Source organism: Cryptomeria japonica, chromosome 3, assembly GCF_030272615.1.
Source record: "Cryptomeria japonica chromosome 3, Sugi_1.0, whole genome shotgun sequence".
Lineage (NCBI taxonomy): Eukaryota > Viridiplantae > Streptophyta > Pinopsida > Cupressales > Cupressaceae > Cryptomeria > Cryptomeria japonica.
This window is the reverse complement of record NC_081407.1, coordinates 266,878,935-267,167,292: the sequence shown is the minus strand read 5'-3', so window position 1 is coordinate 267,167,292 and position 288,358 is coordinate 266,878,935. Positions and strand designations below refer to the sequence as shown.

At 36.7% G+C, this 288,358-nt stretch overlaps 2 protein-coding genes across 3 annotated transcripts; one reads left to right on the top strand and one right to left on the bottom strand.

Moving 5' to 3' along the window:
- Nucleotides 1-34,409: 34,409 nt before the first annotated feature.
- LOC131053323 (zeatin O-xylosyltransferase) lies at nt 34,410-35,846 on the bottom strand. Its single transcript, XM_057987901.1, has one exon. The coding sequence runs from the start codon at nt 35,844-35,846 to the stop codon at nt 34,410-34,412; it is 1,437 nt and encodes a 478-aa protein (XP_057843884.1).
- A 75,326-nt stretch (nt 35,847-111,172) lies between these two features.
- On the top strand, nt 111,173-280,459 carry LOC131053340 (uncharacterized). 2 transcript variants are annotated; one of them, XM_057987939.2, is made up of 8 exons: nt 111,173-111,633; nt 111,713-111,879; nt 122,510-122,629; nt 154,605-154,704; nt 154,919-155,091; nt 230,293-230,320; nt 230,499-230,607; nt 279,976-280,459. In XM_057987939.2, the coding sequence occupies exons 2-8, from the start codon at nt 111,736-111,738 to the stop codon at nt 280,073-280,075; spliced, it is 774 nt and encodes a 257-aa protein (XP_057843922.1). In that variant the 5' UTR covers nt 111,173-111,633; nt 111,713-111,735; the 3' UTR covers nt 280,076-280,459. The 2 variants fall into 2 exon arrangements, with proteins under 2 accessions (XP_057843922.1, XP_057843923.1); XM_057987940.2 differs by having other exon boundaries at nt 111,179-111,633; nt 279,988-280,459.
- Nucleotides 280,460-288,358: the final 7,899 nt, after the last annotated feature.

Here is a 288,358-nt window from a genome sequence, read left to right as displayed (position 1 = left end):
AAACATTGAGATCAATGTCCAAGGCTCCGCGAGCTTAGGAATGGGTTCTGACAGATCACTAGAATAGGTCTCAGGCAACTTGTAACAAAGGAACAACTGGTAACAAGAAACTGTCAAGGAAACCAGTAGCGATATCTTGTCGGTAAGTGATCCAAATGCGATGTGATCTAAAAGCAATAAATATGATCAAGTCTTCAAGTAGAATCCAATTCCACAGGATCTGGTGAGCCAAAACCGGGACACACAGAAAGGAAAACTGAAACTGCAAACAAAACAGAAATGAAAATGCTTTTGGTTGATGCAAGATTGTTGTGAACCGGGGATGCTCCTACATCAGACATCTGGGGTTAATGAAAAAATGAGCCTCTCACTTTGCTGAGGTCAGAGGGAAACCAATGCGTTCTACCTCTTCTTGAGAAATCCAAGATGAATCTTCAACCACTCTTCTCTTCCACTTCACAAGATATTCTTTGTATTGACTGTTTCGGGTACTACGCCCAATCCTACTGTCCAAAATCTCTTCAATCCGATCTGGTTCCTTTGGGGCGATTGTTTCTCAAGGTCTGCACTGAATTCCGGTTCATGGTACTCATGAAGATTTGTAATGTTGAATATAGGTGAAATACTTAGACTATCCAGTAGCTCCACTTCATATGCATTTCCAGAACTGAACTTCCTCAAAATCTTACAGGGTCCAAAATTCTTCATCTGCAACTTATTATGTTCCAACCGAGAATCTTTCTTTTCTCAAATATACCATCACTTCATCACCAACCTCAAATTCCTTATGTCCCCTCTTCTCATCTGCCTTCTCCTTGTATTTGTTTTTCATGTCTTCCAAATGTTGTTTAACCTAAATATGCAATGTTGCCATGTGATATGCAAAATATGATGCTTCTGAACTCTTTCGGTCTTCACTGCTAATGTATCTCAATTCTGCTATTCCTCTAGGATGCACTCTAGTAACAATCTCAAAAGGTGTTTTTCCAGTACTTCTATTCACTGAATTGTTGTAGGCAAAATTTGCTTGTGCAAGGACCAAATCCCAACTTCTGATTTTATCTCCCACTAAACATCTCAACAAGTTTCCCAAACTCCGGTTAACAACTTTTGTCTGTCCATCAATCTATGGATGAAAAGTAGAACTGAACTTCAAATCTATCTTCATCTTCTTCCAAAGTGTTCTCCAAAAATAGCCAACAAACTTAGTGTCTCTATCTGAAACTATGCTCTTAGGTAATCCATGCAATCATTCCCTCTCCTTGAAAAATAGGTCTGGTACATGTAATGCATCTGATGTCTTCTTATAAGGTATGAAATGAGACATCTTTGAAAATCTATCCACTACCACAAATATAGAATCATTCCCTCTCGGTGTCTTAGGCAATCCAAGTACAAAATCCATGCTTATATCCTCCCAAGGTCTTACCGGTACTGTCAAAGGTTTACACAATCTCACATTCTGACTACTACCTTTTGCAACTTGACAAACTCTACAACTCTGCACATATCTCTTAACATCCTTATGAATCTGGGGCCAAAAGTATTGCTCATTCACCAATGCAACTATTTTGTCAATGCCAAAATGTCTAGCTAAACCTCCACTATGTTTCTCTTTTATTAGGTTCTCTCTCATGGAACTCTTAGGTATGCACAACTGAACTCCCCTAAATAACATCCCATCCTGAATGAAATAATCCAACCATTTTCTCCTATCAACCATAACCGGTTCTCTACATGCTTTCCAATGTGCTACAAAATCCGGGTCTTCATCATATAAGGTCTTCAAATCTTCAAAACCTAATATTGTCACTCTCATCTCTGTCAACAAATTCCTTCTCCTACTCAATGCATCAACAACTTTTTTAGATTTTCCAATTCTATGGCTCAACACAAAGGTGTAACTCTGCAAGAATTCTACCTATCTCATATGTCTCTGATTCAACTTACTCTAACTATTCAAATACTACAAAGCTTGATGATTTGTATACAACACATTCTCCTTAGGCAACAAGTAGTGTCTCCATTTCTTGAAGGCTTGAATTATGGCATAAAATTCCCGATCATACACTGAATATCTCTTCCGAGAATCATTCAATTTCCCACTGAAATGGGATACTTCTCTCCCTTCTTGACTCAAAACTTCTCCTATTGTTGTTCCACTTGTATCACAATCCACTTGAAATACCTTATTGAAATCCGGTAAAGCTAACACGGGCTACTCATTCACTTTCTACTTCAACAATTCAAAACTTTTGTTTGCTCTGGTGGTCCTCTTGAATTCCTTTTGATCTCCCCTCATGGTCTCAGTCATAGGGTTATAAGCTAAACTGAAATTTATGATAAAGTTTTGGTAAAAAACTAGCCAATCCATGAAATGATCTTACCTCCCCAATGCTTTCCGGTGTAGGCCACTCAACAATGGCTTTCACTTTCTCAGGGTCCATCTTCAAACCATCCTCAGATATCACAAATCCTAAATATACTAACTCATCCTTCATGAATGTACACTTCTTGATATTGATCAACAACTTTTCTTCTCTCAACCTCTCTAAAACTTGTCTTAACTGCAACAAATGCTCCTCTTTTGTTTTACTGAAAATCGGAATGTCATCCAAAAACACAATAACAAACTTACCCAGTAATTTCTTCAATACCTCATTCATCAGCCTCATGAAAGTACTCGGTGCATTAGTCAATCCAAAAGGCATCACCAACCATTCATATTGTCCTTCATTTGTCTTAAATGTTGTCTTCCACTCATCACCTTCTTTGATCCTAATCTGATGATATCCACTCTTCAAATGTATCTTTATAAAGTATTTTTCTCCACTCAAACAATCCATTATGTCATCCATCCTAGGCAAAGGAAACTGGTATTTCACTGTGATCTTGTTTATTGCTCTTGAATCGATACACATCCTCCATTCCCCATTATTCTTAGGTGCTAATATTGTTGGTACTGCACAAGGGCTCAAACTCTCCCTGATCAAACCTTTCTTCAATAGCTCCTGCACTTGTCTATTTAGTTCTTCATTCTCTGTCGATGTCAACCGGTGTGCAGCTTTGTTAGGCAAACTAGCTCCGGGAATCAAATCCATACAATGAATAATACTTCTAACAGGTGGTAATCCATCTGAAATGATGTCCTCATATTCTGTCAACAAATCTTGTATCTCTTCTGGGTGCTCTTCTTCCGGTTCCGATCTCTCGGTCTTCTTAGGAATTAAGGCAAAACACACATTATCATGTCTCAGTCCATCCATGAATTTCCTTCCATCTACTAAACAGATTCTGGCATTCGTGCAGACTTCATTCTTCAAAGGTTCCTCCAAAGGTAACAAGGTTTGCTTCATCCCATTGGCCACAATAGTGTAAGTATTCTTCCTCCCATCATGTATTGCCTGTCTATCAAAGTGTTAAGATCTTCCCAACAAAAGATGACACGCTATGTTAGTCGCATTCATCATTTTGCAAGGCTAAAGGAAATGTCGGGTACACAGTTCGTGAAACAACGAAGGCACATAACACACAATTGTTAGGCCCAATATGGAAAGCTAATGTATTGAGAGCGGAGGGGTGAATCAGTACTTCAAAACTTTTCTTCAACAATATCTTTACTATTATGCATAAACCAAAAACTGTTGTAACATAACATAAAGCTAAAAAAAAAAAATAACAATCATACATGATTCACTCCATATCACATATATTTTGGTTACGCAGAAACTCTTGGTTAGAGAGAAAAACTACGATGGGGATGGCACCCACAACTTCACTACTACAATAATAAAGAGTGCTCGGTTGGAGCTACATGTTTAGCTATTTCTGATAGCTTACCCTGTTAGGAGTATCAAGATTGTTAGATCTATCTTGCTAAAGGATTTTACAACACTTATTCTAAATGATGCACCTGGTTAAAGGCTTTACAATTTATAGACTTTGTTAGAGTCTTTTACCCTATTAAAGGTTTCTCTTACAACTCAAAATATTACAATAAAATCTTTACAAATATCTGCAACTTTACATCTGGAATGTTATAGCAGATTCTATGTGCTCAAAATGAGTTTACCTTGCTTATAGCATAGCTCGGTAACCCATAAAATAACTCGGTAAACCCTTTTGTTTACTCTGTTCCTTGACTGTTCTCTGAAATCCTTCTCGGTGACCATTGTGTCTCTGGCAGTATCAATACTCAGTGCTTTCCCATGATTTTGCTTTCACATATGTTTGTCTTCACACTCATACACACATACCTCTTTATCTATCTGATCCCAATCCATGTTGTATAAATAGATCTCTTATGTCGATGATCTGGTTCATTGCTTCGATCTTACAAACATGATTTATCGAATGAATAACTATACAAAATATTTCATTGGATAGATGACCTCAAAATCATACACAATCTAGAAGTGCAATTTCCAATGTGATAACAGTTCTTTGTTCCTCGATCTTGTAACACGTTTCCACACATGTGTCTAGGTTCAATGAATCTGGTAAAACGTTTCACTCGGTGTATATCAACTCGGTGTATCAGTATTGCTACTCGGTAGTCATAGAATATTACTCGATAGATAGCTCAGTGTATACTAGGCTCTGTGACTACTTTCTTCTGTAACCGACAAATCTGTGCTTATCGACTGAATATTTTGGTAGTAGTAACCGACTAGAGTATATAGAATGACTTTGGATATAAAAATAATGGCAACTATAATAAGTAGTAACAATCTCCCCTTTTGACATTAGTTGAGATGTTTGACAAAACTACTTTCAAAGTCATAACTCAAAAATCTATATACTTACAAAATTTGACTAAACAAACAGTATATACATTAGTCAATAAAATGGTATATTCAGATATACTCCCCTTATCAACATATTGTACAAAACTTTGATTTTGCATGCTCAGTGATCAATGTTATCTATTTACTACTTGGTTCACTACTCGGTGATCACTGGTCGGTGCAGTGCATCTGGATACTCTGTCCTACTCGGTATACTCCCCCTGTATACTACACTCCTCCTTTGATACTTTGATACTTTGATGCTATACTCCTCCTTTTTGACAAACATCAAAACTTAGTTACCATTTGGTGGAGGCAACTAGTCAAAAATGGATTTATACTTTGTCTTTGCATTGGTAAGAGTGGCAGAGAGGGCATCCTTGACACTGTCCATGAGTGAATTCTGAGTTGTAATGTCAGCTAACAGTGAAATTAGTCCATCTAAGGTGCTTCCCTCTTGCTGAGTGGATAGGGAGGTAGCTTTGTTGATCTGCTCTTAGACGGATGAAAGATGAGGAATGAATAATGTCTGAAGAGTCATTATGTCCATCCTGATCTTGTGCCCTTCATTCCTGAGTTCCAATTTTTGAGCCATGAGCTTTTGTAACTTTGTATAAAAATGTTGAATAGAATTTGGCTTAGTGGTCAACTTATTTGAGAGATTGGTGATCTCTTTCTCAATCACTTTAGTTTTATTTTTGATATCCTTAATGAATAAAGAAAATGTACAGAGTTTTTGAAATAAATAAAGAATGTGCTTGAGTTGAGGGGACAAATCAACAATAAATTTGACAAGTTTTACTTTGCCAATAGCAATAGCTTTCTGTACCTCTTCAATCATTTTAGCAGTGAGCTCTTTGTCCTTCAATTTGCTCAAATATTTGAATGTGTCTACTCCAGATGTCTCTATTTTAGTTAGGAGTTCATCCAATTGAACATGGATGGCTGCATCTGTTGTCACTGTAGCTTCAGGTAACATATATGTTAATAGTGCTTTCACCTTCTGAAGTACTTTGTTTTTCTTTTGAATAGCCATTTGTTTTTCCTGTTCTGCTTTGGCTTTGCATAGTTCACCGAATTCAATGAGTGCTTGCACTTTTAATTTGGATATGTCTACATTCAGCAACACTATAGGTTTTGACAAATCTAATTTGAAACTATGCTTTTTCATCTTCTTTTCTTTACCTTTCATTGGTTGAACTAATACAATGGCTTCTGAAGCTTGTTGACCCTTGGTAGGTTGCTTGGTAGAGGCAACACTTTTATCAATTTCTTGAACCTCTGATGTAGCCTTTGTTGTGTCCTTCGGTGCTTCTGTGCTTGGGGTCTCGGTTATAATATTTTTAGTGCTAGAAGGAGCTTGAGAGGTCTATTCCCCGGTGGCCTGAGAAGCAATTTCTCCTTCTGTAGACTTCTGACCCTCTGTTCCTTGTTCAGTATCTTGAGGGGCCTTGGTTGAAACAGGTTGAGTGATCGGGGGATAGGGCTAAACTTGCTCCAAAACTGACTCACTGGATACCAGTTTGGCATATGCATTCCCTTCTATCATTTCCTGTTCTTGTGCCTCGGTGTCCATGATATCCTCATCAACTTGTATAGTGTCAGCAGGGTCTTGCTCGGTGATATCAGGATCTTTCTCGCTGACATCAACTATTTCAACTTCAGCTTGCTCACCAGCATTCTTGATTCGAAAGATTTCCTGCCATTTTTCTTTGGTCTCATTCTCTACATCCAAGTAAAGGCCATTCATCAATTTCAAGGCTCTTTGCTTGACTAGGAAGTTTGTGTGGCAATTTTTCAGATGTTCAGTGATCTCATCTACTGACATGTCTGGAAAAAGATGAACCAGACTTCTTTCTCTCATATGTTTCTCTAAGTCCATAGCATACTTCCACCTGTTATCAATATACAAATATAATTCATTTGGAAGAGATTTAGATTCTTCCAATGGAACCAATCAGAATTTCAGTAGTGTGCAAATGACAGCTTCTTCTATTTATCTCTTTTTATCATCAGATCTGGATTCATACTTAACATATCTGAATGCTCCAAATCCACCATATTGCTTCAGATTAGTACAAAAATTGTCAACACTATGTACATCTACCTTTTTACTTTTGACAATTTGAAATTTGCTTGCATCTTCATATTCAGTGTCACTAGACTCTTTAGTCAAAATGAGTCTCTGAGTAGATTTCTTGTAAGTTTTTGTTACTTTGGGTGCGGCAACATTCTTTGGTTTCTTACTCGGTGATGTTGCAGATGATCTTGTGTTTGGGCGCTTGACTGAAGGAGACGGTGATACCTTTGATGTATCATGTTTCTTTCTTTTCAAAACTTTTCCTTTAGACAACTCGGTGCTCAGTGTTATAGCTGCCTCTTGGGCTTCAGATTCCTCCTCGGTGATTACTGGAGTACCTTTGACAGGTGTGGAGGAAGAACCTTCTCCAAATTTCTTCACTAATGCCTTGATCATTTTTGTTGCCTTCCTTGTAGCCTTGGGTACTACAATACTCATCTTCACTTTCTCTTTAACTTCTTCATAGGTTCCATACCTCAGCTCGGTAGCATGCCTTGGTAATGTAAGAAAAGCATCTATCTGTTGTTGTGTGATGTCAAAATCAATCTCATAACCCATAGGTGGCAAAGATTGAGTTCTTGGTTCCACAGCATTAACATAGTAGTAGTCGGTGTCAACTTCAAAGCATATGTCATCCTTGTATTTTTCTACTAACTGGGGTGGGATCCGGTACCTGTTATGCATCCTTTCCTGAAACTTGCTAAAGTAATCATCCATAATATCATTAAAATTATCGCCTAGCCGTTTGATGAATTCATTGATTTGATGGGTGATTGGTCGGTGTAGCTCCCAAACTACATTACCGACTGATGGAAAGAATTTCTCAAAATAGAAAAACATGCATACCAGAAGTGATCCAAACTTTAGTGTATTAGCCGAGTTGTTCTTTTTTAGCTTCCTTATGGTGTTTAGATTCTCAAACAAGTTTTTCAGCAATACTTCACAACAATCAATTTTCATTCCTTTCTTCACAATTTTATATGCTAAATCGATTGTTGCACAAGGTACAATGTTTTCCCTTGCTGATTGGAAGAAACAATAACCTATTACTCTAATGGCAAACTTCAGCTCTGCATCTATGACATTGTTCAGTTTTAGTCCTCTACAATCAGATTCAACCCTGGTTAGAGTGATCAATTCCTTCTGAGATATCATTTTCTGAGCTCGGGCATGATCAAAAATAGGGTAACCGATGATCAAATGAATGATTTCCTTGGTGATTTTGAATGGTTGCTCCGCTAACCACATGAAATCATCATGAACTCTGCTCAGAACAAACTTGACCCATTAGGGTTTGAAGACACGGGGATAGGTTAGGGCTTCAGTCAATCCCTTGATTTTGATGTGTTCATACTTGCTATCCAATTTCCCATCAGTACACAATTCATCATATTTGTCCTTGATTTCAACATGACCTAGTTCCTCAACACGACACTTAGTGAAGAATCTGACATCCTCAACTAGTAAAACCTTATCCAGAATGAGTGAAAATGTAGTTTTATCATCCGGTTCAGAAGCTACTTTGGGAGTTAGAGAGTATTTCAGTGAGGGCTTTTAAATGTTCTCAACAACAACAGGCTTCTGGATCTTAGGTGCCATAGCAGATTTCGGATAATCACTAACAAAAGATCCTTAGGGTTTGAAAACTTTAAAACGGCAGACGTTTTCCACTTAGCAAATATAAAACAGATTATCACAACGATATTTCCTGGTAGCTAGCTCTTAGAAATGCTTGAGATCGATGTCTAAATAACTTGAAATTCACTCGGGAGGTGGTTTGATCGCCTTTGAATCTCTTTGCTTTGCTTTCTTGAAAACTTGGTAAGTGTAAAATGACAGCGCAAAAGCTTTAAGTACACAATATACCTTATCGGGCTTCGTGCAGTTAGGTCGAAAGACATTAAATGCACTCGGTTCCCTTAAACCAATTTAGCTTTCTTTTTCTGCTTTTACTGAGTAGCCAAACTTCCTGTATTTACCGACTAGACAGGCTTCCTATATTTACCGACTTGACTAGTGCTCAAAAAGACTTGATAAAATTTCAAATTTCCTAATACATCTTTAGCTATGCAGATTTTTTGAATTAAGTACATGATAAAATAGGAACTGTTAAGATTTAACCTTTGAAAGAATGCAGTCCCTTCATACCTTTAGCGATTAATTTGGAATAGGTGCACCTAACTCGGTAGGTAAGGTGCTTTCTTCATTCGGCACAATTTCCTTCTTTTTCCAAATCATCTATAATTTGCCTTTTATTTCTTCAGTGTCTCCTCTAGGTTGATCTCTGCAATCTCTAGCCAAGTGTCCAACTTTGTGACAATGAAAACATGTCATACTAGGATTTCTACATGATCTTCGGTTGTTCATTCCAAACCTTATAAAGCAGTTGGCAATTATATGTCCATATCTTCCACAACATTCACACCATATCCTTGTATTGTAATCCCATGGTACTGCAGAATATTGTCGATTAGGATCTGTGTGAGTTCGGTAGCCTCTAGTATTTGCTCAGTGTGCAAACCACATATAGTTCTTCTGCTTAAACCAACACTTCTCGGTACTATGTCCATATCTATTGCAATTTTTACAAAACCCTTTGAATTTTGTCTTCTTATAATTGCTAACAGACTTTGTCCTACATTAGTTAGATGTGTGACCATACTTATTGCAATTGTTACAATAATCATTAGACTTAGTGACATTTGGTTGCTTACCTTTTTTGATTTGGCACATATTAGCAGTATGTCCTTGTTTTCCATAGTAGTTGCAAATAGGCTTCTTTCCTTTGATGTTCTTCTTATTTCCAGCTTGCTTTGATGATTCTCCTCTCTTGGTAGTGTGGATTCCTTTCTCGATAGAGTCTTTTCCTTTGCAACCGAGTTATGCATCTTTGTTGGGTCTTTTTGTATTCAGTTGCTCATCCAACATCTTTGATGCTTCATAGCTCTTCTTCAGTGTTTCTTTGGATTTTTTCCCTGTTTCAAGTTCATCGGTCAACCTTGATACTTCAAGTTTCAATGCTTGATTCTCATCATCTTTTAGATTTGCTTCATGATGTGCATAACCCAATTGATCTGACAGATTACTTTGAATTCCAGTCAACCTTGTGATTTCATCATTCTTTTCAGATACTAATGCTTCAAGTTGTTGTTTTTCTCTTTCTAGATCTCTTACTTTATCCTCAGTTGTCCTCAATGCATCAAGATTTTCAGTCATCTGTGTGCTGAAATGTTCATGTCCTCTTTTCATTGCTTTTAGTTGATTAGTCAGTGCTTTGTTCTTTTCTTTTAGTTCTCCAATCATCTCTTCAGTCTCTTTAGATATATTGTTCTCAGATGATGTTTCAATTTGTTCCACTAGCTCTTAAGAGTCCTGTAAATCATCAGATAATCTTCTTCTAACTTTCAATGATTTTTGCATTTGTCCTTGCATGTCTGCAATCACTTGATTAGCATGATCCAACTCTTCTTGCAGATACACAATTCTCCAAGATTGTTTATAGCCTTCCATTGATAAGATCTTTTTCTTTAGGCTGTTAAACCCTTTTCCAAGATTGATGCTTTGATACCAATTGTTAGGCCCAATATGGAAAGCTAATGTACTGAGAGGGGAGGGGTGAATCAGTACTTCAAAACTTTTCTTCAACAATATCTTTATTGTTATGCATAAATCAAAAACGGTTGTAACATAACATAAAGCTAAAATAAATAAATAACAATCATACATGATTCACTCAATAACACATATATTTTGGTTATGCAAAAACTCTTGGTTAGAGAGAAAAACTATGGTGGGGATGGCACCCACAACTTCACTACTGCAATAATAAAGAGTGCTCGGTTAGAGCTACATGTTTAGTTATTTATGATAGCTTACCCTGTTAGGAGTATCAAGATCGTTAGATCTACCTTGCTAAAGGATTTTACAACACTTATTCTAAATGTTGGACCTGGTTAAAGGCTTTACAATTTATAGACTTTGTTAGAGTCTTTTACCCTATTAAAGGTTTCTCTTACAACTCAAAATATTACAATAAAATCTTTACAAATATCTGTAACTTTACATCTGAAATGTTATAGCAGATTCTATGTGCTCAAAATGAAATCACCTTGCTTATAGCATACTGTAGCGTCCTAAAATTGCAACACTTGCAATTTCGACTGCATTTGGGTCTTCACGATGGCGGCGCAACGTTGAACCTGAATGGAGACCCCGAAACCTATTTACGACACCAAAAACTGCATTTTTCTGCACCCTGGCCTGATCCCTCCTTGCACCCTGTTGTCCCGGGAGGTGGGACCATGGCGCCTAGCGCCCTGGTCCTTCAGGACTAGGGCGCCCAGCGCCCTGGTCCCCCAGGACCATGGCGCTCAGTGCCCTGGTCCCTGGCCCTATTTTGGGCCCAGTCTCTTTTGGGCATCGGGTCTTTAAGTTTGCAATTCGGGAAATAATGTTTCCTGGTCGGCCTAAGGTTAGAAAAATCAGTCTATCAGCCCTAATTGACAAGTATATAAACTACTTTTCCTCTCCTAGAAAGGGAGGAAGGAAATAAGCAAGAGCAAGACGCGGAAGCGATATTCAAACATTCAAACATTCAAGCATTCAAGCATTCCTTTAAGCAATTGAGCATTCTCAGTCTCCATTCAAGGCTAGGTGTTGCATCCAAGACAAGGATTCAACCATTGAAGAGGAGATCACATACAACATACAACATACTACATACATTACACCTTCGCATGTAAGAATACAAACATTCTTACAACAAGGTATCAGTACTTGTTTACATTACAAACATTTACATTTACAGCATTCTCATTTCTTAGTTAATTCCAAAACCGGGGTTTGACCTAAAGGCAAACCCCTAATCCCTAACCCCCCAATCGTCCTCTCTTTTCAGTGTTTAGGTTGCAGGTACGCGGTTGTAATTGAAGATCTGGAATCCTTGTGCAGAGACGAACAGATCCCCCTTCGTTTCGCGGATTTTTCAGAGGACCGTGTGCACGCCGGGCACCATCGTCCCATCAACTTTCACTCAAATTTGCAGAACAGCACCGTCTCGACATTTTACTACTAATTCCAGGTCCGCAACTTCATCCCATATCCCTATCTCTGTTTATCAGCGAATCTTTCCTACTTTGCATGCATTCCTAGTTCAATCTTTCTATCTACATTCTTTACAAAAGAGGGTATCCTTGCTATCACAACCCTTGAAACTCATTTAGAATCCAATCTTGCATTGTGTGGGATTGGATCTTGTGGGTTTCAACCCCTCTTTTGAATGTAAAGTCTCTCCTAAGTGAAAACCATCAACCCTAGTGACTCTCCCTTCTCTCTCCTTGGAGTTGGGGAGGGGAGAACAACTAGGGTTCGATTTTTCCGCTTCACATTTTGGTGAACCCGATGTGAACATCCTCATTCTGATTATTCATGGTTAGATCTGAAAATTTTGCTTTCCTAATTATATTTCCATGTTTGATCTTTTGCAAATTTTAGAGGTTGATTGCATAAAAACCCTAAAATTTTCTTTTTAGTAATTAAGCTTGTGAAATGTTTAATTGTTAATGCTTGTTTCAGATCTACCCTTCTATTGCAATTTGTCAATTCATATTTGTGCTTTAATTCTGAAAATTAAGTGGTTAAATGTCAAAACCCTAATTTTTAAAACCTTCTTGATTCAACCTTTGACTGATAATTTCACTGATCAAAACACCTCCAAATCAGCTGTAACTTTGGATTCCGCAACAAAATCACAATATCTTTCATCCCTGAAAATTTGGAAAAAAGTTGCGAGGACCGTGTGCACCCCGAGCGCCATCGTCCCTGGCATTTTTTCTGAAATTTCGGGAGCTAGATCTTACTGTATTTTTCTGCTAAAATCCAGAATTTTGGCTGATTTTATCAATTTTAACACTTTCAAAATTAAAGTCAAAGTTGGTCTAGCGATTGCTTGGATTGAGGCTTCTAATCATTCAAAAATTGTTGAAATTGAAATTCATATCAAAATTGTGTTTCTTACAATCCTAAATCTGAAAAGTGTGTTGGCATTCATTTGAAATTTCAGTGCTTTATTCAAATTTTTACAATTTGTGACTTTTGAAATTAAGTGTTTAATTGCAACAACCTTGATTTCCACTTCCAAAATTGAATTTTGCGTGAAATTGAGTCAATTTTTAAAATTTCAACACTTGCATTGCTTTCAGCATTCCCTCTAAAATCATAAAATTCAAAATTTCAGTTTCCCTCTCTTTTTCAAAATTCAAAATTTGCATTTTTCAACAATCTTGGTAGGGTTCAATTTTGAGATTGCAACTTTAATTTGGCCTATCTACAGATCGTAAAATCACTCAATTTTTTCAGATTAGCTTTAAAATCATCATAACTTTCATCCCTGAAAATTTCAAAAAAAGTTGCGAGGACCGTGTGCACTCCATTCGCCACGGTCCCGGACATTTTTTCCGAAATTTCGAGAGATTGTCCTGATTGCATTTAACAGCTTAAATCTAGGAGATTGGCTGGTTTTATTGAAATTTGCTACCTCTAAAATTCAAAACCTTCTCTCTTTCTTTAGTGCATGAGTTTTACAACAATAAGCCCTACTTACACTATTCCCGTTAGACGAAGCCTTAGAATTAAGTCTTTCCAAGGTTTAATTACTGAGGAGATGGAACCTAATTTGAATGGCCTTTTTAACGAGGACATGGGTAATTCCTCTAATCCTCTTAATGATGAAGAAGCTCTCCATGAGGTTTCTGTAGAACAACTTTCGAAATTGGATAACCAATTTGATGATTTTCGACAATGGATGTCTCAAGAATACCCCGATAGTCAAGCTCTTTCATTAATTGAGGGTCTAAAATGTATGGTTCAAAGTGATAAGAATGGAATTGATATTTTGCGTGGTATTGCACACATTGTGGATTCGAATGTGATGCCTATGAAAAGTTGTGCCGAAACTTTAGGTTATACACAACCTCCTACTCAAGTTAATCATTCTATCCCTTTGACGACTCCTATTGCTAGTATGCCTACTTTTTCAAACATAATGACTACTTCAATACAATACATTCCTCCTATGATCACTAGTCATGGGGGCAATCCTTCTTCTTCAATCAACCCTCTTCCTTCATTCAATCCAACTTCTTCATTCATTCCTTCAATGAGTGTTCCTCTTATATCTCCACAAATGAACATGACGCAAGGGGGCAATTCATTTAACCCTTCCATTCCTCCTTGTAGTGTTCCTCCTTTCCAATCACCTCCTATAACTAACTATCATAGTGTCCCACCATCTTACTCTCTACCTTCTTTCAATAACATAACACCTCCATCACAATCTAACATGTCTAATATGAACTCTTCGACTGAAGTGACCATTAATAATCTTGCACAAACTGTCTCTTCTTTGTAGCAACAAATTGCCTCTATGAACCAATCTAAGTTTAGTGTGCCCACATTTGATGTTGCGAGCCCACTTTCTCTTGACATTGTTCGAGCTATCCCCCCTAAACATGTTGAAATTCCACATTTGGAGCTTTATAATGGTAAGGGTGATCCTCTAACACATGTTAAGACCTTTCAAACAATATGTGTTGATTTTGCTTATGACCAAAGGTTGCTTGCGAAACTGTTTACTAGAACATTAAGAGATAAAGCCCTACAATGGTATTGCTCGTTGCCTTCTTATTCTATTACTTCTTTCGAACAACTTGCAAATGCTTTTATTCAATAATTTCAAAACAATATAAGTCCTAAAGTTACTTTGATTGATTTAATGCATTGTAAACAAGGTGTTTAAGAAAAAGTGACTGATTTCATTAGTAGATATAAGCATTTATATGCTCAAATTTCTTTTCCAGTGCCTGACAATGATATTCAAAGAATCTTTATTTCTAATTTACAAAAAGACATTAGAGAAAAACTTATGTTTTCTGAGTTTACTTCTTTCCAACAGTTGTGCGCAACTCTTCACAATTATCAACTGACTGTGAGTCAAATGGAACAAGCAAATCCTATGGCTCCGAGTGATAAGGGTGATAGTAGTCAACAACCATTTGGGAAGTTTAAACCGAACAGAGAATCCATTAAATTCAATGAAAACATCATCAACAACAATGTGAATGCGGCATCAGGTGTGCCTCCTATTTCTAAGGTTTTCAAGAAAGAAAGAAAGTTCACTCCTTTGAATGAATCATTGCATAGTATTATGAATAAGTCATTGGAACAAAATGTGCTTACTCTTCCTCCTATAAGGCAAATAGATCCTGCAAAGATTAATTCACCCTACTTTGATAACAAATCTTTTTGTCAATGTCATCGTCAACCTGGGCATGATACTGAAAAATGTTTTGCTTTAAAGGGTAAAATTCAAGATTTGATTGATAATAATACTATTTCTATTTCTGGCGTGAATGATAAAGGCAACACATCTATAGCTCCTCCTAACCAAAATCTTCAGATTTTTACTGATCCATTACCTTCTCATACCTCTAATGCGATTGATACTAATGATTCCTCTGTCTCACCTGATGATCTTGTGTCTATGACTCCGAATGTGATTAACTTTGTAGAGCAGCAGAAAATCCCTAAAGAACCTTCCATCACCTTTGATTCTAGTGAAACTATCAGGGCACCTGATGGTCCTTTATATATAGTTGCAAAAGTCAAGAATACACCTTGTCGTGGAGTGCTTATTGATCCTTCTTGTATGGTTAATATCATTACTGAAGAATTTCTTTTTACTTTGCAATTGAATCAAGTGATCTATGATGAAACAAATGTGGTTGTGAAACTATTTGATGCATTTTCTTCTCCTGCAATTGGTTCTATTACATTACCTATTGAGGTCCATAACAAATCCCTTGATGTGGACTTTGCTATTATTCCATCATCCGAACAATTTCGTGTGAAGCTAGGCTATCTTTGGCTATCTTCCATGAAAGCTATTGCTTCTCCTATTCATAAGTGTCTGAAATTTCCCCATAATGGTGAAGTTGTTACTGTCAATCATAGCCTCTTTAAACCAGCTGAAAGAACTTCTAGCGTTCCTATTGATTACTTTTGGCCTAAACAATTCCAATCTCTTCCTCCGCGAAGTGATCATCTTTTCAAATCTTATCAAAAGTGGAAAAAAGATATGATCCTATCTCTAAGTGAACCTAGAACACCCAAACTTGATATTCCTATCGTTCTTGAGAAGGAAGTTCTTCCTTTGAAAGATAAAACTAATGTCTTTCCTCAAGAAGATTCCCAACCCATCCCTATGAATGTGACTATGCCTATATCTAATAAACTTCCTAAAAGTAGACCTATACCTCCTCGTCATGATGGACTTGGTCTCCTTCCTAAACCGAATATTCCTCCTTTGTATGGAGCAGTTCCTCCTCCTTCCTCTTATGGAGAGAAGAGACCTTCCTCTTCTCATATTGTTCAACCTAAGAGACCACAACCTAAACAACCAAGTGAAAAGGATGAGAACATTCCTCCTCCTCAGTCTTCTCAACTTCCTACTAAGACTAGACGAAATCGTTCTGTACGTGAACGCCGACAAAAGCGTCGTCTTAGAGCTCAAGCAGCTGCTTCTCAAACTTTGGAATCCCCAAAAACACCTTCAGCCAATATTATTCCATTTTCTCCTCAGCCAACGATTGAGCCGAAATCTCCTAAACATAAGATGCATGATGGTCTTGATCCTGTGCGAGTTAAAGATCCTATTTTTATAAATCTTGATGATGATATAGATGAAAATGTTATTCATGATGAAAATGTTACTCCTGTTCATTCTGATAGTGAGTATGAATATGTTGATGTTGATAACTATTTATCTAACAAATTTTCTAAAGCACTTATCCTAGCTCCTAGACAAGAACAACGTGGCTTGGGATATGAACATAGCTCTTGTTTGGATCTTGTGATAGCTCCATCTGTTGTGTTGGATGTTCCTCCTCTAGTGTGTTTCCTACCTTCCCGAAATATTGATCAGCAAGATTGGGGGGTAGATGACGTGCTAGACTAGTTCATTAGCATAGCAGACTCTCTCCTCCTCTCTTGATCTCTTTTGTTACTTCTTCTATGTGTTATTCTCATTCTTCTATTCGTTGTCCTTAGTTTTGTCTACTTGAGGACGATGCAAAACATTGAGATCTCTTTTGGTCTCTCTCATGTTGACTCAAAAGACACATGTGTTCCCTTCTTCTAGGTGACCTTCTTTGATTGGGGAATGAAGAACAATTATGCATACATACATATGATATACATGAATTACCATACAGCATACTGACCCCGAGGAAAGCGAAGTCACCTTGTGCTTTGTGTTTTGTGTCTATTATCCTTGGGCTTATCTCACACTTGGGGGCTAAATCCTTGTGATAACATGCTCCTTTCTCATTTCTTATATGTATCACTACCTTAAAGCAATCAACCCCGGTGAGGCATGTGCGATTGCTTTAATGTAGGGGGGCATACACCCCATTCATATCTCTCCAAGATACTTGAAAATTTCTTGACAAATTTAGCTTTGCCTTCAAAATTTTTGATATCTTTCTTGCATGACTCATAGTGAGGGAACCTTACTACTGACAGTCATGCTTCTCCCTCGTGATCTTCCCTTTTACTTTGTCAATCGAAGTCGTAAGATCCTTAGTCCATTGGGGGCTTGGTGTATCTTGCCTCCTTGACGTGGTGAAAGTCTTTCAATGTTGTTTCCTTGTACTTTACCGGAAGTATGGGCATACGCTTATACTCCCGCTAAAGTGGGGGCTAAATGTAGCGTCCTAAAATTGTGACACTTGCAATTTCGACTGCATTTGGGTCTTCACGATGGCGGCGCAATGTTGAACCTGAATGGAGACCTCGAAACGTGTTTATGACACCAAAAACTACATTTTTCTGCACCCTGGCCTGATCCCTCCTTGCACCCTGCTGTCCCGGGAGGTGGGACCATGGCGCCCAGTGCCCTGGTCCTTCAGGACTAGGGCACCCAGTGCCCTGGTCCCCCAGGACCATGGCACTCAGCGCCCTAGTCCCTGGCCCTATTTTGGGCCCAGTCTCTTTTGGGCATCGGGTCTTTAAGTTTGCAATTCGGGAAATAATGTTTCCTGGTCAGCCTAAGGTCGGAAAAATCAGTCTATCAGCCCTAATTGACAAGTATATAAACTACTTTTCCTCTCCTAGAAAGGGAGGAAGGAAATAAGCAAGAGCAAGACGCGGAAGCGATATTCAAACATTCAAACATTCAAGCATTCAAGCATTCCTTCAAGCAATTGAGCATTCTAAGTCTCCATTCAAGGCTAGGTATTGCATCCAAGACAAGGATTCAACCATTGAAGAGGAGATCACATACAACATACTACATACATTACACCTTCGCATGTAAGAATACAAACATTCTTACAACAAGGTATCAGTACTTGTTTACATTGCAAACATTTACATTTACAGCATTCTCATTTCTTGGTTAATTCCAAAACCAGCGTTTGACCTAAAGGCAAACCCCTAATCCCTAACCCCCCAATCGTCCTCTCTTTTCTGTGTTTAGGTTGCAGGTACGCGGCTGTAATTGAAGATCTGGAATCCTTGTGCAGAGACGAACAGATCCCCCTTCGTTTCGCGGATTTTTCGGAGGACCGTGTGCACGCCGGGCGCCATCGTCCCGTCAACTTTCGCTCAAATTTGCAGAACAGCACCGTCTTGACATTTTACTGCTAATTCCAGGTCCGCAGCTTCATCCCATATCCCTATCTCTGTTTATCAGCGAATCTTTCCTACTTTGCATGCATTCCTAGTTCAATCTTTCTATCTACATTCTTTACAAAAGAGGGTATCCTTGCTATCACAACCCTTGAAACTCATTTAGAATCCAATCTTGCATTGTGTGGGATTGGATCTTGTGGGTTTCAACCCCTCTTTTGAATGTAAAGTCTCTCCTAAGTGAAAACCATCAACCCTAGTGACTCTCCCTTCTCTCTCCTTGGAGTTGGGGAGGGGAGAACAACTAGGGTTCGATTTTTCCGCTTTACACATACCTCGGTAACCCATTAAATAATTCAATAAACCCTTCTGTTTACTCTGTTCCTTGACTGTTCTCTGAAATCCTTCTCGGTGACCTCTGTGTCTCTGACAATCTCAATACTCAGTGCTTTCCCATGATTTTTCTTTTCACATATGTTTGTCTTCACACTCATACACACATACCTCTTTATCTATCTGATCCCAATCCATGTTGTATAAATAGATCTCTTATGTCGGTGATCTGGTTCATTGCTTTGATCTTACAAACATGATTTATCAAATGAATAACTATACAAAATATTTCATTGGATAGATGACCTCAAAATCATACACAATCTAGAAGTGCAATTTCCAATGTGATAATGGTTCTTTGTTCCTCGATCTTGTAACACGTTTCCACACATGTGTCTAGGTTCAATGAATCTGGTAAAACGTTTCACTTGGTGTATATCAACTCGGTGTATCATTATTTATGCTCAATAGTCATAGAATATTACTCGGTAGATAGCTCAGTGTATACTAGGCTCTGTGACTACTTTCTTCTATAACCGACTACTCTGTGCTTACCGACTGAATATTTCGGTAGTAGTAACCAACTAGAGTATATAGAATGACTTTGGATATAAAACTAATGGCAACTATAATAAGTAGTAACAACAATGTTAGTTGCATTTGCCATTTCGCAAGGCCAAAGAAAATGTCAGCCACGCAGTCCACGAAATAGCGAAGGCTCATAACACGCAATGTTAGTTGCATTCAAGGTTTTGCGAGGCTAAATAAAATGTCAGCTACGTAGTCTGTGAAACAGCGAAGGTGCATAACACGCAATGTTAGTCACCTTCGTCGTATTGCGTGGCTAAAGAAGGTGTTGGCCAAGCATGCCGTGAAATAGCGAAGGCACGTAACACAGCGTGTTAATCAAAATCGTTGATTCGCGTGGCTAAAGAAGGTGTTGGCCTTACAGGCCGTGAAACTGCGAAGGTGCATAACATGCAATGTTAGTCGCATTCACCGTATCATGTGGCTAAAGAAGGTGTTGGCTCCAAAAATCGCATGTCAATAACATGAAAAGTCAATAACACGAAATTTTTATTAAAATTACAGATCATTGTTCATGATTAGCAGATTTAGTTGCGGCTTTGATTTTTTGAATTTTTTGGAGAAGTCAATAACACAAGTTTAATAACCCCTTTTTCGAGCCATTTTAGTTGCGTCCCTCCAAAAAGGGGTTATAAAACTCATGTTATTGACTTTTCCAAAAAAAATTGAAAAATCAAAGCCAGAGCTAAATCTGCTAATCACGATCAACGATCTATAATTTTTGAAAAATTTCATGTTATTGACTTTTCATTTTATTGACGTGTGGTTTTGGAGCCAGTTTAGCTGCAGTCGTCATATAACATGAAGGTAACCATGAGATAACATTGCAGATTATTGCATTTATGAACATCTGAAGGACAAAGCTAGGGCGACCAAAGATGACCCTCTGATCACAAATGCTCATATCTCTAAGAGCGGCAAAGATTTGGATTTGGATGAGGAACAACATAATGCATCTACCCACAAAAAAAGGAGAGTTGACACAAATAATGTGGAAACGGAGGTACACTGGGATGTGGAGGAGGAAAAGGGTAAGGATTTTGAAACTAATATGGAGTATGAAAAGGATGAGAACATTGGTGAAGAGGATGAAGGGGGTAACTCTGAAAACCCTCACTCTAACCCTATGGGCTCGGACAGCAGGAATGTTTCTTTGAATTCTAAGGAGGATGACAATCCTAACTCTGTGGGCACTTAAACAAGGTAGGGATTCTGCCAACACCATCTTGAATACAGCCCGTAACTGTACTCTAGAGTCCTTCAACTTCCAGAAATGGGTTGTCAACAACATTACTAGCATGCAAAGTAAAGAGAGGGAGTTGGAAAACAAGATTAATAAGCTGATTAAGGACTCTGGGAAAAAGAATGATGAGACAAAAACCAGTGAAGCTGAAGAGGAAATCGAGATGGAGGATTGGTTGGAAAAAGATTTGATCAAAGGGGATTTGAAACACCTAGAGGATGTTATAAGAACTTTGAAAGAACAAGCTAAAGAGGATAAAGACAACATCAACACTCGGGTTGCCCGTACTGAGAAGGCTCTAAAAAACTTCATGAACCATAGTCTCCAGGTCCTCAAAGTCTCATCACAGAACATGAATGCTTTGGTGGATCATCTGGAAAGGAAAAATCAGGAAAAGAATATGGTTATCATTGATGATATTCCAACTTCCAGCACCACCCACCAGACTCCCAGGCGCAGAACAAGGCAGAACACTACTGGGATGGAGATCATACGAAAGATAGCTAGCTGAGAGAGGAAAGCAATGACCTGAGGGAAGTGGCCAAGGCGATGATGCTCTTGGTTCAGAATGTTGAGGAATCTATTAAAGTTTTCAATTAATTTGTAATGTTGGGTTTGGAGCCAACTTCTTGTTGGCTTCTTGCTGTCTTTTTCTTAGCTGCTAGTTTTTGTGCTGGTGTTTTGCAGCTATTTTGTTTCATCTCTTTAATGCTCATCTTTCGAATTGTAATCGGGTTTCGGGTCCCCTAAAACCTGTTTTCACTTAATCAAAAACATTGCAAATTATTGACCAGATTTCGTATAACATGAAGGTTGTTATAGGATAACATGACAAATTATTGACCATATTTCATATAACACGAAGGTTTTTTACATGAAAAAATGGTAGATTGTTCACAGGATTTCGTAATACAGTCAATAATTTGTCATGTTATCTTGTAATAACTTTCGTGTTATATGAAATCTGATCAATAATCTACAATGTTATCTTGTGGTTACCTTCATGTTATATGACATCATGTGAATAACCTATCATGTTCGAAGACTGTAATATATCCCAGATCTGAGTTATGATGAACTCAGCATAAAAAAGAAGAATGGATGCATAACACGAAGGTAAGTCAAAAATTACAGATCTTGATAGGGTTTATTTTCTGAGTTCATTATATACTTATTTACTTTCTGAGTTCATATTTTGAGTAGATTTAGTATGTCTCTCCTCTTCTGCATCCCTCCTCTCTCTAGGTATCTCCCTCTCCCTCTATATCTCCCCATCCATACATACCCCCATATATCTATCTTACTACCCCACACTCTTTTATTCTCTCTTCCTTTAGTATTCTCTCTCTACTATCTAGGTCATCACCTTTCTCTCCTCTCTCTAGGTTTCTCACTCCCTTCCTCTCCACCTATCAACCTCTGCATCCATGTCTCATTGTCTCATTACCCACCTCTCTCTATCCCCCTCTATCTATCTCAATCCTCTATCTCACCATCTAGGTCTCTCATCTATCTTTCCCCATCTAGTTCTCTCATCTATCTATTTGTCCCCTCTCTATTTCTCTCCCTCTCTCTCCCCCTTCATCTCCCTCCCCCTTTACTCCTATCTATTTCTAAAATCTCTCTCTCTCTCTCTCTCTCTCTCTCTCTCTCTCTCTCTCTCTCTCTCTCTCTCTCTCTCTCTCTCTCTCTCTCTCTCTCTCTCTCTCTCTCTCTCTCTCTCTCTCTCTCTCTCTCTCTCTCTCTCTCTCTCTCTTCTTATCCCTCCCTCCCATTTCTAGGTATCTTTGTTCCTTTCTTCACTTATCCCTTTCTATATTTTGAAGCTTATTATAGGAGCATCCCCTTACCACATATTAGAAGGAAAGTATAGGGTATTTTAAAAAATAAGTGTTTCAAAACATAGGGTATTTCAAAACATAATGCATGTTTCAAAATACACTATATTAATCTACATTTCACAACATACCCAACCCTCCCTACATTATAGATCTCAATATTATTTATATCTACTATCATTTACCTAATTTTTGTGAACAAAATAAAACAACAATTGCATTATAGAAGTTAAGACCTAACAGAAAAAAAGGTTTGGGCAATCATTTTCTATTTTGGTATCTAATTCTTTTCAATAAAGATGAAAGTTTAATTTAATTCTCATCTAAGTTGAGTCATGTCAAAACACCCATTAATAAAATTGATAAAAATCAAATGATGAGTAACTAAGAAGCTACAATGACCTCATCATGAAACATGAAAACAAAACTTTTATAATCTGCAATATACTCTATAGTTCCCAAAATATTTCTCAACTATGACAAAAATTTGTAAATCTGGAAATCTAAGAGTAAACTATAACTATCAACCCTTAGATCATATTCGTTATCTCTTGTTAAGAATATTACACTTTTTTTTGTCTTTTATTCTAGACAAAAATATTGAGCATTAGAAATAAATAATCATCACTATATGAATAATCATTTATTAAAGAGGGTAATTCATTCAAAGCACATAAATGTATGAACATGACCATCATGACATATTATAAGGGATATGTCATCCCAAAATATACTAATTTCATGCATAGGTGAATCACATGATTTAACCTTGCATAGTGAATTCTTTTCGCTATGATACGGCATTAGATCATCATTAAGTGTATTTGGAAATAAAATAAGAACCTATTTTAATGAGGGTATAAGCCTTGACCAATTTGATCAAAGAAGGAAAATATAACACATGGTAAAATAACACCTCCATAGAAAACGCATTCATATCCATAGAATAAAATGTCATGAGTATATAAATGGTAGATTTTCATGTGATAAGAAAGATATGAATAGGTCATAATTTTAAATAAGCACATGCAAATCAGCAAAAGAGAAAGATCTACAATGTACCATGATAAATATTTAATGTAATTCAAAAGAAACAAATATGTCAAAATTTGAAATAAGTTCATGCAAATCTACAAGAAGCTCAAGATTCACAATGTACTATGGTGATAAAATATCTTCAAGGCAAGGTTGGGAAGGAAGATCAATGATCACTTTGTATACCAAAAATCTAATCAAATTAAGCACGTATCAATCAAAATTTGATAAATTTAAAAATTACTAATAAAATGGTAATTTATCAATATTCTACCTTCAACCTTTGAATGTTTGTGTACACTACGAAGGGTTAACTTTTCCAATCTAAGCATATTATATGAACAATTTATATCCCATAACCATCAGAAGTAATCTACTTGTTTATGTGATCCTTTATGTGTTCATCAATTTTAATGTTCTCTACTCTACTTCAAGGATTTTTAATATATTTGAATAATTTTAAAATTCAATCTTTAGAAACAAATTATTTTTAAGTCTAACTCTCAAAAAATACCAACTTTATAGTTTAGTACTACTAATGACTATGATTTAGGATGATTTTGTAGATTTTGATTTATTTTAAGTTTCATGAATGATATTCAAAGATATGAGAATGAGAAACAAAACTAATATAATGATTGATTTTGTGTTTAGTTTGTTCAAGGTTAAAAAATGGACACGATTTTCAAATCTTATTTGAATATTGAAATTTAAGAGATTATATTTGTAAATGTAAGATCAATCTCAAATATAAAAGTGATGAAATAAAGGTTGATAGGCCATCAATATGAGTGTATTGACAAATTTAATGAATATATAATCTATTAAATTATATTAGAATACATTAAAAAAATATACAAATAAAACATGAAATAAATATATAGAAATCTAAGCAAATAGATGACTACTGACCCTATAATATATCACAATTACATTAAATCATTTTTTTCAAAATAAGTAGAATATAAAACTATAAAATAAAAATAAAATAGAGTTATTAATATTATGAATATGCATCATGGCCTTAGTGGATTGGAATTCATGAGAAGTGTATAGTTAAGGCCAGGCACACACATCCTACCAACTATGAACTAAGCTTGTGTAAGGTTACAAAATACAATGTGTAATGCACTTTTGTATAAAACACAATGTGTAAAACATATCTCAAATGAGCAAAAATTTCCGCAACTGAGATCACTCAAAAATTAAAGATTGTTGATCATGATCACCAAAACAGGTTGTGGCTTTGATTTTTCAAAAAAAAATTTGAAGTCAATAACACGAGTTATTAAAAAATGGAGATCATGTTTTTAAAACAAATATTTTATGATGTGTAAAGCGGAAAAATGGAACCCTAGGTGTTCCCTCCACTCCACTCCAAGGAGAGAGGAAAGAGGGTCACTAGGGTTGACGGTTTTCACTTAGGAGAGACTTTACATTCAAAAGAGGGGCTGAAACCCACAAGATCCAATCCCACACAACGCAAGACTGGATTCTAAATGAGTTTCAAGGGTTAAGACATCAAGGATACCCCTTTTGTAAAGAATGTAGATAGAATGATTGAACTAGGAATGCATGTAAAGTAAGAAAGATTCGCTTATAGATAGAGATAGGGACACAGGATGAAGCTACGGACCTAAAATTAGCAGTAAAATGTCAAGACGGTGCTGTTCTGCAAATTTGAGCGAAAGTTGTCGGGATGATGGCGCCCGAAGTGCACACGGTCCTCCGAAAAATCCACGAAACGAAGGGGGATCTGTTCGTCTCTGCACAAGGATTCCAGATCTTCAATTACAGCCGCGTACCTGCAACCTACACACAAAAAAGAGAGGACGATTGGGGGGTTAGGGATTAGGGGTTTGCCTTTAGGTCAAACCCCGGTTTTGGAATTAACCAAGAAATGAGAATGTTGTAAATGTAAATGTTTGTAATGTAAACAAGTACTGATACCTTGTTGTAAGAATGTTTGTATTCTTACATGCGAAGGTGTAATGATGTTGTATGTTGTAAGTGATCTCCTCTTCAATGGTTGAATCCTTGTCTTGAATGCAACACCTAGCCTTCAATGGAGACTTAGAATGCTCAATTGCTTGAAGGAATGCTTGAATGCTTGAATGTTTGAATGTTTGAATGTTGCTTCCACGTCTTGCTCTTGCTTATTTCCTTCCTCCTTTTCTAGGAGAGGAAAAGTAGTTTATATACTTGTCAATTAGGGTTGAGAGACTGATTTTTTCGACCTTAGGCCGACCTAGGAAAACTGTTTTCCGAATTGCAAACTTAAAGACCCAATGCCCAACAAGAGACCGGGCCCAAAATAGGGCCAGGGACCAGGGCGCTGGGCGCCATGGTCCTGGGGGACCAGGGCGCTGGGCGCCATGGTCCTGGGGGACCAGGGCGCTGGGCGCCATGGTCCTGGGGGACCAGGGCGCTGGGCGCCATGGTCCTGGGGGACCAGGGCGCTGGGCGCCATGGTCCTGGGGGACCAGGGCGCTAGGCGCCATGGTCCAGAAGGACCAGGGCACTGGGCGCCATGGTCCCACCTCCCGGAACAGCAGGGTGCAAGGAAGGATCATGCCAAGGTGCAGAAATATGCAGTTTTTGATGTCACAAGCAGGTTTCGGGGTCTCCATTCAGGTTCAACGTTGCGCCGCCATCGTGAAGACCCAAATGTAGTCGAAATTGCAAGTGTCGCAATTTTAGGATGCTACATGATGGTTATTTATGCAAAGTTACTTTTCAACTATTAAAATATATATTTAAGAATAGATATATAAATTCTACTATAATCTAAATATTTTTTGGTAGTTAATACAAAATCTTTTTGTTTATGAAATATAGCTCTTAAAATTTTAATTGCATTTTATTCAAAATAATCCATAAATATAAGATCATATAGTCATAAAATTTAAGCCTCCATGACAATTTCCATAATTATAGATATTAATTGATGGTGATTTATATGTGTAGTCACATAAATCTGTCCACTTAATTAAATGAATATTTAGTATTTATTTGATTATTTAACCATCTATCAATAATTAATAAAATTAATATTTAATTAATTCATCTTAACCCTCTTCTCCTATTAATTAAATAAATTATTCAATTTATTTTATTTTATTCACTTAACCAAATTCAGACCATTAAATAAATAAATAAATCATATTTGTTTAATTAAATTTTCTCTCACATTTAAATAAATTAATATTTATTTAAATCCCCCAAAATCTCATCTCTCACATTTAAATAAATTAACATTTATTTAAATCACCTTTATCCTCCGCCCACTTGCATTTTCCTACAAATACAAGTTGCACAACTATTTTAAATAAATAAATTATTTATTTAAAATCCTATTTATCCTCACCCACTTGAAACCTTTAATGGTTTCCCTTAAAGTTTTCAAACTTAGTGGCTTCCTTCTATAGTTTTATCAAGCCTTTAATGGTTTTCCTTAAAGTCTTCAAACTCAATGGCTTCCTTCTAGAGTCTTCTCAAGCCTTTAATGGTTTCCCTTAAAGTCTTCAAACTTAATAGCTTCCTTCTAGAGTCTTCTTAAGCCTTTAATGGTTTCCCTCAAAGTCTTCAAGCATTTAATGCTTTATTTTCCTTTTTCTCATGTAAATAAATTAAGATTTATTTAAATAAAATCCAAAATTCACATTCACATTTAAATAAATAAATATTTATTTAAATATCTATCCAAATATAAATTACACCATTTAATTGAAATAAATGATTTTATTTCAATTGAAAATCCCAAAATTCCTCCCACTTGCATTCTCCTACAAAATCCAGTTGCATGCCTAAATCCCTTCTAGATTCTTCTAACTCCTTCTAATTAGCATAATCCCATCCTAATCATTGTCACATTCCTAAATAAAAGGAAGTCACTTCTCAAAAACCTCCAAAGTCTTCAATAACCATTAAAGGCTTTATGTCTTCAAATGGTTAACCTCTAAAGTCTTCCAAACCATTAAAGGCTCTTACATAACCATTTATGGTTAACTCACCTTTTACCTTTGGTTAGAGACTTTCCTCTAACTTAACCATCCTTTTGACTCATGGGTCTCTTCAAAGCATTTATTTCTTTGACTAAGGTAACCATTTAACCCTTGCACATTCATTTATCCCTTGGATAAAAAGAATATCCATTAACCTAACCCTAACCCAACCCCCTAGGGTAACCATCATGTCCCCTCAAGCATTTAATGCTCCTTATCTCTCCTCTCAAGCCTCCTCATGGTGACACTTGTCAACATGGGATTGGGTTGAAAGTATCACATGGATTGAATATCTTTCAATCCTAACCCTTGTTAAAATTGCTCAATCTTAACCCTTCATTTCCCCATTTCTTCTGTAAATAGAACCCTTCTCCTCAAGCAAAAAAGGAAGCATTAGAGTATTTTTGTTATACTGGTATTAGCATAGAGCTTTTTCATAGCATCACTATCTACACTTGCATAGCATTTGTTTATCATTTTCAACCATCTTGAATCTCCATATGGCATCCATGGCTAGTGCTAAAAGCTGAGAGCTACACTCATGTGGAACTTGGAGAGGAGAGGAACAAGGGAGGAGCAACTATGAGCATCTTGATTAGCATTTGGAGGAGTATAGTTTATCTATTCTATATTTGTATGCTTTCTGTAGTCACATAAATTTGTCCATTTTAATTAAATGAATATTTCGTATTTATTTGATTAAAAATCCACTAAGCCATCAGTTAATTAAATTAACATTTAATTAATTCATCTTCAAGCATTCTCCTATTAATTAAATAAATTATTCAATTTATTTTATTTTATTCATTAAACCAAATTCACAAATCAATTAAATGAATAAATTCTATTTATTCAATTTAATCCTCTTTCCTCTTTTAAATAAATTAAATAAAATATTTATTTAAATCATTTATCCCCCCCACTTGCATTTTCCTACAAATGCAACTTGCACACATTTATTGAAATAAATTAATTTATTTTTAAATAAAAATCTTATTTTCCCTCACCCACCAAATCCACTTGCATTCCTAAACCCCTTCTAGATTCTTCTAACCCCTTCCTAATTAGCCTAATCCACCCCCTAATTATTGTCACATTCCTAAGCAACTTGGAGTCACTTCTCAAAGACTTCAAAGTCTTTGAAAAGCATTTAATGCTTTGTGTGTTCAACAATTTAACCTCCAAAGTCTTCCAAGACCACTAATGGCTCTTACATGACCATTTATGACTCTTACATAACCATTTATGGTTATTTCAACTTGCACTCATGTGTCTCAAACATTTATTGCTTTGACCATGGTTATCCCTTTTGCCTTTGCACAAAAGTTTATTCATTGGATAAAAGCTTTATTCTTTGAATAAAGAATTTATTCATTCAACCTAACCTTGACCTTAACTCCCAAGTTAACTCTCGGGTCATGTCAAGCATTTAATGCTTATTCCTTCTCCTCTCAACCTATCTCACATTGACACTTGTCATCCTGGGATTGGGTTGAAAGCCATCACATGGATTGAATATCATTCAATCCTAACCTTGTTGAGATTACTCAATCTCAACCATCCATTGCTCCATTTTTCCTATAAATAGAGCCCATTTCTTCATAATCCAGATCCTGAAAACTTGTATGCATCTAAGTTATAGAGAATTTTAGAGAGCATTTAGCATAAATCACTAATATCTTGTCACTTTGGTTTAAAATAAATCATTTTAGCATCATAGCATCTAGTATTAGCTTTTTATTCACATTTAGAGCAAATACTTCAATCTCAAACCTCCATAAGCATCCATAGTGCAAAAAGTTGTTGAGAGCTACACTAGTTTGGAACTTGGAGAGGAGAGGAACAAAGGAGAAGGAGTTAAGAGCATGTTAGGAGGCATTTGGAGATGCCTCATCATATTTACTTCTCTAGTTAAATATTCTCTCATGCTTTTAGTATCTCTTTTGATATGCATGTTTAGAATAATCTTTTCTTGCTAACACTAACATTTTTGCTCTTGTGTGTGTGTGTGTTGTCTTCGAACAGATTTTCTAACCCTCTTTTGCAGAGCATCACTTTCTATTTCATGCTTAATATCTCTCTTGATATGCCTGTTTAGGATAATCTTTTTTTGCTAACACTAACGTTTGTTTCTTGTGCTCTTGTGTGTGTTGCCATCAAACAAATTTTCTAATCCTTTTTGCAGAGCATCAATATGTTTGAAAAACTATTCACTAAATTGAAAGAGAATAATAATAAATGAAGTAATGATTGTTTATAAACACTTTAGTAGCAAAAATAAAAGATCTAAAAGATAGATATTCAGTACGAACAAGAATATCTAAATATTTGATTGGCATATTTTTAAGCAGCAAAATGTATAGGATTTTTCCAACCTATGGAGATTTATAATCCCTATTTAATAGAAGAAAACCATTCAAAAACTAATTAAAATTAAAAAACTAGTTTACCCTTTAAATTTTACTGTATGCACTTTAAAAAAGAAAAAATCAATTTATGAGTGAGGTTGAGTTTGTGTAAACTTATTTAAATCAAGAATATATTTGGGTTTCCCTTGGCATTACATTTCATATCATTTTTTGAGATATTCTTCAACTATTTCCTTATCCTTGAAAATTTCCACTATTCACTTTTACAAACACAATTTTTCTAAATTAAACAAACATAATCTTATACCAAAACTTTGAGAATTGGTTACAATCCACACTATAACATCATATTCACAAAAATGAAAAATAACCCTCCTCTTTTCAAGAGAGAAAAAATAAATTTAATATTTAACCATTCTTAGTGAAGCTTAAGTGCATGTAGTTAAAATTGTGGTCACCAACAAAGTTAACAAACAAAATCACACCCATATTCATCTCTGGCAAGGAAAATCTCAGTATATGCCCTCAACTTAACACAAGAGTACTGCAAAAAATATTCACCATCATAGACCACTTGAAGATTTTGTCGTTCCATTAAAACCACAGAAAAAACTATCAAATGAAATCCCTTATCCTTCTTACAATTTACATGTCCTTGGTTATGAGAGGAACCCTCTTCTCATTATGTGTATAGAGCCAACAAAGTTAACAAACAAAATCACACCCATATTCATCTCTGGCAAGGAAAATCTCAGTATATGCCCTCAACTTAACACAAGAGTACTACAAAAAAAATTCACCATCATAGACCACTTGAAGATTTTGTTGTTCCATTAAAACCACAAAAAAAACTATCAAATGAAATCCCTTATCCTTCTTACAATTTACATGTCCTTGGTTACGAGAGGAACCCTCTTCTCATTATGTGTATAGAGGTTATCATCCTCAAACATTCCCACACTATAAATCTCACCCACCTCCTGCAAAGCCAAACCAATAGAGTTTTGAAAATGAAAATCTTTAAAGAAATATTAACAACAACTTAACACCAATTATCTTGACTTGTGGTAATGACCCATTTTGATGGCAGAATCGATCTTTAATTTCTGAGATTTTTTCTATAATCCCTCAAATAAAGGAGCCACCATCACCAACTCACTTTTACCTGATAGAGCTTTTCCTCCCACTATCTTCCTGGCTACCTGCTTCAATAAAAATCCAACAATCTCTTGATTCTTGTGCAAGTAATTTGTAAGATCCAAATTGAATTTTATCCACAAATCCATTATTTTGTCCCTTTGAATCTTCTGTAACTCACAACGATAGTGAACATGGGATAATCCTTCACACAAGAAATGTAATCTAATAAATTCTCTGTATTGCAGTATACCTACATGAAATCACCATAGAACAAAAAGCAGAAAAAAATTCTCCCTCTTTACACTATTTTCTAAGGAGTGAATAAGGAATATCACTCACCAAACTAGTTCAAATACATGAACAAAGTCATACATGTTCTCAAAATTCTTCCACAAATTTTGAGAACCAATGAAAACTCTTCAAATACATTTATGTAATAGAATAGATAAGCCAACATGGAGATATTATGGCTCCAAGACTTACAAAAGCTCGATTTTTGCATCTTGGAATAGGCAAAGATACATCCGACCACACGATGCTAACTAGCAACTCTGGGCTGATCACAAAGACAAATCACATTAGTATCAATACTCAACCAATTTATGAAATACAAAACATTTATACAAAAGAAAACAAAAAACAATTTACCTGGATCGGCATAAAAATGGCAGGAAAGGAGGTGCAAAAATGGTGGACGAACAGCTGAAGAGGGATATTTTAAAGAAAACCAGTACTAGCCTTATTGTCACCCGCTACCGTATCTGCTTTCAAATTTTTGAAATGAAAAAAATAAAATGAAAACAGTAGGAAGGATGTTTGAAATGTATTGAGCGGGAGGGATTTTTGAAATGTGTTGGGCGGGAGGAAGATTTTAAAATTCAAAACAAATTGTAGTTGTGCCCGTGACCGTGAGAGTGGCCGACAAATGTTAGCCGCGTGCAAATGCTTTCTGTCAACCACAAAATAGCAACATACCTCCACGTCAGAGATGGTAGGTCCCAGAACGTCTCTCATGGCATCATAGGAGGCATGCGATTTTGGAGCCTCATCATGGCAAGGCATGTCGTTTTGGAGCTAGAATAGCTACAGCCTGAAAGTATGGCCTCTGTCAGACTGAATTTAATGGTTTGTAAATCTTCTCATGGGTTCATGTAAATCCTCTGGTACGATGAGATTGGCGTGATTTTTTTTTATATTAAAATATTTATCAATTTTATTGTTTACATTTGGATAGTGGTTATATACTTGTTGTTTTTAATGTTAGTCTAACATTTAATTTAATAAATTGAAGTAAAAAGATGATTTGATATTTGCTGATGTAATTATTTTGTATTTTTTGTTAACAAAAATTGAATTTTATCCCTATTGAAAATAATATAGACCAATCATATGACAAATAAATCAATTTTTAAATAACTTTTGCTAAAAAATTTGCATGTTAACTTTTGAAAAGATAAAAAATTATTTGAGTTTGAAATTTTTTAAAAATTGATTGGTTGGGAAGGATAAAGATTAATAACTATTTAAGCCATTTAAAAAATAATGATTGCTATAGTATTCTGCCATGGCAGGAACTAGTAAAAAATTGTAAAATCAATGACAATATAATCTTAAAGAGTATAAGATTGGAGAGGTTCGCTAAAAATGTAAAGGTGCATAAAGAAATAAAATGGCAATTAGGGACAATAAAGACTATAAATCAATACTAATATAAGAAAATTAAATGCAAAGAGATAGATGTACTTAGCTCTTTAATCTATGATAATTATAAGCTTAATGCCACAGAACTAAGTCACCACTTTGGCACATGAAAATAGAAGACCTTAGTCTATTCAAGTTACCTAAAATTCTACACAAATTTGTCAATCTCCATGGGTTGAATTTGTAACTTGGATAATTTCAAGTCAGTGGATATAATCTCTAACATATATACTTAATTTGATACAATGCAAATTTCTATCCAACTCAATGTGATTTTTACTCCTCATTGATTGTTAAGAACTTGTGATATTAAAAAATACTTTGAGGAAATTTTCATCTCAAAAAGGCTTGTTTCTTCTAAGTCGATCCACTAGATTCCTTTTAATTCTCCAATCCAAAGTATTCCTATAATGTTTATTCTTTTTAATACGCATGATTTTCAATTATTTCTATGTATGAATTGGATGTGAGTTAATACATATTGAATACCTTTAAATACCAACACATAATAATTAATCACACAAATGTTTAGGTACTTAAAGACATTCCCTATTTATTAATATGCATTCTTGTATTAAAACATTCAATCAAAATAAATCCAAAACTAAGTAAAAGTTAACATAAATATACAAATTTCACCATTACACATAATTTTTTCACCAGTTTAAAAATCATTGACTAAAAATTTAGGTTGCATTTCCATAAAAAAAAATCTCTTTTGTTCTTATATATTGATGCATGCTACTTCAATTGGTAGTACAAACTGCACTCACATGCCATCACCTTCTATAATAGATGATTAAAAATTAACATAAATATACAAACTTTATCATTACATATAATTTTTTCATCAATTTTAAGAATATTGATATTGAATTACTAAAACTTCAGCTTACATTTCCATCAATATTTTATCTCTTTCATTCTTATATATGTTGATGCATCTGCTACTTTAATTGATATTACAAACTGCACTCACATGCCATCTTCCTCTCCAACAAAGACTCTCCAAGTTATCGGATAAAAATCAATAGTTCCTTCATCTTTGACTCTATCTTCTTAAACATTAAGCATAAAAGAAATGCAAGGTTATTTCAGAGTAAATATATATTCAAGTGTGGGTGCAATAGTCACCACAATTGTGGATTCACGATATCTTTACATAATTTTCACACAATTAGTCATTTAAGATCAATGATACTCACGATTAAATAGTTCGCATTCCCGTTTTTCATTTGAGTAAGAAAGAATATTACATATCAATAAGTAGGAGATGTTTTTCACAAGTCAAATTATGATATTACTATCATGATTCAACTATGTAGTACTCATGAGAATGAATGACACACTTAACACTCATTCAATCAAAGAGATGTTCAAGAGGTGAAGTATTGAGTCCTCTCCGAAAGTCACCCATCCTAATACTACTACAACTCAAACACTCTGAAGTATAAAATTTCTTTAAGATTAAACTCACTTAACTTGCTACGCTATTTGAATACCTCGCTTGAATGGCTCTCTTCTACCCTGCAGATGAATGGGACCTGTCACCCGGGAGAGAAATGCCACAAACCCAATTATTGAAATGGATCCAATCCTGGTTGATCTAACTGCTAAATTGTCCAGAGGAGTGAGAGATAAGTGAATCCAAATCTTTCAACGAAGATCCTCCTTCACCCACTGCTCTCCGAGCTTCATCTCTCAATTCCTGCGCCATCTTTCTCATTTGCATTCCCTCCTCACTTATCATCAACCTTTTCAGGCCTTTCTCCACCTCTTCCGCACTAACCAACTCATTCTCCTCTGCATTTCTCCATTCCTTCACCTGCACACCCACCTTCAATTCCTCCTCTATTAGGGCACTGTTGGCAAACTGGTCCGAATGTAGAGGCCAGGCCACCATGGGCACTCCCGCACTGATGCTCTCCACAGTCGAATTCCACCCACAATGTGATAAAAATCCCCCTATTGCCTTATGAAATAAGATCTCAAGTTGAGGAACCCAATCCCCTGCAATGAAACCTCGACCGCCCAATCGCCCCTCATACCCTTCAGGCAGACATTTGCTAATCCAATCCGACTGCCCTTCTGTGGAAAAATGTGCACCATCAGGAATTCTGAGCACCCACAAGAAAGCCAATCGACTTCGCTCCAATCCCTCGGCGAGCTCTCGGATCTGCAACACAGGGAAGCAGGACATGGTGCCGAATGAAACATAGACAACAGATTGGGGAAGCTGCCTATCTAACCATCTCATGCACTCTCTATCTGCTCTCTGTGTTTGTGAACATGGATCTTCATTGAAGAAAGTGGGTGGAAGAAGAGGACCCAATGTCCACACAGGTTTGCCACAGAAGATCCTTTCCTCTCTGAGTCGACTAATGAATTTCGACTCCATTGCAGAGCAGGTGTTCAAGATTTGGCCCTTGGCAAACTCTCGCAGACAACTTTGGCGACTCACAAACTCTAGGTGTCTTTCAGGAAGGCACCGCTTGAGTGATATGTTAACAGGGGGCAATGGAGCAGTCTGCCCGCTTAACTTATAGGCAAACCAGAGGGTCTGATAGGCTCCAGCAGGGATGAATACATAAGCAGGAATTCCATATTTGGTGGCCAATGCTTGAATCCATGCCATTCCTGCATCATAGACTAGCACTACCCTGTTATTACTCTCTGAGCAGATTTTGCCCATTAAGAGATCAAGAAATGGGTTTAGGAAATCCTCCAGGGCTTCAAACAGGGGAATCAAATGAAGAGGGAAAGTGTGACTGGTTTGAAGATCTAGTTCCCCAACAGAGAGATTGGGCATGCGCATGGGCATGGGCAATTCCTTGAACTGAATATCAAAGCTCTGTGGATCCCACCCATCAAGACGCTGCAGGACTTGGTGAATATGGGTGGATGTGGCTGCAAATGTTACAGTGATCCCTCCTCTCTCTGCAATTGCTCTGGAGAAATGCAGCAGCTGATTCAGATGGCCCTGTGCAGGATATGACACCACCAATACATGTAATTTTCTACTACCACTTTTGTCTGAATCCATTCTGTGCAGTAACACTAATCTCTCCCAGTTTTCAATTCAAAACAATTTAAATTCCTGCTATCAGAGTGATCTCTGATTACCAAATATCATACGAGTAGAGAAATATCGAACTCATTTTATATTTTAAAAAAGGGGTTAATAAATGAGATTCGTAAACAAAACCAAAAAGTACAGAAGTTCAATTTGTAAGTTTTGCTGGAGGGAATCATGCTGCATGTTGCCATCCAGCTTCAAAATATTAAGTTTTTAGGCTTTCTTTTCAAGGGAATCTGATTTAATAAAACTTAGTTAGGGCTAACTAAGTTAGGGGTGGGCTTTCTTCTCAGTTTAATATGAGGAGTTAGGCTTTCTATAATGTGTACAATTGTTATAACGATTGTGGGGAGAGGGACCAGTAGTTGTTAGGGCTAACTTCATCAACATGTAGCCGTCACATGGAATATCGTAAGACCTTCATTTTTTTTTTAGAAATGTAAAATGGACACTTAACTATCTACAACTAAGGTTTGAAGGCGTGACTCATCATGCAACTCGTCAAAATAACACAACTACTGCGAAGTGTCCAAAAAATGACTTTTTAAAGATTTGACCAAAACTTAATCTAAAAATGTCTAGTAATTGAAAAAATATATATCATTTCTTGTTAGTAAAATATCATATTTTTATTTAGAGTATAACTTATATGCAACATAAATGGACCAAATACATATTAGTAACCATAAATAATTGTTATATCTAACTTGTAAATCCAACATAAATGAATTAATAGTTGAACAAAAAATAAATATTTGCTGTTATAGAAAAAACACATTGTTATATAAAATACAACTTATATCCAGCATAAATGAACCAATAGTTGAACACTAAAACTTGTTGAAAATCCTTCTCATTTCATGGAAAAATACAAGGTACTTTTTTTGCTCACCTTTTATATTTGTGATAAGACAAATTATTAATATGAAATGCTCCAATGAATATACATTGCTACCCCAATAGTTGTACACATAGGAATACTATTTTTTCACTATGACAACAATACTTGCTTAAGAAAGTATCTTATTTTATTAAATGAGCATCTTATTTTTTAAATGACACACTTATAGTGGATAGTTATGATATTTTATTTCAAACATCTTATTTTTTAAATGACACACTTATAGTGGATAGTTATGATATTTTATTTCAAACAAAAAACTATGTATTTCGCTTGTTAATGAATGTATATTTGTACTTTTTATATAACATTTACAGGTTCTTATGTGTTCAAGTATAGGTCTATTTTGACCAACATTTGGTTATTTTTTTATTTACATGTGGACTATTTATTTATAATATATAGTATAAATTTGTGGTAAGATTGGATATTATGCGCACAATTGCTATAACGACTATTGGACCCCGTTCAACTACTATAAAACTAATCATATTAAATTGTATTCATATATATTATTATTCTTAAATCTGAGTTTTGTATTACATATACTAGCAATTGCACTCATGATGTGCAATGGGTATGTCGAAAAGGCTTTGAAAGTTAATTAGGGAAAAATTGGTCTATTTTTTTACGACATGTGTAGTACATGAGGTGAATTAATAGGTCTTATAACAAATGATGTTGTTTTTCAATAAAAGCATTAATGTAGAAGTGCTAGCTTTAAATCAACTATGCATCCACTTATAGAGATCCAAACATGACTTTAAAGATAATCCAGCTCCATTACCAACATATTCATGCTATGTTTGCAACACAGATGGAGATGGAGAGATTAGGAGAAATAGATTTGGGAAGAGTCAAAGGGAGGGTAGGTGAGAAGATAGAGATTGAGATGGAGGAGAGAGGGAGAGATAGAGATGGAAGAGATAAATATATAGAGATAGAGAGGGGGGGAGAGATAAAAATAGATGGAGGTATAGAGAGAGGTATATGAAAGATAAATATATAGAGTGAAAAGGACGATAAAGAGATATAGAAGAAGCAAGAGATATAAAGGAAGTGGGAGAGGGAGAGATTGAGAGATAGGAGAAAGATAGGTAGAGGAGGGGGAGAGAAGGGGAGATAGATCAATGAGCGAGGGAGAGGGAGACAGAGACAGAGAGGGATAGAGGGACAAATATAGATAGAGAGTAATATAAAGAGATAGGGGACATGAAGATAGATAAGTAGAGACAAAGACATAGAGTAGGAGGGAAAAATGGAATAAATGTGTGTATGTGCGCGCGCGCGCGCGCGCGTGTGTGTGTGTGTGTGTGTGTGTGTGTGTGTGTGTGTGTGTGAGAGAGAGAGAGAGAGAGAGAGAGAGAATAGGATAGATGGAGTGAATAAGAGAAATACATATAGATAATAATGATATAGAGGAAGGAGAGATAAAGAGAGAAATAGAGATAAACATATAGAATAGGGGAGATGGAGGGAGAGATGAAGTTATAGAGAGAGAGAGAGAGAGAGAGAGAGAGAGAGAGGGAGTGATATTGATAGAAGGAGATATAAATATATAGAGAGGGATATAGAGAGGTAGATAGAGCTCGGAGATATGGATAGAAATAGATAGAGAGGAGAGAGAGGGAGACAAAGATATATAACAAGATAGATAGATTTCACAAGAGAGAGGTAGATATAATGAGATATAGATAGAAGCGAGGAGGTGGAGATAGAAAAATTGAGATGTGGGGGCATGAGTGTGAGAGAAAGAAGGTGGCATAGATAGGCATAGAGAGAGGAAGAGAGATAGAAAGTTAGAGAGATAAAGATACAAATACAGATAAGGAATGAGAAATAGAGATTGTGTATATATTAGTGAGAGAGAGAAAAATGAAGAGATAAAGATATATAAATAGAGAGATAGAGAGAGAGGGAGAGAGATGCGGGAGTAGAGAGATATAGAAAGAGGGAGTGATAGTGAGAGAGGCAGAGAGGGATAGAAAGAAGAGATAAAGAGATAGCTATAAGTTGGGAGAAACATAATAAATATATATATTCAAATATATTTGTTGTTTAATATTAAATTTTAATTATATTTATTATAAATTTTATCTATTATAAATAATTAAATATAATTTTAAAATCAATTAGAATTAAATGTTTAGTTTATATAAAATTTGTATTATACTTATATTTGCATGCACATATAAACATATTTTTAGAATAAGATAATAAATTTGTATATTTAAAATAATATTTATTATTTAATTGTATTTATATATAATATTATAATTATAACATATAGAGATAATAAATATAATTTATAAATAGTTCGTTATATATTGATATTTTTTAATTTTATTTTAATTTTAAATTTTTTAATAACTTTCATATTATGGTATTCAATAAATATAACATATAAATAATAAATTATATATTAAAAAAATATTTTAATACATATTATATTATAAAATTAATATATAAATAATAGATTATGTTCTATATAATATATTATATAAATTATAAAATTTAGAGATAATAGTTCATTTAAATATTTTATAGCAAAACAACTAAGATTTTATTATTGATTCTTGATATTGGCAATCTAAAAAGTTTCAAATAAATGTATTGAAAAATAGTATTTTTTCTTGTCTAGAGGCTGGATGTTATTGGTGACCAACAGACTTTGATTATTGCTACCACAAGGCTCTATGAGACAACTGCTAGTAAATTTTAGTCTTCCCATATCTAACTTTTTCTAGTGTGTTGTTGGACTCAAATAATGGTGTCCTCTCTTAAAGTCTTCCTTTGGCAACATAATCACATCAATGGTAGTTGTATAATGCATCTTGTTTTGACGTGAACTGTCATGTGTGGCAAAGAACTAATGGTGTGGAAGCAAACATTGGACAAATGGCTATATACTCTATATAGTGCATGGATGCCAGGAACAGGCAATTTCAAGTTACACGTCGTCTCATTTTCAATTTCCTAATACAATTCTACTGTTATCTGTTAAATGAAGGAATGAGGTGAATCATAGTTTGCAAAATGTGGAAGCATCGAACATACAACAAATCCTTGAGAATAAATAACTTCAAAAAATATCAATGCACTCTACAGCTTCCACTGCGTGATGTTGATGTTGTAATAATACACGACTTGAGTGTCGATTGCAATGGCAACTTGTGAGGGACAGAGCTTTCATAGTTATGAATACGACTTCCCTGCTTATCCTCCTCTTAGTTTTTTCTCCGTATCTCAAAAGTAGTGGATAATAATAGTTCATAGAAAAGCATTCCATCTCTTGTGTCGGGAGTAAGCGACTGTTCGTCACACAAATTTAGACTTGTATTTTACGCTGAGAAGATATGAGTTGAGCATTCATGGTTATTAATACGATGTCCCTGCTTATCCTCGTGTTATGATATGTATCTATCGGAGTCCAACAACTGTAACGACTATAACATTGATGTTTCTTTCTTAATATCTGAGAAGTAGTGGACAATAATAGTTCACACAAAGCCTTGTGCGTTGTGTGTTGGTAATATGAATTTAAACGTTTGTGGGTTGCCCGAGGGAAACAGGATTGATGGGACGTGTATTCTGCAGTAGAAAGAATGTCTCCAGATGGAAAAGCAGCTATCACACATTATGGGGCAGAATTGCTAGGAGTTATATGCAACGGATTAAAGGCTTGGTTGAGCTCTGAGAACATTACATGTCACACTTACAATGGTCAGAGTGTGGTAGATTATGTTATATAAGTTCAAAGAAACTTGTGACAAGTGTTATAGATATAGAGGTGAAGGACTGTCTCATAGAAATGAAATCAGATCACAATCTAATATATGTAAAGATCAGCATGTAAAAGGATAATCAACACCAAAAGGAGATACAACAAATAGTAAAGAAAGAGGTTGCTCAAGGGACTATCCTCTTGACACATGAAAATCAATAAATCTTTCGAACAACGCTAAAAAAATAGCTGCATGTTGAGGGAGCCAATGGGCTAATCAATTCAAACAAGGAAATAATAGGCAGTGTCAAATTAACTTCTATAATCCTCAAGGCCCTCAACTCATGTAGACGGTCTAGACCCAAAAGGGACAACAAAAATAGCTTCCCTGCAAACCCATGGTATGATGAAGAGTGTAAGGCAACAAAGAAAATGGTCAAAATACAGGGTAATAACAAGGAAATTACAAAACTAGTGAGAATGGAAAAAGAGGATTACATGCAAACAAGGAGAAAAGAGTTGATTAAGTTTGGGAGGCACAACCCAAGAGGTTTTTGGAAAGAGTTGCAGCAGAGAGACACAGGCAAAGAAAATAATATCACAGATCTTCAATGGTTAGAGTATGCAAAGCAGTTATATGGACAGAGATACCCCACCGATGATCGAATCAAGAATTAAACTCTTCTCCTCAGACAATATCAAAGAAGGAATTAGAAAGCTTGTGGTGGGTAAAGCTTGGGATATAGATGGCATACAAGCAAAACATTTAAGATGGGGGTTATAAATCCTCACACCTCACATCAAAAGAATATTTAATGGAGTTATTCAAAATGGATTTCTGACAAATTGGTCAACTAGTGTTGTTGTCCCCTTGCTCAAAAGTGGAGACATAAGTAACCCCTCAAATTACTGCACTATAATGATCAATCCTCTCTTCGGTAAATTTTTTGGGAGCATGATTGAAAGACGAATCAGCAAATGGTCTGAAAAAGAGGGTAACAAGAGCAAAGGACAAGCATGCTTCAGGCCTAATTATTCTACCATTGATCATTGCATTACACTCAGACATTTGATTGAGAAGGTATGGGATAAACAGGGAGGGAAAGTTTTTTGCTGCTTTGTTGATTTCAAAAAATATTTTGATACAGTACCTAGAAGCAAATTGTGGAGTAGAATGGAAGAGTTGGAAATTCCAGTGCAATATAGAGTTGTTGTTCATAGATTATATGACCAAGTCTGGGCCAAGATACGGACCAAACAGGGCTTATCAAAATGCTTTAGAAGTGACATTAGAGTCAAGCAGGGCTGCCCATTATCCCCTACCCTATCTGGGTTATACATTGACAAGTTAGAGGAATGGATAAACAAGTTTGGTGGTGGGGGAGTTCATTTGGCCAATTACATTATAAAGTTGCTCTTATATGTTGATGATCTTATCTTAATGGCAAAACAACACAAGATTTGAAAGAACACTTGAAGGCTCTATAACATTTTTGTCATGAGGTGGCGATGTAGGTGAAGACTAGCAAAACCAAGGTCATGATCTTCACCTTGAAGAGAAAGAAGGCTCATAGAGAATTTATTTTTTAGGGAAACTTCTTACAAATGGTTAATGAATATAAGTACCTTGGCCTAGACTTCCACAATAAACTTAGTTGGGAGACATGTAGGGCAAAAAGGATTCAAGGGGGCTGGAAAGCCTTATACTCACTTCAAAATAGATGTAGAAGAGTTGAGTTATGGGATTGGAAAACTAAGAAAACTCTTTTTGGGCTTCTTGTGGTTCTAGTGGTACTATATGGATGTGAAGTATGGAGCAACAACACTTCAACGAGGAAATGGAAACAAATAGAAAGATTACAAAAGCATTTGATTACGGCTAGCCTCAAGATTAAGTCATCTATCATGTATGAGATTGTCCTAGCAGAGGTCGAGGTTTTCCCTATTGAAGCATTAGCTATGTTTCAATTGCTAAGTTATTTAAGAAGGATAGAAAATATGGAGGTACATTGCTGGCCAAAAATAGCAACGGGAGAAAGACTAGATAGAAGGAAGAGCACATGGATGAAACAAAACATTAAGTGGATGAATAAATGGGGCATTAATATAAACGATTGCCCAAATAAAAATGGAGAAATAAAGAAATATGTGCAAGACGAATTCAAAGAAAACATGTGGACAGGTTAATTAGGGAGAAAAAAGGAATACTATATCAAACATTTCAATCCTACACATGACCATACACAAAAAAACTATATAGGAATGGACATAAAATGGAAGGTAAAAATGTTAATTGCTCAAATAAGGACCAGATAACATCATCTTAGATGCGAAACAGGGAGATGGATGATACCCAAAGAGGAATGGGAAGATAGAAGATGTAGATATTGCACTCAAGGGGTTGTGGAGACGGAATGGCATTACATGATGGAGTGTCCAGCCTACAATGGCATTCAGACCAATTATGTTGAGACATTAAATGTAGACACCTTGAGTAATCTATTTGTCGAGGAAAAGATAACAAGAGTTGTGGATCTCCTAATCAAGATACATAGCAGAAGAACCAAGTTGTAGAAGGAGAAAGAGGCCTAGCAGTCTCAGTTTTCAGTCTGGGTTTGTTTTTTACTTCACATGTTTTGCTAGCTATCTGTGGGTCCTATAGGTTGTTCGGCCTCGTGGATGCTATTAAAAACATTCATTCATTCATTCAATCAAAAAACTCACGAGTCTTTCTTCTTTTTGTTTCCGAAAGGCTGAGGGTATGAAATTATTCAAGACACTTGTGTAGAAAACTTAGACAATGTGAGAGAGAATGTGTGAAAGGCCGAGGGTATGATCTTATTCATTACATTTCCTCTGCAAAAGAAGTTGTCTATTTCTTCTTGTTTCTAAAAGGTCGAGGATACGCAGGGGAATGGGGGAGAGCCAACCCCCTTAAAAACAAGGTTTTTTTATTAATTTTTTTTTTATATTTTTATTTACATTTTATTTTTATTTTTTTATTAAATTTTTAATATAGTTTTTTATATTGTTTTGTAATATTTTTTTTTTATTTTTAATTTATTTATTTATATTATATTTTTAATTTTTTAATATATTATAAATTTAATATATATATTTTATACTTTTTAATAAATTTGAACTATATTTTTATTAAGTTTTTAATATATTTTTGTCAAATATATTTTATTTATATTATACTTTTTATTTTTAAATATTTTTTAAATTTTAAATATTTTTTAAATTTTAAATATTTTTTTAATATTTTTTAATAAATTTTAACTATATTGTTATTAAGTTATATATATATATATATATATATATATATATATATATATATATATATATATATATATATATATATATATATATATATATATATATGTTCTTTTAAAATATATTTTCTTATTTTTTAATATACTTTATTTATAATATTTTTTTATTTTTTAATATATTATATATATATATATATAGTTACATCCTTATACCATGGATCATCTTTCAAAAGGATAAGGGGCATATGCTAGCTCAAAACTTACATCATGAATAGGAGAGAGGACCTTCCATTTGTTGTGATAGTAGATGTTGATTTAATACCTTTACTTGTTGATTTAATGCCCAATTACTTGTTGATTTAATGCCCAATTATTTTTTTACATTGCACCAATAGTTGTGACTTTAATACCCATAATTGACACTCTCAAGGTCATGTGGGGTAACTCCTTAGCAAGATTGAGACAATCAATAACATGGTGTGTCATGCACACCCTAAATCAATAACCTACATAACCATCGTGTTATACAGTTCTTTTACAATTTAGTCGATAACCTTTGTGTTATGTGATTCTTCCTTTGCACTCTTCAACTGTGGTAACCTTCATGTTATTGATATCATCTATCACAAGACCAACACAACTAACCTGTCGTGTTATTGACAACTGCAGTCATATATCCACCATGTTATTGACATTTGCAGTTATATAACCCTCATGTTATTGACAAATCTGGTCACCTTTTGCAGTTACATAGAATGCAATAACTTGCGGGCTATTAACATCTGCAACTAATACTTTATGTAACTGCATGCAACCCATACAGTGATAACATTCGTGTTATGCAGAACTGAAACTTTACTATTGCAGATTCAGAAGAGCTTTCTCAATGCCTCCACCACATTGCTGACCTTTGCCTTCTTCATCCAAATATCTTTCCTAATAGCACATTCCAGGCTTGCCTTTTGTAACTCCATGTGAGACTAGCATGGCATGTTATATGACATGATGTGCTATATAATGTTGCAGCAACACTTATGCTCTTGGTCAAACATGTTTGCACATGCTATCATATCTCTATGGCCGTGGTCCTTTAATCACCTGCAAGTGCAATATCTAACTTCATGCAGCCTCCATGCATAATCATACAACCTGCACAACTCTACCTTACATGCATGATTAGTTGGCATGAACTTTACTTTTGCAATTGACAAAGAGACCATGACAATTACCTACTTATCGAACTAATTTCACAACCAACAATACTAAAACATATTTATTAGGTGTAATACTAGATACCATGAATAAGAAGATAACTTAATGGGCCCAAAACGAAGATAACCTGTTGATGAGACAGTGGCAGCAGGATCCCCTTTCAAAGGCTTGCATCGCAGAAGGGAGGGAAACTTTCGATGAGAGGAAGGGCGGATTTTCGGTAAGAGGGAGTCGATGTACTTGTCTGGTGGCAAATTTTTGAGCCAAGTGAAAGGGAAGTATTGGATGTACTAAGGCATAGGAATGAGGAAAGCTAGTAGGGGCTATGGGGTGTTGTTTAAAGGGCCCCATAGCTAGTGTCGTCTAGAAAAATCTAGAAAATGATTGAGGGTACGAAGTTATTCATGAGAAGTGTGTAGAAGTCGCAACAGAACTTATGTGAGTGTACAAAGAGAATAAATTGATAATCGGAATCAAAACATAATCTAACGGTTGAAAAATTTTCAATTGTCTTGCAGGACTATTGGAAAACATGGTACATTGATTTCAAATCTGAGGTTGTCCATCTCAAATATGGAAACGCCTTCGGCGTAAAAATGTATATGTTGTTGGTTCCTCTTAGGATTTGGTTCTAAATTTTAGAGTTGTTTATTCTTCATATAAAACAGCACGTTGATCCTTTTAATCTGCTTTTTTAATGTTGTAAAAATGCAAAAAAACACTAAAAACAACTGCGTTATGCAAATTTGTGTTTTCGATGTATGGAGAATAGCCATTTCCCTAAATTTTGGCTTTACATGTGATATCATTATAAATAGATAAAAAATTTAGTATATTTGTGGTTTTCTCATTATATATATAGATTGTACTAATGGGTTAGTTCCCCATAAATTGTTGTGTATGATTTTATATTTATTTTGATGGAATGTTTTAACTTGATAATATATTGATAAGTGGTATATTCTTGTACTAGATTTGTTTCATCATCATTTTACATTAATTTTCATTCATTAATTCTTTGTCTTGAAATCACCACTTTATTCGTGTAAATAATTTTCAAGTGATGTAGGATTAATCTAAATCAATCTTGAAGAGAGCATAAATGATATTACAAATTTAAATTCCAATGTTTTTGTCCCTTCATGCTAATCATTATGAAACAATCTAGCAAATGTTTTGTGTGACATGTTGCTACATAATGGTATTTAAAGGCATCCATTGTGCACTAACAAGTATAAAGGAGAATATCAAAAAGAAAAGGAAAACAATTAAACAAGACTTCAATTCTCAAGGGTAATAAAGGAATCAAATATGAATCATTGTGTAGGTTGTCTTCATGCCCTTAAATGTTGTCCTTGATCTTTCTCATCGTCATTAATTTATTCTACCAAGTTGTTTGACTTGGGAAAACTCATTTGCCTATCAAGTCAACTCAGTTCTCAACGGTGTCTATAGACACTGCCTTGATTCAAAAATCTAGAAGGCCAAAGAAAAAACATTCTCATGTGCATTTTATATTAAATCAATCCCCTACATCTCAAATTATTCTCATACACAAAGGTCAATCCCACAATGTTCAAGTTTGACCTAAACAAATTATGAGATCAACCCAATTCAAACTCTACCATTCTATTCTAGGAAGCTCCAATTTTGAGCTATAGTTAAAAATTTGTGATCAAAGAAAAATATAACTATCCATTGATCACTAAAATTAGCTAAGTGCTTTTATTATGTTATTTATAGATTGAAAAATTCTATCACATGATTTTTCGTTGAGGGATTCACTTAATAAACCAATCAAATAACACCTACATTCATAAGTTACAAATAATCACTTCTAATATCATTTTTACCCCTAAAATTTATATTTTGAGATCCCCTTTTCATACATGAGTAAAATTAAAATACCTCCTTATTTTCACTGGGCATCTTATGTAACTATTTTATTATATTTTTGTATTTTATTGTTATTTCTAACATATCAACTAGGGGCACTTTCTACACCTACATCCAACTCAAAACTAGTTTTGATTGTCATCACATACATTAAAGTACTAGCACAAAAAACCTAGATGAATTATGATAAATATGTCATCTTGTAGAATTATTTAAAATTACTTATGCATCCTAACCCCAAACTCTTTCCATGCCAACATTATTAGAATATATATCAAAATTATAATATGCATATTAATGTAAATTATATTATGACAAAATTTTAAATATTTATAATGATTCTTCAAGGTAATGTCGCAACATTACCAAAAGGTGTCTTATAACTAATTTAGAAAAAGGGTAGAATTGTATCAAACCTATATGACCTTGGTCAGATGACTAGTATTTTCTTTATTAATTACATTAGGGTTGCTATTAAGTAGGAAGCCCTAGTACTATAAGGCTCTAACCAATACTTTAAACTATGTGGTGTAGAAAAAAGATAGCTTCAAGACCTTAGCAAGACCAACATAATGAGCGTAGTTTCCTCTCATTGATCTATGTAAAGTGATTTATAGAAGATTTCAAATGCCACTTACAAATAGTACATCCCCCTTGTATACATTCTTCCCAACCCCCAATACATATCTATATCACATAAATTAAATTATCCCATTTCCCCCTAATACTAAAGCGTTATTTTGGGTCCCATTTTGGTGCTTTAAAAAAACTCTCATATGTATGAACATGATAAGGTGTTGCTTCAGAGGTTAAAACCTTAAGTTATCTCATGACTCTAAATTAGGTAATAATTTAACATTTTCATTAACCTAAATCTAGTAAAGCAATCTAGTTATTTTCTCTACATTATGGTAAGCATGTCAACTTTTACACCACCCTAGGGTTTATTCCTTCTACATTAGAATTTTAAGATTTGATATTTCTCTTTATTACATCTTGCTTTAAAATTCAACTGAGGCTTAAATCCACCATTTACATGTGTATTGACTTTTTGTCAAGGTTTAGTTTATATTACCTAATATCTTTTTTATATTACCCATATGTCCATGATTTATGCTTCATTGATACATCTTACATCATGGACTATCATAATTCATTAGCATTAACCTCTATGTGTGCCTATATTACATAGTGAATATGTTTCTATGATATTAGGATATGATTATACCATCCTTGATGCTCTCATGAGCCTGTGGATTGATATATCTTTTCTATAGAGGTTTTAATCCATCATGTATATAATCTTTCCTCCTTCATAGAGTTTGTTAGTAATTTTTCTTTCCTCAAGTCAGATTCACTTACTTCACTTATTCATGAGCTTCAAGTTTATTCTAATGTTCCTATGGCTAGTGATAGTGATGTACATGATCATAGTAGTTTTTACCTTTACACGCCTCTCTTTCCAATCTATTAACTCATTTTGAGGATACTTTAGTTGTACCCTTTCATGACACATCTAAGGATATTCCTTCATGTGATGATAAGATGCCTATAGAGCATATTTGGAATCTTCTTAGTAGAATTGATATGTTTAACTATAAACCTACTATTATTCCTATAAAAGAAACTTGAATTTAAACCCTCCTATAAAAAAATCAACCCTATTTTATATTGGTAACTTAATTGTGAGTCATATCTATCTTATCAAATCTTGATCAAATATTGCCTATATGCAAGAGGTGTTATATCATGATTTGTGCAAAAACCTTATATCCAATATTAAAAAATAGTAAAATATATTATAAGAGTTATTAAAGGAACCATTAATTTTGGTCTCTATTATTCTCATTTCAAAGATTTTCATCTATGTGGATATTGTGATGTTGATTTTGTACAAGAATCAATTGACAAAAAAATACTTCAAGCTATATATTTGAACTTTAAAGAACATGTGCAATCATATAGAACTATAAAAAAAATATACTATGGTAGCCCTGTCTTCTACAAACTTAGTATAAAGTGCTATTGAAGCAACTAAATAATCAACCTAGCTTAATCATCTTCTAAATGAGCTTTGATCAAGTCCTAATTCTAGTACCACACTTTTTTCTGATAATCAAAGTTGTATCTCTCTTGCAAAAAATCTTAATCATCATCAAAGGAGTAAACACATTGAAGTACAAGCCACTTTATTCATGAGAAATTTCTAAATGGATATTATTTTATTAATTTCTATCAAAATGAAGATTGAGTTGTAGATATTTTTACTAAACTTCTATAGAATACCAAATTTCTTAAATTTAAAACAATGTTTGGCCGAGCAAAGAGTTTCCATTGAGGGGAATGCACATACTAGTTTGTGAGCTCTTAATGGTCAACCCATACTTAATATATAATTCTTACGATTATTATGCAATCCTTTTCTTTGCAATTATTCCATTTGCAAGACATTGTATTATATAAGATTTAGGAGTAATTTGTAATCAACCTTGAAGAGGTTAGTTTGGTGACACATGATCTCTAGCAAAAAAAATTGTAAACCCTCACTAAAGCATCATTATTAAGAAAATTGTAATTTTAAATCATAACAAGATGTCTATTACATATCTTAGAATACATGATTTTATCTTAACATACATTTTTTTTTATTGTGTATGTTAAAGAGGACAAACATTGAAAAACTTCATATATTCTTTTTGATAAATTGATAGTATGTATCTTTCTATTACAAACAAAGGGGAGTAATATAGTATGTATTCATGCTTAAAATCATCATGCTAAATAGGAAATAAGGGCAATCATGAAATCATTAACTATAAAGCAATCCTAAACATAAATCAATAGAAAGAATGCATTAATAAAATGAATTAAACAATTAAAACTCCCTCATTCTGCATTTTAGCTTCCATTGTTCTTCTCATCTCTATGGTATGGTGGTTCTCAGATGTAGCATTGATAACCTGCAAGTGGCACAAATATTTTGAAGCTCATGATTGTTGAGAATGAGAAATGAGGTTGCTTTTATAGATTTTTTGGACAGATTGGGTGAGCAATTGAACTGAAGTGTTGATTGATAGTTGAATTGATTTCATTGATCAGTCAACTCACTTTGATTGATTTGTTAAGTGGATAGATTAGATTGATAAATCATTTGATTGAATAGTCAACTAGATAGATTATCTAGTTAATTCATTTGATAGGGAAGAAGACGGAATTGATTGATGAGATGACTGAATAGATTGGGTAGTCAAAAAAAGGTGATTGGGAGTCAAAAGTGGAGATTGAAAAGTTAACTGAGTTAACTCATTAGTTTGATCAATCAGTCATGATTTTCAACATGTGTTGTAGGATTTTGAATTGAAATTCAATTTCATTCTTATTTGGATTTGAATTTGGATTTTTGAATGATGAAATGCACATGAAATTTATTGAAATTAGAATTTGGTGAAATGTGAATTTGGAAGAAATGAAATTAGATGAAATCTAAATTTGGGGGTTTGGAGGAATGAATGAATTAATTAATTAATTAATTTAAATAAAACTATTTAATCATTTGAAATAGAATTAATTAAATTATAAAGCTTTAAACAAATCCTCTAGTAAGATAGGTACAAACCCCACCGACTTGAGGCCCCTGTCGCCCCCACTATTCTAGAAAGCTGATTAATAAAGAGGAAGATTAGTTTAGGGGGGTGGTCGCAAAGCGGAGAAAGCCAAGAATGAAACAACCAAACAGCTAGAAACAATGGAAGAAGGAATGCTTCAACGAAAAGCCCGTACATTGAATCCCCCTTATTAGATATTATATACCTCTACAATATCAATACAATAGTCTATATATAAGGTATTCTTATCTTATAATATATAAATTTCTTAAAGGACATTAACAATATTTTAGATTTTTTAATAGATGTGTGAACAGTATCCAATGGGTATTTCTCATGCCCTCTCCCTATAATTAAGGGTGTTTCCTCAAAATAAAAATAAAAAAAATTTGCGAGGAGAAATTTTTTTGATTACATACAAGGATTTGAGAAGGTTTATTGGAAGATATAGAAAAGGAAATAATCCTTAGCCTTGTAGTCTATTTATTATACAAAATTTCATGTGTTTTCTTATAGTGACGCTTCATTGTGGGATTTTTTACCCAACAACTTTTAATTTTTTTGGCGAAAGGGGGGAAACCACCTAAACAATTTACTAAAATAGAAAAATATACAAGGGAAAATCATCTGGAAAAGCAAGAAAACAAAAGGACTACAAATTTTTTATTTGCCCTCATAGTGCAAATAAGAAGGGGAAGGTACGAAATCATATTTGAGAGGAAATATGATTGATCAAATTGATAAGATAAAGATCAAGTCTAGATTCAGGAAGAACACATCCTATATAAGACAAAGATGATCAAAACGTCTGTTTTCAGAAAGGGTACGTCCTGTATAAGACAAAGATAGATGATCGTGTTTGGTTTCAAGAAGGATAAATCCTGTATAAGACAAATGATAGATGAAATATGATGAAAGTGAAGAAAAATTGATTGATAGATAGAATAGTGGATGTGAGGAAATGATTTGAGATGGAATTATAGATGAAAAGATTGGAATTAAGTGATGAGAGAAACCATGTTAGATGAATGAATGATTGGAAAGAATTGAAAAGGTTGTTCCAAGAAAAGATGCTTGATGAGAGAATGATCTTGATTGATACTATCAGCATGATGAGATTGATGATTAATACATGAACTTTTGTGCATTTATCCATAGCACAATATGTATCCATCACTGAGCCTTATTATGTAACAATGGAGCTTTGCACATCAGGGTACAAGGAACCAAGATGTAAAGATATCTCATTGCAAAGAACAAACACGTAGCTGACAAGGAATGAACCCTCCATTCTAGGAATAACGCTAGGGGTTGAGGTATGTGCGGTAGTCACAAGCATAGTTATCCTTCATGGGATACTTGCTGAAAGAACGTACCAATCACAAACACCCACTGGAACCATTGCCCCAGACCTTCATTGGTTCACACCACAAACAACAAACAAAGAAAAAGGATCATGAACCATCCCGGCTCCTCTAGTCACTTGTGGACATCCTTGAGTAGCATAGGAACATGATCCATCATAAAATGATAAAGATAAAACAAATAGAAGATAACACTAACTTGACCAAACGAGTCAACAACCATATTGATCTTCTTGCCAAGGATAAGGGTTTCTTAATAAGACGATTGTTTGATAGGATGTCCATTGTAGGAAAGATGTATCCATTAGGACATGATATATGATAGGTACATCTGTTTTAGGAACGATGTATGCATAAAGGCATGTTGTTTGATAGGGATGTTGAAACTAATAGGCAATTGATCAATTAAGTTGTAGACTAGCTTGGTAGTTTGTCTGTTAATATATGATTTGTTAAGATCAATGTTTTGATTATGTTTTGCATTTGTGTCTATTGAAATGCTTATCGTTTGCAAAGGATAATTTAATGTGAATTGTGATTGATGGATTATTTTTTCAATTTTTTGGTTGTTTTCAAAGAGCTTTTTCTATGTTGTATTTTTTCAGGATCGTATTTGAATGTTTTTGGTATTTGTTCGGGTCATTTTCTGATTTATATGGGTTTTTTTAGGACTCTTTATGATTTTTTGGATTTTTTCAGGACTTTTTCTAATTTTTTGGATTTTTAGGATTAGAAGCAAGATGTATTTGTTTTCCCCCCGTTTATAGCAAGGCAAAGAATATTATAAATGGATGAATGTACTGTTGAGGTGGAGATGGATAGGAGAAAGATGGACGTAGCTTATTATGGAATCGAAGATGAGTTCATTTCCAAGGACTATCTCATGATGGATAACATGCTTCTTGGATAATGTAAGGCAATGGATTGTGGTCCATATGAAAGGACATGTCAAGAGATTTTTGAAACCATGTTTTTGCATTTTTATTTTTGTCCAAGTAGTTTTGATCAAGATCAAGGATGGAAAAAGGGATATGGATAGAAGAAGCAAGATCATAGATAGTGATGGGTAATAGAAACAAGGAATAAATAGGATAAGGGATATGGACTAGAGGGTATTGATAAGGTGAAGTGGAGAGGATGCCTGATGCTTATGAAGATCCTTAGCTTTATCAAGATCAAAGATGGAAAAAACAAGATGGATGCAGATAGGGTGATGGACATTGGAAGAAGGATAATGGGAGATGTGGTAGGAAGGATAGAGTAGATGAAACTTTCCCCCAAGTGTAGAGGTCTCTATTTGCAAAAAGGTAAATATGTGAGATCATCACAACATCTAGCGCCACCCAAATAAGTGTTCTTAAACATTTCAAAGATAAAGACTCAACCCATACTTAGAACCTCCAAAAAGTTTAACCAAACATATCTAGCGACTAGGAAGCATACTCAAAAGGGAATAAGAATCCCAAACTGGATCAAGGTACTTAGTCTTTGATTACCCATGTGTGTGCAAGTGGGTTTATTCTGGAAATCTTTAAAATCTAGCATGACTAGCTACGTGAGTTCTCCTGACCTCAAAAGCATCCTGGATAGAGCCTTGTTGCCAGCAAGAATCTATAGCTCCAACAAGGTTATTTTTGTAATCTCACGAATATTGCTCCATTGCCATCCAGGTGTCCATAGCCCCAATGGAGTTATTTGCACATTCCCAAAGCCAAGCATTTTGATATTGCAGTTTTACTTTTCATTTCTTTTCTTGCTCATGCTTTTGATTTGATCTTTTGATATTACTTTTATCGTCATTCATTTTTTTCGCATTGACTTGTAAGCAATGAAGCTCACATAGGTTCAAGAATTACAGTGGTGGTGAAGTAGGATTTTAGATTTTTCAGTAGCCACGTCTTCACCTAAGAAACCACACTGATTTAGAGAAATTGATTAAGTGTGTGAGATATACCAATCAGAAGATGTTGATATTAAGATACAATAAGTTATTCTCTTTCCAAGTCAAATATGCATCCCAACCAAAAGATAGTGTTAAAGAGGAACAACCTCGGATTTTGAAGTGTTTCATGAATATATATCTAGGAAATGGACAGAATATAAGATTGAGCATAGGAAAGCGTATGACAAAATGACATAAATGCCTATTTCACAGATGAGGGATTTATGCAAAGGATTGAATGAGAAGGATGAAAGGATGGAAAATAAATGTTGGATAATACATAGGATGTTAGAATGTTTGTGCAAGGATAGATGAAAATGTTTTTAAGATGAATGTTAGCACAGATCTTGAGGGGTGGTGGAGTGATGGAGGGAAAGTAGATTTTAGATTTTGAGATTTCGAGGGAGAAGTGGATGTGGAATTCAGAACATAAGGACCTAGAATGGATGAAGGAGATGATGGAAGAATAGATTTAGAAAGTGGGAGATTTGTAGATGGACGATTGAAGTGAGCATTTGGAATAGCAAGTTTGGACGCTGGTTTTGATTTTTCTTTGAAATGCAATGCTTTTATGGGAATCCACATAGTTTTGGATTTTTCTTTTTTTATAATAGGTCTTTGTAGCCTTTTGGATATTTCTTTCTTCTCTTAGATCAAATTTAGCTTTGATTTGATATGTCTTTTAGATTGGACATGTTGATCTTTGGATGTATGTGGATTTTTGGACTAGTGGAATTTATTTTTGACATCCAAATTGCTTCATGGGATTTATGGATAGATAGGAATGATATAGAGGTAGTTTTGATGGGTCGATGTAGGTAGATGGTTGGAAGGTACTCAAAGATGTGTGTCTTTGCTGATATTGATTTATGACAGGGTAATTGGATAGTGAACTAGGGATCATATGAATAGTAGATGGGGGGACGTAGGGTCCTAATATGGATGAAATGGAGGAAGGTTTTCATTTCGGGATAAAAGAACCCAAAATTGATTTGAAGGATGAAGGGGGATGCTTATGTTGGAGTTTGCAAGAAGGGATAATTTGATCTTGACTTGAAAGAGGATCATCAGAGTTTGTGCTTTTCTCTTGATTTTGCATTGGATCATTGGAGTTCGTGTTTTTGTAAGGAAACTTGCAGTCAACTTTATGACAATTTCCACATAACTCAATATAGATGTTAATCAAATCAACACATAGAATTCACATGCAAAGAATAGACAACATACCTATGAAAATGTAACACAAGATATAGCCTGGTAAAATCCTCATGAGGGAAAAACCCATCCTCCAAAAGCATCATCCACCATATATTATCAGAAATACGTCCATTACAATATAACTGTGAAAGCTTTTGAAACCCAGCCATTAACAAGCCATCAACAAGCACTCCATGTGAACAAGCATGTAACCACACATCCCATGCCATGCTTCCAATCTTCGCAAATGCTAAATTGGCTAACTGGCCAACCCAAACAACTACCCTTGTGGTGCTTTTATAGAGACAAGCAACCACAAAACCACCAAGTGGTATTACATCAAAACCATGTCCCCAAAACCATGTCACAATAAAATATAATATTTTTCCTACCTGCCCTTGACCCACATTTAATATTGGGTACTTCATCACAATTACATTCCCAAATATTAAATAAATACAATATAATAATACTAATGTGTCAATACAACTCATCAAGTGGTTACAAGAATATTCTAAGGGAATCTCTAAATGTTGCATGTCCTTCTAGGTGCTCCTAGGTGCAACAATACAATATGATATTACAATATAATTCCATGTCCACCTCAACAATAATAAAATAATACAACAATGAAACATTATTATGCAAGGTGTACAACACCATTTTCCCAACAGTTTTGTGCTTGATTTTGCATTGGATCATTGGAGGGGATAGAAGGGATATCATGATCTTGCTTAGGAGGTGGGTGTTGAATGGGATTTGGAAGGACACTTTGTTCTTGAGATGGAAAGGGATCATTGTGAATGGGATACAAAAAGATGAGGGGATATCCATAAAACTCTTGACATGTGGGATCTTGATCGAAAATAGGACTACATTGGAGAGTCGGGGTATCTTGATCTTGATTTATGCTATGACTCATTTCTTCTGACTTTGGATTTTCCTCTTGACATGGGGTAGGAGTTTGGATATGCATGGAGAATCATGGAAGGATTCAACACTTTGGCATAATGAGAGGGGATTTTGTGTAGGATTCTCTATAATAGGAGTATATGGTGTGATTGGGTTTTGAATTTCTAAATCATGGAAGGGACTAGCATCATGAATTGTATTAGCTTGGAAACTTATTATGAATAGCCCTTGGGAGGTTGCGTTATTGGATAAAGATGGTGTGGACTGCTCTTGTGTGACTTCAGGGTATGAGGAAATGGTGGAAGATATGGAGGCTACTTGAGGTGCAAAGTTTTGATGGGAAGAGTCATTGTTAGACATAGGAAGATGACCTTGTTGCATGATAGGTGACACATTGACCATGTTCGATTGATGTCCAAAGGGTGACCTTGGTAGTGGTTGACTTGTTTGCACAATTTGTGATGTTGAGAGTTGTGTTGTTTGTTGTATTGGTTGTTGGACTTGCATCGTTGAATGTGTTTGTTGTTGATATTGGTTTCTCATGTTTATTTGTTTGAGAATAGCTAGTATGTTTGATTACGTAATAAGAGCTCGCAAATCAACTAGCTCTAAGTTTATATTGGGACCTCTAAATATTTGAAATAGTTTGGACATCTGGGATCTACTCTCTTCACTTTTTTAACATTTTGTTCCAAGATCTCTATCCCTTGAACTAGTTTCTCCTCAAGTGATGGAGAAATAGGGGTAAAAGCACAATGTTGTGTCACACTTTTATAAAGGAATCGGCCAACACAACTAAAATTGTTTAACTTCAACCGCATAAAAGTGACATTTCTAAATTAAATATTGAAATTATGTAAACTGATCAAATGTAGAAATATGAATGAAATTTATGTTTGTTATTTTTAAAAAAATGGAGAAAAATTGATAATTTTTCATAAATTCAAAGATAGATTTTTCATTGCTGAAAAATGCTGAAAATCAGGGTTTCTAGTCGGCGCCACTGAAAAAATGAAAACGGACTTATTTTATTCTGATTTTTTTTTTCCAAATAGAGAACATATATATGCAGTGTTAAAAAAAAAAAAATTGATTTATATTTTTCTCGTTATATTATTTTGAAGTCCAACATAGCTAAATTTGGCAGTTTTCATTCAATGTCACCTTTTGACTACTAAATTTATCATTAACCAAAAAAAAAATTACCCTTTTCGAGAAGATTCTCTCACCTAGTGAAAAATATATTTTTTATTTTTTTTAATATCATTTAATATTTTTTTTTATTTCTAATCAACCTCTTTTTTAACTTTAAAAAGCTACTCACAATGTTTAATTAATAAAAATATTAAAATTAATCAAAATAGTAAAAAAATTATACCTCTAGATTCGTGACTTCAAACTCTACAAAAGGGTATTTTTCAATTTTTGTAAAAAAATATTTTGCTTGAAGAAAAATTGAGCAAAAGTGAAAAGTGTTAGAAATACAGTTTTTCACCTTTTTTGTGCCACATCACATGACACATAGGATAGTCCGGTCGGACTCAGCCCAGTCGGACTAAGTCCAACCGAACTCAGTCCGGTCGGACTACCCTTAGTTGTAACATTAAAAAAAAATGAATTTTTTTTGTCGCCATTTGAACTAAGGGAGTCCGGCCAGACTCCCAGTGCCATTTCGGTGCCACGCGGCCTGAGGGTAGTCCGGTCAGACTCAATTCAAATGGACTACCCTCTGTTGGCCCAAAGTGTGACACAACTCCATGCTTTGGCCCATAGGTATGACACTTGTTTGTTCTTGATAAGTTTGATGCACATTTTGGGACATGTATATGTTGGATTGAGATGATTGATTTTTTGGTTGTAATGATATGATCCCACGAAAATTAGAAGTTTGATAAGGGTAATGTTGTCTCCTAGAATTTTGAGAGCTTGTTTCAACCATTGCACTACATGCCATTTTTGGGGGATTTTTGAAGTTTAGGGATGAAATGCAATGCAACTAAGGGATGAAAGTGCAACCCTATCTTATTGGATTTTGAGAATTTTGAAAATGGTCAAATGCAACTGAGGATGACAAATGCAACATATGTTTTTGAATTTTTTTTTACAAATTGGATTAAGGAATGACAAGATGAAATCCTAAAGAATAACAATGCAACTTTGGACATGCACTAGGGAACCACCTAATTTTGAAGATAATGCAAAATGGAGATAATGATTTGACTCTATGCCTTATGAGGATGAAGAATATGCAAGGACTAAATTATATCCTAAGAGGGATGTAAATGGTGACAATGCAAAGGCTATTTTGAATGCAACCATTGGCAATGTTGGAACTTATTTCTAAGTGTGAAGTGAGGACTTGTGCAAAGACTTGCGTAGTATGAGGATGTAATTAGGACTATGCATGGAATATGCAAATGGAAAGACTATGTAATGAGACCTAATATCACAAGAGATAACATGTTTTCTTCATCCTTCTGAAATTGGTAATCTCATTTGATGTGTTGAACTTGACAAACTTGTTTGAGGTGAGATTGTGTTTGACTAATTTTTTGATTGTATCTTGGATATTTGACATATGATCTTTTAAAAAATGATTAAAACACATCAGCAAGTAAGAAGGTACTTTGTTTGTCCATAATCTAAACAAAAGAGAGCATGTTTGATAGGATCTTTTCAAATCCCCTTTATTTCTAGGATCTTTTCAAATCCCCTTTGTTTCTAGGATCTTTTAAAACCCCAATGTTTTTGATAGATTTTTGGCTAGGAGAACACACATCAGTCAGACTCTTCTAATGTCAAAAGTTCATTCATAATACCATATCCCACATCTTGATACTCCTTCAGCTCAAACAACCCTATCACACCCTACAGTGTGTCTGTTTTTTTGTCTTTTGCTAGAAGTTGAACCAAAGAGAATTGCTTCTCAATTGGATCATTTTCTTGGGAGATGTATGGTAAGTGTCTTGGGGGCATATTCTTCCCCACCCTTGCACTATGATATTATAAATTTCTGGATAACTGACTCAGTTTGGCTTCTATGCTTAAGGTTTGTAAAAAGGGTTCCTTTTGATGTGTCAAAGATAAACTCCCTTAGGAGGCTTCCCAACCTTTAGAACAAAAGCTTTCTGTATCTCAAGGATGCTATGGGAAGGCTATCAATGCAAAACTATTGTTTGACATTATTTTCATCACATCCACATTTGATTATAGTTGGTTGCATTACTTGGCTTTAGTCATTGCCCACTTAGGTTGTTCCCCTCTCACCGGCCTTATGGGCTTCTCGGGAGGGCAGGTCTGCTAAAGGTTTTATCCTAATTGCAATAAAGAAAGAAAGCATAAAGAGTGAGTATGGATTTTTTATCACCTAATTAAGGGGAGAGCATATGCCTATCACTTTTGAATCACGGTAGACAATGTTTGTTCTTTTTAACCCATCATTGCAATGTGATCTAATTCCTACTTGGAGATATTGCTCCAACATTCATGGTGTTCTTTTTAACCTATATAGCAATAGTGAATGTTCTTTTTTAACCCAAACATTGCAATAGAAACCATTTGTAAGATAAAAGAAATTTAATCTAACTCCTTTGGACCTACAACAAACATTAGCACCTGCAAAACCATTTTGAAAATGGTTAGTCAACATTATGGGCTCACAAGCCTAGATTTTCCTTTGTGTTACAAAAATCTATCATCTGTATGTAACTAATGCGCTAAAAATAGAACATTAGCAAGACCATTACATCATAAATATTTCAAAAAGTTCAGAACATAAAACCTTGAATAACATTGAACGAATGTGAATCATCTTCCAATCGAATGAGAATTTTTGCACTATGGAATGAAAATTGATGTCTGAGCAAATGCAAATTGATGTCTGAGAAAATACGAATTGATGTCTGAGCGAATGCAAATTGATGTCTGAGCAAATGCAAATTGATGTCTGAGAAAATATAAATTGATGTTTGAGCAAATGCGAAATGATGTCTGAGCGAATGCAAATTGATGTCTGAGCAAATGCAAATTCATGTATGAGTGAATGCAAATTACTATCTGAGAAAATACAAAACAAAAACAAATGACAACAAAACGAAAGAGTTAAACTAGAAAGATTAAAAACCAAGAACTAGAATCTCAAAGTTGTCCTTTTTCTTCATCAGACGAAGGACAAGTCATAGAGCATAGGTTAGTGACACCAATAATAGCCCAAAATTATTTATATAAAAATGATATAATACATCCCTGAGTAAATTCCTTATGATTTTCTCATAGATTTGAAAAAAAATCTTACTAAAAGATCATCTTGTATGGAAAAGATATGAGAAAATAAAGTTTTAACAAGAAGGTGTGACTATAACCAAATTTTCCAAAAATTTTAATGGTAGATATGGAAAAAATAATTATACCAAATGATAGAGCATTGAATCAGCTTTCCAACGCATTGTGAAGTTCAAATATTTGATATGTTATGCAGACGTTATGCCCATTTTCGTAAAAGCAGTTTTTTAATAGTTGAATGCAAACCATTTAAAACAAATGCGAACTTTTATTCACGAATGTGAATCATTTAAAATGAATGTGATTTTTTGTTCACGAATGCAAATTTTTGTTCACAGATGTGAGCTTCTATCTGTTCGAATGCGTAGCACTTCCTGTGTGTTCATACAAAACCTACAAAAAACCATGTCGAAAGGATTAAAAGTTGTTAGTTCACGTCAATTTCACCAGTGTTTTCATGCTTAAAATCATCATGTGGAATAGGAAATAAGGACAATCACGAAATCCTTAACTATAAAGCAATCCTAAGTATTAATCAATAGAAATAATGCATAAATGAAATGAATTAAACAATTAAAACTCCCTCATTCTGCATTTTAGCTTCCATCGTTCTTCTCATCTTTGTGGTATGGTGGCTCTCAGATATCGTGCTAATAACCTGCAAGTGGCACAAAGATTTTGAAGTTCATGATGGTTGAGAATGAGAAATGAGGTTGCTTTTATAGATTTTTGGGATAGATTGGGTGAGAAGTTGAACTAAAGTGTTGATTGATAGTTAAACTGATTTGATTGATCAGTCAACTCACTTTGATTGATCTATTAAGTGGATAGATTGGATTGATAACTCATTTGATTGAATAGTCAACTAGATAGATTAGCTAGTTAACTGATTTGATTGGGAAGAAGACTGAATTGATTGATGAGATGACTGAATAGATTGGGTAGTTAGAAAAAGGTGATTGGGAGTCAAAAGTGGAGATTGAATAGTTAATTGAGTTAACTAATTAGTTTGATCAATCAGTCATGATTTTCAACATGTGCTGTAGGATTTTGAATTGAAATTCAATTTCATTCTTATTTGGATTTGAATTTGGATTTTCGAATGATGAAATGCACATGAAATTTATTGAAATTATAATTTGGTGAAATGTGAATTTCAAATAAATGAAATTAGATGAAATATGAATTTGGGGATTTGGAGGAATGCATTAATTAATTAAATAATTTAAATGAAATTATTTAATCATTTGAAATTGAATTAATTAGTTTAAATGAAATTATTTAATCATTTGAAATAGAATTAATTAAATAATAAAGATTATTAAAATAAGGAATTAATTATAATTAATTAAATAAATAATATTTAATTAATATTTGAGAAAGGGGTTAAATGATAAATTAATAGAGAATTGGACATTGAATAATTAGTAATACGAAAGGAGAGGATTGAGTCAGTTGAGAAGAAATAAGATTAAATTAATTCAGAAGAATAAGATTAATTAGATTAATTAAATAATTAAAGAATTATTTAACTAATAGGACGAATAATTAGTGTGAGATTGATGAGACATTTTTAGGTGTCTACAGAGTATAATATTATTAGATACTATATACCTCTCCAATATTAATACAAAGGTCTAAATATAAGGTATTCTTATCTTATAATATATAAATGTCTTAAAGGACATTAACAATATTTTAGATTTTTTTTATAGATGCGGGAATAGTATCCAATGGGTATTTATCATCCCCTCTCTCTATAATTAAGAGTGTTTCTTCAAAATAAAAATAAAAATATTTTGCAAGGAGAATTTGTATTTGAGAAGCTCTATTGGAAGATATAGAAAAGGAAATAATCCTTAGCCTCGTAGTCTATTTATTATACAAAATTTTGTGTGTTTTCTTATAGTGACACTTCATTGTGGGAATTTTTACTCAACAACTTTTTATTTTTAATCAAGTAATTGGGTCCAAAATTGACCAACAATATTATGAGTTATGTTTGCACATAAATTCTTATAAAGATCCATTTGAACTAATATTTGGTTGAAAGTGGTACAAAAAATTTCAAAGTAATTTTATCAACACCCAAAGAATTACCAAATGACTTAAAACGGGAATTGATCCAAATATGAAATGGGAGATTTGGGAGACAAACCTAGATCAACATGATGTTGAAGGATTCAATAGAGGGATTGAAGTTCATATGTCAAGGTTTGAGTAGCAGGGGATGATGATTGTAGATCCATTGATGAGCATAAAGGATTGAGTCTTGATCCTTAGTGGAGCCAAAAATAGCAATGAAGAAATCTTGAGCACTTGGAAATATTTTTACATCATTTTCCAATAATAGTTGCAAATTTTCTATTACCCATCTATTCAAATTTGAAATGCTTGGCCAAAAATGATTAAATCTACAAATCAAACAATGTGTGGAAATTTTTTTTCCTCTTCCATTAATTCTTCCCCAAATTCCAAAATAAGGGATATCTTTGCACGTTTTAAAGATTTAAACCCATTATAAAAAAAAAAATTGGTGACACATTTGGTTGAGACTTAACCTTTGATCCTCAACTAATATATTCTAACCCATTAATAACTTCATCTATAGAGCCAACCTAGATGTCTAAGACAACATGTTACGAAAACCTAAAATATACAAGTGATTGAGCCATTTTTGACCTACCAATGGCTTCATCGAGGCCAACTGATCTATCTAAAATAATAGGATGGGAAACCTTAGAGCCATCAAACTCATTAGTAAGATCAATAAGCGGATTCTTGGGCACCATAGATGTGTGCAAGGGTAGTGCCAGATTAGGAGAAATGCTCATATTTTGGTGTTCTTTAAGTTCTTAAATTGTAATTGATTTATTCATTCATAAATTCAAACAATATTTATTTTTTTACGAATTTATACATCTAAAGTTAAATATTTATTTTAATTTAGGAATTTCTAGTATTATTGTGCTAGAAACATAGAATGGGTGTGTTGTTGTTCTTTGATAGAACTATAGTGCAATCATTGCTTGTTATGAAATCTACCACCTTTCAACTTTGAACATACAAGAAAAACAACTATCAAAACAATGGGGCAAATCTCAACAACTAGTTCACTATTACATGTCTCTTTAACTAACAATTTAAAATTTTAAGTATCTTTTTAAATTTCTCAATGTTTCTATTTGGCACTCACAAAACTCTTCCAAGCACTTATAATACCCTCTTCAACATCTACAATTTTATTAATTTTATGTAGCATTCATAAACACAATTTTGTGGGCATTATTCTCTATTCATTGATTTCATGCATGAGCATTTTTAGGTGTTGATTCTCTTTCTCCTAGACTTACTACAACTTTAACACATTACTTTGAGGGGTATCTTCATGCATAACTAGGTGATAATACTGGAAACTTGAGTTGTTTTACTTGTATTGTCATTGATGTTAACATGTTTGGTGTTGTCATTGATGTTACATGGTGTGTAAGTTGAATTTATTCTATTATGCAGATGTTGTAGATGGTCCAAAAATGGGTATTTGGATGTTGTTATGTCATCTAGTGGTGATATTGAGGAAGTATGGGGTGTTTTCGAAAGGCTACAATAGTGGAAGTTACAATATGTAGGAAAGAGTATTTAATGTCTTTATGGAAGAATGCTCTACATTCCTTTGATTCTTGATGATGTTGTTGATAACTTAATGATGACCGAGTAGTACCAAACCGGTACTAAGAGGAGGGGGTGAATCAGTATAGACAAAAATACAGTCCAAAACCGGTTTGACAACAAACACTTCAAAAGACTGGCAGACAGAGATACTGGTTTGAAACAGAGTGCAACTAGTAAAGCTAAGAATGTCTGAGACAAACATTAACCGGTTACTCACTTAGCCTTTCACTCAACTTGAGACTACACTATCATTTCACCCTTATGCATAAACAGATAATCTATCATCAAATCATAATAACAGCTAGTTCAACATGTTTTATAGACAGGCATAAAACACAAAACCATCATATGCTTGACAGACAATAGCAAAGCATCACAAGATAAAAGCATCACACATGACACACATATTTTTCACGTGGAAACCCAACTAGGAAAAACCACGGTGGGGATGAATACCCACAAGTTGTTTTTTAACTCTTTAGAAGCCCGCTTTGTTAGGAGCCTTGTTCGGTTAGAGACATTACAAAAGATTCTGCTAGGAACCGATCATGTTAGAGATCACCCGGTTAAGGGATGGCTACAATACCCGATTAAGGGTTAAACCTTGTTCGAGGTTACCTTGTTAGAGGATTTCAAGAACTCAATAACTAAAGGATTTTACTAACTCAGTAGCTTCAAGTTACCCTGTTAAAGGATTTTCAGCAAGTCGGTTAAGGCTACCCTGTTAAGGGATTTTCCAACTGTTGAGGTGGTTAGAGATCAACAGGTATTACAATGATCTAGTAATAGCACTCAATGCCAATGCAGATCCGCTTAAGCTCCTCTTCACCTTCTACACTTACATTCTCTAGGTATCACTTCTCTCCTTTTGGTCTGGCAAGAATCACGCATCCCTTCTCTTGGATACACACACACAACTTTTGCCAACAACTTAAGAAAGAAACACAACATCGACCTTATAGGAAAATAGATAGGTCGGTAGCATAAACCCTAAATCCTAAACCTGTTAGGTTAAGGAATTCAAACGGTTCAATCCTGACCGTTGAGAACATTCCATTAATTGCAACAGTCTTGATCCAATCTCAAGACATTCTCCATTTTCCATTTTCACCGATTTCATGGTAGTTGATAACCCATCACACATTATCATTGTTTTACAGACTTCGCACATTCCCGAGGTAGATAGGAACAATCTCCTTTATGCAAGATCCTTCACGTGCACAAGGCTGACGTGGCAACATGATCTGTTCTTCATTACAATGCTAACTCATCACACAATGTCACCTATTGAGCCATACAAACTTGAAGCACATCAACCAGAAACCTTGAAGTTGAGACTACCAACCGGTAGTCATACAACGCTTCCATGTGTCGGTTCCCATAACCATATGTCGGTTCACCTTGAACAAGCACACCGCTTCACTTTGGCACAAATGTCGGTTCACAATGTTATACCGGTTCTCACATATGCTGGTTCACACATCTTCAACATATTGACATCAATGACAACATACAATGTCATTATGTCCACATACCGATTCACATAATGCCAACAATCTCCCCCTTTGGCATTGATGGCAATATACAAAGATATCTCTCTGCTTCACATCTTCTCCCCCAATTTCTGCAGATATCTTCTCCGCTTCACATCTTCTCCCCCTTTGACAATAATGTCAAAGTGGAGGCACAAGCTTCCCTGTTCCATTATGTTGCTCCCTCTGAGGAGTAGCATCCTTCAACACATCAATCCTTAAGAAAATTTTGACTATGCAATACATGACTGATGCGGAGCATATACCTTTAGTTCACCTCCTGAAGGGGCAGTACCCCTAATTCACCTCTTAAGTACATAAATGTAGTCTTTGGGAGAGGCTTGGTGAATATGTCTGCTAATTGTTCCTTACTGGAAACATGCTCCAGTGCAATCTCTTTGTTCTGAACCTTTTCTCTCAAGAAATGATACTTAAGCTCAAAGTGCTTGGTTCTAGAATGTAAAACCGGATTCTTTGAAATATTGATAGCACTTGTGTTATCACAGAATATACTTACCAGTTCAGATACAGGAACTTTGAAGCCATTTAATACATGCTTCATCCAAATTGTCTGAGTGCAGTTCATGAAAGTTGCAACATACTCCGCTTCCGCTATAGATTGAGAGATACAACTCTGCTTCTTACTCATCCATGAGACTAGTCTACCACCAAGGAAGAATACACCACTGGTTATGCTCTTCCAGTCATCTACATTACCAGCCCAATCAGCATCTGTGAACACTTTCAAGTTGAAATCCTTGCTATATGGATACCACAATCCATAGTCAACAGTTCCCTTCAGATACCTAAGAATCTGCTTGACTGCAACCAAGTGGGATTCCCTTGGACTTTTCTGGAATCTTGCAGTAATATCAACTGTATGTGCAATATCTGGTCTGCTATGCACTACATAATGCAACTTACCAATCATTGATCGGTATTCCTTCTCATCAACCAATGCAGAGTCATCCTCTTTGGATAGTTTACAACCGGTCACCATCGGTGTACCAACCGGTTTGCTATTTTCCATGCCAAAGGTCTTCAACACCTCTTTGACATACTTGGACAGAGTGATAAAGATTCCATCCTTCATCTACTGGATCTACAGTCCAATGAAGAACTTAATCTCCCCTATGAGTGACATCTCAAACTCTTTCTTCATCTCATCTGCAAATTCATGATTCATCTTGTCATCTCCACCAAAGATAATGTCATCAACAAATACCTCACAGATCAGGATCTGATCTCCTTCAGACTTCAGGTAGATATTGCTATCTTCACTTGTTCTCTCAAATCCAATCTTCACAAGATGGGAATGCAGGCGCTCATACCATGCTCTAAGTGCCTGCTTTAGTCCATATAAGGCTTTATGTAGCCTACATACCATGTCACTGTCTTCAGATAGGGAAAACCCATCTGGTTGCTCAATACACACCTCCTCTTCAAGTACACCATTTAGGAATGCAGATTTTACATCCATTTGATATACTTTGAAACCTTTAAAAGCTGCATATGCAAGAAGCATACAAACTCCTTCCAATCTGGCTACAGGAGCAAAGGTTTCACCATAGTCTTCTCCTTCTTCTTGGGCATATCCTTTGCACACCAATCTAGCTTTATTTTTAATCACTGTGCCATCCTCATTCAGCTTATTTCTAAAGACCCATTTGGTACCAATGACATTTTTATGCTCTGGTCTGGGTACCAAGGACCATGTACCATTTTTCTCTATTTGGTCAAGTTCCTCTTCCATTGCCTTGATCCAGTCTTCATCTTTATGTGCCTCTTTAAATGATTTAGGCTCAAATTCAAAGATCATACATGAGTTTTCTCTGACCTTTCTTCTTGTAAGGATTCCTGCATCCTTATCTCCTATGATCTGCTCAGGATCATGATTCAGCTTGACATACCGAGGAATGGTCTTGATAGATTCCTCTTGCTTTTCTTCTTCATCCTCATCTCCATTAGTATCAGCATCTACATCTACCGGTGTAGGAACACTATTACTGGTACTCGGTTGACTGACAACTGGTTCCCAGAAGGTTGCAACCAGTTCACTTACCGCTTGCTCATTACTGGTTTCCTCAATTTTCTCAGAGGTTTCATCAACTCTTACATTGATGCTTTCCACAATTCTCTGAGTCCTGTTGTTGAAACACTTGAGAGCTTTGCTCTTGGTGGAATATCTTAGGAATATTCCCTCATCACATTTTGTATCAAATTTGCTCTGGTGTTCACTTCTCTTGATGTAACATTTGCTACCAAACATTCTAAAGTAGCTAACCACAGGAGTCTTACCGGTCCAATACTCATAAGGAGTTTTATCCTTACCTTTCTTGATGAGTACCCGGTTCATTGTGTAGACTGCAATGCTCACCGCTTCTCTCCAAAAGGTGTGAGTTACCTTTCCTTGAATCAACATGGTTCTAGCTGCTTCAACCACAGTCCGGTTATTCCTCTCTGCTAGGCCATTCTGCTATGGAGTCCGAGGGGCAGACAATTGCCTCTTGATGCCATGTTCTTCACAGTACTTGTTGAATTCACCGGAAGTGAATTCCCCTCCTTGATCAGTTCTCAGGCACTAGATCCTTTTACCACTTTCCTTCTCCACTAATACTCTGAAAGCTTTAAACTTTACAAAGGCTTCAGACTTGTCTTTCAAGAATGTGACCCACATCATTCTTGAGCAGTCATTAGTGAGAATTATGAAGTACCTATCACCCTGCACACTCCTATTTTTCATAGGACCACACAAATCAGTATGCACAAGATCAAGCAAGTTGTCAGCAGTGAAAGATTTACCTTTAAAGGTTGAGGAAGACATTTTCCCCAGTTGACATTCTCTACACAACATATTATCCGGTTTGCTTAGCACCGGCAACCCTCTAACTGCCTTGATCTTACTAGCCTTTACAATGTTATCAAAGTTTACATGGCAGAGTCTCCTATGCCATATCCAGCTATCATCAAGTTTAGCCATAAGACATGTACTTATATTTGCATTCAGATGAAATAGGTTACCTTTGGTTTGCATGTCGGTTCCCACCAATTCACCATCTTTTCCTTTGATTCTGCAAACTCCATTCTTGAATTCCAAAGTGAGACCACTGTCATTCAGCTGGGCAACACTCAGAAGGTTGTGTCTGAGACCATCAACCCAGTACACATTGTCAACACTACTCTTTCCATTCAGCAAGATGGACCCTTTTCCTTTAACTATACATGGTGCATCATTGCCAAAGCGAACCACACCACCATCATACTCCTCCAAGGATAGAAACTTGCTCAGATCACCAGTCATATGGTGAGAGCAACCACTGTCAATGATCCACTCATTGGAATTATCAAACTAGGAGACAAGAGCCTTCTTGTCTGACACATCTTCTTTGACAGCAACAAACACAATATCTTCATTTTCTTCATCCTTTGATTCTTCATCTGTGACTCCTTCATCAACTGCCACAAAACAGTTTCTCCGGTTTCCTCCTTTGAATTTCTTGAACCTTTCTGGTTTGTCCTTGTTGTCGCCATTAGAACAGTTTACAGCAATATGTCCTATCTGGTTACAAGAAAAGCATTTCAAAGGTAGCTTACCTTTGTATTTGCCAGTTCCTTTAGGAAGTTTCCTGGCAAGGAGAGCTTCAAATGCCATCAAAATCTCCTCGTCGTTCATTTCTCTGCTTTGTCTTGGTTCAGCACTAGTGCTAGCTTCTTTTCCTTTTCTGGATGGTATAGAAGAAGCTTTAAAAGCTGATTCAGTCTTTTGAACACTGCCATCAAAACTATTTAGCTCATAGGCTGTCAACTTTGCTATGATGGAGTCTAAGGATACCTTAGTCTTGTCTATTGATCTCAGCTCTTGAATAACAGCCGCCCTTATTACATAGACCGGCAATAGGGATCTCAGGACTTTGCTTACCACAGTGGCATCTTCTATTTTACCACCTGCACTCTTGATATCTCCAACAACGGTTTTGATCCTTATTCCATACTGTTGAATGGTCTCACCTTCAACCATCCGCATATCTTCAAACTTCCCTCTAAGGCTTTCTTCCTTAGCCTATTTTACATGCTCATCACCGCCATAGATATTTTCAAGAGTATCCCATACCTCTTTGGGATTTACCTTGTCCTGAACATCAATAAACTCAATGCCAGATAAACAATTGATTAGGGCTTCCATGACTTGCCCATTCTCCTGCATCTCTCTCTTTTGGTCATCGGTAAGGGTACCGGTAGGAGCAACATAGATAGTCTCAACATAGCTCCAGTGTTGAGCACCCATGCTTCTAATGAATATCTTCATCCTGTCGTTCCATATACTAAAATTTTCCCTACTGAACTTTGGACCTTCCCTCTTCATCATTTGACTGGGATCTTTACCTCAAGCAGTTAAGCTTATAACACAGAGGACCTGGAGGATGCTCTAATACCAATTGATAACTTAATGATGAGTGAGTAGTACCAAACTGGTATTGAGAGGAGGGGGGGGTGAATCAGTAAAGACAAAAATACAGTCCAAAACTAGTTTGACAGCAAACACTTCAAAAGACTAGCAGATAGAGATACCGGTTTGAAACAAAGTGTTACCGGTAAAGCTAAGAATGTCTGAGACAACCATTAACTGGTTACTCACTTAGCCTTTCACTCAACTTGAGACTACACTATCATTTCACCCTTATGCATACACAGATAATCTATCATCAGATCATAATAATAGCTAGTTCAACATGTTTTATAGACAAGCATAAAACACAGAACCATCATATGCTTGACAGACAATAGCAAAGCATCACACATGACACACATATTTTTCACGTGGAAACCCAACTAGGAAAAACCACGGTGGGGATGAATACCCGCAAGCTATTTTTGAACTCTTTAGAAGTCCACTCTGTTAGGAGCCTTGTCCGGTTAGAGACATTACAAAAGATTCAGCTAGGAACCGATCCTGTTAGAGATCACCCGGTTAAGGGATGGCTACAATACTCGATTAAGGGTTAAACCTTGTTAGAGGTTACCTTGTTAGATGATTTCAAGAACTCAATAGCTAAAGGATTTTACTAACTCAATAGCTTCAAGTTACCCTGTTAAAGGATTTTCAACAAGCCGGTTAAGGCTACCCTGTTAAGGGATTTTCCAACTGTTGAGGTGGTTAGAGATCAATAGGTATTACAATGATCTGGTAACAACACTCAATGCCAATGCAGATCCGCTTAAGCTCCTCTTCACCTTCTACACTTAGACTCTGCAGGTATCACTTCTCTCCTTTTGGTCTGGCAAGAATCACGCATCCCTTCTCTTGGATACACACACACAAATTTTGCCAACAACTTAAGAAAGAAACACAACATCGACCTTATAGGAAAATAGGTAGGTCAGTAGCATAAACCCTAAACCCTAAACCTGTTAGGTTAAGGAATTCAAATGGTTCAATCCTGACCGTTGAGAACATTCCATTAATTGCAACAGTCTTGATCCAATCTCAAGACATTCTCCATTTTCCATTTTCACTGATTTCATGGCAGTTGATAACCCATCACACATTATCACTATTTTATAGACTTCGCACATTCCCGAGGTAGATAGGAACAATCTCCTTTATGCAAGATCCTTCACGCACACAAGGCTGACATGGCAACATGATCTGTTCTTCATTACAATGCTAACTCATCACACAATGTCACCTGTTGAGCCATACAGACTTGAAGCACATCAACCGAAAACCTTAAAGTTGAGACTACCAACTAGTAGTCATACAACGCTTCCATGTGCCGGTTCCCATAACCATATGCTAGTTCACCTTGAACAAGCACACCACTTCACTTTGGCACAAATGCCGGTTCACAGTGTTATACCGGTTCTCACATATGTCGGTTCACACTTCTTCAACATATTGACATCAATGACAACATACAATGTCATTATATCCACATACCGGTTCACATAATGCCAACAGTTGTCCTGCATTTTTAGATATAATGTCTACATTATATGGATAATGCACTATCATGTTTTCAAGTCCTCAGTTGCTCAGATGATGTAGATGGTTGTGGCAGTTCACTAGCAGCAAGGTTGTCTATTAGGACTAATTCAAATAATGCTCTGCATTGCTCTGTTGTGTTGATCCAAGTGTTGTGGCTTGGTGGAAATTTTCATTTGTTTTGTGTAGTGTTCTAGTTCAAATTTTTGGTGTTGGTTTAATTAGCAAGGGAAGTTATGTTGTTATGTGCTTGGTGTTGTCAATTGTGTTGGTCTTTGGCTAACTCGGTTGATTTATCTTATTTGGATCATGCTCTTTTGGTCTATAAATACTTTGGAGGTTAATTTTGAATGTTTATATAGGTCTCACCATGATGTGTGTAGATCCACATTGATTATTTTGCATTGGGTGATGTTTTGGGGTCGACTAGTTAATGTGCTTCATTATTTTTCCGCACATTTCATTTGATGTCGACTTTGCTAGAAGTGTTAGTGTGTGCAGTTGGTGCAGTCACCGATTAGGAGGGACCTCAAAGAGATCAATCTGGACTGGGCAACAAGAGTAAACACAACGGAAACAAGAGGATATGATGGAGGCAATGCAGAACTGAATGAATTAGATCATGAAAACTGATTACAGATAATCGGTAACATCCAGATTATAAGATTCAGCTCACTGGCCTGCTACATACATGCTCAATTATAGAATTGGTCAACTTTGGATCTCTAAGTCTTAAGATTTGTCTCTATGTTCTCTCTCCTCCTTTCTAATGCTCAATTACAATGATTTATATGATCCAAGGGGATCGGGTCGACCAAAAGGGATCAAATGTCGAAGAACAAGATCAAACATGTAAAACCAAAAGGTCGGCCTCCACCAAAGGGATTCCTTCAAAAAATCCAAAGGATGAAGTGCAGATCAAAGGGAAGGTCAACCACACACCATGGAATATCAAAATCAACAAACTGGGCTCCGTCGTTATGGAAAGGATCTAGTAGATTCACCAATGCAAATAGGTCCAAGCGGTTTTGGTGCCAAAAAACTGTCTCGAAATCCAGAATCGATAAATTATCAAAAAATTATCCAAATGCTCCACGGTTTAGGAATAAAGAAGATGATCATGTCCTCAAAAAAAATCCAACTCCACAAGGTCTGGTGAGCCAATGTAGGAAAATACATAAAGAAATGTTGAAACAACAAAACAAAAAACAAACAGAAAATAAATGTTTTTGGTTGATGCAAGATTGCCAAGAACCGAGGATGCTCCTACATCAGACATCCAGGGTGGTTGAAAAAAAGTGAGCCCCTCACTTTGCTAGGATCAAAGGAAAACCAAGGCAGTCCACCTCTACCTGAGAAATCCAAGATGAGTCTTCAACTGGTTTGTCCTTCCATTTCACAAGATACTCCATGTAGTAACTGCTACAGGTACTACGCCCAATCCTTGTGTCCAAAATGTCTTCAATCTATTCTGGTTCCTTCTGGGGCAATTGTTTCTCCAAGTTTGCAATAGTGCCTTCAGTGAATTCTGATTCATGATATTGTTGTAGATCTGCAATGTTAAATATAAGTTAAATACTCAAACTATCTGGTAACTCCACTTCATATGCATTTTCGGAACTGAACTTCCTCAGGATCTTATAAGGTCCAAACTTCTTCATTTGCAACTTGTTATAGGTTCCAACTAGAAATCTTTCTTTTCTCAGATATACCATCACTTCATCGCCAACTTCAAATTCCTTATCTCCTTTTCTCATATGCTTTCTCCTTATACTTTCTATTCATATCCGCCAAATGTTGTTTAACCTGAATATGTAAGGCTACCATGTGTTCTGCAAACTCTTCTTCTTCTACACTCCTCTTATCTTCATTACTAATATCTCCCAATTCTCATATACATCTAGGGTGTGCTCCAATAACAATCTCAAAAGATGTTCTTTTGGTACTCTTGTTTACCGAATTATTGTAGGCAAACTCTTCTTGTGCAAGAATCAAATCCCAACTTCTAGTTTTCTCTCCACCTAAGCATCTCAACAAATTTCCAAAGCTCCTATTTACTACCTCCATTTGTCCATCAGTCTATGGGTGAAAAGTAGAACTGAATTTAAAATTTGTCTTCATCTTCTTCCAAAGTGTTTTCCAAAAATAACTGACAAACTTAGTATCTTTGTCTGAAACTATGCTCTTAGGTAATCCATGCAATCTCACTGCCTCATTGAAGAATAAGTCAACTACATGTACTACATCTGATGTCTTCTTACAAGGTATGAAATGAGCCATCTTTGAGAATCTATCCACCACCACAAATATAGAATCATTCCCTCTCTGTGCTTTAGGAAATCCTAGTATGAAATCCATGCTTATATCTTCCCAAGGTCTCTCCGGTACTTTCAAAGGTTTATACAATCCCACATTTTGACTACTACCTTTTGCAACTTGACAAATTCTACAGCTCTATACAAATTTCCTAACATCCTTATGAATCTGAGGCCAAAAGTAATGCTCACTTACCAATGCTACTATTTTATCAACACCAAAGTGTTTGACTAATCCTCCACTATGCTTCTCCTTTATCAAATTCGCCCTCATAGAACTCTTAGGTATACAAAACTGAACTCCTCTGAATAACATCCCATCCTGAATGAAATAATTCAACCATTTGCTTCTATCTACCATAATCGGTACTCTACATGCTTTCCAAGGTTTTGCAGAATCTAGGTCATCATCATACAAGGTCTTTAACTCCTCAAACCCTAATAATGTCACTCTGATCTCTGTCAACAAAATCCTCCTTCTACTTAATGCATCAACAACTTTGTTTGACTTCCCACTCCTATGCTTCAACACAAAGGTGTAACTCTGTAAAAATTCTACCCATCTCATATTACTCTGATTCAACTTACCTTGACTATTCAAATATTGTAAGGCTTGATGATCAATATACAACAAAAATTCCTTAGGAAACAGGTAATGTCTCCACTTCTTCAAGGCTTGAAGTATGGCATAAAATTATTGATCATATACTGAATATCTCCTCCTGGCATCATTCAACTTATCACTGAAATAAGTTATTGCTCTCCCTTCTTGACTCAATACTGCTCTAATTGCATTCCCACTTGCATCATAGTCCACTTGAAATACTTTGTTGAAATCTGGTAAAGCTAACACAGGTTGTTCAGACACTTTCTGCTTCAACAGTTCAAAACTTCTATTTCCTCCAGTTGTCCACTTGAATTCTTTCCTATCTCCTCTTATTGTCTTAGTCATAGGGTTACAAACTAAACTGAAATTTCTGATAAACTTCTGGTAAAAACTATCCAATCCATGAAATGATTTTACCTCTCCAATGCTTTCCGGGGTAGGCCATTCAACTATTTCTCTCACCTTCTCAAGGTCCATCTTCAATCCATCTATAGATATCACAAATCCCAAATAGACTAACTCTTCCTTCATGAAGGTACACTTATTAAGATTTATTAGCAACTTCTCTTCTCTCAACCGCTGCAAGACTTGTCTTAAATGCAACAAATGCTCCTCTTTTGTCTTATTGAAAATTAGAATGTCATCCAAATATACAATAACAAACTTACCCCATAATTTCTTCAATGCCTCATTCATCAATCTCATGAAAGTACTTGGTGCATTAATCAACCCAAAAGGCATCACCAACCATTCATACAATCATTCATTTGTCTTGAATGTTGTCTTCCACTCATCTCCTTGTCTGATTCTAATATGATGATATCCATTCTTCAAGTCTATCTTGGTGTAGTATTTGGCTCCACTCAAACAATCCATTATGTCATCCATCCTAGGTAAAGGAAACCGGTACTTCACTGTGATCTTGTTTATTGCTCTGGAATCGGTACACATCATCCATTCTCCATTCTTCTTAGGTGCTAACATTGTTGGTACTGCACAAGGACTCAAACTTTCTCTGATCAAACCTTTCTTCAACAATTTTTGCAATTGTCTCTTCGACTCTTCATTCTCTCTTGGTGTCATCCGATGTGCAAATTTGTTAGGAAAACTAGCTCCAAGAATTAGGTCCATGTAGTGATTGATACTTCTCACAGGTGGTAATCCATCAGGCATGTTATCTGAAATTATGTCTTCATACTCTGTCAGTAATTCCTTTATCTCCTTTGGTTGTTCTTCCTCGTGCTCCAGATTCTCAGTCTTCTTAGGAACTAAGGCAAAGCACACATTCTCATGTCTCATCCCATCCACCAAATAGATTATGGCATTCGTACAAACTTCACTCTTCAAAGGCTCCTCCAAGGGTAACAAGGTTTTTTTCATCCCATTCGCTACAATAGTGTATATGTTTCTTCTCCCATCATGTACTGCCTGTCTATCAAACTACCAAGGTTTACCCAACAAAAGGTGACAAATGTTCATAGGCATAATATCACACAAGACTTCATTATGATAGTTCCCAATTTTCAATTTTACCAAACATTGCTCACTTACTAACAAATTATGATCATCCTAAATCCATGCTATCTGATAAGGCTTAGGGTGTTGCAATCTTTCCAACTTCAACTTATTCACCATCTCTTCTGAAACAAGATTATTTATACTACCACTATCAATAACAACTTTACAACACTTACCGGATACCTTACATCTGGTCTTGAACAAATTCCTCCTCTGCAAGGGATCTTCATCTTCTTCGGTATGACATACGGCTCTCCTTGTCATCAACAATTCTCCATCTTCTAGTTTGTTAGTTGATTCAAAGCTTTCTTCCACCAACGTTGTTCTCCTAGTGTTCTTTGTCTTCTTACATTAAAAAGCACGATGTCCTTCTCCTCCACACTTAAAGAAGGTACCTTTAAACACTCTCTTATCTTTTCTTATGTCATCTTTTCCAAAACCCTCATTCTGGTAACCATCGGGTTCTCTCCTTTGGTATAAATTTTTGTCATCCTTCCAGTATGAATTACCTTCCTTTCTTACTTCCTTGTCCTTATCTCTGATCTGTACAGGTTCCTCTTCCTCCTTGAAATTTTTCTCCAAAACACCTTCCACCTCTACCTCTCTGTCTCTGCTCATGTCTTTTGTTCAACTTCTCTTCTTCTTTCAGGGAATATTGGTAAGCTTCTTCAACACTCTACAACTTGATCAAACTGAGTTCATCTTGTATAGACATCCACAATCCATTCAAATATCTCGCAACTTGTTCAACCTCATCATTGACATGTCCAGATCTAATATTCAACTTGTAGAATGCTTCGGTGTACTCCTTCACACTAGATTCCTTCTGCTTCAAGTTCTGCAACTTCCAAAACAAATTTACTTGATAATCAACTGGCATAAACTTCAATTTTAACTTAGCAACCATATGCTCTCGTGATTTGATCTTCTCTTTGCCTCTTCTTTGTCTATCAACCTGCAAATGTTCCCACCAAAGAGATGCATGACCTTTCAACCTGGTACATGCATACTTTACCTTCCTTTCTTCTGTGGTATTCTCAAAATCAAAATACTTGTCCATCTTTGAGATCCAATCCATTAATTCGTCTGAATCCAACTTTCCATTATATTCTAGTGGGGTAAAATGTGGTTTAGTATTTGCCCTACTTAAAACCCTTAAGAGCCTCTCTTCATCTGGATCGATTGGCGATGGATTTGCTACTTGTTATGTTGGTGCTTCTTCTTCATCTTCACTGACATCTTCAATGGGTCGGCCTCTTCTTTGGGTCGTCTCAATGACTTCCAACTGGGCTGCAATTCCTTGCAACATTTCCATTACAACAGGGTCTGCATTCCCACGCGCTCCACCATTCCTATTTCCTCTTTGCGCCATATTCATGCTAGTCCTCTGCAACTGTAGTACCCTCACTTGTTTGAACTGATACTTTGTTCTTATTATTCTCAGTGGATACATTATCATTGGTTATTTAGAATTGTATAACTTTGTTTCATGTTTTATCTGATTATGAGACATATATTTTATTTGCAGTATTTATGTACTTATGTTTTATGGCATTATATGGTTCATTGCTATGTACTGACGCTTTACTTCATCTATGCACTGTGTGTTGTTATCTGCAAGTGTATGGGATGCATGGGGACGATTTTCCTTCACTCATCTCGGTGAGACAGGGAACGTCGCGAATCTCCTTCATCGGTGTGTATGATTTCGATATATGTATATATGCATGTGTGGTCGGTGATGCAGGATGTTGCAGGTACAAGTACCGGGTAGGTACGGGGTATCGTCTCCACCTGGTTACACAGGTCTGAGCGTGCCTTATATTTTCTGATGGAAGTGAAGGAGATAGTAGTTGACCCTAATTTTAGTCAGTTACACTCGGGTGAGTGCCTTCAGTAAGTCATTCTGTCGATTGGTTGGGTTTTCATATTTTGTTGTTTGATTTTTATAAAGTCGCTTGATGCTTGCTTAGTCTGCGTATCCAGTGTCCCAATTTTTGTATGTAATTGGTGACTGTTACGTTTATTACGTCCATAAGAGTAGTTATTTGAGTTGAGATAAGATAATCGTATTATCAGTAGTTATATTGCCATCGGTTTACTGTGATAGTGGATTATGCGTGTATATAATTAGAATCATAAATATGTCATGTTTTATAAACTTTTCGAACGTATAATATATACGTAATTCAATTACTTGAAAATATATATGTAGGAAAACGTCACTCGTTATAATAGTAGAAAAATCAAAATACACATTTACAAATGTGATTGCCAAGGAAGGATTAATGTTTAAATAATTATATTAACAAAAGTCATTAATTGATTAATGTTTAAATAATTATATTAACAAAAGTCATTAATTAATTATTTAAACATAACAAAGGAAGGGTATTAAAATGTAATAGCAAAAGTTTATTAAGGAAAACAAAGAGAAATTTGTTCGACCTTATAAAAGGTGGCGGGTTTAGGTTTTAGTTGTTTGGGGCTATGGTGGTCGATGGTAATATCGACCACCCCCCTTAATATAGGGAGGGGTCGGTATTACCACCGACTACCCTCCTCCTTCGCACACCACATCTTCTCCATCGCACACCACGTCTCCTCCTTCGCACATCACTCAACAAACAGCACGCAAGGTGATGATTCTGTGGGTATACTGCAGTCAGCAAATAAGTACAGGATACCTCTCGCAGTTTTAAACAATAACCATCACCTCTCCACGTTCAGTCTTCTCCACGAGCTCCAGTTCGTTGGCAACCAACAGCTGATGGACCGGCTAGAAAGGAATATGAACTGGCACGCAAGGTAGAACTAAACCGTAATCCTTAATAAACTCGAAACCTGGCAGTTAGAATGCTCGAGTCGCTATTTGTAGATGCATCAGCGAATGAAACAATAAGTTAACCCCTCCACCCAGCCGATAGGTGTCATAATCATTATCAATGGAGCGTCGAAGACTGAAGATAACAAGAGGTGAACTCTCTGTGTGGAGGAAGTAGAATAGTTAGTGGAAAAAGAGTCTCAGTCGATAGCTATCACTCAGCCAAATTTAGGGGAGCGATAGATGTGTTCTTTTAGTATAAAAAGGGCGTGTGGGTAGAGAGCAAAGGGAGGCTTTTGGGCTGACATCAAAGGAAGGAAAAAGGAACGTAGAGAGGAGAGTAGAGATAGTGAGGGTAGCGCATGTTTTTGTAGTGTAAAGTGTGTGGTTTTTTAGAGAGGATAGTGGTTGATAGATTCAAGAGAGAGAGAGTTGTTTGGCCGTATCTTGATAGAGCTGGAAACATTGGTTTAAAGGATTGTAAGCAAGATATATTCATCAGCAAACGGGCGTCAAGGACTTGCAAATTGATCATCGCTTCAAGTAGGTCGGAAATCTCTTAGTGTTTAATCATTATTACTTGCAACCTCAGTTATATATCATGCTTATGAAATAAATATGGTCATGTTTTCGTTATTCGTTAGAGTTGTTAAATAAAATCGTTTAGTAGTAGTTGTGTATACATTAGGACTAAAGAAGTGGAATAGTTGTAAGTTTAAATTTCTTAATGGAAGAAGGGTATGATTACGTTCAACACCTAGATATTAAGGTTTATTTGACATAGCTCTAGGAGAGTTCTGGGAAGTAATAAGTTTACCATCGATACATTACAGAGATGGTACGAACCAGGCAAATAGCTCGCAAATCAGTAGCGGGTTATGCTCACTACCTAAAAGTCAAGAAAGACTCTTTGACTCCTGTCCAGCCCGCTGAGGAGGACAACCCTGCCAAAGAGAACCCAGCTCCAGAAGGGAGCAAAGAATTAGAAAAAGGTCCTATTCAGAGCCCAACCAAAACAGCTACCACTGAGAAAGGAAAAGAACCCAAGTCAGAGTGTTCACCTGAAAAGCCAATAGTGATTAGTTCGGACTCGTCGGAGGGGTATACCCCCTTGAGTGATAATGAGTCTGTGGGGTACTTTCCCCGAAGTGAAAGCAATTCTGAAGGATATACTCCTTTAGATCAGGTTGAGTCTGACGAGTGTACTTCTCCGTATTTTTCGGAGGAATGATGTAACACTCTTGTATTAAAAAGATAAATAAATAAAAATAAAGGCATTCTTCTATGAAGAAAAGTATTACGTTTTATTGTAAAGATTTTTCTGATGAAATGAATATTTCTATTTTAATCTTCGTTATTTGTAAAAATGGAAATTATTAAGGTAACATACCTATAGTTGTTATCAAGAGTAATAGAACTCTTAAACTTGTCATTACGTGTAAAATTATGCGTTTTACCGACCATATTGTTCTCTGTGTCTTGACAATCATGTTTACGTCTTGCAAGTTAATTTTTGTGATAAGAATTGGTACATAGGATTATCATGTTTTATATGGCGGTCGCAACTAAGTACATTATGTCATGTTGTCAATTTATCTTGTGTTGTGACTTGGCCAGTATATATTAGATGTATAACCTTAAGGGACTGAGCCGCTATGAGTTGTTAGTGATGGCCCAAACCTTAGGTTAGTAATTTTATCTTTCATTGAGATAGGTCAAGTTTGGGAATGGTTATTTATGTCGCCATAGAGTTCTGTAGATAGAACTAACCCATAGTGTCCTAAGAGAGAGTGGCTTTCGAGCGGGAACTGTGCCGAAGAGGTAACAGGATAACCCGTAGGAAGTTGGTTAAGAAAGTGAAAACCTAATAAATGACTAGGGAAGGGTAGAATAAAAGTTAAATGAAATAATGTGCCTCGCACATAGGTGAGTGCTAGTATAGGGCTCATAATGTAGCGAGAAGGCCTGGAATGGCAAACTTACCACCTTGTCTTCATGAGAGGATTGGTAAGGTCCGCATGAGTCTTAGTTGGAATCGGAGGCTCGGGAGAGGTCACCAGGATAACCCAGGATGGGGGCCGGGACCTATGGAGGTTGTACCATGGTATCCACCATAAGACATGCGATGACACTTTCTCCTTAGAGTCACTAGTGTTCAGTGTGTTAGGTTACATGAATGTAAGTGGAGTCTTGTAGTCTTTTGTTCTTGTATCATTTTGCTTGCTTGAGGGTTATCTACTATCTCCAGCATGGTGGGGTGGTTCCTTTTCGGAATCACATGGTCGGGTGGTAGTGTCACTTCCCATCGGATGTTCTGTACGTATCTTCGGGCGAGGATGGACTTCGCTGATGATCTTGGATCATGATTCATGTACCGACTCTTCTTCCTATCCATCTTTCAGTTAAATGCTAGAGGTTTTGAAAAGAAACTATATGTAACTTTCATCTTGTATCATTGTAGCTCATAATGTAATTTCATTTTGAAAACCTGTATTTTGAATATTGAAAGCAAAGAAATGTTGTAATATTTTCTACTTCAAATACTGATTTCTGATGTATATGATTTCTTGAAGAAATTTAGATTCTTTCATTGCGGAAATTTTATCTTAAATATTTAATTTATGAAGTAATATTCGTTGGCAACCCTTAGGAAATTCAGGTGTAAAACTTCTACTATGTTATTAGATGCACTAAAGTTTAATTCATGCATTTTAAAAATAAAATAAAAAAATTTCACCCTTAGTTGCATAGATTATGATGTTTTCCTTTAGGGTTCCTGAAGGGGCATTACAGCAACTGCAAGTCAGAATCCACAATTTGCCACCCCACAACCAAATTCTCAGGACAACACAATCTCCGGAATGAAACCTCACTTTGATACCACTTGGTGCAATCACCAGTTAAGAGGGACCTCAAAGAGATCAATCCGAACTGGGCAGCAAGAGTAAACACAACGGAAACAAGAGGATATGATGGAGGCAATGCAGAACTAAATTAATTAGATCATGAAAATTGATTACAGATAATCGGTAACATTTGGATTACAAGATTCGGCTAACTGTCCTGCTACATACATGTTCAATTACATAATTGGTCAACTCTAGACCTCTAAGTCTTAAGATCTTTCTATATGTTCTCTCTCCTCCTTTCTAATTCTCAGTTACAATGATTTATACGATCCAAGGGGATCCAATTGGCCAAAAGGGATCAAATATCGAAGAATAAGATCAAACGTGTAAAACCAACAGGTTAGCCTCTGCCACAGAGATTCCTCTAGAAAATCCAAAGGATGAAGTGTGGATCAAAGGGAAGGTCAGCCACACACCAAGGAACATCAGAATCAATGAACTGGGCTCCCCAAGCTATGGAAAGGATCTGGTAGATTCACCAATGCAAATAGGTACAAGTGGTTACGGTGCCAGAAAACTGTCTCGAAATCTGGAATGGATAACTTGTCGGAAAATGATCCAAATGCTCCACGGTTTAGGAATAAATAAGATGATCATGTTGTCAAAAAAAATTCAACTCCACAAGATCCGGTGAGCCAATGAAATAAAATACAGAAAGAAATGTTGAAACTGCAAAACAAAAAACAAACAAAAAATAAATGTTTTTGATTGATGCAAGATTGCCAAGAACCGGGGATGCTCCTGCATCAAAAGTTTATTGGAACCAACTTAGGAAGATGTGTTCTAATATCTTTAGGTTCCCTTTATCTCCTGGAGTAGACTGAATTGTGCGTTTTTGGTGTGAATTTCAGTTTGTGATGAGCTTTGATGATAATATCTTTAGTACAACAATGTGTTGATATAGTGAATGAAGTCATAGATGTTTACCATGATATTGTTTGCTTGATATAGTGGTTCAAGGATACAATCATGATCATGAGATCTTGTTCATTACAATTCATTATTCCTTGTACCTGCCAGAAGATAGTGAGTCCTTTAGTAGCCTATGCAGTTCGTTGTATTTTACCTTGAGATTGTGTATCTTAGTTGCAAGTCCCTTGTATCTTGGGCTAAGGTTGTGTGTCTTAGTTTTGCAAGCCCAATCAAGTGCAATGAGATCCTTGGACTTGAGCCTAAATATTTGTAATTGGTTATTCATATTGTGAGTGTGATTCTAACCATGGTTTTTCCCTCCTTGGGTTTTCCACATAATTCTAGTGTTCTTGTGTATGTTGAGTTTTGTGCTTTCATGTTTCATAATTGAATTTGATAAGTTAATTATGGTTTTAAGTGTAAAGGACTATAAGTGAGTTGTTTCAAGGTCTAGACTAATTCAACCCCCCCACTCCCCCTCTTAGTCCTGTGGTGTGTTCAAAAGATACCATATATTTTGTGATTCATTCTTACATATCTTTCCTGCTCTTCATTTTAAAACACATTTCAATATTTCAATGTTGTCATTATTACTTTCTTGCAAGTCTTCTTGCATTTGCTACACTATTGTTGGTACCTTGAGGTATTTATTTTTATCTATCCTTCAATCATACACACACTAGGGTATTTTATTTGTGGATAAGGAACTAGTACTCATAGATTTACTTTATTATGTTGTTATTAATTATCAAACACGCTTAAGCTTAAGCACATTCATAATCTTCAATTTTCTCTCATTTCATTGAATATTCATAGAAGTTGAAAAGATAAACAAGGGGCTTGAACATTCATTGTGAGCTCCTAAGTGATTCTAAAATTTTTCTTTATCTTAGAATTGATGTTTGATAGTTTTAAATGCACAAAAAATTTGTTTATCTTTGCATACTTCATCATTATACTGTTTTATTTTATTTTCATAATATTAAATTATTTTTTAATTGTTATGTTTTTCCAAAGAGCTTTATTATTTTTAGTTTTCTATTCTTGTCCTCTTATTTGTAGATAGTATGAACCTATATAAAAACTTTCATTTTTGCTATTTCTAGACAACAATGTGCAGTTGGACATTAATGTTTAGTTTGGACAATAATGCAAAAACATGATGATAGTGTGAATGAGCTAGTGTCTAAACCAATAAGCTTTTGGGATAAATTTACAAGATCCTTTTGATTTGCTTTATGTTATGACACATTTCCATTTTTCGTTCTACTTTTCCTTTAATTTTCAATTTCCAACTCATTATATTAACTTATATAAACATAATTTAATAGGATATGACATATTTTGGATAAGGCTAACCATTTTCAACATTTTTTGGCTTAAAAACATTAGAAAAAATACTTTTAACATTTGGCACTATTAAAAGTAAATAAGGATATAGTTTTTAAACTTAAACACCATACAAATACTATTTCATATCTCTCTTAATCAACAAATGATGCAAAACATCAATTAAGTATGTATGATTTATATGAATAGCCAAATATGCAAGAACAAAAGATAACATATGTGGAACCAAGACAATACCTTGTTTACACATTAACTTAATATGAGCATCATGATAAAATGTTTCGTTCTCAATTAAGATGATTGTTATCATTTAGATTTTAACCATTCCATTCTCATATTGACTCTCAAACATTGTTGGATACATTAAAGCAAAACACAAACCTTAAAAGTGAAATGAAATAAAGAGGGATCTAATATAAAGAAAGTTGAAAAAACAAATAAAGGACACTTAAATCGAGAATAGAATAAAATAAACTCTACTAGCAAAAATCTAAGAGGATTGAAGATTGTACATATTCATTAAAATAAAAGAAATGAAACAAAACCTTTCTAAAATCCTAGCATAGGTCAAACAAATAAGCAATAATTAGTAAACGTTGTATTTTATTATAGCCAATATAGTGATGAAACTAAACACAATTTTCAAAAATAAAAAAAGAGGGATCAAGGATTTGAACTAAAAATCAACAATAGAGTTTTTGTTTTTTTTTTTAATTAAATTTTGTATTCTAAAATTGTGCTTTGTCATTAGATTTAAAAATATTATTTTTCGATACACTATAAGATAGTCTATTCTCTTCTCTAGATCATTTAGGTGCTTGCAAAAATGATCTTTGTGCTTGTATATTTGAACTTAATCGATATATTCAAATCCAATCCACATATTTGACCCTTAGTTGAATAAAAGACTTACACACCTTTTTGGTGTCAAAAGTTTATTCATCTAAATATCTATAATTTATCTTTAAAAAATAGGTTGTGTTAATGAACACTTTTGGAATTTTTCTAAACAAGATCTTTTCCTTATGTCAGGCCCCTAGATTTGAATTAATGGTTTGGAAGAATGATTTAAGGCACAAGAAATTGTGTAATATGACCTTGTTGTCGCTAATAATATAGATATTATTGTAAGATGATGTTGCAATGATGTACTATGACACTTTCTTGAATTTATTTGATGATTGTCTTTTGACTATGAATGCCTAAATGTGGATTAAAGTTTGATCTTGCATACAACACCTTAGTGCAGACAAGTTTAAATATTTCAAATTCAAATCAATAACTAATAGCTAGTAGGAAGGAAGTCAACTCAAACCCAAATATAAATTTAAATTTGAAAGTTAGATGATTTTTTTGTGCTATAGATTTAACCTAAGATAAGAATGAGTAAATCTATAGATCAGATCTAAACAAATGTTAAAAATAAAATAAAATATATATTTATTGTTAACTTTACTACTTATCCATTAGTCACTAATTTTAGGACAAACAATGAAAATTAAATAAAAATATAGGAGAAAAGTGGTGTGCAATAAACATATACCCTCAAACCTATTAAAGTCGTTTACTAATGATAGGGTCAACCAATTAAGAAGAAGAAAGAAGAAAGAAGAAAGAAGAAATTTTTCAATATCCACGAGACTAAAAATAGCCTATACGATCACTATGCAAATTAAGTAAAAATAAATTCTCTTTATATGGCGCATGTTTAATTCTAGAATGAAGTAAAAGATTTCTTCACAAACATTGTAGGCACTGGCTACTGGAGGGAATATTTGCACCTGCCCATCCATGCATCCTTTCCCTATGATAAGTACTATCTTGTGTCTCGTCCTCCTGTCCATAGCTGGCAAAAAGTACCACAACTAGAAACACTGCAATTTGCATCTTAAATTTAATTTTTTATTTTACTTTTAAAAAGTTATTAAGAAAAAATGGAAAAATTTAAATTTAAATTTTTGAATTTAAAAAATATAACAAATTCTGAATACATATATATTTTTAATGGGAAAACTATTTTTTAACAATTATTAAATAAACATAAAATTTAATATATTTTTCAATTATATCAAATAATTATATATTTAAATTAAAAAATTAATAATCAAGATAAATTAATAATTAATCAAACTTAATTATATATGTGAAAAGTTTCAATTTAATAGATATTTTTTTATTTATTTATCCAATTTATCTTTAAATGTTATTTGTATAGACACCTATTTCTACCCACTTAATTAAATGAATTGTATATTTGTTTAATCCAACTATTAATTAAATTCACATTTAATTAATCCTTTCAATTATTAATTAAATTAATATTTAATTAATCCTTTCAATTATTAATTAAATTAATATTTAATTAATCCTTTCAATTATTAATTAAATTAATATTTAATTCATTCATTCCAATCCCCTTCTTCCATTAATTAAATAAATTATTCAATTTTTTTGATTTAGCTAGCCATATTCAAACCATTAATTAAATAAATAAATCATATTTGTTTAATTAAATCCCCCCTTTCACATTTAATTAAATTAAATCACCCTCACACATTTTATTGAAATAAATGAATTTTATTTTAATTAAAATCCTAAATGCTCACCCACTTGCATTCTCCTATAATGCCCACTTGCTCACTAACCTTTCTTCTAAATTAGCCTAATCCCCTTTTAAGCATTTGCACATTCCTAAGCTAAGGATTAGGAAGGAGTCACTTCTCAAAACAATCAAAGGCTCTTACAAAGCATTAAAAGCATTCTCCCTTCAACAAGTTAACCCTCAAAGTCTCATCAAGCCTTAAAGGCTTTAATCCAACTAACCCACTTTTGACCCTTGGTTAGAGACTTTTTCTCTAACTCAACCATCCATTTAACCCTCGAGTCTCTTCAAGCATTTAATGCTTTGATTAAGGTTAACCCTTGCACATTCATTTACCCCTTGGATAAAAGTTTTATCCATTAACCTAACCTTAGCCTAACCATCTAAGGTAACCATCATGTCTCTTCAAGCATTTAATGCCTCTTCCCTCTCCTCTCAAGCCTGCTCATGATGCCACTTGTCACCATTGCATTGGTGGAAGTTGCAAACATGGATTAAGGATCAATCCCTCCTCATGCAATCCTAGCCCTTGCTAAGATAAATCCATCCTATCCCTCCATCTCCCTATTTCCTCTATAAATAGGACTCATTCTTTCATTATCAAGGTGCTACATAAGTCCTATTATCAAGGTGATCATAATCAAGGTTCTTTCATTATCAAGCTAACATTGTGCTACACAAGTCTCTCTCATATACAAACATTTTAGAAGCATTTATATCATTATCATTAGTAATTATCCATGTTGGTATTTCATTATCATAGCATAAACATCTTCATTATCATAGATTAATCATAACAGATATTGTTATCATCATATAGATCATAAATGCATAGCGTGTAGATCATTTTATCATAGCACTCACTCTTTAGGTTGTCATTATAAAGGCCAACTGCTCAATGATCTGAGAGCAAAACCATGACTTGAGGAATCCTTGGAGATAGAGAAACAATGGAACTCTTTTAAAATGATAGTTTGCTTGACTTGTTTGTCAATTTAATCCTTTGATATATAATGTTCTATTGGTGTGTCTCTAACATTTTGATTATTTGACAGTCACACTTTTGTGCACACAATTTGAAATAGCCATTTATATATAAATATCAACATTGATTATAATATGATTAATAAACATACATTTAAATTAAAAATTGCTTTCTCGTTAAATTAGTATAAACAAAATAATTATCTCAACCTAATTCACTGTGTGTACAAATCATATTTTATCCAACCTTTATAATACTCATAATTTATTAATATTTTAAATTGAAATTTTAATTTTATTAACTTTAGTTTGGATACATTTAAAGAATAATATATTTTGTACTTTTAATGTTTATTATTTTTAATATTTATTTTTGTTTATTTTATCTTTGGCCATGCTTTTGACCAATATTATCAATGTCATTACAAAATTAGTCATAACTTAAATTTGATAGTAGTTTTTGTATTTGATTACTTAAAATTGTTTAATTCTTTTTGTGTATGCTTATGAATTTGATTGTGTGACTTTTTTTGCATCAACGTTCTCTATGATCCATCATCAGGATGATAGCACAGAGAAAAATGTACAATGCTATAGACCTAGACACAATAAAAAGAGTAAGAGAGGTCGAAAGAGAGAGGTAGAGGGTACCAGGTTAGGACAAGTGGTAGCTCAAGATAAGGGAATTAAAATAAATAAATAAACTAAGCAAAAGATTATAAAAACAAAAAAAGAAAAGAAAAGAAAAGTTAAATAATGAACAAATAACACATCAATAAATTAGAAAATATAAACAAAAAAAAAAAAGAGTGAACAAGGGACAAAAATCAAAACAACAAAACCAAAATAAATAGACCACTTGAAAAGGGGAAACAAAGAAAATAGAATGAGAAAAAACAAAAAGCCAAAATTAATGGAAGAAAAGAAAAGAACCAAAGAACAAACTAGACTGAGACAAGCGGAGAGGAAACTAAAAATAAATATAAATATAAATACAAAAAATAACAAGCAAAGGAACAAAAAAAATAAAATATTAAGGCACTAAAATAAACAAGGAAAGCAAAGAGAAAAAATGCAAAACAATAAATAATTCACAAAACTAAAACTAAAGACAAAAATAAAATAGAATATAAAACTAACCAAAGATTATATATAATATATACAATTTAAAAGTTAAAACTAAAATAGCAATAAAAATAAATTTGAAAATAAAACTAAAGAAAGACTATATATATGCATGTATGTGGGTGTGTACATGTGTGTATATATGTGTGTATGTGTATGTACATATACATATACATATACATAAACACATGTGTGTATATATGTGTATGTATATATAAGTGTGTGTTACTCTAAAATATCTAAAATTACACTAAGGGAAAATACAATAAAAAGGAATCAAAAGAATAAAAAGTTAAAAATAGAAACACAAAAAGATATCGAAGGAGAGGCTACACGTGGACTATAAATGGCTGGCATCGTGGACCCATACATAGATGGCTGGCATCGTGGACTATAAAAGACAATTTCCTTTCCTTTCCAATGTGGAAGTTCACGAACAAGTTGAAACTTGAGTATAATGGTGGACATGTTGCATTCACGTCAATAATGGTGTTAATATTCATTGAGAGATGTGTAATAATAATAATAATGATGATGATGATGATGATGATGTCTTTTATAGCTCACAATGCCATCCATTTATGTATGGATTTATAGATGGGTTAGAGCAGTATGGGACTACCTCATACTCCTTGCGAGAGGTTTGCACTACAAACGAAGCGTACATACCTTACCCCCTTGTAGGATTTGAACTTGTGAACTTGTGTTGATACAAATATTGTCAAAACCAGAGTCCTCCATTGTGTATATACATTTGCGTACTAGAAAAGAAAGCAATCAGTTTTTTGAAAAACGTCTCGTCCATATCTAATGGAACAACTACCTTGCACGGGGATGAGATACACATATCTTTAAATGTACCACTGAATTCCCCTGCCTTTCTTTAATTTTTTATTGCTACCTAGGGTTTTGAAGAGCAGAATGCCAGGCTTTGAGCCATTATTTATTAGGTAGGGGAAGAGCACCAATAGCTGACATAGTTCCAATAACCGCCATGTTATTTTGTCATAGTGACCCCCCTAAAAAATATAAATATTTTTGTTAGTACATAATTAAAAAAATACCAATAAATATTTAATTGAACACCAATACATGTTCACAACTAAATGTGTAGTTGACCACAAAAAAGTTTATAAAAAAAAAAACTACTGGTACGTTTCCAATTTTAATACAAATCATCTTGCACAAAATATAATGATTATTTATTATTTTAAAAAATTTATGTTTACATTTACCACTCTATGCAAGTGGCTAAAAAGTACAAATGTACTCAAAGTACATTTACATATGCACAGTTATTGGTGCATTACATGACATAAAAACAATCAAATATTGACTTCACAGACACTCATGTGTACATTCTCTCAAACATCACTTCACAACTTCATACATGAAATAGATCTACATTTGGTACCTGCAATTGCAACAACTAGTGTAAGGCTCCCCAATAACCAAGAATTTGTATAAAAATAATTTAAAAAGTTAAATTTCATTCAAGCCAGCAAAGAAAACAGAAGGGAATGAAGTAATGAAGGACTGCATATTTAATATGAGATGACCGATTGTTTCCCACAAAAATTCAAATTTGAAAATCAGCTACCACAAATGAATGCATTCATATTCCACATCTGAATTATTTTATAAAACATAATTTCTCGTGTCATTTTCATTACAATCCAATTCACTGGATATTCCTGAGCTCTGCAAATTCCTTCTGCACACTCCTTATTCAAGTGCTCTCATTCAGGTTGGTACATGTAGACTAACTAAATTCCCTCTGCAGTCAATGTTTGATTTTATAAATCTTTCAATTTTAATTTTACTATTTTCAGTAAACCAGCATTTCGTTCATATATTTCTTTCAATATCTCAGAATTGTTTTTCATTCCAAGTTTTCCAATCAATATAGACACTATAAATAATAATAACTAGCATATTGGATATCAAATGATGGTTTATGCTCCTCCGTAGCTGCATTATGCTTTGTATATTGATGATTTCTTTGTATGCGGATTACGGTTTCATTTCAATGCTCTCTTACAGTTTACTGTGGCTATATGGTTATTGTCCACACGCACACACGTGTGTATAGCCACACACGATAGCATTTTATATATACGTGTGCACGTGTGTGTGTATAGACACACACGATAGCATTTTATTTTGTTCAAAGGTTTTCAATGATGGATTTGTACTCATTGGTACCCGTAGAAATTCATTTGATTTGTTTTTTCACCAGTTCTCTCAATGACATTGAGGGTTTCATTTCAATGATTTTTCTCTGTTTATAATGGCCCTATATTATAGCGTGAACTTGACTCATTATAGTGTGAAATTGACTCCAGTTTCTTTGCTTCATTATTTATCATTTCATTTTATGGGTACGTTGTTACTGCCTTCCTGCGTACACGTTATGAGCTCACTTGACACGAATTACTGCCAACTATGTTGCCCTAAAAACTTTGGGAAATTAGTTACAATTTGTTAATATTTTTATTTCAAGTTTATGTATGACTGATAATATTAGTTACAGTGACTATATACTCACTGTAACTAATATTATCAGGCATACATATTATAATAATTTCATACAACTTTATAATATTATCAAACATACATATTATATTGATTTCAAACAACTTAATAATTTTATTTTTATTAGTAACAGACTTGTATTTATTTTTACATTTTTCTACATCAATTTTCACATAGTCTGAACTTTTTAATCTTCATTTAACATAGTTATAAATTTTATTTTTATTGGACAAATGTAGCCTTCTGTAACAAATTTTTTTAAGATATCTAGAATATTTAATATTCTTAGATATTATTCTGAATTTTTAATACTTTTAATTATGTTCTTTGAAATATAATTGTTCATTTGTATGTCATATATATCTTAAAGGGCATAAATATTTTGTAATTGTAGAATTTATTTAGCTTTTTATTATGAAAATTTTTGTTTGTAGTTTTTTTTTTAAAAAAAAATTAACTTTTACTATTAGAATGCAAATTTTAGCATTAAAAATTTTTGAGGGATGAAAAATATTTTGGAAGTATATAATTTATGTTATTTTGTAGCTTTTATTTTTACTTTCTCTGAGAGTTTTGATTTAACTTTTGTGGCAATAAATTTTCATTTCTAGCTTTTATTACTATTTTGATTTGATTAATGCCACTTTTAATATAAAAAAACATAGAATTTAGGTTGCAAATTTGAAAATAAAATATCTTCAAATTTTTAATTTTTATTTGATTAATGTAAGATTTGGAAACATTTAAAGAGATGGATACTTTTAGTATATTTTACTATCGACATTACCATTGCACCTTCATTTGTAAGTGTATATTTTGAATAGTAAAAAAATAAAATATGGATTATATATTATTAATAATATATTTAATAATTAAAATATTAAAGTTAAATCTATAGTATTAAAAATAATTTTTAATTCTTATTATAAACCTAATTAAAATATATTTGTAACCTTGAAATTTAACTCAGCATCTTGATTTTATGTCCAACATTAATCTTATAATTTTATTGTAACATTAAACCTCAACTGTTAACAATACTACATTATGTAGTTCCCCACTTACTTACTTGAGTACTCTCACCAATACCTAAACTAACCTAATCTCATTTCAATATGCTTTAATATTAGGACAAGTTGGTTTCAATTTTAGAATTAATATCATTTGCGATTGCAACAAAGTTTAACTATATATCTCCTCAGTAATTAAAATCAAACTAAAAATTTAATACAAAATATTGAATACAAATTAATATTTATCAAAATTCTAAGATATTTAGATATTTAGATATGTAGAATTACTTTGTTTACACATTAAAGTTTAGATCTATACCACCTATACAATTATTCAACTTAATAAATAAAATGGAAAGCATATTTTACTATCAGCTAACCATTGCACTTGCTTTTGGTGCAAGCGCTAGTAATACTATTTCCAACCTAAGTGTTAGCAACTGCAAGTAGGGTCTTTCGAGCAAAATGCAATTTTGACAAGGTAAAAATGTTAGAAAAAATATCTAAATTGAAAATGTCCATTATTGAAGGCCGCATATACTAGACACATTTGATTGTATTTATTATTAAACCGGAAATGAAAAATATCTTATATTCTAATTTTTAATTAACTAGCACTTGCATCATAAGGTACGTCGATTATATATATATATATATATATATATATATATATATATATATATATATATATATATATATATATATATATATATATATATATAACATAATTTGTTATTTATGTTATTTTACATTATTGTTTTTAAGTTTAAGTATTGAATAAAAAACACAAAAATAATACATCTAAAATTATATACATTGTTATAGTAACTTGTATATATTTTTCTATCAATGTAACCCTTGCACCTCCTTGTAGTGCAAGTGCTAGTATTATGAAATGTTCCCCATTATAATTAGATAGTGACACTTTTTCTCTTCACACATTTTCGTCCAAGTCTTTCACCTACCAATATTGCACTACGCTAATGGAAGATATTTGTTGTTTAAATTATTCATGCAAGTCTTTCACCTACCAATATCACACTATGCTAATGGAAGATATTTGTTGTTTAAATTATTCATGCAAGTCTTTCACCTACCAATATCACACTACGCTAATGGAAGATATTTGTTGTTTAAATTATAAGTATCTTTGTTATATGCTTATAAAATAAAAATATATTTAAAAAAATAAAGAATTAAAATTATACAAATTAATCTATCATTATTAGTTTAAATTATACTTATTAATCATATTTTACTCAAATTAAATATAAAAAATATTGATCTTATATATAAATCAATATTTGAAATGATATTTAAAAGATAATTTAGATAAAAAATATTACTTAAATTAATTTAAAATTTTCAAATATATAATTTTATTTGATTAATTATTAATTCATTATATTTTTTATTTTTTATTGGTCGATAAAATAATATTTTATTATTAAGATTCATAAAAATGAGTACATACTTAAAAAAAAACCTCCAATAGTATCGAATGCACAACATACCAACCACAATTTCTAAATCTGAAAATAACCCCTTTAACCCTCAACAGTCACTCCAAAATGAAATAGTTCGCAAAAATAGTATAAAACATATACAAACAACTTGACCGTTATCACTATACAACGTATATTAAAATTGTATCATTGTCATTAAAATAACTAAGCAAACACCAACTATACTAAACTAAGCAATTAAGGATTCTCAGGTTCATATTTGAACCTGGATAGGATTTTCAGAGCTTCCTTTGTGTGTGCTCTCGGTCTCATCTCTTGGCCCATCTCCACAGGTGCCACTTCATGCACCACTCTAAGAGCCTCCTCAACTCGCATTAGTTTAGCAAATGTCTTGAACGCCTCCCAGCCTCGCCTTGCCAGAGCTTTGCACCTTGCCTTCAACTTTTCCTCTTGCTAGCGAACAAAGGGAAGAATATTCACAGGTTTCACCATCCCTTCCGAAATGTCAATTCCCTCTCCCGGGATTTCCCCCTCAAATATTGATTCCATGCCTCCCAAATATTCATCTGTTATTAGCTCATGCAACACCCGCTTCACCTTATCCACTACATCCTCAAATTTTAAGCCCCAAGCAGCAATTAAAGAGTAAATTTCCATATTAGTCCTATATCTATGGCTTATGTATACAATGTCCTCCCCTAACATTAATTTTACCGCATCCCTCAATCTACCATCCTTGTAAAGAAATAGGCCTTGTAATTGCCTATTCGACACCTTTCCCACAAAAGGCACTAACTTCTTCTCTATCTTAAAGGTGAAGCTAGCTTCCATCTTCTCACGACTACAGTGTTGTCACCTCTGCAAAATAATTCTCCTCTCTTTGCAAATCTCTCTCAAAGATAACCGAGCTAGTGAAAATGAAATATTTGCAAAGCCACTAGATATCAATAAAATAATCAATATATCTCACATCATACCCAACATCAATGTCCTATTTCGTCGTCATAAGCCTGTTTCATCAATACACTATCGTGATTACACTATCTGAACTTTATTCTCCACTTTGTCCGCACGATTCAACATTAATTCCACCTCTAAATCGTGCCAATTAACTTGTCTACTTTCCATTATTTCATCCCTCCAACAATCTTGGGCTTGTCATATGAATGTTATCATCTTCCACGTCAACAACAGGCAAACTGCGCCGCTCTTCCAATTGATAGTCTTGTACCTCTCTAAACGATGTGGCCCATTAAGACCACACATCAGCCACATTATTTGTTGCTCTACGCACATGAGTGACTTTGAAGTCACTAAAACAATATGAGTCGCTTTAATTTTCTAGACATACTTATTTAAGAGCCAAGCCTGAATTTCCCCTTTTCTTATTGTGTTTACAATGATCAAAGAATCAAGATGTAATCTTGTAAAGCCTAACTTTAATCCACAATCAATCGCCATGAGCGTTGCTTGTGCCTCAGCCTCATTGTTTGTACCCTTCTCCAAACGTTTAGCACCCCATGCAATTATATTGCCCTTCCAATCCTGAAACACCACCCCTGCACCAAAATTGCCCAGATTCCCTTTCAACACACCATCGAAATTAGCCTTGATCCAACCTCCTATTGGTGGTGTCCATTCACAGTTAAAATGTGAGTTAATAGGCCCTAAAGACGGATCATCTCGTAGGCCCATGAATGAACATTATATTTATTATCTCTCTCTCTCTCTCTCTCTCTCTCTCTCTCCCTCTCTCTCTCTCTCTCTCTCTCTCTCTCTCCCTCTCCCTCTCTCTCTCTCTCTCTCTCTCTCTCTCTCTCTCTCTCTCTCTCTCTCTCTCTCTCTCTCTCTCTCTCTCTCTCTCTCTCTCTCTCTCTCTCTCTCTCTCTCTCACACACACACACACACACACACACAGAGTTAAAATGTGAGTTAATAGGCCCTAGAGATAGATCATCCTGTCTAGGCCCATGAATGGACATTATATTCACACACGTGCGCACACACACACACAAATGAAATAAATTATTTTTAATTTAAAAAAATACAATCGAACATTAAAAAAATTAATAAATTAATTTTAATTTTTAAAAATACAATCGAACATAAAAAAAATTAACAAAACTTATGAATAGGGGAGAGGCACCAATACCTGCGCACCCTAACTTCGAGGGTCCATGTGGCCACGTGGACCTAGAGACCAACTTTGACCCTCGCCTAGCTCAACCGGTGAGTTGGCAACCTGAAATCATGAGGTGGAAGGTCAGTCATTTGTTTTGCCACGTGTCTAGTGCACATTGGTCTAAGGTGGCAAAATAGTGTCATTTTGTACCCCTGACCGAAACGTTGGTGGACCCACCCCGTTAGCTATCAACATCTTCCGCTAGTCTCGAATGCGGTTTACATGTGGCAAATTTGTAGATGATAACCCTTTTCACTGAGCTCTCCCTCCAAAAATGATGCCACCACTTTCAAAATTTCTAACCTGCCGCATTAACTCTACATCTACTTGCTCTATGTCCAGTTGCCCCATCATGTTTTTCTAGCAGAGAGGCATTCATGGCGTTTGTCTCCTCGCATTTCACTCCTACGAAAGGTCATCCATTTCGTGCGCTTTCTCCATTGAAGGGTTTCCATCACCTCACCTCCTATTCGCCATGGCATGCAATCAAATCGACAAGGACCCAGAACATGCTCACCTTCGGTCGGGTAAAGGATTTGTTTTTCTCCTTCGAATTCTGGACTTTGCTCGATTTCTTTGCCCTCCTTCCACTGTTTGACATTTCCTTTGGTTTTTGTAGGGTTTGGCTGTGATGAGGATGTGTTGTGGTGGTTGTGACAGACCAACGACGGCTCCCCTTTTGACATAGGTGAGGAAATATCCTCACTAAGGCAATGTTGATTCTGATTTTTTGTTTGAAGGCTACTTTCGTTTGCTATTTCGATATTTTTTCTCATTCTCTATCTTTCTGCAAGTCTTTATGTTTCTAAGCACAACACAATGTGTTCTTGAACACAATTACATGCCAAAAGGGAATCATAATCCTCTGTTCAAGGTTCGCTATTCTTTTTTTGGCTCACTACAGCGACAAGACAGGTTTACATTTCTTGCATCATTGTTTTTATTGATGGCTTCTAATTGATGTCGACCTGAATTTTGTTTAAGGGTTTGAGGGTTAGAGGATTTGAATTGATATATGTTGGAATTATTACAATGCTTTGCAAAGTTCAATGGTTTTCGGTTGGAAGGGTTTCATTGATTGAATGTTGAAGGTTTTCAATGTTTCAAATGTTTCAATGTTCCAATTTCTCGAAGGCTTTTGAATTCACTCACTATTTTAATGGTTTCAATGCTCGAATGGTTGAGGGTATAGGGTTTTCGGGGTTTCCTTTGTTACATGGTTTCAATGCTCAAATGCTTTGGAGAGTTCAATGCCTTCGATTTCCAAGGATTTCACTGTTTCAATTTTCAAGAGATTGATTAGAGTTTCAATGGTGCAAATGTTTGAATTTGTCGAATGTTGGAATTTTGTAGGGTTTCTCGGTTTTAATGGTTCAAGTGAATATTTGAATATTCAAATGTTTGAATCTTTGTGAGTTTCAAGGTTTGTGGCTTTGAGGGTTTGAATGCTTTCAATGGTTCGAAGGGTTTCGTTGTTTCAATGGTTTCATTGTCTCAATTTTTAACAAATTTCAATTCTTTGCTTCAATGCTTAAATGATGTACATTCAGTGCTTGAATGGTTACATGTCTGAGGGTTTACACTCAATTAAATAGAAGTTTATTTGGTTGATTGCGAGTTAGTTGTCAAGATACTTTTATTGTTCTTCTTTCAATGAACTCATTAATGATTGTCATGTTTCAATAGTTTCAATGTTCTCAAGTTTCAATACTTGTCATGTTTCAATACTTTCAATAGCTGATATGTTTGAATAGTTTCAATGTTTTGATGTCCCCAATGCTTTAAATTATTCAATGGTGCAAATAATTCAATTTGTCGAATGTTGCAAATGTTTGAATTTGTCAAATGTTGGAATTTTTTAGGGTTTCTCGGTTTCAATGGTTCAAGTGAATATTCAAATATTCGAATGCTTGATTCTTTGTGAGTTTTAAGGTTTGTGGCTTTGAGGTTTTGAATGCTTTCAATGGTTCAAAGGGTTTCACTATTTCAATGGTTTCATTGTCTCAATTTTTAACAAATTTCAATCCTTTGCTTCAATGCTTAAATGTACATTCAATGCTTGAATGGTTACATGTATGAGGATTTACACTCAATTAAATGAAGTTTATTTAATTGATTGTGAGTTAGTTGTCGAGATACTTTTACCGTTCTTCTTTCAATGAACTCATTAATGGTTGTCATGTTTCAATAGTTTCAATGTTTTGATGTCCCCAATGCTTTAAATTAAATTTTGAATGTTCACAAATGAAATACTTAATACTTGTCATGCTTCATTGTAACTAGTACTATTTCTTTCAAATAATGCATAAACAGTAAATTAGAAACCCTCAAACCCTTAGACATGAATATTGGCATGTATGTGCAAATGTGTATGCACGTGTGTGTGTATAAACACATGTGTATTCACATGTGTATGTATTTACACATGTGTATGCACATGTCTATGTATGTACATATGTGTATGTACATGTATGAATCTACATGACTTACAACTCAAATTTGAAGACATTCACTATATGAACATGTACATTTATGTATGTATGTACATGTATATACGAATGTGCATGTACATGTATATACATATGTGCTTGAACATGTATATACATTGGTGTGAGGATCTAGTGCGTGCACACCCTAACTTTGGGGACAATGTGCCATGCCACGTGGATTGAGAGACCAACTTTGACCTCTACTCAAGTACTCCATTGACATGGCTACAACAAGGTCATTGCATGCTTTGATCTCCATTCACATGCAATGTGATGATTGGGCCAATTTGCCAACAATTGGAACAAGAAGCCTCCAACCTTGCAGAAATTGTACAAGAATCCACAAACTTAACTCAATTTGAAATAGTTCTTGGGCGGATTGAACAATTAAGTTCAAACAACTTTGATCCTCTATGTGCTGCATTCACAAAAAAAACCTTTATCTTGTTTGCACTTCTCTTACTCCCAAACAATGAGGAGATGCCATTGTTTGAAAACCTTCATGCTCTTCAATTATCAAAGTGGTTGGAGGAAGTATGGAGGGAGAGCTTGGTGGATTGGGTGTATAACAATTCAAAAGTATTAAGATTTTCAAACAGTTGTGTGTCCTCGTTGGAGTACCTAAACACATGGAAGGTGAGGTGAGGCATAACTGCAAGGAAATTTTCAAAGTGGCCGGAGGAAGTATGGAGGGAGAGCTTGGTGGATTGGGTGGCCATGTAGAAAAATGCCACACGATGACCTCAGTCGATGGTACAAAATGGCACAATTTTGACACCTCACACCAATGGCAAGGCTTTTGAGGTGTTCAATTGGCAAGGTTTCGAGTTAGGCACCCAACTCAATTGTGCTAAATTGATACATCAAAACTATTTCCATAAACATCATTCAATAGATGAAAATTGTAGCATGTAGTTGTTCACACCTTTTCTCAATAATCCCATAACATGTGAATTGTACCAACATATCAAACTTCCCTTTCCAGCCCGAAAGCATTGGACTCTGCAAACCATTCAAGCATTGAATATAAACGTAACATACGAAAGCATTTGAGATATTCAAACATTGGAGCGCTTGAACTATGCAAACCAATTAAGCATTGAATGTACATGTAACCATTGAAAGCATTTGAGTCATTGAAACGTTGAAACAATTGAAACCATGTAACCCTCAAACAATTGAAACCATTGACACATAATAAAGTATTCAAATTGGCATAAACATTCAATCATCCCATTACTTGTATGTCACCAATCAATATGTCTACCAGTGTCTCTATTACATCAATTTCCATACATTGTGTGTAACGTATCAATCAAAATTGAACAAGAACTATTATCCAAAATTTCTTCTTAAACTTCAATTAAAAAAACGAGGCAAAAAAATTCTTGGCCCTGAGCCTGATGGCCTCGGTGCTGCAATGGGTACCATGTTCTCGTCAACATCAATTGACTCACTAGTACTCAATTCAAGTGGCATTGGGCTGCAATATTCGAGGTTGGCACCATATGGTGGCACCCCTACAATATATTTGGAAGTACTAGGAAAAGTAGGCTATGGGGAAGTAGGTGAATAATTCATTCATGTTGGAAAGTTGGGCAACATTGTGTTAATTAGATCGTGCATAACAAGGTGTCGGTCGAGAAAAGGCATGGATGGACTGGACTCACTGTTCAACAACTTCTTTCTTGCCAACTCATGGACCTTCTTTGAGATTTCCCTATCCTTAGCCTCGTGTTCCTTCCTTGCATTATCTCACTGCAGTTTTTCAGCCTTTTCCTTCTTCTCTAATTCCTTCAGCCTTTCCTTTTTTGCCGCAAGATCACCTTCTCCTTTCTCAATAATGCATTAGTTTCTTTGGCCAACAAACTTGTCGCCTTGTTTGATTTTATCTGCTCTCTCTTTCTTTGTTTCCCCTCCTCTATTTCTCTACTTCTCGTCTCTGCAAACTTGACACCCTCGATGAACTCATCAGAAGTTATCAACTGCCCTTCCCGCGCCAAATGGATGCTAATTGAAGCCCCCCTACCACTTCTTTGGTTCACAATGTGAACGAATAGCTTTAAGAATCGTGAAAGTGTATTTTGTTGTTGTGATTGAGGTGTCTCACTTACTTGTGACATCAAGCTCTCTTCTTCCACATTACAATCTTGTGTTGCTTCTTGCGTCAAACCTGCATCGTTTCCACTATCAGAGTCACCACAATCTACATAGTAATGCACCATTTTTGAAATGACACCTTTTGGTGGTGAAGGCAAGCTAGACGTCCCTCGTTCGTCTTTGCCTTCCAGCTCAACACTAAGATTCACTGCCCCTTCCACCACCTAGGATGGTGCAATTCGCTCAGATGGAAGGCCAAGACTCTCATCCAAAGTGTCAACTGTAGCTTCATCAATGTTGGTGGCTGTCTGTTCCATGTCAACTTGTGCAATTGAATCCATTTGACGGATGGCTGCAATGTTTTCCACAACCAATTCTGGGGAGACATGGACTCCCGAAAGGCTAAGCATGTTTTGCACTGCAAATGCATCTTCCCCATCATTAATGTGGAAAGTGGTGCTTGGTTGCATGTCTTGGGCGAGGGCATTAGGATTGAGGGGCCATATCCCCGTCCTTTTGAATCCCGCAACAATGTTTGAAACAATCAATGCCTTGGCCAAAGACTTGTTGCTCAATTCAGCCAGTTCAACCCTCCTAATTTCTAAATTGGGGAACCTTTCTATCCATGCGACTCTTTCTGATTTGAAGTATGTTTTGAATGGAGAGAATACACTCACATCGAGGGGTTGTAGTTTGTGAGATGTGTGAGCTGGAAATGTCAGCAAGTTTATGCCTAGCATCCTTACCTCTTAGATGGTTGGCAATGCAACGTGTTTGTCGTGGTCGTCAAATATCAACAAGCACCTGTTCGTTGGTGATACACCCCCAGGGATGGAGTGCTTGAAGTGGTGTAACCAACTCATGAATAGTTCCTTGGTCATCCATGCATGTTGTTGTGCTACCATGCAAGCACCGGGTTTGCATTTAGCTATGTAATTCTATAACCGCCTCTTGCCTTTGAACAAGTAGAACCCTGGAATGCTTTGTCCAGAAGCATTAACACAACAAAGAATTGTGATCCACTCACAACTCTTCAGAAGTATATAAGACACGTTTCGGCTTATTTCCTTGCAAGCACCCTCATTGCCCCATTTCTATCGATCATAACTCATGTTTCATCACAGTTCCAAATGCAGGCATGACCATACGGATTAGCAACATATGCTTTTGACATTGTCTCGTAAAAAGAAGAAACAACTGCTAGTCTAAGACATAGTGCCCGGTCTTTGTCGAGGCCTTCGGTTGTTCGCAAGCTAAGTTCAATATGTCTGGCCTTGAATCCAGGTCACCATGAGTTGCCAGGCATGCCATCCTTGAAAGGGGTTGGTCTACCCTCACAAATCTGAGAGACAACTGCCTTCAAGTTTATGATTTCAAGACCATGACCACAACCGGCCATCTCTTGGCACCACTGCACAATCTCCTCTTCTTCTTGATACGTGAGGATGGTTGGTGGACCTTTCTTGGACATGGTGGTCAGACCACCCAACCATTTTGATAGTGTTGCAGTTGGGATGCCCCACTTCCTTAATGCACCCCGTATGGACATATCGTTGTCCTCAACATCTTAGAGTGCACCTTCCAAGTCTAGTGCTAACCACAACTTTTGTTGCATTGTTACTTTTCTTGTAGTTGAAGGTGGACTAGGTTCATCCACCGTGGTCAGGATAGGACGTTCATTTGGATCGTCTACTGCTAGTGGTATAGGGTTTGCTTAGGTCTGAATAGGAGGCAGGGCTTCTGCTTCAACATTGAAAGTGACACCCCTTTTTTGTGAACGCACCCTTGTGCATGCTGATCTCTTTGAAGCACGAGGAGACATCTTGTATGCACAAAACAACATGAACATGAATGTTAGCCATGGAAACAACAATTAACATCGGCTATACTCTTTTGAATCCAAATACTCTAAGATCGAACCAACTAACCGTGTCATTTTGTAAATCGATGAGTGTTGATCAATGCCAACAATGATGTTTGATATGGAATGAATGTGCAATTACATATTGAATGACAACAAGGTGCAACAAGTCAGCGAAGCTTGAACAATAGGACTATGGTTCCCTTTTACGAAACTCAAAATTTCAGCAATTGTTTGATTGTTTTGTGTATTGGACACTTGTTTTATTGTTTTTTGTATTGGACACCTATTTTGGTATGGATTCATGGTCAAAACCTTTTGGGTCTTCTAGATGTGGGGGTGTAGCTAGATTGTGTTCTTCCCAAAGAATTACTTGACTGTATAGACGAGAAGGGGTGCTTGGCTTACAATTAGGTTGGATGTATATTTTGGTAAAATTCCATGATGGGATATGTTCATCCACTACTATACAAATTAGGCTTTGCGAGTACAGGTTTTGAGAGCATTCTCAGACCTGAGGACCATAGTTTTTTAAGAAAAATCTAATGATATAGTTGGTTTGCCACAATTGGAGGCTGAGTTTGAATAATTTTGAAAAGAAACAACATCTTGTGGGGAAGACAAGATCATCACAGGGGTATGGATAGAGAAAGATTGGTCAACATGATGACCATGCCTGGCTAACCACTCTTGTTGTGCTCGGATTCGGGGATATGGGATGTTAACAGGCCATTATGTGGGTGGAATAACAGAGGGTAAGGTGGGGAAAGTTTCATGGAGATAGTTCAGGATTTCATAATCAACATCGTTTGGAGATAGGGTTTCAACAAGACCTTCACTTGTTAGAATCTCGTGGACCTTGAGATGGTTTTGCCTCTCATATTGATAATTTTTTACAATCTGATAGCATTCATGTGTGTTTGACATTTCCATGCTCGGTTGTATCTGTGTGCATTGTTTGGAATGTATCATTGTCAATCTGCATCATGCTATATATTACAAACTTTGCATGTGACCTCAAAACATTACTTTAATCTGTATATACAGATATGCACATTATCATATGTATATACATACATGTAGAGTAATTGGCATGCATTTCTACATGTTCTTTGAATTCAAAGATTAGATTGGTATGGAATTTCTAAACACTTGTACATGTCTGTGAATGCAAATATTGAATTGGTCTACAATTGCATAGGAAGTCGTATACCATTCTACAGATTGATAGACATATATATATGTATGAATAGTGATGCATGCAATCTCACACACACACACACACACACATATACGTAAATACTCACACACACACACATACACATATACACACAAATATGTTTCAATATATAAATGTATGCATAAATATCTGACATTATATATAATCACATGTGTGTGTGTATATACTCATTTGTGTATATATAAATATATGTGTATATGTCTGTGTTTGTGTGTGTTGGCATTTTGACACTAAGTTGTCATTGATGTCAACTGGTGAGGATGAAAAGGAAGAGTGTTAAGGTGTGCAACTGGTACTGGATGCCATACCGGTATGTGTGTGTGTATATACTCATTTGTGTATATATAAATATATGTGTATATGTGTATATGTGTGTGTTTGTGTGTGTTGGCATTTTGGCACTAAGTTGTCATTGATGTCAATTGGTGAAGATGAAAAGGAAGAGTGTTAAGGCATGCAACCGGTACTGGATGCCATACTGGTCAACACATGAAGAACTTGACCGGTGAAGGAGCTGGAAGGTCGTGTCTTGATTGGAGTAATGTCGTGTGAAGTTGAGGTGGCAAGTAGGGTGTAGTTGGCGAAGTTTCACTCGCTGGGTTGATGAAACTGATATTCGTCATTAATGAAGGAACTGCATATCTAGGAATCGTATCAGACTGATTGCGGCTCGAGGAAGAAGGAATGTAAGAAGAAGATCAGGGGAGTAGTTGAAGTCTGGATCGAAAACAGAAGATCAGATTGAAAGATCACCTCGAGAAGGAAACAACAAGAGCATTAATGGAAATCTGTAAAATGCAAATCTAAAATGAAGGATCACGTTTCCCATATTTGAAAAAGCACGAAAATGGTGGTGAAGAACAAATGGACATCAAGGAGATCAAATCTTGCATATCTGATTGGATTTAATTTGCCTCGAGGATGGTGTAGAAACCCTAACCACCCGGATTTTGAATCTGCCTTTTGGCGGGAACCTATTCAATAAGAAAAGGGGTAGAATGGACTGAAAAAATGATGTTGGTGTGCTATAGAGTGTTGAACTGAAGTGTAGTGTGAAGAAGGAAGTGAGGAGGAGGAAACTGGAGGAGAGTTTTCGATCAAGTTACAGTATGAGGTAGTAGACAGACCGGTGAGTGGCCTGTATAGGTAGTTTCTCAATAGAGCGATTGTGCTAAATCAGTGAGGTGTGAAAGTACAGGCAACATCCTGGAGTGACACTGTGTGTGGAGACACGGTGAGTCAATTGATTCAAGAGTTACAAAACTCATTTGCAGCAAGAAGCCTTAATTGCATTTAATCAGTATTTGAATATACATCGCCAAGTCTGAGCTTGGTGCTCCTTGGGTTGGTGCCAAAAAGTGCAAGGGTGGTGCCCAAAAATTTGTGTAAATTTGTGTTTTACCTGTGAGACTGGATTGGAGCAGTAGACTTCAGCAGCTTATCTCACTGAGGTTTTTCTCATATTGAGTTTTCCTCGTAAATTTGGTGTTGTGGCTTGACTATGTGTGCATGGGCTCTTTGGCTTTCTTTCTTACATTACTTGTCTGACAATTTATACGATTACATCATAAGATTGACATTATTAAGATTGTTCAAAGAAAGTAATATATCTAGGAACCACTGATTCACCCCCCCTCTCAGTGGTATTCTGTGTTCACCAGTGTGTGTGTGTGTGTGTGTGTGTGTGTGTGTGTGTGTGTTCTTAAAGGTATCAATACATAATTGGAGCCCATATATATGTGGACCCCATAGAAAGGTATTCATACATATACAACCTATGTATATGTGGACCCCATTTGTTCATAGGAGGGAGCCAACTCATTTGTATACATGGCGAAGGGTGAAAGCTGGCAGCCACCTCGTTTACAATTGTGCATGTATTAATTCTATACACATGGCAATTGCGAAGGGTGAAAGCTGGCAGCCACCTCTTATACAATTGTGCATGTATTAATTGTATACGCATGGCAATTGCGAAAGGGTGAAAGGTGGCAACCACCTCCTATACAATTGTGCATGCATTAATTGTATACGCATGGCAATTGCGAAGGGACACAATTATTAATTTCTCAATAAATGAAACAAGACAGAGGGAGAGAATAAATCTGGAGGCAATCATTAAAAAATCAGTGAAGTTGCTATTTAATGTGTTGGTGGGATATAGTTTTTGTTAGTTAAAAAAACATTCCCTGCATAAATCCAGAAGGTTTCTTCATCTGTGCACCCGATGTGTGTAGTGTTTGCAGAAGACATGGAAGCCACCTCCACCCTTTACACAATGAAACAACAACTGGCCTTTAGGGGCAAGATCATCGATAAAATGTTGAAGGCCGTATTTAAGTTTGGGGATGACTGATTTCTTTGGTACTTGAAATTGTTTCTGGTTGGCTGTTTCATGAACACAAATCATCGGTATTGGACGAATGCGGACATCGTGGCCATGGTGGCGGCTTGGGCTTGGTAAATTGGGAAAAGTTTAGAGAAAGTAAAATGGTTGTTGAAAGAAATTGTGGATGATGAATGGCTACTTAATCTTGATAAACTTGTCCTGACGACTATTCTAGGGCTAGGGTTTGAAGTGCCTAAGAGAGAACTGAGTCGTGGGGTTCCCAAAATTTTCCCCTTCATTTGATGGGAAGTGGGGGCAAACCTTAAGACAAGGTCTGCCAAAACCACACTCGGATGGACGATGTTGGATATGTGGTTCATTCAGAGGAAGAAGGCAGATGAAGGAACGTCAGGTGGTGCAGGTGAGGCAGGAGGTGAGGGAACGTCGAAAGGTGCAGGTGAGGCGACAAGAGAGGGAACGTTGGGAAGTGTAGTTGAGGCGGGAGTTGCAGATGACACTGGTTATTGGTACGAAGTACTAGAGGTTCCCGAGGAGTTTGACGAAGACGAAGACTACGTTCCCTTGCCCAAGCAAAAGAAGCGAATGCGAGACTGAATGAATATATGTGTGTATGTGTGACACATTTTTGGTAAGCATTATATTTCTCAATGTTTTTAATTTAAAAGTAACATAATACGTAAATTTTAGTGGGAATGGTTTATGGGAATGCTTGTCAATGCTTGGGAATGGTTTCTGGGAATGCTTGGGAATGCTTCGAAATGTTTCGGACTAAACATTACAGTTTATACAGTTCGTAAAGAAGAAAATGTGAAATAACAGTGTGATGTAGAAAAATATGTATGGTAACAAGAACAATACCCGTGTGCTTTTGTTGAATCTGGTCGACTGGTGTGCGTGTTTGCCACTTCATGTTTTTGCTTTCTGTTTTTCTCTTGCATTGTATTTCTTTCAAATCCGGCTCTTGCAATGAGATGATAATTTCTGTTTTATACATGGATTGCGTGGTTTCCCCCTTTTTAATGTGTTGTTTCGAATTTGAAATTTGAATTTGCATTGTTTGTCCATTGAATATGTAGAAATAATTCATTTAAGCTTGATTTGATTGTTTTTGGCTGGAATTTGGTGGCCTTACACGGTTTTTGCTGTCGTTGAAGATGGGAGTTGGCGTGAAGAGACGTGAAGGAGACAGGATGAGCTGTACACAGGCGACGGAGTGTTGGGTACTGTGCAAGGGGAAGGAGGTGTCGCAACGTCAACATGGACCCAAACCAACCAAAATGTGCTGTGTGAAGGGTCGCAGTTGGGTCAATGCGCGCTGTGTTGACAATATTAATGTTTATGTTATGCTTGTTTTATTGGCCGCTGAGGCCGCATAACAAAAACTTGGTCATGTTTAAAAGTTTTATAATGACATTTTAATTTTGTTAGAGGGGCCCACTCTTTGGCATGGTGGCACGTGAAAGTGCCCACGTTGACATATGATTATTCTGTAAATGTATGTTTTAATATTTCTAAATGTTATGCAATATTTTATGTTTTTTTGATAATGGATACATGTATGGCTTGAAAGATGTTATGTTTAATATGAATAGTTATGCGATTTCTTCCATTATGTTTTTGGTGTGTGATTACGCACATATTCTATATCATCCTCTAAACCTCGCGCAAGTATGGCGCTGGCTATGCAGGGGAAAATTTGCACCGCACGGCCAGCGCCTTCCTCTATGCATTGCACGGCCTGTCAGCCGTCTGTAGCGCCTTTAAACGGAAAACGCCCACTTGCACCCTCCGGAACTTCCAACAGTTCTCGCCGTTGAATTTTGTTTATAATGTTTGATTTTTATATTTTAATTTATTTTTAATAATAAGTTATGTGTTTAAATTTTTTTTATTTTTTTATTTTTAATATAAATAGGAAGTTTTTAATAAGCATAATTTTTTTTGAATTTATGTATTTAAATTTTTAAATAATAAATTATTATTATTTTTCTTTAAATAGCTTTATTTATTCTAGTAATATTGAAATTAATATAATAGTATTACATAAATATAATTTAAATAATATATTAATTGACATCATTCCTTGAATCAATGAAAATTTCAAATTAATAGTGTTTATAGATAAGATTTAAATGTATCTTTAATAATGTAAACACATATTTTTTAATCCAAAAATATCCATAAAAATAACTTCCTATGATTTTCTTGGTACCTTAGAGAGAATCATCTAACTTGTATGTGTATTATGATGGAGAAGTTGCAACATATTTGAAAGCATTGGTTGAAAAGTAAAATATTTTCATACTTAACATAATAACAAGCTCATTACTTTATTTGATTATGTGGTAAAATGATAATAATTGAAAAAGGTATTTCTGTTTTACACAAAAGAATATTGTTATTCATATAATTTGACGTCATTTTATGAGATGTTAATTTTTACATTTCTTGTTATTTTAAATATGATGTATCCATATGAAACACAATAGATCAAATGTTGGATGGGAAGTGAGAGACAACATAAACATACCATGACGATGAAGAGATATAATATATAAATGAAAACTTAAAGCATCATAGAGCTACCACCATGATTGGAAATCAAATCCATTGCAAATGCACATATCATTCATATTAGTTACAATCACAATATATGAAAGCTCACACCACCGAATTTATTGTCAAATGTAAGCATAGGAGATATCATTGCAATGTCATATTATGTACATAATAAGAAATGTGACCATCGTGGTCTTAAGAAAGTCAGCCAATTTTTAAAATATACAATAGTAGTCTAACTCAAAAGTACAATATACAAATGATGTTTTCATCTTAATTCCACAATCCACTCCCTCGAAGATCTACTTTTAAAATATAGTTAAAGTACTACAAAATTAATACATTTTTTTATAATACACTACATGATAACCAAAAAAATGTTGATCATGATTATCTATATAAATATCATCAAAAAATGCAAAATACATCGAATTAATTTTCAAATTAAAGACTCCTAATTGATTGAAGTTCATTTCATACTTACCATTTCCACTTTGTAGTGTGTCCATTATTGTTATTGTTTGATTAAGATCAACAAAAAATTGTTGCATTTTTTTCGAATGCTTTGTTGACCATCTAAAGCTGCAATTGTTGGGTCATTGACAAAACCGATCAATCCAGAGAACCGGTATATGTGCTAAGATTTGTCATTGATGTCTAACACTTATCAGTGAAGTGGTATCGGTAGAGTGGTGTTATTCAGTAAGCAAAGGTGATGACTTACAAACACATGGAAACAACATTGGTAACAAATGACCAAAGGTTCAATCAGCTCAAGGAAAGATAGACTAAGCCAACTGGTCTGTCATTCAAGAAGATCGGTCACTCTGATGATGATGAAGTCACAAAAGGTGACTCAGGCAAGAAAACTTGAGGTGGTATGCAAATTGAATCCTCATTGGCAAACAGGGGAAGAAACTTGATGCTAGCATAACAAACTGGCAATCAAAGAATAAACTGGTAATATAGAAGTGCAGTGGCATACCGGTACACCGGTATGACAGAAGGAAGATAGGTGTTCACCATAAATCTCAGAGCGGTGATCGGTTATTCAGTTGCGGTGGCAAAAGATGAGTTGGTGAGTTTGTGTCTATGCCAAATCACATGTTGGTAAGGTCAACTTCAGTTATCATGCAGTCAAGCATGATTACTTGCGAATTTTCTGGTTCACACTTAATTGACTGAATACAACCCAAAAGTTACTATCTTTGGAAGATGCGGTGGCAGATTTTGTTGAACGCTTGGCGGAAATGTTGTAAGGCGCGCAAAGAAAGAGTGGGAGATTTTGAATTTGAAATCTTCCTAAATCTATGATTGCTTTGATTGAGGGATCACCTGAAAGTGTCGGCAGAAAATGTATAAAGTGTTTTTGTATTCGTACAGAAAGACTAGATCGTGAAATTTGCAACGAGTAGACCTTGTTGAAGGCAATCCAAAGTAAGGCGATCCAAAGTGAAGAAAAGAGAGAGAGGAAGTGCTAAAAGGTTTTAGCAGAGCTGAGGGTGTTTGAGGTAGATTGACTAAGAGCAGAGCCTAGAGACAGAGAACCGACAGAGTGCAGAGCCGAAGGTGAGAGGATCGACAGAGTGCAGAGCTGAGGGACAGAGGACCGACTGAGTGAAGAGCCCAAGGTGTAAGAAGAAAACCGGTGCAGTGCAGAGAAGACACAACCGGTGTGAATAAAGTGTGATTCATATTGAAATCTGATCAAGCTATCAGTAGCTAATTCAACAGATCATTCATTTATTGCCTTCTAACCATTGTAACATAAATCCCTTAACCGGGCGGACTTTAACAGGTCCCTTTTGTAAAATCCCTTAACTGGGTGGCACCTAATAATGTCTTTGTAATCTCCTAACATGGATGGCTCCTCACCAGGTATACTCCAAAAGAGTACAAGTTTTGTGATTTACTACTCACACCATGGTTTTCTCCCATTTGGGTGAGCTTTCATATATTGTGATTGTAACTAATATGAATGATATGTGCATTTGCAATGGATTTGATTTCCAATCATGGTGGTAGCTCTATGATGCTTTAAGTTTTCATTTGTATATTATATCTCTTCATCGTCATGTGGTATGTTTATGTTGTCTCTCACTTCCCATCCAACATTTGATCTATTGTGTTTCATATGGATACATCATATTTAAAATAACAAGAAATGTAAAAATTAACATCTCAAAAAATGACGTCAAATTATATGAATAACAATATTCTTTTTAGTGTAAAACAAAAATAACTTTTTCAATTATTATCATTTTACCACATAATCAAATAAACTAATGAGCTTGTTATTATGTTAAGTATGAAAATATTTTACTTTTCAACCAATGCTTTCAAATATGTTGCAACCTCTCCATCATAATACACATACAAGTTAGATGATTCTCTCTAAGGTACCAAGAAAATCATAGAAAATTATTTTTATGGATATTTTTGGATTAAAAAATATGTGTTTACATTATTAAAGATACATTTAAATCTTATCTATAAACACTATTAATTTGAAATTTTCATTGATTTAAAGAATGATGTCAATTAATATATTATTTAAATTATATTTATGTAATACTATTATATTAATTTCAATATTAATAAAATAATAATTAGTAAAATAAATAAAGCTATTTAAAGAAAATAAAAAATATAATTTATCATTTAAAAATTTAAATACATAAATTCAAAAAAAATTATGCTTATTAAAAACTTCCTATTTATATTAAAAATAAAAAAATAAAAAAAATTTAAACACAACTTATTATTAAAAATAAATTAAAATATAAAATCAAACATTATAAACAAAATTCAACGGCGAGAATGGTTGGAAGTTCCGGCGGGTGCAAGTGGGCGTTTTCCGTTTAAAGGCGCTGCAGACTGCTGACAGGTCGTGCAATGCATAGAGGAAGGCGCTGGCCGTGCGGTGCAAATTTTCCCCTGCATAGCCAGCGCCCGCAAGTATTGGCTCCTCTCCCCTATCACCGTTTGAAAAAGGGAAAAGGAAAAAGCCGTAAGGAGGGGTTATGCGTTGAAGGACGAGTACGTCCGCAGCAGGGCGTTGGCATGCGAGTGGCATGGGATGGAAGGGTGCAAATAATCCTCTTTTTCTATCGAACTGTCCGAAAATTTCGAACGTTGAGGTTCTTTCCCAATCCTTCTGTTGGTCTTTACAGGCCATCAGAATTTCAAAAAGCATTTTGGTGGGAATCCGGCAAGGTCAAAAGGGTACAAGACAGAGCAATGGTGGCCACTTTCCAGCAGGGCTAAACATTTTAAATTCGTTTACAGAGCACGATATGAAGCTTCTGCAAGCGATGGTACTCAAGTGAATTCCTGAAGCCATTTCAAAATAAGTTGGTCTTCACATACATAATCTGGGTGCTTTTGTTTTTGTAGGCTAACCCATTATATGTGCATATATGGAAGGTGAACATGATAAGAAGGTTGGACAGAAACAACCAGTGGAAGTAGTAGTAGCGATAGAACTATTACAGGATTTGATTGAATCACTGATACCCAGTAGCAGTAGCTCAGAAAGTGATCCCGATGGGCAACCTAACCAGGTATGAATGTTTCGTAATGTGATTACAAAGAAAGATTTGATGCAATTAGGATGAAATACCGAATTGGTTTCAGAGAGGTTTTATTTAATTGTGTTTTAAATAGTCAGTGGCTGCTAATGAGCTGTATACAACTATCCTTGAATGATGATGATTTAAAGCAAAATTAGCCACTTAAATAAGTTCTATGGTAGTTTTCATGATGGTAAAAACATTATTACAAATTGGGGGCTTGTGGCAATTTATAGCAAAAAATTTATAGGAATTGTAGAAATCAAATAAATAAGACATGGATTCAAAAGCAAAGAATCTATGCAGCAACGAAGAAACAAACTCAGAGGAGGGAGCAATGCCCAAATGAGCATACAGATAACTTCAACGTTTACATTACTAACACGATGTATGTGTACAATATCTGGGGCAAACGCTTAATCTTCCATCTTTCTCAGCTGCTAGTTGCATCTCTGGGTTCGTAATTTTCAACAGAATAATGCTCTGGCACCGACATGTGTCCACCCCAATTTATATTTCACATACTGAGAACTACAGCTGGTATAGTTTTTAACAGAACAATCCCTATGCACCAACACGTGTGCATCCCAACTTATATTCACATACTGAGAACGACAGCTTGTATTCACACACAATGATAGGAGATGTAGGTCAAGCGAGAGAGGCTGCACAAACTGACATTTAATCTAGTTGATGTTAGTAGAGGTGAACATACCCATAGTGCAATGCTGACCTCCTTGGTAAACGTTTCAAGGCATGTAGGGTCTTTTACACACATGTGGAAAGTAGAACAGGATATGTTATCTCTGGCAGTTATTAGGGAACTTATGTAGATTGTTTTATGAAGTGGGGATTTTCATTCATCGATTAATTTAACTTGTTGATATGACTAGGGGTGAATGTTTTGTGAAGTAATTAAACGGAGTTCATTCATGCCATTGACATAATTAATTTTAGCTCATATTTTCTTTATATCTGTTTTATGCTTTTAATGAGTGTTATGACCCAGAGGTTGCCACCCCTGATAAATGTTTTTTTAAGAGTAAGCTATTGGTTGGCTTCTGTGCTCCAAATTTTTGTTTGTTACCAGCTTAGTTCTATATGTTCCGATGTGTTAGTATATTAGATAATTGTTAATGTTTGTTATGTAATGGGTAGTTAGAATGGTGGTTGTTGGGTGATTGAAAAATGGGGTTGGACAATGGTCATATTTGTAATCAATCTAGATAATTCCAGCATAATATGATTTTGTTCTTGGCATTATTTTGCTGTTCATGGTATGGTTCTTTAATTCCCATGTGCTATTGAATCCAACAAGAGGTATCGGAGGCACATACTGAATAATGGAAGTGTTGACGTGTATTTTGTACACTATCAAACACAGAATAAAATACCTAAGGGTACCTTATCCTCTCTTGAATAAAGCCTCTGATTGTTGAAGATATCGCAAAAAAGGATCAATCAGGATGACTCCAAGGTTCTTCGTTGTAGGATCTCTACGTGTGGATAAGCTCTCTGTGGTATGATGTGATTTGCTGGAATCACAAGGGGACTTACACTTGATGACTGAACTTCTGATTTGCTTTGAATATTGCTGGAACACAGGCTCTTACTAGCTTTGATTTGAAAAAAAAAAGGAAAAAAGATGAGGGCGAGGAAAGAATCTAATCCTAATACTAAGAATGTAAGAGCAATGAATGATCTTTGATGGAATTCTAACTAAGTCTTGTTTTGACATCACAGGACCATCTCCACAAGGTTAGTGCGATCTTCGAAGGAAAGCTTTATGATGTTCAAATCATCATTGCAGGCATAGACACCATCAGGTTGATGCATATCAATGAAGAAGCGACAATTGAAGTTAAGCTTAAGCTGAATGATTCCAGTTGACTACACAAGGCAAGTCTGCAATCAACAAACTGCTAGTAGTATGGATATACGAATTCCACCATCAATCAAGCACATTTCTTCCATTCATCTAATAACATGAAATCAAATATAAGAAGTATAAAGACCATGCAAATTGTCGAATCGACCCATAAATTTCACCATTTCTTCAATGAAGTTACAAGTCTCTTACAACAACATCTTGGCAACAATCTTTGCCTTCTCTCTCTACTCTACTCTAATTGCTATTCTATCAACTAGCTAATCACCTTCTAACTACTCTCTATCTATCTTCTATTAATTGCTTCTATATATATTTACAAATGAAATGCCAGGGCTTATATAGTGCCCTCAATACAATTTGATGGCTAAGATCAATTCGAGATCAATGGCCAAGATTTTACAATGAAAACCCTAATTAGGGTTTGTTACAACCATTACATAACATTTAATGCTTGACCAATGATAAAATTGTATTGCTTGGACACATGTCCTCTCTGGAAAATTCAACCAATGGATAGCCGAGGTAGGTACATAGAAGTTTGCGCCACCTCCCATTGAGTTGGGTACATTGAATCTGGACATTGTTGAGGTGGACCAATCCGACTGGAGGAGTGATGACTAGGATGCCAACTCTTCTGACACTTGTAGCTTGGTAGATATTCAATTTGATGTTGTTGAGAAGCTAGCTTTAATTAATTCATCTGGAACTATCTGCTTCTTCAACGAACCCTTGCTCTGACTTCTTGTGTCCTTGATGTGCAGGATGATTGATGTACCTCGCCTTGGAATGCTGGATTGGAAGAGGTTGCCCTTGTCGATGCTAGGCTGGATCGAAGAAGGTCCTCCTTGTCGATGTTAGGCTGGAGGAGGTCGTCCTTGATCTGGCTTGATTTTCCTTGATGAGAACTTGGCGACTTGTAGATCCTCCGGGCTTTGGAGTCGCCATCTTGATACCTACACAACATTTCAAAATTAGTAATATATCTTGAAATCTAAAAATTAAACTTTAAAAGGAAGATTCAAGATTTTAATTAGGAAACTTCATGATAAATCTTGAGTTATCATTTCCTAATTAACCATGTAATTTTCAAAAACTTGAAGTTCAAAATTCAAAATCTCAACATTGGGACTAGGATGATCTCGCCATACCTCCACTTGAGAATTAATTCTAAAAAATGATGCAAAAATAGGGTGAATTTTGGCTAGGCGAAATATAGATCAAAGCCCTCTCTTGAACAAATTGTACCTCCTCTAGCTTGGAAAAGAATTCCACCTTCCACTAGCTTCCTCAAGATCTGGAAATTCGCCTTCAAATGTCGTCAAAAAATCTGGAAATTATCCTCCAATCTAGCAAGAAATTCGCCTCTCCAATAGCCTTCAAGATGAATTTCGCTCCTCAAATTGCTCTCCAAATTTGCACTTGAAAGGATGATTGAATGATTTGAATTGTGAAGCAACACCTCCAATATATAGAGCGCTCACCTTCCACTTACCCATGAGGCCGACCTAGCAATTAAGCCTTAAAAAATAAAAAATAAAACCATCAAGAAGAAGGCCGACTTGTCAAATAAAGACAAAATAATGCCTTGTGCACTCAACTTTTAATTTTTTTTAATTTAAATTTTTTTTTTTTTTTAAATGCCTTCACAATAAAAGTTTGATTTTTTAAGGCCTAAAATCAATTTATTAAATGCCAATTTAATTTAATTTTTTCAAATATTTCGAAGTTGGCGATTTGGCATCTAATGCGATTTGGAGGATATTAACGTTGGCATATGGCAAAAATAAAGAATGCACATGTTAAGCGCTCTGGTCCCTTGGAGAGGGATAGGAGCACTTTTTCATTTTTAGGCTAGGATTCTCAATTGTTTGGAGTCAAACCTTTGTTCACCATGCTTTAGAAGATTCTTCCCATCTCATACAACGTTGCCTTAGCATAATCTCGGAGGGAATTTGTTGTTTTCAAAAAAAAGTGGGATGGTCCTTCAGTGAGGGACGGGAGCACTTTTGAGTCCATTGCATGAATTCTTGATCATATTAATCTTCAATTTACCCTCAAGGCGTAGAATATCACATTTCATACCATCTTGAGCCTTGGTAATAAAAATATTATTTCAAAATGCAAGGTAAAAGGTCATATTTGGAAAAAGTGGCACGGTCCTTCAGTGAGGGACGGGAGCACTTTTGCCAGTTGTCAAAATTTGCAACTCTCGCATCTCAATTCAACTTAAGGCATTTTAAACACTTTTTCAAACTTGCGCCTTGGTCTCAATTTGTCCAAAATTGGTGAGAAAGGGAAGATAACACATTAAGTGGCATGGTCCTTCAGTGAGGGACGGGAGCACTTTGAAAAAGTGGCATGGTCCTTCAGTGAGGGACGGGAGCACTTTGTGTTGGTCCCTTGGTGAGGGACGGGAGCACTTTTTGTCATTTTGGCATACTTTTTGCTCTTTAAACCTCTCAATTGCGTCCAAGGCATAAAACATCATTCGTCTTTCCCATCCAAGTCAAGTTTTATCATAAAATATCGAACAATGAAGAGAAACTTGAAAAAGTGGCACGGTCCTTCAGTGAGGGACGGTCCTTTGTGAACCGCTTAAATTATATTCAATGGACAAAACATGCTTCCCTTAACCTCTTCAAATCATAAAATCACCTTAACCTTGCAAAGACAGTGCAAATTTGAAAAAAGTGGCACGGTCCTTCAGTGAGGGACGGGAGCACTTTTTACCTTCTAAGCCAAATTGTCTCACTTTTCACCTCGAAATTTCTTTGCTAGGGAAGATTTCATCTTACTTCATGCTATGAATAGAAGTTAATGTCCAATAAAGGTCTAAAATTGTACATATAAAGAAAAGTGCTCTGGTCCTTCAGTGAGGGACGGGAGCACTTTTTACCTTCTAGGCAAAAACTTCATCATTTCTTTGCTTTCAATCAAGTTTGGATGCTTTATCATGTTCATTTTGTCCTTCACTATGCCTTTGATGTTTCAATTTGACCAAACAAGGCCAGGAATGGCTCCAATAAGTCTTTTCGCCTTTGTCTTTCAATGAGGGACGACGGGAGCACTTTTGCAATTACAAGCTTATCTGTCCTTTGCTAGCCTTCGAAATTATCTTCAATGGATGAATCTTGCCTTCTCTCATTCATTTCAATCACGCAACTTGCCTTGCCTTTGCAAGAAATTTGTATTTTTAGAAAAGTGGGATGGTCCTTCAGTGAGGGACGGGAGCACTTTGCCTTGGTCCCTTGGAGAGGGATGGGAGCACTTTTTCCTTTAACCTTCAAAATTCACCATTTTTGTGCCTTCAAAATCTTCAAAAGTATCAAGTCATGTCCAATTATCATTCCGGAAGACCCTGCACAAAACAAAATAGAAAAGTTAGTGACAAATATGCATAAAATAACATTTGTGCTCTGGTCCCTTGGAGAGGGACGGGAGCACTTTTGGCCTTTCTGGCTAAAATATTCAAAATTTAGGTCTCCAATCATTTCACAAGGCAGAGTTAGGTCATCTTCAAGGCCCATAATCAGTTAGCAAGTCCTCGCAAAATAAGAAATTGCACTTAGAATGAAATTCGCCCTGGTCCCTTGGAGAGGGACAGGAGCACTTTTTCTGTTTCAGGCATCATCCTGCCTTTGAAATTTGATCAAAATTCACCTAGGCAAGAATATACAATTTCATCTTCGAAATGCTAACACTTAGACAAAATTTGAATTTTCCCTCAAAAAACCCTAACTAGACCTAACCTGAGACATATCTGACTTCTTGACAGACTTATCTTATTGAGTCAATCTCAATCCTCGGGAGGACGCTTAATAACTTTCAAAATTTGACTGGACTCAGCTTGAGAAACATCCAAAAGAAACCCCTAAGGTTTAGCCCTAGCCCAAACAGACAACTCACTCATTCAAAACCCTAAAAGCAGAGAGAAGAACAGGCAAAACAAAAGCGAAAAAAGGGGGTCCCCATTTTAAATGGGGCGATGTGTGAAAATGTCACAACAGGAAGGAAGATGAATGTCTGTACCATTTGCATGTAGAGGGCTCTGTGATTTAGACAAGCAGATTGGACCAGTGATTTAATTGGTTTGGCCTGGTTTAATTCTATGCACCACTTGGAGGTATCTGCTTAAACTAAGCACTCCTACACAGCCACATTTTTGTTTGGAAGGTTAGCGCTGTAATAAATCATTCCAGCGCCATAATAAATCATATATGTGTCTTAATAAATCATACCCAGATAATCATATATATGGCATTCATTCGTTTTATTTGCACGGATGATACATTTTCTTTGCTCCTTCTGTTAAATCACTTGATGTTTTTATCACCTATGCTTTAATTTGTTTTTCTTCAAGTCCAAATCTGATATACATACTGGATACTCATGACTCTGATTCAGTTCCTTCACCATTGTGCTAACAAAGCTATTCTATTCTGTTAGAAATAGCCTTAAGGCAATTACAAACTTTTTTGATTGTTCTGTTTGTCAATATGAAGTGAAGAAGAACCTGGATGTCCCTCAATTGTCTAGGGGACTATAGGGAATCCCCACACTGAACAAAGTTTCTCTATCTTATGATAATTATTTTGATTTGTGTCTAAGTTTTGAACAGATAGACAACATGATGGTATGTACAAATGGTTGACCTTGGAAGAACAAAGGTATATTTACATGGCATTGGAAGCAAAATAGATTATTAAATCAGCTGCTATAACTTTTTACTCTTCCATTTAATTGCCAAAGTGAACAGAAGTTTGTAGAAGAAGAGGATGTGAAGTTTTTGGAATAAGCTGTGAATATCAGAGGTACAGAATTGAAGGAAAATGAATATTGTGCGGAGAAAGAATTGACAAAATCCAACAACAGCCACACTATACTGTCTTCAGACTACACTATACCAGATTGCTTTTACAAACGAACTGCCAAGCTTACAAGGTTTATTGCAATTTCCTAGCCTCACCCAGCAACCCTTGGTTGTTTCTAGCCACATTTTTGACATGAGAAAATGTATAATGTGTGAAACAGAAACTTTAAAGCAATCCTGCTATCCAATAACATCTTTGGAGGTCATAAATTTTTTCCTTAAAAAGTTTCCTATCTAGATGATTTTTTTTGGGACAAAGACTTTTTAAGAAAATAATACCAAGAAAAGGCTTCTGCATTTATTTCTTATTTTTCTGTTCTCAGTACCTTTATCACTTACATTGGTGATGTTATATCCAAGCATGGTGCATAGGCATCAGTTTGTTGATTAAATTTTTTGTGTAGTGTGTAAGAGGTCATAAGTTCAAAACATGAATATGCCTCACGTAATTTTTTTGTCTTCATCTTTGCCCATCTTCTAATATGACTAATTGATCTAGGCAATTTTGGGTGTTGTAAATCCATTGGAAAGGGTTTTATTTTATTTTTGAGATATTTATTCAAAAGGAGACATAAGGACTTGATTGTACTAAGGTGTAATTTTAGTTGAATCCAACACCTTTAAAATGAAAATGTTTATAATGTCACCTCATTATTTTCACAGCTCTTAGTGCTTTGCATCTTACATTCAGAGGCATGGGTCTAGAGGAATCAAAGAGGAGGTTGGAGGATCCACCGAGATTATGGTGGACCAATTTCCATCTCACCTTTAAAATGAAAATGTAGGACTAATTTGAGTCGAATCCAACACCTTTAAAATGAAAATGTTTATAATGTCACCTATTATTTTTGCAGTTCTTAGTGCTTTGCATGTTACATTCAGTGGCACAAGTCTAGAGGATTCAAAGAGGAGGTTGGAGGATGCACTGAGATGGAGGGCCAATTTTCATCTCTAAAGCTTCTTGCTTGGAGATGGGCGTACTGTTAGAGAGGCAGTTTTGGTAGGAGTAGATGGCTTTCCATTTTTCCAATTCACTGCACATTCATTTTGTCTTCCATGTTCACTGTTGTGTTTCTAGTATGTTGTTCCTATTTTTGGTTTGCTCTTTTCTTTTTGATTTTTGATGACAGTACTTTTGTGGGGTTGTGTTCTATTTCCTGCCTTTCAAATGATGGGGGGGCGGGGAGGGGGGATTGGTCTTCATGATCATTTAGCAAGTGCTTTTACCTTTGACAGGTGTTGCATATGTAGGTAGTCAACTAATGTGTGTGTATGGTCAAGTAGTCGGCCATTGGTTTTGGGTGCCCTAAAGGGTTGTGGCCCATGGCTATTGTAAGGGGAAAAAGGACACAAATTGCTCATATTGCATGTGGTATGGATTTAGGTAGAGTTAGGAAGAGGCAATTAATATTTAGATGGTACAAGGTAGTGGCATAGGGCACTGGAGGTATGCGACTTTTAGGTGTTGCTCTCACAGGAATGCGAAGTAAAGAGTTAGGGATTCAGAGGATGCATGTAGGTTTTAACACAAGTTGGTCAGTACATGGAGAGAGGAGATTGAGTTTATAGAGTGGAAGGTGAGTTAGATGTATAGATGCACCGGATCATTTGTTTTCCTCTTTTGGAGAGGTTTTTGGTTTTTGTGGTCCTTATGGTCCAAAATTTTGTTTGTTAGTAGTTTAGTTCTATATGTTCCTATATGTGTTAGTATATTAGATTTATGTTAATGTTTGTTATGTAATGGGTAGTTAGTAAGGTAGTTGTTGGGTGGTTGAGAAATGGAGTTAGACAATAGTTTTATAAGCCATATTTGTAATCATTCTCTAGTTGATTCCAGCAGAATATAATTTTGTTATTGGTGTTATTCTGCTTTTCATGGCATAATTCTTCAATTTCTGTGTGCTCTTTGATCCAACACTAGCCACTTAAATTTTTTATAGCAGATTGCCCCTCTTACTTGGAGGAGAAGCAAGAAGGCAAGGAGGCATTGTGAAGGAGATAAAATCTTTTAATCAGATTAATCCTAAGGCACTAATATGTGCAACCAAATTTTTATTCAGACTCAAAGAATTGTGGCTTGTCTTCTCACAAATATAAAGTCAGTAGGATATAAGGCGAAGGCCAAGCAAGAGGATACACAAATCCACAGCCAATCTGGCTGATGTTAGGAGTGAGCATATACATTGTTCAATACCAAATCCTTAACAAAAGCTTCATGGCATGTAAGGTCTTTTATTTCCATGCATAGCACCCCTCACCATTGTAGGGACGATAGGATCAGTTATTCAGGGCAATTATTAGATAAATATTGAAGGTTATTAAAATGGAATTATGTTAGTGTTATGAATTCGGACAGTACATTCAACAAAAATAGTAGTGGAGAAGTGACAGTGTCATGCCCCTACCTTAATAACATTCTCCACATCATCCTTAGGATGGGTTTAGATATAGATATTCAGAAAATTGTCTTATTAATAAGACTTCACGATTTTCTTCTAAGGTTGTAGGTCGTCAGTTAAGGACTTAAGCATTCTTAATATTCTTTCCCCTTGATCGACTAACCTTGAGTCTCAACAAATCAGTGCACAAAGCAATTTTCCTGGGCTGATTTATACACAGCAGTCACTTTACAAAGCATATATAATTTTTGTTAAGGGAATGATCTTATTATAAGATAGCAATCTTTTTTTTGATCGGTAATAAGATAGCAATCTTGTTATTATTAATACTATGATCTCACCTTAAAGAAGTCATGATCTCCATTGTGATTAAGATAGCAACTCGATAGTTAACAACCGCAGTTCATTAGTAAGAGGCACAGGATAGTTGTGAAGAGACGCAACCTTGGAGGAGAGTGTGTACATAGGACAAAGATGTAACCCCTCATTGGGATAGAAGGGTATAAGGCAGATCCAGGTTGGCATAAGGATCATGAATCAAACAGCAGAGAATAAAAAGATATCAGATATAAAAGACAGATCTGACTGGAGAGATATTAAGAATAGTCAGCAGTCTTTGTTAATCACAAAGAGCTGGGCATGATGTATATATAATCTTCATTATGCTGTGTCCCTCATAATGTTATATATATATATATATATATATACAAGCTTTCATGCAATCTACCGTTCTGCAATGGAGGGCAGATGTGGGCATATAAGGAAAGCAAGTAGCCTGGCGGTCCTTGGGTTAAGTTGGAAGGCCAGATGGATATAGTTCTGTGCCCCTGAACTTGATGGATAGGCTCAAGGCACCTTGTATGATCTCCCATGGGCTTCATAGCGTGGATGGGTCATTGGGTTAAGCCTGAAGGGAATCCGCATGCACATTATGTAAACTACAATGATGATTAAGATAATGTTTCTAACCCTAGAAGGAAAGATTGATCTTGTATTGAACACGATTGAGGGGTCTCAATCAAGATCTAATATACCACTAACCATCTTACATCTCTTATTTGAAAGTAATTTGTGATTTTACGGTAAGAACTAGGGCATTTACAAAAGGGCACATTATAGACAACATAAAGCATCTCCAGACTAAGAAGACTAAAAAATCCACATTTTTTAATAGTGTTCTTCAAAGGTTTAAGTGTGAGAAATTTGATAAAAAATACACCTTGTATTTTAACAAAGTAGATCAGTGGTATACTCATTGCACATGTCCTCATCATCAACCATATGAGTGGTTTTATTTAAACATAGCATCAATAGTGGTTCTAGTAACTTTTTTATCTTGGGTCAATGCCCTTATTTTCTTGATTGAAGTGACTGTTAGTAGAGGTTGTCCTAGAGATTTTAAAATGTCAATTTGCAATCACAAAGTGTTCTAATATGATATTTTTTCTCTTACTTTTGTAGGTAAAATTAATTAGTCAGGGAAGTAAATATACCAGGACAAGGAAGCTGATTAGCTTGGAGAAACCAATAGAAGGGGTCCAACTTGATATTGACCTCTTGAACTTTGTTGGGGTTGTAAAGGTTTGTATTCCCTTTCTGTTTTTCTTTTCACAAATTTTCCATTCCATTGCCATATTACTTGTAAGAATTTCTTTATCTATGACGAGCAATTTTCTCTGTGGGAGAAAAATGACTCGTTTGAGAGGTTCCTTGAACATTGGGTGCAAATCTTTATGTTCTATTCTTTCAGTATTTAAAAAAAATTCAGTTCATGAAACATTATTTGTATGGTTAAATAGTTTTCCAAAAGATTAATTTTCTTCTCTAATTTTAGTTCATAAAGGTTGTGTCTTTTCCTTTTAGTAGTGTATTAGAAGGTAATTATTCTTGTTGTTTGTGAAGGATTTTTCAATGTAAATTCTTTCAATTTGTTCACAGCGCAAGTTTGACCATTGCATGATTAGTCAGTCAAAGATAGCAAGCATGAATGTTTCCTGCTGGAAAAATTATTGATATTGAATTTCAGGCCATATGCCATGTTTTAGATTTTGTTGATTTGAGTCATATAATTGAATTTTTAATGCCTTTTTTTTCACAAAATTTATATTGTAAATTATCACCTAGGCTTCTTGTCTCTAGTTTGATGCTCTTGCTTTGGATCACCCTCCATTTCTCTCTTTGGATCTTCTAGATTCAATTTTTATTCATGGATGAGTTCTGATTCTATTTTAACTACTATTGTTATCTTTAGATCCTTATTTAACCTAATTTTGTTTAAATGCCATTAAATTTTCATTTACGTTTAGAATCCGTTTATATTTAAAAACTTGAATTTTTTTAAAGGGGTTGAAGCAACAAGTTGTTTTTGGGACCTTTTTTGTTTGTCCTTCAGCAATATGGTTTTATTGTAGTTACAGTGCATACCTTATTTGGTAGTTCGCAATAGTGATTAGTTGCTAGCATTTCTAGTCATTTCTATTTTTGCTTGATTCCTATTATTTTTTATTTTTTATTTTTTATTTTTATGGAGGTGAGTCAACTTCATTCAAGAAATTATGGGGTTCGATTATTCGTCAAAAGTTAAGCTAATAAGTAATATATAGCTTTGGCTAGTTGGTATTAGACAACAAATTATTTTAGTTGGGATCAAAATTTATCTTGCACCATCACCAGTGAACCATCACAAGGTAACAGGGAGACGTCAGGTGTGAGTCTGAGGGGGATTTGTAAGAAGAGTTTTCCCTCAGATCTGGACAGTTGGTGTAATGTTTGTACTATTTGCAGCTTGTGGGGTTGTGTTGTGAGGTATTCACACATCGCCCCATCGCAAATGGGGACCCCCAGTTTTTTCTTGCTTTCTAAGATAGTGTTAAGAGTCCTTAGCTATTAGCCTTTGCATTAGAGGGGTATAGGTGGTAAAAAAGCCAGGAGTCAGGTGGATATCCTTGTGTGAGGTGTGAAATGATTAAGTTAGAACCTTCACTTCATGTGCATACCCTCAGAAGCGAACTTCATGTTTGGAGGTATGATAGCGAATTTTTCCCTAAAAGCCTTGTATGAGTGTGAAGTAAGTGAGTTTGTTAGCCTTTAGTAATGACTTGATATCATGGGAGTAAAGCCCATCATGAGTTCAATCAGGAGTGAAGAAGGATTGCTAGTTAGAGGGTCACTTCAAGTGCTCCTCTTGAGGAGCGAACTTCACTTCATGTGCACCCCTTATGTAGCGAGCTTCTTGCACTTGTCCCATAGAGCGAAAACTCATCCTAAGACCTCATGTTGAGCATGTTGTCATGTATTAAAGTTGAGAGAGTAAGTGAAAGTGAGCAAAGGAGAGTTTAGTCTTGATTTTGAGTCCACTTCATAAGCTTAGCCTTTGGAGTGAATTTTACTTCATGTGCTCTGTGATAGGAGCAAATTTTGCATTCATGAGGAAAATTTGACATGTTTTTGTGAATGAAGACCTAAAAAACCTAAGGATTGAGTTGATGTAGCAATGAAGTGATTGAGAGGAAAGTTTGTTTCTGTTTGAAATTCACTTCCTGTTTAGAGGCACATGAGTGAACTTCAAGATTCAAGGGAGATGAGTGAACTTCACAAACTCAACTATATGACCGAACTTCACAAATTAGCATACAAGAGCGACTTCATGTTTCAAGGTATATGAGCGACTTCATGTTTGAGGGGGGATGAGTGAACTTCACGTTTTGACATACATGAGTGACGCTTCAAGAATCAGCATTGATGAGCGAATTTCACCTTTAGCAACATGGCAGCAAACTTCACAAGCTAAGGAAAAGGTGGTTTTAAGAGCAAGATCAAAGGTGAAGTTCAAGAGTCACTTCATGTGATTGATGATAGCATTTAAATTCATGTGCTTGGTGAAAGAATCAAACTTCATGTTTGAAAGCATATGAGCGAACTTCATATTTGAAGGTGCATAAGAGAACTTCACAAAGTGAGGTATATGAGCGAAATTCATGTTTGGTGGGAGATGAGCGAACTTCACCTTGAGCAACATTTGAGCAAACTTCATGAATCCACCTAGTCGAGTGAACTTCACTAATCCACCTAGATGAGCGAATTTCAAGAATGAAACTGTAAAGTGGAAAAATCGAACCCTAGTCGTTCTCCCCTCCCCAACTCCAAGGAGAGAGAAGGGAGAGTCACTAGGGTTGATGGTTTTCACTTAGGAGAGACTTTACATTCAAAAGAGGGGTTGAAACCCACAAGATCCAATCCCACACAATGCAAGATTGGATTCTAAATGAGTTTCAAGGGTTGTGACATCAAGGATACCCTCTTTTGTAAAGAATGTAGATAGAAAGATTGAACTAGGAATGCATGTAAAGTAGGAAAGATTCGCTTATAAACAGAGATAGGGATATGGGATGAAGCTGCGGACCTGGAATTAGCAGTAAAATGTCGAGACGGTGCTGTTCTGCAAATTTGAGCGAAAGTTGACGGGACGATGGCGCCTGGCGTGCACACAGTCCTCCGAAAAATCCGCGAAACGAAGGGGGATCTGTTCGTCTCTGCACAAGGATTCCAGATCTTCAATTACAGCCGCGTACCTGCAACCTACACACAGAAAAGAGAGGACGATTGGGGGGTTAGGGATGAGGGGTTTGCCTTTAGGTCAAACCCCGGTTTTGGAATTAACCAAGAAATGAGAATGTTGTAAATGTAAATGTTTGTAATGTAAACAAGTACTGATACCTTGTTGTAAGAATGTTTGTATTCTTACATGCGAAGTGTAATGTATGTAGTATGTTGTATGTTGTATGTGATCTCCTCTTCAATGGTTGAATCCTTGTCTTGAATGCAACACTTAGCCTTGAATGGAGACTTAGAATGCTCAATTGCTTGAAGGAATGCTTGAATGCTTGAATGTTTGAATGTTCGAATATCGCTTCCGCCTTTTGCACATATATGTCTTCCTCTTTCTTACCTCCCTCAAATGGGAGGGGAAATGTAGTTTATATACTTGTCAATTAGGGCTGATAGACTGATTTTCCCGACCTTAGGCCGACCAAGAAACATTATTTCCCGAATTGCAAACTTAAAGACCCGATGCCCAAAAGAGACCGGGCCCAAAATAGGGCCAGGGACCAGGGCGCTGGGCGCCATGGTCCCACCTCCCGGGACAGTAGGGTGCAAGGAGGGATCAGGCCAGGGTGCAGAAAATGCAGTTTTTGGTGTTGTAAACAGGTTTCGGGGTCTCCATTCAGGTTCAACGTTGCGCCGCCATTGTGAAGACCCAAATGCAGTCGAAATTGCAAGTGTCGCAATTTTAGGACGCTACATTTAGCCCCCACTTTAGCTGGAGTATAAGCGTACGCTCATACTTTCGGTAAAGTACAAGGAAACAACATTGAAAAACTTTCACCACGTCAAGGAGGCAAGATACACCAAGCCCCCAGTGGACTAAGGATCTTACGACTTCGATTGACAAAGTAAAAGGGAAGATCACGAGGGAGAACCATGACTGTCAGTAGTAAGGTTCCCTCACTATGAGTCATGCAAGAAAGATATCAAAAATTTTCAAGGCAAAGCTAAATTTGTCAAGAAATTTTCGAGTATCTTGAAAAGATATGAACGGGATGTATGCCCCCCTACGTTAAAGCAATCGCACACGCCTCACCGGGGGTGATTGCTTTAAGGTAGTGATACATATAAGAAATGAGAAAGGAAAAGGAGCACGTTATCACAAGGATTTAGCCCCCAAGTGTGAGATAAGCCCAAGGATAATAGACACAAAACACAAAGCACGAGGTGACTTCGCTTTCCTCGGGGTCAGTATGCTGTATGATAATTCATGTATATCATATGTATGTATGCATAATTGTTCTTCATTCCCCAATCAAGGAAGGTTACCTAGAAGAAGGGAACACGTGTCTTTTGAGTCAACATGGAGAGACCAAAAGAGATCTCAATGTTTTGCATCGTCCTCAAGTAGACAAAACTAAGGACAACGAATAGAAGAATGAGAATAACACATAGAAGAAGTAACAAAAGAGATCAAGAGAGGAGGAGAGAGTCTGCTATGCTAATGAAGTAGTCTAGCACGTCATCTACCCCCCGATCTTGCTGATCAATATTTCGGGAACGCAGGAAACACGCTAGAGGAGGAACATCCAACACAGCAGATGGAGCTATCACAAGATCCAAACAAGGGCTATGTTCATGTTCCGAGCCACGTTGTTCTTGTCTAGGAGCTAGGATAAGTGCTTTAGAAAATTCGTTAGATAAATGGTTATCAACATTAACATATTCATATTCACTGTCAGAATGAATAGGAGTAACATTTTCATCATGAATAACATTTTCATCTATATCATCATCAAGATTTATAAAAATAGGATCTTTAACTCGCACAGGATCAAGGCCATCATGCATCTTATGTTTAGGAGATTTCGGCTCAATCGTCGGCTGAGGAGAAAATGGAATAATACTGGCTGAAGGTGTTTTTGGGTTGCAAAGTTTGAGAAGCAGCTGCCTGAGCTCTAAGACGACGCTTTCGTCGGCGTTCACGTGCAGAACGATTTCGTCTAGTCTTAGTAGGAAGTTGAGAAGATTGAGGAGGAGGAATATTCTCATCCTTATCACTTGGGTGTTTAGGTTGTGGTCTCTTAGGTTGAACAATAGGAGAAGAGGAAGGTCTCTTCTCTCCATAAGAGGAAGGAGGAGGAACTGCTCCATATAAGGGAGGAATACTTGGTTTAGGAAGGAGACCAAGTCCATCATGACGAGGAGGGATAGGTCTACTTTTAGGAAGTTTATTAGATATATCCCTAATCACATTCATAGGAATGGGTTGGGAATCTTCTTGAGGAAAGACATTAGTTTTATCTTTCAAGGGAAGAACTTCCTTCTCAAGAATGATAGGAATGTCAAGTTTGGGTGTTCTAGGTTCACTTAGAGATAGGATCATATCTTTTTTCCACTTTTGATAAGATTTGAAAAGATGATCACTTCGCGGAGGAAGAGATTGGAATTGTTTAGGCCAAAAATAATCAATAGGAATGCTAGAAGTTCTTTCAGTTGGTTTAAAGAGACTATGATTGACAGTAACAACTTCACCATTATGGGGAAATTTCAAACACTTGTGAATAGGAGAAGCAATAGCTTTCATGGAAGATAGCCAAGGATAGCCTAGCTTCACACGAAATTGTTCAGATGATGGAATAATAGCAAAGTCCACATCAAGGGATTTGTTATGGACCTCAATAGGTAATGTAATAGAACCAATTGCAGGAGAAGAAAATGCATCAAATAGTTTCACAACCACATTTGTTTCATCATAGATCACTTGATTCAATTGCAAAGTAAAAAGAAATTCTTCAGTAATGATATTAACCATACAAGAAGGATCAATAAGCACTCCACGGCAAGGTGTATTCTTGACTTTTGCAACTATATATAAAGGACCATCAGGTGCCCTGATAGTTTCACTAGAATCAAAGGTGATGGAAGGTTCTTTAGGGATTTTCTGCTGCTCTACAAAGTTAATCACATTCGGAGTCATAGACACAAGATCATCAGGTGAGACAGAGGAATCATTAGTATCAATCGCATTAGAGGTATGAGAAGGTAATGGATCAGTAAAAATCTGAAGATTTTGGTTAGGAGGAGCTACAGATGTGTTGCCTTTATCATTCACACCAGAAACAGAGATAGTATTATTATCAATCAAATCTTGAATTTTACCCTTTAAAGCAAAACATTTTCAGTATCATGCCCAGGATGACGATGAAATTGACAAAAAGATTTGTTATCAAAATAGGGTGAATTAATCTTTGTAGGATCTATCTGCTTTATAGGAGGAAGAGTAAGCACATTTTGTTCCAATAACTTATTCATAATACTATGCAATGATTCATTCAAAGGAGTAAACTTTCTTTCTTTCTTGAAAAACTTAGAAATAGGAGGCACACCTGATGCTGCATTAACATTGTTGTTGATGATGTTTTCATTGAATTTAATGGACTCTCTGTTCGGTTTAAACTTCCCAAATGGTTGTTGACTACTATCACCCTTATCACTCGGAGCCATAGGATTTGCTTGTTCCATTTGACTCACAGTCAGTTGATAATTGTGAAGAGTTGCGCACAACTGTTGGAAAGAAGTAAACTCAGAAAACAGAAGTTTTTCTCTAATATCTTTTTGTAAATTAGAAATAAAGATTCTTTGAATATCATTGTCAGGTACTGGAAAAGAAATTTGAGCATACAAATGCTTATATCTACCAATGAAATCATTCACTTTTTCTTTAACACCTTGTTTACAATGCATTAAATCAATCAAAGTAACTTTAGGACTTATATTGTTTTGAAATTGTTGAATAAAAGCATTTGCAAGTTGTTCGAAAGAAGTAATAAAATAAGAAGGCAACGAGCAATACCATTGTAGGGCTTTATCTCTTAATGTTCTAGTAAATAGTTTTGCAAGCAACCTTTGGTCATAAGCAAAATCAGTACATATTGTTTGAAAGGTCTTAACATGTGTTAGAGGATCACCCTTACCATTATAAAGCTCCAAATGCGGAATTTCAACATGTTTAGGGGGGATAGCTCGAACAATGTCAAGAGAAAGTGGGCTCGCAACATCAAATGTGGGCACACTAAACTTAGATTGATTCATAGAGGCAATTTGTTGCTGTAAAGAAGAGACAGTTTGTGCAAGATTGTTAATGGTCGCTTCAGTCGAAGAGTTCATATTAGACGTGTTAGATTGTGATGGAGGTATTATGTTATTGAAAGAAGGTAGAGAGTAGGGTGGTGGGACACTATGATAGTTAGTCATAGGAGATGATTGGAAAGGAGGAACACTACAAGGAGGAATGGAAGGGTTAAATGAATTGCCCCCTTGCGTCATGTTTATTTGTGGAGATATAATAGGAACACTCATTGAAGGAATGAATGAAGGAAGAGGGTTGATTGAAGAAGAAGGATTGCCCCCATGACTGGTGATCATAGGTGGAATGTCTTGTATTGAAGTAGTCATTATGTTTGATGTAAAAGTAGGTATACTAGCAATAGGAGTTGTCAAAGGAATAGAATGATTAACTTGAGTAGGAGGTTGTGTATAACCTAAGGTTTCGGCACAACTTTTCATAGGCATCACATTCGAATCCACAATGCGTGCAATACCACGCAAAATATCAATTCCATTCTTATCACTTTGAACCATACGTTTTAGACCCTCAATTAATGAAAGAGCTTCACTATCAGGGTATTCTTGAGACATCCATTTCTGAAAATCATCAAATTGGTTATCCAATTTCGAAAGTTGTTCTACAGAAACCTCATGGAGAGCTTCTTCATCATTAAGAGGATTAGAGGAATTACCCATGTCCTCGTTAAAAAGGCCATTCAAATTAGGTTCCATCTCCTCGGTAATTAAACCCTGGAAGGACTTAATTCTAAGGCTTCGTCTAACGGGAATAGTGTAAGTAGGGCCTATTGTTGTAAAACTCATGCACTAAAGAGAGAGAGAAGATTTTGAATTTAGAGGTAGCAAATTTCAATAAAATCAGCCAATCTCCTAGATTTAAGCTGCTAAATGCAATCAAGACAATCTCTCGAAATTTCAGAAAAAATGTCGGGGACCGTGGCGAACGGAGTGCACACGGTCCTCGCAACTTTTTTCGAAATTTTCAGGGATGAAAGTTATGATGATTTTAAAGCTAATCTGAAAAAATTGAGTGATTTTATGATCTGTAGATAGGCCAAATTAAAGTTGCAATCTCAAAATTGAACCCTACCAAGATTTGTTGAAAAATGTAAAATTTGAATTTTGAAAAAGAGGGGGAAACTGAAATTTTGATTTTTATGATTTTAGAGGGAATACTGAAAGCAATGCAGGCTTTGAAATTTAAAAGTTGACTCGTCTTCATGCAAAATTCGAATTTGAAAGTGGAAATCAAAGTTGTTGCAATTAAACACTTAATTTCAAAAGTCACAAACTGCAAAAATTTGAATAAAGCGCTGAAATTTTCTAATGAATGCCAACACACTTTTCAGATTTAGGACTGTAAGAAACACAATTTTGATATGAATTTTAATTTCAACAATGTTTGAATGATTAGAAGCCTCAATCCAAGCAATCGCTAGACCAACTTTGACTTTAATTTTGAAAGTGTTAGAATTGATGAAATCAGCCAAAATTCTAGATTTTAGCAGAAAAATACAGTAAGATCTAGCTCCCGAAATTTCGGAAAAAATGTTGGGGACGATGGTGCTCGGGGTGCACACGGTCCTCACAACTTTTTTCCAAATTTTCAGGGATGAAAGATATTGTGATTTTATTGCGGAATACAAAGTTACAACCGATTTGGAGGTGTTTTGATTAGTGAAATTATCAGTCAAAGGTTGAATCAAGAAGGTCTTAAAAATTAGGGTTTTGACATTTAACCACTTAATTTTCAGAATTAAAGCACAAATATGAATTGACAATTTGCAATAGAAGGGTAGATCTGAAACAAGCATTAACAATTTAACATTTCACAAGTTTAATTACTTAAAAAGAAAATTTTAGGGTTTTTATGCAATCAACCTCTAAAATTTGCAAAAGATCAAACATGGAAATATAATTAGGAAAGCAAAATTTTCAGATCTAACCATGAATAATCAGAATGAGGATGTTCACGTCGGGTTCACCAAAATGTAAAGCGGAAAAATCAAACCCTAGTCGTTCTCCCCTCCCCAACTCCAAGGAGAGAGAAGGGAGAGTCACTAGGGTTGATGGTTTTCACTTAGGAGAGACTTTACATTCAAAAAAGGGGTTGAAACCCACAAGATCCAATCCCACACAATGCAAGATTGGATTCTAAATGAGTTTCAAGGGTTGTGACATCAAGGATACCCTCTTTTGTAAAGAATGTAGATAGAAAGATTGAACTAGGAATGCATGTAAAGTAGGAAAGATTCGCTTATAAACAGAGATAGGGATATGGGATGAAGCTGCGGACCTGGAATTAGCAGTAAAATGTCGAGACGGTGCTGTTCTGCAAATTTGAGCGAAAGTTGACGGGACGATGGCGCCCGACGTGCACACCGTCCTTCGAAAAATCTGCGAAACGAAGGGGGATCTGTTCGTCTTTGCACAAGGATTCCAGATCTTCAATTACAGTCGTGTACCTGCAACCTACACACAGAAAAGAGAGGACGATTGGGGGGTTAGGGATGAGGGGTTTGCCTTTAGGTCAAACCCTGGTTTTGGAATTAACCAAGAAATGAGAATGTTGTAAATTTAAATATTTGTAATGTAAACAAGTACTGATACCTTGTTGTAAGAATGTTTGTATTCTTACATGCGAAGGTGTAATGTATGTAGTATGTTGTATGTTGTATGTGATCTCCTCTTCAATGGTTGAATCCTTGTCTTGAATGCAACACTTAGCCTTGAATGGAGACTTAGAATGCTCAATTGCTTGAAGAAATGCTTGAATGCTTGAATGTTTGAATGTTCGAATATCGCTTCCGCCTTTTGCACATATATGTCTTCCTCTTTCTTACCTCCCTCAAATGGGAGGGGAAATGTAGTTTATATACTTGTCAATTAGGGCTGATAGATTGATTTTCCCGACCTTAGGCCGACCAGGAAACATTATTTCCCGAATTGCAAACTTAAAGACCCGATGCCCAAAAGAGACCGGGCCCAAAATAGGGCCAGGGACTAGGGCGCTGGGCGCCATGGTCCCACCTCCCAGGACAGCAGGGTGCAAGGAGGGATCAGGCCAGGGTGCAGAAAATGCAGTTTTTGGTGTTGTAAACAGGTTTCGGGGTCTCCATTCAGGTTCAACGTTGCGCCGCCATCGTGAAGACTCAAATGCAGTCAAAATTGCAAGTGTTGCAATTTTAGGACACTACAGAAACTACATGAGCGAACTTCAAGATCCAAGACACATGGGCGAACTTCATGAACTTAGCTACATGAGTGAACTTCATGAACTCAGTTACATGAGCGAACTTCATTATTTGAGGTATATGAGTGAAGTTCATGTTGGAAGGAGAAGAGTGAAAGGAATTTGAAAACATTTACCTTGAGTTGATTCAATTTGAAACAAACTTCACAAACTCAATGACATGAGTGAACTTCAAGAATGAAGACACATGAGCGAACTTCACAAATTCAATGACATGAGCGAACTTCAAGGATCAGCATAGATGAGTGAACTTCAAGGATCAACATAAATGAGCGAATTTGCCCAAGAAAAGATACAAGGCAGCTAATAGATAATTTCCTAGAGCTAATTTGATATTTAGCATGCCTAAGAGAGAACGATTTTGAATGATGAAAGCCGAGTAAGAAGTTAACTTCATGAACTAGAAGGAATGAGCAAACTTCATGTTTTGAGGTACATGAGTGAATTTCACAACTTGAGGTACATGAGCGAACTTCACAGCTTGAGGTAGATGAGCGAACTTCACAACTCAAGGTATGTGAGCGAACTTCATGTCTTGTAGATGGAGAGTGAATTTCATGAGAATGAGTTTGAGAGAGAATTTCATGTGGTGACCTCCAAGAGTGAACTTCACATGCAAAGAAATAGTGATTTTGAGTTGAAAGCAAACTTATAAACTGAGCAGGAGGAGTGAATTTCTTCTAGTAGTCTTCGCTAAGGGCAATTCATCATATTTGCATCAATAAATGGTAGAAAGGCTCAACAATGAAGATAAATGAATGAAAGTGAGTTCAAAGGCAAGTTGAAGGTAATTTTATGAACATCAGAGGGTGGAGTGAACTTCAGGAACTCCTTTCTAGGAGCAAAAAACAACTTCAAGTGCTTCTTCACGAAGGCGAATTCTCTCTAAATCCTCTTATCAAACTTGCAAAACACATAAAATCAAGGGATATATCAAGTTAAGAAGAACTATCAAAGATATATTATGTATTTGATATCATGTTTGTTTTGTTTTGCAGTTGAGAGAGGATGGTGATTGCAAAGCGGAAGGAGAAATATTTTAAGATCTACATCACCATTCAAGGAAGAAAACTTCATTTACAAGCATAGAATGCCCAAGAGGAATCTCAACTCTCACAACACTAGAGAGTCACAGAAAAGGAATTCCAAAGAAGAGAAGCAGTGGCGACATCAAGAGTTCGTTCTTAGGCACATCAATACTTCAAAACCAAGATCCACATCAATACTTCAAAACCAAGATCCATACGTTCCACTTCCATGATTGAAGCCTTCAAGAGGATAGTTTCAAAAGTGTTAATCAAAGATTTGAAGATCATCATCATCATCATCGCTAAAGCTGGATAATGTTGAGTATCAAGAAATATTCCTTCATGATGATTTGTCAAGCCTACAAGTACAAGTTGAAGTGGAATCCTAGTCATCATCCCAGTCACCACTTGCCAATCAAAGAAGTTCCACATCAACATGTCTAGATGCAATGTACTTGATTTATACATGAAGGCACAAACTTCGAGGCACCTACCCCTGTTATTCGTTGGTCGAATATTCTGGAGATGACATGTGTCAAAGTATTGCAATTATTTCATTGGCTAGAATAGAGTTTGTTGTAACAAACCCTAATTAGGGTTTCCATTGTAAAATCTCGACCATTGATCTCAAATTGATTTGAGCCATTGAATTGTATTGAGAGGACTATAAAAGGCTCAAATCTCTCATTTGTAAAGGTTAATAGGGAGTAGTGAATGGTTAGTAGATAGTTAGGAGAATAGTAATAGAATAGAAGTTAGATTAGGAGAAGGCAAAGGTTGTGCCAAACCTTGTTGTAAAGAACAATTGATTTCATTGAAGTTATGGTGAATTTGATTTGTTGCTTCTACAACTTGCATGATCTTTACATCTCAATTGGCTTTCTAGTTATTAGATTGAATGGAAGGATTTGTTGAATGCATTTGTGTGGAATCTGTTTAGTCCATACCACTAGCCTCTTGCTGATTGTAAGTGCGCCTTGCGTGGTCAACTGGAATGATACGAGCTTAACTTGAAATTATTATGTGTCCATTGTTTATGTATTAACTTGAATGGTGAGCAATGTTTGATTGTAATGATTTGAACATCTTTGAAATGCCCCTAGAAGATTGCACTGAGCTTGTGTCAAATTGTTCAAGTTGATGGTGAGACCTTGCCCAACAGTATTCCATCTGATCATTCACCTATCTTCTTACATTCTAGGTCTTAGAATAGAACTCCCCAACCCTTTATCTTTTGCCCTTTTTTCAACACGAGTTAGTTTAGGACAAAAAGCATCACCGGATTGCAACATCAGATGATCAAGTTCCATCGATTCAAGCATTTTTTGTTTAATTCAATGGAAGTCCCCTTGTGATTCCATCATAATCACATGAACCAACAGAGCTTATCCACACATCGTGACCCGACGTACCAGAACCTTGGAGTTGTCTCAAGTAATCCTTAAGCCAATCTTCAGTATTTGAGAAACTTTGTTCAAGAGAGGATAAGATACTTTTGGGTATTTTATTCTGTGTTTGCATGCGCGTAAAAAACACATCAATAAAATTGGCGCTAGAAGGAGGGCATGACAGCAAATGCAAACTCTTGAATAGGTGAATCCAAGGAAGATCAGTGGAGAGTCATCTTCAATGCTCAACAAAATTTGCATAAGTTTGAATAGCTGAACTTCAATTCATATTTGCAAGGAGTAATCTTAAGGACTCGCACCTTCCTCTTCACGCTCAATAGAATTGAAGCACAAGGAAGGCATGATTGTGGAAACATGAGTGAAGCAGTTGATGTTGGAGTTTATCAAGTCATATCAAGTCATACTTTGAAGCAATCGCCAACAAAATTTTTATAAGAGAAGAATGTTGGACTTGCAAAGGAAGGAAGCACTTCGCGCAACTGGAACCAGTTGAGCTTTCAAGTTAAATTTGAGATTTGCAAGATTTTTCTTTATTCCAAAAATAAAAAAAGAAGTGAAAAACCAGAAAATCCAAAAAAATCAAAAAATCAAAAAAGAAAGATTTCTCGATGGAGCAACAACAGTTTCACAATGAGCAACAAGTTGACATGCCTCAAACTTTGGTGGAGATTGAATATACAACTATACCCACGTTGTTTGTCCGAGTTTGCAAAGCCAAGGCAATGTAGAATCCACGAGACAAATGAACATGATGAAATGCATTGCTTGACATACCTATCAAGGATGGAATCGACAGCGCAAGGAAAGATCTTCTTTTGGGATGTTCCTAGGCTAGAAGTGGAAGAAAACAATTTCAGTATCCCGGAGAGAAAAGATCCTCTTTCGAGCTTCTTATGGATGATTGAAAGTCAGCTTGTCTTGAATGGTGAAATGCATTTAGAAAACATATTGCTATCATTGTGGTGTAGGATTCATAATGCACCCCACTCCGAATTTACTTGCCCATTGTGTGAGATGGCTATCAACCAAGTCAGATATCAGTTTGGATTGCCAGCCTTATCCGAAGAAGAGTATTGCGAATAGATCTTGGAGTGCACTTCTTGTAGTTGAATTTAGAAGAACATATGAACAAGGCATTGCTTCATCACCGGACAATGAGGGAAGCCAGTTGCACGTTGATGCTACAAATTCACCTAATGATCAATGTATTGCAATGGATAGCTCACCATGCCTTGCTCCTGAAGAAGAAATCCAAGGAATGAAAGTTGAAGAAACAATTGAGAATGCTCAAGTAATGACAAATGGTGATCAAAGTGTTGAGCAAGCAATCAAAGAAGAAGATGATTCATTCCTTGAAGAGTTTTCATTCATGCTACAAAAGGAGATTATTGAGAATGAGATACAAGAATTTTCAAATAGCAGCCTTGAAGGAGGAGATAATCAAGTTGACATATTGAATGAAGAGCTATAGATCATCGTAAGTGAGCCCAAATATGAAGAACAATTCGAGGGGGCGCTCAAAGACATCATCACTATCATGCTATTTGAGGAGGTGCTGGAAGACCTCATGGAAGAGGCACAAATTGAATCACTGTCAAAATTTTTTCAAGACAAACAAGTTATCGTGGGTGATTTAATTCATCATCAACTCTGACCTCTCGAGACAATGCTTGAGGATGAGATACCACCAGAGATTGTATTTGATCAACTAGAGGAAAATTTTGAAGCTCAATCTATTAAGGAGTCCCTAATTTTTGAAGATATGCTCATGAAGATACATGAAGAGGTGTGGTTTATGCATAGAGGTGAGCCAGATTGGTGCAGTCATGGTTAGGAGGGACCTTAATGAGATCTATCTGGACCGTGCAGCAAGAGTAAACACATCGAAAGCAAGACAAGATGATGGAGGCAATGCAGAACTGAATGAATTAGATGATGAAAACTGATTACAAATAATTGGTAACATCTGGACTACAAGATTCGGCTCACTGGCCTGCTACTTACATGCTCAATTATAGAATCGGTCAACTCTCGAACCTCTAAATCGTAAGATATATCTCCTACATACTATGGGATGAATTAAGATGCTAAATTACATTGATTTATATGCTCAAGAGAGATCCGGTCGGCCCAAGAAGAATCAAACAACGATGAACATGATGAAATGTGTAAAACCATCAGGTCGGCCTCCACCAAAGAGATTCCTCCGAAAAATCCAAAGGAAGAAGTGCGGATCAAAGGGAAGGTCGGCCACACGCCAAGGAACTTTGGAATCAACGAACTGGGGCTCCGCAAGGTATGGAAAGGATCCGCAAGATTCACCAATAGTAAAGGTCCAAGCAGTTCCGGTGTTCTAAATTCAGTAAACTGTCTCGAAATCCGGAAGCGATAACTTGTCGGAAAAAAAATCCAAACATCTTGCGGCTCAGGAATAAGGAAGATAATCATGTTCACAAGCAAAATCCAACTCCACAAGATCCAGGAGCAAGTGTAGAAAGAAATGCTGAAACAAAAAAAAATTGAAAAGAAATATTTTTGGTTGATGCAAGATTGCCAAGAACCGGGGATGCTCCTGCATTAGACATCTGAGGTTGTTGAAAAAAAGTGAATCCCTCACTTTGTTGGGGTCAGAGGGAAACTAAGGCGGTCCACCTCTGCCTGAGAAATCCAAGATGAATCTTCAACTGGTTTGTCTTTCCACTTCACAAGATACTCCTTGTACTGACTGCTCCAAGTACTACACCCAATCCTACTGTCCAAAATGTCTTCAATCTGATCTGGTTCCTTTCGGGTCAATTGTTTCTCCAAGTCTGCAAGTCTGTCTTCATTGAATTTTGATTCATGATACTGATGTAGATTTGCAATGTTGAATATAGGTGAAATACTCAAACTGTCCGGTAGCTCTACTTCATATGCATTTCCGGAACTGAATTTCCTCAAGATCTTGCAAGGTCCAAACTTCCTCATCTGTAACTTTTTATATGTTCCAACTGGAAATCTTTCTTTTCTCAGATACACCATCACTTCATCACCATCTTCAAATTCCTTATGTCTTCTCTTTTCATCCGCTTTCTCCTTATACTTGTTGTTCATTTCCTCCAAATGCTTCTTAACCTGAATATGTAAGGCCTTCATATGATCTGCAAATTCTTCCGCCTCTGCACTTCGCTTGTCTTCATTACTGATATCCCTCAATTCTGATATAACTCTAGGGTGTGCTCCGGTAACAATTTCAAAAGGTGTTCTTCCGGTACTCCTCTTCACTGAATTATCATAGGCAAACTTTGCTTGTGCAAGGATCAAATCCCAATTTCCGGTTTTCTCTCCAACTACGCATCGCAACAAATTTCCCAAGCTCCTGTTTACTACCTCTATTTGTCCATCAGTTTGTGGGTTAAAAGTAGAACTGAATTTCAGATCTGTCTTCATCTTCTTCCAAAGTGTCCTCCAAAAATAACCAACAAACTTAGTGTCTTTGTTTGAAATTATGCTCTTAGGTAATCCTTGTAATCTCACTACCTCCTTGAAAAATAAGTCAGCTACATGCACACTGTCTTATGTCTTCTTACAAGGTATGAAATGAGCCATCTTCGAGAATCTATCCACCACCACAAATATAGAATCATTCCCTCTCTGTGTCTTAGGTAATCCAAGTATGAAATCCATGCTTATGTCCTCCCAAGGTCTCTCCGGTACTATCAAAGGCTTATACAATCCCACATTCTGACTACTACCTTTTGCAACCTGACAAACTCTACAACTTTGCACAAATTTCCTGATATGCTTACGAATCTGAGGCCAAAAGTAATGTTCATTGACCAATGCCACTGTTTTGTCAACACCAAAGTGTTCGGCTAATCCTCCACTATGCTTCTCCTTTATCAGATTCTCCCTCATAGAACTCTTAGGTATACACAACTGAAATCCTCTGAATAACATCCCATCCTGAATGAAATAATCTAACCACTGACTTCTATTTACCATAACCGGTGCTCTACATGCTTTCCAAGGTTCTACAAAATTGGGTCATCATCATACAAGGTCTTCAGCTCTTCAAAGCCTAATACTATCACTCTTATCTCTGTCAGCAAATTCCTCCTTCTACTCAATGCATCAACAACTTTGTTTGACTTCCCACTCCTATGCATCAACACAAATGTGTAACTCTGCAAAAACTCTACCCATCTCATATGTCTCTGATTCAACTTACTTTGACTGTTCAAATACTACAAGGCTTGATGATCAGTATACACCACAAATTCCTTAGGCATTGGGTAATGTCTCCACTTCTTCAAGGCTTGAAATATGGCATAAAATTCCTGATCATACACTGAATATCTCCTTCTTGCATCATTCAACTTCTCATTGAAATAAGCTACTACTCTTCTTTCTTGACTTAACATGACTCCAATTGCATTCCCACTTGCATCACACTCCACTTGAAATAATTTGTTGAAATCCGGTAAAGCTAACACAGGTTGCTCAGTCACTTTCTGCTTCAACAATTCAAAACTCTTATTTGCTCCGGTTGTCCACTTGAATTCTTTCCTATCTCCTCTCATTGTCTCTGTCACAGGGCTACAAACTGAACTGAAATTTTTGATAAACTTCCAGTTGAAACTAGCCAATCCATGAAATGATCTTATCTCTCCAATGCTTTTCGGTGTAGGCCATTCAACTATTGCTTTTACCTTTTTAGGGTCCATCTTCAATCCATCCGCAAATTTCACAAATCCCAAATAGACTAACTCTTCCTTCATGAAAGTACACTTCTTAAGATTTATCAGCAACTTCTCCTCTCTCAACCTCTGCAAAACTTGTCTTAAATGCAACAAATGCTCCTCTTCTGTTTCATTGAAAATCAGAATGTCATTCAAATATACAATAACAAACTTACCCAAGAATTTCTTCAATACCTCATTCGTCAATCTCATGAAAGTATTTGGTGCATTAGTTAACCCAAAAGGCATCACCAACCATTAATACAATCCTTCATTTGTCTTGAATGCTGTCTTCCACTCATCTCCTTCTCTGATTCTAATATGATGATATCCACTCTTCAAGTCTATCTTGGTGTAGTATTTGGCTCCACTCAAACAATCCATTATGTCATCCACATTAGGTAAAGGAAACCGGTACTTCACTGTGATCTTGTTTATTGCTCTGGAATCGGTACACATCCTCCATTCTCCATTCTTCTTAGGTGCTGGTACTGCACAAGGACTCAAACTTTCTCTGATCAAACCATTCTTCAACAATTCCTGTACTTGTCTATTCAACTCTTCATTCTCTGCTAGTTTCATCCGGTGTGCAGCTTTGTTAGGCAAACTAGCTTCGGGAATCAGGTCCATGCAATGACTGATACTCCTCACAGTTGGTAATCCATTAGGCACATTATCTGAAATGATGTCCCCATACTCTATTAGCAACTCCTTTATCTCTTCCGGTTGTTCTTCATGCTCTAGGTTCCTTGTCTTCTTAGGAACTAAGGCAAAACACACATTCTCATGTCTCATTCCATCCACCAAGCAAATTCTAGCATTCGTACAGACTTCACTCTTCAGGGGCTCCTCCAAGGGTAATAAGGTTTGTTTCATCCCATTTGCTACAATAGTGTATATGTTCTTTCTTCCATCATGTATTGTCTGCCTATCAAACTGCCAAGGTCTACCCAACAAAAGGTGACACATATCCATAGGCATAATATCACACAAAACTTCATCATGATAATCTCCAATTTTCAATTTCACCAAGCATTGCTCACTTACTAACAACTTATGATCATTCTGAATCCTAGCTATTTGGTAAGGCTTAGGGTGTTTCAATATTCCAACTTCAATTTATTCACCATATCTTCTGAAACAAGATTATCCGAACTACTACTATCAATAACTACTTTACAGCACTTACCGGATACCTTACATTTGGTCTTGAACAAATTTTTGCGCTGCAAGGGTTCTTCATACTCTCCGATATGACACAAATCTCTCCTCATCACCAACAATTCTCCATCTCCCGGTTTGTACATTCAAAAGCACGATGTCCTTCTCCTCCACACTTAAAGAAAGTTCCTCTAAACACTCTCTTATCTTGTCTTCTATCGCCTTTTCCAAAATTTTCATTCTGGTATCAAGTTCTTTTCTCTCGTAGAAATTTCTATCATCCTTCCGGTGTGGGCTACCATATTTGCTTACTTCCTTGTCCTTATTCTGATCTGTACAGGTTCCTCTTCCTTCGGAATATGCTCTGCCTCCTTGAAATCTTCCTTCAGAAAACCTTCCTTCGGAAAACCTTCCACCTTTACCTCTTTGTCTCTGCTCATGTCTTTTGTTCAACTTCTCTTCCGCTTTCAAGGCATATTGATAAGCTTCTTCAACACTCTACAACTTGATCAAACTAAGTTCATCTTGTATAGTCATCCGATCCGTTCAAATATCTCGCAACTTGTTCAATCTCATCATCGACATGTCCGGATCTGATATTCAACTTGTAGAATGCTTCGGTATACTCCTTCACACTAGACTCTTTCTGCTTCAAGATCTGTAACTTCCGAAATATATTTACTTGATAATCGACTGGCATGAATTTCAATTTCAACTTGGCAACCATTCTCTCCAATGACTTGATCTTTTCCTTACCTCTTCTCTATCTATCAACCTGCAAATGTTCCCACCAAAGAGATGCATGACCTTTCAACCGAGTACAAGCATATTTCACCTTTCTTTCTTCTGCGGTGTTCTCAAAATCAAAGTACTTCTCCATCTCCAAGATCAAATCCATTAATTCATCCGAATCTAACTTTCCATCATACTTCGGTGGGGTAAAATGTTCTTTGGTGTTCACCCTACTCAAAACCCTCAAGAACCTCCCTTCATCCGTATCGATCGTTGGTGGGTTTGCTACTTGTTCTGCCGATGCTTCTTCTTCTTCATCTTCACTCACATCTTCAATATGTCGGCCTCTTCTCTAGGCTGTCTCAACGGCTTCTAACCAGGCTGCAATTTCTCTCAACATTTCCATCATAGCAGGGTCTGTATTTCCATGCGCTCCATCATTCCTAGTTTCTCTTCGCACCATCTTCATGCCAGTCCTTTGCAGCTGCAGGTTGGATGCACAGTCCACCAACCCACAACAAAATCTTCAGGACAACGCAATCTCTGGAACGAAATCTCTCTCTGATACCACTTGGTGCAGTCACGGTTAGGAGGGACCTCAATGAGATCTATCTGGACCATGCAACAAGAGTAAATACAAGGAAAGCAAGACAAGATGATGGAGGCAATGCATAACTGAATGAATTAGATTATGAAAATTGATTACAAATAACCGGTAACATCTGGACTACAAGATTTGGCTCATTGGCTTGCTACATACATGCTCAATTACAAAATCGGTCAACTCCCAAACCTCTAAATCTTAAGATATATCTCCTACATACTCTGGGATGAATTAAGATGCTAAATTACATTGATTTATATGCTCAAGAGAGATCCGGTCGACCCAAGAAGAATCAAACAACGATGAACATGATGAAACGTGTAAAACCACCAGGTTTGCCTCTGCCAAAGAGATTCCTTCGGAAAATCCAAAGGAAGAAGTGTGGATCAAAGGGAAAGTCGGCCACACGCCAAGGAACAATGGAATCAACGAATTGGGGCTCCGTAAGCTACATAATGGATCCGCAAGATTCACCAATAGTAAATAGGTCCAAGTGGTTATGGTGTATTAAGCCAAAAAACTCTCTCAGAATCCGGAAGCGATAACTTGCCAGAAAAAAATCCAAACATCTCGCGGCTCAGGAATAAGGAAGATAATCATGTTCACAAGCAAAATCCAACTTCGCAAGATCCGGTGAGCAAATGCAAGAAACTGCAGAAAGAAATGTTGGAACAGAAAACAAACTGAAAATAAATATTTTTGGTTGATGCAAGATTGCCAAGAACCGGGGATGCTCCTGCATCACAGATGTAATTGTGAAACCAAAGAAAGTTGAGCTATTCGAAGGGGTGCTAAACTTGTTTCAAGAAGAGCTCGCAAGTGAGGACCAATATGTTGTCAATGCTCATGGAATGGTACTGCTGATGTGTTTTTTATGACAACATCTAACACAGAATAAAGTTACCAATGGTCACTTCATTCTCTCTTGATCAAAGTTTAACCGCATGCTAAGACTATGTGTTGATGTGTTTTTTATGCACATAACATTTTAGAATAAAATACCAAGGTAATTTACCCTCTCTTGAACAAAATCACCTTAGATTCTAAGAATGAGATCAACTAAAATGATTCCAAGGTTCCTACATGTCAGGTCTTGACGAGTGGGTAACTCAATGGTCGATGTGAATTTCTATGTTCACTTGGGGACTTACGCAAATGTTTGGATTATCATGAAGATGTGGAGTAGGTGTGCTGACAACTTAGATTTATCAATATGGCTTTGGATTTACTTCTTACTAAAAAAGGGGGCAAAAGGAATAGGGTACAGGAAATCTATTCTAGGCCTAGGAATGTAGGAAATGATGAACAGATCTAGTGGAATCAAACTAGGCGAGGTCTCACAAATAGGTATTGACACAAGCTTAGTGCAATCGTCTAAGGTATACTTAAGGATTTTCAGACTATTACCATCAAACTTTGACACCATCCAAGTTGATGCTTGTCAAGGGACGCATAATAGTTGAAGTTAAGCTTACTTAAATTTCCAGTTGACCACACAAGGCACACTTACCAGCTGCAAGAGGCTAGTGGTATGGATTAAGGATTCCACACAAAGGAATTCAACAAATCTTTCACTCAATCTAACATACATGAAAATAAATTCTAATCTAAAATTCTAATCTAACTTGTAGGAATTGAGAACCATGAATGCAAATACAACACTTGAAGAGCAAAATCACCAACAATTGAACAATGATTATGATTTAAATAGCTGCAGCATATACCAACAATTCTACAAAAACTCTCTCTTACAAATGAGAGACAAGGAGGCATATATAGAATCTCTTACAAAATGGATGGCCAAGATTGATCCAAGATCAACGGTTGAGATCATGCCAACAAAACCCTAGAATTGCCCTAATTAGGGTTTACATAAAAAATGGTGCCACCTACATATGGCCCAATAAAAAGATACCTAGTCATCAAATAGGGAATCTTCTAGAAGATTCCTCCCTGCATCTCTCTCTCTCCTAGCATACTCCAAGAATCTAGCCAATATTGAATCTAACTCCTCCATGGAAATGCTAGGCAAGGTATCTTGTTGTAAATCAATCACGTTCAGTGAATCCGAGCAAGCATTCAAAGTGTTCTCCCAATTTGGCATGAGCTTTTGCAAACTATGAACATGAATCAACAAAGAGACCAAGTCATCTATCTGACTCTTCTTCAAAGAGTCCAATTGGCAAAAATACATAAATTTCATCTTGTCTCTTAATTCGGCTAAGTGTAAACCGCTAGCATCACTAACATCAACACCCAATAATTCCACAATCGAGGCAAGGATCTTCATTTGAATGTCCTGAATCAATCCCTCCATCTCTATACAACTCGATTGGGCGTTCTCATAAGTTGATCTTGTCATGGCTAATGAACAATACCAGCCATGGAAATCATATCTGTCTCCACTGTGCACAATGTTCTTGCTGACCAAGGTGGAATTAGAAATCTTCTTCAAAGCCTGGAGGCGTGGAATAGTCTTCTCTTGAATAGGCCGGAATTCTTCCCAAACTCCCTCCAAATACTGGATTCTAAATACGAGCCCTCTAGTCCTATCATATGCATGGACAAACTGAGTAAGGAAATCATCTGTTTGCTTTCTTGTATTCTCAATCCACTTTTCCACCTCCGAGAGTGTATCTCTCGCTGCCTCATAGTGTGAATGTATCCATGGTCAACTGCAATAGGGGAAATAAGGGTGGGATTTTCACGCCTTAACCCTGCAATATACTCTCTAAGTCTGATATTCTCTTCTCTGTACCTTTCTTTCTTCGCAATCTCTCTGTCTAACCTTGCATCGATTGCCTTGAGGTTTTCACCAACCTCTTGAAATTCTTGCTTTCTGGATGTACGACCAAGGGCAACTGAAGTGATCTGGAAATCCATAGGAGTAGCAATGTCTGCTGTCACGCTTGCAATAGGAACAACAATCTGTGCAATCCGCATTCTTGTCTCATCTCTAGCTATGTGCAACAAAATCTCCGCTCTCTTGGGTTCTTTCTCCTCAACATTCCTAGCTAGGTAGTCATTAATGTCGTCAATAGGCTGTACCTCTATCATTTTCTAACTTTTTTCATACTTCTCATCAACCATTCAGGAATAGCGGCCATCTCCATACGATTGTCGAGACACATTTCTCGATCAAGTCCTCTCAATACCGAGATAACATCATCATCATCATCAGGATTATTCCTGGTGCAATCGTATACCTCATTTCCCAAACTAACTTCCAAAAGGATAGTAGGGGATCTCGACTGATCATCATTCTCATTTGGAGGTGCAGATGTCGTTGTGGCATATAACTCCTGAGTATTCCCTAGTAGTATCATTGTGTTGGAACATTGCTGGGTTTCCTTGTTCAGCTCTGTTACTTCGATCACTTTGATTGATGAGACACTGAGAGGTGGTGAAGGAATGATAGATGGAGGAATGATAGTCTTCTGTTTCTTCTTCACCTCCTCAATCTTCTTCCCTCTGGCCTTGACTTCTCCTGGCGTGTTCTTCCTTCTCTTGGGAGCTTGACTCTCTTCGTCTCCATGAATCCTGACATCATTGATAGTCCTCTGATCATCCTTGGAAGTAGACTCTTCCGGCTTCGTCCTTTCATAAGTGAAGGGAACACCCATATCAACTAACTTATTCATCTGTATATCTACCCATGCACGAGAGAAACTGAAGACCTCTCTCATCAATACATTCAGGTCAATCTCTTTTGACTGTGACCAATTTGGCAATAAGATTACCTTCTTCATTCATTCTCATATTGTGGATGCGTATGATCTTTGTTATCTAACACTTGATCAGGAATGAGGAAAAGTCCACACTTCCTCATGAAATCCACTGACATTCTGGACCACATTCGTCTCTTCACTGCTTGCTCGTCGATCAGGTTGGCCCAATAATCTTCTATGTCAACTTTGTGGATGAACTTCTCTCCTCTAATCCTTCCAACTTTCTTATCTGGATCAAATCTTTCTCTTTTCTTATATGTAGCAAATCGATAGAATGCAAGCTCCTCACTCGCAGTGCTGGCGGATATGGCAGATTGGCAAACCTCTGACCTCTTTGAATGACATCAAACTCTAGAAGCTGTCTCAGCACTTCCAACAAGATCATTCTGTCGGATGGATACTTAGGAAGCCTGTAGGGTTCATATTGAAACCCAGGAATCCGAAGGTATGTGAAAGTGGGAAACTGAGTATACCATGATCCATATTTCTCTATTAACTCTGTTGCCTCCTTGGACAATCTTCTGTGGATTCTGCCTTGCAGCATCCGTGTGATGTACATAGTGAATGCATCATTCACTGTCTTATAGTCTTCAATTCTATACATGCTCAGCTGGGGGTAGCATTCATGACTCCTGAATTGTCCTTGCCCATTCCCGACTTCACCCTTGCATATCAATCCTCTATATGAAACAAACCGTGCAAGCAGGTGTACCAGGTAAGAAGTCATGGCAAATGACTTGGACCGCTCTACATTCCTCAGCTGAAAGTCCAGATTGTCACTTATAATCTTAGACCAATTTACTAATGTCCCTCTAAGACAATCCTCGATGAAGTAGAACATCCATCCATCGAATATTGCTCCCTGCGACATCCCATCACTTCGTTGAGTAGGAATATTAAGTCGCTATACTCCTCTTTGAAGTCTATGCACATGAGTGTCTTGGGAACCTTGGAATGATGAGACCTAGGCTCAATCATCCACTCTTTGTTTATCATATTCTTGCATACACCCATCTTCTTCGTGTATCTTTCTGAACACCTCAGCAAGGTAGGCAATAACAATGCCCTTAGGAGTTTTGATCATTCGTGTGAGCGGATCATAACACCGTACACACTCTAGGATAAGCTCACTGCACTGTATGGTCTGTGGAAATCCAGCGGCATGAAAAATACCACTCTTCATAATGTTCGCATATGCTGGGGAAGGAACCTGATTTCCGACTCCGAACATCCGCTGTCGCATCTGGTCGAAGTCTAGGAAATGCATGTTTGTATCTGTGATCTCCTTCCATCTGGATGAAACCTTGAGCTCTGGATAGAATCCACTCTCCAACATCTTTAGTAGTTCTTTCCTTTCCTTAAATTCGGACTTTGACATCGCCCCTGTACGAAGCTTGAAGTTAGACTTAGGAAAATAAAACACTTGCTTACATACTTGTTTGGTAAAAACCAACTTGCTTCTAGAAGGGTAAAATCATTAAATGCTTATTGCAAGTTATTTAATTTTTGCTTTTAAAATTTTAAATAATCATTAATCATCATTTAAAAACAATTAAAAATGGGGCTCATTTATTAAATATTTCAATTTTAAGTCCAAATTGAGCCTCCAAGGGAAAATCGACTTTAGTTGGGATTAAAAAGTCTCATTAAAATCACTTAAAACGTCAAAATAGTCCCCACAAGGGAAAATCGATCTCAGCTTGGATTAAAATCCATACAAAACTTCATCAAAATGCATACAAAACACTCCAGGGGAAAATCGATGGCAGTCTGGACAAGGAATCCACACTCCAAATTCACTTTACTCGCAAAAAACACTCCCTGGTGGAAAATCGACCTCAGTCTGGATGAAAATCCGGACTCAAAATTTATCAAAATGCTCTCAGTGGAAAATCGATTTGGGTATGGACTGAGAGTCTGCACAAAAATCCGCACTAACTTGTCACAAAACAGCCTAGTGGAAAATCGACCCAGGCATGGAATCATCCTCAACATTGTCTGCACTATAGTCTGCACTCCTGGTGGAAAATCGATGGCAGTCTAGAAAAATCCCGACACTTAGCCAAATTTTAGCACTTCCAGGGGAAAATCGATCCAAGCATGGATAAACAGTGGTGGAAAATCATAAAAGCCAATATGGATTTCAGGGGAAACCCATGTGTAGTGTGGATTTTGAGTGGGGGAAAAGGGTGGGTAGTCTGGAATATGAGGGGAAAAGCACCTCTAGCATAGAATTTGACCTTCTAACCCTTGGAATATGGATTTCCCTTAGGAATTTGACATTTTAACTACTCAAAATTGCTTAGAAACTTCAAAATTTAGATTGGACTTAGGCAAATTTTCCAAAAAATTGAGCGAATCGCTAGGAAATTATTGAGGTAAAGTGTGAAATCAATTTAAATAATACCTAGGAGCGAGAAAACAACTCCAAAAGGTCTGAAAATACCTTGGCAATTTAAAATCACTGATGCGTGTTTAAAAACACGTTAACGCTCAAAAGGGTCAACACGTAGACAAAATTTAGGATCATTAAAATATCAACGTTTGCAACTTGATCCTATAACCTCCAAAAACCCTAAATGGCACTAGGCATGATCAAAACTTCGAGACTCGGGCACAGGAAACGCAAAATTGCCCACTAAGCAGCCAAAACCCTAACCTAGCAACGCAGAAAGCCGGAAAAGAGGGGGGTCCCCGTTAGCAATGGGGCGATGTGTGAAAAGGTCACAACATATGGCGACTCCATTGAGGAAATGTTCCAAAACATTTCAAGAACAAAGCTCAATCCGACTCTTAGAATTTTCAATTAATCCTTGCATAACACAGCAAAAGGTCAGAAAACACATTTGAAAAGATGGAATCCAAGAATTGTATCAAGTTACTTAGTCATTGATTATCCAAGTGTGTGCAATTGCGTTCATTACCTTCACGAGAATATTGTAAAGTCAAAGGATCCAGTGAGACTAGCTACGTAAGATGTCCATACTTCGCAAGCGGCCAATTATAACCTCACGAATATTGCTCCACTGCCGGCTAGGCGTCTATAGCCTCGGTGGAGTTACTCGTATATTCCCATTAGCCAATTTAGATATTTCATTTGTTTGCATTTCTTTTTTTTCTTTCTTTTTTTCTCTCTTGGTATTTCCTTTTCATGTACTTTCAAATTCTCTTGATGTTTGAGAATGGTTTCAGATCTCTAGGAATTATAATGCAAATTCTATGTTTTAGAAGATCTTTTAAATTTTCAAACTATTCAAGTTTCAGGCCATTTCCGGATCAAGATGGCATTTGTGGATTTATGTGAATTTCTAGACTTAGATGATTTTGCATGCTTTCCACTTCTGGAATAGGAGTTCCAAACTTAGCAATTTTTTTTTATCCAACTTGTCTGCCTTCTAACTCTTCTGGATTTAGAAATGATCTTCTGGAACATTCAGTCTTTAGCGTCTTCAGGGATGAACCTGCCAAAATAGATTTCCCTGAATAGTAAGTGTTTCAAAATGTTAGGGTTTGGACAAAACAGGTCAGGAAAACACTTACTAAAAATAAAAATTACTAAAATTAGTAAGTTTGATTTTTGGCAAAATTAGACCAATTCAGGAGGTAGTGAAACTTAGTAAAAATAGTAAGTGCGCAGAATTTGCTCAAATTTTATCGGGAGGTACCTTGAAGGGTTCTGATTCTAGTTCTAAGTTCAGTTTTTCAAAAACCCTAAAAGAAACCCCTAAAATCTAGGACCGAAGGACAAAACCCTAAAATGACCAAAACATGCCCTAGACTTAACCAAATTAGCTCAAACGAAAAGCAAACTTGATCAAATTGACCCCACTCACTTGCAAGCTTAGAGAGATTGATGAGATTGCTGCGAAAAGACCCCAAAAACGAAAGCCAAAAGATTGGGAGGGCCTAAAAAGTAGGGGGTCCCCATTTGCAATGGGGCGATGTGTGGAAGTGTCACAACAGGTACATCACCAATGGTAACCTCCTGAAGCAACTGATGATCTCGCTTTCGACAATGCATTGAATGGCGAGCAAACACTTCCATTCGAGCTTGAACGACACCATGTTGTCTCTTTCCCTGCTCTCAATTTTGAATGCTAGGATTTTGATTATGGAGGATTAGGAAAAACAACTTGCATTTGGATAGATCACGGTCTCGATGAATTGCCTCAATTGCTTATGCGTGAGGAATTGCTTGAATATGAGAGATACATGGTGAGAGCTTGCTTTTCCGTATTTAAGGATGAATTTGCTCGACCGCGAATTGTCACTTTTGTTACGCTCCTGTTGCACAACTTGAGAAATCATGTAAAGTCATGTACATATGTCGCTTATTTGAGTTGTGTCAAGTATAGGAGTCTTGCATATAGCTTTAGAGTAGGTTTTCCTTTCGCGTGTTTTAGCTTAGAGGTCTTATTGAGACAGGTTGTTAATTTGCCTTGAGTCATTTGACTCATGATTCTTTGGTGGCTCAAATAGTTTAGTTCTTTGCTTGCTTTAGTTCGTTTGCTTTTGGTTTGCCTTAGTGTGGTTTTTTTTTTGTGTGCTTTAGCTTAGTTTGCTTTCGAGTTGGTTGTTTGCTTAGTTTAGCTGTCCTAAGTGGGAACCTTCATTTGTGAGAAAGGTGTTTGTGTTGTTTCTCACCCATTGGCACATTTTGGATCTTATGTTTGGTTCATCTCTTGGATATCTATTCATGAAGTGTTTTGAATCCGAGGTTATTCCTCTCTAACCTTATCATTTGGTTAGGACTTGTACTTGACTTGGAAGAGAATCACTTTCTATGTCTCGATACCGACATCTTTTGATTACTATATCTTTACACACTAATAAACTCCGAGTCATTAGGGTTTTCAGGCGAAGCCTTGATTAGTGAAAAATCCAAAGTCTAGCTTCAGCGCCACTGTAATCGTCAAACCCAAGTAAGCTTCATTGCTTATGAGCCAAAGGAATTGATGGAATAAAAGAAAAGAAAGCAATATCAAAAGAGAGAAAAAAGAGACAGAGAGAAAAATCAAGAAAAAGAGAAAATGAATGAAAAGAAAATATCAAAATTGGCCATGGGAACATGCGAGTAACTCCATCGGGGCTATGGATGCCCGGCTGGCAATGGAGCAATATTCGTGAGATTACAGCAATAACCTCGTCGGGGCTATAGATGTCCGATTGGCAGCAAGGCTCTATCAGGATGCTTATGAAGGTTTATTCTGGAACTTTGTATGTGGACTCTTTTACTTTTTAACTTGGCAGAAAAACCTTTCTTCAACCAAAGGAATGCCAGTTCGCTATAACTTTCTTATTTAGAATGTTAAGCCATGCAGTACTTGGTAGACATCTAAATTTGCCAACTATAAACCTAATGTTTAATAGCTCAATCATTTTGAATCCTATGAAGACAGCAATAGGTGGTATTGCGCATAACCATTTTGAAGATCATACTTTGGATTTCTTCCAGCTTGAGTGTTCAATTTAAAAATTTGACAAGAGCATTGTGCTCACATACATGGGCTTTGGCTAGTGGTTGCACATGATGTGGTTTATATCCTCATGGAAAGAGATTCTGAAATCACTATTAATTACTTCACTAAAGGATCTCACTGATTGCAACACCCATGAAATATAAACACTTATCATGTATCCTAAAATTCCTCATGTACTAAGGCAAGCCAACTGATGGGCTAAAAAAATTAGGATTTGATTTGGAAGTGTGTAAAGAATTGTTTATTAAATACTCAAAGTTCAAGCTTCTGGTAGTTTTGAGCTTTGAATCGATCATGAGATACATATTTTGGGTCAAATCATCACAAATCTTCACGTCAGTCAACATTTCAGCTGAAATGGAAATGATTTGAAGCCTTAAGGTTTTCTGTCTGTTAGAAATTTTGATTTGATGATGGTTGTTCTTAGATGTTTCAAGGTAACTAACTAATAATTAATGTGAGGCTGGCAGGCAAGATTGCCCTAATGAGTGTCAAAAACTGTCTTATTAATCAAGTTCATATGGCAATATGTATTTGACCTGATATCCCTAATGGAGGATGGCAAGAGCACTGACACATGCTGTTCACTTCATCACCAACAGACCTGGAATCTCTTTCAAAGTCTCACCAACCTAAAGTCCTGTATCTAGGGCTTTTCTTTTTCAATATGCTACCTCAATGGAGCCCTTGTTCTGTAATTCCTTAATACTGTATCTGTGCCAAGGGTATCTATTATTCATTGACATGCCAATTTTCTCCACAATCTTTTGACAGCAATGTTTCCTTATCATCTAGGCGCATCTGATTGCCACTTTAACATGCGTGATGTAGCAATAATTATCTAGTGTAAAGCTATGGAGTTGTAGCATAATTCAAATATAGACATGGCATATATCCTCAGATAGAAACAATGGCAGACATGACAGATCTTGAAACACTCCTACATCTTATCAGTGTTAACCTCCTCAGGATAGGGCGCACTCCAGACACCAGCAATGTCATTTGTGAAAAAATCCTCTGTGCCTGCAGTTCATATCTCTAGTTCCAACTCTGATTCCACCACAGAAAACCAGTTTTCTGCTTTTCCAAGTTGCATATTTGCAAAGAACTACTCCCAAAATTGTGTCAAGAGCTCTCAACCCTTCCGTAGTTCACCCAGCAGAAGTGAGAGTTAAGCATTAATTGAGTACTTTATATCTTAATAGATTTTTCTTTAGGCTTTTGTGTCTGCCATTGGCATATAGAGGCCAAAGTACTCTTTTAAATTGGTTCAGTAGATTTTCTGTAGGTCTATAAACAATTTGGCATCTCTATTCTTCAAGCTTATATCTGAAGTTTTTGAAAATGTCTTGTTTTAGAAATATTATTATTATTTAAATCATGTTTTTCCATGGGAGTCTGAGTTGCATCAATGGCTACTATGGTTTACACTGTATAAAGAACTGCTTTTAACCATTGACATTCTTCTACTATTTCAGTAATATCAATATGTTGAAATTGTTGCTCATCGAAAAAGGATACTCTTGAGGAGCACTGTGTGGTCTTGGTGAGTGGGAAATAAGATGATTTTGGAGAGTTTTATGCAGTATTGGTGAGAGGCAAATTAGATAATCTTGAAAGAGACTAAATTCTATGTCATGACCATTTTCCACCATGGTTGAACTAGTTTTGGCCTCAAGGAAGGCTGTTTCTTTATATTTTTTCCCATTGTGGCAATTTCCATTAATGTGAACAGTCGCAGTGTATTATCATGTTGTTATTTTGTTATGTAATAGTGGAAATTGAATACATGCTTTAAAATACATAATTGTACTGACAAACTTGTTAATAGGCTTTCTTGTGTGCACATTGCCAACATTGATTGTTGAAATTAGCCTTTCAGATTAATATAAGAACCCAGAAATCAGAGTTAGCTCCTAATTAGATTGTTTGCTGATAAATAGAGATAAGCAAAATGAACACAAAGACACAAGTACCCTGGGAAAACTTCTCTCTAGGAGGAAAAACCCAGCAACAACAGATCCTCAGATCTGATTATGATATATTGAATTGTAAGTACAATAACAACCCAGCTAGGGCACAATTATCAGCTGAAACCAAACCTATCTCTTAACCGCCGATTTGTGTGTGATTCAAGGGCTTCAGCTTGTTCGCTATTCTTTGCAGCAGACTGTAGTATTTCGCATCATCAACAGAAGTGTTTCGCAGCACCTTCCTTGCTGACCTATGGAGGAAGAATTCGCACTATAAGGAGCAGAGATATTTCGCACCTCTCAAATCCGCATGAAATGTGAATGTGTCTTTAAACCTTGCAAGTGGCTGGAATATATATGAGGTTCATCTTTCTACTTATCTCTAAGTCGGCCCATTTAACCTTGGGCACTAAAACCATTTTGCAAATAACAATGATGTGGATGTTCCACACGTTTGGATTGTAGGCTTAACTTCGTACATTTCAATATAGGCTCGGCCCTATAATGGAAGCATGAGTTTCTTTTATGTTGGCGTGTAGGATATAAAGGGGCCAGCCCTATGCACATAGAGATAGGGCCCAGCCCTAGAAGGATTTGGATGATGCCTTTAAGGCAATCCGAATCCTATTTAGTTTTCTGACCTAGTTACAAAATCGACATTGATATGTTTGTCTAACTGATTTTTACAAAGAAGCCACATGTTTGTGAGTTTTATTTATTTGCAGCAGTATGTATCTTGTTGTTGACATGTGCTGCCAAGATAGTGAAGTATAGTTATTTGTGGGTTTTTACAGGTCTGTGATCTTCTGAATGGCATGCTAAAGTCTCCAACCTTTCTACACAAGCTGAGTATTTCCCCTTCCAACTCAGAAGAGTTTCCCAAGAGACAAGTAGGTATGATTCAAATTGCAATTATGTTATGTTCATATGCTTGAATAGTTTTGCCTAAGTAGTTCAAGGATAAACATCTGGCTATGAACAATCAGCATGTGTAAGACAAATGTTATGGTAGAACTTTTAGCTTGCATGCTATTGAGCTCAGGTGGTTTTCTCTATCCACCGATTTCTAGTTCAAACAGGTTGTAATGTCTTAATGATGACATAGCAGATGAGTCCAGTTCGTGGAATTTGATCTCAGAAGCTGACTTGCTCATGGTTGGACCGAATCATTTAAAGAATTGCATAAACCAGGAAAGTTATGTAGCAGTCACTTACAAAGATGTTGAGGAGGGAATTGCAAGCTATACTGCTAGCTATCTTTCAACGTTAAAGGAAATGAAGGTATTTGAACTTTATTGAAAGTTTGCTTTCTTCTGGGGTGGAAGTTAAAGTTGAATATACCAAGTCGATTGCTTCATATCTAATCATGATTTTCTATGTGATCAAATTCAATGTCGTGTTTGCCTTTGCATAATCCTTGTAGTGACCTTTGGGTCCATGCCAAGCAATGCTCTTGCATGGGCACCCTATAAACATGATACTGTTTGAGCATGGAATCACAATGTACTCAAAATATAAAAAAGGTTGCTTGCCATGCAGCTCTTTTATTTCATTAAAGAACAATATGATTATCTCAGATTTTTCATTGGCTATGCATTATTCATATAAACTTCCTTTCCTATCACAGGCAGGTATGATCAACATGTCTGCCTTGGCAACACATTTAATTACCAGGTTTAAAAGTTTGGAAGGCTTGGGAGGATGAAATATTTGTGGAAGTTTAATATTCGAATTTTTTTTCGAGTGAGGCTCTAAATAATGCAACATATAAAATTCTAAGTTGCTGGTTTGGGATTTGGTTCAGGACTTCACCAATTTTTTGGGCCCAGGTTTGGTAATGCTTGGGCATGGCCATACAAAATAATAAAAAAACTGTAAGAAAAATGCAACATTAACTCTCATTAATAAAATAAACAAAATTAACCAAAACACTACTAATACACTACTAATAGTTATAATCAATTGTTAAAGATTCAATGCTAAATCTCAACTGATAAATCAAAATATCACATATATCTTTAAAATAACCAATATATCCTGATATATCTTTTCTCAGTAGGTTTCCCAACATTTTCCTGAAAGTAGGCGAGATTTTCATCAATATATCACAATATTATCAGCAGTATATTGTTGGTATTATCGCGATAATGTTATTTTTCTAGATAAGCCTCAGACATTAACCTGCAATTTTTTAATTGATCTTCTCAAAAACTTGTATGCAGGGATTCTACACCTTGAATAGTGTAAGTAGCTGCTAAGATTTTCAGCTGTTGTTATTCAATGGCAGTTAGGTCTGTTGCCAAGAGACAACAACAATTATTGTTGTTGATATTTAAAAAATGAGTTATTGAGAAGATGCTTAGTATAATCAGGTTCAAATACTTTGTGAACAGGGAACATGATTGTTGTTATTGTGATTAGTGATTGATGCGGCCTTTGATAACAATAAGCATTGTTGTCATTATTTATGATTTATGGGCATAACTGTTACTAAATAAAACTTCCTACTGCCACCTCTGCCGCAAGAAACACCTCTTCATCTCCCAGCGTAGAATTGCCCTTTGGACCTCCCTCTTCCGCTCCCCTAAGACCTTTTGGCGCACTCTCTTCCCCCGCCACTCCCCCTTCACCCTCGAGTTGTGTTGATGTTATAGCAGCAGGAGATATCTTTATCCTGTCTGCTATCTTAACTATTAATACTATATTTATCGCTGTCTATATCAGCGATCTCCTTATTTATTTCTCTAACTAGTTACTAAATTTCTTCTTCATAATAACTCTTTAGTTACATCCATTGACTAACGTGATTAGTAGTAATTATCTTTTCGGGGCTGTTGGATTAACGCACCCCTTGGATTGGTCATGTCCCGATGCAAAGTCATGTCACTTCATTCTCCTTGATCGGGTGTTTAGTTCCCTCGATCGTGAGCATTAAGGGGATGATCAATGGAATGTATGCTGTGATTATATGTGGAAACCAGTAAACGATATCCTTTGTGTGAATTGTAGATAATATATTTGCTGTAGAAACCATTCAACCTGCAAACCACAATACTCAGTGCGAATTCATTGAAGAAAGCCAGCGACTAGAAGGAAGTGTCGAGGTCTTCAGTCAAATCAATATCCCCAGCATAACAGATATCTACTGCACATTGTCAGTTATAAAAATCGCGAGGAGCCTTCACTCTATATTGAGCAAATTCTCTATATCAATTGAATTATATCAGAGATATAATTCTCATACTTCTGAATTTTTTTGTTTTGTTTTAAATCTCTGATCCAAAACTTGACATTGTATTAGAGGAGGTTTAACCAAGATCGTGATCAGATTTGTTTAAACAACAGAGAATTCATCTACTCTTCTCATCTAAGGGAGTCTATTCAAGTCTCGAAAATGGTGAATGGACTCAAGGTTGAAGATAGACTTGATGGTGCCTCTAACTTCAACTCTTGGAAGTTTAGAGTCCTAATCGCATTAGAAGAAAATGATATTCTTGAATACGTGGAGAAAGAAGTTCCCGAGCCTTTTGATGAGACTGAGAAAACACAATGGAGGAAGAATGGTACGAAGGCCAAGATATTAATTAATTCATCACCTTGTACCTATTATATCCAAGTTGAAGACAGCCAAAGACATTTTCGAGACTCTACAAGGCATGTATGAGATAAACAACACCAGCAGAGCTCTTGCATTGAGGCAACAATTTCATCACATTAAAATGGCTAAAGGAGAATCTGTCATCTCCTTCTTCATGAAGATCACCGAGTTGAAGGATCAGCTAAGTGCCATAGGAGATGAAGTTGAAAACAAAGACTTGGTTATGTTGGCTTTAAATGGTCCTCCACAATCTTGGGAGCCTTTGAGCCAAAGTATTAGTGGAAGATCTAAATTGCCAAAGTTTGATTGCATTAGAGCAGATTGCATTCAAGAAGAATCCAGGTTGGCAGCAAGAGGTATTGGTCATGGCTCTCACAATGAAGACAATTATGCTCTTGCTACTCAAACTTCAAAGAGGAAAAGAAGAGAAGAGAGAAAATGAAATTTCAAGAGAAATAGAGACAGGAAATCAGATGCTCCTGAATCAAAGAAGAAGAAGGATCTCTCCCATATTCAGTGCTTCAGATGTGACAAGTATGGTCACTATGCTAAAGATTGTTCAACTAGACCAAAGCATCATGTCTCTACCACGGATGTGGATGATTTCTCTCCTCTGAAGGAATCAAGAGATAACTCAAGTGGATTTCTATTCATTTCAGCTCTCTCTAGCAATGTCCCAACCGACAATAACACTTGGTTGATTGATAGTGGTGCTTCATGTCACATTATAGGGTATCGAGAGCATCTCTCTGACTTAGTAGAAAGAGAACCAACTTGAAAGTGATAATTAGAGATGATGCTATTCAGTGAAAGGTGCTGGAACCACCTCTCTACATCTAGATTCCGACATCCCTCTTCATTTGAGTGATGTCTTGTTCGTACCAGGTATCAAGAGGAACCTTGTATCAACTTCAGTTTTGGAGGACAAAGGATATCAAGTTGCATTCTCAAAAGGGAAAGTTCTTGCTTGGCCACAAAACTCTAGCATTAAAACAACTAAGGTGATTGGTGTTTGCCAAGAGAGTCTATATGGACTTTCTGCTAGCCCAATTCAAGCATTGATGCATGATTCCACTAGTTCGAGTGAGCTATGGCATAGGAGATTTGCTCACCTTCACTTCAGAGCTCTTCCATCCATGGAGAAGATGGTTACCAGTCTTCCAAAACCCAATCAGGAGCATGATGGTACTTGTAGAGGATGTGCAATGGGTAAGAGTACTAAGGGTCCTTTTCATAGTAGTGAACATAGATCAAAATGTGTTCTGGATCTTGTTCATTTTGATTTTGTGTGGTACAATGTTTGTGGCATCCTTAAGTGGTTTTTGGTATTATGTAACTTTCATTGATGACTACACTAGAAACACTTGGATTTATTTTTTGAAGTCTAATGAATCTGAAGAAGTGCTTGAGAAATTCAAAGAATTTAAGGCTCAAGTAGAAAACTTGTATGGGAAAAGGATCAAGGTTCTAAGATCTGATAATGGAGGAGAATACACCTCTGGAAGCTTCCATAATTTCTATGTTGAGGTAAGGACTAAGAGAGAGTTTTGTGTTCCTTACAATCCCCAACAAAACAGAGTTGCAGAAAAGAAGAATAGATCCATAGTTGAGGCAGCCAAAGCTATGATCCATGATCAAGACTTACAAACCTTTCTTTGGGTAGAAGCATCCATAACAACAGTGTATGTTCAGGATCAGAGTCCTCATCGAATATTGGAAAGTATGACTCCTGAAGAAGCATTGACATGTGTGAAACCTGGGGTTAGTCATTTGAGAATCTTTGGTTGTCCTGTTTATATTCATGTGCCTACATATAAGAGATCTAAGTTAGAACCATTTGGTAAGAAAGGAATATTTGTCGGTTATAGTGAATCTTCAAAAGCCTACAAGATTTACATTCCAGGATAGAAACAAATAGAGATCAACAGGGATGCCAATTTTGAAGAAGATGTTTGCATTTGAAAGATCGAAAGTTTCACACATGGAGATAGATAATGAAGACCAGGAGACTCCTCAGGACATGGATGCTGATCATATTCTCGATATTCAGAGGGAGTCTACCGAACTTGAAGAGGTTATTGATCCAATTAAGCCTTTGGAACCTACTGATGCTCCAAGAGATATTGTCATAAGTCGAAAGAGATCTCTATGGGCTAGACAAACTATGCAAGAAGTAGAGAAGTATGTAGTCCCTAAAGGCACATTCAAAGTAAGCAAGAGACCACAGAAGTTTCTTGGCTATGTAGCATTGATGAGTCACATCATTGAATCTAAACCTTCCAGTGTTGAGGAAGCTTCAACTGAGCAAGTGTGGAAAGATGCTATGATAGAGGACTATCAGTCCATTCTCAAGAATGATGTTTGGGATGTTGTACCAAATCAAGCATGCAATTGATGGAAGCATTGAAAAGTACAAAGCAAGACTTGTGGCTAGAGGATTCTCTCAGAAAGAGGGAATAGATTATGAGGATTGCTATTGCATCAGCTAAAGGATGGAAGTTACATCAAATGGACGTAAAGACAATATTCCTTAATGGTGTGATTGAAGAAGTGTACATTGAACAACCAGATGGGTTTGTGATTCATGGAAAGGAATCTCATGTATGCAGATTGAAGAAGGCATTGTATGGCCTTAAACAGGCACCTCGTGCTTGGTATGAGAGGATTGATTGATACTTGATGAGCTTGGGATTCTCCGAGAATGATGTAGATTCAAATCGCTACTTCAAGGTAATTAATGGTGAGACTTTAATATTAGTTCTTTATGTTGATGACTTATTTCTTATTGGAGAAGAACATCTCATTATCAAATGCAAGGAGTTAGCTTCTGAGTTTGAGATGAAGGATTTAGGTCTTATGCACTATTTTCTAGGACTAGAAGTGTGGCAAAGACCCAATGAGATTATTCTAAGTCAAGGAAAATACACCATAGATATCTTGAAGAGATTTGGGATGTTGGATTGCAAATCTATGTCTACACCGATGGAGCAAATTTGAAGAAATTGAGTGAGTCTGCGGCTAGTTCAGATTTGGTAGATCCCACCATGTACAAGCAGTTGATTGGATCATTGATGTATCTAGTCAATACTAGACCAGACATTTGGTATGCAGTGAGTGCCCTCAGTTAGTTCATGTGTGAAACAAGGCAAATTCATCTAGTTGCAGCTAAGCATATCTTGAGATACATGCATGGCACAGTTGGATATGGTTTGAGATATTCTTCCAATATAGATCTAAAGATACAAGGCTACTAAGATTTTGATTGGGTCGGGAGTGTAGCTGATAGGAAAAGTACCTCTGGATGTTGCTTTAGCTTGGGATCTGCGATGATTTCTTGGTACAGCAAGAAGCAGTCTTCAGTGGCACTAATCACAACGGAGGCAGAATATATTGCAGCATGTGCAGCAACTCGAGAAGCAGTGTGGCTTCAAAAGCTTCTTGCAGGATTGTTTGGACAATCATTGGAGCCAACTGTTATTCATTGTGACAATCAAAGCTGTGTGAAGCTGTCTGTCAATCCAGTGTTCAATGACATAACAAAACATGTTGAGATCAAATACCATTACATCAAAGATATGGTATTGAGGAAAGCTATTCAGTTGAGATATATTTGCACTAACTAACAGATGGCTGATATTCTCACCAAGCCTCTCTTTAGAGTGAAGTTTGGGCACTTTCGAGACAAGCTTGGAGTTGTGGAGAATGAAGCCCTTGTTGAGAGGGAGTCTCAGCATCAGTGATCTTTGTAATTTACTATAATGCATCTTTCTTTGTGACAGAGAAATTTGAGGTGAAAGCCCTTGTCCATCTCTGAGACGAAGATGTGGTACTTTCCATCCTCTAGGAGTAGCCATGGTGGATGTCATGTTGAGAGACTCGATGACATCATGTCTCGAGACTCCGTGATGTATCCTTTATACTTGTGTTTTTTTCACTCATGGTAGTAGCCATAGTGGATGTCATGATGAGTGACTCCATTGACATTACGTTGAGTGACTTCGTGATGGGCACTTGTGCACATATTCTTTTCACACATGGGAGTATCCATGGTGGATGTCATGTTGAGTGACTCCATGACGATATCACGTTGAGAGACTCTGTAATGAACGTTTTGGCAAAGACCTAATGAGATTATTCTAAGTCAAGGAAAATACACCATAGATATCTTGAAGAGATTTGGGATGTTGGATTGCAAATCTATGTCTACACCGATGGAAGCAAATTTGAAGAAATTGAGTGAGTTTGCGGCTAGTTCAGATCTGGTAGATCCCACCATGTACAGGCAGTTGATTGGATCGTTGATGTATCTAGTCAATACTAGACCAGACATTTGGTATGCAGTGAGTGCCCTCGGTTAGTTCATGTGTGAACCAAGGCAAATTCATCTAGTTGCGGCTAAGCATATCTTGAGATACTTGCATGGCACAGTTGGATATGGTTTGAGATATTCTTCCAATATAGTTCTAAAGATACAAGGCTACTAAGATTTTGATTGGGTCGGGAGTGTAGCTGACAAAAAAAGCACCTCTGGATGTTGCTTTAGCTTGGGATCTACGATTATTTCTTGGTGCAGCAAGAAGCAGTCTTCAGTGGCACTAAGCACAACAGAGAGCAGAATATATTGGAGCATGTGTAGCAGCTCGAGAAGCAGTGTGGCTTCAAAAGCTCCTTGCAGGATTGTTTGGACAATCATTGGAGCCAACTGTTATTCATTGTGACAATCAAAGGTGTGTGAAGCTATCTGTCAATCCAGTGTTCAATGACTGAACAAAACATGTTGAGATCAAATACCATTACATCAGAGATATGGTATTGAGGAAAGCTATCCAGGTGAGATATATTTGCACTAACTAATAGATGGCTGATATTCTCACCAAGCCTCTCTCTAGAGTGAAGTTTGGGCACTTTCAAGACAAGCTTGGAGTTGTGGAGAATGAAGCCCTTGTTGAGAGGGAGTCTCAACATCAATGATCTTTGTAATTTGCTATAATGCATCTTTCTTTGTGACAGAGAAATTTGAGGTGAAAGCGCTTGTCCATCTCTGAGATGGAGATGTGGTACTTTCCATCCTCTGAGAGTAGCCATGGTGGATGTCATGTTGAGAGACTCGATGACAACATCACATTGAGAGACTCCGTGATGTATCTTTTATACTTGTGTTTTTTTCACTCGTGGGAGTAGCCATAGTGGATGTCATGTTGAGTGACTCCATTGACATCACATTGAGTGACTTCGTGATGGGCACTTGTGCACATATTCTTTTCACACATGGGAGTATCCATGGTGGACGTCATGTTGAGTGACTCCATGACGAAATCACATTGAGAGACTTTGTAATGAACTTTCTTCCACAAATGGGTGTAGCCATTGTGAATTTGTGAGTGTCCTGTTGAGAGACTCCATGATGTGGACCCTAGCTAAGAGGGAGTGTTGATGTTATAGAAGCAGGAGATATCTTAATTATTAATACTATATTTATCGCTGTCTTATATCAACGATCTCCTTATTTATTTCTCTAACTAGTTACTAAATTGCTTCTTCATAATAACTTTTTAGTTACATCCATTGACTAACACGATTAGTAGTTGTTGGATTTTGCCAAGATCAAGAGGTCAATGAAATGTACAAAATAGAGACATAATATGGGACAAGAATAAACTGTATTCTCATCAATAGAAATGATCAACAATAATCAACTGGATTAACAAATACAATGAGTAGAGGCCTGCTTATATAGGCAAGGCTATGGATATGTGAGCACACAAACATGACATGTGGCTCAATAAGAAACAAGGGTAGGTAGGAAATAGGTGTGGGTAGGTAGGAGAAATAATATAATAGTCCACATGAGGTGGATCACCCACTGAATGTGGAGTGTAACAACAAGAGTGGAGTGTAACAACAAGATCAACACCATAAAAGGTGGAATTTCTCCTACACACACTATCCCAATGTGGCACAAACACCCAAGTGTCTCATACCCAAACTACTATGAAAATGCATTATCCTAAGTAAACTTAAGTAAGTGTAATAATATCCATGATGAATAATTATTTACACCAACACCCCCCCTTAAGTGCAACTTAGGGGAATGCACTTAAGTCTACAATGCAACTAAACAATGCAAGATGGGTCCCGGCTACGAGGCCATGTTAGGTACCCATGTACAAATGCAAATGCATGCAAACCAATGCAATGAAATCTCTCACAAAGTGGGGAAAGAGAGAAAAACCCAATGGGAAAAAACCCTCCCCCAAAAGAGAGATGAAAACATACAAGAGAACTCTCATAGAAGTATGTGAAGGACAAAACCCCATGTGAGGAAAAAGTCCCCCCCATATGAGAGAAGAAGAGAAGTCAAATTGTGACCCCCCCTCAATGGAGAATCTGCACCAATGATAGAAGCTCGATGTATGAAGAAACTGCTCCACGAACGTCGAACAACATTCCTCCCCTTAGGAAGAAACAAAACCAAAGGTGTATCCATGAAGTCTCCCCAATCATGAAGGGAAGATGTATGAAGAAAACTCATGATGAAAGGAATCTCTGAAAACTGCTCAAGTGTCGCCATGTCGATGCTAAAAGATACCCCCTCCATAGGTGGTAAACCGTGCCACACTGCTGAAAAAGGCACTCCAAGATCTAGTGGAGATGGATGTAGAACATGTCCCAAAGACTCGCATGTCTCCTCAAAACATAAAGAGACCTCCTCCAACTGCTGTACATAAGTATCCACAATCATTTCAACCTTAAAAGAATGATCATGTAGAGAGTGAACAAGAGGGTCAGAGTGTTCCCTCGCAACAATCGAAGAAGGATCATCTTCATCAAAGAGAAGATGAATGTCATCAATGATGTCTCCCAAATCTGCAATGTAGGATTCCACAAACAAACCTGCAATGTCTGTCAAGTAATCATCCCATGAATCTGAAGATGGAAGACAATAAATATCCTGCTGCACTGAATCACATGAAGGCAAAACTGTCGCACTATCTGCATCATCAGGTGCAATAGGTGATGTGATATCAATATGAGGAGATGAAATACAAGACTCAAGAATGGGGTCACATGTGAGAATCCCCATGTTCAAGTGTCCAAAGTTCTCCTCAAAATCTGAACCATCACAATAAGTGTGATCATCATATGTAGAATCATCAAATGTGAAATCATCATCATCAACAAAATCTGAAAAGGAGTATAACCGAGATGAATGATCAACCACCCCATTCGCAATGATAGCTCTAGTCTCCATGTCTCTAATGAAAACTGAGTCAGGTGTGAACTCCACAACTCTCTTAGTCGCGCCATGTGTGATTTGATAGATAGAAAGGAGATTGTTTGTCAAGTGGGGTACACACAACACATTATTGAAGGAGTTATCCCCAATGTCAATAGATCCTTTCCCAATCACATCCATGTATGTATGATTGCCCATCAAAATCTGTGGCATGGTGCAAGGCTCAAATGTAGAGAACATAGACTGCGAAGATGCCATATGATGAGAAGCCCCTGAATCTAGAAGCCATCTCTCTGAATCATGACTGATAGTAGCACATAGAGCTTTTCCTTTTCTTGTTCCAAAAGAGTGAGTCTTCCCACTTGTAGAAGCCATGAATGCTTGCCCTTTTCCTTTTGAATGTGAGGAAGTGGAAGTTGATGAATCATCCTTCTTGTAGACTTTAGGCAAATCAATGTTATGCTTTTTGATGATATGTGTAAGCTCATCAATCTTCTTAGAATGGCAACGATGCTCCTCATGACCAATCTTTTTACAATAAGCACAAGTAGGTCTCTCCCTCTTTGGTGAATTATCTCTCTTGGAAGAGGATGAATCTCCTTGTTGTCCTTAGGCTTTGATTGCCATTTCTTCTTGTTTGAGTTGTCCTTTCCTTGATTTCCTTTGTTTCCTTGATTTGCCACTAATGCTTGAGACTTAGAAGCCTTAAGAATGCCCATGCTTATCAACTTAGTTTGTTCCATCATCAACATTTCATTGAAAGCATCAAATGTAGGCATTTTGTAGCTTGAACCCATTGTCATTCTATGGGTTTGGAAACTAGAAACAAATGCTGCATATTCTTGTGGAAGCTTGCCTATCAAGTTGAATATCAATTGAGTATCCTTTTTATCAATGCCACAATCTTTGAGTTGCTCCCTCAACTCATTTGCCTTAGTGACATAATCTTGTATAGTATCAAAGTCCTTGGGATCTAACATGGTGAGATCACTATCAATTTGATATCCCCTAATCTCATCAACTTGACCCTACAAGTCTTGAAACTTTTGCCAAGCATCCTTGATTAGAGTACATTTCTCAATATGAAAAATGAGATCCTTTGATACATACTTTCTTAAGGTACCAATTGCCATGATAGTTTTAGTGAGCCAATCTAAGTGACCAACTGGATCAACCTTAGGATCAGCTGGAGCAACAATAGTTCCATCAATGTAATGAGTGAGTCCTTTTTCCATAAGTTTACTCCATGCATCAATTTTCCAAGTAGCATAGTTATGTGGAGTTAAGAGAGGAAACTTAGAAGAACCCATAGCAGCAAAAAGGAAGGAACACAAGAGCACAAAAGCACAAGAGACACCCCCCCAAATTCACTCAATCAAAGTACCCCCCCTAAAGTGATGATTTTGGCACTTTATACTTAGTGCGATTACAATGAGCCACTTGCAAAACAAGGCAAAGTGGGCTTATGATGCAAATTTTACAACTTCTCAAATGAGATACAAGAGACTGCAATCAATAGTGCAATGAATCTAACTGAGATTCAAGCAAATATACAAGTACCAAAAGACCAAAAAATGGCCAAAATCTGAAAGTACAATTTCTACTTACAATGGCATCAATTTGATAGCATCATGTGAAAGTAGACAAAAAAATACGCACTTTAAAAAAAAACGGCACTTGAAAAGGAGGTCGTATAACCCCAAACGAAGCCTCTGAAGTTGCAAAAACTGGGATTACTCATATACAGTCACCAAAAACTGCATTTTTTGAAAAATCCGTGCATCAAAATCAAAAAATTTCGTCACCACTGCGGAGAGCACGAAATTCTAGCCCATTTCAAAAAAAATTGTACTAAAAAAGGAGCAAAAATGAGCAAGTTATGGCCATTTGAAGTTGAACTGCAAAATCAAAAATGCAAATGAGAGGGGCCTGCCAAATTTTTGAAAAATGCTGACGTGGTGCTGACGTCAGTAAGTCACTGGGTTAAATTTGACGGCCATATGACCGTCGCAAAAACTTCGCCCTCTGCTGACTGGGCGTTCGTACCGTACGAACAGATGACGTGGCCAAGTGACTGTGCAGGTGACTGTGTACGAAAGTCTGCATGGCACTGTACGGAAATCCGACTGGCGTGACACGTGGCGGCCGTACGGATGTCTGCGTGGCAGGTTGATTGTGTGTACGGAGGGCCTGCGTGTCAATGTACGAAAATTTGACTGTGTGTACGCGTGGCGTCTGCGTGGCAGCCGTACGGATCTGCCGTGTATAGATTTGTACCCGCGGGCCAGTGGCCGCCTGCCACGTGGCGGGCGCGGGTCCTCCGATCTCGTGGTCGCCGGTGGGAGAAAGCAGCCGGGAGCTGTTGTCGGCGGTAGGTGACGCAGCCCGGGGACAGGCGGAGATCTGTGGGCGCTCGGGTGGCGGTGGAGCACAGGCTGCGGCAGAGCGAAGGCATGCGGGAGGCTGGGGAGCACAGGCTGCGGCGGGCGCTGGGTTGCAGTGGAGGAAGCTCGGGGTGTCGCCAGTGGTGGAGTTCCCGGGGAGAATGCGGGGCGTCGGCGGACGGGACGTGCTGCGGGTACGGGTTGACAGCGCTGTAGCAGACAGGGTACGAGCGGCGACAGAGACGACGGGACGCGCAAGTCCGTACTTGCAATCTGCAGACTGCGGAATACGTGGGGGGTCTGTGGATCCCCCCAAAAATTGATTGATTTTTTTTGATGATTTTTTTTTTTCAATTTCGAAATATTTTCAATTTTTTTTTATTTTTGATTTTTCGAAAAATACTTCAGAATTTTTTTTTTTCGAAAAAATATAATAAAATTTCGAAAATCCGTACGATTATAGTAAAACTGGAGAAAATTTTTTTCTCACCAAAATAGGTCGATTTTATAACCAAAATTCATGGAAACGGCCTTCTAGACGCAATGGCGGGGTTGGATCTGGTCTAGGATGCCTCCAAAAGATGCTGCTCCTCAGATCTGCCTCTGACGTCGCAATAATGCCTCTTCAAGACGAATCAATGAAGCCCCAATAGCTCTGATACCATGTTGGATTTTGCCAAGATCAAGAGGTCAATGAAATGTACAAAATAGAGACATAATATGGGACAAGAATAAACTGTATTCTCATCAATAGAAATGATCAACAATAATCAACTGGATTAACAAATACAATGAGTAGAGGCCTGCTTATATAGGCAAGGCTAGGGATATGTGAGCACACAAACATGACATGTGGCTCAATAAGAAACAAGGGTAGGTAGGAAATAGGTGTGGGTAGGTAGGAGAAATAATATAATAGTCCACATGAGGTGGATCACCCACTGAATGTGGAGTGTAACAACAAGATCAACACCATAAAAGGTGGAATTTCTCCTACACACACCATCCCAATGTGGCACAAACACCCAAGTGTCTCATACCCAAACTACTATGAAAATGCATTATCCTAAGTAAACTTAAGTAAGTGTAATAATATCCATGATGAATAATTATTTACACCAACAATAGTGATTATCTTTTCGGGGCTGTTGGATTAACACATCCCTTGGATTGGTCATGTCCCGATGCAAAGCCGTGTCACTTCATTCTCCTTGATCAGATATTTAGTTCCCTCGATTGGGAGCATTAAGGGGATGATCAATGGAATGTATGCTGTGATTATACATGGAGACCAGCCAATGATATCCTCTGTGTGAATCGTAGATAATATATTTGCTGTAGAAACCATTCAACCTGCAAACCACAATTCTCAGTGCGAATTCATTAAAGAAAGCCAAAAACTAGAAGGAAGTGTCGAGGTCTTCAGTCAAATCAATATCCCCGACATAATAGATATCTACTGCACATTGTCAGTTATAAAAATCGTGAGGAGCCTTCACTCTATATTGACCTTGAGATGAAGGTAAATTCTCTATATCAATTGAATTATATCAGAAATATAATTCTCATACTTCTGATTTTTTTTTTGTTTTAAACCTTTGATCCAAAACTTAACAAGTTGGACCAGAACTTATTGGTTTCCCATACTTCTATGCTCTACGACATCCCCAACCAACCCCGCATTCAGACCACCCCCCTCACTCCTGCCATCTTTTCACTCACATGATTATCAGGGAAGCGGTGAGAATCATGAACACTAGGAGGGCTGCTGATGAAGAAGGCTTTCAAGCTGAGCTCTTCAAACATGGCTTTACCGTACTGGGTGCTTACCTTTTCGACCTCTTTAATCAGGTGTTCGGTGTAAAGTTATATTCAATTTCAATAAAAGAACTATTATATATATGTGATAATATTGTCTAATATTTTATTGTTTCGTTTGCAGGCTGAAGGAGAGAGATCATTTACGTTTTCTATGTCTTCTCCAAATGATTCATATCGGGCTTTATATGTTTAGAGGACCGGTCAATGGATGTCTTGACCGGTCATGTCATTTAGACATGACTGATCAAGGCACCCATTGATCGGTGCCTCTTCATAGTGCACATCCCGATCTATGTTATGTTTGGTAACTAACATTAATAATTAAACTCTTGTTCGAAGCGGTGTTTAGTTAAGATGCTTTGTTAATGGCCCGAACAGGTTTATGAACTAAACTCAATAACAACAGCATTCTATATGCTATCGGGTTAATACATCGATAGCATATTAATGCCGATCCATTTATGGATCGACATTAATGTGCTATCGGGTTACTAGCTCGATAGCATTAGATCGACGCTTAACTATGTTAAGCAAGTCGTCGATCTAATCCTTCTTTTATCAATGTCAATATCATAATCATGATCAATGTTGTAATCCGATAAACATATTCAGTTTGGAAAGCATAAATCAGATAGCATAATCAAAACAGAACAAAGGAGATTAATAGGTTAGGAGAGTCTTATCTTGCAGAAGGTACTAATGCATTAACACTCCCTCTTTGCTTTGGAAGATAGATAAAGTAACCTGCATCACAATTCTTTTTCATAATGTGAGTCTCCAAAATATATATCATCAATAAACCTGATATGAAGTATCATCAGGACACAAGATACAAATATAAAACATCACTCTAACCATGTGATATAAAAGATTCATTATTTCATTATGACAAGATATCACCTGAACACGTGATATCAGTATTGCCTAAACACGCAATACTAAGGATAAACATATGAGGATGATTAAATTCTCATCTTATCCAGGTTGTGATATGTGCACAAGCATTTTATACAAATGTTTTATCACAACACCATCATGGCACATCCATGACATACTAGAGATCCAACATGATAACTGGTTAGAGAATCATAAGATCGTCACCTTATGATTTTTGTATACAAGTGTTCATTATCTGAGAGATCGTCACCTCTTAGATATGAACACAGGGGGTGAAACCCAGAATGTCTCAACATGATAAAAGAAGTTTACACATTAAACATCTTATTTACAAAGCAGATTACCTTTCTATTATACCTAAACCTTTTCTGAAGTGATCAACCTTCACTCTGGAAAGTGGTTTGGTCAGAATATCGGCAGTCTGATCTCCTGTGCTAACATATTCCAATTTGATCACATTTTTGTCTATCATGTCTCGCACATAATGGTATGGAATCTCAATATGCTTGGATCTGTCATGAAATACTGGATTTATAGAAAGCTTTATGCAGCTCTGGTTGTCACAATGGATGACAGTGGGTTTCATAGGTTCACCAAATAGTCCCACAAGCAACTTCCTAAGCCATACTGCTTCTCGAGCAGCCATGGAAGCTGCAATGTACTCGGCATCGGTGGAACTTTGAGCTACAAAAGACTGTTTTTTGCTGATCCAAGATATCATGGTTGATCCCAAACTGAAGCAACACCCTGAAGTGCTTTTCCTGTTAGTCACACTCCCAGCCCAATCTGAGTCTGTAAATCCATGTAGGTCTAGATTGACTTTCTCATATTTGAGACCAAGGTTTAGAGTACCTTGTAAGTATCTCATAATGTGTTTCACTGTAATCAAGTGAATTTCCTTAGGCTCACACATAAACTGACTTAAGGCATTGACAACATAACAGATATCTGGCCTTGTATTCACTAGATACATCAGGGACCCAATCATCTGTCTATAGAGTGTAGGATCAGTGGATTGTGACTCTGCTGTTGCTTCTCTAAGTTTATGTAAATTTGTTTCCATGGGAGAGGTCATAGGTCTGCAGTTATGCATTCCGAATCTCTTCAAGATGTCCAAGGTATACTTTCCTTGGTTTAGTATAATATTGTTAGAATTCTGCCATACTTCCAATCCTAGGAAGTAATGAAGGAGTCCTAAGTCCTTCATATCAAATTCTTTGGATAGATCATTCTTGCATTGATCTATAAGATGATCATTTCCTGTGATTAATAAGTCATCAACATATAAAATCAACATTAGCATATCACCTTTATTTCTTTTGTAGTAGAGATTAGGATCTGCATCATTTTTATAGAAACCTAGTCCCAAGAGATAGGTGTCAATTCTTTCATACAAGGCTCTGGGGGCCTGTTTAAGCCCATAGAGAGCTTTCTTGAGTCTGCACACATGAGACTTTGCATCATAAATTTCAAACCCTTCAGGTTGCACTAGGTAGACTTCTTCTGAGATTTCACCATTTAGAAATGCTGTCTTGACATCCATTTGGTGTACCTTCCATCCTTTTGTTGTTGCAATGGCTAATACAGCTCTTACTGATGTATACCTGGCAACAGGTTCAAAAGTTTCTTCATAGTCTATTCCCTCCCTTTGTGAGAAGCCTCTGGCCACAAATCTGGCCTTGTGTTTCTCAATACTGCCGTCTGCAGCATGTTTGATTTTAAATAACCATTTAGATGAAACCGCAGATTTCTTGGTTGGCCTAGGAACAATTTCCCAAACATCATTTTTCATAATGGATTGATACTCTTCAGACATGGCATCCTTCCATACTTGATGTTTAAGTGCATCTGATACGTTGTTTGGTTCATTTTTAGAGAGATCATTCATGAGAGCAACATAGCTAGTGAATTTATTAGGTCTTTTGCTTTCCCTGAAGGTTCCTGAAGGAGCAACAAACTTCTGAGCTTCTGCTACAGTCTTGGTGGTCCATAGAGGTCTTTTCTTGAGGTTTTCTCTAGGTGGGATTGGAATTTCACCTATAGTTTCCTCAAGATTCTCCCTCTGAAGCTCAAGAGTAGGGTCTTCTTCTATGTTAGGAGTGGGGATATAGATTTCAAGCTCTATTGTACTTAAGGCTCTTTTGAAAGCTAAGTCTTCTTCGAAGATTACATCCCTACTAAGCTCAATATTTTTCTGACCATGTATATATATTCTATAGGCCTTGGATGTTTCACTATATCCTACAAGTATTCCCCTTTTTCCAGAAGGTTCTAGTTTTAGTCTTTTCTCTTTAGGTACATGTATATAGACAGGACACCCAAATATCCTAAGGTGGTTGATATCTGGTTTTAGTTTGGTAAATACTTCCTCAGGAGTTTTATCTTCAAGATGAGAGTGAGGACATTTGTTTTGTATATACACAACAGTGTTAGTTGCTTCTGCCCAAAGATTGATATTTAAATTCTGATCAAGAATCATGGCTTTGGCAGCTTCTACAATTGTCCTATTTTTCCTCTCAGCTACCCCATTTTGTTGAGGATTATAAGGTATTGTTAACTCCCTCTTAATCCCTGAGTTTTTACAAAAAAATCTCTAAATAATTCTGATGTGTTTTCCCCCCCATTATCAGTCCTTAGGGTTTTGATTTTGTTACCCGTGTAGTTCTCTGTCAGTCATTTAAATTCTTTAAACCTACTAAGGATCTCTTCTGATTCTTTACACTTCAGAAAGTAGATCCAAGTTTTCCTAGAGTAGTCATCAACAAAAATTACATAATACAAACATCCTCCTAGAGAGGGAGCGGACATGGGTCCACATACATCAGAATGAACTAACTCTAATACTTTGCTTGTTTTTCTAGTACTATTATGGAAGACACCCTTGATATTTTTACCTAGGGCACATCCCTTGCATGCCTCTGAATGATATTGCTGCAACTTAGGTAAACCTGTGACAAGGTTTCCCATAGATGACAAAGCTCTATAATTCAGGTGGCCTAGTCTTCTATGCCAGACCTCATTTGCATTTGTTGCTTCATGAATTAGGGCTAGGTTGGGCTCTGTGCACAACTCATACAAATAGCCTCGTCTTTGACCAATGACTTTAGCTTTCTTGATGGAAGAGTTTCTCAGCCAAGCCAACACCTTGTTCTCCATGAAGGTTACTCTGTATCCATTATCTTCTAGGGCTGATATGGAGACTAGATTTCTCTTGATGCCGGGTACATACAGTACTCCTTGGAGTTGCAATGATATCCCTGTCTTCAGTTTGATGGTGCAGGAACCAATTCCTCTAACTGGATGTGAGGAATTATCTCCGATGGTTACTTCCTCTTCATTATCCTCTATCATGGAGTCTAGCACTTCTCTAAACCCTGTAATGTGTCTGGATGAACCACTGTCGATTACCCAGGAGTTAGATTTATTTGATGCATGGCTTGTAAGTGTTGAGTAGAGGACATAGTTCTGGAAGTCATCTTCTCTTTTAGATTTTCCTGCTCTGGCAAATGTGGCTTGTTTGGCTCTCTCTGGACATTTTGCAACAAAGTGTCTGAACTTATTGCACCTATAGCATTGAATATGTGATAGGTCTTTCTTTGAAGTGTTCTTGCCTTGATGACCCTTCCTCTTCCTAAATTGCTTCTTCTTGGTTGTCTTATTTGTGCTAGTATTTAGGACTTGAAGGTCTTCATCTATGTTCTTTTGTTTTATTCCCATCTTGTTCAATCTTGATTCTTCTTGAAGACAATCGTCCCTTAATCTTTCAAACTTAGGATACTTGGACCTCGCATTGATGCCTTGGACGAATGTACTCCATCCACTAGGCAACCCATCTAGAGCAATGAGTGTTAACTCTTTGCTTTGGATCTCGTAATCCAGAGTTGCTAGTCCATCTCTTAGTATTGATATCCGCATAAAGTAGGCGTTGATTGTCTCCCCCTTGTTCATGGTGATATGATTTATTTCTCATTTTAATGACAGAGTTCGACTTGCATTTGATATCTCAAATGTGCTTTCAAGTGCTTTGAACATTTTATAGGCTGTCTGATGTTTTCTTATGATGGGCATTATGTTGTTTCTCACCCCATCAACTATTATTTTGATTGCTTTTTGATTTTCTTCAATCCATGTGGTTTTGTTAGGTTCATTTTCAGGTTGATCATTTTTAGTTTGAACAAATGAATCCACTTTGCTCTCCTTTAAGATCATCTGGGTTCTGAATTTCTAGGCCGAAAAATCATCGCTACCTCCGAGTCTATCTTCGAATTTGATTGCATTGGCCATTGGAGAAATGTGATGTAATATATAACCTTGTTCTTAAATTATTCACAAAATTGAATAGCCTCAAGTTCGATCAACTTGGCTCTGATACCATGTAAAGTTATATTCAATTTCAATAAAAGAACAATTATATATATGTGATAATATTGTCTAATATTTTATTGTTTCGTTTGCAGGCTGAAAGAGAGAGATCATTTACGTTTTCTATGTCTTTTCCAAATGATTCATATCGGGCTTTATATGTTTAGAGGACCAGTCAATGGATGTCTTGACTGGTCATGTCATTTAGACATGACTGATCAAGGCACCCATTGATCGGTGCCTCTTCATAGTGCACATCCTGATCTATGTTATGTTTGGTAACTAACATTAATAATTAAACTCTTGTTCGAAGCGGTGTTTAGTTAAGATGCTTTGTTAATGGCCCGAACAGGTTTATGAACTAAACTCGATAACAACAACATTCTATATGCTATCGGGGTTAATAACCCGATAGCATATTAATGCCGATCCATTTATAGATCGACATTAATGTGCTATCGGGTTACTAGCCCGATAGCATTAGATCGACGCTTAACTATGTTAAGCAAGTCGTCGATCTAATCCTTCTTTTATGAATGTCGATATCATAATCATGATCAATGTTGTAATCCGATAAACATATTTAGTTCGGAAAGCATAAATCAGATAGCATAATCAAAACAGAACAAAGGAGATTAATAGGTTAGGAGAGTCTTATCTTGCAGAAGCTACTAATGCATTAACAGTCAGCATGTAGTTTTCCCCTTCTTGGTCCCACCACATCATTCATTCGATCGATAAGGCGAGGCCTACCTTCGATCCCAGTAATTACAGGAACATCATGGTCGGCCACACTTTCTCCAAGCTCTATGCCACAGTTCTCAACATTCTCCTCTCCAGGTAGTTGCATCAGTGTCACATTCGTGCCAGTGGGCAGGCTGGTTTCAGGTAGGATTACTAGACCATGGAACATATCTTGACTCTCTGTGCCATCATCAAGGAGGCTCGTCATCGCTCCTCGAAGGTTTGTTGCTGCTTTGTAGACTTTTGCAAAGCTTTTGACATTGGTATCTCTGAGGTCCTCCTGACCGCCATTATGAGAGTTTATGAGGGGGTTCTAACCTGTCTCAAGACTTCTTGTGGGTTTTCTAGCTTCATCGGCAGTACCATTGGCGTTAAACAGGGCTGCTCCCTGTCCCCTACTTTATTTGGGATTTACATTGATGAGTTAGAGGAGTTTCTTCATGGGCATTTGTTAGAGGGTGATGGGTGCCTTCTCCACCAGGTTTTGATCCTATCTTGCTTTTCACGCATGACGTTGTTCTTTTGGCCTCTTCTCCTGAGGGTTTGTAGAGACAGCTGGATTGTTTGGCTTCTTTTTGTGACCTGAGGCAGCTAACAGTTAATTTGGGGAAAACGAAGGTGATGGTCTTTAATGGTCTCAAGACCTCTCGTCTTCACTTTTTCTTTGATGGTTCAGAGATTGAGATTTCCTCTTCTCATACCTACCAGGGGGTTAAGTTCTCCGGTCCTTGTTTCAGGAAAAAAGGCTAAGCATCGATTTGTGAGGAAAATAATATTTTTTATGTGCATTGGTTGAAAGGGAAACAAAGGCATATATTTAAGGTTGAATCGAGAAGCTTGGGTATTACTATGCATTGTTATCTTTGTCGTGAATATTTCTGAACATCAACGCTTAGCTTCTTCTAACCCTAGGACGAAACCCCTAGTGGTTTTGGTGGTTTGGACGAGCAACCAAATCATTAGTTTGGAGGATTCAATCCAGAAACCATAGACGCCCTCCATTGTTTAGTTCATAGGTGGATTTCAAGGCACATTACTTGCAAATTTGAGCTCAGATTTTCACACAATCTATAGGGTTGCAGATACGAACTTGGAGAAGATTTTGGTATTTACCTTGGATGAATCGTAATGCACCCTTCCAAGTGATTATCTTAAAGGCATCAATTATATTTAAGTTGCCTACAGTCGGGGTTTCTTCTTCATTTGTGATGATTCACTCCTACCATGGATTACTGGGACAGCTTACATCCATTCATCATTTGGGGACAACTCTGCTGTTATGGTTGGTTCATGTATACAACAATTCAGGAAGAATGACGCCCTTGGTGTTATAATGATGATTTATGTGTCTATGACAATGCTTTCATGGGCAGAACATTCTTTAATTTGGAAGTCTCTATTCTACACAGAATGGCTCTTGTTTGTGTTGTTATCGTTTAGCTATTGAAGGGTTCGAAGTTAATTTTCCAAGCAAATGAGAAGAAACATGATTTCTGAAGTTATTGGGCATTATATTTCACACCAGAAGCCTCTCCTCTTGCGAGGCGCCACATCATATGCAAGTGTTGAGCACCTCTCATCATATATTGAGTCTTTGCATTTCGGGTATGTTGGTATAAGCTTTTGATCATCATAATATACATTTGTAAGGTGTTTACCAGGGCTGTAACAGTTTAAAATATTTCATATAAAACCTATTCATTCTGCATGTCAGTCATCTTTACAATGAAAATAAGTGTATTTGGAGTTGTCTTTTGGGCATTTATGTCTGCAAATTTATTGCCAACATTCCTATGCATTCTGTTGATATTTATACATTGAAAATCTAATCAAACAACAATCAAAACCAAGCACTCAAACCCCAAATCAGAACTCAAATATCATGTCCCCTCCTTGATTGTTATATATAACCTAAATGGAACAATTATTATTTATTGATTAATATAATATTTGTCAATGAATGATTATTTGAAATTATTAAATATTTATTTTTTAATTAATATTTACTTATCAATAATTATATCCTTGAAATTTTTAAATTAATATTATATTACATAAATTATAAACAAATATTACAATCTAAAGGGGGCCATATGTCTGGATAAGTCGAACCGACATTGAGGAAGGAATATGAGTTGCTTTGAGATTATTATCAATCTGTGATCACCATATGCAAGTACCAATGACATCGATCAAGGTATCTACTGTGGAAGGAAGGAACATTCATGATATTAACTCTATTAACAGTTAGCATCGACCAAATATTATTGACGCATAATCTCAAGATACAAATGATCAAATACCATGGTCAATATATTACAGAGGTGGAAAACGGAAATTTTCTTAGCCAACTAATTAATTGATTAGAAATTCAATAAACTGTTAGTCAGTGATCTGAGTCATGAAATAAGGCAGCGATTCATTAAAAAGATATCGAAATATTAAAGTTGATTGACTTTAATAATATTATCGATATATTTAATGAGAGGCAACGTCTAAACAAAGGCAAGGTGCAATTTTAGTAAATAAATTGATCTAATATGAAGAATTGTGTTTAAGGAAAGGTATGCCTCTTAAAGAGTTAAAGGATGCAACTCTCCATTGACTCCTCATCGCATATAAAAGAGACTTCAATCTCACTTCATTCGGGATGGATTTGAATTTGGATTTTTATCTCTTTTATTTATCCCAGGTGGATCTACTCTATATGGAGTGATTGCCTTTGGCATTATTGGTTGCATGTACTTAAGGAAAGATCAGGGACAACACCCCTGTTGCAAGAATTATTTGGTCATATCATAAACAGCAATGGTATCACTATAAGTAATATTTGAGAATCAGATATTGCATGCTTATCAAGTATCAATCGGAAACAGCAATTCCCCCTACACCAGTTTGGTAGAAGGGAAGGATTATCACTACATAACAGAGGGGAATTGAAACTGTTAGCAAGTAACAGGTAGCAAACATCTTTGTTCGTGGTGATGTGCTTAATATGAATGCTTAGCATAGGAAGAAAGATAATGTTCTTAGGAAAAACTTAATAATAATATAATTATAGGAAATAATGTAATGATTATAATTATTATAATATTTTATAAGAGCTACTCTCTAGTAAAATATGTATTAATACTATCTGAAAATAAATAAAACTAGAAATACACACACACACACACACACACACACACACACACAGAGAGAGAGAGAGAGAGAGAGAGAGAGAGAGAGAGAGAGTAATTTGAATAAGTAAATATAAGAATATAAACCAGATTGAATTATGACTGTCAGTATCTAAGAAGTTGGGAAATGCAATGTTTAAGATAGTTTTGTCTCCTAATCAATTTAGTTTAAGTCATAAGTATGTTGAGATGGATTAATTATAGTTAAAACAGGCCTAAACTTAGTAGGGGACATTACATCAGAAAACAAAATTAGACCTTGCACACAAACTGTTTGACAAATTGCCAATAGGTCAATATTGAAAAATTAAGGCAGAATAGGCAGGGGTTCTTACACATATCCTCCTTTCATGGTTTCACTTTTCCACCTTTGGTGGGTGATCCACCTTTTGTGGTGTTATCGCACCATCATTTCTCCACTTTAGGTGGGATAATTTAGCTTTTCACCTTTTGTTTCATATCATAAGATTATGACATTTGTCACAATCTTATGCACTCCTATGTTCTCACCTTGGCTATATAACTAAGGGATATCCGATGTAATATTTATTCATTGATAATCTAGTTGATTCTATTTTATTGCATCATTGATAATCCAGTTGATTCTTGTCACATATTATTTCTCTCTTGTTGTTGTGCTTTCCATTTGATCTCTAGATCTTGGGTGGCTACCTTCGTAGCCAAGTCTTACAATAGGTGACACCGACAGTTGTGTCATTGATATTTTGCAAGAAATGATCAACATAAAAGCTAGGGTAGGGATGAGAGGCTATAGACAAGAGATCCGAGTAAACTGAATTTATTGCTGATATATGCCTGGCTATAGGCAAGAGATCTGAGTAAACTAAATTTATGCTGATATATGCCTGTTTAGAATGTTCTAGTAGTCCTCCATTTTGTGAAAAACAAATGGAAAGGAGCATTTAAGGAGTATTTGGGAGTGAAGAACCCAATTGAGATTTTGTCAATTCATTGTTGAAATTAGTCTTTGATTGCTAATCTGCTTGTTATTAGAGAATGCTTTTGATCCATAGGTTTGCGTCTCCTTTTTGATCCAACAAGTTTTCTATAGAAGCAGTGTGGGGGATATTTGCCATTGCCATTAGATCCAAAGCTTCAAAGAAAGTAAGAATGCCTTTCATTTTGTCGAAAATGATGTAGCAGAGGTTGAGTTACAAGGGAAAGGAGCATTTAAGGAGTAATTGGGAGTGAAGAACCCAATTGAGATTTTGTCAATTCATTGTTGAAATTAGTCTTTGATTGCTAATCTGCTTGTTATTAGAGAATGCTTTTGATCCATAGGTTTGCGTCTCCTTTTTGATCCAACAAGTTTTCTATAGAAGCAGTGTGGGGGATATTTACCATTGCCATTAGATCCAAAGCTTCAAAGAAAGTAAGAATGCCTTTCATTTTGTCGAAAATGATGTAGCAGAGGTTGAGTTACAAGGGGTTGCAGTTTCAATGTATTTTGTGGCTTGTAGGACTATGGATAGTTTCTGAATTTTTTTTGTTTACATAAATTCATAAAAACTAAATGCAAAAGGGAACAGCCCTCGTGCGCATGCGCAAGCCTTAATATTTCATGTGTTGCATTCATTTTCGGCCCTTGTGTGGCAGATTCAATGTAGTGTCGAGTAGTGTAAGGTGTGGATTTATTTCGGAGAGCTTGGAATACATCTTGGGAATTTGGGGTGTGGTGTACTATCTTGTGTAATAGGTTTGATGGGATTTGCTGTGTGGCCTTGTAAACTTGTTCCCATTGTTGGCTTGTGTCTTGGCAAACCCCCATGCATCACATTTAGCTCTTGTTGACAACATAAAAGCCCACATTCATATAGCTCTTCCCAATCTTGAAACATTTGCTACCAAGAAATAACCCTATGGATCTTGCCCTTGTGCATCATATGACTTGTCACCTCATCAAATGTCACTACCATATGTTGGTCAACAATCTAGCGACTAGTATTCAAAAAACTCTTGACTTCCAAAAAGTTGCCATTGACAACTAAAATTTGTTAATAAACATGTCAACAAATCGAACTTGTTAGAATAATCTTAAAACTGCTAACATATTCTAGTCGCCAGGGAAGTTCGACTGTTGCGACTATAATGTTCCCCACCAATTTTTTGTTTGAAAAAATCCTCCACTGAAATACTTCTATCTTTTATGTAGGTGTAAAAGTTTTAACTAAAGAGTGAAGCAACCAATGCATTAATGCAGACATTACTTTTAAACATAATAAGTAACAATATTGAATGACAGAAGCATTTAATACAGAAATTTCTGATATCTTTATTGATGTGTGATAGGGGTTGTTAACATATAAAATTCAGAGAGGTGAGATAAACATCATTTTAACCTTAAATCAGCAATCTGAATGTACGATATTGAGGATATAGGAGGCATAACTTGATCATAGAGCTGACTGGAAGTAATGCAGGCTTGCTATGTGTCAGAACACCTTTCAACTTGCCATTTCCAAATCTAAAGTCTTTAAAATGCTGATAACAGTGAATATACTCAGTGATAGCAGACATAAACTTCCTAAAAAATGCAGTGCTTGCCTTTCCTAGGGCTCACACCCTTCCTTGTGTCCTCATTAGATTGGCACGACTCCTGGACATCGCCAGGAATAGATGCGGATAGGTTATATCTATTGCAGTGATCCTCCTTAGTGCTTATTAATGACTGGCAAGGGCTGAATTCTAATCGAAGCATCAATAAATGATTTGAAGTTGTATGGCTATAATATATGAGGGTCCCATGACCCTAATCACCTCAACACCATCTGTTTACAACTTCCACATCCCTCTTAACAGGTGCGGCCAGGCCAAGACATAACAAACTAAATAAAATAAGCCAGTGCTGTCTTCCTCTTGATAAACGTATTATCTTGGGTGGTGCAATTGGGTTTATGAGGCCCTTGATCAACTCCAACAGAGGTGATTGGAAATATTCACTCCATCAATGTGTAAAATATATACTCCAAATAAAATGTTTTAGTAGCATACCATTGCTTCATTGAAATCTCTAAAATACTTGCGAACAATAAACTCTTGGTAGCTAGGAAAATTTAATAATTTAGTGTTTTATTACAAACCTTTCCGAATTGATACCTGTAAGCTCACCTTTAAATTTCGCATGAATCCACCAAGAATTGGTTAGGAAGAAGTCCTTCTCTGAAACTAATTAATTACCTTTAGGGTTTCTGTCTTAGGGTTTCAAGTTGCACAAAGAGTCCAAACTTTGCAACAAGAAAATGAAATGACCAACAAGATGACTAATTTTCCTTTGCAATCTCCTTTTATGTCCTCTTTTCAAACTTTTGAGAAATATACTTTATTTCTCACGAAGTGACCCCTTTTAATTTTTAGTTTGCTTTTGGCCCCATAAAAGTAACTTTATGTTTAAATGTTCACTGTTATAAAAATAATTAATTAAGACAAAGTTACTCGTAAAACAATAAGTTAAAACAACTTTACTTTAATTAATTAAATATTCCCTTAATGACATCTTGGTTAGCCTACAAGAATTAAACAAATTATGGATCTTTGCCTATGCTTTCTTAAGAAGGGGACATTATAGTAACCCACCTTGCTGGGATGTGACATTACCTTTTAGAGTTTGAAATTGATGATGGAATATTTTATGCTTATGTTGGAATATTCCTTGGATAGTGCCCCTATTGTCTTGGGGATGGCTAGCCATCCCCCGCAGCTGGGCACAAAAAAACAAAAAAAATACATTTAAAAAAAAAATTATGCCAATGTGGCGTGAGGATCCCACAAGCACTCCCACACCACACTAGAAGCCTAATTTGACCTAAATGCTAGAAGGCAAACAAAAAACACTAAGCCAGCAAAGTGTTTTGCCATTATTTCATTTGCATTTGCTCAGTTTTTGCTCCTTGCTAGCCATCCCCCGCAGCTGGGTACAAAAAAAAATACATTTAAAAAAAAAATTATGCCTATGTGGCGTGAGGATCCCACAAGCACTCCCACACCACACTAGAACCCTAATTTGACCTAAAGGCTAGAAGGCTAACAAAAACACTAAGCCAGCAAAGTGTTTTGCCATTATTTCATTTGCATTTGCTCAGTTTTTGCTCCTTGCTGTGAGAGTTTGCTTCTTGGAGAAGAGATTGGACTGATTTAGAGGAGAGATTGGTCTGATTAGAGGAGAGATTGGACTGATTTTTGGTTTGCTTCAAGTCTGAAACAACTTATTAGCTGCAAGTTTGACGCTACAGCTAAGGTATGCCATTTTTTTATAGTTTTCTAAGTTTTTAGCTTTGTAGTAAGATTGTAGATTGAAAAATATTTTTCTGACTTTCAACAATAAACAAAATCACCACAAAATTAGCAACATTAGTAATGATAGTCATGAGGTAGTGTAAGTGAAAATGAAGTGAATACAATAGCAGTAGACACTACCTCTACTTCTGAAAATTGAACCTCAACTTCTAATCCACAAGGCCATTATGCATACCCTTCATCCTCTCTTCAAAATTTTTCAAAAGGCCCTTTTAACCCCAAGAAACCATTGCTTCAGTTTGCCACAACTTTGATCGCAACAAGGGTAAATACAGGGGGCAGCAAGAAGTGGCTTTATGTTTGCAACACTCATTATGTAATGTCCCATTTTGTAAATGCCCTAGTTTTTTGCCCTAAAATCACAGTTTTCATTCAACTAAGAGATGTACGATGGTTAGAGGTATATTTTTACCAATTAGATCTTGATTGAGACATCTTAATCACCTTTGATATAGGATCAAACTGTCCTACTAGGGTGAGGAACATTATCTTAATCATCATTGCAGTTTACATAATGTGTATATGGATTCCTTTCAGGCTTTACCAATGACTTATCCACCCTATGAAGCCCATGGGTCATCATACAAGCTGCCTTGAGCCTGTGCCTCAAGTTCAGGGGCATGGAAGTACATCCATTGTTTCAGCTTCCTAAGGGGCACGAAAGTACATCCATTGTGTCGACCTCAATTGGGCACAAAAGTATATCCATCATATCAGCCTCCTAAAGTGCACAAAAGTTTATCGTCATTCGGTCTCCTGCTTGACACAAATGGACCTTCAGGCTACTTTTTGTCCTTATATGCCCACATCTCCCCTTTATAATGGAAGAATAGATTGGATGAAGCTTAAGGGAATTATTATGAAATATGCATACATTCCTGTTTCCTATGAAATGGCAGTGTAACAAATTAGCCAATTCATATTACTCTTCATATTGTAGTATTTAATACATAGTAGCATTATTTGTTTGGGGAATTAATCGACAAACCAAAAGTATAAGATTTTTTGAAAAAGTTGGGAAAAAACTGGAAAAAAATCAGGGAAAATCGGATTTATAAAAAATATGTAAAAATTTGAAAAAAAGAAGTCAAAAGTAATTTTTGTATATATTTAACGGCATTTCCATAGCATAGAGATATTGTAAGCAAATAAAATAAAGACTTCAACACATGAATTGTAGAAAATAGTTTTCCGTTGTTTATATTCATATCGTTGGTTACATTGCACAACCACAACAATATAAAGAATAACTAGATGGTGACAGTTGTCAAAATGTCAATTACATTATAGTTTGTGATTTAGTACAAAGCCAACCTATATATGAAGTACAATTTTCCAAAAAATCAAATGTATCCAATGACATGCTAAAGGGTAGAAGGTCTTGATGATGAAGCTCTTGGGTGAGAGCATGTCCCAGCTCATTCAATTTCATGAGGATCCAAACTTGCCTCCCCTTAGAAATCCTAATCATCAGGCTCAAGAAAATCATCATCAGGGGTAATCATCTCACACTCTAGATCAATCTCATCAAGGTCAATTGGCTCGTATGAGATCAAGTGATCAGTCAAGATACTTAGGTACACGTAACTTTAGTTTACAGATTACATGACAAGAAATCAAATACTCATATAGTAATCACTGGTTCATCTAACATTATTAGGAGGTCATGACATCAAAAGAAGGTTGATACTCAGCTATGATGCTTTAAAAGAGGAAGAGACACAAATATTCTTGGATATAGTTTGTATCTTTATTGGCAAAGAAATCAAGACTGCAATTGCAATATGGGAGGGATCAGGCTGGAATGGCATGTACCTATGGGAGAGACTAGTCAACAAGTGTCTTTTTTACCTCAATGGATTTAGAAAGGGAAATAGCAAATATTCAGTCACCCTACCATCTGTGGTCTCTAATCCAGATTACTACCATTCAAAAACAATCAGAGGTGAACTTAATACATTCTTTTCTATGCAGTTACTAATGATGGAATGAATTTTACTTTTTCTATTATATTCTCCTCTATTAAATGTTCCTTGCTTTTTCTTTTCAGTGTAATCATGAAAGAGTCCACATTGGAGTAATGATATTGGATATAGAAACCGATTATGGTCACAAAATTAATAAGTTTATTTATATAATGTAATCTATAATTTTTTAAAAATAGAATAGATTGCAAGTCTAACCTTAAAAAACATTAATATTGAAATTATATCAACATGAAATATCTTGTGTAATTTATTTCTCTAAGATATATACAATTTTATTATTTTAATAGGTTGACCTTGAATTTTGGGCAGTTTTTGTCGTCATGATCTCCTGGTCCACACCACTTACACAACTTTTACGGGGTTTCTTCCGTTGTGCAGTCTCTGGCGAAGTGCCCCCACTAGTTGCAGGCCCTACACTGGATCATTGGTCGCCCTTTTGCATCGTACTGGATCCGACTCCGGTTGTTATTGTTATTATTGTTATTTCTTTTTCCTCCTCGCCAATTGTTCTGGTACCCGCCAGATGATGCATTGTTATTGGTGGGCTAGGACGTGCCGACTACTGCGGATGCTGACGACTGTTCTTGTGTAAAGAGGATCTGTTGGTTCCTCGTCTTCATATTATAAGGGCATTCCTTCGTCGAATGTCCCATTATTTGGCATATGTCACAGAAGGCCTTCTTCGGGCAAGAACCTTTCGTGTGCCTGCCAATTCTGCATTTAGTACACCATAAATCGCCTTCCTCGGTTTTGCTTGTGCTCCCCTTCATTGTTTTAAACTCTTTCATCATTCGCTCCATGTCTTTCTGGAGCGCCTGGACCTTCTTGTTGGATTCCTCGCCGCTGCTACTTTCTTCCGAGGAGTCGTCTTTGTTGGACGAGGATTTGTCCTTCTCCTTTTTAGATGTTTTATGTTCACTCTCCAGGTCCATCGCCCTGTTGTAAGCATCGCTGTATGATGTGGGCAGTACAATCTTCATTTTTTTCTGAAGGGAAGGCCTCAATCCTTCCACAAACCATCTCTTCTTCAGCCCGTTTGCTGGCTGGCTATCCATCTTCCCCAACAACTCTTTCAGCCTCCGGCCATATGCACGGACCGTCTCCTTTTTGCCTTGTTTTGTATTGTAGATTTCGGCCACAATTTCATTATCGTCTCGTAGTAGCCGAAACTCTACTTGAAATTCTTTGTGTAAGTTAGCCCATGTAGTCACCTTTTGTTTATCTATGTCGGAGTACCAATCAATGGCTAGTCCCCTCAGTGTGGCCAAAAATTGCAGCACCCACTCAGCCTGGTCCACCACCCCATCGGCGGACTAAATGGTCTCACATGTACGACAATGCCGTATGGGGTCTTCCTTTCCGTCCCTCGCGAACTTTGGCAATTTCTGTTTGTTTGCCATCACACTTCTTGGTTGCGCTATGCCTGTGCCTCCCGAACTTGACCCTCTAGAGGTTGGTCCTCCAGAAACTGGTGCGTTGGTTCCTACTACGTGACTCTAACTTTTAGGATTGGATGCCGCTGAGCCAAACAGATTGCTTCTCGTATCGTGCCCTTGTGTCCCTCTGACACCTCCGGCTGCACTAGTATCCCTGAACTCTCTGTTCTTGGTTTCGGTCCCCTTCTCCCTTCTCGTCTTGTTTCCCCTAAATGGTGTGTACGGATCGACCACACTCCTATCATCGATCTCCTCCAACGTGAGGGACAAATCCCCCAACCTTTTCCTGGTGGTTTCGATTAGCACCGAATCTTGGCCCTCACTAGAGCCATTGCTGCCATTTCTGCCGCTTCCTGCCTTGGCAATCCTCTTGAATCTTCTTCTTCGTTCTTCTTGATGCTCGAGAATTAATGCTCGTTGGGCGGCTTCAGAGTCCCGTACGTATTCCTTTTTTTTTTGTCCTTATTGAGCAGATTGGGCATTAATTCTAAATTCTCCTTATGAAATAGAACAAGACATCATATTAAAAAGAACACTTTTATTAATTCACCCCTCGTATACAATGTATGTCACTGACATACTCATTACAATGGGGGTGTTCTTGTTTATTCTCCTTCGCTCGTACACAGTTCAGGGATTATTTACAATAATCTCCCTCGCTCGGTTTCATCGTGCTCCTCTTCTTGGCACTCATAAAACTCCCGTAGGATTTGTTGTCGTCGGTTCTCCCGATAGGTGTCTTCTCTGCTGTTTTGAAGAGCCAAAAATGCCTGTGCTAGAAGGTTGGGCAAGTTGCTCATCAAACGATTTACCGCCGGGCTTACACCAAGCGCACTCCACACAACATCCTCTAGAATATCCTCGGTGGTGGCTTCTCTTCGTACGTGTGTTTCGATCGCCACCTGGAGGATGCAGGAGAAATCTTTCGTAAGTGCTAGTTCTCCCTCGAACAGTTCTTCAGGCTCTTCGTCAGGGTTATTGCTCGTCCCTTCGGGCAATGGTTGTCCCATTATCCACGTGCCATGTAGTATATTCCCGTGCTCCAGATTAATTTAGGCAACGATGCCAGATGTTTTCCCTACGAGTGTGAGTGTGTGTTTAGTGCATTGCAGATAACCAAAATATGACAATATACACAAATGCAGACAAATAGATGAACTCAATACTGCATTCTCATTGATAACATGTACCAGTACATCAGATAACATCAAGCCTGTACTATCGTACCACAAACTGGAAACAAGGACGACTATATAGGTGTCAGCACGGTTACCCGGTGCCAACTGCCGGCAACCGTTAGTTAACCGCCGACCTTTAACACACAAATTAACACATGTAATTACCCGACAACAGTAACTAAACAAATTATTTGTAGTACTAGCCTTTGAAAAACACTAATAATCGAGTCCTACATTTAGGCCCTGTTATCCCATGCAGATAGGTCTGTGTTATACAGTGCACAAAAATAGTGTGCTAAAGGGTGTGACTAACAACATAGCTAAAGGGTGAGATTGACAATGGTGAACTAAATTTGTTACCATTTTTTGTGGATGTTTACACGTCTCTAGATTGTGAAACGAAATTATGGTTTATTGGGTCGCAAATTTAATGGCAGACTTTCGTGATTGAGACTTCGCATTGCAGAGTCAATTTCCCCCAAAGATCTACTCTTTCACGACCCCAAATACATCTTAGACGTCACACAACATTAATTATTACTCTTACGCAGCTTTTTTTTCAGGTTTTTGACGGGTTTTACGTCTTTCGCGGAAACATGTTTAGGTATTTTTTTTTCCTGCGATTTTTTGGAGAGTAATCATGCAATGCATTTTTTTCCATGAATTTTTTGGGAAAAAATTGTGGCCATTGTCAACACCTGAGTAATTGTGAACAATCGCGATTTTTTCACGACTTTTGCTTCTATGATTTAATATATAACTGCTGTTCAATATCTGTATGTATCACCTGAATCCATAATGCTTATCAGATTAATGGTTATCTTGTCTTCAATGATTTTTCTTGATTCATATTGTATGTAAACTTGCTAGTTTGAGGCTGCCAACCATGGATCAGATTTTTATTTATATGTATTCTATTACTAGAGTCTAATTCAAATATTTATTTTATTCAGGTCTAATTACTTATTGATCCTTTGTGGGATGCCCTTCCCCAAACGAATAAATCCTCCTTTTACATCCTCCATAGTGGAATGAATAGATACAATCTTGTTTATCATCATACCCTTTTACAAGGAGGTGCTCCTATTAAAATAATGCAATGTTCTATAATGGTCATCTTAAGTTAGATAGTTTCTAATTTAGTCTTTAGTTAATGATTGTTTCGTTTAGAAACATCGTCTTTGCAATCTCTATTTAAGGAGCCTTCGTCTCCTTTGTTTAATATCGTCTCCTTGGTATCAAAGCATGTTGATTGGATTTTTTAGGATTTGGTGAATTTTAGGCCTTCTGCCTGAATTTTTTTTCCAGAAATTTTTTCGATTTTTTGTTATGAAAAAAAATCATTAGGGTTTTCGAAGGAGTTTTTTTTGTGAGGTGTTTTTGTTGGGAAGCATGTTTTTTTTGGAGGTCGCATCGAAAGTCGACGTGATACCAATCTATATGGGATAGTATCCTTTGAGGATGCCATGACGATTAAGAATATCTTGGATGAATATTGCAAGGTGTCGGGGCAACAAGTGAATAAAGACGAATTTAGTGTCTTTTTCTTCAATACTGGGCAAGCGACACAACGCAAAATTGCTACAATACTTGGATTAAGGGTGGAGAAATTACCTGCTACTTACTTTGGCGTTCCATTATTCTGTAGAGCGTTAAAGAGCAAGCTTTGGAAGGAGGTCATGGAGAAGTTTGGGAGGAAAACCGCATGCTAGAAAGGGAGGTGGCTGATGATGGCTGGTTGCATCACTATGATAAAATCAGTTTTATTGGCTATCCCAGTCTATATGCTTTCAACAATGGAAATCACTAGGAAGATTGAAAGGGACATTACTAAGCTCCTTCAAAATTTTTTGTGGGATGGAGCTAGTGTGACCTACAAAATATTGTTAATTGCTTGGGAAGAAACCCAAAGAGGTAGGGGGCGTTGGCATAAAGGACATTATGATTCATAATAAGGCATTAATAGCAAAACTGATTTGGAGGATGTTTAAATAGCCGAAGGCTTTGTGGTGTAAAGTACTACAAGGTAAGTACTTGGACGCATGTATTCCGGAGATTGCTAACCCCCCTAATGGTTCTACTATCTGGAACCATATGATTAGGAGTGACATGTAATTATTAATCATCTCTTGTGGAGAGTTAAAGATGGGAGGCTTGCAAATTTCTGGATGGGTTCGTCGAATGGTTGAGAGAATAATTGATCTCCTTGGGATGGTAGGCATTAGGGAGAGGCTAACTCCACGTTGGGGGCATAAAGTCAAAGACTACTTGGAGATCATAGAACGAAACAGATTCTATATTACAAGGTGGAAAAATTTGGTGGTTTTGAATGAAGATAGTCATAAGATTTTCAAGTCAAAATTGGACAAGCGACAGGTTTTGATCTTAGATGGTCAAGATCAAATTTTTTGGTGTGCAGCCAAGACGAGTGTATTCGACTAAGCTTGGATATGAGGTGTTATGGAAGGATTTAGACAAATGTGAGTGGTGTACGGATTTGTGCTGGCATCTTGTTGACGTGTTTTTTATGACTACGTCTAACACAGAATAAAGTTACCAATGGTCACCTTACTCTCTCTTTATCAAAGTTAAACCGTATGCTAAGATTGCAATAAGATCAAATAGCTAACTCCAAGGTTCCTTCGTGCAATGGACTTGACTCAGTTGGCTGATGTGTTTTGTTGGTAATCCAAGGGGACTTACGTTTGAATCATTCTTTCACTTCTTTGACGTGGCGTGGAACTTCATCATCAGATATAGCAATTTGGTGATGCTTCTACTTTGAACGAACTGAAATGAACTGAAAATAAAGGGGAAAGGGTTTAGAAGGATCTACATCTACTCCTAAGGGCAATGCTATCAATGAATAGTGCCTTTGTGGACAAATTCTAGATAAACCAAGCTCTGCTTCGCCAAGATCAACTACAACTCCACAAGAACTGGTGCAATCTTTTGGGGATGTTAGAGGATTTTCAAATCAGGAAAGTGCATTTGAATACCTAAAACAATGCAATCCAAACGACTATCCACAATCGGACTTAGCACAAATTTAGGGGCTCAGACTAACTTTACACTGCAACTTACAATCAACAAGATGCAAAAAGTATGAACCATGGAAATTCATCGAACACCGTTACATTTTCCATTGAAATCAAAACACTTTATCTAACAACTGAGAAAATAAAATTCTACTCTAAGTGAGGAAGGTGAAACCATGCAAGTTTTGAAAAAATAACTTAAGTGGACACCATTAGAGAACAATGTTTCACTGTTATTATTTCCAAAACTTATTGCAACAATTTCATACAAGTGTCCCTCCTTTTACAAATGAGGGGTCACCCCTTTATATAGGCTTCAAGCCATGATTACATGCAAAACCCTAATCCATAAAAGATTCCCCACACATGATGCAACAAGGTGGGAATTAACAATTAATAACCCATCATGGAACGCATATACAATCAATTCAAATATGCCCAAAAATGGCATCCATTCATGCATTAAATGCACCCCATTACATCAAATTTGCCCAACATACAATGAATATTCCCCATGCAGAAATAAATGCCCATCTTTCCTTCAGGCGACGACATGCGGAAGGAATCTATCATAAAACCATAAATATGGCGGCTACATGCAAAAGATTCTTCATGCACTCAACATGCACTGATCGGGCTGCCACGTAGTCAAAATATTCCAACAATAAATGTGTCGCCAATATGCCTTCACGTGACGGCTACATGCAAAAAATGCCCCATTGACTCAACATGCGTTGACCCAACCGCCACTTGGCGAGAAACCCCTGGAGAGAGAAAACTTCAGGAGAGAAGAATTTGATCCATGAAGAATTTTCTTGAAGTTTTTCGAACTTTCCTTGCTTTGGAGGAGATTTTCAACAATTTTCCACCGTCTCCTATTTTTTAGGGATCTTCCACAAAAATAGGGTTTTGGTCAAGGAGAGAAAATTCTCCTACGAATCCAAATCTGCAAAAAAATTGAAATTCAGACAAGATTTGGTGTCTAAAAATGGATTTTTCTAAAAAAGTCTCAAGGGGCTTTCTGCTTTTCCATTCCTCTTTGACCCTTGGATTTTCATTTCTTAGACAATTTCTCTTCATAATGTGGAATCCAGCTTGGTGAAGGAATTTCATTATTTCCATGCCTTAGCTATTTCCACTTGACAAAGGAATCTTGCAAATTTGGAGTTTTCCTTGACCCCCTTCTTCTAGCGCCCCCTATCTTCCTTGGGTGCTAAAACGGCTTGATGGTGGAATTTTCATTTTCCACATTTTCCAAGAACACTCCCTTTTTGCACCCTATTCTCTCCATGGGCGCCATTTGCACATTGGGAAGGAATTTCATGGTTTTTCATTTTTCCACGCTCAACTCTATTTGGCGCCCTATCCACCTCTTGGGCGTTAATTTGCTTTGTTGGTGGAGTTTCAACATTTCCACGCTTTGCTTGGACACCCTCTTTTAGCGTGCTTACCCAAACTTGGGCGCTGAATTGACTTGGGGAAGGATTTTCATTATTTTTTCCTCATTCTCTTCATCAGGATATATACATGAAATATAACATTTAAGTATAAGTGGCTTATACGTTAAGTTATATTTCATGTATATATTGGCAGGATGTTTGAGAGTGGCTTTAGATCTCTAGGAATTATAATGCAAATTCTAGGTTTTAGAAGATCTTTTAAATTTTCAGACTTAGTCAAATTTCAAGCCATTTCCGGATCAGGATGACATTTGTGGATTGATGTGAATTTCCAGACTTAGATGATTTTGCATGCTTTCCACTTTTGGAATAGGAGTTCCAAACTTAACCATTTTTTTTTATCCAACTTGTTTGCCTTCTGACTCTTCCGGATTTAGAAATGATCTTTAGGAATGTTCAGTCTTCAGTGTCTTCAGGGATGAACCTGCTAAAATAGATTTTCCCAAATAGTAAGTGTTTCAAAATGTTAGGGTTTGGACAAAACAGGTCAGGAAAGCACTTACTAAAAATAGTAAGTTTGATTTTTGGCAAAATTAGACCAATCTGGGAGGCAGTGAAACTTATTAAAAATAGGCTTACTAAAAATAGTAAGTGCTCAGAATTCGCTCAAATTTTACTGGGAGGTACCTTGAAGGGTCCTAACTCCAGCTCTACGTTCAGTTTTTCCAAAACCGTAAAAGAAATCCCTAAAATCTAGGACCGAAGGACAAAACTCTAAAATGACCAAAACAGGCCCTAGACTTAACCAAATTAGCTCAAACGAAAAGCAGACTTGCTCAAATTGACCCCACTCGTTTGCAAGCTTAGAGAGACTAATGAGATTGTTGCGAAAAGACCCCAAAAACGAAAGCCAAAAGACTGGGAGGGCCTAAAAAGTAGGGGGTTCGCATTTGCAATGGGGCGATGTGTGAAAGCGTCACAACATTTGAGCATCTTGCCAAAGGCAGGGGCCTTTGTGTGGATCGCTGTTTAGAATAGAATTTTGACGGGAAACACTTATGAATTTGGGATTTGCCCATCCTTTCAGATGCCGAATGTGTGACAATCATGTGGAAATAGTGGATCATCTTTTTGTACAATGTAAGGTGGCCCAAAGATGCTGGTATTTCTGTCTTGGTAAGTTAAATTTCCAATGTTCGTTACAGCCACCTTGAAAGAATTCTTTACATGTTGGCCAACACTAAACAAAGGAGTGATGTGGGGTGGGTTATGGTATGCTATTCTGGCTACCATCATTTGGACTGTTTGGAAAGAATACAATTGTAGGATTTTAATGGTAAGGAAAATAGTACAAAGGGAATAGTAGTCAAGGCAGAGATAACCATTTGTGAGCACCTTAATTCATATGTGGCATTGAGGAAAGTCAATGCTTATTCTCTATGGAATGATTGTATGGTGCGAACATGGCTGCATCTCATCCCTCCAAAAGCAGAGATAATACTGAATAGAGGAGCAAGACAAGAGGCATGTTGGATCCTTCCCGCTCATGGGCATTTGAAGATGAATTTTGATGGCACCTCACGAGGGAAACCTGGTCCTTCAGGAGTGATGTGGGGTCAGTTATGGTATGCTATTCTGGCTGACCATCATTATTTCGAAAATAGCGAAATTGTAGAATTTTCAATGGTAAGGAGAATAGTACAGAGGGAATACTAGTCAAGGCTTAGGAAATGTTCGGAGATGGGTCTGCAACGATGTGTAATTGAAGGTGACTCTTTGAACGTAGATTGAGCCATCATGAGAGGTTCGCCACCAAGTTGGAAATCCCGTATGTGGATGGAGTGCATACAAGACGTCCTTCGTACTTTTCCAGATTTCACAATTAGACATATTGATAGAGGCAAATAATGAAGCGGATTTTTTGTCAAATCATGGTATCGACCAGTTAGAAGATGAGATTATAGTTAGGGATTTGAGCGCTTGGCACAGTTTGAATTTGGGAAATCCATGATAAGCTAGGATAGACTATCAGATCGAGGAAGGAACCCATGAATCCGGTTTCATTGGTTGGTGGTGGCCATGCTTTCTCTATAAATCGAAACTAGAACGGGTGACAAGATGAAGACTAGGTCAGATTCGATAATGGTGGCCTTGTCTGAGCATGTCAATGTTTCAGGGGTTGGGTGTCAATGCGACTACGGGTCGGTAATGCTTCTATTAAAGGATGTTTTCTCCATTAAGGTGACGTGGAGGAAGATGTCGTGAGAAAGATTCTTGCGGATCAGATTTTGTTTGTGCCTCATACTCATAACGCTGCTTTATTGGAGCGTTTTATCTATAATGTTGCCAAAACCACGAGACTTTGAGGTGATCAAACAGGGATTCAGGAGGGTGGTGGCTCTGGGGCTGAGGGAGACCATCGTGGTGGCTTTGAAGGGACTGAATTCCACGATGCTAATCGGTTTGGTGGTTGATGCCTTTGATGTGGCGGGTTTCCTAGAGAATGTGCATAAGCTTGAAACTGACAAGGTGTGAAGGGAAGGTATCATGGATAACAATCTGGAAACATATGAGTTCATGATGTCTTAGTATGGGAGTCTGTTTGCATTTGCACAGATTGAGAGGTCCTATGAAGTCATTGAGGCTATTCAAACGTTGTTTTTTTCTTTGTGCACTTAACTATGTGATCTCTTTAATATTAATGGAAAGGGAACTACCATTAGTTAGCAATTTGCTTAAATAATAAAAAAAAAGATGTTAGTATAGGAGTGGAGAAAATCTCAATATGATACTCTATTTTGGAATGCTCGTGCTTCCAATGAGGCTTCTCTATCATATACCGATATAAGTTTCACAGTATAAGTGTGTGAAGAACTAAATGGTATTGTCCAAGTTTTCAATTAAGCATTTCCTAGAGTTGTGCCTCATTTGTGATAACGGTTTTTTTTGGTTTCTCTTTGTGTTGTTTAAGTTTTTAGTCAAGCATATAAATGAAAAACAAAAGTATTTTCATGTGTTGTATGGATTTATTTCAAAGCCCAATAAATTTTGGGGTTGCTAGAGTTTTGATACACAAGGATTATTTATTTTGTTTTATGATGTATATGTAGGTTTTGTTTGTTTTTAAAGTATATTTGAGGCTTCTAAGACACTCAAAAATGCATTTGAAGTTTTTATTGGAGAAATTCTCCCAAAATGTTGAATAACTCCCAAACTCCATGAGATAGTGGGATAATTCCTTCACCATTAACTCTAATTTATTGTCTAAGAGATCTATGTAAGATTTCGTGCAAAACTGACAACTTACTAAAAATAGGAACCCTACCAAAAATAGCCTTTATTAACAAATAAACAATTTTTTTGGGTGATGTAAGCTTCCTCTTACAACCCGGATTCACCTTCATGACATCTCTATCATCAACGACATTGTCCCCCTTCAACTCCTCTTCCTCCATCATCAACTACAATGTTAGGATGCGTGTTGGGGAGATTGGTTGTTCAGTATCTCAAGAAGAAACAAAACAATTGGAGTCGAAAAGAGAAAATCTGCATGTGGGATTAACAATTGTAACATTATAATACTCTTGCTTTCAGAAGGTGGATGTTAATGGGAACATGGAGCAACACTAGGCAGAAGCAGATTATTGCATTAAAATACCTTTCTGGCAAAGCAATGCTGAAATCAACATATGTAATCAGGCTGTAGCAAACAATGGCAACACATACTAGGGTTATGCCATAACCTTGCTAGGAGCTATGGTGGTCGCATCGTTTCTTATAATCATACCATTTGTTATTGACGGTGACAAAGATACAACGTATAGTGGCTTTTTGTTATTTGTCAAAGTTAATTGTTCTGCAATGTTTTTATTATCATTTGTTGCATTATTTTCTATAGTTAAAATATGTTGTTCAATTCATCCAAGTTTAATTGCAATGCTTTTTTACTTTCCCATAGCCTGCATTGGAGTAATCTCCATTCAAGGAGTCCTTTTCCTCCTAGAGGAAGGAAGGAAAAAGAAATATTATGTTTTCATCAGAATGACAATCGTAATTATACTTTTTGTTGTCTTACGCCCCTATAGAATTGTAGGTAATATTTTACACCATGAACAAAATTTTTTATTGTGACTAGTCAATAAGAATTCAAGTTCTCAAGCTAGTTTTAAAATAGGGTATCATATTGACTTTCACTCTGCTCTTATACCGCCTCTTGTTGATAGTCCAACTAGGATTCAGTAATTTGGTCTCTCATTTGTGATTAGGATTTCCTTTTGATTTCCTTCCTGTTGTCCAAGTTTTTAATCGACATTTTCTAAAGTTGTAGCTCATTTGTGATTATGATTTTCTTTTGATTTCTTTTCTGTTGCCCAAGTTTTCAATCAAACATATAAATGAAGATCAAAAGTATTTCATTTATTGTATGAATTTATTTGAAAGTCCAATAAATTTTGGAATTGTTAGAGTTTAGTATACAAAGATTATTTGCTTGATTTTATGATTATGTAATGTTTTGTTTTTTTTAAAGTATATTTGGGGCTTCTAAAGCCCTAAAAAAATGCATTTGATTTTATTTTTGGAGAAATTTCCCCCAAAATTCGAATCAATTTATTGTCTAGGAGGTCTCTGTAAGATTTCGTGCAAAACTGACAATTTATTAAAAATATTAACCATGCCAAAAATAGCCTCTATTAACAAATAAACAATATTTCTGGGTGATGCAAGATTGCTCTTGAACCTTAGATACTCATGCATCACATTTCCATCATCAACTACATTGTTCCATGCAACTCCCCTTCTTCCACCATCAACTAAAGTGTTAGGACACGTGCCAAGGAGGTTGGTTGTTCAGTAGCTTGATAAGAAACGAAATGACTGGAGTTGAAAAGAATCTACATGAGGGATTAACAACCGCAACAATATTATACTCTTGCTTTTGGAAGATGGATGTTAATGAGAACATGAAACAACAACGGACAAAAAATGATTACAGCACCAATATACGTGTCTAGCAAAGTGATGCTGAAATCAACATATGTAACTAGAGTGCAGTAGAAGATGAGAGCACATACTACGGTTATGCCATAACTCTGCTAGGAGCTATGATGGTTGTGTCGTTTACTATAATCATACCATTTGTCATCGACGGCGACAAGGACAAAACCGATAGTGGTTTTTTCTTATTTATCAATGTTTATTGTTTTGCAACATTTTCATTATCATTTGTTGTAATGTTTCCTGTAGTTAAAATATGTTATTGTTCATTTTGTCCAAGTTTAACTGCAAAGTTTTTTTACTTTTAGATAGCCTACATTAAAGTGATCTCCATTCAAGGGGTCCCCTTCTTTCTTTTAGCGGAAGGAAAAAAAACCATTATTTTTTCATTGCAACAAAAACTATAATTATACTTTTTGTTGTCTTTACACTCGAATCGAATTGTAGGTAATATTTCACCCTATTTAAAAAGTTTAATTGTGATTAGCCGATAGGAATTCAAGTTCTCACACTAGTTTTTGCTTATAGATGTTTTTTTCTGTGACTTATAGCTGAATGCAAAAGGTAGTATAAGAGCAGAGTGAACCACAATATGATACCCTATTTTGGAGTGCCCATGTTCCTAGCAAGGCTTCTCTATCATAGCTGATAGGAATTCAAGTGCTCATGTCAGGTTTTGTTTATCCAGGTTTTTTTTTTCTACGAATCATAACTGAATGCAAGAGGCGGTATAGGAGTAGAGCCAACCTCAAGATAGTACTCTATTTTGGAATGCCCATGCTTCCAATAAGACTTCTCTATCATAACTGATAGTAATTCAAATTCTCATACTAGTTTTTGCTTATTCAGGTTTATTTTTGTGACTCATAGTTAAGTGCAAGAGGCAAGTATAGGAGCAGAGTGAACATCATTATGATACTCTATTTTTGAAGTCCCATGGTCCCAGGCAAGTCTTCTCTATCATAGATATTAAATAAGTGGTTTCATAATATAAGTGTATGAATAACTAAATGGTGTTGTCCAAATTTTCAATGAAGTATTTATTGGAGCTGTGGCTCATTTGTAATTACAGTTTTTCTTTGCTTTCCTTTGTGTTGTCTAAGTTTTCAATCAAACATATAAATGAACAAAAATATTTTCATGTGTTGTATGGATTTATTTGAAAGCCCAATAAATTTTGGGGTTGTTAAGAGTTTGGAAACACAAGGATTATTTACTCGGTTTCATGATATATATGTAGGTTTTGTTTGTTTTTAAAGTATGTTTGCAGTTTTCAAGGCTCTCAAACAAGCATTTGAAGTTTTTATTGAAAATATTTCTCATAAAAATTGAATAAGTCCTAAACGCTACAAGATATGGGATAATGTTTTCAGCATTAGCTCCAATTTATTGTTTAGGAGGTCTATGTAAGATTTCATGTAAAACAAAGAACTTACTAAAAATAGTAACCCTATAAAAAATAACCTTTATTAACAAATAAACAATATTTATTGGGTGATGCAAGATTGTGCTTACACCCTAGATGTTTTTGCATCACATCTCCATTATCATGTACATTGTCCCTTTCAACTCGCCTTCATCACCGACTATTGTGCTGGGATGCATGCCAAGGAGTTTGGTTGTTCAGTATCTCGAGGAAAACTGAAACGACAGGAATTAGAAAGAAAAAATCTGCATGTGAGATTAACAATGGTGGCAACAACATAGTACTCGATCTTTTGAAAGGTGGATATTAACGAGAAGATGGAGTAGCAACGAAAAAAACAGATTACCGCACCAAGATTCTTTTCTAACAAAATGATATCGAAATCAACATACATAACCAAGCTGCAACAGATGATGGGAGCACATACTAGAGTTATGCCATAACCTTGCTAGGAGCTATGGTGGTCATGACGTTTCTTAGAATTATACCATTCGTCATTGATTGTGACAATGACAATACCAATAGTGGTTTTCTTTTATTTTTTAGAGCTTATTGTTCTGCAACGTTTTCATTATCACTTATTGCAATGTTTCTTTTAGTTAAAATATGTTGTTCATTTTGTCCAAGTTTAATTGCAGAGCTTTTTCACTTTTCTATGGTTTGCATTGTAGTCATTTCCATTTAAGGAGTCATTTTCTTCCTTCCACCAGGAGGAAAGAGAAGACTCTTTGAATGAAAATCACTCCAATGGAGGCTGTGGGAAAATAAAAAAGTTCTGCAATTAAACTTGGACGAAATGAACAACATATTTTAATTACATGAAACATTGCGGCAAATGATAATGAAAATATTGCACAACAGTAAACTTTGAGAAATGAGAGAAAATTACTATCAGTTGTGTCTTTGTTGCCGTCAATGGTAAATGGTATGATTATAAAAAACGACACCACCATAGCTTCTAATACGGTTATGGCATAACCTTGGTATGTGCTCCCATTGTCTGTTGTAGTTTAATTATTGATATTGATTTTAACATCACTTTGTTAGAAAGTTATATTGGTGCAATAGTTTGTTTCGGCCTGTTGGTGCTTTATGTTTCAATTAACATCCACTTTCCAAAAATAGGAGTATTATATACTATTGCTGCGGTTGTTAATCTCATGCAGATTTTTTCTTTTTGGCTCCACATTTCATTTTTTCTTAAGACACTGAACTGTTATTTTTGGCACTTTCAGATTGAATAAAACTCAGAAATTTAGAATTAGGTTAATTAATTTATAGTTTTCTGTACTTTTAAGCATGATAAGAGAAATGAAATGCTAAGGACAATGCACAGTTACCCCGGGAAAACCTCCTAAGAGGAAAAACCCAGCCAAAGGATCCTCAGATCTGATTTATGATTTAGAATACAACTGAACATTACACACTTATCTGGAGTTGCAGTCACTATGTGAAAGAGATGAAATACTCTTCAATCAGCTTGCAGTCCTCCTCATCTAATCACAGTTCATTAAAGAAGTCTTCTATGCTTTGGAGATGGATTGCTGCCTCTTGTGGAGTTCGCTGTCTACTGTTTGAGATCTGCTACTGATTGATCTAGTTCGCTCTCCAATTTGGTTCTTCTTCCTCTCGGTCTGCTGCCTCTTGTGGAGTTCGCTGTCTACTGTTTGCTATTCCCAAATGCCTTTGTATCAATTCGCTCTTTACAGAATATAATGTCATCAGCTAAAAACTTGATTTGATAATGAGAAGTATGCGCTGCATTTATAGGGGACATATAACTTCTCAACCATGTCGGCCTCCTTACCATTAAACAATTAAGTATTAATTTCCTTTTAATTGATGGAGCCGACCCTATCAAGGAGGCGTGTGAGTTGAGTGAAGCGTGGAGGTTTCTTTAGTTGAGGGCCGAGAGGTATTGGGCCTGGCCCTATAAAGGGGGGGGGGGGGCGGATTCCAATGTTGCCCAAGGCAATTGGAATCCGCCAGCCCTAATTACAAACAACATGAACAACCAACCTATTTGGCACACATCCAAACACTATAGTTGATGATGGAGGAAGGGGAGTTGCAAGGGACAATGTAGCTGATGATAGAGATGTGATGCAAGATTATAAAAGGTGTAAGAGCAATTTTGCATCACCCAAAAATATTATCTATTTATTAATTGTCAGTTTTTAACGAAATCTTACATAGACCTTCTAGACTATAAATTGGAGTTAATGGTAAAGGAATTATCCCAATATCTTGTGGCATTTGGAACTTATTTAATTTTTTTGAGAAATTTTTTCGATAAAAAATTCAAATGCATTTTTCTGGGCCTTAAAAGTTTTGGATATACTTTAAATACAAAAAAAATTTACATATACATCATAAAATATGCATTTTTCTGGGCCTTAGAAGTTCTGGATATACTTTAAAGAAAAAAAACAAACTTACGTATACATCATAAAATTGAGCAAACAATCCTTGTGTATTTAACCTCTAACAACCCCAAAATTTATTGGGCTTTCAAATAAATACATACATCACATAAAATACTTTTATAATGCTTGATTGAAAACTTGAAAACACAAGAAAACAAAGGAAAACTGTAATCAGAATTGAGTTACAATTCTATGAAATACTTGATTGAAAATTTGTACAACATCATTTAGTTTTTCACAAACTTATACTATAAAGCCACTTATATTGTATCTATGATAGAGAAGTCTTGTTGGGACCATGAGCAATCCAAAATAGGGTATCATTTTGAGGTTCGCTTTGTTCCTATACCCGCCTCTTGCATTCAGCTAAGAGTTGCAAAAATAAACCCGAATAAGCAAAAATTGGCGTGAGAACTTGAATTCTTGTCGGCTATGATAGAGAAGCTTTGTTGTGACTATGAACATTCTAAAATAGGGTATTATATTGAGGGTTTCTCCACTCCTATACCAACTTTTGCATTTAGCTATGATTTGTAGAAAAAAACTTGGATAAACAAAAATTGGCGTGAGAACTTGAATTCCTATCGGCTATGATAAAGAATCTTCGCAGGGAATATGGGCATTTCAAAATAGAATATCATATTGAGATTCACTTAACTCTTATACTGACTTTTGCATTCAGCTATGAGTCGTAAATAAAAACCTAAATAAGCAAACACTGACATGAGAACTTGAATTTCTAACGGCTATGATAGAAAGGCCTGATAAATTTCCGTGTAAAGTATCGTGTCTTCTGCTATTCATGGACCTGATAAATTTTCGTTTCTCCGCTTTTCAAGATTTAGTCAGTGAGGCAAGAATTACTTTGTTTTTGATGCAGGGACTTTGTGGGGTCATAACAGTTGACTCGGTAGTCTGATTGGGCTGAAATTTTACAAGGTGTATCGTGAGGAGTTGTTTGGATTAATATTTTTCTCGACTCTAAGAATAACCCTTGTTATTAGGCGGGATAGTACTTTCAAACTTGATACTAATTTACGAAACAATGATGACCGCAATTTTGCAATATTCACACTAATAAAAGAGATCAACAAAATTTTCAGCAATTTTCAGCAAACTTGTCATATTCCCCCTTCAGTAGCTCTATATAGCTTGGATTCCATTCTTGGGAAGAGATGGATAGTTTCATCCATGGACCTGATAAATTTTTGTTTCTCTACTTTTTTGAATTTAGTCAAGGAGGCAAGAATTATTTCGTTTCTGATGCAGGGACTTCGCGGGGTCATAACTTTTGACTCGGTAGACTATATTGGGCTAAAATTTTATGAGGACGTGTATCTTGAGTTGTTTGGATTAATATTTTTCTCCACTCTAAGAATAACCCTTTCTATTAGGTGAGATAGTACTTTCAACTTGATACTAATCTACTAAACAGTGATGACCGCAATTTTTCTATATTCACACTAAAGGAGATCAGCGAATATAGGTGGAACGTTGATGTAAATAGCCGGAAATCTCTATTTCAAATTGTGATCTGTACAATCTAAGCTTCAAATATATACCTTTAATCAAACTATTAATGAAGACTGTATTATGGTTAAGCACTGCCATATTCACACTAAAGGAGATCAACAAAACTCTATTCAAGAGGGAATCTGTCGTTGACATGTGGAATGTTAATGTAAATTGTTGGAAATCTCTGTTTCAAATTGTGGGTAAAAGAGAATCATCAACAATAGAAGAATATAGTGCAATCAATAAGAAGAATTATGCTCCGTACAACCTAATCTTCAAATATATACCTTCAATCAAACTGCTAAAATATCTGATTAGGGTTAAGCACCGCTTATAAAATGTTTATTCTCAATATTAAGAATGATAAAAATAAAAATAAATGCTGAGAGAAGGCAAGAAAGAGCACTTTTATTTCCTTTATTTGTTTTTTAAGATTCACCATAGTCACTCGTGCGTCAGTAGAAGACTTCTGAATGAAGTTGTGGTTGGTCGTCGCCTCTCTTCATATTGATGTTGGAATCCATGAGAGATAACAATCTCTCAATAATGTTAGTATGACCACCATATGAAGCTATGGAAAGAGTCGTTTCACCTGCAGCATTTGATATCTTGGCCAAGTCTTCATGGGGATTCCTATGTAATACCTCCACGACCTTATAATTTCCCCCATCTGCGGCTTTGTGAAGAGCAATGTTTCCTTTATTATTTACAAACCTCAAAATGTTACTGCCCTCTATAGCTCCTTCAATTGGTCCAATCAACCTTTCCACCAGTTGGTCATGGCCATAAGAGGCTACAAGGTGAATTGCACTATTTCCATCTGAATTTTATGCCCTAACATATTCACGTCTCGCATACAAATATTTGTCGACCTCTTCTTCAAGCATCTTTTTAATAAATCCTAAATTACCTGGAGGAGTTGCTACATGCAATGCACTATTCTGCTAAACGGTAAACTCTTGGAAAATGTTGACTTTTGCTTCAACGAGCTTGTCAAATGCATACACTGATTGCTTTTCGGTGAACTTGTCATATTCCCACCAGAGAGATCCCCCTTTAGCGGCTTTGTATAGCTTGGAATTCATTCCTCAGAAAAGATGGATAGTTTTGCCCATGGACTTGATAAATTTCCGTTTCTCCTCTTTCTCAGATTTAGTTAGTGAGGCAAGAATTACTCCATTTCTAATGCAAGGACTTCGCAAGGTCATAACTTTTGACTCGGTAGTTTGATTGGGCTGAAATTTTACAAGGAGGTGTATCGTGAGGAGTTGTTTGGATTAATATTCTTCTTGTGAATCAAATATGATTTAAAGCAAGTACCTATGTCTCCTAGCCAAAATTATTCTAATACTCTGTAGTAATTTTTTGCCTCTAATAATAGGCTAGTTATTTTGCAAAATAATAAAGAAGGTTATAAGCATCCAACTAATTTCTTTACACAACCACTTTATGATGTTGAACTAAAGTATTATATCATGAAGAATAAATCTTATGCTCTAGTTAAAGATATTAAGAAATTTAAATTGTACACCATTGAAGTAAAGATAGTGGCATATGTACCTTTTAAAGAGCTTGTTCAGGAGTTTGGCTAAGAGTCTGAAATGAGAGTATAGACAGTTTTTATTATCAATTGTTTCATGCAGTAAAATAATTCAAACAAGATTCAACTAAATTAGATTAGGGTAGTTGAAGATCTTAAATAGTGTTATAAATGTATCCTCATTACAAAGGTCGCGAAGAGAGCCTACATTTATGCAAATGAAGACAAAACTTCCAATATCAATTAATAACCATGTTAGACAAACATAATAACCAAAAACTAAACTAAAAAGTCTAACTTATTAAATCTCATAACACATAAGCATTTGCCACACCCAATTAAAAAAATATTATATATGCAAGGAATAAAAACCTTTAACCATTACCATATTCTAGTAAGACACCTATAATGTCAATAAAAAGAAACCACCATGATAGAAGACCAATCAAAGAGGACTTTATTATGGAAGTTGGTTATAGTCTGTAGTCTTCTCATGCCCCTAGCAATATTTGTGGACAAGTATAGTCTTAACCGTCAGCAAGGATGAGGATCAGTTGGTAAATGATGATGGAAGCATGAAAATTTGAGGACAAACATTGCCAACGAAAAATTGTAAATATAAAAATATTATATATGTTAAAATCTGAAAAGATGAATAACCCAAAATAACTAGTGCAAACAAATAGAAATGATACTGTGAATGTAAATGATACAATATCAAAATAACAACACAAAGTTAGTCTCCGAGAGAGAAATGCAAATGCTGCAAAAACAAAGACGGAAATGGGAGAGGGGAGAGGTGACAAATACAACCAATGGGAAGATACCACCACAATAGCCTAAAAAGGGCAAGTGTAACTCCCATGGAAAAGGCCAACACCTTGCACCCACTCACACTAATACTCAGTTAATCATAAGCAAGCTTAAACATAAGTGTAGGAAAAAACTAGGAATAGGAAAATAAATAACTAACTAAGAAATAAAAAACTACACAAACACCCCCTGTTAAGCGCAGTTTAAGTGGTAAAAGATGACCCCCCCACCAAAAAAAAGAGAAGGCCCTCCAAGAGATAGAAGAAGACCCTCCCAGAGAGAGAGAGAGAGAGAGAGAGTAACAAGCCCCCGCCAAAGTGGACACCAGTTGCACCCCCAACAAGGCTCGCAAATGAAGGAATTTGCTCACAGTGAAGGGTTTGGTGAAGATGTTTGCAATTTGATCTGATGTTGAACAATACTTCAAATCAATGATCTGTTCATGAATCAGCACTCGAATATAGTGCATGTGGATCTCAATATGTTTGGTCCTTTGATGATGGACCAGATTGCGAGAGATTTGTATGGCACTTTGATTGTCACAAAAGATGATTGTTGGCTTCTGAAAAGAAATGCCAAACTCAGTGAGAATGTTCTTAAGCCAAATAGCCTCAGTAGTAGCATTCATTGCTCCTCGATAGTCAGTCTCTGTAGATGGAAGAGCAATTGCTGATTGCTTTTTGCTCGACTAACAAACTGGACAGGAACTAAGAGAGAAACAATATCTTGAAGTAGACTTGCGATCTTGAGAATCGCTTGCCCAATCTGAATCTGTGTATCCCACCAAGTCAAAATCTGTGCCTGCTGCATAGTGAATCCTATAATTGTGAGTACCTTGAATGTAGTGAAGAATCCTCTTAATTGCTTTCCAGTGTAGCTCATGGGGCTTCTGCATGAATCGAGAGACCATGCCTACAACATATGAAATGTCAGGTCTCATGTGAGTCAAGTATATGAGACTACCAACAATTTGTCGATATAAAGTGCCATCAACCAAAGGTAAAGAACACTTAGCCTCAAGTTTGGCTCCAGACAGAAAAGGAATTGATGCAGGCCTACAATTAACCATGCAAAAGCTAGAGAGCATATCAAGAGCGTACTTAGGTTGTGCAAGGAAAATCCCTGATGAAGGTTGAGTGATCTCCATCCCCAAGAAGTAGTGCAAAAGGCCTAAGTCCGTCATCAAGAAATGATCATGAAGGGCATTTTTCACTGCTTGAATGGTGGATGAGTGACTCCTTGTGATCAACAAGTCATCAATATAGAGAACCAAAAAAGTGAGAGTATCATCCTGTTGCAAAATGTAGACATTCGGATCAGAATGGCAACGAGTGAACCCAATTGTCAAAAGGAAAGAGTCCATCTTGGCATACCAAGTTTGAGGGGTTTGTTTGAAACCACAAAGAGACTTTTGAAGACGACAAACAAGTGAAGGATCCTGAATGAATCCCTATGGTTGCTCCATGTATATCTCCTCCTGAAGGTCACCATGAAGAAAAGCACTCTTCACATGCATCTAATGAACTTCCCATCTATGAGTTGCAGCAATAGCAAGGACAAGTCAGGTAGAATTCATTTTGGCAACTGGTGCAAAAGTCTCAAATTAGTCAATTCCAAGAACCTAGGAGAATCCTTTAGCATCCAAGCAAGCCTTATGTTTATCAACTGACCCATCTGAGGCAAATTTTGTCCGATAGATCCACTTGCATTGAACAAGTTTTCTTGCCTTAGGAAGAGGGACAAGATCCTAAGTGTGGTTCCTCTCCAAGGAATTGAACTCTTCTTGCATAGCTACATCCCACTTGGGGATACCTAAAGCTTCTTGAAAGGATTGTGGATTAGAAGCTAAAGCAATGAAGAGATGTGGAGCTTGCTGAAATTGTGACCTTGTTCTTCTTACATCTAAAGGATCACTAACCCAATCGCCTGCTAACTCTAGTGTCTTATGAGCCCAAAGAGGTCCCGAGACTGGAGAATCTGGAGGAAAATCAACATGCTTTGAATCATGGCTGTGGGAGGAATGTGAATCCTCATCATCATCATTTGAAGTAGAGAAAGAAGACTCCTCATTAAAAGTAGGAGGATTCAGATCCTTTGAAGAACTATCATCATGATGTAGTGGCTCCAATATGATAGTGGATGGAGAAGTGGTAGAAGAGCTAGAATGACTCTCTTCAAAACGAACACTCCTCTCAATGAACAACTCATGAGTGGTAGGATGAATAAGCCTATAGCCTTTGACATCATTGGGATATCCAACAAATATGCAAGGTACACTGCGGATCCATAGCCTTTGACATCATTGGGATATCCAACAAATATGCAAGGTACTCTGTGGATCCATAGCCTTATGTTTCTTTGCTAGAATGTGGGCCCATGCATGAGAACCAAACACTCGAAAGTGCTTAACTAAGGGTTTCCGACCAATCCAAGCTTTAAAGGGTGTTACCCCCTTTACAGCTTTGTGAGGGACTCGATTTTGAGTATAACACAGTTAATGGCTTCAACCCAATATGGTGGTGCCAAAGATTTGGAGTGAATTATACAGTTGGCCATTTCTTTCAAGGACCAATTTTTCCGTTTTGCAACTCCATTCTGCTGGGGACTATAGGGAATTGTATGTTGCAAGTCAATGCCCTTAGGGATACAAAATTGCTCAAACTTGTTGTTGACATACTCCCCCCCATTATCTGTACGCAAAACTTTGATAGACTTTCCAAATTGTTTCTCTACAAATGCTTTAAAGTCCAAGAATGAATCAAAGACTTCACACTTCTGTTTGAGAAAATATACAAAGGTGTATCTAGAAAAATCATCAATAAATGTTGAAACATAACAGGCTCTATTGAAGGATGGATGTGGAAATGGTCCAACCAAATCACTATGTACCAACTCCAAAGGTTATGAGGCTCTCCAAGCTTTGCCTTTATCGAATTTCTCCTTAGGATGCTTCCCTAGAATGCATCCTTGACAAACACCATTAGAAAAATGAATTGGAGGCAATCCTGTAACCATGTCATGTTTACTGAGTTGCTGCAAGTAGCGATAGTTTAAGTGGCCAAACCGCTAATGCCACAAGTTACTCACATCATCGTAATGAGTGAGAAAAACAAACAAAGGAGGATTAGGAACAAAATGAGAAAACAAATAAAGTCGAGACTGATGATCTGCTTTCCTAACTACAACTGTAGAATCATTGTGCAATTCACGAATTACCACTGAATCAGGAGAGAACTCAACCTGCTTGCCTGAACTCGTGTGAGTGATCTAATATAATGATAGGAGATTAGTTGATAGTGAGGGCACACAAAAAACATCATGGAATGTGCCATCCCCCACATCAACAGACCCTCTCCCACACACCTCAACAGGAGTGTCATCACCCATCAAAATAGAAGGCAAAGAACATGGCTCCAAAGATTCAAGTTCATCCTTTGATGAAGCCATGTGGTGTGAAGCACCCGAATCAAGCACCCGAGAGGATGGTGGTGAAGCAAATGCTACGAGGGCCTTGCCCTTTACTTTCCCCTTCTTGTTTTTAGCCTTGTTAGACCCCTCACTTGAACTTTTTTTTACTAATTCAGGTACACTGATATTATTCTTTTCAAGAATGTGTGTCAAGTGATCAATTTGTTTCTTTAAACATTTATGCTCATCACAACCAGGTCTTTTACAATAGGCACATTTGACTTTATCTTTTTTAGGCTTGTCACCATTAGAAGATTGGGTCTCATTAGCTGCTTTTGAGACAACTTGTTTTTGATCCTCCTTCTCACTGGTATTCTTTTGTTTCTTCTCCTTATTGTGGCTACTTTGTCCTTTCTGTTCTTTTGTGCCTTGGTTGACAGCCAAGGCATGTGACTTAGAGGATTTTAGAGTTCCCATTTGGATTAGTTTATCTTGCTCTTGTGTGAGAGAAATAGCAAAATCATCTAGTGATGGTATGGTAAATTGAGTCCCAAGTGCACTTTTAGTAGTATAAAAGGTAGAAACAAATATAGAATATTTAGAACTTATCTTAGAGAGAATACTAAGAATCAGTTGTTCATCTTTCTTTTCAGTCCCACATTGCTTTAACTGGAACCTTATTGATTTCAATTTCGTGAAGAAATCTTGGATTTGGTTAAAATTGGTTGGACTTGGACTAATGGGTTCATTTTCCAACATATGACCTATCATTGAATCCTGAGTTCCGAATAAAGTTTCTAACTTTGTCCAAATTTGATTAGGTGTACTCAAAGATTCAATATGAAAGAGTAGGTTAGAAGAAATAGACAAACACAAAGTTCCATATGCTTCATCACATCTATTGAACCATTTAGACTTTTCTGCATCAATAGCAGGTTCAGTTTCCAATCCCATTGTTATCCTTTGCAAACCAAAGTTTCCTAAGTAGATTGTCATGTGTGATTTCCACTCAAAATTGTAAAAGTATTCAAATTTATGTTAAAAAATTGGAATGTTAAGGATTTTGTCTTTCTTTAATTTCTGAGACAATATTCAATGCTGTTAATGTATGCTCTCTTAGTTACTTCTGATTATGAATTGAAACTTCTTTGGTTGCAGGTGGCTGTAGATAATATTTATTGATTTCGATATCATCTTCAGCATGCTTCACGGGATATATATAGGCATTGCCTTGGGAGATCAAGGCATGCCTTGACCGGACATGTCTCATGACATGTCCGATCAAGACATGTCTTGATCAAGGGTGGTGCCTCTTCGTAAAGCAAACCGATAACTATCGGTTAACGTCAATGCCAATATGTAACAAATGCCAATCGGTTTGTGATTTAATGCGGTTTGTTTATCATTGTAACCGATAATAAATCGGTTAGATTCTAATGCAATTTATCATTAACCGATCACTAATTGGTTTATACTTAATGCTATTTCGTGGTAATCGGTGGTAAATGTAACCCGATTCTGGATCGGTACAAGAGCAAAAATATGTTAAGGCGATAACTATTGTAGCTATCATATGGCAACACTAATTAGTGTTGTCATATGACAACTAGAATAGATATGCAGAACCGATTACAATCACAGCATATAAATGAAATCCCTGCATGGCAAATAAGATCATATCTTGATCGATGATAGAAATGCTTATAAAGATGATTATGATGTCTACCATTAGTATGTAGATTTATCGATAGGATAGATGATTGAATGAGAGACTTCATTTATCTCTCATTCAATCATTTATCTTACCGAAGCTACATTGTTTCAACAAAATAATTATAAAGAGTTAGAATGGGAACTGTTGTGTGATCCGTGATGTCCCCAAACCAGACCCCATAATAGCCAATAAAGGAGGACACAACAAGAATCAAACTGTCTTAATCCATTTCGTTACATATTAAGGACCGCTCAAGATTAGAGGAGATGGATAGTCAAGCATTGAACAAGTAATTTCCTAAAGATTGTCGTGAGTGTCAACTATAATGACAAAGCACATCAATTGGTAGTTAAAACATAATAAGCCAATTAGTACTCGAATCGATCCATACAAAGGCATAATATTAAGCCAATCCAATAATCATTATCGATGAATGTGATTAGCACCAACAATGGAGCAATTATGAATGGGCATCAGTCATGTCCATTACCAAACAACTATTCACTCCCATTATTGTGTATAAGAAGGTCATCGATAAGGTTCTCAAGAAAAAGGGGGAACATAATATAGAATGACATTAGAAATGAGAATGGTGTGCAGCATTGACCAAAAGCAGGGACTAAATAATATTAGCGATTATAACATATACAACAATGACAAGGAGGATATTATTCATTGGATCATCTTCGAACCATTCTTTGGAAGACATAGGAACCAGCGTTTCAGGAGTGAGAATCAAGGAGCTATGGGTCATATCTAAGAAAAGGGTTGAGTCTGGAATTATACACATCAGACCACCATCTATTCTTGCAGAACAAGTATCACGTCACGACTTTGGTTAGCATAGCCATTTCAGACAATGACCTCAGGAAGCACATTTACGTAATAAGTCAGTGACACAGTTGCAGTCGTAATCCATATTGGCAGAATGCAAATCCTTGTTATTCATATCAGAATTTTAGCTCAATTATAGAACACATTCAATGGTCCCTTAAAGGATAATTATATCCGATATTATCAATAAAACATTAAATCCATACACCTGCGCGTACTATTCTATTTACATCAGAAATAACAGCCAATAATTTGGATTATAATTATTATAAAGTCCAAGCCGCAATCCTTCCAAGGAATAAGTTCCAGGGCAGATCGGAAGGGGGACTAAGTCTCTCACATCTAATTTGAATTGCTCATCGTGAGCAGTTGCTTTTGGCACGTATCACTTGCTAAGGACATGATTATATCTCTAAGACAAAATATCCTCATTGATATTTTACTTCATCGATATTACTTCTGCAATGATAGTTCTTTGTGGATGAGTATTAAGAGCCACGATTGAAAGAGGATAGAGAGAAGCCACCCTCCATCATTATCGTGGGAAGGATTATTAAGATCGATCGCCAATGATTATCGATGCCTTGGGGAAGTCTAATAACTTAATTATAGATTAAACAAATCGAGTTGCAAATAATTAAGCTAGCAATCAGGTTTAGTTATGAATGATTGAGAGGAGATTTCCAACATAAATTACATGACTTGAGAGGTGTTAAAAAATTGAGAACAGAGTTACAATGTATCTCAAATATATAAATCAAAGAAAGCCATCAAGATAAGTTCCATCTTCCAAATTATTCTTAGCATTATGATTTAAATATTATAGTAAAATGTCTTTAGAATCAATGAAATTATATTTATAAATGTCTTACAATTCTCATTTTAAGTTAGAATTGTTGTTTCAGGACTAAATCAATGTAATTCCTGAATGGAGACATTACATGAAAGAAAGAGAACACAAAAACACCAGTACACCCCCACCTTTTTCAGTAATCTCAAAATCACCCCTCCAAAATATTACAATGTTGGCACTTTATATTTTAGTGCAATTACAAAACTTTTCTCAAATTACAATAGTTTTAAGATCGACAATGGTTAAAAGTACAAACACATAATTTAGAAAAATTAACAATGTAGTTGTGCTCATGCACAACTTTAGCATGCAATATTTGGAAATAGAGATACAAAATACAATCAAGGCCAATATGGATGGAAAGTTTTCATCTTTATCTTTTCAACGGTGTCGTATTTGCTGAACTCTGACACCCGAGGAAGAAGATATGAATTTTTGAAAATTCAATTTTGTTCTTCAAGAACAATATTTCAAATAATAAACAAATTATTTTTTATTTGATTTTTGAAAACTCTATTGATTGTATGAAAGAAATGTAAAAAATCCATAAATATTTTCCTGCTATGAACAAAACCCATAAAGCGTTTTTTAATCCGACAAGTAGAAGCTGAAAAAATAAAGTTAATTCAACTTTCTACAGCTGAAAACAAAAGTCGCGCAATACTTTTGGACACCAACTTTTGCAAGATTTGATCAATATATGCAAAATCTAAAAGATACCGAGATCGTATTTTGAAGCTGAGAAGCAAACTTAGAAAACATCTTTTAATTTGACTTGCAGAAGGTAGAAATCTGATGCTAGAAAGAAGCCTCCAATTTTAAATTTTTTTTTTTTTTGTGCCCTGATTTTGATGAGAAGAAAGTCTAATTTGACTTTCTTGAGCCTTTTGGACACTATAGAATAGCTTAGAATGCCACCAGGATTATCAGATTGCTGCAAACACCCAAATTTTATAAATAGTTTGTACAAAAAACCCCCAAAGATTAGAGTTTCCCTTCGAACTTTTCTGATTCTCAGGTTCATATGGAAATGCAAGAGAAGAGCATACTCCGTTTTTAAGAAACTTGCAAAAAACTTATTAGCCTTGGATCTCTCAATTAAAGAAACTAAAATCCATTTTTGCACTAGAATGACTCTGATATCATGTTAAAATCTAAAAAATGATCAATAACTCAGAATAACTAGTGCCAACGAATATAAATAATACTGTGAATGCAAATGATACAATATCAAACTACAACACAAAATTAGAATTCAAGAGAGAAATGCAATGCTGCAAAAACAAATAGTATTAAGAGAATGCAAGAGCAAAATGCTGTAGAATGCAATTACAATGCACTAGAATTGAATACAAAGACTAGTTAGAAGTGAGAATGTATAAGAAATGAGGGGAGAGGTGGCAAATATGACCAATGGCAAGAGACCACCACAATAGCCTAAAAAAGGCAAATGTAACTCCCATGGAAGATGTCGACACCTTGCACTCACTCACAGTAGTACTCTATTAATCTTAAGTAAGCTTAAATAAAAGTGTAGGAAAAAACTAGGAATAAGAAAATAAATAACCAACTAGGAAATAAAAAACTACACTAACAATATATAGGTGAGTGAGCACATGTAAACTTATGAATCTGTATCCATTTGCATATGAGTATTTAATGATATGAGAACCAATATTTCCTAATTTTTAGAGTTTGTATGTTTTTTGTAATATGTTCATTAGCTCATACTGCCATAAATTGTTTGGGTGTGGTTCAGAAACTTCTACAACACAGACCTCAGTTTCCAGAAGAAAAAGATAAAAGTGGAAGAACAATGATGCACATGTTTGCATCATCTTTCCTTTCTACTGGCTTTTGGTTTGCTAGATGTGATACGTGAATTTAAGATGTAAAAGATCACTAGGCTACTTTTGAAAACATACAATTGTTTATGTTCCACATATGACACATATAAACAAACCTCGCTTCACATTGCAGTGGAACAGGCAATGTATTATCTAGTAGACGAGATTTTAAAACATGACAGAGATTGTAGAGAATTGGTTGACAATAATTACAAAAAACCTCTTTATCTAGTTGTTCTAAATGCAATACGGAGTACCTGAACGACTGATTTATTTGACTACTATAATTTCAAAAAGATGTTATCCTTAATGTTAAGGGAGTGAGTTAACCATTGTGATGGGAGTGAACAAACCATATGGCGAATAGCAATGGACAATATTGCAGAAGACACTGTACTTTACATGGAAATAAGTAATTGGATTGAATGATTCTGTATGTTTGCACTACTTTTATATTAATATTTATAATTAGAATCGTGCTTTATGATTATAATTAAAATTTTGATGTAAAAAATACGTGCAACTTTATTTCTATGATTTTGTTTCAAAACACGTTTTCTTTGTGTAGATCATACAACTGTTTCGAGTCTGTGGTGCATCGATGACTCCAAAGATTATATCACGCACAAAGACGATAAAGCTACCAAATCGTAATTTACCAGTTAAACCTAAAAGTATTTCCTTAATTGTGGTGTTAATCGTGCCAATGTCATTTGCAGTAATCTTCAGTTTACCAGGAAGACTTGATTCAAAACACAAAGCTGTATTCATAGATAAAAAAAATTTCAAGTTGTTTTCGATATGTGATACATTGATGTTTTGTACTTCTATTACATCAGCTATTATTGCTCAGTATGTAGGTGTGGGTGTCCGACACGATCAAATCCAACTTTTTTTCACATAAGGCTGGGTTTGGTATTGCTGGACACACGCGCCTACATACTGAGCAATAATAACTAATGTAATGAAAGTACAAAACGTCAACGTATCGCATATCAGAAACAACTTGCAGAGAAATTTATCTATGAGTACAACTTTGTGTTTTGAATTGAGTCCTCCTGGCAAAGTGAAGACTACTGCAGACAATATTGTCGCGATTAACACTGTAATTATGGAAATACTTTTAGGTTTGACCAGTAAGTTATGATTTAGCAGTTGCATTGTCATTGTGCCTACTATAATCTCTGGAGTCACCACAAACTCAAAGCAGTTGTATGATCTACACAATGAGAATGTTTTTTGAAACAAAATCATAGAAAGAAAGTTGCACGTATTTTTTACATCAACATTTTGAATCATAATCATAAAGTACGATTCTAATTATATATATTAATATAAAAGTAGTGCAAACATACTGATTCATTCAATCCAATTACCTACTTCTGTGTAAAGTACTGTGTCTTCTGCAATATTATCCATTGCTATTTGTATTGTAGTTTGTTCACTCTCGTCACGATGGTTAACTGACTCCCTTGACATTAAGGATAACATCTTTTTGAAATTGTAGTAGTTAAATAGATCGGTTGTTCCGGTACTCCGTGTTGCACTTAGAATAGTTAGATAAATAGATTTTCTTTCGTCATTGTCAATCACTTTTAATATCTACAGTCTCTGCCATGTTTTAATATCTCGTCTACTAGAAAATACATTGCTTGCTCCACTGCAATGTGAAGCAGGGTTTGTTTATAGGTGTCTTGTGTGTAACATAAAGAATTGTCTGTTTTCAAAAGTAGTCTCACGATCTTTTGCATCTTAAATTCAAGTATCATATCTAGCAACCGAAAACCATTAAAAAGGGAAGATGATGCAAACATGTGCATCGTTGTTCTTCCACTTTCATCTTTTTCTTCTGCCAACTGAAGTTTGTGTTGTAGAAGTTTCTGAACCACACCTAAACAATTTATGGTAGTGTGAGGTAATGAACATTTTACAAGAAACATACAAACTCTAAGAATTAAAAAATATTGGTTCTTATATCATTAAATACCCATATGCATATGGATACAAATTTATAGATCTGCATGTGTCCGCTCACCTATAGATTGTTAGTGTAGTTTTTTATTTCCTAGTTGGTTATTTATTTTTTTATTCTTAGTTTTTTCTTACACTTTTATTTAAGCTTGCTTAGAATTAATTAAGTTAGTATTAGTGTGAGTGGGTGCAAGGTGTCAACATCTTTCATGAGAGTTACACTTACCTTTTTAAGTTATTGTAGTGGTCTCTTCCCTTTAGTCATATTTGCCACCTATCCCCTCTTTCATTTCTTATATATTCTCACTCCTAGCTAGTCTTTGTATTTCATTCTATTGCATTCTGCAGCTTTTTGCTCTTACATTCACTTAATGTTATTTTGTTTTTGCGGCATTTGTATCTCTCTTGGATTCTAATTTTGTGTTGTTAGTTTGATATTGTATCATTTACATTCACAATATTATTTCTATTCATTTGCACTATTTATTCTGGGTTATTGATCTTTTTGGATTTTAACATGGTATCAAAGGCATTCTAGTGCAAAAATGGATTTTAGTTTCTTTATTTGAGAGATCCAGGGAGGCTAATAAGTTTTCTGCAGGTTTCTTAAAAACTGAGTATGCTCTTTTCCTGCATTTGCATATGAATTTGAGAATAAAAAAAGTTCGAGAGAAAATTCTAATCTTTGGGGTTTTTTGTGCAAATTATTTGTAAAATTTGGGTGTTTGCAGCAATCTGATAATCTTGGTGGTATTCTTACTGAAATCAGAGCACAAAAATTTTTAAAAAAGGATTGGAGGAGGCTTTTCTTTTTGGCATCAAATTTCTATTTTCAGGGACCTTTTTTTTTTGTTGTAGAAAGTTGAATTAAATTTATGTTTTCAACTTCTACTTGTTGGATTAAAAAACACTTTTTGGGTTTTTGATATTTTTTTTCCTATAATCATTAGATTTTTCAAAAATCAAATCATAAATAATTTTTTTTAATTATTGAGAAAATTGTTCTTGAAGAACAAAATTGAATTTTCAAAAATTCATATCTTCTTTCTCGGGTGTCGGATTTTAGCAAATAAGACACTGTTGAAAAGATAAAGATGAGAACTGTCCATCCATATTGGCCTTCATTGTATTTTGTATCTCCTTTTTCAAATATTGCATGCTGAAGTTGTGCCTGAGCACAACTACATTGTTAATTTTTCTAGATTATGTGTTTGTACTTTTAACTATTGTCAGTCTTAAAACTATTGTAATTTAAGAAAAAGTTTGTAATCGCACTAAAATAAAAAGTGCCAACATTGTAATAATTAGGAGTGGTGATTTTGAGACAGTGAAAAGGGTGGGGGTATACTGATGTTTTTGTTTTCTCTTTCTTTCAGCATTTCTGCATCATGGATCACACAACAGTTCCCATTCTAACTCCTTGTAATTATTTTGAATGGAAATCACTTCCTTTATAAAAGGGTGACACATCATTGTGCTTTTTCCCGCCTGTAAAAGGCGAGTATATTGAGCCAAGATTGGTTTGACATGTATTTGTTTCAATTTTAACACAATTTTTTTTTAACACAAGATGCCATTGAGGGGGGGCTGAATCAGTGGTTTCCAAACTAAACCCTTTTAATCCTAAATGTGAGTCCTGATTAACATATCCGAGACCAAGAGAACATACCGGTGAATTAGGGGAAGAGATCAAGATGCAAGCACACACAAGGATACATCACATAACACCGAATATACGAGGAAAACCCAATATGGGAAAAATCTCGGTAAGAAATGTTGTTGGAGTCTACTGCTCCAATCCAACCTCACAATGAACAACTGTATTACAATGTTTAGGGCACCAACCCAAGGAGGCCCCTATATCGAGCTCCAACTCAGTGATTTACAATGACTGTAAACAATACAAAAGTTTTTTTACCTGGTTACAAATGAATTTTGTAACCTCTCACAATCCAATCACTCTACCAGTTCAACTCTTCTCAACCGGTCTTCCTCTGCTTTGTTCTCTGTTAGTTCTATGCTCACACTGATCTTGCTCTCCTTCACTCTCTGCTGCAACCTTATCGGTTGAGTCCTCTTTCTGTTACTTTGCATCTTCTCTACCGGTTCAGTGATCTCTGACCCATAGGTTCTAGTCACTATTGGTACTCTGCTCACCTTGTCCGAATCTTCTGCTACTCAGTCTCTGCCGTGTCTGATCTTCTCTGACACTCACTCTGCACCGCTTCACTCTTTGTTGCCTTCTTACCGGTACAAACACTGCCGATTCACACCACTGTCAAGCTCAGTGACAGTTTACCGGTTGCCTTAACCTTGCCAGTTAAACCCCTCTTGTCGGTTCTCTTTCCAAGCGTTCAGTCACTTCTTTGTTTGTCGATGGACTCTTTGACTTGCATCAGGCATCTAGTACTCAACCTCCTTCATCGACCTTCATAGCAACATTGGCAGCATCAATCACTATGATCTTAGATCTGCATATTTATGCTCGAGCTTTCCTGCCAAGATCGACATTCAAACTTGGCGCGCTAGGGTTTTCTCCACCAACCACAACGTGTATCAAATTAGATCGGATCATGTCTCTAGGATTGACCGCTTGCAACAGATCACTCAACTCTGCCAATCTTGCTGCTTCCAATACATGTTTGCTATATTTAGCAAACATGGCTTGTTTGTCGGCTTGCACTTGTCAATCACAATGAATGATCTCGCAACTTCTTACTCCAAATCAGATCTGTATCTGCACAACCTGCATCGATCATCACAACACAACAGTCAACCTTTTGATCTTCCTCGAGCCGCTCACCTCTGCAATTGATCCTTGTATTTCGCAGTCATTATTATTGTTTAACCAATCATCAACTACCTCACCGACAACTTCGATGATGCACTATTCACTTGCCACTTGGAGACCATGTGACATCTCAGTCGACATCGAACTCATCTGATCAGTCCACTGTGTCGGTTTTGGTCTAGTCACCGACCAACCACTCAATCGGTATCCATCTTATGGTTCAACCTCCCTACCGGTTATACATTAACTGGTCAACCTTCATACCATGCAGTCTCCTATTCTGCCAGTGGGATCATATATGCCCGGTCACCAAACATACCAATCCACTGCATGTATCCAGAGTGGATCTCCATGCATATCTTCATCAGGTGAGAGCCTTTCACCTTTGCCTCTTTGGTCACTTACCGGTTGACACAGCACATCAACAATCTCCAATGCAGATCTTCTAGCGTACCGATATATGTGTTTACCGGTTGACATTACTCTTGATTGCACACCGGTGACACCCATAGAATCACCATGTCAACAAATTTCAGCTATGTCCAACTATGGCAACATCAATCTCTATCTGCATCTCGGTAGCACATTCTTGCCTTCCGGTGTAACTCCATGTCTGCAGATGCAAGACCTTTCCTTCTCCTTCATTGGTCATACCTCATCTCCACCGGTTTGCCAAAGTGACAAACTCATCACAACTGATTCTTCCTCTTCTGTCTCGGTAGCTCATCATACTTTCCCTTGCTGAACTGGTGCATATCTCTGATTTCATGCACCTGAGGCATTCTCATGTTCCACTATGGTCATCCGGTATAAGCCCTCGATTACCTGTCTTCAACTTCTCTGACTGTCTTATCTGAGAGGGTTATGATGCATTCCATGCATGTTGAGAGATAAGCTCAGTATGACCACTTACCGGTGGGAGTAGATGGACCAATGCACTAAACCCGACTTACCAGTGGGAGTAGAGGGTGTTGCTGTAGATGAGTATGTCATTGAAGAATACCAGTAGGAGCTTACGCAGTTGCTTGTTGAAGATGTGGTTCATGCAAGACTGAAAAGTGGTTGGAGCATTGGTTAATCCAAATGGCATGACCAAGAACTCAGTGTTCATAATGACAACGAAAGGTTGTCTTTTCCACATCTTGCTCCCTCATACGAATCTGATGGTAGCCGGAGCGGAGATCAATTTTGGAGAAATAGACTGCGCCATATAGTTCGTCTAGCAGGTCATCGATCCTGGGAATGGTGTATCTATTCTTGATAGTCTTCTTGTTTAGTGCACGGTAGTCAACACACATTTTGAGAGTTTTGTCCTTCTTCTTCACCAGTACCACCGAGGACACAAAGGGGCTAGAGCTGGGCCGGATCCATCCTTTATCGAGGAGTTCCTAGATCGTCTTCTCTATCTCTTCTTTGAACTTCTTCGGATGGCGGTAGGGTGTGGTGATAACGGGTTTTGCTCCTTCCTCCAACTCGATGGTGTGCTCAAACCCTCGGTGTGGGGGTATACTAGGTGGAATATCAACGAATACCAAACTATGCTTATCCAAAACCGACTGAAGTTCCTCATCCTGGTAGTAAGTCAGATGCTCTTTCACAGGTTTTGTCAAGATCAAGCAATGTGCTGCTCAGACTACTTCATCATGTCTGAAGATGGCTTCCATCTGTTTGGCGGAAATCTCCCTCGGGCCGCCATTCGACATTCCTCTAAGAACCACCTTCTTGCCATCCACCTCGAATGAGAACTCCATCCTTTTGAAGCTCTGCGTGTACTGGTCAAGGGTCTCTATCCATTGAATGCCCAATATGACATCCGTGTCATCCAGATCTACTACAAAGAAATCGTCGGTCATCGTATAATTTCCCATGGTGATGCTCAGTTGCAGAACCAGGTGAGTGCATGATAGGAGATTGCCTCCTGCCACCTTGACATTGAGCCCTTCATGCTCCTTTGTACACAAATCCCTTCGGGTGACGAGTGATGAGTTTATAAAGTTGAGCGAGGCCCCATTGTCGAGCATAACCAAGACTCGTTGCCCTTGGAGTGTGCCACGTACCCTAAATACACTGCACCTTGGGGTACCCACCAATGTGGCAATAACGCCTCCCCTCCGTACCAATATGGAGATTATCTCCGCTAGGTTGGTTTCTTTGACAGATTCTTCCCTTTGTGGTTCACTTTCCTCAGGTTCCTATTCTCCATCGAACATCACTTCAATATAGTGAATCTTTCCTTTGCCCAAACATCGGTGTCCTGGTTCCCATGGCTCCTTGCAGGTGAAACAAAACTTCTTCCTTCTGAGTTCCTGTTTTGTGGCTTCATCAAGCAATGACCTCTTCGGAAAGGGTTTATTATTCTTCTCCTTCGGAACAAAAAGTGGTATGTGCAAAATATCTGGAAGAGGAAGATGTTGCCATGTTACGGACCTTTTTGATTGCTTCCGTGAGCGTGCTGAGGTTGAACCCTTTTACCCAACCTTTTAGATGTTCCATCAATCTGTCCATGAACAAGACCACCAATCTCCGCTCTGAGATGTTTGTTACCAATACGGATAGTCTTTGGAACTCTGTGATGTAACTGTCCACAGGTCTCGACTGTTTTAGTTGCGCCAACTCCTTGAAATTGAGTTCTGGATCCTTCCCGTCAAACCGGTCTATTAGCTTCTCTGTGAAGTCGGCATAGGAAGTTGTCTAGTCATGGCCGAGAGTGATCATTCCATGATGCCACCATTTGTGCGCGACTCCTTCTAGGTGAAGTGCTGCAAACTTGATAGCTTCATCTTCAGGCACTGGGTTGAGTTGGAAGTAGGTATCTACTTTTTGAACCCAAGCTCGTGTCGAGGTTGCTCCGGTTCCATCAAAGGATGAGAGGTTGATCTTGCCAACCTTCCGCTTGATGTCATTGTTATAGTGTCCATAATAGCCCCAACTTCTGCCACTCGAGTATTTCATTCAAAGCTCAGCATAATCCTTGAAGGGTATGTCCCCCTCGAGATTCGCATCCCTCTAATCTTGGTTCAACTGTGCTTACATCTCCTGAAAGGTGGGTGCTTGCTCCCCACGTGGCACTTCTGATTTCTGAGGAAAAGTCGGCATCAGCGGCCATGAATGTGAGTGTTGGACGTTTGACCTTCCAGTGACCGAATTATCACCTTGCCCATTCTGTTCTCCATTCGTTTTTCCCAAGGCCAATTCTCGTAAGGTTTCCTCCATGATTTGTTGTCGTTACTCCCCTCTGGTTATGGTGTCGTTGAGCTGAGCTTGGCTTCTAGTTAGCTCCCTTAATAGTGCCATGACTTCTCTTGCAAGATCCTGTGGTTTGTGATGTCCCCTTCTAGCTAGAGACATCACTCTAGCTTGTGATTAGCCTATCAAAGACCCTCGTAGGCTAGTAGGATTGGATAGAGGGTCACCTTGGCGTGGAGATCTTCCGAGGATAGAGCAGAGTACACTTCTGGGTTGCCAGAGTTTGTTTATGATGAGTTTTGCTTTGAGTTTGGCTTGGCCAGGCTATTTTTAGTAGTTGGAGATGGACCCCTGCTATTTTTAGCAGACATCACGGTCATATGGGTGGTCAACTAGTGAGCTCCAGTTTCAGACGACATAGCTAAATTCAAAATATTCATGGAGTTAGACAAGTTTGAATAACTTAGCATTTATTATTAAGTGATTTAATAATAAAGTTATAAAGTGACTTTATATTATAATCACTTAACTTGAGGGTCAACTCATCATTAGATGGGGCCATGTTTTTAATTAAATTATCTGAGGTAGACTATTGAAATATTAAAATTAAATGCCCATTTAATGATTAAAATCATTTTGACACCCAAAGTGAAATTAAATGAAACTACAAGCAAAATTGTAATTAAGAGGATTCGGGTATGATTTGCAAAAAATGATATATAGCGTTGAGTTTGGAAAGAAGAGGAGGGCTATTTTTATTTTGACATTGTGGAATTGAAAGGGTTTTGCTTTGGAGACTAGGGTTTTCAGCCACCATTGGAGGACGTAGTTGCTTCAATGTTTACCATCTGAGCTGATGAAATATTCAGTGATATTTGGTTTCAGGAAGACTTCATTCAGAGGTCTTATTTACATCTAATTGCGCAGAATTGAAGAATAAATTCACGAGAAATTATTGCAGATTTATTGAAGAAATTTTGGTGATTAACAAGTACGGTACGGATTGCTACAGCACTGCTGTACGGACTGCTACAGTACCGCGTGAACAGTAAAAAAATTTAAAAATTAAAATTTGCAGTTTTGCAGATTTTTCATCTACTGGGGACAGCAAAAATCAGGTTTTTATCTTACATTGTAATGAATTTGTTTTTTCAGGCATATTGGCCATAGAACAGAACAAACATTTCCTTGATAGTCTCATAAATTATTTCCAGCAGTAATATTATTGTTTCAGTATTATTTTAAGCATAGGAGTTTATTTCAGTATTGTATCATTGCTCAGTATTACCAAAAAAACACAAAAAAAATCCATAAACATTCAAAAACCAAAACAAATTCAAATCTACTGCATTCAAAAGAAACAGTCAGTAGAGGAGAGCCAAGTTGGGTTCATACATTGGTATCAGAGCTAAATCCTGCCATCCTGAGGGTTTAGCAATCACATGTAGCCGCCTGAGGTTGGCTCTCACAGATATTACACTCGCAGGCGAGCTTTGTTTGACAAGGAACAAGAATTTGACAGCCAGCCGGGCACCATGGGTGACAGGCAAGGGGGTAGCCCACCTAGAGGCGATAGGAATGAGGAGCAAGAAACAAGGGAATTTTTCAGACCAATGGCTACAGGACAGCAGCAGATGGCTCAGGGCTTGCAGGCACTCACCACCATGATTGAGCGCATGAACCCACAAGACAGACAGAATCAGGAGCAAGGGGATAACAAGAGTGCAGTGGGGTCACACCTAGAGCTCATAGGACTCATTCCAAGACAGCAGATAGGCCTACACGTCCTACCTTCATTAGAGATGAGCTTGAGGTAGCACCTACAGGAGAACCAGGAGAGGAGATGTTCGCAGATATCCTCATGGCTGCGAATGACGAATGGGATTTATTAACTCCACAAGTGCGAGAGAGGATGACATTCGAGAGGTTTGTTAATCAGAGGAGAGAGCATTACAGGTCACTCAGACAGGATAGGAGGCCTAGAGGTCAAAATAGTGAGCTGAATAGGGTTACAGGCAAGCTTACTATGCCTACATTTGATGGGAGTGGTAAGATGACAGCTCAAGCTTGGATTCATAAGCTTGACACATTTTTGGCACTGAGGCCAATGACAGAGATTGAAGCTATCAAATACGCCACTTTGCATTTGGAGGGAGTAGCACATGATTGGTGGTACCATGGTATGGTAACACTTCAGCATAATCAGGTGACAGAGTACCAGGACTTTGTGGATAGGTTGGTTGAAAGATTTGACAAGAAAGATCCAGAGGTTTACTTCCGGGACTTAGCACAGCTAAAACAAACAGGCAACTTGGAGTATTTCATTGGTGAATTTCAGCGGTTGGCAGTCATGGTGCCAAACATTTCAGAGCGTAGATTGATAGTTCTTTTCATTGAGGGCCTATCCGAACCACTGAGAGGTTGGATAAAGGCATTTGATCCTATTTCTTTACAGGAAGCTATGAAAAAGGCAAGAAGTATGGAACATGCAGTCCCAACAAACAAATTTCAGTCCAAAGGAGCATCTTCTAGTAAGGATAACAAACCATTTTATAAAAAACCAGAGAGGACTGATTTTAAAAATGATTCTAAAGATAAAACTCCAGCACCTTTTGACAGGGAAACATTAAATGATTTGAGGAAGAAAAAATTATGTTTCTACTGTAAGGGACCCTATGATGCAAACCATGATTGTCCTCTTAGACCAAAGGGCAAAGCTAACAGAGTTATGTGGGCATACTATGAGGAATCAGAATCAGATAATTCAGACCAGCAGTCTGATATAGAGGAAATAGATGGTGAAAAAGACGAAGACAAGGCTGAAAACTTGTCTAAAATGGAGTCCAAGGATGGGGAAGGAGATGGGCAACTTAGGGAAGCTCGTCTCACAAGTATTAGGCAGGAAGGGTTATTCCGGATGAGAGGAGTGCTTGCTGGACAGCGAGTTATAACTTTGGTTGATACAGGTGCCACTCATAATTTCATTGATGCTAGGATGGTGGAGAAGCGTGGCATACAAACAGAGGAGTTTGGGGGAATTAGAGTGAGGGTAGCTGATGGCTATGTCCTCAAATGTGATCGTAAGATCACTAGACTCCCATTGAAAGTTAATAATTATGACTTTAAGGCAGATTTCTATGTTGTGCCTATGGGAGATACAGATATAGTCCTTGGGATGAGTTGGTTGCATGATATTGGGGAGTTCACTCTTAACCTCAAGGAGATGGAGATGAGGTTTAAAGTGAATGGGAAGACACATATTCTTAAGGCAATCAGGGACAGTGATCTCAAGATGGTTTCTTTCCGGAGGATGGCTAGATTGATTCGACATGATTAGGTAGAGTGGGCAGCACAGTGCATGTTGATGCCATCACAGGAGGGACAGCAGAAGATTGAATATCCTCCTGATATTCAGGATCTTAGAGTTAAACACTCTAAGGTGTTCAGTGACATTCCACCAGGTAGACCACCAGATAGGGGTATTGAGCACATCATTGAGTTAGAGGAGGGGGCTAAACCCATCATGATTACACCTTACAGGCATCCGAAGAGGTTGAAGGATGAAATTGAGAAAACCGTAAAGGAGTTACTTGCTATGGGCCACATTAGACCAAGTAAGTCTCCTTTCGCTTCTTCAGTGGTCTTAGTGAAGAAGAAGGATGGGACATTGAGGATGTGCATTGATTACAGGGTGCTTAATAGGAAGACAATTAAAAACAGGTACCCCATTCCTAGGATCGATGAGTTGATAGATGAGCTTCATGGAGCTTGCTTCTTCTCGAAGATAGATTTGAGATCAGGTTATCACCAGATTAGAGTTAGAGAGCAGGACATTGAGAAGACAGCCTTTAGATGTCATTGTGGCCATTTTGAGTTTGTAGTTATGCCATTTGGGCTAACTAACGCACCTGCTACTTTTCAGGCAACAATGAATCGGGTTTTCCATCCTCAGTTGAGGAAATTTGTACTTGTCTTCTTCGATGATATCTTGGTGTACAGTAGATCTTGGGAGGAGCACTTGGTTCACCTTGACATGGTGTTGGATATATTGGGCAGAGAGTCCTTGTATGCAAAGGAGTCGAAGTGTGATTTGGGCATGACAGAGTTGTTGTACTTGGGTCACATCATCAATGCAGAGGGCGTACGCATGGATCCTGAAAAGATTCGTGCCATTGTGGAGTGGCCTTCATCGGTGAACCTTACACAGTTGAGGGGCTTTCTGGGATTATGTGGCTTTTACAGGAGGTTTGTGGATGGATATTCTAGGCATGCAGCACCCTTGACAGATTTGATGAGAAAGGGAGCTTTCTTGTGGACTCCTGAGGCACAGGAGTGTTTTGAGAAATTTAAGGAGTTGATGACTTCTTGTCCAGTGTTAGCATTACCAGATTTCAGCAAACCTTTTGAGCTACACTGTGATGCTTCCAGAGAGGGCATTGGAGCGGTGCTTATGCAGGAGAAGCATCCTATTGCTTATGAGAGCAGGAAATTGAGAGGGCCAGAGCGGAGCTTTAGCATATATGATAAGGAGATGTTAGCCATTATGCATGCTTTGGCTAAATTCAGGCAATATTTAGTAGGTAGCAAATTTTGTATCAAAACCGACCATAATAGCCTAAAATACTTTTTGGGGCAGCGAGATCTCAATGATAGGCAGCAGAAGTGGGTGAGCAAGTTACAGTCCTATGACTTTGACATTACATATTTTAAGGGGACACAGAATGTAGTTGCTGATGCCTTATCATGTAGGCCCCATTTGAGCTTATTGACAGACATATCGGAGGATTGGAGACACTTGATCCTTGCAGAGTATGCAAAGGATACTTGGGCAGCTGGATTCATAGATGGGACTATTCAGGACAGCAGATACACCCTTGTGAATGAGCTCATCATTTACAAAGGGCGAATATTTTTGGTTCCAGGATCAGCAGTGAGGGGGATGGTTCTGAAATCTTTTCATGATTCACCTATGGCAGGACATCCTGGTTTCTACAAGACATACCGGCAGATTAGAGAGCGCTTCACATGGAAAGGGCTCAAAGCAGAGGTACTTCAGTATGTTAGGGAGTGTGCCACCTGCCAGCAGAATAAGCAAGAACACTCCTATCCAGCCGGTTTACTTCAGCCACTTCCGATTCCTGATAGGAAGTGGGAGTGTTTGCCTATGGACTTCATCACAGGACTACCTAGAGCCCAAGGCAGGGACTGCATGTATGTGGTTGTGGATCGCCTTACGAAGTTTGCACACTTCTTTCCGATCACTGCTGCATACACTGCTACACAGGTGGTAGAGTTGTTCTTCAAGGAGATATTCAGATTACATGGCTTACCTCGGAGCATTGTGAGTGACAGGGACAGCAGGTTTATGAGTCACTTTTGGCAGGAGCTATTCAGGTTGTGTGCAACAGAGCTCACTCCGAGTACTAGCTACCACCCTCAGACAGATGGTCAGACGGAGATAGTGAACAAATGGGTGGAGGGATATCTCAGAAATTATATAGTAGGGCAACAAAAGGCATGGGTAAAATGGATTTATCTCTGTGAGTATTGCTACAATACCACTTATCACATGTCTATTCAGATGTCACCCTTTATGGCCCTGTATGGGTATGAGGCACCCAATTTTATGGATCTGCTTTTGAGTGACAGTAGAGTGCCCAGTGCAGGTGATTTGTTACAGGAGAGTCAAGACATTGTTAAGACTCTCAAGGATAATATAACTAAGGCACAGAATCAGCAGAAGCAGTATGTAGATCAAAAGAGGACTGAGCGGACTTTTGAGGTTGGAGATATGGTTTATCTTATGTTGCAGCCTTACCGTCAATCCACTCTCAAGAAGAGTGGTGCCGAGAAACTTAAGCCATGATACTATGGTCCATTTACGATTATCAGGAAAGTGGGAGAGGTGATTTGCCGACGGAGAGCAAGGTGCACAACGTTTTTCATGTGTCACGCCTCAAGAAGGCGCTAGGACATCATATTGTGCCTTCTACAGTACTACCACCCCTGGATGATGAGGGAAACTTGTTTTGATACCGTAGGCTATCATTGATTTCAGAGAAAGGAACTTGAGGAGACATACCATCTGGGAATATTTCGTGAAGTGGAAGGATTTGCCGGTAGAGTATGCTACTTGGGAGAGCGAGGAGATTTTACAGCATCTAGAGTTGAGATTGCTTGAGGACAAGCAATTTCAGGGAGGGCGGACTGTGATGCCCCCTTCTAGCTAGAGACATCACTCTAGCTTGTGATTAGCCTATCAAAGACCCTCATAGGCTAGTAGGATTGGATAGAGGGTCACCTTGGCGTGGAGATCTTTCGGGGACAGAGCAGAGTACACTTCTGGGTTGCCAAAGTTTGTTTATGATGAGTTTTGCTTTGAGTTTGGCTTGGGTAGGCTATTTTTAGCAATTGGAGCTGGACCCCTGCTATTTTTAGCAGACATCACGGTCATATGGGTGGTCAACCGGTGAGCTCCAGTTTCAGACGGCATAGCTAAATTCAAAATATTCATGGAGTTAGACAAGTTTGAATAACTTAGCATTTATTATTATGTGATTTAATAATAAAGTTATAAAGTGACTTTATATTATAATCACTTAACTTGAGGGTCAACTCATCATTAGACGGGGCCATGTTTTTAATTAAATTATCTGAGCTAGACTATTGAAATATTAAAATTAAATGCCCATTTAATGATTAAAATCGTTTTGACACCCAAAGTGAAATTAAATGAAACTACAAGCAAAATTGTAATTAAGAGGATTAGGGTACGATTTGCAAAAAAGGATATATAGCGTTGAGTTTGGAAAGAAGAGGAGGGCTATTTTTATTTTGACATTGTGGAATTGAAAGGGTTTTGCTTTGGAGACTAGGGTTTTTAGCCACCATTGGAGGACGTAGTTGCTTCAATGTTCACCATCTGAGCTGATGAAATATTCAGTGATATTTGGTTTCAGGAAGACTTCATTCAGAGGTCTTATTTACATCTAATTGCGCAGAATTGAAGAATAAATTCACGAGAAATTATTGCAGATTTATTGAAGAAATTTTGGTGATTAACAAGTACGGTACAGATTGCTACATCACCGTCGTACTGCTACAGTGCCTCGTGAACAGTGCCTCCGTACGGACTACTACAGTACCGCGTGAACAGTAAAAAAATTTAAAAATTAAAATTTGCAGTTTTGCAGATTTTTCATCTACTGGGACAGCAAAAATCAGGTTTTTATCTTACATTGTAATGAATTTGTTTTTTCAAGCATATTGGCCATAGAACAGAACAAACATTTCCTTGATAGTCTCAAAAATTATTTCCAGCAGTAATATTATTGTTTCAGTATTATTTTAAGCATAGGAGTTTATTTCAGTATTGTATCATTGCTCAGTATTACCAAAAAAACACAAAAAAAATCCATAAACATTCAAAAACCAAAACAAATTCAAATCTACTGCATTCAAAAGAAACAGTCAGCAGAGGAGAGCCAAGTTGGGTTCTTACATGGTTCCCCCATTCGGTCGGCTTAATGGTACCTCCTTCTAGTGTACACTTGCATCCACTACACGACAGGCTGACAAGATCACCAGCTCTGATACCACTGTAATGTTTCTTGACCGTATGGTGTAACTGTCAAGGGAAAGGTCGTACGGTGGTGAGAGGAGGAGTGGTTGTACGGTGGTATGAGGAGGGGTTTGTACGATGCAAGTGTCGTACGACGGAGTGAGAGGGGGCCGTACGGTGAAGGTCGTACGGTGGTGTGAGACTGTACGGTGAGGGTGCAGACCGTACGGTAGGGAAGACTTGTCACCCAAACCAGGTCGTTCAGCGTGTGGTGTATTCAACCAAAGTGTGGTATGTGGAATCGATGAAGCTTGCAATAAGGTATGATGCCAGATAAACGATGAACAAGAAGATTTATATGTTATTGCACGAGCCAGAGAATAGTCAGATTAATGCACTTCAAACTACAACAATCCGGGACTGAGAGCAGGGCAGAGTAGGGTGAGGAGTTATTCCCACCGAAACTGCGAGAACCAAATAGGGAGGGTCTTTTAGCTCCGAAATGGCAGATAACAGAACTCTAACTAGAATTCACGCAAACAAGAGAAAATACCAAATTCGCATACCAACACAAATGACAGAATCGGCCATAAATATGGGCTCCAGGAATTTTCCCGAAGGGTTACAAATGGGTCGACGCGACCAAACTAAGACTTGACTAATCTAATTAAATAAAGGGTCCGAAAGATTTGTTATTACATTGGGGGCCTTACAATAAAGTATTTAAATTTATTATTTAATTATATCGGGGACATCACACATTTTCCCCTAGAATTTGCATGCTCTGGGGTGAATCTTTGCATCTTCATTTAGTGGTGTTTATTTACCCCCAATTTCCTTAAGTTCTTTGGTATTGATTTGCCTAGAATGTGTAGTTCATCCTTCATTAAGAGTATGTATGTGATAACTATAAGGAATAGCTTTCACTAGCTTATGGATCAAAATATGCAGTCAAATGATAGATTCAAAGCATGAAGAAAGATTTTGTCCTTGAATTGAATTAAGTTTTCAGTCTTGATAGACACCTCTGAGCATTGCATTAATTAAGAGTTTGGATTCTCTTTTGCAATCAATTTGTGTACCCCTATAGACAAGGGGACTTCTAAACTAACAACAAAGGGCAAAAAGCTCTTATCAATTGTTTGTAAGGCCAAGCTTGATGGAGTAGGTGATGGTACAAGAACCGAAAGGACTTCTCATTAACCCACAAGCTCTAGGAAGTCTTGGATCTCTATAACAAGAATTATCAAATAGTTCTCTTTAAAACCAATATTTGGGATTTCCACTTAATTCCTTGGAGTTTACTGCCTTTGCCACTTGCCCCATTATTGTGAGGATGGGCAGAGGCAATAGGGAAGTGGGAGCTGCTGATTTTTGTTGTTATACTCTTTTAGAGTTATATTGAATAATATCAAATTATGTACTATCATTTGTTGTTGTGAGTTTCATTATTTTATACAATAAAAGATGACATATGTGACATAGATGCTCATAAGCAATAATGAGTATTGGTTTTGATAATTACTTTTTAACAAAAAGGTGTATGTTTTGATCTTCTGCATAAGTGATTTAAATCTTATTTTTTATGCTGAAGGATTCAATAATTAGCGCTTACGATACACCCAAAAGAGGAGTATAACTAAGAGATGAAGCACGTGGTATACATTCTCATAAGCAATAACAATTATTGGTTTTGATATTTAGCACCCAGCAATACACCCAAAAGAGGAGTATAGCTAAGAGATGACGTATATGACATACATTCTCATCACCTTTAATAAAGAGAGAATTTTGTATCATGTGGAAGTGGTTTAAACCTTATTTTTTAAGCTGAATGTTTCAATAATTAGCACCTAGTAATTAGATAAGAGTATAAATACTTTTAATTTTCATGTCTGCAACTGCGTTTCTTTCTGTGACAAGTTTTTAGTGGAAAATCTTTTATTGGAGAGATGCCATAATACATGTCACTAAATGAATAGAATCTGATGGTTTTCTTTTTGTTTCCCATGGAATTTTCTGGCAGGAAATGACTCCTGAGCAACTTCGAAAAGGTACTATCCCACCCTCTTAGAGAGTACATGTGACACCGAAAAGAATTCTCACATTTTCAACCTTCTTAGAAAGTACATACAATGCTGAAAAGTGTGGTTTTATTTCCATGAAACAAAGATTGGCATGTTTTATTGAACCATGTTTCATTTGGCACTATTTATTTGTCTACATGTCCAGCTTTGGAGAAAACTTTTTCTGTTCCAAAAAATAAAGGAAAACTCCAAAAGTTATGGGATGGCAGCAAAACAATTTATAACACAGTTTCTTGGGCTGCTACAGCTACTGGGTAAGCTTGTTTCCTTACCCTAAAGTTGCTCTTTCCTCGCGAAGTAATATGGAAGCATAATAAATTTTGCCTAGCAACATTTTCTTGAAGAGTAATTTCAATCAAGGTCATCTTATTAATTAAGATCTAAATGGTAGAAGGGGTACTTATGTTCTCTGTGATGCATTAATAAATAATATTTAAATACTTTTGATGTTCAAATGCACAGAATCTTGAGATCTCTTGACTGGGATGCATTTTTTTTATGTAATGCTGTTGGGTAAAGCTTTTTTGTATTGAACCTGTCTTTGGCAAGCCAATAGCATGCTTACTAAGCTAATGTTTTCACTTAGAAATGATGATAAACATGATTATTCCAGAGTCTATATTAATGAGCATAGAATGTTTGTGGAAAAAAAATTGTCTAATTTTATTTTGCATCGAAGTTTTGGATTGAACTCAGTGATACATCATTAAGATGAGAAAAATATGAGTGATCAAAATGTTGATGCAAAATATAATTTTACTTTGCATCGATATTTCAGATCACACCCAATGATCCATAATTAGGATAAAGATAAAAATATGAGTGTGATCTAAACAATGGATCACACCCAATGATCCATCATCATGATGAGGAGAAAATTATGAGTGTGATCTGAAAAAATCGATGCAAAATAAAATAACACAGTTTTTTTCCATAAACATACTATCCTTAGAAATGATAAGTAATTTTTTTTTTATTAAAAATAAAACAGAGGTTTTGAAAGGGCCTCATCCCTTTAATAGTCAAGAACTTGAAAATGACAAGAGTGTAGAACACAGGTTAACTACCGAGAGTCAGTAGTAAATGAAACTTAAAACTTTTAATCAATTAAATCCTTTTGTAAAATTGCTTTGAAACTGAAACTGAAACTACAATGCAAAGCAATCACACAAGGAACAACTGCACAAGATTTGACGTGGAAACCCAAGATGGGAAAAACCACAGTGAGTAACGCTGCTAGGATATACTGTCCTAATCCAGCCTCACAGTTAAAATCAAATACAATCTTTAAGGGCACCAACCCTAAGGAGTCACCAAACCCCTATCTTAAGAGCACCAACTCTTTCAACACCCTAACTCCACAATCTGAGCACCAACTCAGAATCCTTATGGCACCAACCAAAAGGATATTACAAATAAAACTTATTATCTCTGATTTTGAATCTGCAATCCAAGATATTACAACTTTGAAGATACACAAAGTCTACAATGTGTTACAATCTGAATGATATTATTTTTCAAAAATATTGTTCTGATTCAGACACCGCAGATAGTTATAACTTGCAAATAAGTATGTATATTCTGAATATATAAACACACTCAAAACCAGAAACTGATTTGTGTATCAAATATCTCTAAGTATCTCCAAGATAATATTCTGAAAAATATATTGAATGTCTCTGTTTTTTTGGTAGTTATATTCTCAAAATGATACTCAAAAACTCTGAATCTTTGCAAGTCAAAATCAGAAAGAGATTAAAGATCTGGAAATTATTATCCATGTTCAGTAGCCCTGTCTCAAATCACTTCGAAAAAATGTCAATCTACAGTTTAATATACTGTCACCGTCATTATAAATAATCTCATCATAAATCTGAGTCAAGACAAAAGAAACAATTTGAAATCTTATTGTGTTACTGTCTTATCAATAAGATCTGCAGAACATGAAGAACTGTACCACTCTCACTTGCATCATAGTCACTTCCTTTCAGACCTTCCAAACCATAATCCTTCCTTGTATCATATCGCTGACACTTTCAAGTGTTTTCAGAAAAAATGTATTCTATTTTCTCCAACATAATACACAATAATAGCCAAAGAATCACTTCCAAACAGTCTGCCCAAAAGCGCTTTAAAACAATGTCTAGAAATGATGGTTAAGAATAAGTTACATGTGGTTGAAAGAACTACCTACGGTAGTTACAAAAACATCAAAACCAACTTTGTCTTCTTTCACTCCTAAGAGCATATATTATAATGAAGTTTATTGTTATTTGTTTTAAAACAAAGATACGTGGGACAACTAAACATTGACGCAAAGATTAGCTGTAACTCAGTTACAACTACCATATGGTTACAAAGCCAAAACCATCAACTCCAAGAATATTAAATGAAACTGCCACCACTTCACATAAACATTATTATCCACAAAACTTCACATATTCATTCTTTCAGACCCTCAACCAATATACGTATTCATTCAATCTCTTAACCAATATGAGAAGAAGACAGCAAATCTGAGTACAGCAAACACAGAGAATGGTAGAATGGTAGAATGGTAAAGATTTAGTACTAATCTCTGTAATAACAGCCTGAACGGATTTTTGTGTGTAGATTTCTGAGTTTTATCAAATTGTGGTTGCAAGGTCATCAATGCACTGTACGTGCAGGGGTGACATCAATGACAAACATGCCAACAAAGAGAACATACATATGACAACCTAATTGCAGCAAAAAAGCAACATCTTGAGAATTGGCAGGAGAAACAAAACGATTAGATAAAGATGTTACTTAGAGATTAAGCAAAGATGAATCCTCCCAGTCATGCATGATCTTCAACTAGTTTTTCACAAGCTTAGCATTTTCCTACATAGTTTTGTTTGCTTTTTGGCTTCTTGTTTTGGTCTTAAACACGTTCATTTGATTGGATCACATGTGCGTTGTTTTTTCCTACAACAATTTGATGCTATCGGTTGTGTTCTAGATAGTTGTTCTACTATAATCCACCACCTTTTGTAGGTTACTTGATGCCGAGAATGTCCTCCATATTTGTCTCCCTATTGTGCTACATGGTGATCTCTGCCTTAAGCTTGTTCATTTCTCACATATTCTTTGATTGGTTTGAGAGAATTTTCTCCATTTCCATTTGGGTGAGGTGTCCTAATCTCTTAACCGATAGGGATGTTGTCTATCAAAGATATTGTATGAACAAGCTGCTCAGATCATTTTGACAAAGTATTTGTAAAATGATAATGTATTCTTTCTCCATGAAAATTTCATCAATATAAATGAATCTCCAACATCTTGGACATCCAAATTTCAATTCCATTCTTGAGGAGGTCAAAAAAAATAAAAATAATACTAAATGTCTTTATTTCCACTCGATAACTGTTTCGAAAGCAAGAGACATTGCAGGGGCAGTGAAGGATCTTTTGGAAAAGGATAAGCAAGTGTTTGATCCAGTTTTTGTCCAAGGTCCTATCAACTTTGCCTCTCTGTCTCCCATTTAGAAGCTGCAATTAGCTTCATTTGCTCAAGCCAAGGCGAGGGAAGATCTGCTATAGTCTCACTTTGAAGACAGTGAATTGCTCACTCTGGCATTCGGTGTGTTAGAAAAGATTATGCCTATGTATGTCAAGGACAAATTTGATTCCCCATCTGACCAATTGAAGAGCCTTATCAACTCGGTAAGCACTCATTTTGAGTCCTTTGAAAAGTCTGTTGCAGTCAAGGTCCAAAATGAATTTGATGTAAATAGGTTTAGTAAGCTGTAAGGAATGATTGCCAATGATAGAGTTTTGTTAGATACATGTGTCAAAAGTATTCAAGATGCATTATCTGAAGGTGGGAGTATCTACAAGTCTTGTTTGTCATTGTCTAAGTTTACTGAGGCTTTTGAGAAGAAGATTAAGGAGCATGAGAAACAGTTGGAAGGCATTTCTCAGGCCTTTGATCCTTTGATTGTTTCAGTAGCTAGTTAGGAAGGTCAAATCAATGCTCTACTTGATAAGATCAAAAGCTTAATGCATGACAAGGACAAAGTGGTGAGTAGAGTTGGTGAGCTCCGAGGTCTAATTAGTCCAAAGATGGAGACAATGCTCAATGCTTTGAAGGAAGCCCAAGATGCCATAGCCACAAATGATCCATCAGACCTTCAGGTGGCAAAGATGCAGGCATTCCTCTTTAGTGGACAGATCTCAATTTTGGAGTCTCAAAAATAGTTGGGACAGTAATTTGAGCTTATTGAAAAACATTTTTGCAGATGTATTTAAGTTTTTGTAAGTTGATAGAGCTTGTTTGTACATATGTAAGAATTTTGTATGATTTTGGTATGCGGAACCCTATCTTTGCCATTGATGTCAAAAGGGGAGTGTAGGGCAGTGAAAAATGTTATAATCATCTTAGGAGTCTTTGCGAGTTTTGGAATTTTGAGTTTTTGAGCATTGCAGTGTATGTTTATAATTGGTCTGACACTTAGTCATTTTTCACTAAGTGTTGCCATCAATGCCAAAGGGGGAGATTGTTGGCAAGAGACACTGCACAGATCATCTAATGTTGTCATTGATGGCAACCCAAGTCAGTTATCCCATCTACAATATGTGATTTGATCCTTCCGGAAGTTAGAGTGAAGATTTGGTCAAGTCCGACAAGTTAGAACAGAGCATCCGACAAAGTATAGTATCTTGATTGGTATTTCATTTCAGCCGAATGCTTTGTGTTGCAGAGCTAAGGGAAGCTTGATAGATGTTTGGAGTACCTTATTCCATGATTTTAGCATCCGGTGATAATTGTTGTGAAAGTTAGAAGATCTGGTATATCGTTTCTCAGACTATCAGTGCTCACCAACAATCTTGTGTGGATAATCCTTATGCGGATTATGTGGATAGATTTGGGTGATAATTTTTGTGGTCTAGGTGTTTATTCCAAAGGTTTTGGTAGCATGTGGACAATTATTTTGGTCCGCATTGGTATTTTGGTTTCGGATTCAGCCGATAGTGTGTACATGTTTCATAATATGCTAAGTGGTCTTGAAGCCAACATGTGGATGATCTAATATCTTGTTGTGGATATATATATGTGATGTATTTGATCATTTTAGTGTGTGTGGTGAATGTGAAAAGTATTGATAATTGATTGTGCATAGTTGCACATGTGCAAATTAGAGATTTATGCTCCGGATCAAAGTAGAACGGTGGAGTAGAGCAGTATAAGGCAGAATGTGAAATCAATGGATAATGTGCTTAACCGGAACTATACCTAGGCATTTGTAGATGTTGTTTAATAGTTCAAATTCTCGTGTAATCATTTGTAAGGCAGTGAGCCTTCCCAGGGTTGTTGCCCTTTGTTGTTTTGAGCAGTGAGCTCTAGGCAGTGTGCCTGAATTCATGTGCATTCCATTGTAAAAAATTATATATGAGTATACTCATTTGTGGGTCTCATCGCCACCGTGGTTTTTCCCTTGACCGAGTTTTCCACGGATCAAATCTTTGTGTTATGGTGTTGTGGTTGATTGTTTTGTGTTCTTGCATCTTTCTTCTTGTTCAATGTATTAAGTGGTTGAATGAACGGATTAATAAAGTTTAAATTTGCAAAACATTGATTCACCACCCCCCCCCTCCTCTTAGTGTTCCTTGATTCCAACACTAAGCAATGCAATTTTCTCATTGGTCGAAGAGGAATTAATTATAACTAACCCTAATCAGGGTTTTATCATGCAATCTCGGCCATTGATCTTGAATCAATCAGAACCATTCATTGTAATTGAGACCTCTATATAAGGTATTACCTTCTCTTTGTAAAGGTGAATAGTTAGAGATTAGAGTTAGCAATAGAGTAGGAGGAGAAGAGATTAGATTAGATTTATCAACCCTACATCCTTCTATCTTTTATTTTCCAAGTGAGTTAAGTGTAACACATTCCAACGAAACATAAGTCTCGTTGTGATTACCAGCATTATCACATCACATACACTGAGTCTATCCAGATTATTTGTTCGCATTGTAAACCTTGGAGTTGTCTTATTTGATCATATTATTTAGCATATGAGGTTTCTCTGTTCAAGAGAGGATAGAATTCTTGGTATTTTATTCATGTTCGAAGTGTCCTAAAAAACACATCAACACATTGGTAAGTGAAAACTATCTTTAGCCTAAAATTAATAAGGTTGTGCAGAAATACATTAGTATGGAATTTGTATTGGGATTGCCTAGAGCATGGAGAAGACATGATTTATATTTATAGTCGTGGGATATATTTTCTGAGATAGTACTCTTCATTCCATGTAAAAAGACAAATGATGCAATACACATAGTTTATGTATTTTTCAAGGAAGTTGTGAGATTACATGGGTTGCCAAGCAATATAGTTTTGGATAGGGATACTAAAACTTTTTGTTACTTTTGGAAGACATTGTGGAAGAAGATGAAAATAGATTTAAATCTTAATTTAACGTATCATCCATAGACTGACAGACAAAGAGAAGCTGTGAACAAGAGTTTAGGCAATTTGTTCATATGCTTGGTTGGAGAGAAGATAGAAAACTGGGTTATGATTTTGGCACAAGCAAAGTTTGTATATAACGCTTCAGTAAACAAGAACATAGGAAAAACTCCATTTGTGGTTGCATATGGCAATAGTCCAAAGACTGTATCAAACTTGAGAGATGTCAATAATGAAGAGAAAAGGAGTGCAAAAGCAAAAGAATTGAATAATATGTGAAGAAAGTACATATTGAGGCAAGAAGTCAATCAAAGAGGATAAATGGTAGATATAAGGTGAAATCTAACAAGAAAAAAGACATAAGGGGTTGCAGTTGGAGATGAAGTAATGGAGTATCAAAAAAAATATCAAAACATACCATAAGTCAAGAAGGTGAAGAAGTTTGACCTTTGTAGAATTTTCAAAGGGTTTGACTTAAGAAATGCGTATCAAGTAGAATTATTAGAAGGATTGGGCATATTGCCAATATTCAATATTTTAGATGCATACCAATACCACGAAGGAGATTTAAGAGATAATGGCTTAGAAGTACAACGAGAGAATCAGATATTACAAAAGCAAAAGGAGGAGACTGAGGAGATTTTGGACATTAGGATTGGCAAAAGCAATACGAGCAAACAATATGAGTATTTGGTGAAGCGGAAAGGATGGCCTAAAGAATGTTGGAAATGTTGTCATTGATGTCAAGGTTACGTAGATGATTGGATTTCATTGTCATTGATGTCAAAGAAATTAAAGAGAAGGTTTACAAGATTGAAAGAAGAGAAGGCAAAAAGAACAACAATCTGTATGTGCAAAGGCAGTGAATAAGATTGACAGGGCTGACGACAAAATTGTTTGATGGAGCAAACACAAGACAGCAAATAGCTGCAGATTTATGTGGACAACTAAGAGCATTATATCTACAAGAAGATATTTATATAAGCAGATTTGGAAAGAAGAGCTTGTTGATTCAAATGTGATTGTTCATAATCCATTGATGTGGATATTCACAGAAAGATAATAGAATGGATATAATCTATATGAAGATCTTTAAATAAGAAGCAAATAAATGTGAGAGGTGGATGAAGAAAACAATGATCAGTATTGAAATAATTAAATGCAGTGAGCTCCTTATTAATATACAACGGTCAGTGCATGCAGCATTAATACTTCAGCAATTTTTATTGGAGATAATAGCAAGTCACATAAGACAAAATAAAGAAAAGACAAAAAGTCATATGAGACAAAAGAAGACAGCAAATTAAAAAACTAATACGAGTTTGTTTCCTAAAGCAACGAAAAAAAAAGGAGAAGAATAAGGCAAAACAGAAAAGGACAAAACCCACTAAAAGACAAATTTATGGAGCCCACCTCTTAATGTTAGAGCCCCCTAAAAGACAAAATAATCCTACGATTACTAAATTGCAATAATAAAAGATTATGTTTAAGCCAGCGGTCAAAGAAATATTAATACAAAGTCAGCGGACCATTCATTAGAGACAAGAATCGATTCACATAAAAAAATTATTAACAAATGGTGAAGACAATTCATGAAATAAGATCGCACCAGTTGTGAAAGGGCATGTGAAAGATATAAAACCACAAAGAGAAGAATCGATTCAAGTGTGAGGAGTGTGCTGTGTATAGATGATGTGTGTGTGAAGAGTGAAGTGTATATGTGCATACACCAAAACATTATATAAGAAGATTGTCTCAGAATTTATAAGAACAATATGTGGATATAATAACCAGATTTTGAAGAGGAAATTAAAAATCCTTTGTAAGAGATTTATGATCAGATTTAAAGAAAGGTGTGTGAAAATTTGATGTGAGACATGAGAGTGGTGTGAGTATTAAAAAGACAATAAAAATTATGCACCTAAGATTATTGAATCGAAGAGTATATGCTATTATGCAGATATAGAAGAGGAGTATATACAACTGTAAAAGGCAATGAGGGCAGATTGAAGAACAGATTGTAAAGAGTTTAATGAGAAGTTGTAATCAGGCTGTGACAGATTTATTGTTATAATGATAGCAGATTGGAGAAAAGAAATACACTCAGATTTATGAATAAACTTGTAGCAGACTTAATGGGAAAAGTTGTGAGACATTCATGAGCAGATTTGTGAAGAGAGTTTGAGAAGATTTGAGAAGAAAATTATGAAGTAAGTTATTGGAGCAGATTTGAATGCAGTCAAGAAGGGAATCATTGCAGTCTGTCAAGTGAAGATTATGGCTAGTTGTGTGGCAAAGTCATTGTCATAATAATAGGAGGTTGGAGAAGAAGATATAGTCAGTTTTGTGGAAAGAAATAGTATCCATCATCTGTTGTTATGGCAACATTGTCAAGGTGGAAATTCAGATTTATGTGCAATGGGTTGGTGCTCACAAAATCAGTTGTGGGAGTTGGTGCTTCTAGTAGGTTGGTGCCTACAAATTCAGAATTGGGAGTTGGGGCTTCTAGTGGGTTGGTGCTCACAAACAAACTTAGGGGTTGGTGCCTACAAATATTGTAAAAGAAGATATTCATATAAGCATTTATTGTCGTGGTTTTCTCCCGTAAGGGTTTCCACATATATATCTTGTGTTCTATTTGTGTTCATAATAGTTAGATCACATATGAATGTTGGTATGCAATGAATGTGATTATGAGATAAGTTATATACTTTTGATTGAAGTTGAAAAATTAAAGTTAATTAATATACTGATTCACCCCCCCACCTTCTCAGTATATTCTTGTGCTCTTCAAAGAAGACTTGTCTTGGATTTCTAAGACTAAATATTCTATTTCGGTTTCCCTCTAGCCACTAGAGAGTGAGGGACTCACTTTCCAAATTACCAAAGTGTAAGAGCAATCTTACATAACCCAAAAAAGATCTTTTCTTTTACTTTCTTTGTTTGTAGGTTTTCAATAACATGCTAGCATTATTCAAGCTTTGCAAATCCTACCACAATTACATATTTCATCATGTGATTGGGAAGACATGATCCATGAAGCACTATCAACATTTGTAGGTTTCCAATAACATGCCAGCATTATTCAAGTACTGCAAATCCTACCGCAATTACATATTTCATCATGCAATTGGGAACACATGATCTATGAAGCTCTGTCAACATTTCATCCATTTTTTATGAGATTCTAATCACTACAAGGCATAATTCACTTCTAGACTTAGTACTAGGCACAACAAAAGAATGCTCAATTTCATTGCTCATAGTTTGCAACATTTTTTTGAAGTGTGTAGCAACAAAGAAACATTGATCAAGAGAGCTTATGCTATGAACTAGATCAAGATTCATTCATCCATCACCACGACATTCATTTTAGAAGATTCTATCTACACATTTTGCCGATTATGCATTTCACCTGGTATTGAGCTTTTCACCTACTTGTGACTAATTGAGATCATGTCCAAAGCTAGAAGCTATTATATAAGCATTTCCAATGATAATCAGAAGACAATAGTTTATACCTAACTGAACATTGCCATGTATTCCAATATCATTCAAATTCTATGACTCGCACATAATTTATGCCTATATGTAATCAAATGGTTACAACCTAGCATGTCGTAAGCCCATTGCAGCAGATTGTGATTCAATTGTGATTGTGAATGAATAAAGATCATATTGATGTTTTTATATTTCATTCAATTATGTTGTGTATTGCCTTATTTAGTTGCATCAATTGGTGTTCTAGAATTCTTCTTGAACCATTTGTACCTATTGAGCACACACTTATATTGAGAAGGGGGTGAATCAATATAAGATAAACTATTTATTTAATTAAAAACGTAACAACAATAATAGTAATAGCAATGTCCACATGAGAGAATATAGATTTACTTGAAATCGTTTCGGGAGAAAAACCACAAAGAAGGATTCTTGGACCTACTGTTCGAATCTAGCCACTCAAAATGATAAACAATTTTTTCAACATTTGCAGGCACCAACCCAGTGGAGACACCAATCCCCACTTTAGATTTTGTGGCACCAACCTACTAGAGACACCAATCCCCACAACTAAGCACCAACTCAACAAGAGATGCCAATCTCTGTCTAGGAGGCACCGACCTCTTCTACTTTCTAAGAATTAGTTCGTCAATGGATGATGAGCATTTAGCTCTCCTCCAACAATATACTTCATAATTTGCACGTCAATCTTCTTTACAAACATTTACTTGCATTAGAAATAAATCTGCTTTGCTCTCAAAAGATGGAACATTTTTGCACACTTCTCAATTCTCAAGATTTACTTTGCAATACATTTGTTCTACTCTGTGTTTGAAAGATAAAGCATTACGCTTGCACATAATCACCCACTTTTCCACAAAACAATTCTCCTTTATATATACTCCTTTTGGGTGCCAAAAATCAATGCGATAAATCCATATATTGGCCACCTTTTTCAAAAATATATCATTGTAATATCGGCCAACACTTCGTCCTCTATTCTTTTTAAAAAAATTCGAACTTATCATATACCGGGTTGCTAGTTAGGGGTCAAGGGTTGCTCTTTCCTCTTACCAAAATGCAAGTCATGTCGTAGACACAACCATAGAGCACACAAAAAGAAGAGCTTTGAAAGCTTAGTCATATTTGCTTGTCACCCTGTCGGGGTTTGTCCTTGACCATGATAAATCAAACACCTAAAAGCCTATGCTCGAAATCCTTAGACAATTTTGCAAGTGATCAATCTTTGTTGAGGGTTGGCGTCAGGGATCCTCTTTACCACTTTCCAAAATTGAATTCATTAATCTTTAAGTACAAAGTCTGATCATCGTAGCTAGAAGAAATTTTAGAGTTAGAGGATTGGACCTTGACCCTACCCATTGCAAATGGGGACCTCCACTTTTTTCTGCTTGCTAGGTTAGTTGTAGTGTCTTTAGCCTAAGTTACCAGTTCGGGTTTGGGTTTGGATTCAAGTTCGGATTCGTGGATTTGACAAAAAAATAAAATCTTAGGTACGGGTATGGGTTAGTCCGTACATATAAGTTAAAAAATCATGTTATATGTTTAAAAACTATTAAAAAAATTGTTTTTTATTTGCTTTTTTTTTGTTTTATGACCCGTGGACCCCATTTTTGGGAACCCACGGGCTTGGGTTCACCCAAGTCCGCCTGGGTTCCACACGAATCTTGCCCAGGCGACTAGGTTCCTTGTGGGTTCTGCGTGCAGGACCCACAAGGAACCCAGCCGCTTAGGCAAGACCCATGTGGAACCCAAGTCGAACCAGGCTCAGACCAGGACCGAGCAAGAACCAGGACCCAAACCTGGCCGATTTCCCCAAGAACCGGTATCTGAGTCTTTAGCTATCAGCCCTTGCTTGGAAGAGGTGCGATGTCTCAGGTGGCAATCAAGTCAGGTCTCTCTCTTTGGGATGGAGTGAGGTTAGTTTGTTTTCAAGGCTTAGGAAGTGAATAATTCATGATAATCATCATCTTTTACTTGCTGAATCATAAATAAAATGCTAAATTTGGCTAAGGCAAGTCGGTTTTAGAGGTAAACTTTCTAAGGAAGAGGATAGGTTGGAAGTCTGAATCGTCATGAAAAGGCTCAAGGAAATGATTAAGCTAGCAAAATTGACATCTTGAAAATCACTTCCAGTCAAGCTTCACATCAACGGCCTAAGGCATAATCGTTTTCGGTACCCAAGCAAATTGCAATCTTCCTTCCACTTCTTGCCACTCCCATCATTGCCAATGGATGCTCAAACTTCCCTTCCATCTCCTATCATTTCCACTTCCCCTCACTTCCTTCCACTTCGCCCCATCTCCTACCTCTACCCACCTACCTTCCTATCCTCCATCTACCTTCTCACTTCCCCTTCCCACCATTCATTATCCCCTACCTTCCTACCTTTCCCTTCCATCTCCTACTGTTTCCTTACGTCCTTTCTACCCTTCCAGCCTCTACCCACCTACCTTCCTATCCTCCATCTACCTTTCCACCCCCACTACCACTTCCATCTCCTTCCACTTCCTCTACCTTCCTACACCCCTTATCCCTCCTTTCATCACCTACCCTTCTACCCTTCTACTTCACCTTCACTTACACCTACATCTACCTTCACCTACACCCACGTCGTCTAACCCAAATCTCACACCCCTTACCCCTTCACTTCACTCAGTGTTGGTTGAAAATTTTGTACACCTGGGAAGATGTGCAAAATTGTGGTTTCAGCCACAGTGTGTGAATATAAAACTCTCCTAATTTAGGGAAGTCTCCCCCTCTACTACCACTAACACTAATCTAATTTGGGTGGGATAACATCTTATTCTCTTTCTTCAGAATAGACGATATTCTTTCTCTTATTTCAGAAAAGAAATTACGGCAACAACAGTAAATACAGAAATGAAACTTTTTGTAGGATTTTTAGATCATAAAGGGAAGCAAAGTTTCCATGAAAGCACAATGACTTCCTGTTGACGTGTATTTTGTACACAATCATACACAGAATAAAATACCAATAGGCATCTTATCCTCTCTTGAGAAAATAGTCTCTAACTGCTGAAGATTCGCGTAAAGGATCAGTTAGGTAGACTCCAAGGTTCTTTGATGTAGGGTCTCTAGGTGTGGACAAGCTCCAGTGGTATGATGTGATTTGCTGGAATCACAAGGGGACTTACATTGAACTTCCGATCTGCTTTGCTGGACACAGGCTCTTACTAACTTAGATTAAAAAAATGGAAAAAGGATAAGGGCGAAGAGAGGATCTAATCCTAATACTAAGAATGTAGGAGCAATGATTTGATTTTTGATGAAACTCTAACTAGGTCTTGTTTTGACATCAATGGAACATCTACACAAGGCTAGTGCGATCTTCTAAGGAAGCTTTATGATGTTCAAATCATCACCGCAGGCATAGATACCATCCAAGTTGATGCATATCAATGAAGAGGCAACAATTTGAAATTGAGCTTAGGCTGAATGATCCAGTTGACTACGCAAGGCAAGTCTGCAATCAACAAACTGCTAGTAGTATGGATATACGAATTCCATCATCAATTAATCACATTTCCTCCATTCATCTAATCATCTACCATCTAAGATTGAAGACTTAACAAGAAACCATGCAAATTGCAAGAAAACGACATATTTCACCATTACTTCAATGAAAATGGAGTTTGTTTACAATCAATGGCAACAATTTCTTGCCTTGTCCTCCTATTCTACTCTCTATCTACTAACTACTTTCAACTATTTCTATACTATCTCTCTCTAATTCTCTCCAATTATTAGCCTTTACAAATGAAATGCCTGGGCTTATATAGTGCCCACAATACAATTTGATGGCTTAGATCAATTCAAGATCAATGGCCAAGATTTTACAATGAAAACCCTAATTAGGGTTTGTTACAACCATTACATAACATTTAATGCTTGACCAATGATAAAATTGTATTGCTTGGACACATGTCCCTTCTAGAAAAATCGACCAATGGATAGCCGGGGTAGGTACATCGGAGTTTGTGCCACCTTCCATGAGTTAAGTACATTGAATCTGGACATGCTGAGATGGACCTCACTGATTGGAGACGTGATGACTAAGATGCCACCTCATCTGACACTTGTAACTTTGGTAAATATTCAACTTGATGTTGTTGAGAAGCTTGCTTTAATTAATTCATCTGGAATTATTTGCTTCTTCAACGAGCCCTTGTTCTAACTCCTTGCGTCATTGATGTGCAGGAAGATGATGTACCTCGCCTTGGAACGCTGGATTGAAAGAGGTCGCCCATGTCTTGGCTTGATCGTCCTGGCGAAGACCGTCCTTGATCCGGCTTGATTTTTCTTGATGAGATCTCCATTTGATGCCTACACAACATTTCAAAATTAGTAACATGATTTTGCAATATAAATTAGAGAGCAAATTTTAGGAAACTTAATGATAAGTCCTTTATTAATCATTTCCTAAAAAAGACGATTGAGCTAAGGAAAAACAAAATTCCAAAATTCAAAATTAAGGAAATGACGATGAACAATTCAAAAAATAAGACAATAAAACCAATATCGCCATACCTCAGGAGAGAGCTAACTCTAGAATGCAAATGAGAAAAATTTGCCTAGGCAAAATTGACGTATAGATAGTCTTCAACGTGATTTTTCTTCAAAATGACAACTTCGCCACCTTTGATATGTCCTTGGCAAGTTCGCTCAAGTGAGATTAAGTTCGCACCACCTTTGGATAGATGTTTCGCCTTGGATAAAACTAGTGCCTTCTTTTGTTTTGAAATGAAATTCGCTCCTTCAAACACACTCGCACTCCCTTGATGATGTTTGCGCCTTCCTTGACAAGACCCGCACCTTGAAGATAATTTCGCACTTCTCCCTTTGAGATCGCATGAAAAATGATAATGTGAAAATAATGATTCTCACCTCCCTTTATAAGCGCCTCTCATCATTCACCCTAAGGCCGACTTTTGTGAAATAAAGCAATTTTAAACGATTTTTAATTAAATAATAAAGGCCAACCTCCCTATCTAAGCGCTCCTCTTGATTTTTATTAATTAATAAATAATTAATTAAATGCCTTTATCATTTAAATTGACAAATTCGATTTTTACAAGGCAAAATAATTAATTAACATTAAGCGCAATACTTAAATGCTATTTTTAATAAAATATCGATTTTGTTAGCATTTAAATAAATTAAAAAATGTGTTTTAATCGCCAAAATGAAAAAGTGAGAAGATACGTACCTCATCGCCCTGGTCCCTGACTGGGGGACAGGAGCGATCCATCAATTTGATCATAATTCTTGCATTTTGACGTTCAAAGTTCTCATCTCCACGTTGATTTTGCAATGTTTGTTGGGTCCTTCAAGCTTGAATGTCTTTCTTGTGCGAACAAGTGCATCTCATGACCATTATCGCCCTGGTCCCTTGGAGAGGGACAGGAGCGATCTCCATTCTTTTACGTGAGATTCTTCGTTCTTGATGTCAATTCCTCGTCCATTATCCTTTAAACGACGTTTTGAACCTTTTGCAAGTTTGTTTTGCCATGATCTTCGAAGGAAAATGAGTGCTTTGGCAAATATCGCCCTGGTCCTTGTCCAAAGGACAGGAGCGATATGAGTTCCTTAGCTTAATTGATAGCATTTGGACGTTCCAAACTTTGATATATCACTTTCAAAAGACGCCTTGGACCTCTTGCGACCTTGGAAAACCTTGACCTCACGTGATTTTTGCATGAATTAGCAAATATATTCAACATCGCTCTGGTCCCTTCCTGAGGGACAGGAGCGAATTTCAAGATTTTGAGCTTGTCTTTGCCTTTTTCAACTTGCCATTGCCTTCATTGGGTAAAACGTGGTCCCTTGATCCTCCTCAATCACTTGATGCGTGATAAACTTTCAAAATTTAGAGCCTTTATACAAATTTCGCTCTGGTCCCTTCCTGAGGGACAGGAGCGAACTGGGAGTCTTAGTGCAAATCTTTCAATGTGACGACCTTTGTAACTTGTTGCTTGATGGAAATGCCTTGAGACGTCCTTGCCACCTTGTTCTTCGCCTTGGAGTGGTTTTGAACTTGAAGAAAAGGCAACATACTTATTGTATCGCCCTGGTCCCTTGGAGAGGGACAAGAGCGATTTTGCTCTTGTGGTCTTCATTTCACTTTGCTAGCTTCCAAATTTATATTCAACGGGTTCGTAATGCGTCCTTCCATTCATTCATGCCTTGAGATCAGTTGAAATTTGGCGAGAAAATCATCTACAACAAAAATCGCTCTGGTCCCTTCCTGAGGGACAGGAGCGAACTTAAGCATCTTGGTCCTTTGTTGACGTTTGATAATCTTCAATTTGTCTTCAACGGGTTCGATTGACCTCCTTTCTTGCCTTCGAACATAAAATTTGCTTGGTCTTTGTTCAGGACGTACCTTATGAAGAACTTCGCTCTGGTCCTTCAGTAAGGGACAGGAGCGAAATTGACCCTCTAGGCAAAACTTCATCATTTCATTGTTTTTGATCAAGTCTGGATGTTCTATCATGCTCATTTCGTCCTTCACCATGCCTTTGATGTCTCGATTCGTCCAAACAAGGTCAAGAATGGCTCAACTAAGCATTTTCGCTCTGGACCCTTGGTGAGGGACACGAGCGATTCGCCTTGGTCCCTTGGAGAGGGACAGGAGCGCATTTCGCTCTGGACCCTTGGAGAAGGACACGAGCGAAATTTGACTTTTCGCACTCTCGATCAGGACAATTTTAATGGAATATAACATTTAAGTATAACTTTAAGTTATATTCCATATATACTTTCAGGATGTTTGAGAGTGGTTTCAGACCTCCAGGAGTTATATTGCAAAATCTAGTTTTTGGAGGTTTTTTCAGTTTCCAGACTTAGTCAAATTTCAGGATCAGGACATTCCAGACTTAGCCAAATTTCAGGATCAGGACCTTACTCAAGCCGGACTTGTTATCCTGTTGATCTCCCCGACAGTGCTTCAAGTTATATTCATTTGATAAAATGTACCTCTTTGGACCTTTTCACATCGTCAAGACGTTAAAATCCTGCAAGGACAAAGCAATATTGGATTTGTAGCTCCGGTCCTTCACTGAGGGACAGGAGCGATTTTTCCCCTGGAGGCATTTCTGTGCTCATGAAAATCTTCAATTTATATTCAATGGAAAGATCTCGCCTTTCTCCATCACTTCCAATTCGTAATTCATCTTGACCCTGCAGGAATAGTAAAATATTTGAAAACGAGCTCCCGTCCTTCACTGAGGGACAGGAGCGATTTTGCTCCTACAGGCCAAAATAACATGATTTTACACATTTTATCACTTCACAAGGCGAAAACAAATCATTTGAAATGCCTAGGATCAAAATTCAAAAAAGTCAAAATTTGGTCAAAAATATTCAATTGGACAAAAATTCACATTTCATCTTCAACACTTAGACAAATTTAAGCTCTGCATCAACATTCCAATTGAAAATTAGACCATTCTGGCGAATTCATTTCATTCAAAATTTGCATTCTAGAAAAGGAAACTCAAAAGCTCTCAAAAACGACTGGATTTTGGCTTGAAAAGGCAGAATTTAAAACCCTAAGGCTTGGCCCTAAATCCAGACGACCAACTGACTAGCAAAATCCTAAAAACGAAAGCAAAAGCGAAAACGAGCAAAACGAGCAAAAAAACATGGGTCCCCATTTGCAATAGGGCGATGTGTGAAAACGTCACAACCAAAGAAACGAAACTCGGACTCGGCTCGGACTCGGCAAGGCCAAATCGGACTCGGACTCGGGACTCGGCGTCAGACTCGGCTCCAGACTCGGCTGGACTCGGGAAAGTGAAAAACTCAAAAAATTTAGAGATTTTTTAAGATTTAAAACTTGTTTCATGCACCCTTTATTGAATACACCTTAAAGACACAATAACATCATCAAACTCGGCTCATTTGATTACATACACAAGTATACATCAATCACATAAGCATAAACGCAAATTGTAGCTGAAGAAAATAACAAACATAGATATATAAATATTGTCAAATGTATACAATATTACAAAACTCATGGAATAAAAAATCCATGTCATCATATGATCATCATCAAATGTTTCATACAAATACCAAAGGTAAATACAACTACAAGTCTATGGCTCAGAGGAGCCTGCACCATCCGGCCCCAGCCCCCTGCGAAGGCGTCTAAGGTAGTTCCTGGATGATTCGACTGCCATAGCCGCTCCCCGTGACACCATGCCATGCTCACCAACATTAGGAACATCCGTGTCACTATCTGCCTCTGAATCTCTTGTCTGTGCTCGTGCTCTCCGCTCCTCCTCTGCCATGGCTACAGTCTCAACCTCTATATCTACCTGGTCGATCCAATCAATGTCAGACTCGGAGGTTAAATTTTCTCTACTTCTATCGACACAGTTTCCCCCATATTTTTCGACGGGGGTTTGGGGGCAGCGCCCCCAAGGTGGGGTCAAGGGGCAGCGCCCCTTGCGCGCTTCCTGTCGCGATACAGGGCGAGGTCGAGGGGCAGCGCCCCGCGAGGCCAAAAAAACTTATTACAAGTCTGAATTAGGGTTTCTTTGAGAGTCTTCCTTAGGGCCTGGTTTTGCACTTGTTGCTAATTGGGTCTTGCTTGGTGAGTATCATTCTTGAAGGTCCAAGCTAGGTCAAGTTGGTGAGTGATAAAGTCTGGAATGTCATCCTGATCTTCAAATGCCCTGAAATTTGGCTAAGTCTGGAATGTCCTGATCCTGAAATTTGACTAAGTCTGGAAAACTGAAGAATCCTCCAAAAACTAGATTTTGCAATATAACTCCTGGAGGCCCGAAACCACTCTCAAACATCCTGACAGTATATATGGAATATAACTTAAAGTATAAGAAAGAAGAAAGATATAAGGAAATGTCACTTATACTTAAATGTTATATTCCATAAAATAATCCTGACGGAGAGACCAAAATGTCAAATTTCGCCCTTCCAAAAAAACTTATTACTTTTTAAAAAAACTTTTTAAAATGTTTTTTTTTTGTCATTTTATTAACCCAGCCAGTAGCCGAGTCTGGGGCTCAGGACTCGGCGAGTCTGGCGATTTTGAGCCAAAATCGCCAACTCGGCGAGTCTGGCGAGTTTACTCTCCAGACTCGGCCGAGTCCGAGTCCGAGCCCCTGGGACTCGTTTGGCCTGACTCGGACTCGGACTCGCCGAGTTTGGGCGATTTCGGGCGATTTTCGTTTCTCTGGTCACAACACTTCCGTCACTTCCCCAGGACGGGAAAATAGAAATGAAAGCACAAAGTCTTCAGCACTTCTACTATCCTATCAACCTTCTCAAAATGATAACAGTGTACAACACTCAGCAAGTCAAAGTCCATCTATATGATGCACTTCACCTTACATTCACAAGTCTTAAAAATAAAAGTAGCACAAAGTCTACCCTCCCTTGAGCTTTCTACAGTAGCTTCAACATGACAAGAAGCTCAAAGTCTGCAGTATCAAATCATAAAACCAATCTTAAACTCCAAACGCAATAAGCAGCTCAAAGTCTACAAGATTGAGCTTGAATCCCTCTTGTATAACATCTCAAAACTCACAATCAATCTCCAGAAAACGTCATCACATACACCTTGAATCAACACAAAGTTTGGAAGCAATTTGCCTCTTTTAATTGAGTACAATCTAATTTACAACTAAGCTCAAAGTCTTATAATGCACATAAAAACTGACAGATTGCCAAAAGATATAGATTACAATAGACCCCCTCAAGTATTTATAGGAGAGGAGCCTTCAGAAAAAGATGGGAGGATCCCAACTAACTTGAGAAATTCTCTCAACCACCATGACTTATTCCAACTACAGTCCTAAATTAACTCAACTTGTAGTTGTTTTACATGTAATTACATTTTACGAAAATGCAAGTGAAAGTGACACTTGTTTTTACATGTAACTTGTCGAAACAAAATTACAAATGCATAATTGAAACTATTCTATGTGTCCGAAGACACGATTCTGACTACATCATCCTCTGTTTGATCTTCATGCTATTATAAGACACTCTATGATTGAAGTACTGGGGTTTGGGAATGGCATCTTGAATTGGAACAAGAACTTGCACCCTTGATAGTCTTTGTGTCCTTGGCCAATGAACTTCAACCTTATCACATGCTTGGAGTAGTACCATTTCTTCAGGAGGGAAATTCTTCTCTTCGTTGTGTTCTTTCTCCATGCTTGATTCACTTTGTCACTAGATGACTTCATGAGGATTATTGATGCTTGGGCTGCCCCATGAATTACTATTGTATCTCTTCTTCTTTTGTTCACTAATGGAGAACCCATAACACCTTATTCAAGATGAAATTGTTTTAAAACAATGCCCATGCCTTGATTTGTTGATTTGATAGATTGTGTGTGCAAACAAGACTGACAAGGGAAGGGATAAATTGATGCAAAAATGGGCTCACAAGTGAATTTCGGGTTTTGAGGACTGCATTACATGTGTAGAAAAACAAGAGCATTGACTTGCAATTATGGAGGATGGACATGCAACTTCACATGTGTAATGGGAAAATACAAGTTTGCACTTGTAATTGGTTCCTAGAGACTCATTTTCAAGTGTTTTTGAGTGCATTTTGGACCAATTTCGGGTTTTGGAAGGCTGACTGCAAGTGCAAGTATTCACATGAGGCTAACTTTGACATGGGGAAAGGCCATACAAACTCGAAAGCAAGTGTTTTCTTGATGGGAAAAGCTTAGACTTGTCAAAAGGGCATTTCGACTTGCAATCGGGTCTAGAAAACCCGATTACAAGTAAAGCTTGAACCCTAAATGCAATGAGCAAGTAACAATCAGTAAACAATCAATTATGAAAACAATAAAGAAAGCCATCATACCTGCCCACGCTTTGAAAGATCAAATAATGACAATGAAACAAGTACCAAGTCTTCACGTGGTCAAGGAAAGAAGAGAAAACCAAAACCAAATCCACAAAAACATGCAAAGGTAGAGCAAAAATGGGGATTCAATAAAGTTGCAGACCTTGCCAAGTGTTCTTCATGCCAAAAATACCTCCAATAGGGGTTTGAATGAGCAAGAGCAAGTAAAAATCTGTTGCTAAACTGATTTTGGGTTTGGAAATACTCTTTACAAGTTAAAATAACTTGCAATACTTTACTTCAAGCAAATCAGGTTTTTTATGACCTATTACAAGTTTACTTTTTACAAATAACTTGTAGTAGGGCTTTTAAAATCACTTTACAAGATTCAAATATGACTTAAAGCCAATTTCGGGTTTTGGAAGTCACTTTACAAGTTACTTTTTGACTTAAAGCCAATTTCGGGTTTCTTGGAAACAAATACAAGTTGGAAGACTTGTAATTTCAAGTACTTGCAATCACCTCAAAAAGACCCCCACTTGACTTGTAACTTGACATTTTAAACAATGAACCCACTTGTAATCGGGTGTCAGAAGCCCGATTACAAGTAAATGCATTTACTTGCAATGACATCTAAAAGTTCCCCAACTTGCAATGATTGCTCTGAAACCCGAAATTGCACAAAAAATAGCCAAAATGAAGGAAAAACTAACCAAAACTTTCACAGAGCTAGAAGATAAGCTTGTGATTGATTTACCAACAAGAAATGTAGACTTTCCACCTTGGGAAGCATTCTTTAGAGCCTTAAAATCACAAATTTTGTATAAAAATCTCCTACTTGCAATGACTGCTCTGAAACCCGAAATTGCACAGAAAATTAGGAAAATGAAGGTCAAAACTCACCAAAAATTGGACAACAATGGCAGAGACACTCTTTGATGATTTAACCCTATCAAATATGAGTTTTGCACCTCGTAAAATGTGCCTTGGAGACAAAAATGACACATTTAAACCAAGATTTGGTAAGGGTTGTCAAATTTTTGAATTTTCAAAAATTGAGACAATACTCAGCATACCTTTCCACCCTCTACCTTTCTATCTTCCTACTCTTACTCCCCTTAGCCTACCCTTTCCCTACCTTGCCCCTTCCATTTCTATCGCCTTCCCTTCCTACCTTCCACTACCCCTTATACCTCCCACTTCCTTCATCTTCCTTCCCCCCATGGCATGTGCTTCCCTTTCCTACATCTCCCCACATCCATATCCCTTATGTCTCCCTTTCCCCCGGCATCCTCTACTTCCTTCCTCACGTGGCACCTCCCTTGGCCCATCCACATCCTTCTTCAACTCCCCTTCACTACCATGCCATGCTATTGCTTGGGCCCCACAAACCCTTACGGTGGAGATTTAAAAGGTTTCTAAGGCATTAATAATGTACTTCAAACACTGACAGCACTTCCTTTGACTGTCCAAATCAGCAACATGAGATGAGTCACTTCCTTTGCCAATGGAGAAGAGCGATTTAATATTCTGTGATTTCCTTTGCCTCTTAAAAAGTATGAACTGGCTGAGATCATTTCCTTTTCTCTCCAAGATGTCAATCAGCATGCGACTTGGTCAAAATTTGAATGGAAGAAGTGTTTTGAGGTGTCTTGGTGATTGAAAGATGAGTTTGATGTTTGGGACCCACTGCCTTTGACCTCCTAAATCCCTGATCCATCATTGCCTTTGCCCTCTCCAAATCCTGACCTGGCTTTCCATCATTTCCTTTGACCCCTAAGATCCACAAACTGCCTTTGACACATTTCCTTTGGGGTCCAAAATCCACGATCTGGCACTTGCTTACTTCCTTTGACCCCCAAAATCTCCGATCAGTTCATGAGTCATTTCCTTTGCCCATCCAAAAGTCTGATCCACCCTATGAGCATTTCCTTTGCCCCTCTAAAAGTCCGATCAGGGTAGAATGTTTTCTAATTTTGATTAAGGAGGAATGTTTTGATATTTTTTGTGGCGATTTGAAAGACTAAAGTTGATATCTTGGAGCATCCTCTTTGCCTCTTTAAATGTCGAATCTGCTCTCACTGTCATTGCCATGTCCAAACCCCGTTCTGCTCCTAAGCAGTATCATTGACTCTCTAAAAGCCCGAACTTGCACATGTTTAGACAGAAATCAGGTCAAAGCTCAGAAATCGGACCTGAGAATGATTAAATCTGACATAAAAGTAGAGTCTCAGACTGAAAGTATGACAAAATCAGACACAAAATCAGACATAAAATCAGATCTTGGAGATGATAATCAGAGATCAAACAAACGGAAATCATTTATAAATTTAAAGAATGAAGTGGTTCTCTTGTAAATCTTGATTAAGGATTGTGGGTCTTTCAGGTTATAGAGGCTAAGAAAGTATATGCAACATGAGGATGCAAGCTTGCCTCATGAAGAAAGAGATTTCACCACACAGAAGAGATCAAGGACAAGTCCAAGGCATCGTAAGGGAGAAATTTTATAAGTATCTTGAATTTTCTCTGGAAATCCAAGAAGTTATTGTCAGTATTGCAAGGAAGTGATCTGTGATGAAAGCTTCAAGATGAAGGTAATCAAGTCAGGCGGGAATATCTCCCACCATCATCATCATTGCAGGCGCTTGGAAATGTTGAGTATCAAGAGATATGCCTCCCATCACAAACTCTTGTGATGAATTACAAGATCAAGCAAGTTGAGGTGGCGACCAAGTCTTATCCAATCATATTATTCCAAGTCAAGGCGTTCAGATTCAATGTACCTGACTCATCTATCAAGGAGACAACTTCCACATTTGGGCACAAACTTCAATGTACCTACCATCATCATTCATTGATTGAAAATTCAAAGAAGGACATGTGTCCATGTTATAATAAATTTATTATCGGTCAAGCATTAAATGCTTTGTAATGGGTGTAACAAACCCTAACTAGGGTTTCTATCTTTCAATCTTAGCCATTGATTATGAATCAATCTGAGCCACTCAATTGTAATACAAGCACAATATAAGGCTCCACTCTTTCATTTGTAAAGGTTAATAGTTAATAGTTCAAGAACAGTTGATAGCTAGCAGATAGCAAGTAGTTAGAGTAGAGTAGGAAGAGAAGGCAAAAATTGTTGCCAAACCTGTAAATAAACTTCCTTTCTATTGAAGTTATGGTGGAATGTGTTGTTTCTTCCACAATTGCATGGTTTCTTGTTGGATCCTCATGTTAGATAGCGATAATTAGATGAATGGAAGAACTTTGTGCATGATCAATGGTGAAATTCATATATCCATACTACTAGCAGTTTGTTGATTGTAGATTTGTCTTGCTTAGTCAACTGGATCCTATATATATATATATATATGTATATATTTAGCAAAGCTTCACTTCAATCACTATTTCTTCATTGATATACATGGTCTTGATGGTGTCTATGTAGTTGGTAGTGATTTGAACATCTTATGCTTGCCTTAGGAGATTGCACTAGCTTTGTGGAGATGTTGCTTGCGTGTCAAAGCCTAGCTAAATTGAGTTTCACCATAGATCGTCCATAGTTTCTTACATTCCTAGGATTAGATTAACTCTTTTAATCCACCATCGTTTTTCTCTTTTTTCCAAATCAGTTAATCCCATGTTCTAGCATAATTCAAGCATTCAAGATTCAATGTAAGTTCACCTTTTGATTCCAGCAAAATCATATCATACAATTGAGTTTATCCAAGAGCACGTCAAGACCTGACATTCGTAACCTTGGAGTCTTCCAATTGATCACGAAGTTTAGCATTTGGGAAGATTTTGTTTAAGAGAGGATAGAATACTTCGTATTTTATTTTGTGTTGCATGAAGTCATAAAACACTCATCAACTAGGTTGCCAATTAGGGGTCAAGGGTGGCTCTTTCTTCAAGTACCAAAATGCAAGTCATGCCTTAGACACAACCATTGAGCACAAAAATTGAAGAGCTTTGAAAGCTTAGTCATATATGCTTGTCGCTCTATCGAGGGTCAAGGTTTGTCCTTGACCATGATAAATCAAACACCTAAAAGCCTATGCTCAAAAGCCTTAGAGAATTTTGCAAGTGATCAATCTTTGTTGAGGGTTGGAGTCAAGGATCCTCTTTACCACTTTCCAAAAATGAATTCATTAATCTTTAAGTACAAAGTCTGATCATCGTAGCTAGAAGAAATTTCCGGAGTTGAAGGATTGGACCTTCACCCTGCCACATACCAATCATGAAATTTGGAAGCATTAAATGCCAAGTCCGAATGCTGAAGAGGAGTTGGTACATTTTAGAGGTTGGGATCGGCCCTAACTCATACCCTCTACCAATAAAACACCGAACGTTAAACTCTTGAGGGCCAAAGCCCAATCCACTTTTCAGTTTGACATCTATGAAATTTGGAAGTGTTAAATGCCAAGTCCGAATGCCGAAGAGGAGTTGGTACATTTTAGAGCTTGTGGTCAACCCAAACACATACCTTCTACAAATAAAACACTGAACATTAAACTCTTGAGGGCCAAAGTCCAATTCACTCTTTCAGTTTGACATCTATGACCATGAAGAACACAAATGGACACTAGGAGTGGGGATAAATCAGTGTATTTTAAAACTTTAAGTTTAGTGTGCAGATTTTACGAATGTAATGCAAACATAAACATACACACACAAGAGCATATCACATAACACCAGATGTATGAGGAAAACCCAATGTGGGAAAAACCTCGGTGAGAATAGTTGTTGGAGAGTACTGCTCCAATCCAGCCTCACAGGTAAATAACAGTTTACAAGATGTTTTAGGGTACCAATGCAAGGAGCACCAACCCCTGATATTCTGAACACCAACTCAAGGAGCACCAACACCTAGTTTTATGAGCACCTACTCAAAGGAGCACCAACCCTTGCTCTGAGCACTCACTCAGAGAAAATACAATAAGATTCAAGTTTACAATGATAAAGCCAGATTACAAATGAATTTTGTAACACTACAGAATTCTCATATCTTGAGAATGACTCTCTCTATTTCTGAGGATTACACTCTTATCAATTCTCTACAAACAGTTCTTTGTTTTATACTCTTCTGTCTTCTTTACTCTCCACAACTTCACCTATCTCAAACTACTCTCTATCTATGTATTCAACAGTGCACTTCACTTCTGCACATAACATCTCTCCCACAATCAACTTTAAGAGATGTCATTAGTTTCACAAAATATATCTTTCTCATCTACTCCCATCGAATCATATTAGATTGCTCTGCCTACTTGTTGACATGTCTGAAATCGCATTACTACGGTTCCATCTGGCCAACGCAGAATAGAATACTAAGAATCCTATCCTCTCTTGAAATAAGGAAATCCCTAGTGTTGTTTTTAATTGATCAATGGGGATTACCTCAATGCTTCAGTTGTCAGGTCTTGACTGCAGGATAACTTAGTGGTTTGATATGTTTTGCTGGAAACACAAAGGGGACTTAAGGTTAGATGAACGGCTTCGAGTGAGTTCCCTAAAGTTTAACAGTCCTATATCAGTTGATTTCACTTGGATTGATATTATGGTTTTTTCTTGGTAAAAAAAAAAGAAAAAGGAAAGGGGAAAAGAGATAGAGAAAATTTGATTAATTTATCTAAGATAACATGTTCAGGAAAACAAACATAAACCTCAAAAAAAAAAGATTTGACATTATCAGCTAATAAAGCACAATGCTGTAAAAATCTAGTGCAATCTTCAAGGGGAAACTAAATTTTCATGCTACTAAACATAAATGCAGAATTTTGACATTCATTCACTTGATGTTTAACAACCGATCTGAGCATAGAAATGGGTTCAGACTAACCATGCAGGGGGAGTGACAATCAGCCAGTCCTTAATGGTATGAACACCAAGGCTTCTATCAAATATTTATCCTAAAAATACTATCTGAAAACAAAATACATAACAAAATTATTAAATGGTGAAGAAGGAGACCATGCACTCACAAAGAAATGAAACAGCTTTAATTTCCATTAATTCTGCATAAATTTCACCAGAGCTTCAGCAACAATCTTAGACTTCTTACCAAAAAAATAAGGGAAAACCAACCCCTTTAAATAGAGTTTCAGAATTAGATGAATGGCCAAGATTTAAACAAAACAAGTGGCCCAAATTCATCTATACAACATAGTACCCATGCCCATAAATAGGAGGTAAATATCAACAACCACCCAAGGAGACATAATAACTACCTAAAAAAGGCAATTAATAACTACTAACAGCAGCTCAAAAAGTGCACATGCACGGAGCTCAAAATTTACAGCTGACTTGGCAGTTAAACATGAACTTTATGGCCAAAAGTGCCTTTTTAGATTTTAAAAGAATTATGCACTTTATGAAGGCACTTTTTCTTTTTTTGCTACAAACCCCTTTTCTAGAAATTCATCCTCGGTATTCAAATAATCTTTCCAGAGGTCCCGACCTGCTACACGTTTTGCTCGAACATACTCTTGAAATCTGATGCACAGCTGAAACAGCACCATGAACTGAGGCATAGGAGGATGACGTATCTTATATTGCATGCCTTCCAAATGACGATCTACGTGCTTTAACCCATCCTTCCAATCGGATCAATGAGCTTCAAAACACAAAATGTCCGAATATAACCCACTGGCAAACTCCAGGTCCTCCGTGGAGTAGGCGACCTTATCCGTCCTCAATCTATCCTCCCAGTCTGGCTGCACTTGGTCATCGGACAAACTATTTTTCCAGCCTTTAACCATTGATCGGAGGATCCTTCCACCAAGGTCCCTCATGTCCCTCAAAATTTCCTCCCATGTCACTTGCTCTTTGTTAATGGTATCTTTTATTTCGCTCTTCATGGTGATGGTCTAGTACCATTTTTTTTAAATGCTGATGTTAAAGGGATCTAGGATGGTGGACAATGTAGGAATCTACGCTTGGGTCCAAAAAAGAGCCCTCATGAGGGGGAGAGTTGTAGTAACGACCTCATGAACCCTGAGGCATTCCCACTTTACTTCGAACAGCTTGACCAAAATGGTCTCTCGGTGGTGGGCCATTTCCTTTACATCTTCAATGATTAGCTCTCCCCTTTCTTTAATGTCTCGAATCCATTCTTTGACAGCCTTGGCTATATCCTGTACTCTTTCGAACTCTATTGTAGTCCTTTGCGCCAATGCTGATGGGGGAACATGGGATTCAAGGGCATGATGCAACGGTCTCAGCAAGTGATCAACGTACCCCTCGGCTTGCTTAGCACGAACTCAGTACATGTTTCTCTCAACAGTTATCTTGTCGAGTTCCCTAAGCATGTTTTGCATGGAGTCCTTGAACTCCTCCCTTTCCTGTTCTTTGGTGGCTCGCCCGATCGGGATAGTTGTAATGCTATAATCGGCCAACGCAATTTGGTCTGCTAGCTTATCGACGGGCGGGGTAGCGATATGGATGGTGCAGTTCCTATGCTCATCCTTGGTTATTCAGCAGTAGGTCTTAGGCTTTTTCTTCCCTTTGAACTTTGTTTCCCCTATGCGAGAGAAAATATCCTCCAAGTCGATAGGTGGCTTGGTGGTTGCCTTCCGCTGTGCACGAGCAACTTACCAGTCTTGAGGTATGGATATTGTCATTGATGATTTGGGCCCAGTCGAACTTGGATTTCCCGGCAAAAACCTGCTCCGTAAAATAAAACATCCACTCCTCAAAAAGGTTAGACTGAGGGAGTCCCATAACCCGGCTGAGCAAGGTGACCATATCTCCGTGCTCATTGTGAAAGTCACTTCTTGGGGTCTTTTCCCCAATTCTAATACTCGGAGGCCTTCTCTCCTTATACCATTCCTCATTTATCAATGTCCTGCATTTAGCAGGGTTCATGTCATATGCAACTTGTGCTTCATCTATGGTTGTCGCAATGGGGTTATCCGGGAAGGGGATGTCGAATGCATTGCCGATGGCCTCAGGTGTGAAGTCAACTAGGACCATATTCTCAAGAACCACTAATCTGGTATCTGGTTGATAATGTCGAGCAGCCTCAACTACCAGCTCATAATTTTGCATTGACGAAGGAAATCCCGTTGCCTAGGCGATACCACTTTCCATCATCCACCTAGGCCTGCCATAGGTGTTAGGGGAGAATACACGGTCTCTGAAATCCTGAATGTCAGTGTGGCCCAGGTCAGCATCACCTACATTTTCCCATATGCTTTGGACCTTTGACTCCCTTGGTCCTCCTCTCTGGTACTGATATTTTATCTTCTCGCCTTTGCGGGGGATGTCCGATTTAGAAGCCCGGGATGTTTTGTTTGCTCCAGGTGTCTTTGAGGATTCTACCGTAGATTTAGGCATATATCCTGCACAACCGGACGCAGATTACTAGACGAGACAAAGGAAACAAAACAGGTTAGATAAAAGGGATACGTTATCACAAAAGGATCAATGGAAAACCGAAATTTGGAGAAAGCATGATACTTCAGTAAAAGAGCCTGATTAATTTGGACATGAAATATTATTAAGCTCTTTGATTAAAAAAATTTACTATTCGGCTGCGGTTCAAGGACTTAGGCGTTTTAATGATTGCTAAATTCGCACTTAGTCTTTAAGTTCAGTTTTCAAAAAATGAATGAGGTTCAAAATTCCCTAAGTCTGAAGTTTGCATTCCTAGTTAACTTTTTGGACAGACTCTGATTTTTGCTGCTTTGCCTAATGCCTTTCAAACGGGAAAAGATGTGGTCTACGGGATTTAATCATTTAATCAATTTTGCATAAACATATCTAACCAATCTTGCATGCATTTTAAACGATTCCAAGGGAGACAAAGCGAGCTTACCTGACAAATATGGTGTCAATCCGCACAAACCCGGCCTGCAGGGTTGTTTTTCTTTTTGAAATTTGAAAATGCCCTTTCCTATGCCTTGCGTTTTGGGGAAAAAATGCACAGCTCGCGATTCACAAAAAATGAATGATGCTTCCTTAGGTTTGAAATTTACCTCGCGATTTTGACGTGGAATGGTAGGGTTTCTGTGATTTTGAAATTCTAATGTTTTTGCATTCTGATGTTCTACGCCAAAGTTTGGGGAAATACACCCTATTTTGCAGACTTTATACTTCGCGATTTTACCTTGGTTGTCGAAGTTCGGGCATTTTAACGTCTTCTTTGCAAACCTTAAAAAGGCTTCGCAATTTACCTTGGTGCCGAACTTCGGGCTCTGTGGTCTCTACGCAAACTTCTTATACTTTTTCGCAATTTTTTGAAATTCCTCCCTTTGCTGCCGAACTTCGGGCTCTGTGGTCTCTACGCAAACTTCTTATACTTTTTCGCAATTTTTTGAAATTCCTCCCTTTGCTGCCGAACTTCAGGCTCTGTGGGCTCTACACAAACTTCTTATACTTTTTCGCAGTTTTTTGAAATTCCTCCCTTTGCTATCGAAGTTCGGGCTTCTGGCCTTTTTCAAAGTTTTTAAAGTTTAACATTTTACACCTTATGCTGAAGTTTGGCGTTTTGGGGCTTTTTGCAACGTTTATACACTTCGCGATTTTCTTGGTTTATCGCCGAAGTTCGGTGTTATGGAGCTTTTTGCAAGGATTAATAGGTTTCGCGTTTTACATACTATCGCCGAAGTTCGGCGTTTTCACCACTTTTGCAAACTCTTTAAACTTCGCGATTTACCTTTTGGAAACCCCTCAAACTTCGCGATTTTCCTTATATCGAATTTCGGTGTTTTAGATGACTTTTCAAACTTTCAATATTTTTAACTCTTTGCACTTGATGCCGAAGTTCGGCGATTTAGGAGCATTTTCAAACTTTAAAAAAAAGTTCGCGATTTTCACATTATCGCCGAATTTCAGGGGTTTTAGGAGCTTTGCAAATATTGAATAGTTTCGTGCTTTACCCTCTTGTCACCGAAGTTCGGCGTTTCATGACCTTTTGCAAATTTTAACTCCTTTGCATACATATCCCTTTTGGTGAAAATCAGGGGGGTTGGCCCCTTTGCAAAGTTCAACTTTCTTTTCACATTTAGGCGATTTTTTGAAAAGTTTTCGACTTGAGCGATAAACTCACCTTGCAGATCCCCAAGCTTACGCTTATGACAACATTGTCCCATGGACTGATTATGGGCACTCAAAAAAGACGCGAGACACCCTGCGTAGAACTCAACAGGGCGAAGGCTAAAAACCAAAAAGAGGGGGACCCTGTTGGCGATAGGGAGCGTGTGCAACGCACAACACTACTATCAACTATCTTTTTCAACAAGATCTTATTCTCTGTATACAGAATGATTTCAAACTGACTACATACATTAAATGTGTTTCATCTATCTTTAGGTTGATCAGTACATAGATTACTAAACTTAGTAATCTGAATCTGCCCTTCTTGAATACGGTCTGCAGTAGATTGGATTTTATCTTTTGAATCAACTGCCCCTACTTTGTTTTCTACCCTTTGGGGTTATGTTCGATTCTCTTTCTGTCACAAGGTTGCTATTTTTAGCAAGCTTGATCTATACTCCAAATATGATCCTACCTCTGTCAATCATCTCAAGCCCATCAAGCATCTGCAACTCAGTCGCCATTAATGAGATTACTATCATCTTATCGATCTACCCGGACAGGTTTGACGACTATATGAGATCCACCATCACCGACTACAGCATATCTGATTTGTTTTGTCCACCAAGGAGCCACATGTCCTTTTATTCTTCATCCAATTCAGATGGTCAAGGTCGGTCAAGATCCATATGGACTATCGGTCTGCACAGATCAGTCGGTTTCCATGCTGTGACTAACCTTCATGTTATGCGGTCTGCAAAAAATGCTCATCGCTATAGCTAACCCGAAGTCGGTTTCTCAAAGCTCCATTGGTATAGCTTTAACTATCGGGTTAACATCTTGTCTCTATTCCGCCTTCAAAACTTATCCCAACGACCACTTGATGCCTTTGATCCCTCTCATCGGCAGAGTTATTCCAATGAAAGAACTCTCTCTGATTTCACTTGTCGCTACTAAGTAAAGATTTGCACGTTCAAATGTCCTTACAGGTCTTCTTTTGGTCTGAATTCCAACATCTAAATCACAAAGAATTAGATCTTCAGAATGATTCTTTTGAACAAATTTAGATGGTGTCTTTGAGCCCATGCTTGTATCTTTTTGTTCTACTTCTTTTTCTTCTTCTCCTTATTCTGTATAGTCTGATTCTTCTAACTGATTGTCCTCTTGTGATTTCTCCTTTTGATGCCTTGCTTCATCCACTTTTACATCAGCACTCTCTACAATCTTTTGCAATCTTTTGTTTTAACATATATAAGCCTTGCTTCTAGAAGAATACCCAAGGATAATACCTTCATCAGATCTGGAATCAAATTTGCCCAAGTCCTCATCATCTTTTCTTATGTAGCACTTACTCTCAAACACTTTGAAATATTTGACTGTTGCGGGTTAGCCCTTCCACAGTTCATAAGGCGTTTTGTAGTTGTTTATTCTAATCTGACTTTTGTTCAAAATGTAAATTGTTGTGTGAACAACTTGTGTCTAGAAGATGTATGATAGTTTAGATTCATTCAACATTGTTCTAGCCATCTCTTGCACAGTTCTATTCTTCCTTTCTACAACTCCATTATGTTGTGGAGTCCTTGTAGCTAAGTAATGTCTCTTTAATCCATGATACTGACGGATGTCTTCAAACTCATTAGAGGTAAACTCACCTCCTCTATCTGATCTCAAGCACTTAATCTTTAAACTAGTTTCATTCTCAACCAAAGCTTTAAAAACTTTAAATTTATCAAATGCCTCAGATTTTTCTTTCAAGAAAGTAACCCATGTCATTCTAGAATATGCATCAATAAGCAACATAAAGTACCTTTCACCTTGCAAACTTTTTGTTCTTGTAGGCCCACAGAGGTCTATATGAACAATGTCCAATGGAATTCTTGTTGAATACTTCTTTGTCTTGAAGCTTGCCCTTGTTTGTTTCCCATGCTAACATTGCTTGCAGAGAGTGTTTGAAGGTTTAGCAATCTTAGACATATCTCTCACAGCTTGCTTGGTGCTAATCTTCACAAGATTATCAAAGTTCATATGTCCCATTCTTTTATGCCATAACCAATTCTCATATGTTTGTACCTCAAAACATTTTCTCCCTTGATCTCACTGAGGTTGTATAACTATAGGTTATTTGTTGTTCTACTTGCCTCTACAACAAGTTTTCCTATGCTTGCCTTCGTGATCTCACATCCTTGAGCATGAAATGTGAGGTTGTATCCTTGATCACACATTTGACTCACACTAATTGTGCTTCAATCCTTCAACATACAAAAAAAATTATTTTTTTGTCTTACTATTATCAAGACTAAGAGTATCTTTACCCGCTATCCTTTGTTGTAGTATTATCACCAAATTTCATTGTGCCACCATCTACTTTCTTCAAGCTAAGAAAATTGCCCTTATCCCTTGTCAGGTGGCTTGAACTTCCACTATCAATATACCTTTGATTTTTTTCATCTTGGGCATGAAAGACAGTTTGCACAAGCATAGGCCTCTCTTTTTGTTGTTTTTCTTGCTTCTGCTTCATTTTCCAACTTTTGCAAGCTCTTCCTCTTTCTCAACATAGGTATCCACTTTCTTTCCCCTTTCTAGGAGGTTCCACAAAACCACTTCTACAAAAATGTGCTATCTGACCAAGTTATTGCACTTGTAGCATATAACATTGTAATTCATTAAAGGAGCAAATGAATTGTAGTTTCTATTCAAGAAACCTACATAATTTATGTTCTTATTCATCATACAATCATTTCTTGTGCTTGCCCTCAATCTGCTGCCCTATGATCAAACTGATTATAGAAAAAACAATAACCAGAGAGAGTATTGGAACTTGGTCAAATGGGATAGTCTTGGAGCAAAGGATCTGAAACCCATGTTATGCTTGCTGGTTTTTTGAGTAAAATCATCTTCTTTGTTCTTGTTGACCCTATTCCTAACAAATCCTTTGTGTTCATCGGCATATCTTTTAAGCTTTTCTAAATTTGTCTTCTTAGGAGGTTTTGTAACCTTTGGATTCTGATTTTCTACATAGCCAAGCCCAGTCTTAATGACTGATGACCTTTGACGATTGATTATATTATCTAGGATCTCAGGATTCTTCTCACACTTCAAACTTTTGTTTAGCTCATTAGTTTTCCCCAATTCCTTCCTCAAGGAAACAATTTCAGAGTCTAACTTTTCACTGTCTTGTTCCTTTGTCTTCAACTAGGATCCCACCACTTCTATCCTTTTTGCTTCTTCTAGCTGAATCTTCAAACTGATGATAATTTTCTCTAATTCCTCCAAGCTTTGCAACATATTTGCTTTTGAATCAGTCATCTTCTTCAAATTTCTGACACTGCAAGTCTTGTTTCTTAATCTTTTTCATGAGCTTTTTTATTTTACTTGGGCATAGATTAGTTCTTCTTCAAGATCTACTTCAATTTCAGTGTCTTCTTGTTCTTCTAGATCTTTCACGCAATTGTCTTCATCTTTCTTGACATCAACACTTGTTTCTAACTTTCTATTGCCATAAACAGAATTTCATCTCTATCACCATCTGAAACACTTTCATTACTCTCCTTAGATGAGTTGTTGTCCCTCTTTGAATAAAGGCTTTTCTTGTGTTTATGGAAGTTCTTTTTCTTTTTGTATTCATGAGGTTTGCTCCCTTTCTTTTTGTTATCATGATCTTCATCATCACTGTTATCCTTTTTTGCAAATGTACACTTGGTAGCAAAATGCCCTATCTTACCATAATTAAAACATTTAAATGATAACTTGTCTTTGTTCTTGTCTGATCTTTCTTTAGCTTTCCCACAAAGTGAATGTCCTCTACATATGATTCATTGTTTGTTTCAGACTCTTCAATCTTCACTTTCTTAGAAGCTTTGAAACTTATTGTTCGAAATGTTGTCATTAATGTCAAGAAGGTAAGAAGACAATGTTATAGATAAATTTGTCATTGATGTCAAGAGTGGAAATATTGTTATTGATGTCAATATGCAGCGATAAGTTTACTAGACAAAACAGTTCCATTAATACTTTGAGAAAGCTCCTTGTATTATCTTTATATGAAGTTGATGCAATTGGAACCAAATGGTTTGATAGTGAAGGATATTTATGATAAAGGATATCTGCAAAATAGATTTAGTTGTATCCAGATTGTGGTCCATCATTCTAGCCAAGTAAATTGTATGTTAAACACAATGATACAATACATGAACAATGGCAGTGATATAACATGTACAACAAAGAACAAAAGGTGGTGCAATGACCTTGATGATACAAGTTTGATTAGTCAACAATGAAAATCATAAGTCGCAGGGACTGAAGTTAGAAAGACAAGACAAGAAATGAGATTAACATGGTGGTCGAATTTATGACAGATTACAAATGATGATTATTAGTTTGCTGAGTATGGGAACATAGACAAGTTTGCAGATTACCAAGGACGATTAGTTTTATTGTAAGCAACAAATTTGTTTAACAAGGCATAGACTACATAAGACTACATCAAATCCTCATAAAGAAATTCAAGACAGACGACTTTAAAGAATAGACAAGGCAGAGAAACCATAAGCAGCGAATGAAGAGATGTAATTATGGAGCAATTTAAATAAGGATGTCAGCATGCATTCATCAAACAGGAGGCTTGTGACTTTTTCATGACAGATTCCATGACTCAATTATGCCTTCGAATTGTTAGTAGGTCTTGCATTCTAAGCAGTTGACTTGGACAAAAAAGTTGACTAAGACTGATTGGTAAGAGCAGCGATATCTTACAGCAAAGAAGGGTATTAAGTGCTTGGTCTGATTGAAAGTAAACACAAAGGGTGAAGTTTTAAGGAAGACAATGTTTGATAAGCAAGCTCGACTATGTTTGTTAAGCAGCAGTGGTTAAAGAAAAGAGACAAACAGCGATTCTTAGCAAGGGAAAATGTAATCTATGCATGACCACCTCATCTAAGGTAGCGACTATGTTTATTATGCATTGGTTATAATAAGAAGAGCAACTAAGAGTTTAAATCAAAGTTGCATGGACACAGATACGGATACAAATACGGATACGGATACGGCCATTTTTTAAGACCTGCAATATGGATACGACATTCATATAAAACACATACACATATATTTAAAACAATTTTCTAAGTTTATAGAGGAGATTTTCATTACTTCAAAAGCAATATAGAAACATAAATGCTAAATAAATAATTATAAGTTGATTTAACAATTTACAATATGCAAAAATATTAGAGTTGCATTGGAAGATAACCCAAAAAATGAGTCACTGAAATAGAAAACCATTTCATTTGTCTTTCTCATTTGGTGTGAGTTTTGTTTATACCAGTTTTTTTTTTTTTAAATGCATGAATGAAGGTTTTTTCAATTAAATTTAGGAAGATTTACGTCAATTTTTTTAAAAATCAAATCACATAGTATTTGGCATGGTTGGAAAATCAAGGTTTTCTGGGTATGTGTGGGTACAGTATCGGAAATGTATCTGGGCTGTATTGGATATGTATCCATTCTGGATACGGGGATACGTGCACCCAGGGACAGGCAAAGGAGTTTCCGACTACTTTGGTTTAAATACAACAAACGTGATTAAGAATGGCAGCCGACTATATTTGAAATAATTATATCGTCTCGCTCCTCTAATTCCTTGTGTGCTTGTACCTGGCGATCCTCCGCCTCCTGCAACTGAACCTCCACTCGTGGGTCCTCCGGAAAAAGTTGCTGACACCGAACCAAACAAATTGCCTCCCGTACGGTACCTTTGTGCTCCCTCGGCACCTTCGGTCGTACCGTCACCTTCCGTTGTCTCCCTCCGGTTGTCCTCTGAAATGGACAAATTCTTTAGCAAGTCTCTGGTAGCGTCGATCAGGTTTAGACTTCGCCTTGTTTGTTCCACCAACTCTTCGCGGCTTCTTACCCTACGGTGGTATTCTGGCGAACTGTAGAGTTCGCCTTCGGCACCCTCCGTGACTCCTTCTGGCAGCCCTACAACAGTGTAGACAGTGTAGTTCTCTCCGTCTATCTCTGCCTCCGCAACCTCCGTGACACCTCCTGGGTTCCCTTCGGGCAACCCCTCGGCCGGTCGTCCCTCGGCAAGCTGCCTTAGCCTACGCCTTCGTTCTATCTGCTGTCTGAGATTCAACGCAGTTTGTGCCACTTCCCATTTGTCACTCTGTATCTTTTTATTTTTGTCCTTATTTAGTCTATTGGGCATAAGTCACTTCCATACACAGCAAACACACGCCATGTACACAAAAAAACTTTTATTATTTTTATTTTTATTTTGCCTTTCGGCCACAATTTATATCAGCAGTGTGTCGGGATTATTACAAGGTTCAATTTCCTCCTGGCCTGGCGCCATCTCGTTCCATTTCCCGTCGGTTGTTCTCTTCGTAGCGTTGCAGGATTTGTTGTCGTCGCTCTTCCTGGGCAATCTCCTCCAGGCGGGCCTGTTGTGCCAGCAATGCCTGTGCAAGCAACCGGGGGAGGTGGTTCATCAACCGGTTTACTGCCGGGCTAACCTCCAACGCTGTCCACACGGCACTTGGTGGGATTTATGCCTCCGCGCGTCGTCGGCCTCCGGGTTTACTTCACCAACGGGTAGGCCCATTGTGTCTGTGCGCCATCCGTGTCTTCCGTTCCCGAGTTCGTCTAAGTAGCGGCACCAAATGTTTGCCCTCTCGAGTAAATGGTTAAATGCAGAAAGAAATGCACATAACATAATGGAAATATATTAAATAACCAGTCTCTATATTAATTCAACAGTCCATGTACATCAAGTGCTTATAACATTACATTTGACACAACTATCATCATGATACTTCGAAGAAAAGGTACACAATATATAATACCCGAAGGGGTGCGACACAACCGTCGCGACTCCAACTACCTACCCGTCGGCTAACTAACTGACCGCCGTAACTCATTATTACCGACGACAACATAAACATAATATAACAACATAACATAATGATTATTCCCGTCAACAAGCGCTTATTGAAGAGATGATATCCGATAATTGGAGATACATTAGACAAAGATAAAGGTTGCGGTTTATTTGAAAATTGATTTATTAAAGAAGTCATCCAAAAGGGTGCGATTTACAGTAATAGAGACAACCTATATAAAGGCAATGATCAGGATTATTAGAAGAAGCGACTAAGGGTTATTTAAAGTCAATGATTATAGATGAATAAGAAAGAAAAAATATTAAAAAGGCAGTGGTAAAATAAGATTAAGTGGCAGTGATCAAGCACAATTATAAAAAGCAGAATGATTAAAGTAGGTACGACTATGAAGAAGCATATTTTATTTGTTAAAGAAAATAAACATTCAAGAGGTGCAATTTGAAGGATTATGTTTTTAAAAGAGGTGTCTCTTTTGAAGGAAGAGGTATGTGATAGAATACTTGTCATTGATGTCAAACACTTAGATACCATGCAGAAATTCGACTCTGAAAAATGCAGGATGTTTGGTGATGAATACCATACCTTTGTTATCATGAATCGTAGTCAATATGATTTGAATAACCGTTTCACATTCTTGATTCATATTCTTTTTGTCAAACCAACAACGGGGGTATATTTTGTGTGTGTCATTCATGGAAGCTTGCACTTCCATCAATGAATTTTATATTGCTATTAACAGTAGATCATTCTTGCGGGACACTCTATGGAATGTCGATATCAGTATGAGGCATAAATAAAAAATCTGAAGCAAATAAAGGTCTGTTGAAGCAAATATCATTGTGCCGGGAAACACAAACTGAAGATCGGGCTTTTCATTGCCGGCAGCAATCACAAAACATTGTATACATACATTCACTGAAGATCGGACTTTTCTTCATTACTGACACGTGATCTCAAAACAATGATCTTATTTGATATGGTGATAGAAGATATTTTGTACTTCAATCTGGTATTAATAGTGTCGCTGTCATAAGTATTGGCTATACAAAGTCTTTTAAATCCTTTCTTGGTTGTTTTTATAAACTCCTTAAATGTCATCGGTATGTATAAATTTGTTATGTCTGGCTGTACGGAAGTTTGGTTGATTGGTTAGTTGCAACCTCCTAACTGTTGACGGTTAATAGTTTCTACCGATCAAGAGAGGAGGTGTTGTTCTATTTATTTATTTTGCAATTGATGAGAAAGGTGAGTTGGTGTGTGAAGTGTGTTGTGATCGGGTGTGTAAAGATCGTATGTTTAGAACATCTTGAGAAAGAAGAGTTAGTGTGTGAAGAAGTTGAATGCAGATTGTGTGAAGAAGTTTTCAATAATAACAATTCTTTGTAAGCATTGGTGACTGGGAATTCAGATATACTTGTTGTGACGTTTTCACACATCGCCCCATTGCAAATGGGGACCCCCTACTTTTTAGGCCCTCCCGGTCTTTTGGCTTGCGTTTTTGGGGTCTTTTTGCAGCAGTCTCGTCAATCTATCTGCTTTGCAAGTGTTTGGGGGTCATATTGGTCAAGTCTGCCTTTCGTTTGAGCAAATTTGGCCAAGTCTAGGGCCTGTTTTGTCTTGTTTTTTGGGTTTATGCCTTTTGTCCTAGATTTTAGGGGTTTCAGTTAGGATTTTGAAGAAACTAAACATACAACTGGAATCAGGACCCTTAAAGGAACCTCTCAGTAAAATTTGAGCCCAAACGGAGCAACTTTCTAAAAATAGAAAGTCCCTATTTTTTAGGGATTTTTCCGGGTCCCGGAATGTCATCATTTTGCCAAAAATCAAACTTATTTTTAGTAAGTTTCTATTTTTAGTAAGTCATTCCTGCACCCTGTCTAGGGGTCTAACACTGACACTTTGAAGGTTTCTATTTTTGGAAAGTTAGTACTTGTAGGGTTAGTTAGACAAGGCGACAAGGATCAGACGTTCGCAGACATTTCTAATTCCAGGAAGTCAGTCAACAGACAGAGAGCCAAAAATTGATCAAGTGTTGGAAGCCTATGCCTAAAATGGAAAGCTCAAAAATTCACCAAGGTTTAAGAAGTTATTCCAAAACTGCAAAGATGGAAAATTCCATGAATCCATGGCAGAGTGGAAATCCGCCCAGATGTGGAATTGGGCACCAGAATGGGATTCCCAAGGACAGAAGGAAAATCCATGAATCCATGGCATAAGTGAAAATTCCGCCCAAGGATGCAGTTGGGCGCCAAAATGGGTTAGGCAAGGATAGATGGACAAATTCCATGAATCCATGGCATAGTGAAAATTTCGCCCAAGGATGCAATTGGGTGCCAAAATGGGTCAGGCAAGGATAAATGGAAAATTCCATGAATCCATGGCAGAGTGAAAATTGTGCCCAAGTATGCAGTTGGGCGCCAAAATGAGGAAGGCAAGGACAGAAGGAAAATCTGCGAATCCATGGACAGAGCAAAAATGCGCCCAAGTCTAGAGTCAAGCGCTGAATTGAAGATCCCAAGGAGAGGAGGAAAATCCGCAAATCCATGGACAAAGCAAAAAATGCGCCCAAGTCTAGAGTCAAGCGCTGAAATGGAGAAGCCAAGAAGAGGTGGAAAAATTCGTGAGTCCATGGACAAAGCAAAAATGCGCCCAAGTCTGGAGTCAAGCGCTGAAATGGAGAAGCCAAGGAGAGGTGGAAAAATCCGCGAGTCCATGGACAAAGCGAAAATGCGCCCAAGTCTAGAGTCAGGCATTGAAATGGAGAAGCCAAGGAGAGGTGGAAAAATCCGCAAGTCCATAGACAAAGCAAAAATGCACCCAAGTCTGGAGTCAGGCGCTAAAATGAGATTCCCAAGGAGAGAAGGAAAATCCATGAATCCTTGGCATGGTGAAAATTTCACCCAAGCTAAAAATTTGAAATTTTGCCTGAGGCATGGAATCCAAGGAGTCAAGGAGAAATAAAAAGCAAGATTCCCCTCGGGCGAATTTTTGAATTTGCTATTTTTAGACACTAGATCTTGACAAAGTATGGAAAATTTTATAGATTCAGAATCGGGATGAAATTCCCCATCCAATGAACCTGGCTCCTAAATTTTAGGAGGATCCCTAAAAAATAGGGATGTTGAAAAGGAGACATGGACAATTCACAAAACAATGAATTCCTTCTTCAGGAGGAATTTTCACCCTGGCCTTGTGGAGGGCACTAGAATGAACAGTGCACAAAGAGATGAATTCCTTTATCCAAGAAGAATTGCACCGAAGAAGAAGAAATTCCAGGAGAGGTGAAAATTTAGCCGAGTGTTGGAAATTCCTTCCTTCACGACGGAATTCTTGGAAATGTGAAAATTGACTAAGTGTTGGAAATTCCTTCCTTCAGGACAGAATTCCAGGAAAGATGAAAATTTGGCTAAGTAATGGAAATTCCTTCCTTCAAGACATAATTCCAGGAAAGGTGAAAAATTGACTAAGTGTTGGAAATTCCTTGCTTCATGACAGAGTTCCTGAAAAAGGTGAAAATTCGGCTAAGTGTTGGAAATTCCTTCCTTCAGGACAAAATTCCAAGCAAGGAAGAAATCACACCCAAGGATGAATTGAACATAAAATTTCTAAGGCAAGGAAGGAATCAGGGATGAACTGAACAAGAAATTTCCCCCCCAGGGAAAAATTTGAAAAAATCCATTTTCAGGGCTCAAATGACCTCCAAATTTAGAAATTTTTGAAGATATGGATACGCAAGAGAATTCTCTCTCCTGGACCAAAACCCTAAAATTGTGGAAATTCCTAAAAAATAGGAGATGTTGAAAAATCATTGAAAATCTTTTCTAGAGCAAGGAAAATTCAAAATCTCAAGAAAATTCTTCCCAGAGAAAGTTTTCTCTCTCCAAGTGGCAGCCGAGTCAATGGACGTTGAATTAATGAAGCATCTCTCTGCATGCAGCCGTCACATTTGAGGCATTATGGCAGATTCCTTTAGCATGCGACCGTCACATGTGGAGGTGATGGTGCATTTATGAGATGATGGTGTAAATTTTGCATGGATGACTACTCAATGTGCATTGGGCGAATTTGAAAGAGATGGTGCATTTAATGCACAATGGATGCCATTTTGGGCACATTGAATTAATTGTATATGGGCATAATGGGCATTTATTGTTGATTCCCACCTTGTTCCATCATGTGTGGGAATCTTTTAGGGAAAACCCTAATTAGGGTTTTGCATGTAATCATGGCTTGAGGCCTATATAAAGGGGTGGCCCCCTCATTTGTAAAGGGGAGGGAGCCTTGTATGAAATTGTTGCAATAAGTTTTGGGATAATAACAGTGAAACATTGTTCTCTGATGGTGTCCACTTAAGTTATTTTTTCAAGACTTGCATGGTTTCACCTTCCTCACTTAGAGTATAAGTAGTATAGTGCTTTGATTTCAATGGAGAATGTAATGGTGTCTGATGAATTTTCATGGTTCATACTTTTTGCATCTTGCTGATTGTAAGTTGCAGTGTAAAGTTAGTCTGAGCCCCCTAAATTCGTGCTAAGTTCGATTGTGGATAGTCGTTTGGATTGCGCCGTTTTGGGTATTCAAATGTACTTTCTCGATTTGAAAATCCTCTAGCATCCCCAGAAAATTGCATCGGTTCTTGCGGAGTTGTAGTTAAACTTGGCAAAGCAGAGCTTGGTTTATTTGGAATTTGTCCACCAGAGCACTATTCATTGTTATCACTGCCCTTAGGAGTAGATTTAGATCCTTCTAAACCCTTTCCCTTTTCTTTCAGTTCATTTTAGTCTGTTCGAAGCAGCGGCATCGCAGAATTGTCATATCCGATGATGGAGTTCCAGCCACAACAAAGAAGTGAAAGAATGATGCAAACGTAAGGCCCCCTTGGATTACCAGCAATCACATCAGCCAACTGAGTCACATCCACGCATTGAAGGAACCTTGGAGTCGATTGTTTGAACTTCTTGCAATCTTAGCATGCAATCGCACTTTGATCAAGAGAGAGTGAAGTGACCATTAGGCAACTTTATTCTGTGTTAGACACTGTCCTAAAAAACATGTCAACAGTACTGTGAAAAGCATGTTTTGTGAAGTGTAATACAGTTTTAAGGAGGAAAGGTAATTTTTGAAGATCAGAAAATCAGGTATAACAATGAAAGTAAATTGATTTTGTTTTCTTTTTGTAAGTAGTGCTCTGATTTTGTTCCCTCAAATTTGCTCTAAGATTTTAGACAACTTTTGTTTCAGAATTTGCTGAGAACACACAAAAGTTTTTCAGATTTATGTGAATTGTGCTCTAAGATTGTAGACAAGTTTTGTTTCAGAATTTGCTGAGAACACACACAAGTTTTTCAGATTTATGTGAATTGTTCTTTCAATTTGTATTCAGTTTACAGAGAGTCATAGCAGTTTATTTTGGTACATCTGAAGTTTGTTCAAAGTATAATACTTGTCTACTTATATTGTAAAGAGAAATTTCAAAAAGTTGTAACCAAATTGTAACAAGTGATTGTAATGTTCTTAGAGTTGGTGCTTTAAGAATATCACAGAGTTGGTGCTCAGGTCAATATATTTTTGTTGTGGAAGAGTTGGTTCTCTTATAAGGAATTTGGTGATTCCTTGGGTCGGTGGCCTAAAAATTGTAAATTCTTTAACCGTGAGACTGGATTAGGACAGTAGATCTAGCAGCGTTACTCATTGTGGTTTTTCCCATCTTGAGTTTCCATGTAAAATCTTGTACATTGTCTCTTCTTTTGGTTGCGTCTCTTTTTTATTCCAATTTCAATTTCAGGCTTTCAGATTGAAGTTTGATAAGATTCGTTGAAAGTTTAAATTGGTTAAAAACTAAGTTTGTATCTATATATAAGGAAGGTATTTTATTCTGGTTTTCTCCTTTAAGGGTTTCCACATGTATATCTTGTGTTCAACCTTTTCACCAAGTCCTCAGATGGTGTTGACAACTTCATCCACACAAAGGGGGTAGGCAGCAGCATTTTTTTTATTTGTCATCTTCAAGCTTTCAAACTATCTTTTGAGTCTGAAGTTTAGCCTTTTTAACTTTGTCATCACCTTCATAGATGTTCTGAAGTTTATCCCAAATCTCCTTCATAGATCCACAATGCATCACTTTGACAAACTTAGATTCTCCCAAACCACACAAGATAGCATTCATGGCTTTTGCATTGTTTTCACTAGCCTTCTTTCTAGCCAAATTTGTTGATAGGGTTGTAGGATCTTGATAACCAATCATAACAAATTGCCAAATGTCAAACCCTAAAGCCATCAGGTAAGTTCACATCCTTATGCTCCAAAAAACATAATTTGATCCATCAAACAATGGAGCTCTATTTGAGGAGAATCCTTCTTGACATGCCATGTGTGCTCTCGAGGTCTACCTTCCAGCAATTAGACTATTCTAAAGGAACCCGCTCTGTTACCAATTGTTGAGCACACACTTATACTGAGAGGGAGGTGAATCAATATAAGGTAAACTTTCACTTAATTTAAAACTTAACACCCATAACACCAATAACAGAGAATCAGAGATAACAAGAAGCACACAATATCCACACAAGAGAGAATATAGATTTGCGTGGAAACCATTTCTAGAGAAAAACCACAGAGGACTACTTGGATCTACTGTCCAAATCCAACCTCACAAAATGGATTAACAGATCTTAGAGCATTTGCAAGCACCAGCCTATTGAAGACACCAACCTCCACTCACAAATTTTGTAGGCACCAACCTACTAGAGACACCAATCCCCACAACTGACCACCAACCAACTCAACAAGAGACACCGATCTCTTTGTCCAAGAGACACCGACCTCTTTTGCTTTCTAAAAATTAGTTCCTCAATGGATGATGAGCATTGATGAGCATTTAGCTTTTCTCTAACAATCTATTTCATATTCTACACTTAATCTTCTCTACAAACATTTACATGTATTAGAAATAAATCTACTTTGCCTTTCTCTCAAAAGATGGAACATTTTCGCACGCATCTCACTTCTCAAGATTTGCTAGTTGTGGATTAAGGATTGCTCTTTCCTCTTACCAAAATGCAAGTCATGCCTTAGACACAATCGCCGAGTGCTGAAAACAGAAGAGCTTTGAAAGCTTAGTCATATTTGCTTGTCAGCTTATCAGGGGTTGGGGTTTGTCCTTGACCATGCTAAATCAAACACCTAAATGCCTATGCCCAAAAGCCTTAGCGAATTTCACAGAGTGATCAAACTTCATCAAGGATCAAGGGTCAAAAGTACTTCATACCTCGTACCATCAAATTTAAAACAATTTAAAGCACATGTCTGATCAGCGATAGTCGAAGACCAAGTGAGGGTTGGGGGTCAAGGGTCGGGGGTTGGGGATCCTCTTTACCACTTTACATAAATGAGTTCAACAATCTTTAAGTACAAAGTCCGATCAGTGAAGCCAAAAGTCATTTTGGGGTTCGGGTGTTGGACCTTCAACCTACCAGATACCAATCATGAAATTTGCAAGTGTTAAACACCAAGTCCAAATGTTTAAGAGTTGGTACATTTTGGAGGTCGAGAGTTGACTCTACCTCATACCTTTTGCCAATAGAACATTGAACACTAAACTCTTGAGGGTCGTATCCCCATTCACTCTTTCAATTTGACGTCTATGACCATAATTTCAACAATCTCATTCTTGCTTAAACAAAACAACCTTTGACATCAACATATCAATGCATCAACACTCTTTGACATAATGACAACATATCCAAAAAACAAAAGGCAACATCAACCTTTGACATCAATGACAACGTTTCCAACAATACCATTATGTGGCATCATGTTCTATAGATCAAATGAGGTTATGGATACTTTTTGTCATATGAGGGGTTTGATTTTAAGGTGAAATATTGTTTTTCTTGGTAATCTTGTTGGCGAGGTTATCTCCATCAAATTTGGGTGTACATTGTGGTAGTCATCTAAATTGTGCCTTCCTCCAAAGGTGTGATGTCCTAAACCAGAACTATGTCCAAAGGAGCTATGTTGACCACTTTATTGCCCCTATGGTTGCAATTGTGAAAAGGCAACCTGCATTGCATTATGTTTAATACTGAGCCTAGCAATGCAAGACTTGGTTTCTTCTAAACTAAGTCCTTGATGGTCATGAGTTCTATAGCAAATTTTTCCATAGTGAGGCTCTAAGAATGGCAACCATTTCTCAATTTGAGTCACTTGTGGTTACCAAAAGGTGTATGAGAGTTATTTATCAAAACAATCAACTCAACAAGAGAAGCGCAATGGTAGGTTCCCCAATGATTAAAAATCTATTTAGACTTTCTATGGGCAAAATTTTCAAATAAAGGCCAGATTCCTCTTGGTTTGTGATATTTTTCCCGTGGAAATTTCAAAGTAGTAGACTATATAGAAGTTGAACACTTGAGAATCAACTAGCACAATACTAAACATTGCAATTCATTAACCCCATTGTATCACCATTCAAAGATGCTTTGGGTCTTTGTAGATCTACCAATCTCTAAGCAAATATGCCCAATTCTATTCCTAGTGCAAGGTTGATGAGAGAAACTACTAGGCTAGAGTATGTTTGGTCCATGAACTCTTTAATATATTTTTCTTGTTTGTAAAAAATAAACTAGCCCAATATTTCAAACCTCCAACTATAGATGATTCCACCTTCTTGTAGCCATACTATCTGGTTTCTGAAGAGAGAAATTTCCAAGTGCTAACTATTAATCAATCTATTGCAGATTGTAGATGGTCGATGGTTTCTTGTGTTGATGTTTCTCCTAATCGTAGAGGGCATTCCAATATACCCAAAGGTATGTGGAACCTCAAGTCCATATACAAATGTTGTTTGAGGCTTGAGTGGTAGTGAGTCAAATCCCACCTCATTTCTGTAATGTCCCGTTTTAGGAACAATGCAATATAACCACAAAATGCAATGCTCTGATACCACTTGTAATGTCCCCTTATGTTATTCTTTATAAATTAGGGAACAATTCACTTTATTAATAATTGCAGGAGACTTCTTTCCTTATGAAAACTTAAAGAATCAATTGCAAGAGATTTCTTTCCTTCAAAGCTTATAGTTATTATGAATTATGATTAATGATACCACTTATGAGTGTATAAAGTTGTGTAATTGATAAGATATGACAATACTATTCAAAGAATAATGTAGAGATTGGATTGTAGATCAATGCTATATCTGATATGACCTTAGGAATTATGCACAGTTATGATATTCCAATCCGCAATACAATATAGAGAGAGATATTTGCTCTTCCTAATATATCAATAGGAATTATGCAATTGACCTCTTCCACTGATGATAGCGATGCTGATATCAAGTGCTGTGTCTGATATTAATCCTTCAATTCATGCAATCGACTTCCCCTTATTGATGGTAATAATACTTTCTGTATCTGGTATGCCAATATACTTATGCAATGCTGAATATGCTAATATCACTGATGGTGATATGTTGCTGTTCCTGATCTGGAGATTTATGCTTGCAACAATGAATAATGGTGCTGTCTTGGATATGAATATGTACGCATGCAACCTGATGTGCCAAATGCAATGCTCGATAAAGAGCAGATCCATAAGGATATAAAGAATAAATAAAATACAAATCCGATGCCTCTGATTGAATGATTTTGAATGCCTTCTTATGTCTTGTAATTGGAATGATAAGTCACATTGCAAAAGACTTGACTCGTGCCTATCCTTAATCATCTCCTTTACTAATCGCACCTTTTCATGATATTTATGATTATCTATTAGACTTGCCTTCATAATCGATCTGACTTTATGCTAATCGCATCCTTTCATCTGTAATCTGATTATTCATCTCGTAACCACCGATTAGTCTCTTTACTAATCGCTGCCTTCATACATAATTGATATCGATTAATCTTATTCATTGATTAAAGATGCTTAATGGTGCTGAGATTATATTTGTCGATACTTGCATGTGTCGCTATTCTCCATCGATCTCTTAAATTAACCCTTGTAGTCAATATCCTTATGATCATATCCGATCCTTCATACCTTGATATAAGACGATATCTCTTTCTGATATTGGTCCATATCTTAGTCGATACGATCTTCATCCCTTGATAAAGATCATAATCTAATCATTGTCAATATCGATCATTAGTAATGTTCCTTATGCTATGGATGTTGGCCACTTATAATCAGTGCCTTCTTTGATGCATACAAAGACTTCATCCGTATGCTGAATCAATGTTTGTTTTGATGTTATCGTCTTCTCTTCCCATACTTAGTCGATCTGTCCATTCTATCACCGATAATGATGATCAATATTGTTCTTATTCCCATGCTCATGTCTTGATCACCAAGATCCCATAAGGGCAAGATGAGAACACATGGTGGGTAGTTGTAGTAAGCTTACAATGGTTAAAAATATTGAAATAGATATCACCAAATAGATATGCAACTTTAAATCGAAACAAAGGTGTAAATTGTACGATGTCCGTTTACAACAATGAAATTAAAATTTAAAATATTTATTTTATCAGCATATTAGTGGCATGTTCCAAAAAGCTTTAAAATAATAAATTAATATTTTGAAATATTGAAATAGATGTGAACAAAAAAAGATTAATTATATTGATATTTGGTGATTATCATCATGATATAAAACAATACTTTTAACTATAATTACCTAGAGATTGCAAACAAAGAATGCAAGGGGAATGGCATTATTTTAAAAATGTGGCAGTCTGTCCTCAGAGATGACTATATTTTCAATCAATTGATAAAATTTATATGTATATACACATCTTAAACCTTATTATTGTTTCTCTTTGTCCTATTACCTCTTTGGGATTTGATAAGAAATAATTCTGTTTCATAAAAACTTATAAAACTTTTAAGGAAAAAATATAAAATGACAATTCTATTAGTGCATTCTTTAATGTCATATGAGTCTCCAAGATGGGAATGTTTTTCCAGTAGAGGAGACAAGTACCAAGGGTTACGGTACTCAGTCCCCTAGTAACTATGCCATAGAAATTCTCCAGTTATTTTCTGTGTGCTGGATACACAGAGTTTACAGTTGTTACAACTTACATCCAACAGGGGTTTGTGCTCTTTAGAATAACCATAGATAAATATGTTGTTACTTCTTGGCGACTTCAATACATTTACAAAATTAAGAAAACTCTAAAGCTTTCCGAAATATAGAAACAAGTAAACAATTTCTTTTAGGAAATTTGTTATTTTTTTCAAAGATTAAAAATTCTTTCCACAGTGAGATGGGTCAATCATATCACATTCAAATAGAAGATTATTATAATGAAGTTACATGCATCTTCAAACAAGAAGTATTTTACATGCCATATTTTTCATTTACCATTCTATGTCGAATAATGGACCATTGTATCTAAATCTAAATATGAATAAACCCTTAATGAAAGTGTCTTGTGATGCTGCAAAATTTGCACAGAATTAAGGTCAACATTCTTTAGATTCTTTCTTCTTACATTTGACATATCAGTAAACCATAGAAACAGGTCCTTTCAGATCTGCAAAAGAACAGAAATTGATAAGAACGATGTCTGTTTAGGCTGGTATTTGATTTCTATTGCAATCATCAAACATCTTCCATTATAGAATTTCTGAAAGAGAGATTTTCATTTTTAATCTGGTGTCAATTGCAAGAAATACCTTTGTTATATTCATCAGAATGGGCAGGAATGAACCATACGACCCAGTTTATTTTTATTTAGAACTTTTGCATGTACCAACATTGTGCTTGCATGCTTGGCATTCTGTTTTTTGTTTTGTGAATTAATTGGAGGATAGTCTATAATTATAGCAATTACGTTTGTTCAGAATCTTCTTCACATGTTTCAAAGTCTTTTTTGCAGAAAATATAATAACTCGGCACTGGGAAGAGTAGCTTCTGCAGCCTTATCAATACCTTGGCGCAAGATTACAAAACTTGGGTCAAAGTAGACTCAAATGAAAGGTCAATAACACCATCTAACGAACCATGAAGAATTCAGTTTTGGACTTGCTTCCTGTGAATGTAACTAAGGCAGAGTTTTTTGTTTGTTTGTTTAACCTTCACATTTTTGCACATTACTGTGGGTGTATGATTCTATGAATGAACCAACTGAGATTTAACCTGGACATCTTGGTAGTAAGCACCCCACTTACCACTAGTTTACAGATCGATGGAATGGGAAGAAGTATTGCATAAATTCAGAGGTTGTACAATATCATTGCATTTGATGTATTTTTTGTAAGCATCAACTGATTAACATTCTTTTATATCATTTGTTACCTTAAGAAACATAATCCACTTTTATTCACAATAAGTTTAATTTTTGTAAACCATGCATCTTGTATTTTGCTTCATAATAGAGACTTTGATTTATGTGATCAATGTCATGTCTAGAATGGACATAAAAGACATTGAATCTTTGCCTATAGGAGCAAAAGCAGAGTTTTGTCATCTATTTAATCAATTTGCACTTTTTCTTTTGTTATGACATGCTGATTTGTGCAACTGTATTTTGTGATTTCCATAGTTGAACCTCTGCCAAGCATTGGTGATGTTAAGATGTTGGAAAGCGACGCTATTAGAACTTGTTTCCTTTTATTTTACATTTAATAGTTAAGAGGGGTTTTAATCAGTAGACTTGCTTAGACAGGCAGTTAGATTGCTAACCTAAAAAGAACAACATTTAACTATTCCATTTTAACTTGTCAATACAACTGGAAGAAATGACGGACTCTCAACAAAATGGTCAAATTTTTTCTTAAGAAAATTCTCAAGCTAAATATTAAACCAGCGTACATATCAGTCGTTTTCATCTGTTTGACTGGATAAGTTATATTATTTTAATCCAAATGGTGCCAATATTTACACTGGGAGTGGTACGACCCAGGTAACATCAGATCTCACAATTAGTTAACTACGAGGATTGCCACAGAACAAATTTCTCCACTACAATCTAGTCCCATTCATGTGAAAGATTGGTAATAAGAAGTGAGATCTAACACGAAGTATGCAGTGTAACGAAAACAAAAATATAAAGGATGCATGCAGCATTAATGCAATTAGCAAGAATGTTTTGCAATGACAGCAGAGGAAAAAAAAAAATAATGGAACAATGTTACATGTCAATGTTGAAACATCATACAAGAAAAACAGTATTTATGAGCATAACCTTTTAATTACAACCATCTTTTTCAATCCAACGAACAAGTTCTTTTGTAGTAGAAGGGGCTGCCATTTCCCAAGTTTTTATTGAGAGTTGTATTTTGAGTCATTGATGTCTCCGACTCTTGAGGTTGCGTATTAGAAAAAAAATATAGATTACTAGATGAAGCTAACCTATTTAACTATGAATTTCACTCATTTTGATCTAGAATTTGAATAAAGACTAAATGTTCAAGCACATTTTACATTCTAATCTAAAGAATCGAGAAGAGGATGAGGTTGAATATAAAAGGAAATGTTAAAAAGAGGCAGGGTGAGAGAAACACGCTTGCTTGTTTTGATTTTCTATGAAGATTTTGTAGATGGGATAATTCAATTGCGTCCGCACTTCTGATTTTTGTTTATAGTTGTCTGTTGGCTTTGTGTCAACTAAGATGGGACCATATATAGCGATGTCCTGTAAGGTATAGTATTGTTCTAAGGTTGTGGTATTGTTTGTCTTGTACAATTGTGCTAGTGTTCAATTATGCTCATGTGACATATACTTGTAACATGATTGGTTTTTGTGGATAGGGTGTTTCCTCATGCACATATAAGGATGTGCCTCAATAAGATCCCCAACTAAATTTGAGAAATGTTGAGTTTGGTTCCTTAGGAAATGAGCAAAATTGTGTATCCTAAAGTGGATTTGGTGTGTGCTACTACTAATGGGAATCCTTGCAACAAGATGTGTCTATTTTGTCATGATTGCTTCTTATTATTGTTTTTGTGTGTTTTGTTTTGCCTGATGTGTTTTTTAGTGTTTTTGCTTTTGTTTATGTTGATTTTTTTCTTAAATCTCGAAATTGGTCATTAATTATTGAGTTTAGGAAAGGAGTTGCATTCTAAAGTGGGATGGAAAAGTAGAAGTCAATAAGAAAAAATAGTTTTCAACCATTAGGAACATGATTGTATGTAGCAACATCCAAGGTGAAAGAAGGCAAGGGTTGAAGCAAAGATCAAAGTTCATGTGTGAACAAAGCTATTTGTGATATAAGGTGTAAGTTTAGGTAGAATTGGTGTGCCAAATGGTCCAAATTAGGTAGTCATAAATAAAAAATAAGTGTTATGAGTCAATGCTAAACAAGAGCAAAAAGTGCAAAATAGACGCTTTTCATCTCTAAATTTTGCCTCTATTTTAGAATGTGTTAGCTACAATGAATCAAGAATGCTAAAGTAAAAATAAAAGTATTTTATTATCCTTGATTTTAAAAGGATATTAAAGAATCTTTGCTTGATGTTGTTTTGTTATCTTCACTCTAGCATCATCTTTATATATTCAAAACCTATATTAAGAGAAGTCGTCATACTTTATAGAAATATCTTGAAACACAATTTTGTACAATTTTAAAAAATATCAGGTCAATTTTAATCAAGTTTGAAAGGGAGTTGTGAAGATGTAATCAAGTTGAACTCAATGATACCTCAAAGTAGAGTTTGAATAGATTGAAGGGATTATGATATATATGATAAACATGGAGTTGTTACCTATTTGGCCCACACAAAGGATACAATCCACGATTAATATGAGTGGAGTAGGACTTGTGGAAGAATCACTTTAACCATTGCATGGTGTAGGACCCATGAAAATGGCATTCAACCCTTGTGCAATATAAGACCCTTTCCACAAAGTCACATTAACTAGGGTATGTAGTGTAAGACCCATGAAGGGCCACTTTGAGTATTTCATGATGGGCATGCAAATAGAGGTTTTTGTAAATTGTATGCTCCCCCACCCCCACACACAAGATAATAAAAAATAAAAAAGCAATTTTGAGGCAAGGGAAAAGTACAAAGTTGCAAAAAGAATATATGTGTTGGCCCAAGGCAGGTTCTTAGAGAAAAATAATCCAAGGAGTTGAGAGGATGGGTGATAAGGAATTATTCCCCAAGGTAGCCCCAGGTTAAGGATAGTTGAGAGGATGGGTGATAAGGAATTATTAACCCCAAGGTAGCCCCCAGGTTAAGGATAAATGTTGTGTGAACTATTGCTTTGGAATGTAACAATAAATTACCATCATAAAATTGATATCAAATAAAAATTGAATGTAGTAGACATGTAAAGTAGAGAAGTGAGAAATGTCATTCAACTTAATTTTTGTATTGACTAGAATATGGAGAGAAGATTTCAATTATGATTGTGAAGGTATTTGTATGTGCTTAGAAAAACTTGTAGTTGATTTTAAGGCACCTAGAATTTCAAGAGAAATTATTTAGAGAAAATATCATGGAATAAAAATATGGATTTTGGTAGAATCTATCTAGGTAAAGAATTTGGAAAAGAAAAGAAAAGGAGGGAATGCTTTAAAACATCCTCAATGTATAAAGAAAAGATGAAAAATAAAACGTAATTATTCATTGTGAGAATCACTATTTTATGATTGAGAGATTTGACCATTCCATCGCAATGCCACAACAATGAGCTTATTATGTAGAGTATGAAGATCCTTCTTTTTGGCCATTAGCTTTACCACAAAATATGCTAAAAAATCTATGTTCAACAAGATTTTGAGGATAATAGTCTAAGCTTGGAACATTTTTGGGGGATTATATATATTAAATGTTTTTAGCTATACATGAAATCAAAATTCAACTTTAAACCTTTCATTTAAAAACATGAGATTTGAGTATTGCAAGAATAAAAAATAGAAAGTTTTGATTTCATTGTTCAATGTTTTAATTGCAATTGTCTAAGATAAGATTTTTTGGGGAAATATATATATTAAGCATGGCTAAACATGATATCAAATTTCAAGTTAAACATTCATATAATGTTCAAAATTTAATATTCAACGCAACATGTTTATTGAGTTGAGTATAACATTTTAAAAAAATAGAAACTTTTGATTTCATTGTTTGATGTATTCATTATGACAAAATGCTTGAAGAAAACAAAATCACAAGCGAAAGTGTAATGACAACATACACATGTATGCCTCATGTGACATATGCATGATTTTGCTTTACAACTATATACAATCATCGTTTTGCTCATTCCACACCTATGAGCTCTCATTTCATAATTTTCTACTCTCTATAGCTATATGCAGTTACAAAGTTGCATGTTAATTAAAAGGATAAGAATTGTATGTTTTTATTCAATAGGGGTACATTTTTATAGTTGCAAAAAAAATATTCTAAATGACCATTTTGAACAATAATTGATTGTTTTGAAAACAAAAAAGGGAGACACTCTTGCAATTCCTTGTAGGACGGGGGATGACCATGATATGTCCCCTACCATCCTTATGTCATTGGGATATCAATGGGGATGGGGCTAGAAAGTTGGGCCACATCCGTCGTATCCTTTAAAAACATTTTTATAATATCATTGTTTAACCAACATATCAATATAATATGTAAATCAAGTGTATTTATGAACATATATTGTACATCACATGTACTTAATCAACAGTACAATCACATATAGTAAGTATAATACAATATGTAATTAACTCATTTATTCATCTCATTATGACAAGTAAACATAAATACACATAAGATGCTATGCAAGATCAAAAATTTATACTTTGTAATTTCCTTTTTTATACGTTGTACTCATTTTAGCTTGTGTCTTTACCCCTTAGTTTGACCTTGGTTTTTGCCTTCCTTTGCCTTGTACTAGTTTTGTTTTGTCATCCTAACCCTTTGTCTATGTGTTCTATTTTAATTTAACTTTTTTCCTTTTATGTATCCTTCACTTATGTAATTTATCATTTTTCCACATTCTTCTAACTCCTCCTTTGTACCACCATTTTGATTTTTTACTCATTTTGATCTTATCTCACAAGTCTAGTGTAAAATGATCTCTTCTTGCCTTATAAAACATATATCTTAAGTCGATTTGATTAATGACTACCAACATTAGAAGGCCCTATTTACCATTGAGCTCTCATAGAAAATTGTGCCCCCTCGAGCTTAGGAACCAATCCTCGATGGTGGGTGATTACTATTCAACTTGGTCACTTTATCTAGTCATACTAAAATTTTAATAGAATGTGCATTATTTAAGGTAAATAAAGGCAAGCTAAATTTTTTTATTAAAGGGGCTCTTATGCTTCATTTTAATATATATAAGATACTATGTTTTTACTTGAGACTTTTGGTTGAGCAATGTTTTCAAAAAAATGAGCCCATGTTAGTGTTTACGATATTTCTATACTAAATTAGCTTTTGCATTTAGTTCTACAATAGTTTCTAGGAGGCCTACCTCAAAAGTTACTAGAGATTTATTTGTTTTAGTATAACATTTTCACAATTTACTAGTTTAGAATGGTTTTTTTATTTTGCTAACAAATTCACTCCATTTTTTGTACAATCTTTCTACACCCTTCATTCGGCTCCCCCCAATCAATCTTTGTCCTTTTCCCATCATTTTCTTTTTCATTTTGTTGTCCTTTTCACCCTTGATGAATCTCCATCCCTTTCACAACAATTTATTTTTCATTTTTTATGCAACCAACATTCACAACATATGATTCATTATCAATATCAAAAGAAAAATGAAATAAATTCTCGTAACCTTCATCAAACTACCTTTAATTTTCATTCCATTCTATCTTTAAAACTGAAAACAAACTCATTTTAACTACAAATCCAAAATTATCTTTTTTGACAATATTCAGTAGTTTTCTTAACTTGCCAATTTTGGTAATTTTGCATGATTATTCAGATGGCCATGAAAGTTGCCTTTTTATTTGAGATAAATAGAAGTGGGATCAATTAATGCATTTCTAATCTAATTGCATGCAAGAGTTCAAAACTAATTAAAAAAACAATGCAACATCACAAATTGTCATCACTTAGAACTTCACATTAATTTTAGCACTTGTTTTAGTGGTTGTGCTCGATCATATGTGAAATTGTGTATCTTGGGTCCTGATTGGGAAACTAGGTCAAATCTTTTAGTGCCTAGCCCTTTGAACTACTAATTATGCTAGGACTCTAGTGCCTAACACTAGTGTCCCACACAATTGACGCCAAATTTCAAAGATCAAATGTCAACCTTAGGTTCTTAATGAACACTACCTTATTGTTCGCCTAAATTTGAATGGTTATTGTGAAAAAATGTTAGATGCATAGAAATGTAACTTCCCTTCTCCTCACAAACTCTCCAACTCTGACAGTCAATGTAATTAATCTAGCAAAGGAATCAAGATCAATCAAGCTAAGAAGTCTAAGGCAATTATCAAGACATCAAATATCAAGCATACTATGATTTGCAATCAAATATTAATTATGATTTATTGTTATTAGCATGTTGTATTAACACTTGCAAGACTTTAAAGAGCATCACAACATCACCTTGTGTGAGATCCAAGCAAGGGTTCTATTGGTGTAAATTATGTCTCATAATTACACTTTACTTAAGTTGACTTAGGATAATGCATTTCATAGTAGTTTGGATATGAGACACTTAGGGAAGTGTGCACATAGGGATGATCCATGTAGGAGAAATTCCATCTTTTGTGGTCTTATCTTGTTACATTCCACCTTCGGTGGGTGATCCACCTCTTGTGGAATATTTTATTATTTTTCCTACCTACTCTCACCCACCCTTGTTTCTCATTGAGCCACATGTCATGATCGTGTGCTCACATATCCATATGGCCTTGCCTTTATAAGCAGGCTCATCTTACATTGTATGTAATTTTAATGATCTAGTTTATGGTATATTACATCTTGATTAGAATGCAATTTATTCTTATCAAATCTTTTGTCTCTCTTTTGTGCTATTCATTGTGCTCTTGGTCTTGGCCATATTTGACAAATTCTTACAAGTTTCATATCTAAGGTAACATTGTCATTTAGCATTTATGTTGTTTGTATTGCATCTGCTCCCCTAAGGGCACTCACTCTTTATCATCACCATCATCGTTGTTGTGGAGGTTGGGACACCAACATAGGATTTGACCAAGGAAAGCCTTGTTCCAACCTAGGCTTTGACCAAGGAAAGCCACTATACAACATAACCTTCTCCCATGTTTCAGATGTGCAAGCCCAAATCTCAATGATTCCGACTATAACGGAGGTACGAACAGACAAAGTGAATTGAGATAGAGATCGTTAGACTTCAAATTGCATAAACCCTAAGATGCTAGCACCCAATGCTTCTATCTTGCCATTTTTTGCCTTATATTTCAGTGGCAGGTGCCCAAACCTCTGTTAACCTATTCTTGATCATGATTCTCATTTGCACAACACTAAGAGACTAGTGCCTACACCGGAGTCCTACCTAGTCATTTTTAGTTTTCAACACTAGGTTCTCTTTGTATCTCTTTTCCAAATATGCCCTTTGTTTATGTCTTTTTGTTCGGATAGTTTACATTATATTAAACTTTTCCAATTTAGCCATCATTAGCATAGTTCATTGCACACACTCAACAAATCCCCACCATACACAACACAAAAGATGAACTAAATCTAGGTAGGTTGAGACTTCCTTGAGGATGGTAGCTTAACCCATTCACATTCCCCCAATGTTGTATGGGAGAAGTATTGATCTAGGCCAATGCATTGATTATTTTAGGATCTCTTTTCTCGCATGACATTTTGGTAAACTTAACATAGCTTACATTTTGTAATCATTATGATATCCCGTTGCATTTGATTAGCTAGTTAATTTATTGCATGATTTCATTGTTTATGTTTTTTAGCATATGTAAAAACATTATGTTTAGTTAGAAAATAAAACACTAAAAATATTTCTTTTGACATCTCATCAACAAATCCATCTTATCATCACTTTCTTCTATCTATCAATTCTTGGGAGTATATGAGTGTTTTGAAACTTGTAATTTCTTATGAGTTTCATGACCCAATGCTCTGAATCTAAAATTCTTGTTAGAAGTCATTGAATTATGGATTCTTGTGCTTTGAACAACTCTGGTGTTGAGTCTAAATTTCTTAACTTATTTTCCTAAGGAATTGTAGGGATGTAATCTTCTCTAGATCCTATTACTACCTTGTCAATGATATTTAAGTCACAATCACCCCATGATTGTCTTAAGATAGACCGCTCTACGCTTCAA

Bases quoted from the DNA above. Each gene is read 5' to 3' on its own strand.
- LOC131053323 (XM_057987901.1), bottom strand. From the start codon at position 35,846: ATGGATTCAGACAAAAGTGGTAGTAGAAAATTACATGTATTGGTGGTG.
- LOC131053340 (XM_057987939.2), top strand. From the start codon at position 111,736: ATGGAAGGTGAACATGATAAGAAGGTTGGACAGAAACAACCAGTGGAA. The intron at 154,705-154,918 runs GTATGATTCAAA...ATGACATAGCAG, and splicing joins GTTTCCCAAGAGACAAGTAG to ATGAGTCCAGTTCGTGGAAT. The intron at 155,092-230,292 runs GTATTTGAACTT...ATTTTCTGGCAG, and splicing joins CAACGTTAAAGGAAATGAAG to GAAATGACTCCTGAGCAACT.